Below are 236407 nucleotides of genomic sequence, written 5' to 3' on the forward strand. Positions count from 1 at the left end.
TTCCTAGTTCCTGTTGAAACACTTCTTTGGCGTTGGCCAAGATGTCTTTAAATCTGGTCACCGTCAGTGCCTGAATGGAGTGCCAGTCTAAACGTATCTTCCTGATCCATTCACGTCCCAACAGCGGTGGACCGCCATCTTGCAGAATGTATAAATACAACTTCTGTATTTCCTTGCCGTTGTATACAACAGGCACCTTTATTTTCCCTTTGGGGTATACTTTCTGCACCGTATATGTCTTCAAGATAATGGATGTGTCTTTCAAAGGTATATGCGGAAATAGCCGCTCGTAATCCCGTCGACTTATGACAGTCAGAGCTGATCCTGTATCTAGCTCCATTTTAACTGGGGACCCCGCTATCGTGAGGGTAACCCAAATGATCTGGTAATCTTCTTTGGCAATTACATTATGTAATTTGAGACAGCTTAGTCTCTTGTTTCCGGAGTCACTATCGCTCTTCTGGTCTTCGGAGCTACTGTCCGTCATCATTTGTACCTTTCCGTACTTTTCCTTATTGATTTTTTTTTTCTGTCAGTGGATTTTTGTTTCCAGATCGGCATACACGTGCAATGTGTCCCATCTTTCCACATTGCCTGCATGCTTTGTCCTTGAACCAGCAGTCCCTCTGGTCATGGGTGGATCTGCCGCAGCGATAACATCTCTCGAAACCCCGTGTCATTTCATGGGTGCCGAAGTCCTGTGGCTTTTGCTGTATCTCTGCAGCTCCTCTTGCTGCTGCTTCGTATGATAACAGCCACACTGAAAGCCTTGTCCAGTGTCAAATCTTTCTCAGAAAGTAGCCTTTTTTGTGTTCCTTCACTTAGGAGACCGCAGACGAATTTGTCTCGTAGAGAATCTGCCAGTCCTGCCCCGAATTGGCAGTGCTTTGACAGCTTTCTTAATTCGGTGAGGTAATCAGCGTTACTTCATTCTTGTGCTGTCCGCTATCAGCAGCGGTGTTGGGTTTAAGTGCTCCTGTAGGGTATCAACAATCTCCTTAAAATTCTTGTCCATCGGTTTGGCTGGAGTGATTAAGTTTCGTAACAGCCCGTGTGTCCTTGCGCCCATCAGATTTAGAAGTACCGATGCCTTTTTATCATCCTCTACTTCATTCGCTGTGCAATATACCTCCACTCTTTCCACATATGTGGTCCAATCCTCTATATCACTATCGAAAGCAGTAATATTGCCAGTCTTAGGCATCCTGAAAATCAAAAATGGCGCTTTCCTTCCCTGCCGAGAAAAAATGGCACCGCCCGCTGTTGACAACGCTGTTCTCCACGGTTTTTATTTACGCAGATATTTTTAATAGTTGGAGACTCGTTCCCGCCGGACTCTGGGACTTTTCCCTCCCTCTGCTTCGTCCGAATGCCGACCTGCTTTGCTCCACCCTCCGTCTCTGTTTGCCTCCGCCTTCCGACTCGCTGCTCAGCCCGCCACCCAGGAAGGATTAGTGCAGTACCTGCCACCAGCCCGGCTAGCTGGTGAAACCAGAGTTTTTTTTTCTTCGACCTTCGTCTGAGGAATCGATCTCGAGGTGCTGCCGAATTGCAGGTAAGCCCATTTCCAATTCGTCGCCACTGTTGTATCCATGTGTTAATGGAGACACGGAATGCAGGAGTTGGTTTAACAGGTGTTTACTGAACAAAGTCTGGAGGTGAACTAAAAGATACAAGACGCTATACAGGCTTATATACCCGAGTGGTCACTACCGGTATTACAGCACACAGGGGCTCTTAAAAAGGTACATACGCTACAGTGCTAGATTGTCTTATCCTACTATTTCTATGCTCAGCAGCACATGCCACTGGGAGTAATTAAGCAATTACTACCTTTTGAGGTCCTCTTTAATTTCCTCCTGAGTTCCTGCAACACTTGACTGCAGGACCCTAACCCTTTTCCTTCCTATGTCATTAATTCCCATATGGACCACAATGTGGCTGTTCCAAGCCCCCCGCCCCCAATGTTGCACCCTCCTTTATCCTGGTGCCAGGGAGGCAACTCGCTATGCAGTTGCAGAAATGCCTTTCTTTTCCCCTGACTATTGAATCGCCGATGACTAGTGCATTTCTACACTTTGCTGTGCAGTCATTTGCCCCACAGTGCCTTGGATGTGCTCTGGACTGTGCTTCCTCTGAAGTGCTGTCCCCTCCCTGGTATTCAGCCCAAAGGATTCGTGCACAGCCTATCTCTTCCTATTCTGTTGGATGGCCACCTACTTGATATTCTCCTGCACTCTCTAGCTGCGAGGTGACCGCCTCCTGGAACGTGTGTTCCAGGAAACTCTCCGCCTCCCGTATGCCCTGCAGTGACGCCAGCATCTAGTCAAGCTCAAACCTCGTTTTGAGGAACTGGAGGCAATTCCTGCACACATGGTTATCCAGAACACGAAGCATTCTGGTGTTTCCACATAGCACAGGAATTAAAGTCTATCAACTCCCTATATAGTTTTAGTTTAGTGTTGCTGTCCTATTCATTTATGTATGCAGATTTTTATTCAATGCAATTTGGATCTGTTTAATGTTGGTATCCTTTTTAGATCTAATTACTGATTTGCCAGTGACCCCAAACTTGGGGGTGTGGCAAACCGTGAGGATGATACCAATTGACTGCAACAGGACATAGAAAGGCTAGCAGACTGGGCAGATGGAATTTAATAGAGAAGTGTGAGGCGATGCATTTGGCAGAAGAAACAGAGGCGCAATATACACTTAATGGCACAGTTTTAAAGAGTGTACAGGAACAGAGAAACCTGTGAGTTAATGTGCATAGGTCCCTGAAGGTGGTGGCACATATGGAGAGTGGTCAACAAAGCATATGGGCGCTTGGGCTGCATAAATAGAGGTATTGAGTACTAAAGTAGAGAAGTTATGCTCAACCTTTATATAGTGCTGGTTAGGCCACAACTGGAGTTTTGTGTACAGTTGTGGTTACCACACTTTGAGGATGTGAAGGCCCTTGAGAGGGTGCAGAGGAGATTTACCAGAATAGTTCTGGGGATGGGGGATCTTAGTTACAAGGACAGGTTGGAGAAGCTGGATTTGCTTTCATGAGAGCAAAGGCGGTTGGTTTGATCGAGGTATACAAGATTGACTGGTTTGGACAGGCTAGACGGGGAAAGGCTGGTCCCTCTAGTTGGTGGGACAAGGACTATTGGACACAGATTTAAGATTTTGGGCAAGAGATACAGGGGGATGTGAGGAAAACCGCAGCGAGTGGTGATGACCTAGAATTTGCTGCCGACGGAAGTGGTGGTAGCGGAGACACTCCAATGTTTAAGGGAAGACTGGATAGGCACTTGAGGGAAATAAACTTGCAGGGCTACAGGGATAGAGCTGGGGAATGGAACTGACTGGATTGCTCTACAGAGAGCTGGCATGGACTCGTTGGGCTGAATGGCCTCCTGTGCTGTTATGACTGATTCTATATTTGCTGTTGCCCCTTGGTTTAAAGTACTTAACCTCTTATCCCCCCTGCACTGAATTTACATGCTCACCAAATTCCTGTTGCCACTGTTTAGCAAGCCACTCCATTTAGCATATACTCCCCAGCTCTGTGTATACTCTTCCAGTAAGCATGCTCATGTAATGAATGTTTGCAATAATTTGCCAGCCTGGGTAATGGAGGCAAAAGCATGAGACATTCAAAAGGCTGTAAGAGAGTGGATATTTGAGGGATGGGCTTCAATAGACCAATTTTTATGTAGTAATACAAAACAATTGCAGCAAGCAGATTCTCAAAGGTATCTGGGAATGTGATTTGGATTGCAATACTAGAGAGGAATGTGTGGGCTAGAAACCTGTGCACAACCCAAAAGTTACATGGAATCTACAGCACAGAAATGAGCCATTTGACCCAAATTGTCTATGTCCAGAGCGGGTGCTCTATTTACCTGCTTCCTTTTTGTGCAGGACCCGCACTTGATCTTGTGGTCCACACAAGCTTCCTCCCACTCTAATTACCTCTTCCCACCCTATCCACTTGTTCATCTGCAATTTATTTAATGAGATTAATGGATGTGTAAGTAACAAATGATTGTCAATATAGAGAAGTACTGGTGGGGTCCAAAACTAGGGGCCATAAATATAAGATAGTCATTATTCTTTAGGCAGAACGTAAGAATTAAGAGCAGGAATAGGCCAAAAAGCTCTTCGAGCCTGCCATTCAATATCATGGATAATCCACGACCTCAACTCCACTTTCCCACCCGATCCCCATATCCTTTGATTCCTCTAGAGTCCAAAAATCTATTTATCTCAGCCTTGAATATACTCAACGACTCAGCATCCGCAGCCCCTTCGGGTAGAGAATTCCAAAGTTTCACAACCCTGTGAAGAAATTCCTCCTCATCACACTTAAATGGCTGACCCCTTATCCTGAGACTATGTCCCCCTGAGTTCCAGACTCACCAGCCAGGGGAAACAACCTCTCGGCATCTACCCTGTCAATCCCATTCAGAATCTTGCATGTTTCAATGAGATCACCTCTCATTCTTCTAAACGTGAGATTATAGACTCAATCTCTCAGCATAGGACAATCCTCTCATCCCAGGGTTCAATCTAGTGAACCTTCATTGCACCACCTCTGAGGCAAGTCTGTCCTTTCTCATGAAATTGCACAGTGCTCCAGGTGTGGTCTCATCAAAGCCCTGCACAATTGTAGCAAGACTTCCTTACTCATACTCTAACCCCCCTTCCAATAAAGGCCAACATGCCATTTACCTTTCTAATTGTTTGCTGTACCAGCATGCTAACTGTTTCCTGTATGAAGACACCTAAATCTCTCCACCAACATTTAATAGCCTCTCTCAATTTAAAAAATATTCTGTTTTCCTATTCTTCCTACCAAAGTGAATAACCACACATTTCCCCACAATATACTTCATCTGCCACCTTATTGCCCACTCAGTTAACCTGTCTATATCCCTTTGCAGGCTCTTTGTGTCCTCACAGCTTACTTTCCCTGGGATGAGAGGGTTGTCCTATGAGAAGATTGAGCAGAGAGTGATGAGAATGTGGAACTCGCTACCACATGGAGTAGTTGCAATGAATAGTATAGATGCATTTACGGGGAAGCTAGACAAGTCTTTTTCTCTTAGGCAGTCCCTCAGAACCGAGGATGACTTGCTTCCGCAATAAAAATGAGTTTGCAGGTGACTGATTAGTGCAATGCAGGACTTACAGTCTCTGTCACAGGTAGGGCAGACGGTGGTTGAAGGGGCAGGTGGGTGGGGTGCTTGGGTTGACGTGCGCTCCTTGCGCTTGGCTTCCGCTTGCTCCTGGCGAAGAGACTTGAGGTGTTCGGCGCCTTCCCGGCTGCTTCTCCACTTTGTGCGGTCTTGGGCCAGGGATTCCCAGGTGTCGGTGGGGATGTTACACTTTTTCAAGGAGGCTTTGAGGGTGTCCTTGACGCGTTTCCTCTGCCCACCTCGGGCTCTTGCCGTGCCGGAGCTCAGAGTAGAGTGCTTCTTTTGGGAGTCTCGTATCGGGCATGCGGACAATGTGACCTGTCCATCGGAGCTGATCAAGCGTGGTCAAAGCTTCGATGGTGGGGATGTTGGCCTGAGCAAGAACACAGACGTTGGTGCGCCTATCCTGCCAATGGATTTGCAGGATCTTGCGGAGGGAACGTTGGTGGTACCTCTCCAGTGCTTTGAAGTGCCTGCTGTACATGGTCCATGTCTCTGAGGCATACAGCAGGGCGGGTATCACTGCTGCTCTGTAGACCATGAGCTTAGTGCCAAATTCCCAGACTTTGCTGCCGTCAAGACTACGCTTCTCCACTAGACTAGTGACTAGTGGATCGCTGGACAAGTACACCCGGGAGAAAAGAACAGAAGGATATAGCGATACGAAGTAAGGTGGGAGGAGGCTCGTGTACAGCATAAACACTGGCATAGATCTGTTGGGACAAATGCCCTGTGTCTGCTGTTAAATTTTACCTAACAATCTTGCATAGAATTAAGAGGCAAGTAGGTACCGAGCCACAAGCCTGAAGAGCAGAGCTACAGTTTTACTTTTTTTGAGCTGGGAAGAGGGGTCAGCAAGGCATTGAGTGCAAAGGCCAAAAAAGTAGGATCAGGAAGAGTTGTGGTATTTTTTCAGTTGGGAAGAGCAGGGAGTGGGAGAAGCACAGCACTGGAGTGGGAATGGGCAGGAGTCTAAACAAAGAGAAAGCCGGTAAATAGAGCACCCAAGTAGAGAGTTGGCAGGTAAGTATGGCTCTGATGCTTTGAGAGGGCAGAGGTGCAGGGAGCAGGGTGACATGAGTGGGTATTTTGGGTTAAACAAATGGCAATGGGCCCCAGGCCCCGTTTGAGCAGGTTGGAAGCAGAGCAATTTTGGCCATGAAAAGTTGAGAGCAAGCAGATGGACAAGAACAGATCCAGCCCTAAGGCCTATTGGAGCTGCCACTTTCAGGGGAAGTGGGATATTTTTCACAGGGAACAGAGGAAAGAGTGGATGTAGAGGATTTCACCAAGCCTCACGATTAAAGTTTTGACATTTTTGTAGCTGAAAGCAGGGCATTTTTTTTTTAGAAATGGACAAATTTAAAGTTTTTATAAAAATAATTTTTAAAACTGGTTTGTAGTTAACTATTTCTGTGAAGCAATTTGGAGCCCCAAGTTCTCTGCCCAAGAGAGTATATTCAGATTGGTGGAGTCACGGAGAGTGCAACACTGACATCTGGTGGCCAGAGAGCTGCAACTGTAGCAGAACCATTTTGAACTCTGGTTTTTCCATTATAAAGTGTGAACATATTGCCAGGGTTTTTTTCTATTATAAATTTTGACATAAAAAGGACAGAAAATTGCGACGCAAAGGTTTATAGAATTTAAATGTGCACCATACACAAGACCTTTAATAACATATCGATAAATATGTAACATTCTCTGTCCCAGGAATTGCATACAGTAGAATTTTAGCATTAAATCTATATTTGGTGTTAAAAACCACTCCATACCAACAGTAAGGTACCATATTGATCCACACAGATTGAGAAAATTCAACTTCCCAGGAAATAAATTGCACAACGCAAACACATGTTTGATGGCCAGTGATTAATCACTGCTACCTTACCCAAATGGCAATTACTCATGCAAGCTTCAACAGTCCATGTCAACAACAACTTGCATTGATATCGTGCCTTTAATGAAGGCAAACATCCCAAAGTGCTTCACAGAAGTGTAATTAGAAAAAAATGGACACTGAGCCAAATGAAATGTTAGGAAGGAGAAACAAAGATTTGGTCAAAGTGGAGGATTTTAGGAGGCGGGGGGGGGGGGCTTAAAGGAGGAGAGGGAAGGAGCCAGAGAAGTTTAGGAAAGGAATTCCAGAGTGTGGGGCCTAGGCAGCTTAAGGGATGGCCGCCAATGGTGGGGCGAATGCACAAGAGGACAGAGTCAGAAGAACAGAGTTTGAGCAAGGGGACTGTAGGGCTGGAGAAAGTTCTGAATTAATAATCAGAATAATGAAGGAAAAAATGGAAGAGAAGGGAATCAGGCAGTAACAATGGGACTGAGTTGAAATGTCAATACACGAATGCAAAGCATTATACAGTAAATGGAATTGGGGAACTATAAGTGCTAGTTACTATAGGGATGTATGATGCCATACCTTTGGCTAGGGCAAGACTGGGAACTAAACATGCCTGGCTATAATTTTTTTTAAAGAAATCAAGGCGGCATAAAGGGAGGAGGGGTGGCATTACTAAATAAGGGCACTACCATAGAAAATAAAGTAAGAAGTCACACAACACCAGGTTATAGTCCAACAGCTTTATTTGAAATCACAAGCTTTCGGAGCGCTGCTCCTTCTTCAGGTGAAGTGGAGAAATGCATAAAGACACAGCTTATATAGTCAGAGAATCATGTCAGATGTTTACAGGTAACCTTTCCAACTGCCATTTATCACACCTCGGCAGAGAGATAATCACAGCAGTCAAAGGTGTGAATGGTGTCCAAACAGGTCAGTCAGGGAAACATTACATCAAAGAACAATGACTATATAAGCTGTGTCTTTATGCATTTCTCCACTTCACCTGAAGAAGGAGCAGCGCTCCGAAAGCTTGAGATTTCAAATAAAGCTGTTGGACTATAACCTGGTGTTGTGTGACTTCTTACATTTGTCCACCCCAGTCCAACTCCGGCATCTCCACACCATAGAAAATAAAGGTAAGAGATGGGGTTAAGACCGAGTCCTTCTGGATTGAAGAGAGAAAAAAAGGACTCTGCAACAATATTAAATGTATTATAGACTGCCAAATAACAAGGAAGAAATTTGTAGACAGATTTGTATAAGTAATCATGCTGTAATAATGAAAGACTAACTATCCAGAGATAGGCTTAGATAATGCCAACAATAGTGGTCAAAATGAGGCAGGGTTCATCGGTTGCATTAAAGAATGTTTGCTAAGTCAACACATTACAAGTCTAATGAGAAAAGATGCATTACTAGAACTGATTCTGGGTAATCAACCAGGGCAAGTAAGTGAAACGTTTAGGAGCCAGTGACCATGACATAATTAGGTTTACAGTACAAGTAAAAAACAGATCAACTAAAGAGCAAATTCCAGAATGATGAAAGAGAATGAAGCCCATATTAACTTGACCGCAAAGCTGGCAGTGGGGAACATTTAAGTGCGAGATAATTAGGGAACAGACTAAAAGCAATCCAGCCAGGAGTAAAAATGATTGAAGGGACACGGTCCAGGGATGAATAAGGATTTTAGTTCAAAGTTAAAGTCTAAGATAGAGGCATACAATAAATTAAGGCTAGTAATACAGATGAAACCAGGAGAAATACCAAAAGCATTGAAAAAAGCTAAAAGGGAGACTGAAAACATTGATAGAGTATGAAAGAAGCCTGGGAGTCAACATAAAGGGTAATAGCAAAGAATAGTCAAAGAAGAGTTGGAGCCATCAAAGGACAAAGAAGGTAATCTTATTAATAAATAAAGGAATGGCAAAGATATTTAAATATTGTGCGTCTGTATTTAGAGGAAGGTGAAGGAAGGACTGCAGGAATACAACATGGAGGAACCAGTAAACAATTATTTATAACACAAATATTAAAAAGGCAACTGTTAAAGAGTAATAGGACTTAAAATTGATAAAATCATCAAGGAATACTAGGAGTATCCAACCGTTTGGAAAAGGGGTTCAAACCCATGTCACAGCTAGTAAGTGGGCCACATATGAAAACTACATACTGAGTAAATTTTCCTTTGAAAAGGCTTGGAAGCCTTGCCCTTCAAGAGCACATTCTGTGCATGCAGACCACAATTTACCATTCATTCATTTAAATGAGCATAAAGTTATGGGCTGCATGTTTTCTGATAAGTGCTCTGGTGAGCAAGGCTCTGTATCAGGACACACCATTGGAACATTTACCCTCATGTATTAAAATTTCCAACAATTTAAATTTAAAACAAGCATTGAATCAATTTTTTTTTTTAAATCACAGAACTTTCAAGTGTTTGTGTAGTTCTACACTGACACTCAAAATAAAAATCAATGCCCATATCAAAAAAAAATCCAACACGATGTAAAAAAAACTGCTGGATAGAAAAGCACAAAGCGTAAACCATGCTTTTAGTTTTAAAAATAAAATGCACCACCTCAGGCCAGTCATATCAAATTCAGTTTTTTAAATTTAATATTTTTACTATAAAACCTTGAGGTTGCATTAATAGAAAATGGCTGTTACAGAATACCAGGGAAACAGACACAAGACTAAATCCAGCTAGCCACTGAATACAACCTCTCTTAAAAATACTAGTTGCCCAATACTACCAACAAGTGACAAAAATACCACAGTTCCAAAAATCCACTGGACCTTGTACAAACAGCTTCCATCATCTCCTCGATCTTCTCCATCGCCTCTGCAATCTCCACCAATGTTCACTCGTTTCTTCTGCTGAATTCAACTTTCCTCGGTCCTGAGGATTGGTAAACACTGTTCTGATGGATGGAAAAATGCTGCCCCCACTCCCCATTGTTTTAAATCCACTGATAAGGGAACGGTGGTGGGGGCAGCCAGCTGCCCTGGAAACCTCAAACAGCTGAAGCCAACAGCAGAAATTTGTGCTTTCAAAACAAAAGCTAGCCCAGAGCTATGAGGGCTGGATAATGAGACTGTGGGCCAGAGCTGAGCAGTGGGCCATGTGTTGGACATCCCTGGTCTACATTATAATTAGGGAGGTTAATGATGAAATAGCAGAGATACTAATATCATCAAAATTTCTTGGAAACTAATATTGGATTCAAAGCACTGGAAAGCGGTGAATGTTACACCCCTACTCAACAAGAAGGGATGCTATAATTACAGACTACTTAGCCTTACATTGGGAGCGGGTAAACTGTTAGAGATCATAATGAGTAACAGGCATAGTCAACACAGATTTCTAAAGGCTAGGTCGTACTTGACTAATTACAGTGAATTCTTCAAGGTAATTACTAAGCATATAGACAAAGGGAATGCAGCGCCTGTGGTATATTTGGACCGTCAAAAAGCATTTGATAAAGTGCCACATTAAGTGGCAGCATGGATAGAGGGATGCCTGAAACATAGAGAACAAAGTAGGAGTAAATGGATGTTTCTCAGCTTGGTAAGATCTAGCTAGGGAATCTGTTGGGACCCCTTGTTCGCCATATACATAAATGGGCATGGGCAGAGGGACTATCAATATTTGCCAGCAGCAAACTAGGAGGAATTGCAAACTGAGGAAAAATGTGAGAGTTTGCAGAAGTGGAGAAAGCAAAATCTGGGGTACATATACAAAGATCTTTAAAAGCAAAATTGCATGTGGAAAAATTCCATAAAAAGGACAACTTTTAATCTGGGTTTCATATACAGGGACAATTAATAAAAAAACAAGGATGTACAAGATAGCAGCGTGATCAGAGTTGGGAGTGCTTTGTGCAGTTTTGAGCACCCCATTAAAGAAAGGAGTTTGGAGCCTTAGAAAAGGTGCAGTCTAGACTTGCTAGGATGATATCGGGGGTAAGATAATACAATTGGAGAATCTTGTAAAATTAGGACAATGTTCATAAGAGAAGGTTAACGAGGATCTAACAATTGTTCAAAGTTTTAAAAAGGAGAGAAGAAACAATGACAGATTAGTTTCACTGATCGGTGAATCAGGAAGAGAAGCCATAAAGTTAGGATTAGTACTGAAAGCATTAAAAGGAAGACATTTTTCAGTTATTTAGAATAAGGCATGCATTACCACACGTGATGACTGAAGTGTAATTAATCATGGCATTTTAGACAATTAGATAAATATAAAGACACAAAACAATAAATGGTGTGGGGGAAACTGGAAATGGAATTACAATAGATTTGATGTGGAGCTGGCACAGGCACTGTGGCCACCTGTGCTGAAATTTCTATGATTTAATGTGGAACTTTTGTTAAATTTCTTCTGAAAATTCAATTAAATTAACAATTAATTTCTCAAAGAATCCCAATAGATGAGAGTCATAATGCATTCTTCTGAATACATGCCGATTACTCCACAGGTACATGGGTGGATTGCCAGCCTGTTACAGAACCCATCTGATTTTCATTCCATTGAATGGAAATTATGCCTTTATAAATCTGGTTAGATGGGCCCCAGCTGCAGTACTGTGTCCAATTCTGGGCACCACACTTTAGGAAGGAGAGGGTGCAGAGGAGATTTACTAGAATGGTATGAGGGATGCAGGACTTCAGTTACGTGGAGAGACTAGAGAAGCTGGGGTTTTTCTCCTTATAGCAGAGAAGGTTAAGGGGACATTTAATAGAGGTGTTCAAAATCATGAGGGGTTTTGATAGAGTAAATAAGGAGAAACTGTTTCCAGTGGCAGAAGGGTCAGTAACCAGAGGTACACAGATTTAAGGTGATTGGCAAAAGAACCAGAAGCAAGATGAGATTTTTTTTTAACGCAGCGAGTTATGATCTGGAATGCACTGCCTGAAAAGGTGGTGGAAGCAGATTCAAAAATAACTTTTAAAAGGAAATTAGATAAATATTTGAAGGGGACAATTTTGCAGGGCTATACGGAAAGGGCAGGGGAATGGGACTAATTGGATTGCACTTTCAAAGGACTGGAACAGGCACGATTGGCCGAATGGCCTCCTTCTGTGCTATATCATTCTATGACTTCATATGCAATGCCCTTCAGCATTTATTCCCAGTGTTACTCGTCTCAACCGTCTTGGTTCAGGTCTGTCTTTCAACAACGGGATAACACCTCCCATTTTCCAGTCCTCAGATAGCTCCTTTATTTACAAAATTTAAATATTTTACTCATCTCCATAAGGATTCTGGTATGTACTCCATTTGTCCAGATATTCCTGCAGGCTTTGTGTTTCCTTCGAACATATGCTTCATTGATCCCTACAAGTGTTGTAGATTCCTGAGCCAAAAATCACTGGATCCTGAATTTGTTCTATTTTCATTTATGAACAATTCATGATCCTCTGTACTTCTTTGTCTAGAATTGCCTTTTAAAGACTGATTTTCGATTGGCAAGATAATTATGGATGAGGAAGGCCATTTGACCCATCTTAGCTCATCCATCAGAATGATCTTAAAGTCTTTTCCCATTGCACCATCCAATTTTTAAATGATTCCAGGGTTTTCACCTCTACTATATCTGGAAGTCCATTCTGTGTATTAAGTACCATCTGTGTAAAGAAAACCTCTTGCTTCAGTTCTAAATTTGCCTTTTACTAGTTTGATCCCCTGGCCTCTTGTCTCAGTCCCACTCCAGGGACTTGAGCATATAAATCTAGGCTGACACTCCAGTGCAGTGCTGAGGGAGTGCTGCACTGTCGGAGGTGCCCTCTTTCAGATGAGACGTTAAACCGAGGCCCTGTCTGCTCTCTCAGGTGAACGTAAAAGATCCCATGGCACTATTTCGAAGAGCAGGGGAGTTATCCCCAGTGTCCTGGCCAATATTTATCCCTCAATCAATGCCACTAAAGCAAATGATTTGGTCATTATCACATTGCTGTTTGTGGGAGCTTGCTGTGCGCAAATTGGCTGCCGCGCTTCCCACATTATAACAGTGACTACACTCCAAAAGTACTTTATTGTGGCTGTAAAGCGTTGAGATGCCTGGTGGTCGTGAAAGGCGCTATATAAATGTAAGTCTTTCATTTCTTAGTCTCACAATGTCAACATCATTCAGGAGTACATGTTCTTTTTTCCTAACCAGTTCATTTTGTCTGCATTAAATTTCATCTGCCATTATTCTACTCACTAACATTTTATCCAACATTTTCTGTAATTTCTGAGCTGCATCCTTCAATCCTAGTTTGGTATAATTTGTTTGACCAGTCTGATGTATAAATCCTAATTTTTTTTTGTTCATTCGAATCAACAATGGACAAGTTTGTTGCTCTCCTTGTTCTTAAAACATAATTCATTTTTTTCTTTTGTCTCCTCTCTGCTGAAGTTGCTACTTGTGGTGCAATGACCCCAGAATCCTTTTACTATCTTGTCCAAATGGCTATTCTTCACAAAGAACCAGCAAGTTTTTTTGACCACAAGGTCCATCATCACTTTAGCCCGATGGTAACAATGTCCAGGAACAGAGAGCATCTTTGTCACTGAATAATGATTAGAAGTGGAAGCTCTGGCTGCTATTTCCTCTCTAGTTCCAAGGGGACTGAGACTAATTTTAGTACTGCATCATTGCCATAGCTGATGAAGATGTAACTCAACAGAGACCAGTGATCAAATCTGGCTTCTTGGTCTGCATCGCTGTATACCATGTAACATGCTGTATTCACCAAGTGAATCGCTGGAGAGCTCACATCAAATTTTCATTTTCTTGCATCTTTAAAATATTTCTGTTTGGCCTTTAAAGTTCATTATTACTTCTTCATCAGGGTTGCTTGAAAACTTCAGAGGCCCACGGGAAAAGAGTTCCCCAAATCTCATTACCACAAAGCTAGGCTGAGACAATTATTTTGCTAAGTCTTTACAGCTGCTTATCAATGTAACAAACCCAATTTCTGACAGCAATTTTATTGAATGGGAAACTGAAATCTTATTGAATGGGAAACTGAAATCTTATTAAATGGCTAACTTAAGGTATATTGAAAAGTAATGAAAACCCTGTATATTTCATAACAAAACCAGCATTTTTATTCACATTTTATTAGTAGATGCAAAGACAAAGTAATCTATAGCGCAGGAGACAACACAAAATGCTTTAGATTCCTACAAGGAAGAAAAAAATTGCAGAAGAGAACAAAAGAAAAAGTCAAGGAATCTCAGCTGGAAATAGAGCTATCATGTTATTTAGTGCACTGTATTGGTTTCCAATTCTCTAGTTAATATAATTCTCTGATCTATTACCATTGCTTTACATCATGTAAACGTGTTTGTCAAGTGAAAAATCCAGCGACTGCAAAAAAAATAAATAAGCTAAGATCTAGCAAACATCAGCATTAATATTAGGTGTGACCATTTTTAAACCAAATTCAGGGACTTTTTGACCACAATTTATATAAAAAAAGAAAACAAATTGAGAAAACTTGATCGAGCTCAGCTAATGATAGAACTTCTACAACTACGATAAAAAAAAACCTCAAAATGCAAATTGCTGGAGAATGCAGTGTACTCAAGGATTGTAAAAACTGCCAAAGGAAAATCTAGAGATTAACATATTTAAGAATCAAAAAGCAGTAGGCTACACACTCCCCAATCTTTCCCCCCCAAAAAAGAATATTTCACCACATAGTTAAGAAAAAATATCAAGAGGTGCACACTATGTGACAGGAGCAGCTTAACCTTGGCAGTCCATTTTACTACTGAGTGCTACAAGTCTCCATATTTCCCCACTCACCTCCCCCCCCCCTCCCCCAACAAAATCAAATTACTGGGCTTACATAGGCTTCCATGACAGGAAGGGCATAAGAACTGGGTGTGAACAATTTTTTTTGAAGAGAAAGAGCAGATCCAGTTACATTATATAGTGGGATTATAGTATGGAGGTTTCATAGACAATCTGTGGAGTTAAGAGGTCCATTAAAAAGGAGCATTTCAAGACCCACACAACAGGATGCAGCAGGTGACAAGTTCTGTGCTGGGCTGTTGCTAGGTTAGTGCTGCTCCCTTTCTGGCCTGTGTACGTCACGACTCCTCATTTCCAGAGTCCTCATCATCATAGCAGTCAGCGTCTTCTTCCTCCTCCTCCTCTTCATCTATATCGTCATCATATAAATCATCATAAAGCAAGTCTGAACTGTTGTCATTGGAAGGCACTTTGGTCTTGATGCAATATTCAGCCAGTGTGGTTGGAACCTTCACACCATCCTTTTCAGCTTCAGCCTTGGTTGAGAGCACTTGTTTCCTAACAAGAAAGCAGTAAGATAGTAATAAATAATTGACCTATACTACTGTTATGTGCACTGAATTTCCATTTCAATCTGTAGAACAGAAAGTACCTCACTGTGTAGAAATCAACATTAATTGTACCTCTATGTCCAATTCATTCATTGACAGCACCTCAATCTCCTTGCCTACCAGATAGCCCACCAACACTCATTACATAGGCACAACATGAAGAACCACTTCCTGATTTCACTCCTAAATAGCCTGGTTCTAATTTTAAGATTGCGCCCCCTTGTTCTGGATTCCCTCACCAGTGGAAATAGTTTATTTGTATCTACCCGATTGAATCCTTGTGTCATTTTAAAGACCTCAATTAGATTACTCCTCAACCTTATAAACTGAACAGAATACAAACCAGGTTTATGCAACCTAGCCTCACAATTTAGCTCTTTAAGCCCTGGTATTCTGGTGAATCAGCACTGCACCCCCTTCCAAGGTTGATGCATCTTTCCTGAACGGCGGTGCCCAAGTTTGAACACAGTGCTCCAGATGGGGTCCGACCAAGGCTCGCACAACTGAGCATCAATTCCTCACTCTTGTATTCCATCCGCCCCCCCCCCCCCCGCCTTGAGATAAAGGCCAGCATTCCATTAGCTTTTTTGATTACTTTTGTAAAAATTACAAAAAGTCAACCCCAAAACATACAGTAGTAATTTTAGACACGAAATAAGATTTCACAGCTGTCAACACAGTACTTAACTTCTTTTAAGTCCAGGGGGTATACATTTTATTCAAAATACTCCCACATTTTATACTGGAATACATTAAAAACTTATTAAATGGGATTTGATTAAAAAATAAGTACATTTTCTTATCTGTGGGAAGCCTCATTCTCTTAGGTTACTGTGTGGGTACCAAACAGCACCTCCCCATTAACAGTAGCAGCCATGACTTCAGACCAGACTGACAGCTGAACCAGAGGCAATGAACTGCAGGAATTCACACTACTGGTTGGGTACTCTGTGAGCCCAGGATAGGTTTGGGCAGTCTCAACCCAGTTCTGAGTGGGCCCAGGAAGAGCATAAAACTCCACACAAGTTACCATAAAATTGGCAGTCTCACCAGGAAGGTTAAAACAAATGGCTGCCAGGGGACTGGAAAAGTAAAAAATGGTACAGGAGGGAATGATCTTCCGAGTAACGTGCATTGTTGGAGTCAAGTAAAAGAAAGGTTTACCCGAATTCTTGCTGCACCATACCTGACCTTACTGACACTGGGCGAAAAAAAATTCCATTCTCCAATAAGCACAAAACTCCACAGAAAAAAAAAAAAAAAAAACTGGGCTGGAAGTTCATATGAAGACGGAAAATGTGAAAACTGGTAGGATACAAGATGAATTATATAGGTTTGAAGTTGAAGCAGAAACACAATTTCAAAGTTTACAGATAATAAAACTCAGAAATGTGGTAAACAGTGAAGAGGATAGTAGCAGACTTCAGGAGGACATAGACAGACTGGTGTAATAGGCAGACACACGGCAGATTTAATTCAATGCAGAGAAGTATGAAGTAATACATTTTGGACAGCAGAATGAGGTGAGGCAATATAAACTAAAGGGTACAATTTTAAAGGGGGTGCAGGAACAGAGACACCTGGGAGTCACATACACAAACCTTTGAAGGTGGTAGGACAAGTTGAGAAAGCTGTTACAAAAAGCATATGGGATCCTGGCAGACAGCAGGGAAACTCCTCTGTAATTACCGCAATCGGACTGGTCACCTTTCTTGAAGATGGTCACAATTACGGCGTCTGAGATCCCCTGGCATGCGCTCCTCCTTCCAGATAAGAGAAATTAGTTCATGAATTCGCGCCAGTAGTGCTTCTCCGCTATGCTTTAGTGCCTCGGCGGGGATTTCATCTGCTCCTGAGGCCTTGTTGTTCTTCAGTTGTCGGATGGCCTTTTCAACCTCATGCCGGGCTGGGGTTGTGCCGAGATGGTGGCAGGTAGCATGCTGTGGGATGGAGTTGAGGACACTCGTGTCGAAGACAGAGTCTCGGTTAAGGAGATCTTCGAAGTGCTCCTTCCAGCGGGCACTGACTGCCTCTTTGTCCTTGATGAGTACCTCTCCATTCTTGGCCCGCAGTGGGGTAAGGCCTTGGGTGCTTGGGCCGTAGATGGTCTTGACTGCGCTAAAGAATCCACGCACGAGGTTTCCATACCTCGGGAGCCTACCGTCAACAAGGGCAGACGTCGACGACGAAGTCCAATACCGCCTTCAGTGTGCCAGTGCAGCCTTCGGTCACCTGAGGAAGAGAGTGTTTGAAGACCAGGACCTCAAACCCGGCACTAAGCTCATAGTCTACAGAGCAGCAGTGATACCCGCCCTGCTGTATGCCTCAGAGACATGGACCAGGTACAGCAGGCACCTCAAAGCACTGGAGAGGTACCACCAACACAGCCTCCGCAAGATCCTGCAAATCCATTGGCAGGATAGGTGCACCAACGTCAGTGTTCTTGCTCAGGCCAACATCCCCAGCATCGAAGCTTTGACCACGCTCAATCAGCTCCGATGGACGGGTCACATTGTCCGCATGCCCGATACGAGACTCCCAAAACAAGCGCTCTACTCGGAGCTCCGGCATGGCAAGAGAGCCCCAGGTGGGCAGAGGAAACGCTTCAAGGACACCCTCAAAGCTTCCTTGAAAAAGTGCAACATCCCCACCGACACCTGGGAATCCCTGGCCCTAGACCGCACAAAGTGGAGGAGAAGCATCCGGGAAGGCGCCGAACACCTCGCGTCTCTTCGCCGGGAGCAAGTGGAAGCCAAGCGCAGGCAGCGCACATCAACCCAAGCACCCCACCCACCAGCCCCTTCAACCACCGTCTGCCCCACCTGTGACAGAGACTGTAGGTCCCGCATTGGACTCTTCAGTCACCCGAGAACTCATTTTTAATGTGGAAGAAGTCATCCTCGGCTCCGAGGGACTGCCTAAGAAGCAGAGGATGGGATCCTGGGCTTTATAAAATAGAGGCAGAGTGCGCAAAAGCAAAGAAGTTATGCTAAACCTTCATAAATCACTGGTTAGGCCTCAGCTGGCGTATTGTGTCCAATTCCAGGCATCACACTTTAGGAAGGATAGAAACACAGAAGATAGGAGCAGGAGTAGGCCATTCGGTCCCTTGAGCCTGCTCCGCCATTCAATGAGATCATGGCTGATCATCCAAACTCAGTACCCTGTCCCTGCCTTCTCTCCATATCCCTTGATTCCTTTAGCCTTAAGAAATATATCTAATTCCTTCTTGAATATATTTAATGAATTGGCCTCCACTGCCTTTGGTGGTAGAGAATTCCACAGGTTCACCACTCTCTGGGTGAAGAAATTCCTCCTCATCTTTGTCCTAAATGGTTTACCCCTTATCCTTAGACTGTGACCCCTGGTTCTGGACTCCCTTGCCATTGGGAACATCCTTCTTGCATCTAGTCTGTCTAGTCCTGTTAGAATTTTATAAGTTTCAATGAGATCCCCTCTCATTCTTCTAAACTCCAGGGAGTACAAGCCCAATTGACCCAATCTCTCCTCATACGTCATTTCTGCCATCCCAGGTATCAGTCTGGTGAATCTTCGCTGCACTCCCTCCATGGCAAGAACATCCTTCGTCAGATAGGGATGTCAAGCCTTGGTAGGAAAAGGTTAAAGACAGAGAAAGGCTTTTAATGTAGAAAAACACATTGGAAATTATAGTTACCTGCTCATGCTGGGGCATTTCTTAGTGCAACTTGGCAAAGTTTGTACATTTATAGCCAAATGACAAAAGCCCAAATCAAAAGCCGTATTTTTTCAACTGGCTGTAGTTTCTGTCAGTCACTTGAAATGCAGAATCAAACAGCCAAATCTGTTGCTTGATTACTGGTATTTCGACCTTTCAATTTTTGCAAGCTTCAAAGTGGAAATTGCAGAATAGTGGCAGTTAATTACATTTGCTTTGTGGGGCATGTCAACAGCACTGCACATCCCACTACTGTGGTTTATGATGCTCGTTTTACAGCTTCAGTCAGTTTGTACACTAAAGCTTTTTGTGCCTGCTATTAATTTTGGCAATGGGGAGAGCACAAAATGAGCTTGCAGGAGAAACAGAACTTAACCAGGAAACGCCAGCCTTACCTAAACCAGAGTTTGAACTGGACCAGATCTACTGAACAAAATTTTAAACTAAGACCCATTACATTGGTAATTTTTCTGTAATTTTAATGGTAGTCGTGCAAATCTTTTAAAAGAAAGCAAATGGTTAAGAGAAAGCTACACAGTTTCACAGGAACAAATTATTATTGAAATGGTGCTTGCATTTAAACAGCCAGCAAATGAAAGAATAGATCAGGTCCCATGCTTAAAATCTAATGGACTAGAAACTATTGAGACAAGTTTGATTGAAGCAGTAGGCACAATAACCTAGATATCCTCTCAGCAATTTTTGGAGGCGGTGGGGACAGTGGAGAGGGGGTTGTGGGCAAGCAGAATTAAAGAACAGAGCTTTTCTGTGGTCAGCCACAAATGGAAAGAGTGCTTTCCCAGTACAACCCATATTAACAACATAACCTTTTGTTTACAGACACAACATAATGAACAAATTGCAACATTTGTGCAAGGCAGCCTAACAATGAAACTGATGCATGGCCCTTCCTTTCCAAACAAAAAAGGATAACTGAACAGGTTCATAAAGAAAGTCTTCTTTAACTGCAAATCCCATGTACAATGTTTAAAATCCAAAAGTTGTCTGCAAAAGTGAAATCTACTCTGGTTAATTTCTGATAATCAAGTGACAATGTGCACTTACTAGTCAGCTTAGTAGAGTTTTGTATAGATTCTTCCTGATGAGAGAGCATGAATCGCAACAGTGGTATCAACAATACTCCTCATTCATGTCCACAATGGGCGGCGGGGGAGAAAAAGAGGGTCCTATTTCTTCAGTTTTACTGGCCCCAGCTCTTTTTGGATTTTTACAGCCCCAATTTTTTTTTAAACCTCATTTTACAGGCCTCAATTTCTATTGATTTGTGCAAGATATAAAGCATTATGGTGTTAATAATGTTAAACAAATAATATGAATTTTCACAGGGAAAGCATTTGGCCTGGGGGCTTTCAATGCATTTCGAAATACAATGTGGTGATCTAATTTTAATATTTAACAGATGTATTTTGCTTCCAGGCTGCTTCAAAGCAGATCTAAATAATAAAACCCTGGAACAAAATGTCTGAGGGACACCATTAAGTATGCAGGTATCTCCCTTTTATGGATTTTTGCATTACAGGGTAATTCATTGCATTTAAGTGCATAAAATAAGGGTAATACTTATATGCATAATATTGCAGCACATGTATTTAATTTCCATTTAAGTCAGTTTGATCTGGCACTGGAATATCTCCCTTTTAGACTCAAAATAACGACACAACTGGATTTCTAGTTACATCCAATTTTAGGGTGGTTGAATATTCAGATCTGAACAGTAAGATTTTCCAAAACCTGCTTTAAGGATAAATGGTTACTGGGAAGACACAGGATTCAATAGCTGACAACGATCATGCATCCATCAGCCATTTATATGATCTGGAGAAGAATTCCAGCTCACAGTTGGGCAGCGGTGCAAGGGGGTGAGAGAGAAAGAGAGAGGAGAAAGAATCTCTATTTTAAGGCTTCACGATTGATTTGTCTCCCAATTTCTTACCTGATGATTTCAGCATATTCTTTGTCTTTCCCTTTGCTATCTCTCCATTTTCTGAACATGACTGAGGCATCCACATTTGCTGGTGAGAATGTGTTTGGTTCATTCAATAAGGAGATGACACTTAAAAGTATAGTCCTGGGGGGAATGGGGTTAAAACAAAACAAGTTTGTTATTTCCTGTATAATTTGCTTATTAATTTTTGCACTTTTTTAAAGCAACATATTAAAAAAAATTAAACACATCTTTTATATTTAACTACTTAAGCATTTATATAACACTACCTCCCTTTTAAAACCACAAAAATGCACATCTGAAAATAGCAGGACAAATGATACATCAGCAGTGAGATTATTACGCTGTCCCACGTGCAGTTTAGAAAATCAACTATGAAGCAGGGAGAGGTTTATTTTCAGTCTGTCGCTTGAGAAAGAGGGTCCCATCTTATCCAGGTTCCTTGCCCCCAAATTACATGTGACATTCTCTAAAAGATAGCAGACAAGTCAGACAAGGGGGGCCCTGCAATTGATGTTCATGTCAACAGCAAGATGCAGTAACAGCCTGTGAGAAGTGCCTGTCCTGCATTCAATACTCCAACAGCAAGACTATCAGGGTCATCATATGGGTATCACAACTTAAATATCTATTTCTATTATTAAACTTGTAGGATGTTTTTATCATAAACTTATTTTAAGTAAGGATTTAGGATCAGATTTAAAAACAAACTCCCTTCTCAGATAACAAAATAAGTTGGGCCAAATGCGTAATGGTTAAAATTGTACATGATCTGTGGAATCAATAAAAAGACTTGCAATTATATAGTGCCTTTCATGACCTCAGTATGTCCCAAAGTGCTTTATAGCCAATTAAGTACTTTTGAAGTGTAGTCACTGTTGTAATGTAGGAAACGTGACAGCCAATTTGCACACAGCAATGTCACACAAACAGCAATGTGATATAATCTGTTTCACATCCATCTGAAAGGGCAGACTAAGCCTCGGTTTAATGCCTCATTCAAAAGACGGCCTCCCTCAGTACTGCACTGGAATATCAGCCTAGAATTCGAGCTCAGGTCGCTGGAGTGAGATTTGAATCCACAGCCTTCTGACTCAGAGGCAAGATTGGTACCACTAAACCAGGGCTGACATCAACAGGCTTGATAGGCCAAATAACTACTGCTTGTTGCATATTTTCAATTTTCTTACAGCAGGCTCCATGCAGTCAAGGAAGAGCTCATAATAAGGGTGAGGCAATTCTTATAGGAAGAATTAAATCTGAAGGGCAGTTTTTCCATATCTAGTGGCCACATAAAAACATTGGCAAAGGCCCGAGAGCGCATTTTCACCAAGTATAGCAAGTGACAGGAGGATAAGCCAAGTTAAAAAAATCAGACAAGTTGCTTCCTATGATATAGGGAAAAAGGGCAAGAATTTGTTGGCATAAACAAAACTGAATACTTAATTCGTGAAACATTACTTACTTAGAATTTAACAGCTGTAAATAGTTACAAGCAATGTTCCCATTTAGCGGTGCGGTTGCGTGGCTGTCTGAAAATCCCGCGCAAGCCGCTTGCCAGTTTCTCAATGGAAAAACCGTGCATGTGTGGAAGTTTGAATGGGCCGCGCAACCAAAAAGAAATTACAGGGAACATTGGTTACAAGGCTTTAAAACTACACAGGTTGTGAAAGCAGACCCTATTGTGTTTCCTTGCCCCTGTCCTGTTTCCGGACTAAAGATTGTGTGAAGCCACATTGATCCAGGCAGTAGCTTGAAACTGCAAGAAAATTGGTGTGGACAATTCTTGTAAAAGAATAACAGTACATGTCTCCAATAAACTTTAATTAAAAAAAAAATATAAACCAAATTTTTGGTGGGTAACTTAAATAGAGACATTGAAGTGTTGGAGAGAGTGCAGAGCATCAAAGGTCTGAGTTATGACAAAACACTGGAGAAATGTGGAAATTTCAACCTTGCTTGAAAAGAGGCATCGGAGAGGTGACCTTAGAGTATACAAGATAGTAAACTGTATGGAAAAAGTAAATCCGGAAGATTACTTCAAACTAAATTACAAGAGTAGAACAAAAGGACACAGTTCAAACTAGTAAAAGACAAATTTAGGACAGATATCACAAAGATCTTCTTCACATCAAGGATGATCAATGCATGGAATGGACTCCTGGATAGATTAGTGAAGATGAAAACCTTTGAATCATTTAAAACTAACTTGAATGCTAAAATGACTGCTTTTGGAGTACAGTACTTTGACCAGTAATGAAGCACAAGAATAGGAACAAAAATCTAAAGACCACTTAAGTGTGCTCACAATTTTGCTGTACCATCAACGGCAAGGCTGTCAGCGCTCGCAGTTATTACAGGGTAAAACTGACAGCATATTCTGGTATCCGTACATGCGCAGTTAAACGCAGAAATCTGGAAGTTGCCATCACTGATACCCTGCTCCTCCACAGGCTGCGCTGTTGCAGGCTTCGCCGATGGAACCTGCACAGAAATCACTGTAATGTTGTGAACTTGGGGTGATTACCCACTAATCTCATTAAAGACGGATGAAAATGTTAGGGCTAGTGCAATGAGGAAACATAGAAGATAGGAGCAGGAGTAGGCCATTCGGCCCCTCGAGCCTGCTCCGCCATTTAATGAGATCATGGCTGATCATCCAATTTCAGTACCCTGTCCCTGCCTTCTCCCCATATCCCTTGATCCCTTCAGCCTTAAGAAATATATCTAACTCCATCTTGAATATATTTAATGAATTGGCCTCAACTGCTTTCTATGGTAGAGAATTGCACAGGTTCACCACTCTCTGGGTGAAGAAATTCCTCCTCATCTCTGTCCTAAATAGCTTACCCCTTATCCTTAGACTATGACCCCTGGTTCTGGACTCTTCCCCCACCCCCCCTCGGGAACATCCTTCCTGCATCTAGTCCTGTTAGAATTTTATAAGTTTCAATGAGATCCCCTCTCATTCTTCTAAACTCTAGCGAATATAAGCCTAATTGACTCAATCTCTTCTCATGCGTCATTCCTGCCATCCCAGGTATCAGTCTGGTGAATCTTTGCTGCACTCCCTCCATGGCAAGAACATCCTTCCTCAGATAAGGCGACCAAAACTGCACACAATACTCAAGGTGTGGTCTCACCAAGGCCCTGTTCAACTGCAGCAAGACATCCTTACTCCTATACTCGAATCCTCTCGCTATGAAGGCCAACATACCATTTGCCTTCTTAACCGCCTGCTGCACCTGCATGCTTACCTTCAGCGACTGGTGCACAAGGACACCCAGGTCTCGTTGCACTTCCCCTTCTCCCAATCTATTGCCGTTCAGATAATAATCTGCCTTCCTGTTTTTGCCACCAAAGTGGATAACCTCGCATTTATCCACATTATACTGCATCTGCCATAGCACCCAACCTGTCCAAATCATACTGGAGTTTCTCTGCATCCTCCTCACAGCACACACGCCCACCCAGCTTTGTGTCATCTGCTAACTTGGAGATATTACATCTAGTTCCCTCATCTGGATCATTAATATATAGTGAATAGCTGGGGTCCTAGCACCGATCCCTGCGGTACCCCACTAGTCACTACCTGCCACTTGGAAAAGACCCGTTTATTCCAACTCTCTGCTTCCTGTCTGCCAACCAGTTCTCTATCCAAGTCAGTACCATACCCCCAATCCCATGTGCTTTAACTTTGTACGCTAATCTCTTATGCGGGACCTTATCGAAAGCCTTCTGAAAGTCCAAATACACCACATCCACTGGTTCTCCCTTATCTATTCTACCAGTTACATCCTCAAAAAATTCCAGCAGATTAGTCAAGCACGATTTACCTTTTGTAAATCCATGTTGACTTTGTCCGATCCTGTCACTGTTTTCCAAGTGCTCTGTTATTACATCTTTTATAATGGACTCTAGCATTTTCCCCACTATCGATGTCAGGCTTACCGGTCTATAATTCCCCGTTTTCTCTCCTCATAAGTCATTCCTGCCATCCCAGGTATCAGTCTGGTGAATCTTCGCTGAACTCCCTCCACTCCCTCCCTTTTTTTAAAATAGTGGGGTTAGCTTCCCTCCAATCCATGGGAACTGTGCCAGAGTCTATCGAATTTTGGAAGATGACCAGCAATGCATCTATTCTAGGGCCACTTCCTTAAGTACCCTAGGATGTAGATTATCAGGCCCTGGGGATTTATCGGCCTTCAATCCCGTCAATTTCCCTAACACCATTTCCCTACAAATACTGATTTCATTCAGTTCCTCCCTCTCATTAGACCCTATGTTCCCCGACATCTCTGGGAGGTGATTTGTGTCCTCCTTTGTGAAGACAGAACCAAAGTATGTATTTAATTGGTCTGCCATTTCTTTGTTCCCAATTATAAATTTCCCTGATTCTGACTGCAAGGAACGTATGCTTGACTTCACCAATCTTTTTCTCTTCACATATCTGTAGAAGCTTTTACAGTTAGTTTTTATGTTCCCAGCAAGCTTACTCTCATACTCTATTTTCCTGCTCTTAATCCTTTTGTTCTCCTTTGCTGAATCCTAAACTGCTCCCAATCCTCAGGTTTGCTGCTTTTTCTGGCCAATTTATATGTTCTCTCCTTGGATCTTATGCTATCCCTAATTTCCCTTGTTAGCCTCGGTTGTGCCACCTTTTTTGTTTTATTTTTATGCCAAACTGGGATGAACAAATTCTGTAGTTCATCCATGCGATCTTTAAATGTTTGCCATTGCCTATCCACCGTCAACCCTTTAAGTAACGTCCCCCAATCCATCCTAGCCAACTCACACCTCATACCATCGTAGTTTCCTTTATTTAAATTCAGGACCCTAGTCTCCGAGTCAACTACTTCACTCTCCATCTTAATGAAAAATTCTATCATATTATGTAACCGAGTGTTTAACAGCATAATAAGTGATAATTACTGCTGAACCACCTCTCTGGTCCTGAAAAATTAATTTTACAAGTGTGTAGTCACATTCCCTCAGAAGAAAATTAATGTTGCAGATTTTCTAAAAAAATAAAATTTAAAATAATTTTTTTTAAGTTCTCTTTTACGTCTCTTCCTTCATCCCATGTGCATGTCCCAATCTTTATTTTGCTTCCTGTATAATGATTTAAATGTAATTTATATTTCCTGTTTTTTTTTTTTTTACTTCCTGCTTTGCAGTCTCCGTGTCTCAGTGAGGATTCTTCAATCCGATTGGTTGAAGAGCCTCCTTGCTGCTTTGCCTGCTCACACACGCCATAGATTCCCCGTAGAGTATGCCACATTGGATCAGACACCCAGTTACCAGAAATCTCCACTGACAAGCCCGCGAAAAGTCTCTGGGAAACTGTACACGAGGTAAATGGCGAAAGCTGTTTCTTCGCCGCTCACAGCAAAATCTGGGCCATACTGATTGCGTGCCAAATGAAATGAATGTACTTTTTTCTCAACAGGAAAAGAGATCACCCTATTTATGGCAGCACTTCCAATCAAAATTGGAACACACACATTACAACACCTGATTTCAAGGCTTGGCTCAGGAATATCTTGTTTGGCAAGGATCAATAGTTAGAATGTATTTGGAGAGTTTGACTCAAATTAGGTTTTCCTACACAAAAACGTGTGTGTGAAACTAGCTTTATATCCACAAAGTACAGACGAACAAATCCTAATAAAATGTTTAATTCTTAGCAATCGAGAGTAACATACCTGACATTTTGAGTTGGATTCCACCTTTCAGAAGGTAGTTCACCGCTCTGAGGATCATCTACTGGTGGATGGAGGATCGAAATGCAAACATCTCCATTCTAAAAACAAAAAGATTCATAGTCGTCAAACAAATCCTTTGAACAATAACATAAAAGCATCCTGCATTTAAGTTTGATCATGTCTGGGTGTCAGCTAATATTGCACAATATGCAGTGGCCCACGACTACAATACTGGTAAACATTGGCTTGGTCTCATAACTGCATTTGTATAGTTTCTATAGTTACAAGGATATAATGACTCAGTGACTTGTCCCAATTTTGACACCTTCAAATTTAAATTTCAAAATCATTTATAAAAAAAAGTTAAAAACCAACTGGGAAATCTTTGATTCACAGTTTCTACTCAGACTGATCATAGTACTTCTTAAAATTCATTTTAGGGATGTGGGAGTCGTAGGCAAGGCCATTATTTATTGCCCATCCCTAGTTGCCTATGGATTTAATTGAGTGGCATGCTAAGCCACTTCAGAGGGCGGTTAAGAGTCAATCCCATTGGTGTGGAACTGGAGTCACATATACCCAGGATGGCAGGTTTCCTTCCCTAAAAGGACGTGAACTAGTTAGGTTTTCATGACATTTTTATATGCTTTCCTCTTCTACCGATCCCTTCACAGGTAGGATTGGCAACTCTGGTTGGACATATTCCACAGTTTCATCACATGACCTCCTGCCTCAAACCACCGACTTCAGGCTCCTGCCATTGGGTACCCAACATGCTCATCCTCGCAGCACACTGTCTTCCCATGCCAATTACAAACTGAACAGACTCGGTTACCCAATTAGATGATTTTTTACTGTCAGTAAAACAGCCTTCCCCCACCCCCTCCGATCTCCAATTTTTAATTTTATTTTAAGGTCCAGATGATTTTTCTCCCCGCAATTCACAGCAGTATCCAAGAGATAAATCTTTAATTTCTAGAGCCTATAGTAACAATCCGGGAGGGTTGGTAACCCTATTCACAGGAATACCTTACTGGTATAGGGATTCCTGGTCAGCTGTGGCTCAGTTGGTAGCACCCTTGCCTCTGAGTCAGAAGGTTGTGGGTTCAAGACCCACTCCAGGGAATTGAGCACATAAAGCTAAGCTGACACTCCAGTGTAGCGCTGAGGGAGCGCTGCACTGTCGGATGCGCCATCTTTCGGATGAGACGTTAAACTGAGGCCCCATCTGCTCTCTCAGTGGACGTAAAAGATCCCATGGCACTATTTCGAAGAGGAGTAGGGGAGTTATCCCCGGTGTCCTGGCCAATATTTATCCCTCAACCAACATAACAAAAACAGATTATCTGGTCATTATCACATTGCTGTTTGTGGGAGCTTGCTGTGGGCAAATTGGCTGCAGCATTTCCCACATTTCAACAGTGACTCCACTTCAAAAAGTACTTAATTGGCTGTAAAGCGCTTTGAGACATCCGGTGGTCGTGAAAGGCGCTATAGAAATGCAAGTCTTTCTCTTTATTTACAGTATTGTTTCTTGCTATCCGCTGCACAAAAGATGACGATGCTCACATTCCCCTGACCAGTGCTGTGACTCAGCAGAAGGCTACCACTGTAGTTTGATGCAGAGTTTTACCTCTGCAGAGGTTAAGCGAAAGCAACGGAACAACTTAAAAGCAATAATTATGTTAAGTGCATCCAGCTTCGACACATGATATGAAGAAGATTTCTGATCAAAGATATTTTTTAGCTGTCAATTTGCTACTCCAATTAACAACTATTTTTGCACCAAGTTTAGAAACACGAGTGAAAGGCAAACTTTATACAGTCAAGACCTCAGTGTACTTGAGAACATAACGGCCAGACTAAATCCACTGGTGATGATGCTTCAAAAATCTATTCTCTGTTCAGGCAAGAATTATACAGTTCTTGGTATGGATTGTTTTCTGTCAATTTCTAAATCAATGGCACGGTGGCATAGTGGTTAGCACTGTTGCCTCACAGCGCCAGAGACCCGGATTCGAACCCGGGTCTCGGGCGACTGTCTGTGTGGAGTTTGCACATTCTCCCCGTGTTTGCGTGGGTTTTCTCCGGGTGCTCCGGTTTCCTCCCACAGTCCAAAGATGTGCGGGTTAGGTTGATTGGCTATGATAAATTGACCCTTAGTGTTAGGGGGATTAAATACGTGGGGTTACAGGGATAGGGTGGGATATGTGTTGGTGTAGGGGTTACGGGGATCGGGTGGGATATGTGTCGGTGCAGGCTCGATGGGCCGAAATGGCCTCTATCTGCACTGTGGGGTTTCTGTGATTCTGTGAAGGCTTTTCCATGTGTCAGTTCTCATGGACTGTGTCTTGTTATTTTTTGGAGATTAATGGCATTTCTACATTATAGGGTTTTATTCTGAAATACTGTGATGCTCCAATCATATTGCAGGTTCTGTATCAAACGGTATGGTTTCCAATTTGAAGAACTACAGTATAACTAGGCATGTATTTGCTAATCTGACAATGCAACAAAACCCAGTAACTGGAGGAAGATCACCTTGAAAAAATAGCACAAAACCAAAGTAGTGTAAAACTAAACTGCAGTAAAATTGCAACTATTGCAAAGAACTCTTCAACTTTTATATTAATTTCAACATTTGCAGAGAGCTGAATATTCCATTGGCTCTTCAGTAGCATTAAAATATGGACACAGAAGCTTTGCTTGATCACAGTGCATGTTGCAGAACCCACTGTTCTAAAAAGTGGTATTGGCAGCACCGTAGGGTTGTAAATTGAACTGTTCACCTATTTACCAATTTATTAATTGCATTTCATTGTAGTTGCTTTGTCAAGATGCCCAAATGCAGTTAAGTGTTTCCCTTTTTCTCTCCAATGTTTTCCCTGCCTCTTTTCTCCTGAGGGGGTTCCTCTCCTTGTACAGTTCCATGGGTGTCCAGTAACTTGTCATTATTTATCCAAGTGCCTCACCAGTGAGTGTCTGATAGCTCTAACTCTAGAGGGCATTACCGGAGATCCTCATTTGACATTTACAGGAAACTTTCTGGTATCCGGCACAGACGGGACCGACGTGTTGCCAGTTCATCAACAATTCCGGATAACCGAACACTATAATTAAAACATACGGAGCTTCTGAGCTCCGTATCTAGCAACAAACCCTGTTGCTTAGCAACAGCTTCAAAACAATCAGCACAGCTTGCAAGCGTCTCTGTAGCTTAGCAACAGCTTCAGTTCGACGCTTGCACAGCCAGAAACGAGTAAAAAAAAGTAACAAAGTAAAAAAAAGTTACCTGAACCGACTTCTGAATTGTGCCAGTTAACCGACATTTCCGGTTATTTAGTGGCCGGTTAATCGAAAGTTTCCTGTACACACATGCACTTCCAGCAGGGGTCGCTGAATAACAAACAAGGAGCAGGAACCCTCCTTTACCCAGGGGTGCTGCGACCAACTATAGTGCTTTAATACCATCCTGTCCAAGATCAGCTAACTCAACACAGATCAGTGTAGCTAAACTCACTGGCCCAGCAGGGAACTCAGAGCAGATAGGTTTTATTCCACCGACAAACGGGTTGAATCCCAAGAGCAGTTTTAAGCCAAAAATTAACGACGGTCTATTGCTGGCATGCATCATACTAGAATTCTCTAAGGGTATTAAAGGAAATGGTCCCCGCTGAAAGACTGAGGGCTGAATTTCTCTTCAATTTTCCCCTCACACCCCCAAAACATTTTTTCCTGGGCCTGGATTTGTTCTTTTAGATTAAACATTAAGTGGCGGCAATACTCTACTCTGTGGAGTTCTCTACAAACCATAGGTGGAGGACCATCTTAGAATTCAATTGCCAAATACTATGTACGACAAAAAGATATACCATAGCAAATGGGTGAAATTAGAACATGAGAAAGGTGCTTCCGAAGGTTGATCACATCTCCAGTTCAAAACAGGCCACCTACAGATGCTGGTCTGAGGAGGTCAAGGACTGGAGTGAAAATAAAGAGATTCAATACCCTCATTTACACATCTTTCATCTTCTGGTTGCAATTCACATGGAGACAATGGCAAGACTTTCTTTGTAATATACTTAACAAAAGAGACATAGCAGGTATTTTATTGTGTCGTATCTGAGAGAGATACACTCAAAGATGATCACATCAATCACGACATTCAGCTTTTTTGGGTAAATTTTTGTGCTCAATGCAAGGTCAGTGGTGTAGAATCTTCAATAATTGCCACAAGCATGGTCATCCTTATTCTAAGGTTCACCCTCACAAACAAAAATGAATTTCCATTGCTCTATTGAGGGTGAGGAGCGAGAAGGACACTTTTACTTTAAGAGCTTTGTTATGCACAGCCATCTTGATTAAGTGACCTTCTACCATGCCTTTGTTACCTCCAGACTCGACTAATCCAATGCTCTCATGGCCGTCCTCACAATGCGGTAAACCTCTGTAAACTTGAGCTCATCTTAAACTCTGCTGCCCGTATTCCAACTTGCACCAAGTCCCGCTCACCCATCACCCCTGTTCTTGCTGACCTACATTGGTTCCTGATCTGTCAATGCCTCGATTATAAAATTCTCATCCTCGTGTTCAAATTCTTCCATGGCCTCGCCCCTCCCCTTCTCTAACCTTCTTCAGCCCTACAATCCACCAAGATCTCCGCGCTACTCCAATTCTGGCTTCTTGCACACCTGATTTCCTTCGCTGCACCATTGGCAGCGTGCCTTCAGGTGTGTAGGCCCCAAGTTCTGGAATTCCCTCCTTAAACCTCTCCACCTCCCTCTCCTCCTATAATTCGCTTCTTAAAACCTACTACTTTGACTAACGCCCTAATATCTCTTCATGTGGCTCAATGTCAAATTTTGTCTAACGCTCCTGTGAAGTACCTTGGGACGTTTAACTACGTTAAAGGTGCTATATAAATGCAAGTTATGATGTACAAAGCCTCAATTTTGTGGATACAAGAATTTTCAGATTTTTACAAGCCATTGGATAAAATGCCACTTAAGGTAGCTAAAGGTGATGGAATTAATGGCAAATCAGTTAGCTGATTTGGAAATGGCTTAAGGAGAAGAAGAAAATGGAAAAAGATATTCTGCAAATCAGTTGTGACAGAATAAGTAGTTGTGTCTTTGTTTCGGTCTAGTAGCCGTCCCTTTAGACCAGGAGCCTAGAGTTGAAAAGTACTCCTGAACGGTCTCAACCTATATTGTTACACATGTTGTGAAGTTTGTCACTGGTGTCTCCTTAGTAACAGGCTTGGGAAGGACTCTTGCAGACGATTTTCAAACATGCAGATTTCAGGATTGGCTCAGTTATGAATATGCTAGCCTGTTATTTTTTGAATGAGGAATTTGTGAGTTGGGAATTTCTAACGAACCTTGACTTGCCGAGGAGGATAAAAAGGGGTAAATTTGGTAATCTGGAGGATAAAAAGGGGTCATATTAGTAGAGTTGAATTGAACAAACTCAAATCTTCATAGAAAAGCAGATAGATTTTAGCTACCTCCCACACCTCACAAGGAGGCAGAGGGTAGCTCAGTGTATAACAATTGTTTATACAAAAATAGGCTGGCGTACAGAAATAACTTTATGGGTTTGCCTTTTGAGGAGATAGATGTAGACATTTCGATTGTTTAGTGATGCAGCTAATTAAAGGAGTTTCAAAATGCCCGAGATATTAAAATTGAAACATGTTGTTCAAAACTTGTGATTCATTCTAGATACCTTCAAAAACATATTGCTGAATTGAAGGTGGTTCAGAAAAGAATGACAAGGCCTGGGCCTCTAAATCCCAAGGAGAAACTGGCATAGTTAAACTGGTATGCTTTGGAGAAAAGATTAATGGAAATTAGATTTTGGAAATCCAGAGCTGCAAGGAAGATTGAAGGAAGTGATTTGGCTTAAGCTGTGACAGATAAAAAAAATTACGGCCAGTGGGCAGGGATCGTGTCCACAGAGTGCAGTAAAACAGAACTAAATATCATGTGATCCAATATTTGTTTGTTCAATCTCCATATGCAAATTAGTATTCCAAATGTGTGCAGAAACTGGTTGAGGAGCTCATTTCTTTAGGCCAGCTTACAGCACTGGATTTAAGTACTTGAAGAAAACACGAAAGTCACAAATGACATTTGTGAACATGGGAACAGGAGTAAGCCAATCAGCCCCTCGAGCCTGATCCACCATTCAATTAGATCATGGCTGAACTATAACTTAAGTCCATCTACCTGCCTTGGTTCTGTAACCCTTAGTACCCTTGCACAACAAAATTTATATCAGTCTTTGTTTTGAAATTTTCAATTGACCTAGCTCAACACTACCCTTTGTGTGAAGAAGTGCTTTCTGATATCATCCCTGAACAGCCTAGCTCTAATTTTAAGGTTATGTTCCCTTGTTCTGGACTCCTCCACCAGAGAAAATAGCTTCTCTCCATCAACCCCATCAACTCCACTAATCATCTTTACACAGTATTTACAGCACAGAAACAGGCCATGCCGGTGTTTATGCTCCACACCCTAGTTCTGCTCTCCCCTGCAAGTGAAAACATCATCTCTACGTCTACCCTATCAAACCCTTTCATAATCTTAAAGATCTCTAGCAGGGCCCCCCTCAGCCTTCTCTTTTCTAGAGAAAAGAGCCCCAGCCTGTTTAATCTCTCAGTTCTGGTATCATGCCAATAAATCTTCTTTGCACCTTCTCCAGTCCTTCGATATCCTTTTTATAGTATGGAGACCAAAGCTGTTCACAGTACTCCAAGTGTGGTCTATCCAAGGTTCTGCACAAGTTTAACAAAACGTCTCGGCTTTTCAATTCTATCCCTCTAGAATGAACCCCAGTGCTTTGCTTTTTTTATGGCCTTATAAACCTGCATCACTACTTAGTGATTTGTGTATCTGTACCCCCAGATCCCTCTTTCTCTACACCATTTAGACATTTATTTTCCAAGGAGTATGTGGCCTCTTTATTCTTTCTACCAAAAATTACTACCTCTCACTTATTGATATTGAAGTTAATTCCCCAATTACATGCCCATTCTCCAGTTCTCCTCTGTATTAACACTCCCCAATTTTGAAATTGTACTTCCAATTCCAGAGTCCAAATCATTTCTGTAAATGGTGAACAGTGGTCCCAGCCCCAATCATTGTAGAACATCACTTCCCACCATTTGCCAATCTGGGTAACTACCTTTAACCCCTACTCTCTGTTTTCTATTTTGTAGCCAGCTTGCTATCCATTCTGCTACTTATCTCATGACTCCACATGTTCTGACCTTAGTCATGAGTCTACTATGCAATAGCTTAAACATCTCGATTAGATCACCCCTTAATCTTCTTTATTCAAGTGAATACAAGCCCAGTCTATGCAACCTGTCCTCATAATTTAACCCTTTTAGCCCCAGTATCATTCTGGTGAATCTGCGCTGCACCCCCTCAAAGGTCAATATATCTTTCCTGATGTGCAGTGCCCAGAACTGAATGCAATACTCCAGATGAGGTCTAACCAGAGTTCTGTACAGCTGTAACATAACTTCCACCCCTTTGGATTCCAGCCCTCGAGAAAAAGACCAAAATTCCTTTAGTGATTTCTGTACTTGGACCTCTAAGTTTCTGCTCATCCACATTTCCTAGCTTCACCATTTAGAAAATACTTGGATCTATCTTTCTTATCACAAACTCCATACCCTCACCACCGATTCCATCCTCCATCCCAGCAACTGTCTCAGGCTGAACCAGACTGTTTGCAATCCCAGCGTCCAATTTGACCCCAAGCTGTGCTTTTATCCTCATACTTTCCATCACAAAAGGCTGTCTACTACTTAGGATTGCCTAAGTAAGTACCAAATAGAGGGAAACAGCTATTCTGGTGATAGACAGAACTGCCGGATGAGGCATATTATACAGTTCTGTTCCAACAACTGGTGGTCAGCTATGAAGCTGCACTGGCAGAGTTCTGGGAGCGAATCCCTTGGCTTGCAAATGGGGAGTTTGGCTCAACTAAAAGAAATGTCCTTTTTTTTTTTTTTTAAATGACAAGCAGCTTATGGTGATTATCTCGACTATCTTAAAAAGGTTTCAAGAAACCGCAAATTATAATTTTACAAAAACTTACCTCGTAAATATTTGGGTGCCACATTTTTGTCAGAAATCTGAAGGTAGGTGGAGAATATGGGTAATCTATTGGGAATTTCAGATGAGCCTAGGAGAAAATAGAAGGCATGGTCAAATATGTTTCTGTTAAAGTTACTTTAATGCATAGAATAACTGCATATTTTCTTAGCTCTGCATAGAACTGAGGTTTGAGCTAAAATCACACCAACAGAAACTGTCATAACATACTACAGCAGGAATTATTTTGTGTATGGCATAGAATAGCCAAACTTGGTCATCAGCATACTCTAATAGTAAAAACAAAGTTAGTTGCACTGATATACAACTAAATTTGAACTCAAATAGTATTCTAGTTATTTTCCTTTTCTATTATTCAGTAGTTCAGTAGCAGGAACCCGAACCACATTTAAAAAGTACTTGGATGTGCACTTGGGATGCTCTAACCTGCAGGGCTACGGACCAAGAGCTGGGAAGTGGGATTAGGCTGGATAGCTCTTTGTTGGCCGGCGCGGACACGATGGGCCGAAATGGCCTCCTTCCGTGCTGTAACTTTCTATGATTCTATGAGTTATAGGGCAAAACTTTCAACCTCAGCCACCCATTATACACCCACCCGACTTTGCTTTCCATTGACTTCATTGATACATGCTAGAGTGCAGAAACTGTTCAGGCCAGAAGGCGTGCAATAAGGTTACAGTCAGACATTAAAATGATATGGGAATCAAAATTTCAAATCAGTGCAGACATTCCTAATTGGTGCACCTACTAAATTCTGCCTGTACTACACAACCGCTGTTACCATTATATCACCAAACCACTACAACTTATAAAACTTTCTGCTCTGTTCAAGTCAGTGGAAGAACAAATGCCCTTTACATACAGTTTTGATTGAGTGAATAGGAAAAGCTATTTCCTCTGATTGCAGTCAGTGATGGGTGGCCATCAATGTAAAGTTGTCATTAAGAAAGTGAAGAGAGGGGTTAGGAGGAATTTCTTTATGCAGAGAGTTGTTGGGAGCATGGGATGTGGTTGAGGCAGTGACCATTCCATTTTTTTTTTAAAAAGGGAAAATTGAATATTTGAAGCTACGAGTACACAGGATTAGTGAATCTTTCTATGGTACCCTCCAGTACCACACCCAAATTGCAATTATTTGTGTGCCTTGACTGAGTATTGGTAAGTTGTTTGACTATAGTCAAGCAGAATTCTGAATTCATGGACATTCACACACAAGCTCTTTCAGCAAGGAGTCACTGGATAGTGATCAGGAGCAGGAACTTTGGCCAATTTCTCCTACCGATTGCAGAAGTGCCAAGATTAACCATAGTACTACTCTCCTCCTGTCTGGTAGATCAGCTAACTCAGTAGAGACCAAGGATTAAACCGGAGGTCTTCCAAATCTGCACGGCTCAGCAACTTACTGGATAAAACTGCTAAAACATCAAGGGAGCAAAATGTACTTTCCAAGTTGCAGTACACAGCCAACAACTTGCGTGCCTGCACAGGTTTATTTACAACTTGATGCAATCTTACTCTAATAGTAAAAACTATTTACTGCTCTAGACAGGCTCTTCAGCACTGCAAAATGCTTTCTGCTGGTAGACTAGTTTCAGCAAGTGCCACCACCCAGCAGAGATGGCCTATTCTAATCAGATGTTCCAAGTACAGCTGTCAGAAATGTCAGCTGACCTATTCTAAATGTGTACACTAACAAACTGGTCTTTTCACAGCTTCAGCTCAGCCTTTCAGTACAAGGATCTTCAAAAAGTACAACTGAATTATAACGTTAGAAAGACATTGACTTTATATTGCAGTTAGATATAGGTTACCTTTCTCCTCCAGTTTCTCACCTCAGTCTATCTCTTCTAAAGTGGTGACTTATGTTCAGATATGTTTCTATAAGTGCTAGTGTTTATCTAGTACATCAGCCAGTGGCTGTATGCTTCTTGTGAGGCTGTGGATACCAAAAGCCAGCATACTATTTGACCACAGCAGTTATCATAACCGAGGCAAAACCAGTCCCAACCCTATATCCGGGGACTATTTATTTTGTTCAAGATCTGGGTACTTCTTATTGAAATTGCAATTGTTAACAACTGAACGGCTTCCTGAGCCACTGCAGGGGGCATCAAGAGTGCATATATTGTGGGACTGTAGGTCAGACCGTGTAAGGGTAGCAGATTCCCTTTGCTGAAGGACATTAGCAAACCAGTTGGATTTTTATGGCAATTCGGCAGCTTTCATGGTCATTTTCTTCTGGGTGACAGCTCACAAATTACCAGAAGTATTAAATTCAATTTCACAACTTGCCATGGTGGGATTTGAAAATTCATTCCAATAAGGGGTCACTGAACTGAAACTAGAAAAATCCCTTGCTGTTTTTCCTTATCTTCTAGCCTGGAGACATTATTGTATGGTATCCCCTTTATCACCTCAACTGAGACGACAAACAGTATAGATCACAGATCAAATCTATGATCATTCTGTGCTTTATGTCACAGTGTCACATCATGCAGTGCATTTAACAAGAGGGGCTATGTTCTGTATGTTAATTTGATAATTTTATACATTTTGGGATAGTAGACAGAGTGAGTGTTATTTTTATAGTTATCTCAGCCCACTTATGCCTGAGAAAGCAAATTAGGAAGTACTTTTTGAAAAAATATTCAAGTACAGGAAAGATATGCCTTGATCAAGTATACCATATTGGGAGGATCAATTTTATTCCTGACATTATACAGGTTACTGTCAAAGTACCATAAACCTACCAATTGTGCTTAAAAGGGAATCATATTTTATCCTATCTAGTACTGTCCCACTTTCCACGAAAACAGGAAAGTCATAATTTCAACCAGTAGGGGAGTCACTACATTTGTTACCAGTTGTCTCGGCCCTAGGGCATCTTCAGCAATTAAGGGCAGTAGTAAATATGATCTGACACAGCTTATAGATACCGCTGCCTAGCAACAGCCAAACTGCCTTCTCATGCAGCAAGGCAAGCTGCCAGGCTATTTATTACCATTATGACCAGCATTCAGGCAAACTGCTACATGACCACCTTGGATCCTGAATCAAATGCTCATTTGGGCAGCCCTGTAAAGGTTTGCTGACAAGCTTGAGGCGGACTGGTAATGAATTCACAAGCAAGTTGGTCCTTTCATGGTATTTTCAGACCATGAATAATTCACATACTGAAACAAAACTTTAATTTTTGAAATTCCATTGCGCTAATGAGAATGGTACATGAAGTCTAAAAACAAGGCAATGGCAGTTCAAAAATTGATTAAAGGACTTATCAGATCAAAAGAGGGACAATAAGTGTTACTTTTGGGTTCAACTATACCATAAGGTGGCTTCTGTTTTGACTGGATTTATTCCATATTTAATTTCTAGAATTTAGTTGCAATGATATTTTACCCCTCTCAAATGTGTCGACTCTTTGCTTCTACATAGAGTCATAACGGCACAGAAGGAGGCCATTCAGCCCATTGAGTCCGTGCCAGCTCTCTGTAGAGCAATCCAGTCAGTCCCATTCCCCTGCTCTATCCCTGTAGCCCTGCAAGTTTATTTCCCTCAAGTGCCTATCCAGTCTCCCCTTGAAAACATTGAGTGTCTCCGCTTCCACCACTTCAGTCGGCAGCGAATTCCAGGTCATCATCACTCGCCGCATAAAAATGTTTTTCTTCACGTCCCCCCTGTATCTCTTGCCCAAAACCGTAGATCTGTGTCTCCTAGTCCTTGTACCATTAACTAGTGGGAACAGCCTTTCCCCACCCGTCATAATCTTGTACACCTCTATCAAATCACCCCTCAACCTCTTTGCTCTAAAACAAATCCAGCTTCTCCAACCTGTCCTTGTAGCTAAGATCCCCCATCCCCAGAACCATTCTGGTAAGTCTCCTCTGCACCCTCTCAAGGGACTTTATATCCTTCCTAAAATGTGGTGACCAGAACTGGATGCAATACTCCAGTTGTGGCCTAACCAGCGCTTTATAAAGGTTCAGCCTAACTTCTCTACTTTTGTAGTCAATACCTCTATTTATGAAGCCCAAGATCCCATATGCTTTGCTAACCACTCTCTTTATGTACTGCCACCTTCAGGGACCTATGCACATTAACTCCCAGGTCCCTCTGTCCCTGCACACTCTTTAAAACTGTGCCATTAAGTGTATATTGCCTCTCCCTGCTCCTTCTGCCAAAATGCATCACCTCACACGTCTCCGTATTGAATTCCATCTGCCACTTGTCTGCCCATTCTGCTAGCCTTTCTATGTCCTGTTGCAGTTGATTGGTATCATCTTCACTGTTTACCACACCCCCAAGTTTGGGATCATCAGCAAATTTAGAAATTCTACTCTGTATTCCAATATCCAGGTCATTTATATATATATCAAAAAAAGCAGTGGCCCCAGCACTGACTTTTGGGGAACACCACTGTCTACCATCCTCCAGTCTGAAAAACAGCCATTTACCACAACTCGCTGTTGTCTGTCCTTAAGCCAATTCCTTATCCAAGCTCCCACTGACCCACCTATTCCATGAGCCTCAATTTTGTTAACCAGCCTTCTATGTGGTACTTTGTCAAACTCCTTCCAAAAATCCATGCAGACAATATCCATTGCATTCCCTTCATCAATCCTTTCTGTTACTTCATCAAAAAATTCAATTGGATTAGTCAAACACGATCTGCCATTTACAAATCCGTGTTGGCTCTCCTTAATTAGCTTAAACCTCTCCAGGCGCCAGTTATTTTTTCCTTGATTATTGTTTCTAAAACTTTACCCACCATTGATGTTAAACTGACCGACTTGTAGTTACTAAGATTGTCCTTACACCCTTTCTTGAACAATGGTGTCACATTTGCCACATTCCAATCCTCAGGCACCTCCCCCGCATCTAGGGAAGGTTGGAAAATTATGGCAAGCCCTTCCGGTATCTCCTCCCCCAATTCCCTTAGCAACCTTGGATGCAAACCATCTGGACCAGGTGACTTGTCAACTCTAAGCATACCCAACCTTTCTAGTACATCCTGTCCATCAATTTTCACCCCTTCCATTGCTTCTGCCTTTTCCACTTCTACTGATATTTTATCAGCATCCACCTCCTTAGTAAACACCAATACAAAGTACTCATTGAGTATTCTAGTTTTGCCCTGCACCTCTAAGCATATATCACCTTCTTTGTCTCTAATAGGCCCCACCCCACCTCTTACTACCCGCTTACTGATTACATGCCGGGAGAAGATATTTGGGTTCCCTTTTATGTTAACCTCCATTCTACTCTCATATTCTCTCTTTGCCAATCCTTATTTTCATCTTCACATCCCCTCTCAACTTATTGTATTTGGTCTGGTTCGCAGTTGAAGAACTCACCCGACATTCATCATACACCCTCTTTTTTTGTTTCATCATCTTCTCTATCTCCCTCGTCATCCAAGGAGCCCTTGCTTTGGTTCCCTTACCCTTCCCTCTTGTTGGAATGTACCTAGCCTGTACTTTGAACATCTCCTCCTTAAAAATCACCCATTGTTCCGTTTAGTTTTTCCAGTCAGTCTTTGGTTCCATTTTGCCCTGGCTAGATCCTTTTGCATCCCATTGAAGTTAGCCCTATTTCAGTTTAGAAGTTCCACTCTAGATTGTTCCTTGCTCCTCTCCATTACTAATCTAAATCTTATGATATCATGATCGCTCGTACCTAAGTGTTCTCCCACAGACACTTGATCGACCTGGCCCACCTCATTCCCCAGCACCAGATCCAGCAATGCCTCCTTCCTAGTTGGGCCAAGAACATACTGGTCAAGGAAATTCTCCTGAATACATTTCAGGAATTCCTCCCCCCTCCTTTCCCTTTACCCTAGCATTATCCCAATTGATATTTGGGTAATTAAAGTCTCCCAATATCACCATTCTATGGCCTAGAAATTCACTTTGGGGCGGCCAGCTCGCTCGCGCCCAAAAGTTAGCGCTGGGCGGGGAGCCATTAGCGATCGTCAGATATTCAGTGTTAGCGCCCCAAATCGGAACCGGGCGCTATACCAGGGTGTGCCCGCCTCTGCTTGGGGCGCTGACACTGAATTTCAGCGCTCTTGGCGCCGCTGCGCCAGCCGCTGCGGAGCGGCAGGCTGCGGTACTGCAGGCCTCCTCCTTCTCTTAAGGGGGAGCTGCCTGCAACGGGGAGATCGCCGCTGGAGAGTGCCGGCAAAATGAGCCCGGCACCACGGAGAAGTGCCGGGTTCGCGGAAAGCAGCCGGCAATGCCGCGGGGGGGGGGGGGGGAAAAGAAGAGAGGAGGCCGGGGAAGGAGGTGTGGGCAGGCAGCCGCCGAAAAAGCGGCCGGCCGCACCTTCACCTTTAAAGTGCCCCACTAAGGCTACAGCACGGCCCCGTTTTTTGGTCGCTGTTTGCGGCCGTTTCGGAGGAGGCGGCCGCTACTAAATATGGGGATCGGGCCGGTTTCGGGGCGGAACCGGGGCGCTGCGCACACCGATGACGTCATCGGTGCCGGCGCAGCGCTAACGGCTACCGCCGCCAATACCGCTGCGCTGAATATCAGCGCACACTCATTTTTGGCGCAGAAGCCCTCTTTAGGCGGTAACTGGCCGCAAAGCTGGCAGCGCCTTAATGAATTTCTAGGCCTATAGCTCTTGCATATCTCTGCAATTTCCCTGTAGATTTGCTCCTCTAACTCCCTCTCACTATTTGGAGGCCTATAGAATACCCCCAATAGCATGATCATACCCTTTTTGCTCCTCAACTCTAACCAAATGGATTCTGTCCTTGTCCCCTCAAGAACATCCTCCCTCTCCAACACTACAATGTCTTCTTTAATCAGCACTGCCACCCCACCTCCCTTTTCTCCTTCCCTATCTTTTCTGAACACCTTGTATCCTTGAATATTAAGTGCCCAGTCCTCACCGTTTTTAAGCCACGTTTCAGTTATTGCCACAAGGCTAATTGTGCTTGTAGCTCACCAACCTTATTCACCACACTTTGTGCATTTACGTACATGCATTCTAAACCCATTTTTGAATTTTTTGTAGTCTTTCTTAGTCTGCTCCTATCTAATATGGTACTACTACCGCCTCTAGTACTTTCTTCTCTAGTAATATCCAACACACTCACTCTTTTATGCACCTTCTTCCTCTTTTCTACTCAGATATGCTGGTGCCCATCCCCCTGCCAAGCTAGTTTAAACCCTCCCCAACAGCACTAATGAACCTCTCCGCAAGAATATTGGTCCCAGCTCTGTTGAGGTGTAACCCATCTGGCTTGTACAGGTCCCACCTTCCCCAGAAACTGTCCCAATGCCTCAGGAATCTAAAGCCCTCCCTCCTGCACCATCTCTCCAGCCACGCATTCATCTGTTCTATCCTCCTATTCCTGTACTCACTAGCACATGGCACTGGGAGTAATCTGGAGATTACTACCTTTGAGGTGCTGCTTTTTAATCTTCCTCCTAGCTCCCTAAACTCTGCCTGCAGGACCTCATCCCTCTTTCTGCCTATGTTGTTGGTACCGATATGGATAACGACCGCTGGCTGTTCACCCTCCCCCCTCAGAGTGTCCCGCAGCCGCTCAGTGATATCCTTGACCCTGGTACCAGGGAGGCAACATACCATCCTGGAGTCACGTCTACGGCCGCAGAAATGCCTGTCTGCTCCCCTAACTATCGAATCTCCTACCACTATTACTCTTCCACTCTTTTTCCTCCCCCCCCTGTGCAGCTGAGCCAGCTGTGGTGCCGTGGACTTGACTCTGGCTGTACTCCCCAGGAGGAACTATCGCCCTCAGCAGTATTCAGAGCAGAATACTGGTTGGAGAGCGTGATGCACTCCGGGGTCGACTCCACTACCTGCCTGGTCCTCCTCTTCTATCTGGCAGTCACCCATTCCCTCTCTGCCTGCATACTCTTAAGCTGTAGGGTGACCACCTCTAGAAACGTGCTATCCACGTAACTTAGCCTCGCGGATGCACCGCAGTGACTCTAGCCGCCACTCAAGCTCTGAAACCCGGAGCTCGAGTTGCTGTAGCTGGCGACACTCCCGTACATGTGGTTGTCCAAGCTACGCGAAGCATCCAGGACTTCCCACATGGCACAGGATGTGCACTCCACGGGACTGAGCTGCCCTGCCATGCCTCTATTTAATAGACTAAGAACTAACTTAGCAGAAATAAACTTATAAACGTAAAAAAACATACACTCATCAGCTCCTTCCCTTGTACCGACGTCACTTTTTTTACTCTGCCGTCACTTTTTCAAAAACTGCCTCTGTTGAGTTGCTGCCTCGGGACTGCTTCACTCTCGCTGCACTCCCTCCAGGTCCGCTCCTTCCGGTCCCAGGCTCCTGCTGCTCGGGTGCTCCTTTTAACTGCTCCACTCTCGTTGTGCTCCCTCCAGGTCCGCTCCTTCCGGTCTCGGGCTCCTGCTGCTCGGGACTGCTCCTTTTAACTGCTCCGCAATCGCTGTGCTCCCACCAGGTCCGCTCCCAGGTTCAAGGATGCTGGTTGCCAGCCATTAACAATTACACAAAGTTTGTGTAAACTATGAGAGTGATCATAGGGGCATCATAACCTAGCTTGATCCTGTCCACATGCATCTTTCCAGCAGTGGTTGCCAAATTGCAATCAGGAATGGGAATCTTGGTGGAATTTCCCCTTTCCTAACCTAGAGCCAATAAGCCAAAATCTAGCACTGTAGTGTATGTACCTTTAAGAGCCCGTGTACTGTAATACCGGTAGTGGCCACTCGGGTATATAAGCCTGTATAGCGTCTTGTATCTTTTAGTTCACCTCCAGACTTTGTTCAGTAAACACCTGTTAAACCAACTCCTGCATTCCGTGTCTCCATTAACACACGGATACAACAGTGGCGACGAATTGGAAACGGACTTACCTGCAATTCGGCAGCACCTCAAGGAGATCGATTCCTCAGACGAAGGTCAAAGAAAAAAAAACTGAGTTCACCAGCTAGCCGGGCTGGTGGCAGATACTGCACTAATCCTTCCTGGGCGGCGGGCTGGGGCTCGATCGGGTGGCTCTGCAGCGGGGCCGAGCAGCGAGTCGGAAGGCGGAGGCAAACAGAGACGGAGGGTGGAGCACTCGGGAGACGGCCGGCGCTGCAAAGCAGGTCGGCGTTCGGACCAAGCAGAGGGAGGGAAAAGTCCCAGAGAGTCCAGCAGGAACGAGTCTCCAACTATTAAAAATATCTGTGTAAATAAAAACCGCGAAGAACAGCGTTGTCAGCAGCGGCAGCGGTGGGAAAGCGCGGGAGGCGCCTTTTTTTCTCGGCAGGGAAGAAAGGAAAGCGCGGGAGGAGCCATTTTTGATTTTCAGGATGCCTAAGACTGGCAATATTACTGCTTTCGATAGTGATATAGAGGATTGGACCACATATATGGAAAGAGTGGAGGTATATTGCACAGCGAATGAAGTAGAGGATGATAAAAAGGCATCGGTACTTATAAATCTGATGGGCGCAAGGACATACGGGCTGTTACGAAACGTAATCACTCCAGCCAAACCGATGGACAAGAATTTTAAGGAGATTGTTGATACCCTACACCGCTGCTGATAGCGGAACGATTCAAATTCTTCAGGAGGAATCAGCACAAGAATGAAAGTAACGCTGATTACCTCACCGAATTAAGAAAGCTGTCAAAGCACTGCCAATTCGTGGCAGGACTGGCAGATTCTCTACGAGACAAATTCGTCTGCGGTCTCCTAAGTGAAGGAGCACAGAAAAGGCTACTTTCTGAGAAAGATTTGACACTGGTCAAGGCTTTCAGTGTGGCTGTATCATACGAAGCAACAGCAAGAGGAGCTGCAGAGATACAGCAAAAGCCACAGGACTTCGGCACCCATGAAATGACACGGGGTTGAGAGAGATGTTATCGCTGCGGCAGATCCACCCATGACCAGAGGGACTGCTGGTTCAAGGACAAAGCATGCAGGCAATGCGGAAAGATGGGACACATTGCACGTGTATGCCGATCTGGAAAAAAAAAATCCACTGACAGAAAAAAAATCAAGGAAGGAAAAGTACAGAAAGGTACAAATGATGACGGACAGTAGCTCCGCAGACCAGAAGAGCGATAGCGACTCCGGAAACAAGAGACTAAGCTGTCTCAAATTACATAATGTAATTGCCAAAGAAGATTACCAGACCATTTGGGGTTACCCTCACGATAGCGGGGTCCCCAGTTAAAATGGAGCTAGATACAGGATCAGCTCTGACCGTCATAAGTCGACGGGATTACGAGCGGCTATTTCCGCATATACCTTTGAAAGACACATCCATTATCTTGAAGACATATACGGGGCAGAAAGTATACCCCAGAGGGAAAATAAGGGTGCCTGTTGTATACAACGGCAAGGAAATACAGAAGTTGTATTTATACGTTCTGCAAGATGGTGGTCCACCGCTGTTGGGACGTGAATGGATCAGGAAGATACGTTTAGACTGGCACTCCATTCAGGCACTGACGGTGACCAGTAAGAAAAAAAATGACGACGTCATACCTGAACGATTTAAAGACATCTTGGCCAACGCCAAAGAAGTGTTTCAACAGGAACTAGGAACCTTGAAAGGCATCACCGCCTCAATAAAAGTAGAAGATGCGGCAATTCCCAAGTTTTTTAAGGCAAGGCCGGTGCCATACGCAATTCGTCCAGCAGTCGAGGCAGAGCTGGAGAATTTGGAAAAGGCAGGCGTGTTATCCAAGGTAGATTGGAGCGAGCGGGCAACACCCATCGTCCCGGTCATGAAGAAAACGTTGAATAATGATAAATCTGAAGAACAGAGAAAAATTCGCATCTGTGGGGACTGCAAGGTGACTGTAAACCCAGTCCTTCACACGATACAGTATCCTCTTCCAAGGATAGAAGATATTTTCGCCTCACTATCCGGAGGGAAACGTTTCACCAAAATTGACTTGGCACAGGCATATCTACAGATGGAGGTTGAGGAGGCCTCTAAAAAGTATCTCACGATAAACACACACAAAGGCCTGGACCAGTACAATCGACTAGTTTTCGGAGTAGCATCAGCTCCAGCTATCTGGCAGAGCGCTATGGAGCAAGTCCTGCAAGGGATTCCGGGGACTCAATGCTACCTAGACGACATCCTTGTAACAGGAGAAAACGACAACGAGCACCTTGCCAATTTGGAGCAGGTGCTCACTAGGCTGAGAGAACGGGGCCTACGAGCAAATCGCCCCAAGTGCGAATTTTTCCAGAAACAAATATCATATTGTGGCCATATAATTAACGAAGAAGGGTTGCATAAGTCACCTGAAAAAATTGAAGCAGTCATAAAAGCCCCAGCACCTGAAAATGTCTCACAATTAAAGGTCGTTCCTGGGATTGATAAATTACTATCATAAATTTTTACCGAACTCGTCAACTGTTCTGCACCCTCTTAACACACTGCTACAAACGGGAGTAATTTGGAAATGGAGCGAAGACTGTAAACGTGCCTTCCATAAATGCAAAGGCTTGATCACGTCCAAGGAAGTGTTGGCTCATTACAACCCATCACTGCCAATCAGACTGGCGTGCGATGCATCCCCTTACGGCGTAGGAGCGGTATTATCGCATAGATTCCCTGATGGCTCAGAGCGGCTGATAGCTTTTGCGTCACGCTCATTGAACTCAGCTGAGCGTAACTATACCCAGATCGACAGGGAAGCACTCAGCCTGGTGTGGGGAGTGAAGAAATTCAACCATTACCTACATGGACAAAAATTTACCTTGTTGACTGACCATCAACCCCTCGTCTCCATATTCAACCTTAAAAAGGGCGTTCCCATTATGACAGCGCAAAGGCTACAGAGGTGGTCCCTTTTCCTAGGGGCACACCAATATGACATAGAATACAAAGGATCAAAACAGCATGGGAATGCTGACGGTTTATCGCGCCTACCGTTGCCAACGGTAGAAGAGGCACCTACAGTGGACCCAGTGGAGATGTTCCACTCAACCATAGTGGAATGTCTACCAATAACAAATTCTACCATTGAAAAGGAAACGAGAAATGACCCGACTCTCACGAGTCTACGATTTAACGGTGAAGGGATGGCCAGCACATGGCGAACCACTGTTGCCAGCATTCTCGCAAAGAGGAGAACAGCTGTCAGTGTGCCGAGGAACCTTGATGTGTGGATCCAGAGTGGTGATTCCACCCAAACTCCAGGATAAAGTGCTAAAGGAGCTTCACGAGGGGCATCTGGGTGGAGTGAAAATGAAGAACCTAGCCAGAGCGTTTGTCTGGTGGCCAGGTATCGATGGAGACATCGAAGAAATGACCAAGAGCTGTCTAGGATGCCAGAAGGTCCAAAACGCCCCACCAGAAGCCCCTCTACATCCATGGGAGTGGCCCTCATCTCCCTGGCAAAGGGTACACATTGACTTTGCTGGTCCATTTATGGACTCAATGTTCTTCATCGCGGTTGATGTACACTCCAAATGGCCGGAGGTAATAAAGATGTCCTCCACCACCACGGAAAAAACCATCACAGTATTAAGGACCATATTTGCCAGGAATGGGCTGCCTGAACAGATCTGTTCTGATAATGGACCGCAATTTGTGTCCGAAGAATTCAGGAAGTTCTTAAAAAAACAATGGGGTTAAGCACTACATGTCCGCCCCATACCATCCCGCCACCAATGGGTTAGCTGAAAGGTTTGTCCAGACCTTCAAGAAGGCCATAAAGGCCATGGGTAATGAAGACATAAATCTACAACATAAGGTAGATAACTTCTTGTTTGCGTACAGGAATGCAACACGTGGTTACAAACCAAACTCCCGCCATGATGTTTTTCAATAGAAGACTAAGATGCCAGCTGGATTTGATCAAGCCAAACATCAGAAGGGACGTAGAGAACCGGCAATTTCAAGGCATGAATGAAAGGCCAACTAGAACCTTCCAGATAGGTCAACAAGTTTTGGCCCGGGACTACCGTACCGAGAAATGGCAGCCTGGAACTATTTGCACACGACTAGGACCGCTGATGTATACCGTGGACATTGGAGAAAGCATAATAAGGCGCCATGCTGACCAGATCATAGTCATCCGAAAAGGGACAACCTACACCACAACTCTATACGCCTAATGATGAAGCAGAGATACCCATAGTATCTACCTCCGATCCGGTAATACTGGAACCAGATGAATCCGACACTGGCATTCAAGCCGAATCGACCTTGCCAAAAGAACCTACTGCACCACCGAGGCGTTATCCGGACCGAGTCAGGAAGCCTCCAGAGAGACTGACTTATAATTGATTAACTGCAGCAAATGTGTAGATTATTGTTCTTGTAAACATGTTAATTAATGATTACTTAAAATGTTATGTACTAATTATCTAAAAGGGGAGGAATTGTAGTGTATGTACCTTTAAGAGCCCCTGTGTACTGTAATGCTGGTGGTGACCACTCGGGTATATAAGCCTGTATAGCGTCTTGTATCTTTTAGTTCACCTCCAGACTTTGTTCAGTAAACACCTGTTAAACCAACTCCTGCATTCCGTGTCTCCATTAACACACGGATACAACATCTCACATCGCTGGCCCAACTGAGATCAGCTAACTAAACACAGATTGGGAATGAAACATAAGGCCTTCGTGTTCTGCATGGTTCAGCTGCTCACTCAGCCAGCATGGGAGGCTGCAATGATTTTTATTTAATTCCCTGGAACACTTCGAAGTCACAGAGGATACTGTAAGCCTTTTGTTTGGAAATAGCAAAACAAAAATAAGACTTTTCAATTACTGTGAATTACCAGTGCTGACATGACCAACTCCCTTTTGCGTTGCTACTTCAATGTTCCCTGGACTAATTTCTCTGAAAACAGTTGAGGCGGCATTTAATTTGATTATCCTAATAATTCTACTGGGAGGGAGGACTAAATGTTTGCAGGCAAATGATTTACCGTGCTCACTCCTCTTATGATTCAGCGCCATGGTCTCTAGATTTCCCCAAGGATCTATCTTCGGCTTCCTCCTCCTCCTCATCTAAATGATGCCCCTTGACTGCATCATCCAAAGAAATGCTGTCAGGTTCCACATGTATGCCGATGACATCCAGCTCTACCTCTCGCGATTCTTCCACTGCCGCTGTGCTGTCAGGCTGCTTGTCTGACATCCAGTCGTGGATGAGAAGCAATTTCCACCAGTTAAACATTGAGCAGATCAAAGCCATTATATCTTTGGTACCCGCCATAAACTCTGCACCCTTGTGACCAATTCCAGCCCCTCCCCGGCCAGGTCTCGGGTTGACTCAGACAGTTTGCAACCTTGGCATCCTATTCAATTCTGAGCTGAACTTCCTCCACTTTACAAAGACCATCGACTTCCACCTCCATAACATCAGGCACATCTGTCTCTGCCCATCTGCTGCGGAAACTCTCATCCATGCCTTTGTCACCTCTAGACTCAACTACTGTAATGGTCTACAAAAGCAAAATACTGCAGATGCTGGAAAATGTAAATAAAAACCAAAAATACTGGAAATACTCAGGAATGGTCTCCTGGTCAGCCTCCCATCCACCACGATCTGTCGACCTCAGCTCAGTCAAAGCTCTGCTGCCATATCCAATCCCAAACCAAGACCCGCTCACCCATCACTCCCGTCCTTGCTGACCTACATTGGCTTCTGTTCCCCCACATCTCCAATTTAAAATTCTTAGCCTCAGTTTTAGATCCCTCATGACCTTGCCCCTCCCTATATCTTTAAAAAAAAAATCATTGATGGGATGTGGGCGCCGCTGGCTGGCTAGGCCTGCATTTAGTGCCCATCCCTAATTACCCTCGAGAAGATGGTGGTGAGTCGCCTTCTTGAACCGCTGCAGTCCATATGGTGTAGGTACACCCACAATGCTGTTAGGAAGGGAGTTCCAGGATTTTGGCCCAGCGACAGTGAAGGAACAGCGATACAGGTCCAAGTCAGGGTGGTGTGGGGCTTGGAGGGGGAACTTGTAGGTGGTGATGTTCCCATGCATCTGCTGCCCTTGTCCTTCTAAGTGGTAGAGGTCGCGGGTTTGGAAGGTGCTGTTAAAGGAGGTTTGGTGAGTTGCTGCAGTGCATCTTGTAGATGGTACACACTGCAGCCACAGTGCGCCGGTGGTGGAGGGAGTGAATGTTGAAGGTCGATGGAGTGCCAATCAAGCGGGCTGCTTTATCCTGAATGGTGTCGAGCTTCTTGAGTGTTGTTGGAGCTGCACTCATCCAGGCAAGTGGAGAGTATTCCATCACACTCCTGACTTGTGCCTTGGGGAGTCAGGAGGTGAGACACTCGCTGCAGAATTCCCAGCCTCTGGCCTGCTCTTGTAGCCACAGTATTTATATGGCTGGTCCAGTTCAGTTTCTGATCAATGGTAACCCCCAGGATGTTGATAGTGGGGGATTCAGCGATGGTAATGCCATTGAATGTCAAGGGGAGGTGGTTAGAGTCTCGCTTGTTGGAGATGGTCATTGCCTGGCACTTGTGTGGTGCAAATGTTACTTGCCACTTGTCAGCCCAAGTCTGAATGTTGTCCAGGTCTTGCTGCATATGGACACGGACTGCGTCAGTATCTGACGAGTCTCGAATGGTGAACAGTGTGCAATCATCAGCGAACATCCCCATTTCTGACCTTATGATGGAGGGAAGGTCATTGATGAAACAGCTGAAGATGGTTGAGCCTAGGACACTGCCCTGAGGAACTCCTGCAGTGATGTCATGTGATTGAGATGAATGACCTCCAACAACCACAGCCAACTTCCTTTGTGCTAGGTATGATTCCAACCAATGGAGAGTTTTCCCCTCGATTCCCATTGACTTCAGTTTTGCTAGGGCTCCTTGATGCCACACTCGATCAAATGCTGCCTTGATGTCAAGGGCAGTCACTCTCACTTCACCTCTTGAGTTCAGCTCTTTTGTCCATGTTTGGACCAAGGCTGTAATGAGGTCAGGAGCGGAGTGGCCCTGGCGGAACCCAAACTGGGCGTCAGTTAGCAGGTTATTGCTGAGTAAGTGCCGCTTGATAGCACTGTCGATGACACCTTCCATCACTTTGCTGATGATTGAGAGTAGACTGATGGGACGGTAATTGGCCGGGTCGGATTTGTCCTGCTTTTTGTAGACAGGACATACTTGGGCAATTTTCCACATTGCCGGGTAGATGCCACTGTTGTAGCTGTACTGGAACAGCTTGGCTAGGGGCGCAGCTAGTTCTGGAGCACAAGTCTTCAGTACTATTGCCAGAATGTTGTCAGGGCCCATAGCTTTTGCAGTATCCAGTGTCTTCAGGCGTTTCTTGACATCACGTGGAGTGAATTGAATGGGCTGAAGACTGGCATCTGTGATGCTGGGGACCTCAGGAGGAGGCCGAGATGGATCATCCACTCGGCACTTCTGGCTGAAGATAGTTGCAAATGCTTCAGCCTTGTCTTTTGCACTCACGTGCTGGGCTCCACCATCATTGAGGATGGGGATATTTTGGAGCCTCCTCCTCCTGTTAACTGTTTAATTGTCCACCACCACTCACGACTGGATGTGGCAGGACTGCAGAGCTTTGATTTGATCCGATGGTTGAGATCACTTAGCTCTGTCTATCGCATGTTGCTTCCGTTGTTTGGCATGCAAGTAGTCCTGTGTTGTAGCCTCACCAGGTTGACACCTCATTTTTCGGTATGCCTGGTGCTGTTCCCGGCATGCTCTTCTGCACTCTTCGTTAAACCAGGGTTGATCTCCCGGCTTGATGGTAATGGTAGAGTGAGGGATATGCCGGGCCATGAGGTTACAGATTGTGGTTGAATACAATTCTGCTGCTGATGGCCCACAGTGCCTCATGGATGCCCAGTTTTTGAGTTGCCAGATCTGTTCGAAATCTGTCCCATTTAGCACGGTGGTAGTGCCACACAACACGGTGGAGGGTATCCTCAACATGAAGATGGGACTTCGTCTCCACAAGGACTGTGCGGTGGTCACTTCCACCAATGCTGTCATGGATAGATGCATCTGCAACAGGTAGATTGGTGAGGACGAGATCAAGTAGGTTTTTCCCTCTTGTTGGTTCCCTCACCACCTGTCGCAGACCCAGTCTGGCAGCTATGTCCTTTAGGACTCGGCCAGTTGTGGTGCTACCGAGCCACTCTTGGTGATGGACATTGAAGTCCCCCACCCAGAGGACATTTTGTGCCCTTGCTACTCTCAGTGCTTCTTCCAATTGGTGTTCAACATGAAGGAGTATTGATTCATCAGCTGAGGGAGGGCGGTAGGTGGTAATTAGCAGGAGGTTTCCTTGCCCATGTTTGACTTGATGCCATGAGACCTCATGGGGTCCTGAGTCAATGTTGAGGACTCCCAGGGCTACTCCCTCCCGACTGTATACCACGGTGCCACCACCTCTGGTGGGTCTGTCCTGCCGGTGGGACAGGACATACCCAAGGATGGTGATGGTGGTGTCTGGGACATTGGTTGCAAGGTATGATTCGGTAATTATGACTATGTCAGGCTGTTGCTTGACTAGTCTGTGGGACAGCTCTCCCAATTTTGGCACAAGCCCCCAGATGTTGGTAAGGAGGACTTTGCAGGGTCGACAGGGCTGGGTTTGCCGTTGTCGTTTCTGGTGCCGAGGTCGATGCCGGGTGGTCCGTCCGGTTTTATTCTTATTGTTTTTCGTAGCGGTTGTTTACAACTGAGTGGCTTGCTAGGCCATTTCAGAGGGCATTAAGAGTCAACCACATTGCTGTGGGTCTGGAGTCACATGTAGGCCAGAACAGGTAAGGACGGCAGATTTCCTTCCCTAAAAGGACATTAGTGAACCAGATGGGTTTTTGCAACAATCGACAATGGTATCATGGTTGCCATTACTAAGACTAACATTTAATTCCAGAATTAAATTGAATTGAATTGAAATTCCACCAGCTGCCGTGGTGGGATTTGAACCCATATCCTCAGAGCATTTGACTGAGCCTCTGGCTTACTAGTCTAGTGACATAACCACTACGCCACCGCCTCCTGTAACCTCCTCCTGCCCTACAACCCACTCCCACCCTTTGAACGTTTCATTCCTCTGACTTGTGCATTCTTCCTCCCTTTGCCTCACCATTTTCAGCTGCCGAGCCCCCTTGCTCTGGAATTCCCTACCAAAACACCTCTGCCACTCCTCCTTTAAGGCCCTGCTTAAAAGTGATATTTTACAAAGCTTTAAGGCTTTCTTTTTTGTCTGATTATGTCTCTGTGCAGCACTTTGGAACATTTTACTTTGTTTAAGGTGCTACATAAATATATAAGTTATTGTTTGTTGTTGGTGGATTAAAAATAAAACAAATAGGCAGTAATAATGAAATCTTTTCAAGTGCTCCTGTTAAGGTTACCTCAACAGAGTGCAATTATTCCATAAATTGTACTCCTTTAAAACTGCAATATCCCCTAAACATCCTTTGGAAAAAATATTTAAATGGGAAATTAATGAGACATTTTAGAAAAGTAAAATAAAATTTCTAATGCTATTCACTGCAAAGATTTGGTTTTTTTTTTAAAGCTAGAAATCGTAGTGGAAGAGAGTATTATATGTACTTGGAACATAGACCTATGCTTTTCTAGTATTAGCTTCACTTAGTTAGCAGTCAGCTTCGCTTAGTCAGAAGGTTGTGAGATCAAGCCCTGATGTGCCTCAATGAATCCGAGACTCGACGTTAATGGAGCAAAGCAAGGCTTTTATTAACTAAGAAAGTAATACACAGTGGAGAAGTGTCTCCCATCCAAAGATCTGCTGCACTGTCTGTGAGACAGTGCAGCCTGCTTAAGTAGTGGCCAGGTATGGGCGGAGCCCTACACACAATACAGTACCGGAGGGGAAATGAAACTGAAACTAAACTAAACACAGAGAATACAGTGCCTGAGAACACAGAGAATACAGTGCCTGATGAACGGCATATTTCATCACAAGCCCCACTCCAGGACTTGAGCACATAATGTAGGCTGATACATTAGTGTAGTACTGAGGGAATGCTGTATTGCCAGTGGTGCCATCTTTCAGAGGAAAGATTAAACTGAGGCACCAACTGCCTGTTCAGATGGGCATAAAGAATCAATAGCATTATTCGAAGAGCAGAGAGCTCTCCTCCTTCAACCTAAATCATTAAAAAGACAGACCATGTGGTTATTCATTCAGTGGTGCTTGTGGGACCTTGCTACTGTATATCCAAATTGGCTGCCACATTTGCCATTGCCTTTCGGACGAGACATTAAACAGAGGCCCGGTCTTCCCTCTCAGGTGGGCATAAAAGATCCCATGGCACTAGTTTGAAGAAGTGCAGGGGAGTTCTCCCAGATTTCCTGACCAATATTTATAACTCGTCACTAAAAAGCAAATTGGCTGCCGTGTTTCCTACATTACAACAGTGACTAGACTTCAAAAGTACTTCATTGGCTGTAAAGCACTTTGGGACGTCCTGTTGTTGTGAAAGGTACTATCTAAATTCAAGTCTATCTTTCTTTACTTAATTCATTAGTTGTAAAGCACATTGGAAATTCCAGAGAGTGTGAGAGACATTACATAAATGCAAGAGCCAGGAATCGGGCTGAAGATTGTAGGTTTGTTCTTCATCCCCCACAACCATGTGTGCTTCCGGTTCTCAATCGAACTAGGAAAAAAAATGACCAGTAGTTTAAAGACAAATGTTTTCTGTAAATTAATTCTGCAATGAATTTTGACAGGCCAACCAAAAAAACATCACCAGTTACGGGATATTGTGCGTTAAAAATGAAATACTCAGCCAATAAAACCCTCAAGACATACTCAAGGATGGACTACTTCTTCCTGAATCAATCCCACGTATCCTCATTCATATGTTGCAATATAGACTATGGGATTGCTTCAAGAAATAGTCTATAGCCATCTCAGACAATGCCCTACACTCCATCTCACGCCAAACAGCCAACCTCTACCCCCTCCAGGAACTGGCAGCTCAACTCTACTCTCCTCGGCAACCTGGAGTTCCCCTTATGGTTGCATTGTGGAGAATCAGAAAGCCTACACCTCCTCCCACAGTAATATTTGGAAACTACCAAGCATTCCTCAGGGGTCACATCGCATTCACCTTTGCTAAAAAGTAAAGGGCTAGAAGTAGTGATCCAAAGAGACCTGCAAGGTAAAGGAGTAGCTGCAAATGTAGTACAGGGCAATGGCATCAATTAAGTGAGCTGATAAGCTCACCTCAGGCCCAACTGAGACAAAGTGAGTTTGCAAACTACTACACGATAGCAAAATACTGCAGATGTTGGAAATCCGAAATAACAACAGAAAATGCTGGAAAAACTCAGCAGATCAGGCAACATCCGTGGAGAGAAATTTGAGTTGACGTTTCGGGTCGAACCCTTCTTCAAAACTGGAAAGAAAAGAAAATAGACCGAAGGCAGGGCTGCGATCGGACAAAAGAAGTAAAAGAAACAAAAAAGTAGTAAAAGAGACAATAAAAGGTATACGAAGCTAGACGAGATGGTAATAGACTGAGATTAGGTGTGAAGTGTACTGGCAGGGCAAGAGATAGCTGCCAGGTGTGAGAGAGAAACAAAAGGAAGGGGGGGGGGGGGGGAAAGCCCACTACAAGCCCACTGACTCCCACAGCTACCTGGACTACACTTCCTCCCACCCCGCCTCCTGTAAGGACTCTATTCCATTCTCCCAGTTTCTCCATCTCCGCCGTATCTTCTCCGACGATGCCACCTTCCACACCAGTGCTTCAGACATGTCTTCCTTTTTCCGCAACCGAGGATTCCCCTCTACCGTGGTTGACACTGCCTTCGATCGTGTCAGTTCCATCTCCCGCACTTCTGCCCTCACCCCTGCCCCTCTCTCCCGGAACCACGATAGGGTTCCCCTTGTCTTCACCTTTCACCCCACCAGCCTCCACATTCAATGGATCATCCTCCGGCATTTCCGCTACCTCCAAAGTGATCCCACCACCAAACGTATCTACCCCTCCCCTCCCAGCATTCCGTAGGGACCGCTCCCTCCGAGACACCCTGGTCCACTCCTCTATCACCCCAAACAGCCCTTCCCCTTGCACCTTCCCGTGCAAGCGGAGGAGATGTAACACCTGCCCCTATACCTCCCCCCTTCCCACTGTCCAGGGCCCCAAACACCCCTTCCAGGTGAGAGTGATTTACTTGTACTTCTCGCAATCTAGTATACTGTATTCGCTGTTCACGATGTGGTCTCCTCTACATTGGGGAGACCAAACGCAGATTGGGTGACCGCTTTGCGGAACACCTCCGTTCAGTCCGTAAGGGTGACCCCGAGCTTCCGGTCACCTGTCATTTTAATTCACCGCTCCATTCCCACTCGGACCTCACCGTCCTTGGCCTCTTGTATTGTTCCACGGAAGCTCAACGTAAACTCGAGGAACAGCACCTCATCTTCCGATTAGGCACTCTGCAGCCTTCCGGACTCAATATTGAGTTCAACAATTTCAGATCATAACCTCGGCCCCTATTACATTTTCACTTGTAATTTTTCCACTCTTTCTTTCCCCCCCTCCTTTCCTTTTGTTTCTCTCTCACACCTGGCAGCTATCTCTTGCCCTGCCAGTACACTTCACACCTAATCTCAGCCTATTACCATCTCGTCTAGCTTTGTATACCTTTTATTGTCTCTTTTACTTCTTTTGTCTGATTGCAGCCCTGCCTTCGATCTATTTTCTTTTCTTTCCAGTTTTGAAGAAGGGTTCGACCCGAAACATCAACTCAAATTTCTCTCCACGGATGTTGCCTGACCTGCTGAGTTTTTCCAGCATTTTCTGTTGTTATTGCAAACTACTACACCTCACTACGTCTGAGTGAGAGTCTACACCACAACACAGCACAAGGAATCCTACAATTTCTATCCAACCTCCCTTTCTCCCAAGAAAACACATACAGCAAAAATTTTCATTTTTGTGTAACCAGCTTCAATTGATATGGCCCATTAACTTCGGATTAGTACCAACTACACTCCATTTTCTAAGTCAACAACTACAGGTAGTTATTTGTTGTTGGAAGAGAAAGAACACGGGAAAGGGGAACAATGGAACACAATTCATTCACAAATTAAGGTTCTGGTTAACAAAACATTTATAATCTACAAATTACAGACAGCTACGCAAGTGGAGTGTGCGTTAGATTCCCTTTCTCGGTAATGTTATTTAATTGATATGAAGGACGTAGGGCACTTTCATATATCCCTTTAAGCTTGATCTCATCTCAAAATGCCTGGCCACCATGTAGGAATTACCTTTATCAGGAAGTATAGCCATTAAGTGACGTTATTATATTTCCCAACATGCTAATCATTCTTTTGCTAAGGAGCCGATTTGCATTTCTTATTCTGAATTAATTGGAAGTCAGATGAACTTAAACATAGCTGGTACTAACTTTCTCTCTCTCCCTTCCAGGTCAAGTGGCATACATAACAGATTTTTGAAATGGAGTGGTACCAAGGAAGTATTATTCTTCAAACGAGTGTTCCACAGAGCTATAAACCTGAGATTATGTAGGTTCTAACTGTGCTAGTTATTTAATGCTGGAAGGTAAGAGAAAATATTTCCAATTTAATATACAGAGCATCGCTTATTATCTTTCATACAAAGATCAACATTGTTTATCAAATGTTATTTTCTGCTTCTCCCATATATCTTCAAAGAAAAGACCATCAGAACACTTGCTCCATGGCCTCAATCAATCCGGCTTGGAAATATGAGCACAGCCTAAATGACTGGTCCTTAAATTTGTTTTTTGTAGAGGAAATGCTTGGCCTTCAATAGATATCGCCCATGCTAGCATGGCAGAGGCCCGCATCTCCACAATGTGCTGCCAAACTGTTGTTGAATCAGAGACCACAAATTATAGCCCTCCTCCCCAATGTTTTCCCTGTCACTTTTACTTTGGAGCTGAAAAGAAAACAAATTCTGTCATTAACAGCTGGTAGAGAATAGCAAATACTGTAGACATTCTGCACCTGCAGATTTGTGTCATATATATATTATTGTAAATAATGATGCTTTTATTCATACAACATTACATCAATGTTCAAATAATGCTGAGAAATGCAGAGTTTTAAAATTTGTCATTTGCATACCTCGGTGTGTCTCCTTGTTACATGCTCCCATACATAATCTATAGAAAAACGCAGCACTGCTGAATGCTCTTGACTGTTGTTATATAATTTCTGCACTAGCCTACAATTTCAATTCCTGAAAACACCGGTAAGGTTTTTGCTTTATGGGAACTGATTTTGTAAATTCTAACCATAAATAATGTTAAAAATTGCAGATTACTTGTTCTCAATTTTGTTATAACATGCATTTTAAAAAAAAAAAAAAAGATTCTCAAAGTACATTCACAGAGTTTAGGAAGTTATTTTACAATTCTATTGCATGGTTTTTGTGGGCGGGAAGCATTGGTATGTTCAGATTTCTTGGTATGACTCGGTGTGCTAGGAGTTATGCAGGTCAAGGAGCTGAGACAAATTGCTGGGTCTTGGTTTTTGGGGTAGTTCAGCCTGGGGGGGGGGGGGGGGGGGTGGGGAGGGGGGAAATTAGGTCCTGTGTACTTGTGGTCATGTCTGTTGCGGTCATTGCCCTTTATAGGCGAGTTTCCCATGCTGGGGAGCAGAATTGTTTGTACTGAGTGCACTGCTTGCCATTTCTCCAGTTCCAGAAGGAGGTTGAGATTGTACATCTGTTATTGGGATATTTCCCACGTGCTTCAACCACATTCATAGTTGAGAATCAGAATCACAGAAACCCCACAGTGCAGATAGAGGCCATTTCGGCCCATCGAGCCTGCACCAACACATATCCCACCCGATCCCCGTAACCCCTACACCAACACATATCCCACTCTATCCCTGTAACCCCACGTATTTAATCCCCCTAACACTAAGGGTCAATTTATCATAGCCAATCAACCTAACCCGCACATCTTTGGACTGTGGGAGGAAACCGGAGCACCCGGAGAAAACCCACGCAAACACGGGGAGAATGTGCAAACTCCACACAGTCGCCCGAGGCCGGATTCGAACCCGGGTCTCTGGCGCTGTGAGGCAACAGTGCTAACCACTATGCCACCGTGCTGCACTTAGTCAGAGGGCGAAGTACCGCTTACAGCTAGGAGCGAGAGTTGTGCTCATTGTGGGGCCCCCTTGCTCTCCAGTGGGTAGGATCAGTAAACACTGAGCTGCGTCCTTCAGAATTGCATGGTCCCGTGATCTTCTGGACTGATATTCAGAATGGCTGAATGCAGGAGCATGATGGAAATATAGGGTGCCCTACTGACTATATCCCCTCCAGCTGTTTGGTATGGGATGAAATATGTGAAACTTATGAGGGGTGTGCTACGTACGTACAATGCATGATTGTACATTTTGCGGCAGGCGGTAGAGTTGAAAATTAGTTTCCATACCTCTCGCCGTTCTCTACCCCAGAGGGCTGTGGAGGCTCAGTCGTCGAGTATATTCAAGACAGAGATTGATAGATTTTTGGATATTAAGGGAATCAAGGGATATGGGGATAGTGCAGGAAAGTGGAGTTGTGGTAGATGATCAGCCATGGGGCTCAAGGGGCCAAATGGCCTACTCCTGCTCTCATTTCTTATGTTATGTTCTTATGTTCTAGCATTTACAGTTTTTCTTTGCATCTCCGCTCCCTAAGTATCCCTTGCAAATGGAAGCAGTGGCTTGTAAGGTTAAGAAGTGCTTCAAAGGAAATTGGCATAAGCCTAAAGAAAGTAATAGTTGGTCAGAGGAAAATTGAGCTGGAGAAACATTTATCAGGATATTGAAGCACTAGCGAACGTGCAGAAGTAATTTACAAGAATGTTCCCAGAACGGAGAGGATGCATCTACCAGGAAAGATTGAGCAGGCTGGGGCTCTTTTCTCTGGATAAGCAAAGACTTCAGAATTATGAATGGGTTTGATAGTATGAACGTGGAGAAATTGTTTCCACTTGTGGTTGAGTACAGAACAAGGAGGTATACATATAAGATAGCCACAAACAGATCAAATAAAGGTTTTAGAAAGAATTTCTTTAGAGTAGTGAGAATGTGGAACTCACTGCCACGTGGAGTGGTTGAAGCAGAGCATTGATGCATTTAAGGGCAGGCTTGATGCATACATGAAGGAGATACGGTGACAGGGTGGGTAGGGGTTATTAAGAGTACAAGGAGGCTTGTGTGGTGTATAAATACCAGCATAGACCAATTGAGCTGAATAGTCTGTTGCTGTGCTGTATATTGGCCTGTTCCTGTACTGTAGATTCTGTGTAATTCATTCAACAACTGGCAGCTGTGGTGTATGTAACCTGTTCCACCTTAAGAGATGTACTACTTTCTCTGGCTGCTGTATACGTAATACCGGTGGTGACCACCGGTATATAAGTACTGTGTAGTGATATTGTATTTAGTATAGTCCTGACCTCCAACTAGTAAAGACCTGTTGAACTTTATTCTTGTAGTCTGTGTCAGTAATTAATCTTAATACAACTGGAACACACAGACTTAACAGCAGCCACGAATGCTCTATGGAAGACTAAAAAAATCATGTCCATGTCACTTCTTGTACTGATGTTGTTCAAATGTAAGAAGTCACACAACACCAGGTTATAGTCCAACAGCTTTATTTGAAATCACAAGCTTTCGAAGCGCTGCTCCTTCTTCAGGTGAAGTGGAGAAATGCATAAAGACACAGCTTATATAGTCAGAGAATCATGTCAGATGTTTACAGGTAACCTTTCCAACTGCCATTTATCGCACCTCGGCAGAGAGATAATCACAGCAGTCAAAGGTGTGAATGGTGTCCAAACAGGTCAGTCAGGGAAACATTACATCAAAGAACAATGAGGTGGGGTCACAAGGGGTCAAATATTGCAGATGCTGGGGTCTGTATGGAAAACAAAAAAAAGACAAAAAACATTTTTTTTTTTTTTTGGCTGGAAATCACAGCAGGTCCGGCCGCATCTGTGTAGAGAGAACAAGCCAATGTCGACTCGAGTCTGGATGACCCTGCATCAGGTGGGGTTACATGTAGCGTGACATGAACCCAAGATCTCGGTTGAGGCCGTCCTCATGAGTGCGGAACTTGGCTATCAGTTTCTGCTCGACGATTCTGCGTTGTCGTGTGTCTCGAAGGCCACCTTGGAGAATGCTTACCCGAAGATCGGAGGCTGAATGTCCTTAACTGCTGAAGTGTTCCCCGACTGGGAGGGAACACTCCTGCCTGGTGATTGTTGCGTGGTGTCCGTTCATCCGTTGTCGCAGTGTCTGCATGGTCTCGCCGATGTACCATGCTCCGGGGCATCCTTTCCTGCAACGTATGAGGTAGACAACGTTGGCCGAGTCACATGAGTATGTACCATGTACCTGGTGGGTGGTGTCCTCACGTGTGATGATGGTATCTGTGTTGATGATCTGGCATGTCTTGCAGAGGTTGCTGTGGCAGGGTTGTGTGGTGTCGTGGTCGCTGTTCTCCTGAAAGCTGGGTAATTTGCTGCGAACGATGGTCTGTTTGAGGTTAGGCGGCTGTTTGAAAGCGAGTAGTGGAGGCGTGGGGATGGCCTTAGCGAGGTGTTCGTCGTCATCGATGACATGTTGAAGGCTGCGAAGAACATGGCGTAGTTTCTCCGCTCCGGGGAAGTACTGGACGACGAAGGGTACTCTGTTGGTTGTGTCCCGTGTTTGTCTTCTGAGGAGGTCTATGCGATTTTTCGCTGTGGCCCGTCGGAACTGTCGATCGACGAGTCGAGCGTCATATCCCATTCTTACAAGGGCGTCTTTCAGTGTCTGTAGGTGTCCATCGCGTTCCTCCTCGTCTGAGCAGATGGACTCTGCTCAGACGAGGAGGAACGCGATGGACATCTGCTCAGACGAGGAGGAACGCGATGGACATCTGCTCAGACGAGGAGGAACGCGATGGACATCTGCTCAGACGAGGAGGAACGCGATGGACATCTGCTCAGACGAGGAGGAACGCGATGGACATCTGCTCAGACGAGGAGGAACGCGATGGACATCTGCTCAGACGAGGAGGAACGCGATGGACATCTGCTCAGACGAGGAGGAACGCGATGGACATCTGCTCAGACGAGGAGGAACGCGATGGACACCTACAGACACCGAAAGACGCCCTTGTAAGAATGGGATATGACGCTCGACTCGTCGATCGACAGTTCCGACGGGCCACAGCGAAAAATCGCATAGACCTCCTCAGAAGACAAACACGGGACACAACCAACAGAGTACCCTTCGTCGTCCAGTACTTCCCCGGAGCGGAGAAACTACGCCATGTTCTTCGCAGCCTTCAACATGTCATCGATGACGACGAACACCTCGCTAAGGCCATCCCCACGCCTCCACTACTCGCTTTCAAACAGCCGCCTAACCTCAAACAGACCATCGTTCGCAGCAAATTACCCAGCTTTCAGGAGAACAGCGACCACGACACCACACAACCCTGCCACAGCAACCTCTGCAAGACATGCCAGATCATCAACACAGATACCATCATCACACGTGAGGACACCACCCACCAGGTACATGGTACATACTCATGTGACTCGGCCAACGTTGTCTACCTCATACGTTGCAGGAAAGGATGCCCCGGAGCATGGTACATCGGCGAGACCATGCAGACACTGCGACAACGGATGAACGGACACCACGCAACAATCACCAGGCAGGAGTGTTCCCTCCCAGTCGGGGAACACTTCAGCAGTCAAGGACATTCAGCCTCTGATCTTCGGGTAAGCATTCTCCAAGGTGGCCTTCGAGACACACGACAACGCAGAATCGTCGAGCAGAAACTGATAGCCAAGTTCCGCACTCATGAGGACGGCCTCAACCGAGATCTTGGGTTCGTGTCACGCTACATGTAACCCCACCTGATGCAGGGTCATCCAGACTCGAGTCGACATTGGCTTGTTCTCTCTACACAGATGCGGCCGGACCTGCTGTGATTTCCAGCCAAAAAAAAAAAAAAATGTTTTTTGTCTTTTTTTTGTTTTCCATACAGACCCCAGCATCTGCAATATTTGACCCCTTGTGACCCCACCTCATTGTTCTTTGATGTAATGTTTCCCTGACTGACCTGTTTGGACACCATTCACACCTTTGACTGCTGTGATTATCTCTCTGCCGAGGTGCGATAAATGGCAGTTGGAAAGGTTACCTGTAAACATCTGACATGATTCTCTGACTATATAAGCTGTGTCTTTATGCATTTCTCCACTTCACCTGAAGAAGGAGCAGCGCTCCAAAAGCTTGTGATTTCAAATAAAGCTGTTGGACTATAACCTGGTGTTGTGTGATTTCTTACATTTGTCCACCCCAGTCCAACTCCGGCATCTCCACACCATGATGTTGTTCAGTGTTTCTTTTCCCCCAAACATCTTTTTATGACAACTCCTAATACAAGTTTTTGATTTTAAACTTCCTGTGAATGAAAGTACTTAAAATCCTGACTATTTTCTTTCCAGTGATCAGAAAGTCCTAAACTGGATACCACTACCTTGATGAGCAGAATATTAAAATTATGCTTATTTAAGCATATATACACAAAGAAAAAGGAACCCGAGTATTTACCATATCCTCTACACAATGTTAAAAAAAACGTCTCCAGTAAATCTTCAGCAGTAGACATACATTTTAAAACAGTCATCCAAGTTTTGGTCCCAAATTATAAATGTGCAACGTTTGCCAAGATTTAGTTGGCAGAGATGCTTTGCCAACATTTCATAATCATAATCATAATCAACTTTATTGTCATTGTTAGTGCACAAGTGCAGTACAACGAAATGTAGGCTTGCGGCTCCCGAGAGTGTACATTTAGATTAAGACATTTAAACATTCAACATACATTTGGCTTGTAATACATTAACATAAACATAACCATAATAAAGTGCATTGGCAGATGTGCAGGCTTTAGAGTTTAATTGTGGAGTTCAGTAGGATGACAGCCCTGGGAAAGAAGCTGTTCCTAAATCTGGTCGTACGGGTGCGAATGCATCTGTAGCATCTCCCAGATGGCAGGAGGGTGAACAGACTGTGGCTGGGGTGGGTAGGGTCTTTGATGGTGGACCGTGACCTCCGTAAACAGCGTTTCTGGTATATGTGCTCTATGGTCGGTAGCCGGGTGCCGGTAATGCGTTGGGCAGTTTTGACTACCCGCTGCAGGGCTTTCCAGTCATAGTAGCTACAGCTGCCATACCATACTGTGATACAGTTCGTCAGGATGCTCAGAGGAAAATGGAATTAATATAGAAAATACAACTAGCTGTGTAGCAGGGAATAGAGTCTGTATTGCATTAAATAAAGAAGAATAAATTGGTTAGAACATAAGAACATAAGAAGTAGGAGCAGGAGTAGACCATACGGCCCCTTGGGCCTGCTCCGCCATTCAATAGGATCATGGCTGATCCGAATCTAGACTCACGTCCACTTCCCTGCCCTCTCCCCATAACCACTAATTCCCTTATCTGCTAGGAAACTGTCTATCTTCATTTTAAATTTATTTAATGTTGCAGCTTCCACAGCTCTCTGGGGTAGCAAATTCCATAGATTTACTACCCTCTGAGTGAAGAAGTTTCTCCTCATCTCAGTTTTGAAAGGGCAGCCCCTTATTCTTAGATTATGCCCCCTAGTTCTAGTCTCACCCATCAGTGGAAACATTCTCCCCGCATCCACCCGATCAAGCCCCCTCACAATCTTATATGTTTCGATAAGATCGCCTCTCATTCTTCTGAACTCCAATGAGTAGAGTCCCAACCTACTCAACCTTTCCTCATACGTCAACCCCCTCATCTCTGGAATCAACAGAGTGAACCTTCTCTGAACCGCCTCGAGAGCAAGTATATCTTTTCTTAAATATGGAAACCAAAACTGCATGCAGTATTCCAGGTGTGGCCTCACCAATACCCTGTACAACTGCAGCAAGACTTCCCTGTTTTTATACTCCATCCCCCTTGCAATAAAAGCCAAGATTCCATTGGCCTTCCTGATCACCTGCATACTAACTTTTTGTGTTTCATGCACCAGGACCCCCAGATCCCTTTGTACTGTAGCACTTTGCAGTTTCTCTCCATTTAGATAATAACTTGCTCTTTGATTTTTTCTGCCAAAGTGCATAACCTCACACTTTCCAACATTATATTGCATCTGCCAAATCTCTGCCCACTCACTTAGCCTGTCTATGTCCTTTTGCAGGTTTTTTATGTCATCCTTACTCATTGCTTTCCCTCCCATCTTTGTATCGTCGGCAAACTTGGATATGTTGCACTCGGTCCCTTCCTCCAAATCGTTAATATAGATTGTAAAGAGTTATTCAAGGGAAACATCAAAATCTCAAACTTCATACAATGGGTTTTCCAGAAGTTGTCATGTGTTTTGCAAACTAAAAACTCTGTTTCATAAACAGCTTCTCTGAACAGCATGAGGATTATTTATAGTAGGTAGAAGAAAACAGTGCTAAAACACAGACAGCTGATGCAAGGCAGAGCTAGTTTGCTTTGCTGCATTTGACAAAAAAACCCTCAGTAAATGGCATATCATTGTCTGGGGAGAATGGGAAGGGGGAAGAGAAAGATGAAAAAGACTGAACAGGAAATAAAGATGAGAGAAAGAAGAACAGGGGACAACATGTACACCACAAAGACTGATGTTATGAAGAATCAGTAATCTACATTCAAGTATTTTAACCAAATAAAAATATCAAAAAGTAGAATGACTGAAGTTTGGCAGTAAATTTCAAAACTCAGGCTAAGTTTATGGTGTGAATTTTCAACGATCTATTCCACTAGGGAAGTTTAGAACTTCATGTGAGAAATGTCATGTGAGAAATGTCACGTGATTGAATGTCATGTGGTCAAATGTCATGTGATCTAATGAGCTGTGATCTAATGAGCTGTACTATTTTTGTCAAAAGATGTTTTCGGTCACAAAGCTGCCAAACAAACTACATCAATACATATTTCCACATACATAGAAACATAGGAAGAGTAGGCCATTTAGCCCCTCGAGCCTGTTCCACCATTCAATTAAGATCATGGCTGATCTGTATCGCTGATATGAACCCGGCATCGCTCGGATATTTGAACCAACAATCCTGAAACGAGAATCACACCCCCAGGCCAATGAACCCACTGGTTGTTTGCATACATGCAATATTGTGCTGAAAATGATATAAAGAAGCTCTCTCCAAAATTAAAAAGAGTGCCAAAAACTTTAAGATAGCACTTTAAGTAGGAAATAACTATATGGAATTTAAGTTCTGATATAGGACTTTTGACTGTACACATTTCACATTTGATGAATATGGTTACAATTCTGCATTCATTTTCTAGGACATTAGTACTTTATGCCAATTATATGTTCTGTAACAACATGCAATTCATTAACAGCTAGCTGTAGGCTCTTATCCTAATTTGCTTCCTGTTCTCTTCATTCTCAACAGCAGCTCATTAGATCACGTCATTTGACCACGACATTCAATCATGTGACATTTCATACACATGAAGAATGGCCAGTCGGGGGCAGCTGGTGCCTCTGGAGCCATACCCCAGTGAGAGTCAGTGCCAGGGGAATCGTACCACAGCGCGAGTCAGTGCCAAGTGAAACGTACCCCAGCAAGAGTTGGTGCCAGAGAACTGTACCCCAGCAAGAGTTGGCGCCAGGGGAACTCTACCACAACGAGAGTCAGTGCCAGGGTAATTGTACCCCAGTGAGAGTCAGTGCCAGGGTAACTGTACCCAACTGAGAGTCAGTGCTCGGGGGATCACAGCCCAACAAGAGTTGTTGCTGGGAAAAACGTACCTCAGCAAGACTCTGACTTCAGCAGAGGAGGGGAAAAAACAAACAAAAATGTTATGAAGGATTATTATATTGGGAACAGGAATTCCCCAATAAGTACTGGGCTATTTACACATACGTTGTCCCTTTAAGAGGTGTGTTGCTGAGCTGTCTGACGTTTGGTCCAAAGCATTCATATTGTTTGTCGGGAGCTGAAACGCGCTGATTCGGATTCTTCATGTCGATTGAGTAGGCCCTTTTAAATTTCAGGTAGAAGGCCAGCACCAGGAATTCCCTCTTGGTGAGGTTCAAGAACAGTCTGTTGACGCAGACCGACCACTGGGCAGGTAGACCCACATCAGCTTCACCTGCTCAGCGATAAAGTTGCGGTATGTCCATTCATTGACATGCAGCATGGCCACCATGTTCTGACTAGCTGGAGGCAATCTGAGAAATGAAAACACGCAGGCACGAAGGTGAAGTTGTTTTCTCCCGAGTTGCCAGCAGCTGCGCTTAGGAGACGAATTGTCGATTTCGGGAGACTCGTGTTGGCAACCCTACCTTAGCTCCATATCCCTAGATTATTTATCCCTCAACCAATATCACTAAAGCAGATTATTTGGTAGTTTACCTCATTGTTGTTTATGGGACCTTACTGTGCATTAATTGGCATCCACGTTTCCCTACATTATAACAGGGACTACATTTCAAAAGTACCTAACAAAAATCTATCGATCTCAGTGTTGAAAGCTCCAATAGTTCCAGTCTTTTGGGGCAGAGAATTCCAGATTTCTACTACCTGCTGTGTGAAAAATTAATTATGTTACATAGGCAGTGCAAGAGGTTTGCAAATCTCATTTTTAAGCATTTATATTTTGATTCAGGCACAAAATTCACATTTAAAAAGTAATTTGCGTAACATATAACTGTATGCAAAAAAAGTACGTGCAAAACTATAGACCAAGTTAGATTTCAGCCTTGTTCAGTGGTAGCACTCTCAACTCAGTCAGAAGGTTGAAGGTTCAAGCCCCATTGCAGAGACTTGATCGCATAATCTAGGCTGACACCTCAGTGCAGTACTGAAGAAGCGTTGCACTGTCGGAGGTGCTGTCTTTTGGATGAAACGTTAAACAGAAGCCCCAGCATTTGCCCTCTCAGGTAGGCAAAGGGGAGCAGGAGGGTTCTCCCGGTGTACCGGCCAATATTTATCCCTCAACCAATATTACTAAAGCAGATTATTTGGTAGTTTACCTCATTGCTGTTTATGGGATCTTGCTGTGCGCAAACTGGCAGCCACGTTTCCTGACATTATAACAGAAACTACATTTCAAAAGTACTTTTTCCAGTACATCGATGACGTCTCCTGCTCTCGCCCTGAACTTGATAAGTTCATTCACTTTACTTCCAATTTCCACCCTTCCCGCACCTTCATATGGTCCATCGCCAACTCTTCTCTTCCCTTCCATGACTTCTCCGTCTCCATTTCTGGCGATCGGCTTTCGACAAACATCCACTACAAGCCCACTGACTCCCACAGCTACTTGGGCTACACTTCCGCCCACCCCGCTTCCTGTAAGGACTCTATTCCATTCTCCAAGTTTCTCCGTCTCCGCTGCGTCTGTTCTGACGATGCCACCTTCCATACCAGTGCTTCCTGGAGTGTTTACGGGATGGTTTCCTGGACCAATATGTTGAGGAACCAACCAGAGATCAGGCCATCTTAGACTGGGTATTATGTAACGAGAAAGGATTAATTAGCAATCTTGTTGTACGAGACCCCTTGGGTCGGAGCGATCATATGATCATTCTCCATCTTAATGAAGAATTCGAAGTAGTTGACTCAAGAGACTCGGGTCCTGAATTTAAATAAAGGAAACTACGATGGTCTGAGGCGCGAATTAGGCAGGATTGATTGGGGAATGTCACTCAAAGGGTTAACGGTGGACAGGCAATGGCAAACATTCAAAGACCGCATGGATGAACTACAGAATTTGATCATCCCAGTTTGGCATAAAAAAATCAAAAAAGGTGACTCAATCGTGGCTAACGAGGGAAATTAGGGATAGCATAAGATCCAAGGAGAGGACATATAAATTGGCCAGAAAAAGCAGTAAAGGATTCAACAAAGGAGGACAAAGGGATTAATTAAGAAAGGGAAAATAGAATGAGAGAGTATGCTTGCAGGGAACATAAAAACTGACTGTAAAAGCTTTTATAGATATGTGAAGAGAAAAAGATTGGTGAAGTCAAGCGTAGGTCCCTTGCAGTCAGAATCAGGGGAATTTATAATGGGGAACAAAGAAATGGCAGACCAATTAAACACATATTTTGGTTCTGTCTTCACAAAGGAGGACACAAATAACCTCCCAGAAATGTCGAGGAACATAGGGTCTGATGAAAGGGAGGAGCTGAAAGAAATCAGTATTTGTAGGGAAATGGTGTAAGGGAAATTGATGGGATTGAAGGCCGATAAATCCCCAGGGCCTGATAATCTACATCCTAGGGTACTTAAGGAAATGGCCCTAGAAATAGTACAGGAAACTTTGTGCTATCCGGCACCGACGGGACCGAGCTGTTGCCGTTCCCTCAAAACTGCCGGACACACCAGCGTTAATGTTGAAGCATACGGAGCTTTTCATCTCCGTATCTGACAACAAACACTGTTGCTTAGCAACAGCTTCTAAACAGTCAGCCCGTACCTTGGAAGCATCTCTGTAGCTTAGCAACAGCTTCAGAGAGACTTTCCAGAGCCTGACTGTTGGGGAAAAAAAGCCACGAGAAGAAAAAAAAACAAACAAAACGGCTCCTGATTTTTGCCGGTGGCTCGAGCTTGCCGGACACTTAGCCTCCGGATAACACAAAGTTTCTTGTAGATGCATTGCTGATCATCTTCCCACATTCGATGGAATCTGGAACAGTACCCATGGATTAGAGGGTAGCTAATGTTACCCCACTATTCAAAAAAGGTGGTAGAGAGAAAACGGGGAATTACAGACCGGTAAGCCTGACATCGGTAGTGGGGAAAATGCTAGAGTCCATTATAAAAGATGTAATAGCAGATCACTTGGAAAACAGTGACAGGATCGGACAAAGTCAACATGGATTTACAAAAGGTAAATCGTGCTGGACTAATCTACTGGAATTTTTTGAGGATTTAACTAGTAAAGTAGATAAGGGAGAACCAGTGGATGTGGTGTATTTGGACTTTCAGAAGGCTTTTGACAAGGTCCCACATAAGAGATTAGCATGTAAAGTTAAGGCAAGGTATTGACTTGGATAGAGAACTGGTTGGCAGATAGAAAGCAGAGTTGGAATAAACGGGTCTTTTTCCGAGTGGCAGGCAGTGACTAGTGGGGTACCGCAGGGATCAGTCCTTGGACCCCAGCTATTCACAATATATATTAATGATCCAGACAAGGGAACTAGATGCAATATCTCCAAATTTGCAGATGACACAAAGCTGGGTGGGCATGTGTGCTGTGAGGAGGATGTCAAGAAACTACAGGATGATTTGGACAGGTTGGGTGATTGGGCAGAAGCATGGCAGATGCAATAGAACGTGGATAAATGTGAGGTTATCCACTTTGGTGTCAAAAACAGGAAGGCAGATTATCTGAATGGCAATAGATTGGGAGAAGGGGGAAGTGCAACGAGACCTGGGTGTCCTTCTGCACCAGTCGCTGAAGGTAAGCATGCAGGTGCAGTAGGCGGTTAAGAAGGCAAATGGTATGTTGGCCTTCATAGCGAGGGAGTTTGAGTACAGGAACAAGGATGTCTTGCTGCAGTTGTACAGGGCCTTGGTGAGGCCACACCTTGAGTATTGTGTGCAGTTTTGGTCACCTTATGTGAGGAAGGATATTCTTGCCATGGAAGGAGTTCAGAGAAGATTCACCAGGCTGATACCTGGGATGGCAGGAATGACGTATGAGGCGAGATTGGGTCGATTGGGCTTGTACTCGCTGGAGTTTAGAAGAATGAGAGGGGATCTCATTGAAACTTATAAAATTCTGGTAGGACTGGACAGACTAGATGCAGGGAGGATGTTCCCGATGGTCGGGGAATCCAGAACCAGGGGTCACAGTCTAAGGATAAGGGGTAGGCCTTTTAGGACAGAAATGAGGAGGAATTTCTACACCCAGAGAGTGGTGAACCTGTGGAATTCTCTACCACAGAAGGCAGTAGAAGCCAATTCATTAAATATATTCAAGGAGTTGGATATATTTCTTAAGGCTAAAGGGATCAAGGGGTATGGGGAGAAAGCAGGTACCGGGTACTGAACTTGGATGATCAGCCATGATTTTATTGAATGGCGGAGCAGGCTCGAAGGGCCGAATGGCCTACTCCTGCTCCTATCTTCTATGTTTCTATGTTTCCGAAATGTCTTCCTTTTTCCTCAACCGAGGATTCCCCTCTACTGTGGTTGACACGGCCCTTGACCGTGTCTGTTCCATTTCCCACACTTCTGCTCTCACCCCTTCCCCTCCCTCCCAGAACCTTGTCCTCACCTTTCACCCCATGAGCCTCCATTCAACGGATCATCCTCCGCCATTTCCACCACCTCTAACGTGATCCCACCACCAAACGCATCTTCCCCTCACCTCCCCTTTCAGCATTCCAAAGGGACCACTCCCTCCACGACACCCTGGTCCACTCCTCAATCACCCCTAACAGCCCTTCGCCCGGCACCTTCCCGTGCAAGCGCAGGAGATGCAACACATGCCCTTTTACCTCCTCCCTTCCCACTGTCCAGGGCCCCAAACACCCCTTCCAGGTGAAACAGCGATTTACTTGTACTTCTTGCAATTTAGTATACTGTATTCGCTGCTCACGGTGCGGTCTCCTCTACATTGGGGAGACCAAACGCAGATTGGGCGACCGCTTTGCGGAACACCTCCGTTCAGTCCGTAAGGGTGACCCTGAGCTTCCGGTCGCCTGTCACTTTAATTCACCGCTTCACTTCCACTCTGATCTCTCTGTCCTCGGCCTATTACATTATTCCAATGTAGCTCAACGTAAGCTCGAGGAACAGCACCTCATCTTTCGATTGGGCACTCTGCAGCCTGCCGGACTCAACATTGAGTTTAACAATTTCAGATAATTATCCCTGCCCCCATTTTTCATGCAGTATGATTTTTGCCATTCCCATTTGCAACATTTTATCTTTCCTGCTTCTTACAAAAGCACAGGGTATTCTTTCTGTTCCTTCCTCCCCTCCTAACCCCCCCGCCCCCGCCCCATCTCTGCACCTGCTTAATATCTGTTACATCTCCAGCTTTTTCCAGTTCTGATGAAGGGTCCCAGACCTGAAACGTTAACTCTGTTCCTCTCTCCACGGATGCTGCCTGGCCTGCTGAATATTTCCAGCATTTTCTGTTATTTCAGATTTCCAGCATCCGCAGTATTTTGCTATTATATTCAAAAACATTTTTGGGTGATTTTGTGCACATTATACAATATATTGGAAGAAGGTAGTAAATGAAGTAATCTTTAGTTGGATCTGGGTTTGTATGCCAAACAGTATTAATTGTCAAAATACTTGGATCTTTGTAACATCTATTCCCATTATTTTGCATATTTGATGAATTAAATTGATACAGATGCAAAAATTGAAAATATTAGTGGCATGAACTTAAGTTCCTCCAATGAATAATATTGAAAAAATCCACAAGACTTAATTTAAGCCTATGTACCATTAAATGGCGAGAAATGTGCCTTGCCGGTGACTCCTTATACATAACTGCATGCACAATAGTGTAGGGTTATGGCACTGGATTAGCAATACTATGTTCCTATGACAAGTTGTGAAATTGATTTCAATAAAATCTGGGAATGTGTGGGCTGGCACCAGAAAAGAAAATAAGTGAACATGCAAGTTTCCCAGATTGTGTAAAAACCCAAGTGGTTCACTAATGTCTTTCAGGGAATGGAAGCCGTCACTCCCTACTCATCTGACCTACGTGACTCCAGTCCCACCCTACATGGTTGACTCTTAATGCTCTGAGGTGACCTACCTAGTTATTCACTTAAAAACAATTCAAAAGGGAGACTCATCATCACCTAAACGTGGCTTTGCCAGCACTGTCCAACTCCCAGCAGCAACAACTGCATGCATGATATCTAACTAAACCAGAAGTTTGGTGAGAAGTTACTAAGTTCAGTAAAACTCTAATAGTATACACTCACAACCACATAGTTATGCCGCCAGAATCTTTGCAACTTGAAACTACATAGTGAAAAATCAAAGTTGAAAGAAATACAAAGCAATGTTACTCATTCAAAAATTAACATTTTGCAAAAGTGGATGAATAGCTTTGTTGCTGATCACTTAAATAATACACCTACCAGGAGCAACAAATCTAAGTATTATCATTTTATCAGTGAAAACAATCTCTTGGGACAAAGCTTTCTCACTGACATGCTTTTTTGCTATCTAAATATAGAATTGCATGTCAACACTTATGCCACATGATGCAAACCTTCAAAAAAAGCTTCCCTGCCTGTGTGTGCATGTATGCACATTTTGGTAAGAGGCCAAATAAATATATTCCCTGGACTGTAACTGGCAAAATGTTTCCTGAATGTCAGGAAGAACAAACTTGACATTTAAAGACCGTATTCACATAGCTTGGCTTAAAAATTGAAGTAAAAGTGACCTGTTCATCTATTTTGCTTTATTTTATTAATTAGATTCTTAATCAAGTTAAATGCTACATCCATACCTCAGTGAAAAGTTAGTGAAAATTTAGCAACCCTAATTGTATTCAGAAAACTGGGATAAGAATTTCTTTGGTCACCTCATGTTAGAACAATGCAAATAAATTGAAGTAAAATTCATCAGTTTACTATTTCTAGTAAAATCAGAATGCACTGCACAAAAGCTCATTTCCAATTCTGCTAGAAATACTTGAGGGGAAATCTTCTGGAATGTTTTTAAGATATCACTTCACACAGGAGCCAGAGGAATTCTCACCCTAAATGGGCAATGCTCAATTTAAAAGAAACATTTTAAATATACTAGCAGATATCACTGCTCACGATGTGGTCTCTTCTACATTGGGGAGACCAAACGCAGATTGGGTGACCGCTTTGCGGAACACCTCCGTTCAGTCCGTAAGGGTGACCCCGAGCTTCCAGTTGCCTGTCACGTTAATTCTTCGCTCCACTCCCACTTGGACCTCACCGTCCTCATTGTTCCAATGAAGCTCAATGTAAGCTCGAGGAACAGCACCTCATCTTTCGATTAGGCACTTTACAGCCTTCTGGACTCAACAGAGAGTTCAACAATTTCAGATCATAACCTCTGCCCCTATCCTTTTTTCCCCCATTTATTTAATTTTTTTCTCTCCCACATGGCAGCTGTCTTTCATTCTGCCAGTGCCATTTACACTTCATCTAGAGCCATCTTTTGTTTCTTAACTTGTCCCATTACCATCTCCTTTTGCCTTGCACCATCTTAATCTCTCCTGCCTTCCATCCTATCACAGACCTTCCCTTTTGTTCTTTCCTCCCCTCCCCCCTTTCCCTGCCCCTGCACTTGCTTAAAAACCTGTTCGATCTCCAGCTTTTTCCAGTTCTGACGAAAGGTCATCGACCTGAAACATTAACTGTTTCTCTCTCTACAGATGCTGCCTGACCTGCTGAGTATTTCCAGCATTTTCTGTTTTTATACTAGCAGATATCCTGTTCAGTCGCTCACAGGGAGTCAGAGCTTTATAAGACAAGGGTATTATGCCAACTAGTATTACCAGAGATACTGACTTATCAGCACTGTGGGAATTCCCTTGGATTTGGGACCAATGGGAAGGGGGTTTCAGGGTTGGCCAGGGGTTTCTGGGAACACTAGGGCAGGTCCCAAAATCTGGGATTACTGGGTGAGGGGTCTTGGCCTTAAAATTGGGGAGGGAGGTCTCAGGGTCAGGGTGGGCCCTATAATAAGCAAGCACTGGCAAGGTGGTCTAAGGATTTGTGAAAACAGAGAGGTGGTCCCAGAATCTCTGAGTACGGAGATCTAAGGAGAGCTTGTATTCCAGGGTCCAGCCGGCTACGGAGAGGATTTTGGCGCATTTGGGGAGGGTTGTAGGAAGGTGGCAGTATTGGACGGTTGTTGGTTGTAGTCTGTGTTAATATCAGGGTGGGGAAGCGCGTGGTGTAGCAGTCTTGTTGGCAGGGGTCCCAAAGATTTGGGCCGAAACTGCTGTTGGCTCCTTTTGGGCCATCAGGTACCACTCTCCCATCACCTTTTCATCCATTAGCATCCTCTCCTGACCTATTCACAGCTTCTTTTGCACCCGAGGTAATCCACACCTCCTACCGACACAGTCCCTGCCTTAATGTAATTAGGGGCTACTTTTCTCCTTCTGTGCTCCTGGCACATCAGGAAATTGCATTTCTCCAGCCTGCGATTTTCCATCTATTAAAATTAAATGTAAAATTCTGGATTGGTGGGGGGAGGCCATCTTCAGATTTGCACTTCCAGTATGTACCTGGAGCATAGGAATGGAAAATTTACACTTCAGTGCACTATTAGTGGGTTTGCCAACTTTAATAAGCATATAAATATCTATTAAAAAAAGTGTCCCTCAAAACACTCCGTTTCCACTTTCCAAGTTTTTATATTAAAAAATTACCTTTGGTGTCAAAATGGTTCAGGAAAGGGTTTTTTTTTTAAATAAAGTGAACTTTCTCTGAAATAGACAGGCATTTAAAAAAAGTCCATTCTTGGAAAATGGTCCTTCTTTTATTCTCTAACCAACAAAGAACTCAATCGCAAGTGTTGAGGAGATCATAACAAAAAACATAATCTACCAATAGATAAATCTTCTGTACATCACATCACAATTTTTGGTCATACTTTTATGTCAACATTTACCATTAAAACAGCTTACGTGAACACTCAGATCACTCATTATTTAAGAAGGGTGGGAGATAATATCCAGGAAATTATACGTCTATTGGTCTAACATCTGCTGTGGTGAAGTTTCTAGAATTTGTTAATAGGGACAAAGTGACTGAGCACTTGGACAAACATAAACTGATCAGAAACAAGCCAACATGGATTTGTAAATGACAAATCATGTCTAACTAACCCAGCTGAATTTTTTGAAGAGGTCACTAATGGGGTGGTTTAGGGAGTGTCTATGGATGTGACTGAGACATTTGATAAGGTTCTACACAAGAGACTGTTAGGAAAAATGAAAGCACATGGAATTGGAGGCAACCTTTTGTTATGGGTAGGGAATTGGTTAGAAGGTGGGAGACAGAGAGTAGAGATAATGGGTATGTACTCCAATTGGCAGGATATGACTAGTGTTGTCCCCCAGGGATCGGTACTGGGGCCTCAGCTTTTCAGTACATTTATCAATGACTTGGAGTTAAGATACAGATCAGCCATGATCTAATCGGATGGCGGAACAGCCTCGAGGGGCTGAATGGTTTACTCCTGTTCCGAGAATGCAAATCCTGTATTGATGTAGTTGTGGGCTCTGGCAGTAGGTGATGCTGTAGCGTGAGTTTCAGAAATCTCCTAAGCTCTTTGTATAAAGAAACTTCTTCAAATCAACAGACTTGACAATGTCACAGGCAAGTTACTAATAATATATTAAAATCAGTATGTGAATTGCATGTTCCCTTTAAAATTACTATGTAAAAATTCCTATGGCGATTTGCACGTTGAAACTTCCAGTTGTGCTGCTGCTTTCCTTGATAATTCCCTGAAATACCAATAGACGGCGCGGAAATGGGATTTCCAACGTTAATCTGATCATGGTTCTGTAATGCCAGAAATCACTGAAGGTGCTTCGAGTCTTCAGCACGCAGTTACAGGTTTCCCATGACTGGTTGCACAGTACCATGGCCCAGCTCCACTACCAATGGTGATGCTATAGCTGGCTCCATCTCCCCTGTACTGGGTTTAAATAATGCTGGCTACAACTCCCTATGTGTGTTTAAATGCACTGGAGCCACTTCTCTTTCTGGCATCACAGGCCTCAGCTGTCTACGTACACCAACCCTTCTGCTCGAGACTTGGCCTGCCCACAACCTCTCCTGCTCCTGGGATCACAAGCCTTCAACTTGTGCCTCAAGTTAAATGCCTACCCTGCATCTCATTATTACAAAAAAAATAGCTCCCCAACTAAAAATGTTTAGGCTTAGCCTTCTGCTCAACTACCTCTGGCCCCAGTCTTCAGCTTATAGCTAATTTATCCAGATCCTGCATCATATACTTCATCAATTCAGCAGAAGTTTTCTAAAGCTTTACATGGATTAAAACCAGGATTGTATGATTAATTTGAAGAATGTTCAATGGGCCTCAAATAATGTCTTGCTTTGTGGAGGATTGTCGCTTTAAAGTGATGGCCTTCTTTTATTATATTTCCAACAAGTTGACTTTGAGTTCAAGATATTTAAGTGGTTCCTAGGAAAATTTAATGTCAGGCCCAATCCATTTCATCAGCACCGAGCAGTGACTATGACTCTGGCAGTGCTGGCTCGGACGTAACAACAATCTGTCAGGTATGGCATGTGTCCTTTGTGCAGCCGCCAGGGTCAGTCAAACTAGATTAAATCCCTTAACCTTCATACATACTTCTACACATAGAACCTCGATACTTGAAGCAAGACAACACATGGCATTATGAAGCCAAAATTCTGAAGTCAAGCTAGTTGTGAACTCAAACCATTGACCTCAAATCAACAATAATGCTCAACAACCATCTCGAAATTGGTTTTATTCCTTTTTATTTTTAATTTCCAAACCATTTTTGTAGCTAAGCTTTAATGACTAAAAGAGTATTATATTTGGAAAAGTAACCAAAGAGGGATTAGTCTGTCTGGTGATAGAGTTATTGTAATCTAGCCTAGTGTTTGAGCCAAAATATTTTCTCTCTTCACTCTGCCCCTTTTCCTCATGCCCTAGCCCCTCTCCACTTTTCTCCCGATTACTCCTTTCCTTTTCTGGCCTCCAATGTCATGACCCTGCCTGGGCCCCAGCCCAATTGTATCCCCTACTGCCTGACCTGAAGACTGCACTTGGTCTTGACTTTCCTTGTGTAACACCACAGGAGATTGATTAGTTGTTAGTAAATTTGAAGAAATGTTTCCATTTGTCTGAAATAAATTTTTGAGAATTCAATCTGTATTTTGTTTGAAGTTATTTGGAGACGGCAAAGAAATTCTCAAATCCTAAAAGGATGAGGAGATACTAACTTAAGTTGATAAGTTCATATGTGAAGTAAAAGTATCCATTTGAAGCAATGGCTTATGAGAGAAGCTGCATCCTCGAAGTACAAACTTGAATCATAGAAACTTATAGCACAAAAGGAGGCCATTCGACCTGTCGTGCCTGTGCTGGCTCTGTGAAAGAGCAGTCGTGCTTAGTCAATTACCCCCGCTTTTTGTCCGTAACCCTGTTAAGTTCCTCAACCTCAATTACCTGACAAACTCCCTTTTAAAATTATTTATGGTATCAGCTTCCACCACCTTTTCATGTACAGTGCTCCAGATCCCGACAACTTTCATATCCCCTCTATATCTTTTGCCAATGACTTTAAATCCATTGACCCACTCTCCAGAGGGAGTAGTATTTCCTCTATCTACACCTCCCAACATCGTGAAAACCTCTACTCGGTCACCTCTTAATATTCTCTGTTCCAAGGAGAAGTCATAACTTTTCCAACCTCTCCTCATAACTGAAGTCCCTCATCCTTGGTACCATCTGGTAAACCTCCTCTGTACCCTTTCTAATGCTTTTACATCTTTCCTGAAGTGTGGTGCCCAGAATTGTCCACAATAGTCCAGCTGAGGCCTAACTAATCAAGTTAGTCAATTACAATTTGCCTTTAACAAATTCATGCTGGCACTCCATTAACCCATCTAGCATGTTCTCTGCTTTCATATTCTACGCCTCTATTTATAAACCCAAGTAACCCATATGCTTTTTTAACCACCTTATCAACTTGCCCTGCCACCTTTAAGGATTTGTGTATATGGACACCAAGGTCTCTGCTCATCTGAACTTATTAAAATTATGCCATTTATAGTATATTGTCTTTCCATGTTAGCCCTCCCAAAATGCATCACTTCACACTGCTCTGCATTGAACTCCATCTGCCATGCTTCTGCCCATTTCACCATCCTGAAGTCTACAACTATCCTCATCAGTATCTACTATGTTGCCAAGTTTTGTATCATCTGCAAACTATATAATGCTGCTCCCTACACCCAAGTCTAGGTCATTTATAAAAATTAAAAGAGTAAGAGTAATGGACCCAAAAGTGACCTTTGGGGAACACCACTGCAAACCACCTCCCAGTCTGAAAAACATTCATCCACCACCACCACCCTTTGCTTCCTTTCACTGAGCTAATTCCATATCCATACCACTATTTTCCCCTTAATGCCATGGGCTTCCATCTTCTTAACAAGCCTCCTGTGTGGCACTTTCTGGAATGCCTTCCGAAAGTCCATATATACATCCACTGTACTACCTTGATCAACCTTCTCTGTTACCTCATCAAAGATTTCAATCAAGTTAGTCAGACACGATTTGCCTTTAACAAATCCATGCTGGCGCTCCTTGATTAACCCATGCCTTTCCAAATCAAAGTTTATTTTGTCCCTGATAATGGTTTCCAATAACTTCACCACCAGTTAGGCTGACTGGCCTGCAGTTTCCTGGTTTATCACTCTCCCCTTTCTTGAATAGCGGTATAAAATTAACAACCCTCCAGTCCTCTGGCACGACTCCTGTATCCAATGAGGATTGAAAGATTATGACCAATGCCTCTGCTATTTCTACCTTTGCTTCTTTCAGCAACCGAGGATGCATTCCATCCAGCCCAGGTGACTTACCAACTTTCAGTAATGCTAATCTTTTTAGTACGTCTTCTCTATCTATTATACTATCCTGTCCAGAACTTCCCGTTCCTCGTTTAGTGCAAGGTATGAAGGCGTTTAGTGCAAGGTATGGAGGCGTTTAGTGCAAGGTATGGAGGCGTTTAGTGCAAGGTATGAAGGCGTTTAGTGCAAGGTATGAAGGCGTTTAGTGCAAGGTATGAAGGCGTTTAGTGCAAGGTATGAAGGCGTTTAGTGCAAGGTATGAAGGCGTTTAGTGCAAGGTATGAAGGCGTTTAGTGCAAGGTATGAATGAAAGCACTAAAAGACATGACAATTCAGTGAGTAAATTTAATGTTATTGTGGGATTTTTTTTTATTTTTATTTTTTTTAATTCATCCAGATTGCTGATAAAGATGGTGAAGAGCAACAGCCTTAAGACCGATCCCTATGGGTCTCCAGTACTGACTGGGTGCCATGCAGAACCAATACCATTTAATAACTATTTTCTGTTCCATGAATGTAACCAGTGCCTTATCCAATCCAAAATCTCCCCACCTGTCTCACCTTTTGCAGAAAGCATTATGAAATTTCTTAACGCTATCTTTGTTAAAGTGGTTATATAGGACATCTTTAATGATCCCCAAAGCCTTTCCACCATCTACAGGCACAAGTCAGGAGTGTGATGGAATACTCTCCACTTGCCTGGATGAGTGAAGCTCCAACAACACTCAAGAAGCTCGACACCATCCAAGACAAAGTAGCCTGCTTGATTGGCACCCCATCCACCACCTTAAACATTCACTCCCTCCACCACCAGTGAACCATGGCTGCAGTGTGTACCATCTACAAGATGCACTACAGCAACTCGCCAAGGCTTCTTCAACAGCACCTCCGAAACGCTCGACCACTATCGCCTAGAAGGACATGGGCAGCAGACGCATGGGAACACCACCACCTCCAAATTCCCTTCCAAGTCATAGACCATCCTGACTTGGAAGTATATCGCCGTTCCTTCATCATCGCTGGGTCAAAATCCTGGAACACTCTACCTAACAGCACTGTGGGAATACCTTCACCACCCAGACTGCAGCGGTTCACCACACAGACTGCAGCGGTTCACCACACAGACTGCAGCGGTTCACCACCACCTTAAGAGCAATTAGGGATGGGCAATAAATGCTGGCCTTGCCGGCGACGCCCACATCCCATGAATGAATTTTTAAAAATCCCTTCTAGCAACTTACCTACAGCAGAAGTCAACCTAATAGGCCTGTAGTTTCCTGGTTCTGAGTCACTGCCCTTTTTACATATTGGTACTAGTTATTTGGCCTCTCTCCAGTCCATGGGAGCAATCACAGGCCCCAACGAGCTGTTAAATATTTTAACAAGTGTCTCGCAAAGCACAGCCACCCATTTCTTTGAGCACACTTGGGTGAATATCGTCAGCAGGTTAATTTGTTTTAAGATCATTAATTCTAGCCAGAACAATATCTACATCTACTTTAACATGTTTAATTATACCATCAACCCTATTACGATAGCAAAATACTGCGGATGTTGGAAATCCGAAATAACAACAGAAAATGCTGGAAAAACTCCAGGTCAGGCAACATCCGTGGACAGAAATTTGAGTTGACGTTTTGGGTCAAACCCTTCTTCAAAACTGGAAAGAAAAGATAGATCGGAGGCAGGGCTGCGATCGGACAAAAGAATAAAAGAAACAAAAGAAGTAAAAAAGAGACAATAAAAGGTGTTAGAAGCTAGACGAGATGGTAATAGGCTGAGATTGGGTGTAAAGTGTACTGGCAGGGCAAGGGATAGCTGCCAGGTGTGAGAGCGAAACAAAAGGAAAAGGGGGGGGGGGGGGGGGGGGGGAGGGGAAAAGAGTGGAAAAATTACAAGAAAAAATGAAATAGGGGCCGAGGTTATGATCTGAAAACCCTATGTTGTATTATTGGAAACCCAGCGTCATCTTCAGTAATTTAGAGTGATGCAAAGTAGCCATTTAAAACCTCGGCGATATCCTGAGAGTTCACCCGAATCTGCCCCAAGGAATACTTCAATGACGTTATACAGTCCTTAATTGTTCTCTGACTACTAACTTAATTGAAAAACACCTATCCACTATCCTCTTCTCCACTTTTGGTTGTGCTGATTTCAGCTAAAGGCAACAAAAGCTGCTTTCGATATCTATCCCTGTTCTCCCGAGTTATTTTCCTTAAACCTGTAAAAAGAAAATTACGTTTTAGTCTAATTTGCCAAGTTGGTTTGTTTTACCATGTCCCCTTCTTTTAACTGTAGTGACATATACATGGCTTCCGTTTGTGTAAAGATGGTTTTGAAGGCATTCTATTTCTCTTTAATGCTGCTATTATCCCTGCCCAATCAATCTGGCTAACATGTCTCTCTCAACCGACATTACTAAAACAGATTATGTAGTCATTATCTCATTGTTATTTGTGGGACCTTGCTGTACACAAATTGGCTGGCGCATTCCCTTACATTACAACAGCGCTTTGGGATGCTCAGTTTGTGAAAGGCACTTTATAAATGCAAGTTCGTTCATGAAACCTTATTATTGGTCATTAGAAGTTTTAATTACTGAACAAAAATGGTAGTTAAAAGAAAAGCATTTTGAGCAATTCCATTGGTTCAAACCAGGACAGCAAAATGTTTACATTGAGGGGGGGGGGGGGGGGGGGGGTTTCCCATTGCAAATGTCTACACAGTACCAATGTTAAATGTCAACATAAAAAGCATAATGCAAAACCATGGCACTGGTTGTAACATTTGTGGATAGGAATTGCATGTCATGTACAAATATTTTTAATCTAATATATGGTTTCACTGTATGTATCCAAGAGGGAGATTAAATTAACAGTAGCTGAGGAAGGCTTACCCCCACGATGGCACGGAGTACCTGAGCCATACCGAGCAAGGTCAAATCCTTGGTATGTGCTGGCAGCAATGAGTGCCTCAGCGTCTCTGGATGAGGAACTTTGGCCGGGGGGTGGAAAGAGTTTTTTTTTTTTTTTAAATAAAAGTTAGCCAACGTTGCGTGCTATCTAGCAACACCAGGTGGAAATGCATATGTGCTGACTTCAAATCGAGGACAGGTTCAAGGTCACCTTTTATCACCTTAGTGTTGAATAGCTTGATACTCACAATCAAGTGTCACACATGAATAATGGCCACTTGTGTAAGGTACCAGCACCTGTGGAACTGGAATACTCTCCACTTGCCTGGATGAGTGCAGCTCCAACAACACTCAAGAAGCTCGACACCATCCAGGACAAAGCAGCCCACTTGATCCGCACCCCATCCACCAGCTTAAACATTCACTCCCTCCACCACCGGCGTACCGTGGCTGCAGTGTGTACCATCTACAAGATGCACTGCAGCAACTCGCCAAGGCTTCTTCGGCAGCACCTCCCAAACCCGCGACCTCTTCCACCTAGAAGGACAATGGCAGCAGGCGCATGGGAACACCACCACCTCCAAGTTCCCCTCCAAGTCACACAGCATCCTGACTTAGTAGTATATCGCCAATCCTTCATAGTCGCTGGGTCAAAATCCTGGAACTCCCTCCCTAACAGCACTGTGGGAGCACCTTCACCACACGGACTGGAGCGGTTCAAGAAGGCAGCTCACCGCCACCTTCTCATGGGCAATTAGGGATGGGTGATAAATGCTGGCCTTGACAGCAACGCCCAAATCCCATAAACAAATAAGTTAAAAAAATTCCAGCAAAGATTCAACTCCTTCAGTAGAGGAAGTGGAGAGGAACAAAAAATAAAAAGGAAACAAGATAAAATGAACGATATTAGTGCCTCGTCACATTTTACTCCTACACGCACTTTAATTATATCCAAGAAGATTTTGAAAATGCGTTTATGAAGACAGCTTTTCAGCTCACATAAAATTGCTAACTGTAACTTAAAATCTGATTGCATAAGTGAAGTGATACATGATAAACTGATCTGTATTTTTCTTCCTCTGATTTAGCTGTGCACTGGATACTTGCCTTGCACAGTTGAATAGAAAAGGGCATTTTATTGGATAGGAAATCGGTTCAGTTCAAAGATATTGATCAGAATAGCTTTTCACAAGCAATACACAATGATTCCAAATGGAATTGCTTTTGAAACTGGCCAATGTTAAAAATACTGCAGAAGTTCGTAACACATTTCAGACTCACTTTCTTTTAAGTTAATTATATGTACAAGATGAGTGTCATTTGTACTGGGAAAGTTACACTTCTTGCAATCCGCACTCCCCAGTCAGGTCTGGCTGCTTCCCCTCCAACATTAAATCTCAAACACAGATGCGCAAATCATAATGCAGCAATGACAAATCCATTTTACGCTAGCCATCCTTACAGTCTCCCTTAGTGGATTTAGTGTTGTGCCATGGATAAGTTTTGCTTTGTGGACTTGTACCCCTAACAAATTAATTGGAGAATTAATTCACTTCACTTAGAAGCCAGGCAGAGAGTGGCAGTCCAATTGGTTTGGGCTTGATTTGAACTTGGTTACAAGAAAAAGGTTTGTTTAAAATAAAGGACCTATGTCTTATTTAATTTGGCCACAAAATGTATTTTGGGTTTGCAAGTAGCATTTGCACTGAAACATCCCACAACTGAAGTAAAAATATAATAACACTAGTTAAATAATTTAATTAGGTTTTTAAAACAAATTCTGAAACCAAAGTGAAATTCAAAGTCTTGTATTCAAATTTATGCCAATCAGGAATGAGGTTTGCAACATTTGTTAATTGACAAACAAACGGCAAGACAGAGGTTTCATGCCAACTGGTCTTCAAACAGTCTCTTATTTAGAGGAGCACATGTTTCATAGAGATAACTGAGCAGCGGTATCACACCCAAGTATGCAAAGTAAAAGCAACAAAAAAAAGTGGATTGGACTTGAACAGTTCCTTAAAACTATCTCTAATGTAATTCCCATTTGTTCTGAATATTCTTGATGTTTCTAACCTACATTTTGAGGACAAACAGTAAGCTTTCAGTATACAATCCTACCAATGTTAGTTTAAAATTAGTCATATTTTGGATCCTAATCAATCAGCCTAGTACAAACTGCCCAAATACCATTCGCTACCACCTTTCTAGATAAATACAATGGACCAGAATTTGCTGTAACAGGGCATCTAATGGTGTCTGCCGTTGGTTAGACTTATCCTTGCACGTTTAGAAGGAGGTGTAAGTTAGAGTGGGTGAATTCAATGTCAAATTAGGTACAGAAAGAGAAATAAAGGGAAAGAAAGATTGGATTGAGATAAAAATAGACAAAGGAAAAGTAAAAAAAGATATTTTTAATTTGACATTTTGTAAATCTCCAACAATTACTACCTGAAGGAATGAGACTCCACACTTGTTAATTTTCAATGCCAGAGGTTGATTGGCAGTAATGAACAATTATGTCGTTAAAAGGGTACATACGCTTAAAATGACAACTTTCTGTGGCAAGTTTACTTTGTATCTACCTTGCAATTACAGCAACTTCACGTTATTCAACGGGGAGCAGACAGCAAGATGTCGTTTTCACGAAGCTAATGGCAGAGCGGCACAACTCGGACAGCAACTTTTGGATATTGGCATTTAACCGAGGGGCATCGATCTGCCCCTCGCCTGAAGTTGCTCTACCATTTACGCTTAAATAATGGCGAGCGCCATTAACCTCACCATTATTGACAGAAAAATCTGCCCATTGTTATGGTAAACAGATACTTATCCAGTGCATGAACTGGGTCAAACAAAAGGTGAATACAATTGCTGAGGTACTGATTTCAATTCATGCTAACTTGATCCAATGCAAACGCTTACCTAGTGCAAACTAGGCTTCTAAAAACTCTCAGCATCAAGTAGATGTTGACTTCATGCGAGTGTGTAAAACAGGCGGATAGTGAATTGGCAGCCCATTTTACTTCTCTCTCCTTTTTCTCTTGGAAATAAAAATTGGAAGAAACAGGCAGGAGAGAGAAAAGAGAGAAAAAGAGAGCGAGAGAAAGCAAGATGAGAAAAAGAGGGGGAGAAAGATGAGAACTGACCATATTATTTAAAAGATTGCGTCAGTAGGGCTTTGGGATGTCCTGAGGTTGCGAAAGGTACTAGATAAATGGAAATGATTCTTCGACTACTCTACACCCCTATTCCTTTTAAACTTGGACCTTTCGCGTTTATCGCCTCTTATTTTTCCTTCCAAATTGCATCTCACATTTCTCCACATTAAATTTCACGTAACATTTTTCTGCCCAATTTACTATTTCAGGCCCTCCAGAGAGTCCAATTCACAGTTAAACTAATGGCCCCCTGCTTTTGTCTAAAATTTTGATATTGTGCTCCCATACCCATGTCCAAATCACACACATGCAGATTTTATTTTTTAAATTATATACTAAAAATGAGAGCAATGGTCCTAATACAGACACCTGGAGGACACCACTATTTATCTCCCTTCAGCCCAGAAAAAACACATGAACTTACTGTTTCTGTCCTTTACCAACTTCCTATTCGTGCTACCATATCCTATTTAATACCAGGCACCTTAATTTTATCAATAAGCTTCCTATGTGGCACCATATTAAAGACCTTTAGAAAATCCATATGTACATATCAACTGTATTTGCTTTACCAATGCATTTAGTGATTTCTTAAAACAACTACAGGAAACTCTTTTTACCAGCACATAAATAACCTGAAATCTCTCTTAACCGGCAAAATTCAGGAGTAGGTTCAGGTAAGTTTTACTTCATATTAGTGGCCGTGTAACCGGGGTTCCCGGATCTGTGGCCATGTAACCGGGGTTCCTGCACCTGTTGCCATGCAACAGGGACGCCTGGATCTGTGGCCGTGTACGGGGCTCTCGTACCTTAGTAAGTATACCTCTCTGTAATCCGGACTTTTTGATCAACCGGCACCACGCCGGTGCTGGATAAAAAAAGTTTCCTGTAATACATTTGTCACACATGACTTGTTCTTCATCCATAATAGCTGTCCTTAATTAACCCATATCCTTTTAAGTATTAATTTTATCACTTATTCCAGCTTCTAGAACATTAACCACCACTGATGTTAGGCTAACTGGGCTATAGTTTGAATGACATTGAGCACAGAGCTTGGAGAACGCAAACGGAGTGGATTGCAAGCAGAGTGGAAGAATTTGGTGAGAGCAAGAATCAGTGGAGAGGAGGAAGGCGGTTGAGACGTCTAACTGAAGAGGAGGAGTGGAGCCACAGAACCCAAGGACTTTAAGTTAATAGGCACGAGAGCGGACCTACAGGCGAATGTGAGGAGCGGCCGCAAATAAAGGTAGGCTCGAGAGCCCGGAGCTTGGAGGGAGCGAGGTAAAAAACCTAACGTGACTTCAGCACAAGGGAAGGAGCTGATTGGTGAGTAGCTGGAAGTCTCGAGTTTATTTCTGTTAAGTTAGTTAATAGTCTATTAAGTAGCGGCATGGCAGGGCACCTCAGTCCCGTGGAATGCACATCTTATCCCGTGTGGGAACTCCAGGATGCTTTCCGTGTCCTGGACAACCACATGTGCAGGAAGAGTCGTCAGCTGGAGCAGCTTGAGCCCCAGGTTTCGGAGCATGAGCAGCAGCTGGCATCACTGTGGTGTATCCGTGAGGCTGAGAGCTATGTGGATAGCAAGTTTCAGGAAGTGGTCACCCCACAGCGCAAGAGTGTGCAGGCAGAGAGGGAATGGGTGACCACAAGACAGACAAGGAAGACCAGGCAGGTAGTGCAGGAGTCCCCTGACTGCATCTCACTATCTAACCAGTATTGAATACTGGTGAGAGCGATGGTTCCTCTGGGAAGTACAGCCAGAGCTAAGTCAACAGCACCACGGGTGGCTCAGCTGTACAGGAGAGGGAGGAGGAAGATCAGGAAAGCAATAGTGATAGGAGATTCGATAGTTAGGGGAACAGGCAGGCGTTTCTACGGCCGCAGACGCGATTCCAGGATGGTATGCTGCCTCCCTGGTACCCAGGGTCAAGGATGTCACTGAGCGGCTGCAGAACATTCTGAGGGGGGGGGGGGGGGGGGGGAAAGAGAGAGGGTGAACAGCCAGAGGTCGTGTTCCATATCAGTATCAACGACCTAGGTAGAGAGGGGGATGAGGTCCTGCAGGCAGATTTTAGGGAGCTAGGAAAGAGATTAAAAAGCAGAACCTCAAAAGTTATAATCTCTGGATTACTCACAGTGCCACGAGCTAGTGAATATAGAAATAGGAGGATAGAGCAGATGAATGCGTGGCTGGAGAAATGGTGCAGGAGGGAGGGCTTCATTTCCTGGGACATTGGGACCAGTTCTGGGGGAGGTGGGACCTGTACAGGCCGGACGGGTTGCACCTCAACAGAGCCGAAAGCTCGGTTGGGGGGGGGGGGGGGGGGGTGGTTTGTTAGTGCTGTTGGGGAGGGTTTTAACTAATTTGGCAGGGGGGTGGGCACCAGGATGTGGCATTAGAAAGGAGAAACAAGGTGCACAAAGGATTGGGAGAGACAGATAGCACTAGAGTAAGAGATAGTACGGTATTAGGTGGGATCAGACTAAGAGAATACAAGGTGGTCTAAGATAGGTTTACAGTACATGTGTGTAAATGCACGAAGCATGGTAAATAAGGTTGGTGAGCTGTAGATGCAAATAGCCGCATGGGAATATGATGTGGCGATAACAGAGACCTGGCTCAAAAAAGGGCAGGATTGGGTACTAAATATTGTTGGATATAAGGTGTTCAGGAAAGAAAAGAAAGGAGGTGGGGTGGCAGTATTGATTAAGGAGAATATTACAATGTTGGAGAGAGGATCAAGGACAGAATCTATTGGTTAGAGTTAAGAAACAATATAGAGGGGCCATTACACTACTAGGTGTATTCTATTGGCCACCAACTAGTGGGAAGGGTATAGAGGAGCAAATTTGCAGGGAAATTACAGAGGTGTGCAAGAACTATAGAGTAGTGATAATGGGGGACTTCAACTATCCTAATATAGACTAAATCCCTAATATAGGGATAGTAATAGTGTAAAAGGAGAGAGGGGGAAGAATTTCTGAAGTGTGTTCAGGAGAACTTTCTTGATCAGTATGTTTCTGGCCCAACGAGGAAGGAGGCATTGCTGGATCTAGCTCTGGGGAATGAGGTGGATCAAGTGGAGCAAGTGTCAGTAGGGGAACATTTAGGGAACAGTGATCATACTATCACAAGGTTTAGATTAGCTATGGAAAAGGACAGAGAGCAATCTGGAGTAAAAATACTTAATTGGAGGAAGGCAAATTGCAGTGGGTTGAGAATGGATCTGGCCCAGGTAAATTGGAATCAAAGATTGGCAGGCTAAACTGTAATCGAACAATGGGCTGCCTTTAAAAAGGAGATGGTTCGGGTACAGTCGAGGTACATTCCCATGATGGGGAAAGGTAGGGCAACCAAAGTCAGAGCTCCCTGGATGACAAAAGAGATAGAGAGTACGATAAAGCAGAAAAAGGGGGCGTATGACAGATGTCAGGTGAGAATACGGCTAAATATAGAAAGTTCAGAGGGGAAGTGAAAAAGGAAATAAGAGGGGCAAAGAGGGAGTACAAGAATAGATTGGCAGCTAATATAAAAGGGAATCCAAAAGTCTTCTATAGGCATATAAACAGTAAACGGGTAGTAAGAGGGGTGGGGCAGGGCCGATTAGGGACCAAAATGGAGACCTACTCTTGAAGGCTGAGGGCATGGCTGAGGTACTAAATGAATACTTTGCATCCGTCTTTACCAAGGAAGAAGATGCTGCCAAAGTCAGTGAAAAAGGAGGTAGGTTGAGATACTGGATGGGATAAAAATTGATGAGGAGGAGGAGGTACTAGAAAGGCTGGCTGTACTTAAATTTGATAAGTCACCAGGACCAGATGGGATGCATCCTAGGATGCTGAGGGAAGTAAAGGTGGAAATTGCAGAGGTACTGGCCATAATCTTCCAATCCTCCTTAGGTACGGGGATGGTGCCAGAGGACTGGAGAATTACAAATGTTACACCCTTGTTCAAAAAAGGGTGCAAGGATAAACCCAGCAACTACAGGCCAGTCAATTTAACCTCGGTTGTGGGAAAGCTTTTAGAAATGATAATCCAGGACAAAGTTAAGAGTCGCTTGGACAAATGTGGATTAATTAAGGAAAGCCAGCACGGATTTGTTAAAGGCAAATCGTGTTTAATTAATTTGATCGAGTTTTTTGATGAGGTATCAGAGAGGGTTGATGTGGTGTACATGGACTTCCAAAAGGCATTTGATGAGGTGCCACATAATAGGCTTGCCGGCAAAGTTAAAGCTCATGGAATAAAAGGAACAGTCGCAGCATGGATACAAAATTAGCTAAGTGACAGGAAACAGAGTAGTGGTGAACTGTTATTTATCGGACTGGAGGGAAGTATAGTGGTGTTTCCCGGGGGTCGGTACTAGGACCACTGCTTTTCTTGATATATATTAATGACTTGAACTTGGTACAGGACACAATTTCAAAATTTGCAGATGACACAAAACTTGGAAGTACAGTGAACAGTGAGGAGGATAGTGATGGACTTCAAGAGGACATAGACAGGCTGGTGGAATGGGCGGATACGTGCAGATGAAATTTAACGCAGAAAAGTGCAAAGTGATACATTTTGGTAGGAAGGATGAGGAGAGGCAATGTAAACTAAAGGGTACAAATGAACAGAGACACCTGGGGGTATATGTGCACAATCATTGAAGGTGGCAGGGCAGGTTGAGAAAGCAGTTAAAAAAGCATACGGGATCCTGGGCTTTATAAATAGAGACAGAGTACAAAAGCAAAGACGTTATGAACCACCTTTATAAAACACTGGTTCGGCCTCAACCGGAGTATTGTGTCCACTTCTGGGCACCGCACTTTAGGAAGGATGTGAAGGCCTTAGAGCGGGTGCAGAAAAGATTTACAAGAATGGTTCCAGGAATGAGGGACTTCAGTTACGTGGATAGACTGGAGAAGCTGGGGTTGTTCTCCTTAGAGCAGAGAAGGTTGAGAGGAGATTTGATAGAGATGTTCAAAATCATGAGGGGTCTGGACAGAGTAGAGAGAGAGAAACTGTTCCCATTGGCAGAAGGGTCGAGAACCAGAGGACACAGATTTAAGGTGATTGGCAGAAGAACCAAAGGGGACATAAAGAAAAACTTTTTTGCTTAGCGAGTGGTTAGGATCTGGAATGCACTGCCTGAAAGGGTGGTGGAGACAGACTCAATCTTGGCTTTCAAAAGGGAACTGGATAAGTACCTGAAGGAAAAAAATTTGCAGGGCTACGGGGAAAGGGTGGGGGAGTAGCTGAAATGCTTTTACAGAGTGCGGCACGGGCTTGACACAAAGCTGGGTGGTCATGTGTGATGTGAGGAGGATGCAGAGAAACTCCAGTATGATTTGGACAGGTTGGGTGATTATACTGCATCTGCCATGCATCTGCCCAATGTGGATAAATGTGAGGTTATCCACTTTGGTGGCAAAAACAGGAAGACAGATTATTATCTGAACGGCAATAGATTGGGAGAGGGAAGTGCAACAAGACCTGGGTGTCCTTGTGCACCAGTCGCTGAAGGTAAGCATGCAGGTGCAGCAGGCAGTTAAGAAGGCAAATGGTATGTTGGCCTTCATAGCGAGAGGATTCGAGTACAAGAGCAAGGATGTCTTGCTGCAGTTGTACAGGGTCTTGGTGAGACCACACCTTGAGTATTGTGTGCAGTTTTAGTCGCCTTATCTGAGGAAGGATGTTCTTGCCATGGAGGGAGTGCAGCGAAGATTCACCAGACTGATACCTGGGATGGCAGGAATGACGTATGAGGAGAGATTGGGTCAATTGGGCTTATATTCGCTGGAGTTCAGATGAGAGGGGATCTCATTGAAACTTATAAAATTCTAACAGGACTAGACAGACTAGATGCAGGAAGGATGTTCCCGATGGCGGGGGAGTCCAGAACCAGGGGTCACAGTCTAAGGATAAGGGGTAAGCCATTTAGGACAGAGATGAGGAGGAATTTCTTCACCCAGAGAGTGGTGAACCTGTGGAATTCTCTACCACAGAAGGCAGTGGAGACCAATTCATTAAATATATTCAAGAAGGAGTTAGATATATTTCTTAAAGCTAAAGGGATATGGGGAGAAAGCAGGGACAGGGTACTGAATTTGGGATGATCAGCCATGATCTCATTAAACGGCAGCACAGGCGCGAGGGGCCGAATGGCCTACTCCTGCTCCTATCTTCTATGTTTCTATGCATGGCCTCCTTCTGTGCTATAACCATTCTGTTGTTAATTCTATGATTTTAGTTACCTGGTTTATTTATCTATTTGAACAGAAGACTTACATCAGCAACCCTTCCGTCCCCCAACACAATTTCTATCTCCAAAAATGTTTGATAGACTAATCAGTCTCTGCAATCTACTCACCGACTTATCTTAGTAATTTAAGGATGTATGCCATCAGGCCCATTGCTTTTTCCACTTTGAGTTCCATCATTTTTTTTCCAGTACTCCTTCCTAATCTATTGTTATCCTATCTCATTGCTCAAACTCCTCATTTTGTACACGCCTTAGTATAAAAATTGAGGGTAAAATGCTCATTTAGTACTTTTTGAAGAACAGAAAAGTGGATTGGGATAAGCTACTTGTAGGAAAATCCACATCAGAGCAGTGGGAGTCTTTCAGAAAGGAAAAGAGAGAGTACAACATGTTCCCGTAAAAGTCAAGGGTGGGACCAACAAGCCCAGGGAACCCTGGATGTCAAGGGATATACAAGAATGGATTAGGGAAAAAAGGGAGGCTTTTGGCAGATACATAGGACTAAAAACAGTGGAAGCCCTAGGAGGAGTATAGAAAGTGTGGGGGGGGGGGGGGGGGGGGACTTAAAAAAGAAATTAGGAGAGCGAAGAGGGGTCATGAAAAAACACTGGCGGGCAAAATAAAGGAAAATCCCACGGTGTTTTATAAGTATATTAAGGGCAAGAGGATAACCAGGGAAAGAATAGGGCCCATTAGGGACCAAAGTGGCAATCTGTGTGTAGAGCCGGAAGATGTGGGTGAGATTTTAAATGAATATTTTGCATCTGTGTTCACTATGGAAAAGGACGATGTAGGCATAGAAATCAGGCAGGGGGATTGTGATATACAGTACTTGAACAAATTAGTATTGAGAGGGAGGAGGTACTAGCAGTTTTAGCAGGCTTAAAAGTGGATAAATCCCCAGGCCCAGTCAAGATGTATCCCAGGCTGCTGTGTGAGGCAAGGGAGGAGATTACAGGGGCTCTAACACAAATTTTCAGAACCTCTCTGGCCACAGGGGAGGTACCAGACAACTGGAGAACAGCTAATGTAGTACCATTATTCAAGAAGGGTAGTAGGGATAAACCAGGGAATTACAGGCCAGTGAGCCTAACATCAGTGGTAGGGAAATTATTGGAAAAAATTCTGAGGGACAGAATTAGTCTCCACTTGGAGAGGCAAGGATTAATCAGCGATAGTCAGCATGGCTTAGTTAGGGGAGATCATGTCTAACCAATTTGATTGAATTTTGAGGGAGTGACTAGGTGTGTGGATGAGGGTAGTGCAGTTGATGTAGTCTACATGGACTTCAGTAAGGCTTTTGACAAAGTCCCGCATGGGAGACTTGTGTATGTAACCGTTTACCTTTAAGGGAACTATTGAATGTAACCGTTCGCCTTTAAGAGCACTACTTTAGGGTGGCACTATTTGTTGGCTCATGTATACTGTAATACCGATAGTGACCACACCAGTATATAAGGGTTGTGATACGTTAACTAGGGCAGAATCGCCCGAACCTCTGAATAGTAAAGACCTGTTTTATTTTGTTAATCGTGGAGTCTGTGGATTATTTACAATACAACCCACAGACTTAACATTGGCGACGAGTCAGATTCGAACTCTGCGGCAGTTATTTCACGGCGGCTTCGTCCACAAACAGGACGTTGAAGGTTTCAAATCTCACCACCCCACTGGAAGTGACAGGCATTAGGACCCTGAAGCCTCCATCAGCGACTGAGCACTGCAGAGCAGAAGACATCCAGGCAGCTTGTGAGGAGAAACAGGCTGGGAAGACAGAAGTACAGGGCCATCGATCGGGAGATAAGGGCCGGGCCGCTTTGGAGTGCGAGGCGCAGCCGGGCCATCGATCGGGAGATAAGGGCGATCGCAATCCCTGATAAGAGCCGCGGTGAAACGCGTGAGCCAGAGCCCGGGAGGGTGCAAGCGAGAGGCGCTTAGCGGACCAGCGATCGCACCAGCGATAAGGGCCGGGAGCCGCTTCCCGCTTCAAGCGGGAGGCGCTTAGCGGGCCAGCGATCGCACCGGTGATAAGGGCTGAGAACCGCTTCGGGCAGGCGGCGCACCAGCGATCGCACAGGAGATACGGGCCGCACTCGGGCTGACAGTCAGCGTCGGGGGACGGGTGAAAACCGCCATTGAAGTGGGCGGAGAGCGCCGAGAAGCGCGGGAAAACCGCCATTGAAGTGGGCGGGGAGAGCGAGAAGCGCGGGAAAGCCGCCATTTTTCACGGGAAAACCGCTGGGGAAGAAGACAGAAGCGGGAAACCGCCATCTTAGAAAATTAATTAGAATTTTCAGAAAGGCTGGTGTGTTCTCAAGAAGAGAGGAAAAATAAGAATAAGTAAAGCAATACTTGTGGTGTTCTCAAGAAGAGAAGAAAATTAATAAGTAAAGAAATACTTGTACTGTTCTCGAAAAGAGAAGATGCCTAAGCGAGGAAATATTAATGATTTTAATGCTGAAATAGAAGACTGGGCCACGTATGTGGAACGCATAGAAATATATTGCGTAGCCAACGAAATGGAGGATGACGACAAGGCAATAACTTTGTTAAATTCGATGGGAGCAAAAACATACGGGCTTTTGAAACATCTAATAGCACCAGTTAAACCAGTGGACCAGACCTTCGAAGAGATCGTAGCAGTGCTGAAGGATCACTTGAACCCCACACCGTTGATGCTGGCTGAACGATTTAAATTTTACGCCAGAACCCAGAGGCAAGATGAAAGCAATGCGGAATACTTAGTCGAACTGCGTAAGCTAGCGAAATACTGCCAGTTTGGAGGGAATTTGACAGAGGCGCTGCGGGACAAGTTCGTATGCGGCTTGGCCAAAGAAGGAACGCAGAAGCGACTTCTGGAAGAAAACGACCTCACACTGGACAGGGCTGTCCTCATAGCTTCATCACATGAAGCCGCAGCGAAAGGAACGGCGGAAATGCAGCAAAAGGCGGCGGCACTCTGGGTGGACCAAATTACTGCAAGCACTTCCAAATGCTACCGTTGTGGAAAGACAACGCACGACCAGAATCAGTGCTGGTTTAAGAACCAGGAGTGCAGGAAATGTGGCAAACTGGGTCACATCGCGAAGGTATGCAGGTCCGGAAAGAAGACCAACAAGCAAAGGAAGCCACCACCAAAAGAAAAGTACAAGGTACATCAGGTGGCTGGAAAGAGTTCAGACGAACAAAATTCAGACTCAGACCCAAACAGCCAGGAGTTGGATAGTCTGAGAATCCACAATGTGGGTAAAGTAACTGATCTATAGACGATCTGGGTCACACTAAAAATAGCTGGAGTCCAAGTACGAATGGAGCTGGACACGGGATCAGCTGTATCAGTCATCAACCAAAAGGACTACCACCGACTATTCTCTCACATACCCTTAAGAAATACCAAGTTTGTATTACAGACATACACGGGGCATAACGTATACCCCATGGGGAAAATAAAAGAGTCAAGGTGAGAGATAGGGGTAAAGTACACCCAAGAATGAATTTGTACATACTACCTGAGGGAGGACCACCACTTCTAGGACGGGAGTGGATCAAGAAAATAGACATGGAATGGCACTACCTACAAGCAATGACGAGTGAGGACTCGGTGCAGACAAGCAGCTCAGACTCCGAGCCGGAAGACGATAAGTCCAGCTTATGTATGAAAAACAAGGTTAACATGAACTCACGGACTAAGGTTGAAAAATCGATGGCGTGCATAAAGACAGAGAATTCTGAGTCTGTTCAAGCTACAGACATATGCATTACGGAGGAACACCGGGCTCGAACTCAACGTTATTTCAAAGTACAACAACAATTAGAACAATTAAGTTACCGCCTCGTACAAGAGATGAAAACAATGAAAAAGTTCTATGACACCGAATGGGAGAGTCTGGAAAGACAACAGAACCTACTGGCTCAAGCAGAGAGCGACCATAGAGCCATCGTGACCAAATACCGATCACATCTCCCTTATGATGTTCAGGAGTTAGAATATTTGCATGATCTAGAGATACAGCAGAAGGGCAAACCACGCTACACTGAGGATTTTGTTCTGCAATTGGAGACGGAGCTAGTGCAGGCAAGGTTAAGAGAAGTTGAATCGCAGTGTGCTCTTAAGGAGATGCAGAAACAAATCTTGGACATGGAAAAGAGAAACGCTTCTTTACCTGATGTGAATAATGTGGAGATGTTGCGAGAGGGGATTATTGAGGCGAAACTGAAAGAAGCTAAGCAAAGGATGTTGGAACTTGAAACACAGAACCAAATCAGCAGAAATCAGCTATGTCGAGCAGAGAAGGAGTGCTATGGTCTACAGGAGAAGGTGAAATATCTCTCAGCCCAGAATAAGGGGCTACTCACTCAGTTAAAAGAGAGTAAACGGGAGATGGCTGAGATAGACTGCAAGAATAAAGAAGAATTGATGGCAGTGAGACTTCGAGAGGCAGATAACATAGCAGCCTTGGCTGAACTCCAACAGGAAATTGCAAAAACACCAGTTGCAGAGGAATCTTCAGGAAGCCAGGATTTTATTCCAGTTCATCTCTACGACTTGTTGCAAGCAGAGTGTAACGAGTTGAAAGAACAGTATGAACAGGCCCAGACTACAATCCTGGAAGGGGTTAACTTGGCAACTTCCGAAAAGCTAGTGTTGGTGAAAGCACATGAGCAACTGAAGGTTGACCATGAGCAAGAAGTCCAAAGGCTGCAGGAAATGTTTGATGAGCTTCAGGCCAAGGCTGACTCATCGGTAAAGATTCCATCCATAGATGAAAAATTAGTGGTGGAAGACATGGCAGAACATGAAATGCAGGATGTCCCATAACTCGTTAAATTATTGAAGGAAGTTGAAGTATTAAAATCACTAATGAGGTCATTAGTAAACGACTTGCTGAAAGCCAAGAAAAAGCTGGACGAAGAGGTACACATGAAGAAGTCTCTTCAGGAAAGATGTCTGGATTTGGAACAAGAGCTGGCTAACGTCCAGCTGGGTATGGAGGAAATAGACGACCCTCTAGCTGGCCTAGCTCAGGACGACACCGAATATTACCATGACCTGGTGGACTACACCGAAAATTGCGATGTCCTGTCCTGCCCAGCTTGTAACTTCGACTCCCAAAGTGCAGAAATCATGGAGGAGCACCAAAAGTCTACGGAACATCGGGAGAAGGTGGCTCTACGACGGAAAGAAAGAGAGATAGAGAAGGAACAGCAGTCGGATTGCGTCCAGTTGGGTAAGGAAGAAGTAGAAGGGCCTCTCGATGGACTAACTCAGGATGACCCCGAATGTGACCATGACCTGTTGAGTGACACTGAATACTACGAGGATGTGGTATGCCTAAATTGTGAGGGAAACTCCCAAAGTGCTGAAATCCGGAGGAAGCACTTAAGGTCTAAAGAACATAGAGAGTTGGTGGCATTACAGCTGGCCGCCAAGAAGATGGGAACGTCAAGAGTTGTAAAAAGGCAGAAAAGAAATAGAAGAAGCCGAAGATAATAATTGTTTAAAATATTATTACTTCTACTACCTCCGGCCAAACACTACGAAAAGATGCTGTCTGGAACAAATTAAGATCAGAGACTGGATTTACGAACTGTTCCCACAGAGACTGAACCTGTAAACTGTTCCACTGAAAGTATGTTGCAACTATTCCTGCAGAGACTGAATCTGTGATCTGTTTTGACATGAAGTTATATATGTTATTATGTTATGTTAAACATGAAGTTATATGACGTTGACTCCATCGAGAGTATATCTGCAAACTGTATATATAAAGTTGAAGATTGTATGTTTAACGGGATTCTGTAAGTAATAAGCTAAAAAGGGAGGAGTGTTGTGTATGTAACCGTTTACCTTTAAGGGAACTATTGAATGTAACCGTTCGCCTTTAAGAGCACGACTTTAGGGTGGCACTATTTGTTGGCTCATGTATACTGTAATACCGATAGTGACCACACCAGTATATAAGGGTTGTGATACGTTAACTAGGGCAGAATCGCCCGAACCTCTGAATAGTAAAGACCTGTTTTATTTTGTTAATCGTGGAGTCTGTGGATTATTTACAATACAACCCACAGACTTAACAAGACTGGTCAAGAAGGTAAGAGCCCATGGGATCCAGGGCAATTTGGCACATTGGGTCCAAAATTGGCTTAGTGGCAGGAGGCAGAGGGTGATGGTCGAAGGTTGTTTTTGTGACTGGAAGCCTGTGTCCAGTGGTGTACCGCAGGGATCGGTGCTGGGTCCCTTGCTGTTTGTAGTGTACATTAATGATTTAGATATGAATGTAGGAGGTATGATCAGTAAGTTCGCAGATGACACAAAAATTGGTGGAGTGGTAAATAGCGAGGAGGGAAGCCTCAGGCTACAGGACGATATAGACGGGTTGGTCAGATGGGCATAACAGTGGCAAATGGAATTAACCCTGAAAAGTGTGAGGTGATGCATTTTGGGAGGACTAACAAGGCAAGGGAATACACAATGATGAATGGTAGGACCCTAGGGAGGATCAGAGGGACCTTGGTGTGCATGTACATATCTACCTGTCCTGCTGCCTTTAGGGATCTAAGGTGGTTAAAAAGGCATATGGGATACTTATATTCTATGCCTCAGCTAATGAAGGCAAGAGCAGGAAGGTTATGATGGCGCTGTACAAAACTCTAGTTAGGCCACAGCTGGGATACTGTGTGCAGTTCTGGTCGCCACACTACAGGAAAGATGTGATTGTATTGGAGAGGGTGCAGAGGAGATTCACCAGGATGTTACCTGGGCTGGAGTGATTCAGCTATGAAGAGACCCCGGACAGGCTGGGGTTGTTTTCCTTAGAGCAGAGAAGGCTGAGGGGGGGACCTGATTGATGTGTACAAAATTATGAGGGGCATAGAAAGGAACTTTTCCCCTTAGTAGAGAGGTCAATAACCAGGAGGCATAGTTTCAAGGTAAGGGGCAGGAGGTTTAGGGGGGATTTGAGGAGAAACTTTTTCACCCAGAGGGTGGTTGGAATCTGGAACTCACTGCCCAAAAGGGTGGTAGAGGCAGGAACCCTCAGAACATTCAAGCAGCATTTAGATGAGCACTTGAAACGCCATAGCATACAAGGCTACGGACCAAGTGCTGGAAAATGGGATTAGAATAGACAGGGCTTGATAGCCGGCACGGACACAATGGGCTGAAGGGCCTCTTTCTGTGCTGTATAACTCTATGACTCTATTCTGGAGTCCCAGCCAACATTTATCCCACAACCAAACCACCAAAAACAGATTAACTGGTCACAAATCACATTACTGTTGGTAGGACCTTGCGGTGCGTAATTTGATTGCCCCATTTGCCTACAAAATACGTGACTACACTTCAAAAGTAACTCATTGGCTGTAAAACCTTTTGAGATAGCAGGGGGATGTGAAGGGTACTAAATGAATGCAAGTTCTTTCATTCTTTCTCTGGGACCACAAAAAAGTAACATTTAACTAAGACTATGTGAGCACTTGCAACTAGACAGTCTTCATGTCAAATAGTGGTCTGAAGTAATTAAAAATAATGACCGGACCATTATTTGTCCAGCTGCAATTCCTCACAATCTTAGTAAAACCCTTGGTCTTGGAAGTATGCAATTCCCAGGGCATGATTAACTGTACCAAAAACTTCAATGTAATTACAGTACCACAAGACAAAACTGGACACAGAGCTCACAAAATGCATGGTGTATATTTCTGTTTGTAAGGTACACACAAAAAACTCCATTCGAAGCAGTAAGAGAAGTGAATTCTCCTTTAAAACTGGTACTAGGGAAAACTACAGCGAAGTGTGGTAACTTTTGCTCTACATTGTATACATCGAATATATTCAAGAAAAAAAACTATGTTCTGATTATTACTACACAGTTTCACAATGTAATTAAATCACAAGAATGCCACTAACTTTCAGGTTCTCTCAGTCTAGCAAGATCCCCATTTCCAATCAGCTTTTAGATTAGGTACCAAAAGGCACAAACCACCAACCAGGATTCCCTCTCCTGATCATTTGAAAAGCATGGGTAATGGTAAAGGTAAGCTGGTTTTAAAAAATGAATGTTACTCTTTCGATTGATAGAAAAAGTACTTTTAATTTATGTATGTGTCCCATAAAGTCAACTAACATCGTTAAATATTTATCTTCCTAAAAGTCTATGTAATTCTAAGTAAAAGTCCAGGATTGAAGAGTTTAATCATATCAAGTCTTCAGACTGCAAGTGACCCATTCAAATGGCATACCCGACAGGTCCAGCAAAATCTAATTGCTACTGAGGATAACCAAGTCCAGCGTAGCTCCTTCAGGATGTAAACATTGGTGCTACAAAAGATCAGTTGGTTAGGTGACCAGCACCGTCTCTTTGGAATGTATTTCAGAAACTTGATAACATCCAGCAGCAGGAAGTATCTTCTCAACTGATAAGTCATTGCAAGCATATTTCTTGATGTGTTGACCCTATCCGGCAACCAACACTTTACATATCTCTTCTCAGAGGAAAGATATGTGTAACTTTTTCTATTAGGCTTTAGATTAGGAAGAGGGAGGAGGCAGAGGGCTAAAAGATAGACAAAAACCCATCAAGTTGGAAGCTCACCCCGCCATAATACCATTTCCTGTTTAAGCTTGAACAATGATTGTAGACATAGGTAGGTACAAAAGTGATATGCATTTTGAGTCTAAAGCGGATCAAATTTCTAATTTTCTATCTCAAAAAAGGAAGAGGCTGAACACCTCAAGTATGGAACTGAAAGGGTTAACGTATACTGCATAAACCTTGATGATCAAATGTATTTAATGTACTACAGTAGTTCCTGTGCTGTTGAGACTACAGGTGGTCATATGTGGAATATAACTACTCAAGGTTGAACAACATAGATAGTGTTGTTTAAATTTATATATCCTGGAGTTTTTTGTTTAATATGTTCAAAGGCCAGGGAAAAGTTAACAAGAAATAGGAGGAGTAGGCCATACAGCCCTTCGAGCCTGCTCTGCCATTCAATAAGATTATGGGTGATCTTCGACCTCAACTCCACTTGCCCGCCTAATCCCCGTATCACTTGATTCCCCATGAGTCCAAAAATCTATCTATCTCAGTCTTGAATGTCCTCAACGGCTGAGCCTCCACAGCCCTTTGGGGTAGAGAATTCCAAAGATTCACAACCTTCTGAGTGAAGACATTTCTCATCTCAGTCCTAAGTACCTCAGTTCGGCATCGGCAGCGGCGGGAGGCGGAGCAGCGCGACTACAAGAAGCCCCAGAGGCTCAGGTAGGCCTCAGTGCAGCATCGGCGGGAGGCGGAGCAGCGCGACTACGAGAGGCCCCAGAGGCTCAGGCAGGCCTCAGTGCAGCATCGGCGGGAGGTGGAGCAGCACGGCAGAGCGACTACAAGAGGCCCCAGAGGCTCAGGTAGGCCTCAGTGCGGCATCGGCAGCAGCGGGAGGCGGAGCAGCGCGGCAGAGCGACTACAAGAGGCCCCAGGGGCTCAGGTAGGCGTACCAATCTCCAATCTCAGGCAAGGAGAGAGGTAAAAGGTATTCAAGGTGTGACATCACCACAAAACATGTAGCTGATTGGTTGGAGTATTTCTCTCATTTTAAAACTTTAAGTCTGTGGTTTATAGTTTTTAAGGTTGCTGTGGTGTACCAGGGACAGTTTGTAAACCAGGGCCCTTAAATATATCATTTAACTGTAGTGAAATTGGTGGGATTCATTTAATTTTAATTAATTAGTTAAAGGGTAAGTGCGAGTCATCAAAGAGTGCTGTGAGTTTGGGTAAGAGTGAGAGTTCTTTAATTGTTATTTCTCTTTAAATCATTCTTGATAAGATTACTTTAAGCAGTTTAAGTAAAGGGGAAAAGTTAAATATTTGGGATTCTGTTGGTTTAAGAAGAGTAAAACAAGGTTACACTGCAGTAGGAGTAAATTGGCACAGCAGGCAGTGGAAACCAGTTTTCTCACCAATCAGCAGGGGTGACTCATTTGGCTGTAAACAAACAAACAGTATAAAAAGACCAGTCCTAGTGCGAGCAAGCACTGAGTGCGAGTCATCAAAGAGTGATGTGAGTTAGGGTAAGTGGGGTGTTAGGTGCTCTTTTCAAACTTTAACTCTGTGGGTTGTAGTTAATAAGGCCTTTCTGGTGCAGAGTGATTGTTGGTAAACCATTTAACTGGTGTAACTAGAGGGATTGATTTAATTTAAATTCAATTAATTAAAGGGGATACTAGCATCTAAAATCGGGCAGAGGGTGTCCATAACAATAAAAAATGTAATTAATTACATAGAATGGAGCAGGTGATGTGTTACTCTTGCGAGATGTGGGAGCCGGTGAACCCCATTGAGGCTCACGGTGATTACGTCTGTGACAAGTGTCTGCTGCTACAGGAACTCCAGCTCCGTGTTGGTGAGCTGGAGTCTGAGCTTCAGACACTGCGACACATCAGGGAGGGGGAGAAGTACCTGGACTCTGTGTATCAGGAGGTGGTCACACCTATGAAGTTAATTAATTCAGATGTAGCCCATGGTCAGGGACAGGACGGTGTGACTACGAGTGAGGCAAGTACGGGGATCCAGGAGGTAGAGCTGGAGGAGCCGCAGCCCTTGCTCTTGACCAACAGGTTCGAGGTTCTTACGCCCTGTGGGGACAGGAGCAGGGACTGCAGGGAGGATGAGCAACCTGGCCACAGCACCGTGGAACAGGGGGCCATTCAAGAGGGGGGAGTAAATAGAAATGTTGTAGTGGTAGGGGATAGTATTATTAGGGGGATAGATAGAGTTCTCTGCAGCCGAGAGCGAGAGTCCCGAAGGCTGTGTTGCCTACCCGGTGCCAGGGTTAAGGACATCTCCTCTGGGCTGGAAAGAAACTTGCAGTGGGAGGGGGTGGATCCAGTTGTCGTGGTCCATGTTGGTACAAACGACGCAGATAGGACTAGGAAGCCGGTTCTGCTAAAGGAGTATGAGCAGCTAGGAGTCAAATTAAAAAACAGAACCTCAAGGGTAATAATCTCTGGATTATTACCTGAGCCACGAGCGAATTTGGCTAGGACAAATAAAATTAGAGAGTTAAATGCGTGGCTCAAAGACTGGTGTGGGAGAAATGGGTTTTGCTTCCTGGGACACTGGCACCAGTACTGGGGCAGGAGGGAGCTGTTCCGTTGGGACGGGCTTCACTTGGCCAGTGCTGGGACTAGAGTCCTGGCGGATCATATAACTAGGGCTGTAGAGAGGGCTTTAAGCTAACTAGTGGGCGGGAGGTTCCTAGAGAGCAAATAATAAAAATGACAACAGAGAAGGTCACAGACTTAGGTAGCAGTGGGGAAATTAAAAACCAGAGCGTGTCAGGAAGCGGCAGAAGGTATGGAGTAAAAGGTAAAGTAATAAAAAGGGCAAAAGCAGGAACTAAGTGTCACAAAACATATATGAAAGTTCTCCATCTGAATGCACATAGCATTCGTAACAAAATAGACGAGTTAATGGCACAAATAACTACATATGGGTATGATCTTGTGGCCATTACAGAAACATGGCTGCAGGGTGACAATGCCTGGGAATTAAACATACCAGGTTATTTAACAATCAGGAAGGACAGGCAGGAAGGAAGGGGAGGTGGGGTGGCTATGTTAATAAAGGAAGGAATCACTAATACAGAGAAATGATATTGGGTCAAAAGATCAGGATAATGAAACAGTTTGGGTGGAGGCAAGGAATAATAAGGGGAAAAAAACACTAGTGGGCGTAGTCTATAGGCCTCCGAACAGTTGCAACTCTGTTGGACGGAGTATCAATCAGGAAATAGTTGAGGCTTGTAATAAAGGGAACATCTATAATTATGGGGGATTTTAACTATCATATTAATTGGACAAATCAAATTGGGCAGGGTTGCCTTGAGGATGAGTTCATTGAGTGTATTAGGGATGGGTTTCTTGAGCAGTATATGACTGAATCGACCAGGGGACAAGCAACCTTAGATCTGGTCCTGTGTAACGAGACAGGATTAATTAAAAATGTCCTAGTAAAGGATCCCCTTGGAATGAGTGACCATAACATGGTTGAATTCCATATTCAATTAGAGGGTGAGAAGGTTGGATCTCAAACAAGCGTGCTAAGCTTGAATAAAGGAGACTATGAAGGTATGAGAGCGGAATTGAGTAGAGTGGATTGGGAAAATAGATTAAAGGGTAAGACGATACATGATCAGTGGTGTACATTTAAGGAGTTATTTTACAACTTCCAAAAAATATATATTCCACTGAGAAGAAAAGGATGTAAAAGAAAAGACAGCCATCCGTGGCTAAGTAAAGAAATTAAGGATAGTATTCGACTAAAAACAAGGGCATATAAGGTAGCCAAATCTAGTGGGAGGATAGAGGATTGGGAAAACTTTAAAAGACAGCAAAAAATAACAAAAAGATTGATTAACAGGAAGATAGATTATGAAAGTAAATTAGCAAAAAATATGAAACCAGAAAGTAAGAGTTTTTATAGTTCTATAAAAAGAAAAAGGGTGGCTAAAGTAAATGTTGGTCCCTTAGAGGATGAGACCGGGAAATTAATGGTGGGAAATATGGAGATGGCAAAAACACTGAATGAATATTTTGTATCAGTCTTCACAGTAGAAGACACTAAGAATATCCCAACACTGGACAAACAGGGGGCTATAGGGGGGGGGGGGGGGGGGGGGAGCTAAACACGATCAAAATCACTAAGGAAGTGGTACTCGGTAAAATAATGGGACTCAAGGCGGATAAATCACCTGGACCTGATGGCTTACATCCTAGGGTCTTGAGGCAAGTGGCAGTAGGGATTGTGGATGCATTGGTAATAATTTTCCAAAACTCCCTGGACTCAGCAAAGGTCCCGGCAGACTGGAAAACTGCTAATGTCACGCCCTTATTTAAAAAAGGGCAGTAGACAGAAGGCTGGAAACTATAGACCGGTTAGCCTAACATCTGTGGTAGGTAAAATGTTGGAGTCCATTATTAAGGAGACAGTAACAGGACATTTGGATAATCATAATTTAATAGGACAAAGTCAGCATGGTTTGGACACCATTCACACCTTTGATTGCTGTGATTATCTCTCTGCCGTGGTGTGATAAATGGCAGTTGGAAACGTTACCTGTAAACATCTGACATGATTCTCTGACTATATAAGCTGCGTCTTTATGCATTTCTCCACTTCACCTGACGAAGGAGCAGCGCTCCGAAAGCTTGTGATTTCAAATAAAGCTGTTGGACTATAACCTGGTGTTGTGTGACTTCTTACATTGGTTTTATGAAGGGGCAGTCATGTTTGACAAATTTGCTGGAGTTCTTTGAGGAAGTAACATATAGGGTGGATAAAGGGGAACCAGTGGACGTAGTGTATTTAGACTTCCAAAAGGCATTTGACAAGGTGCCACACAAAAGATTATTGCTTAAGATAAAAACTCACGGGATTGGGGGTAATATTCTGGCATGGATAGAGGATTGACTATCTAACAGAAGGCAGAGAGTTGGGATAAATGGTTCATTCTCAGACTGGCAATCAGTAACTAGTGGTGTTCCGCAGGGGTCAGTGCTGGGTCCCCAACTCTTTACAATCTATATTAACGATTTGGAGGAGGGGACCGAGTGTAACATATCAAAGTTTGCAGATGATACTAAGATGGGAGGGAAAGTAGTGAGTGAGGAGGACATAAAAAACCTGCAAGGGGACATCGACAGGCTAAGTGGGCAGAGATTTGGCAGATGGAATACAATACTGGAAAGTGTGAGGTTATGCACTTTGGCAGGAAAAATCGTAGAGCAAGTTATTATCTTAATGGCAAGAAACTGGAAAGTACTGAAGTACAAAGGGATCTGGGGGTCCTGGTGCACGAAACTCAAAAGGTTAGTATGCAGGTGCAGCAAGTGATTAAGAAGGCCAATGGAATGTTGGCTTTCATTGCTAGGGGGATAGAATATAAAAATAGGGAGGTATTGCTTCAGTTGTACAAGATATTGGTGAGACCGCACCTGGAATACTGCGTACAGTTTTGGTGTCCATACTTAAGGACATACTTGCTCTCGAGTCAGTACAAAGAAGGTTCACTCGGTTAATCCCGGGGATGAGGGGATGGACATATGAGGAGAGGTTGAGTAGATTAGGTCCATGGAATATGCTGCCCCAAAAAGCTGTAGAAGCTACATCATTACATAAATTTAAAACAGAAATAGACAGTTTCCTAGAAGTAAAGGGAATTCAGGGTTACGGGGAGCGGGCAGGAATTTGGACATGAGTCTAGGTTCGGATCGGTCATGGCCCTGTGGGTAGCGGAGCGGGCCCAGGGGCCGTGTAGCCTGATCCTGCTCCTATTTCGTGTGTCTAATTCTGTTAGATTCAGGAGATGGTTCTGTGATAGTGGATTGGCGGTTAGGATCAGATCAGCCATGATCTTATTGAATGGCGGAGCAGGCTCGAGGGGCCGATTGGCCTACTCCTGCTCCTATTTCTTATGTTCTTATGTAAATGGCCGACCCCTTATCCTGAGACTATGCCCCCTGGTGCTCGACTCTCCAGCCAGGGGAAACAGCCCCTCAGCATCTACCCTGTCAAGCCCTCTCAGAAGCTTATACATTTCAATGAGATCACCTCACCGCGGCATCGGCAGCGGGTGGAGGCGGAGCTGAGCGGCAGAGCGACTACAAGAGGCCCCAGAGGCTCAGGTAGGCCCCAGTGCGGCATCGGCAGCGGGTGGAGGCGGAGCTGAGCGGCAGAGCGACTACAAGAGGCCCCAGAGGCTCAGGTAGGCCCCAGTGCGGCATCGGCAGCGGGTGGAGGCGGAGCTGAGCAGCAGAGCGACTACAAGAGGCCCCAGAGGCTCAGGTAGGCCCCAGTGCGGCATCGGCAGCGGGTGGAGGCGGAGCTGAGCGGCAGAGCGACTACAAGAGGCCCCAGAGGCTCAGGTAGGCCCCAGTGCGGCATCGGCAGCGGGTGGAGGCGGAGCTGAGCGGCAGAGCGACTACAAGAGGCCCCAGAGGCTCAGGTAGGCCCCAGTGCGGCATCGGCAGCGGGTGGAGGCGGAGCTGAGCGGCAGAGCGACTACAAGAGGCCCCAGAGGCTCAGGTAGGCCCCAGTGCGGCATCGGCAGCGGGTGGAGGCGGAGCTGAGCGGCAGAGCGACTACAAGAGGCCCCAGAGGCTCAGGTAGGCCCCAGTGCGGCATCGGCAGCGGGTGGAGGCGGAGTCGGGACCAGCGGGAGGAGCTCGGGAGAAAACCCGGCGACCAGCGAGGCCCGAGACCAGTCGGGAGCAGTGAGTCGGAGCCCGGTATAAAAACCGGAGAGAGGCGAGGCCCGAGACCACAGCTGGGGCAGTCGGGAGAGCAGGAGGCCAGTAACTGCTGGGGCAGTCGGGAGAGCAGGAGGCCAGTAACTGGTGAGTTTAAAAGCTCACCTTTCGCGGGCTTTTTCTTTCACAGCTGGTGCAGTCGGGAGAGCAGGAGGCCAGTAACTCTTATATAGGTGGAGCTGTTGCTAAACCCGAAACACTAGTGTAGTGTCTCCCACCCTTCCACCTCCTCTAACCTTTTAGGGGTTAGGGGAAGTTGAAAAGGTAGGTTCAATTTATTTTATTTCAGGAGCCTAACCTAGGTGGAAAAGGTTCCAGGACAGGAGGCGGCAGTGAAAATACAACACCAGAAAACAGGTAGGTGACTGGTTGGTGAGTACTTTCACAAACTTATTCTAAGTAGAATTCAATAATTAAGCTAAATCGTTGTAAATAAAAGGGTATTGTAAGGGTTAAGTCATGGAAGGGCAGCTCGGACCCGTGTCATGCTTCTCCTGTGCCATGTGGGAAATCAGGGACACTGTCCCTGACAACTATGTGTGCAGGAAGTGTGTCCAGCTGCAGCTCCTAGCAGACCGCATGGCGGCGCTGGAGCTGCGAATGGACTCACTCTGGAGCATACGCGATGCTGAGGATGTTGTGGATAGCACATTCAGTGAGTTGGTCACACCGCAGGTAAAGGCTAGCTCAGACAGTAAATGGGTGACCAAAAGGCAGGGTAAAGGCAGGAAGGTAGTGCAGGAGTCACCTGCGGTCATCTCCCTCCAAAACAGGTTTACCGTTTTGGGTACTGTTGGGGGAGATGACTTATCAGGGGAAGGCACCAGCAGCCAGGTTCAGGGCACCATGACTGGCTCTGCTGCACAGAAGGGCGGGAAAAAGAGGGATAGGGCTATAGTGATAGGGGATTCAATTGTAAGGGGGATAGATAGGAGTTTCTGTGGCCGAGACCGAGACTCCAAGATGGTATGTTGCCTCCCTGGTGCAAGGGTCAAGGATGTCTCGGAGCGGGTGCAGAGCATTCTGAAGGGGGAGGGGGATCAGCCAGTTGTCGTGGTACATGTAGGTACCAACGATGTAGGTAAAAAGAGGGAGGAGGTCCTACAAGCTGAATTTAGGGAGTTAGGAGCTAAATTGAAAAGTAGGACCTCAAAGGTAGTAATCTCTGGATTGCTACCAGTGCCACGAGCTAATAAGTTTAGAGAGAGTAAGATAGATAAGCTAAATACGTGGCTTGAGCAGTGGTGCAAGGGAGAGGGATTTAAATTCTTGAGGCATTGGAACCAGTTCTTGGGGAGGAGTGACCTGTACCAAGGGGACGGTCTACACCTGAACTGTGAGGGAGCCGATGTCCTCGGGGTAATATTTTCTAGGGCGGTTCGGGAGGATTTAAACTAATTTGGCAGGGGGATGGGAACCTAGGTAGTGGAAAAGAGGGAAGTCATATGAAGTTAGAAATAGATGGTAGAAAGGTGAGAAGCAATAAGCAAAGGAGAGAAACACAAAGGGCCAAACTAATTCATAATGAGAGTGTGAAAAAAGCAAGCCTGAAGGCTTTGTATCTTAATGCTAGAAGCATTAGGAACAAGGTGGATGAATTAGTTGTGGAAATAGAGGTAAACAAGTATGATTTGATTGGGATTACAGAAACGTGGCTGCAGGGTGGGCAAGGCTGGGAACTTAACATCCAGGGATATACAATATTTAGGAAGGATCGGCAAAAAGGTAGGGGAGGTGGGGTAGCATTGCTGGTAAAGGAGGGGATTAATGCAATGGAAAGGAAGGATATTAACTCGGATGAAACGGAATCTGTATGGGTAGAAATGAGAAATAGCAAGGGGAGGAAAACGTTAGTGGGTGTGATATATAGGCCTCCAAATAGTAATATGGAGGTGAGGGAAGGCATAAAAAGGGAAATTAGAGAAGCGTGCGATAAGAGCACAGCTGTCATCATGGGTGACTTTAATTTACATATTGATTGGACTACCCAAATTAGTAAAAATTCTGAGGAGGAGGAATTCCTGGAATGTTTTCGGGACGGTTATCTGGACCAATATGTCGAGGAGCCGACTCGAGATCAGGCCATTTTAGACTGGGTATTGTGCAATGAGAAGGGACTTATCAGCAATCTTCTTGTACGAGGCCCCTTGGGTCAGAGCGATCATAATATGATCGAGCTCTCAGTCGAGATGGAGAGTGAGGAAATTGAATCAGAGACTAAGGTCCAGAACTTAAATAAAGGGAATTACGAGGGTATGAGACAGGAATTGGGTAAGATTGATTGGGTGGTGTTTCTGGGGGGATTGACAGTGGATAGACAATGGCAAGCATTCAAAGATAGAATGGAAGAATTCCAGAACATGTTTATACCGGTTTGGCATAAAAATAAACCTAAAAAGGTGACTCAACCGTGGATAACGAGGGAAATTAGGGACAGCATAAAATCAAAAAAAAGGGCATATCAACTGGCAAAAAAAAGCACCAGACCGGAAGATTGGGGGCAGTACAGGATACAGCAAAAGAGGACAAAGGGATTAATCAGGAAGGGGAAAATAGAATACGAAAGTAAACTTGCAGCAAACATAAAGACAGACTGCAAAAGCTTTTATCGGTATATCAGGAGGAAAAGACTGGTAAAATCCCAAGTCGGTCCCTTGCAGTCCGATTCGGGAGAATATATAATGGAGAATAAGGAAATGGCAGACCAATTAAACTCATACTTTGGTTCTGTATTCACAAAGGAGGACACAAATAACCTCCCAGGAATATCGACAAACATAGGGACTAATGAGAGGGAGGAGCTGACAGAAATTAGTATCTCTAGGGATATGGTGTTGGGTAAGTTGAGGGGACTGAAGGCCGACAAATCCCCGGGGCCTGATAAACTACATCCTAGGGTACTTAAGGAGGTGGCCCTGGAGATAGCAGATGCTCTAAGGATCATCTTCCGGAACTCCATTGACTCGGGAACAGTACCCGTGGATTGGAGGGTAGCTAATGTTACCCCAATATTTAAAAAGGGGGGTAGAGAGAAAGCAGGGAATTATAGACCAGTAAGCCTTACATCGGTTGTGGGCAAAATGCTAGAGTCCATTATTAAGGATAAAATAGCGGAGCACTTGACAAATGGGGAAAGGATCGGACAGAGTCAACATGGATTTACAAAGGGTAAATCGTGTTTGACTAATCTGCTGGAATTTTTTGAGGAAGTAACTGGTAAAATAGATGGGGGAGAGCCAGTGGATGTGGTGTACCTTGACTTCCAGAAAGCCTTCGATAAGGTTCCACACAAAAGATTATCATGCAAAATTAAGACTCATGGGATTGGGGGCAAAGTATTAACGTGGATAGAGAACTGGCTGGCGGATAGAAAACAGAGAGTTGGAATAAACGGCTCGTTTTCGGAGTGGCAGGCAGTGACCAGCGGGGTGCCGCAAGGATCTGTCCTGGGACCCCAGCTGTTCACAATATATATAAATGATCTGGATCAGGGAATTGGATGCAATATTTCCAAATTCGCTGACGACACTAAACTAGGAGGAGGGGTGGGCTCTGATGAGGATGTCAGGAGGCTACAGTGCGATTTGGACAGGTTGGGGGAATGGGCGGATACGTGGCAGATGCACTATAATGTGGATAAATGCGAGGTTATCCACTTTGGGGGTAAAAACAGGAGGGTGGATTATTATCTAAATGGCAATAGATTGGGAGATGGGGAAGTGCAGAGGGACCTGGGTGTTCTTGTGCACCAGTCACTGAAGGAGAGCATGCAGGTGCAACAGGCGATTAAGAAGGCAAATGGTATGTTGGCCTTCATATCAAGGGGGTTCGAGTATAGGAATAGGGATACCTTACTACAGCTGTACAAGGTGCTGGTGAGACCGCATCTGGAGTATTGTGTACAGTTTTGGTCGCCCCATCTGCGGAAGGATGTTCTTGCCATGGAAAGAGTGCAGCGGCGATTCACCAGGCTGATACCTGGAATGGCGGGAATGACCTACGAGGAGAGATTGAATAGTTTGGGCTTGTACTCACTGGAGTTTAGAAGATTGAGAGGGGATCTCATCGAAACATATAAAATTATGGCAGGCCTGGACAGGCTGAATTCAGAGAGAATGTTTCCAATGGCAGGGGAGCACAGAACCAGGGGCCACAGTCTAAAAATAGCGGGCAAATCATTTAAAACAGAGATGAGGAAGAATTTCTTCACTCAAAGAGTGGTGAGCCTGTGGAATTCCCTGCCACAGAGGGCTGTGAAGGCTAATTCAATAAATATTTTCAAGAGAGAATTGGATATATTTCTGAAGGCTAAGGGGATTAAGGGTTACGGAGAAAAGGCGGGGACGGGGTACTGAACTGGTAAGATCAGCTATGATCTCAGACGAAGATCAGCCATGATCTCATTGAATGGCGGAGCAGGCTCGAAGGGCCGAACGGCCTACTCCTGTTCCTATCTCTATGTTTCTATGTTTCTTCTAAACTCTAGGGAATATAGGCCCATTCTACTCAATCTCTCCTCATAGGACAACCCTCTTAGCCCAGGAATCAATCTTGTGAACCTTCACAGCATCGCCTTTAAGGCAAGTACAGGTAGACTACCCTTTATCCGGACTTCCGAAAACCGAAACCCTCTAAAAACCGAAGGTTTTTTCATTCAGCGTAAGTCGTGCGTACGACTTACGCTGAACGAAAAAACCTTCGGTTTTTAGAGGGTTCCGGTTGCGGAAGTTCGGATAAAGGGTAAGTCGTGCGCACGACCCCCCGCCGACCTCGCCAGCCCCGACAACCGCCGACCCCGCCAGCCCCGACAACCGCCGACCCCGCCAGCCCCGACAACCGCCGACCCCGCCAGCCCCGACAACCGCCGACCCCCCCGCGGACCCCGCCGGCCTCGACAACCGCCGACCCCGCCAACCGCCGACCCCCCCGCCCGCCGACCCCCCCGGCCCCGACAACCGCCGACCCCGACAGCCGCCGACCCCCCCGCGGACCCCGCCGGCCCCAACAACCGCCGACCCCGCCAACCGCCGACCCCCCCGCGGACCCCGCCAGCCCCGACAACCGCCGACCCCCCCCGCGGACCCCGCCAGCCCCGACAACCGCCGACCCCCCCCCCCGCGTACCCCGCCGGCCCCGACTGACTTACGCTGAGCGTCAGCTTAAGTCGTGCGCACGACCCCCCGCCGACCCCCCCCGACCCCCGCCGACCCACCTTCCGAAATCCGAAATTCTCCTTTATCCGAAACTCGGCTGGTCCCGAGGTTTTCGGATAAAGGATAGTCTACCTGTATATCCTTCCTTAGGGTACGGAGACCAAAACTGTACATAGTACTCCAGGTGTGGTCTCAAAGTCCTGTACAACTGGAGCAAGACTTCCTTACTCTTGTACTCCAACCCCCTTACATAGAAACATAGAAGATAGGAGCAGGAGTAGGCCATTCGACCCTTCGAGCCTGCTCCGCCATTCAATGAGATCATGGCTGATCATCCAAACTCAGTACCCTGTCCCTGCCTTCTCCCCATATCCCTTGATCCCTTTAGCCTTAAGAAATATATCCAACTCCTTCTTGAATATATTTAATGAACTGGCCTCCACCGCCCTCTGTGGCAGAGAATTCCACAGGTTCACCTCTCTGGGTGAAGAAATTCCTCCTCATTTCAGTCCTAAATGGCTTACCCCTTATCCTTAGGCTATGACCCCTGGTTCTGGACTCCCCGGCCATCATAAACATCCTTCCTGCATCTAGTCTGTCCAGGCCTGACAGAATTTTATAGGTTTCAATGAGATCCCCTCTCAATCTTCTAAACTCCAGTGAGTATAAGCCCAATCGACATAATCTCTCCTCATACGTCATTCCTGCCATCCCAGGTATCAGCCTGGTGAATCTTCGCTGCACTCCTTCCATGGCAAGAACGTCCTTCCTCAGGTAAGGCGACCAAAACTGCACACAATACTCAAGGTGCGGTCTCACCAAGGCCCTGTACAACTGCAGCAAGGCATCCTTGTTCCTGTACTCGAACCCTCTTGCTATGAAGGCCAACATACCATTTGCCTTCTTAACCGCCTGCTGCACCTGCATGCTTACCTTCAGCGACTGGTGCACAAGAACACCCAGGTCTCTTTGCACTTCCCCTTCTCCCAATCTATTGCCATTCAAATAATAATCTGCCTTCTTGTTTTTGCCACCAAAGTGGATAACCTCACATTTATCCACATTATAGTGCATTTGCCATGTTTCTGCCCAATCACCCAACCTGTCCAAATCGTACTGGAGTTTCATGACATCCTCCTCACAGCTTACCCTCCCACCCAGCTTTGTGTCGTCTGCAAATTTGGAGATATTACATCCAATTCCCTCGTCCAGATCATTAATATATATTGTGAACAGCTGGGGTCCTAGGACCGATCCTTGCGGTACCCCACTAGTCACTGCCTGCCACTCGGAAAACGACCCGTTTATTCCAACTCTTTGCTTTCTGTCCGCCAACCAGTTCTCTATCCAAGTCAATACCTTGCCCCCAATCCCACGTGCCTTAATTTTGCACGCTAATCTCTTATGCGGGACCTTATCGAAAGCCTTCTGAAAGTCCAAATACACCACATCCACTGGTTCTCCCTTATCTATTTTACCAGTTACATCCTCAAAAAATTCCAGTAGCTTAGTCAAGCATGATTTACCTTTTGTAAATCCATGTCGACTTTGTCCGATCCTGTCACTACTTTCCAAGTGCTCTGCTATTACATCTTTTATAATAGATTCTAGCATTTTCCCCACTACCGATGTCAGGCTTACCGGTCTATAATTCCCCGCTTTTTCTCTACCACCTTTTTTGAATAGTGGGGTAACATTAGCTACCCTCCAATCCATGGGTTCCAGAGTAAAAGCCAACATACCATTTGCCTTCCTAATTGCTTACTGTATCTGCATGTTAACTAAGTGTTGTGTACAAGGACACCCAAATCCCTCTGAACACCAACATTTAATAGTTTACCATTTAAAAAATGCTGTTTTTCTATTCTTCCTACCAAAGTGAATAACCGCACATTTCCTCACATTATACTCCATCTGCCACCCTTCTTGCCCACTCACTTAACCTGTCTATCACTTTGCAGACGGTGTGTCCTCCTCGCAGCTTACTTTCCCACCTAGCTTTGTATTGTCAGCAAACTTGGATACATTACAGTCAGTCCCTTCATCTAAAGTAATTACAGATTGTAAATCGCTGAGGCCCCAGCACTGACCCGTGCGGCACCCCACTAGTAACAGCCTGCCAACCTAAAAATGACCCATTTATTCCTATTCTCTGTTTGTCATTTAACCAATACTCTATCTATGCTAATATATTTCCCCCAACCCCCGAGCCCTTGAACTTTATCTTCTTAAAAAATTTTCCTCATCCTCCTTTCCCTGGCAGTTTTCTTCTTTCCCTCCCCTTCGTCCCACCTTTCTTAAAGCCTTTGACTCCTTGCTGGGAAACAATTCCTTGGGAACTACTCATCCTCCAGTACCATACCCAAGTGGCCACTTGCATGCAAGTTTAGGCAGACTACTGTGGAGGAGGAGATGGGGAAGATTAAAATTAATGACAGCTGAACCTGATCTTGCCCAACACAGATGATGGTGAATCCTTTGCAATACTGACATGCGCCAGTGGAGACAGTGACCAGAGGTGACTGAATAACAATCAGGAGGGGAAATCTGGCCATCAACCTGCAACTTCACACGGTGGCGTAACGAAGTTCCTGATTCCCTTTTTGTGAGGATAACAAATGAGACACACCATGCTATTCCTTGGAGCAGATAAGCTCCACATCCTTTTAGTCACAAGATACGCAACTTTGGGTAGAGGAGGGAGAAGGGAAGGAATCTTGTTCAAGAAGATCAGAGCATTCTGAAGAATTGGAGTCAATGACTGCAGGAGGCTCAATGAGACAAAAGACATCTCGCTTAATACGTCTCATCTTACTTTATTACGTTTAATTTTCATCTTTCTTTTTACTGAATTATTAGATGTGCTAATGGATCAACTAAAATTATTCCAGAGGAAACTGTCCACCTAACATGGTAATTTTAAGATAATTGAGTGTTATAAATATCACAAACATCAGGCAGTGTTAAGTAGCCTGCCTCTGGATGACAAAACTTTTATTTCCCCAAAGCAGCAAAGGATAAATACAATATGAAAAAGGTTATAGCTCAATAACATTCAAACATGCCTAAAAGAGGTGAAAGCAAGTAAGGAAGACAGCATTTTTCTTTGTGGAAGACAACTAATATTTAAATAATCAGGAAAACCACGTTAAAAGTAGATAATCTAACTTTCTTGCTTGATGTTATGAGTCTCCATGTACCAATAGATATCATTGTAGGAGTTGGGTTTGCACTCAGATTGAACTAAAAGTGTCTCTAATAATGTTTGTGATCGCTTCTATCCTGTAAAGTGAAAAACAGATTCATGTCCATGTGATTTTCATTGTTAGCTGATGAGGCTATTCCACCAATACATGAAGGACAACCAAGCAATATTAATTGCATCTATTCAGACCAAATTAAATTGTAAAATTTTCTGGCTAAGTAGATACATTTCCTACAAATTGAACAGCCCAGAAACATGCTCACAGAAATAATGTTCCATCGACCATATCAGAGTGGTCTGCAGAGAGATCTTAAGCAAACAAAGTGCTTCTAAACAGAGTGTTAAAGTTGGGAATTTGGAGAGTGAGAGAATTCGGAGCAGAGAGGGAAGGAGGTGCTGCTTTTTGCCTCCAATACTTGTACTGTGTGTTACAGGTAAATACTGAATTTCATCTTCCATTGAGAAATAAAAACTCCATGGGAAAAGTGATCCATCCATGGCAAACTAAAGAAGTTAAGGGTAGTATTAGATTAAAAGAGGCTTATAATGTTGCGAAGAATAGTAGTAAGCCTGAGGATTGGGAGAGCTTTAGAAACCAGCAAAGGATGACCAAAAAATTTATAAGGGAGATAATAGAATATATGACAGTAAACTAGCAAGAAATATAAAAACAGATTGTAAGAGCTTCTACAAGTATGTAAAAAGGAAGAGTGTAGCAAAAGTAAGCATTGGTCCCTTAGAGGCCGAGACAGGTGAAATTATAATGGGGAACAAAGAAATGGCAGAGACTTAAAAAAAAAAATTGTATCTGTCTTCATAATAGAAGACACAAAAGGCATACCAGAAATAGCAGGGAACCAAGGGGCGAATAAGAGTGAGGAACTTAAAGTAATTATCAGTAGAGAAAAACGACTTGAGAAAATAATGGGACCGAAAGCCGACAAATCCCCAGGACTTGATGGCCTACATCCTAGGGTTCCTAAAAGAGTGGCTGCAGAGATAGTGGTTATGATCTTCCAAAATTCCCTAGATACTAGAATGGCCCCAGCAGATTGGAAAGTAGTAAATATATACCCCTCTATTCAAGAAAGGAGGGAGAGAGAAAACAGCAAACTACAGGCCGGTTAGCCTGACATCAGTCGTCGGGAAAATGCTGGAATCTATTGTTAAGGAAGTGGTAACAGGGCATTTAGAAAAATCATAATAATATGATTTAGGGAGAGTCAACATGGTTTTATGAAAGGGAAATCATGTTGAACAAATTTATTAGAGTTTTTTGATGATGTAACTAGCAGGATAGATAAAGGGGAACTAGTGGATATAGTATATTTGGAGTTCCAAAAGGCAATTGATAAGGTTCCTATGCAAAATAAAGGCTCATGGGGTTGGGGGTAATATATTAGCATGGAGAGAGGATTGGTTATCAAAAAACAGAGTAGGGATAAACGGGTCATTTTCCGGTTGACAGGCTGTAACTAGTGGGGTGCCACAAGGATCAGTGCTTGGGCCTCAGCTATTTACAATCTATATTAATGACTTAGATGAAGGGACCGAGTGCAATGTATCCAAGTTTGCTGACAATACAAAGCTAGGTGGGAAAGTAAGCAGTGAGGAGAACACAAAGAGCCTGCAAAGGGATATAGACGGGTTAAGTGAGTGGGCAATAAGATGGCAAATGGAGTATAATGTGGGGAAATGTGACGTTATTCACATTGGTAGGAATAATAGAAAAACAGAACATTTTTTAAATGGTGAGGAACTATTAAATGTTGGTGTCAGAGATTTAGGTGTCCTCGTACAGGAAACACAGAAAGTTAGTATACAGGTACAGCAAGCAATTAGGAAGGCAAATGGCATGTTGGCCTTTATTGCAAGGGGGTTGGAGTACAAGAGTAAGGGAATCTTACTACAATTGTACAGGGCTTTGGTGAGCCCACACCTGGAGTACTGTGCACCGTTTTGGTCTCCTTATCTGAGGAAGGGCATACTTGCTTTAGAGGCGGTGCAACGCAGGTTCACTGGATTGATTCCTGGGATGAGAGGGTTGTCCTATAATAATAATCAACTTTATTGTCATTGTTAGTGCACAAGTGCAGTACAACGAAATGTAGGCTTGCGGCTCCCGAGAGTGTACATTTAGATTAAGACATTTAAACATTCAACATTCATTTGGCTTGTAATACATTAACATAAACATAACCATAATAAAGTGCATTGGCAGATGTGCAGGTTTTAGAGATTGAGTCTATACTCTCTGGAGTTTAGAAGAATGAGAGATGATCTCATTGAAACATATTAGATTCTGAGGGGGATTGGGGATTGACAGGGTAGAGGCTGAGAGATTCTTTTCCCTGGCTGGAGAGTCTAGGGGGCATAGTCTCAGGATAAGGGGTCGGCCATTTAAGGCTGAGATGAGGAGGAATTTCTTTACTCAGAGGGTTGTGAATATTTGCAATTCTCTACCCCAAAGAGCTGTGGATGCCTAGTCATTGAGTATAATCAAGGCTGAGATAGATAGATTTTTAGACTCATGGGGAATCAAGGGATATGGGGATTGGGCAGGAAAGTGGAGTTAAGTCGAAGATCAGCCATGATCTTATTGAATGGCAGAGCAGGCTCGAAGGGCCATATGGCCTATCCTGCACCTAATTCTTATCACACTTGGATGTTACTCATGAACTACCATTACTGTGAAAACAATGCTTTGAGGAAGAAATAAATATCTGCCTGTGATGAGGGGATTACAAACATTCATTTTATAATCTCAACAGATGCGATCTAAGGTTTCAAATGGAAAGAAAACAGGAGTAAATATTCACACTAATCAGTTTAAGCAATTCCAATACACAAAATGGATGCCATTTTAAGCCCAGCATTTAATTATGGAGTGTAAATTTCTGCAGATCTTATTTATCTTCTTCTAAATTGTCTCAAGTCTGCCAATATTTTAGCGCTCCTTTGAAAGTTCCCAACATCAAGATGACCTGGTCAGAGAGTGCTGAGCTGAAAAAGAATCCTGCAACCAGTGATTGACTAACTGAGAATTGTTCATGTGGCACTTGCACTGTTACAAGGTGAATTTGGGCAGTATTTGGGAATTGGACACAACAGGGGCAAGAAACATACTATAAATAGCCAACAAAGCAAGAACCAGCATAACTGCATTGTTCACCGGTTGCACACTTTAATCAGAGCTTAGCTTGAACTACAGACTGTACTGATATCGTTTACTCGTGATAACCCCTGGTTGTTGCCTGAGTCAGTGCATCATAGGTATTGTGCATGACAGTTATCTGCCGGGGTGGCCATCTCACTCAACGCATGAAATGTAGCTGCTATGTATGCTGATAGTGTCAGACATAGAATGTGTAGCTTTCTCTTCTTCTTAGGCAGTCCTTCGGAACTGAGGATGACTTGCTTCCACACTAAAAATTAGTTCTCAGGTGACTGATCAGTCCAAGGCGGGACCTACAGTCTCTGTCACAGGTGGGGCAGACGGTGGTTGAAGGGGCGGGTGGGTGGGGTGCTTGGGTTGACTTGCGCGCCTTCCGCTGTTTGCACTTGGCTTCCGCTTGCTCCAGGTGAAGAATCTCAACGTGTTCGGCGCCTTCCCGGATGCTTCTCCTCCACTTCGTGTGGTCTTGGGCCAGGGATTCCCAGGTGTTGGTGGGAATGTTGCACTTTTTCCAAGGAGGCTTTGAGGGTGTCCTTTAAACCTTTCCTCTGCCCACCTGGGGCTCTCTTGCCGTGTCGGAGCTCAGAGTAGAGCGCTTGTTTTGGGAGTCTCGTATCGGGCATGCGGACGATGTGGCCTGTCCATCGGAGCTGATCGAGCATGCTCAGAGCTTCGATGCTGGGGATGTTAACCTGAGCGAGAGCATCGACGTTGGTGCGACTATCCTGCTAATGGATTTGCAGGATCTTGCGGAGGCAGCATCGATGGTACCTCTCCAGTGCTTTGAGGTGCCTGCTGTACATGGTCCATGTCTCTGAAGCATACAAGAGGGCGGGTATCACTACGGCTCTGTAGACCATGAGCTTAGTGCCAAGTTTGAGGTCCTGGTCTTCAAACACTCTCTTCCTCAGGCGACCGAGGGCTGCACTGGCACACTGAAGGCGGTGTTGAACTTCGTCATCGACGTCTGCCCTTGTTGACAGTAGGCTTCTGAGGTATGGAAAGTGGTCCACATTATCAAAATCCACGACGAGGCCTTAGACAATCGGGAGGCAGTACTGAGGGCGCTTACTGAAGGCCATCTCAAGCTCCCCGCTGGAGTGGAGCTAATCTACAGAACAAACCGGAAACTGTTCAACCTGCGTCGTCTCCAGTCCAGATCCAAGGTCGTCCCATCCTCTATCATCGAATTACAGTATGCAGACGACGCTTGCGTCTGCGCACACTTGGAGGTCGAAATCCAAACCATCGTCAACACCTTCACTGAAGCGTACGAGAGCATGGGCCTTAGACTAAACATCCGTAAGACAAAGGTCCTCTACCAACCTGCCCCCGCCACACAATACTGCGAAGCTTTATGCAGCAATGCCAAAACACTTAACATGCTTTCATACTTCATGGATCGCTCTTCTGTTGTTACACTCTGCTTCAGGAAGCCAGACCTTGAAGCGCTGCTGGGTGAATTGTTAATAGGAAGGTCAGAATTCAGACGCCTGGGACTGATTCTATGCAGTTGTTTAAATTAAACCAAGGAGGCTGTAACCTGACTGCTTTTTTCTCCACTTCTAGTTACTGTAGGTTGAGTGATTTAGAATGGAATTTAGCCAATGGAAAAACCGCACATGTGCAGTTGGTTGCACACCAATAGTGTAAAAGCACCTCTATGCCCCATCCACTCTATTTAGTAGATTATATGTATTACTTTTAACATCTCATTCGTCAAGATTCTGTCCGTTAACCCTTTGCTAAACCTTTCTCTCCCACAGTGCCTACTCTCCCTCAGACAAGAATGGTGCACTGCACACACTACAATTGGAACTAAGCTGAGCCAGCATGTACAAAGAAATAAAATATGTTTCTCTTCTCTTCTTTGGCAGTCCCTCGGAACCAAGGATGATTGCTTCCACTTCAAAAATTAGTTCTCAGGTGACTGATCAGTCCATTGTAGAACCTACAGTCTCTGTCACAAGTGGGGCAGACGGTGGTTGAAGGGGCGGGTGGGTGGGGTGCTTAAGTTGACATGCGCTCCTTGCGCTTCGCTTCCGCTTGCTCCCGGCGAAGAGACTCGAGGTATTCGGCGCCTTCCCGGATGCTTCTCCACTTTGTGCGGTCTTGGGCCAGGGATTCCCAGGTGTCGGTGGAGATGTTGCACTTTCAAGAAGGCTTTGAGGGTGTCCTTGAAGCGGTTCTTCTGCCCACCTGGGGCTCTCTTGCTGTGTCGGAGCTCCGAGTAGAGCGCTCGTTTTGGGAGTCTCGTATCGGGCATGCGGACGATGTGATCCGTCCATCGGAGCTGCTTGAGCGTGGTCAAAGCTTCGATGCTGGGGATGTTGGCCTGAGCGAGAACACTGACATTGGTGCGCCTATCCTGCCAATGGATTTGCAGAGGCAGCATTGGTAGTACCTCTCCAGTGCTTTGAGGTGCCTGCTGTACATGGTCCATGTCTCTGAGGCATACAGCAGGGCAGGTATTACTACTGCTCTGTAGACCATGAGCTTAGTGCCGGGTTTGAGGTCCTGGTTTTCAAAGATTCTCTTCCTCAGGCGACCAAAGGCTCCACTAGCACACTGAAGGCGGTGTTGGACTTCGTCATCGACATCTGCCCTTGTTGTCAGTAGGCTCCCGAGGTATGGAAAATGGTCCACGTTGTCCAAGGTCTTGGCGTGGATTTTGATAATCAGGGGGCAGTACTGTGTGGCGGGGGCAGGTTGGTAGAGGACCTTTGTCTTACGGATGTTTAGTGTAAGGCCTATGCTCTTGTTCACTTCGGTGAAGGTGTTGACGATGGTTTGGAGTTTGACCTCCGAGTGTCCACAGATGCAAGCGTCGTCTGCATACTGTAATTCGACGACAGAGGATGGGACAACCTTGCATCTGGACTGGAGGCGACGGAGGTTGAACAGTTTCCCATTTGTTCTGTAAATTAACTCCACTCCAGCGGGAAGCTTACTGACAATAGAAACATAGAAGATAGGAGCAGGAGTAGGCCATTCGGCCCCTCGAGCCTGTTCCGCCATTTAATGAGATCACGGCTGATCATCCAAATTCAGTACCTTGTCCTTGCTTTCTCCCCATAGCCCTTGATCCCTTTAGCCTTAAGAAATATATCTAACTCCTTCTTGAATATATTTAATGAATTGGCCTCTACTGCCTTGTGTGGTAGAGAATTCCACAGGTTCACCACTCTCTGGGTGAAGAAATTCCTCCTCATCTCAGTCCTAAATGGCTTACCACTTATCCTTAGACTGTGACCCCTGGTTCTGGACTCCCCCGCCATCAGGAACATCCTTCCTGCATCTAGTCTGTCTAGTCCTGTTAGAATTTTATAAGTTTCAATGAGATCCCCTCTCATTCTTCTAAACTCTAGCGAATATAAGCCTAATCGACCCAATCTCTCCTCATACGTCATTCCTGCCATCCCAGGTATCAGTCTGGTGAATCTTCGCTGCACCCCCTCCATGGCAAGAACATCCTTCCTCAGATAAGGCGACCAAAACTGCACACAATACTCAAGGTGTGGTCTCACCAAGGCCCTGTACAACTGCAGCAAGACATCCTTGCTCCTGTACTCGAATCCTCTCGCTATGAAGGCCAACATACCATTTGCCTTCTTAACCGCCTGCTGCACCTGCATGCTTACCTTCAGCGACTGGTGCACAAGGACACCCAGGTCTTGTTGCACTTCCCCTTCTCCCAATCTATTGCCATTCAGATAATAATCTGCCTTCCTGTTTTTGCCACCAAAGTGGATAACCTCGCATTTATCCACATTATACTGCATCTGCCATATCACCCAACCTGTCCAAATCATACTGGAGTTTCTCTGCATCCTCCTCACAGCCCACACACCCACTCAGCTGTGTGTCATCTGCAAACCTGGAGATATTACATCTAGTTCCCTCGTCTAGATCATTAATATATATTGTGAATAGCTGGGGTCCTAACACCGATCCCTGCGGTACCCCACTAGTCACTGCCTGCCACTTGGAAAAAGACCCGTTTATTCCAACTCTCTGCTTCCTGTCTGCCAACCAGTTCTCTATCCAAGTCAGTACCTTACCCCCAATCCCATGTGCTTTAACTTTGCACGCCAATCTCTTATGCGGGACCTTATCGAAAACCTTCTGAAAGTCCAAATACACTGGTTCTCCCTTATCTATTCTACCAGTTACAGCCGCAAAAAATTCCAGTAGATATAATACCCCGTTTTCTCTCTACCACCTTTTTTAAATAGTGGGGTTACATTAGCTACCCTCCAATCCATGTGAACTATTCCAGAGTCAATAGAATTTTGGAAGATGACCAGCAATGCATCTACTGAGAGGAGATGGAGCATTGCAGCAAGGAAGATCGAGAAGAGCGTTGGTGCGATGACACAGCCTTGCTTGACCCCGGTCCGTACGTGAATTGGGTCTGTGGTGGAACTGTGGTCGGGATCACGGCTTGCATGTCGTCCTGAAGCAGGCAGAGGATGGTGACAAACTTGAGGGCAGCCGAATTTGAGGAGGACATAGAAATAAAACATGCTTCCCAAGGTGTAGAGCACCTCATTTTGTCTGCCACTCCACAAAATGGGAAACGATTACCTTCTTTTCTCAATCATGATTCAGAATTATGACTTGCGTTTACAACATAGAACAGAAAAAAATTAGGAGATAATTCCGTTGCTTCCGTGGTGGTTATGGCCCTGGATGATACTCATTTTACAACCATATTAGGTGCTTTTGTACTGTACTTAGGTTGAAGATTTTAAAGTAATTTTGGCACCAATTGCCAACAGTTTCCAGACTGGACATTTTTTTTTTATAATACAAGTAAAACAGCAAGGAGTTTTTAACCAATGGAAAATGAGCTAGCATCCCACCTTTAGAACCGTTTTATTCAAAGGTTCTGGACTCTTCCTCTCCTTTCAAAGCATCTTTTACATTATTCGCTGCCACGGTTAAGGCATTTATTCAACAGGACTCTGGTCTACTTCTTACTCCAAAAATACAAACAGATGAAAGGCTGTAAGGGGTGGAATTTCCTGTGGGGCCGTAATTGGGAAGTTACACCCGAAATTACACCCATTCGTGTGCGCATTTTGCCATGAATTTACTCTTAAATTTCTTGGCAATCTCGTTAGTATAAGTCGGAATGTAAAATTCGGCGTAAACAAGAGGAAATCAGAGGAAACAATCACAGCCCGAGAATGGTGTCGAATTCACATCATATAGTCCTTCCTTAAGTATGAAAATTGAAGTTTCAAGCCATCGAGCATGCCAATTAGGCACATCACGTTTAAGAACATGATGCTTCTATATTTTTTGCGTGACTCACACTGAGTCATAAAAATGCACTCAAACAGAAAACAAAGAGTGTTCTGGTCTCAGAGAGAATAAGTTTAAAAAAATGCTTAAAACATCACAATAAAACATCAAAAATGACCATTTCCTGCTGTGCCTAAAATTCTGGGCTTGATTTCACACCCATTTTGAAACAGAGTAATAGCAGAAAATCCGCGTGTACGGCTCTATAGCCTGGGGGTGGACACATTATGCTGAGCTCGAGATTAGTTTGGGCGTAAAAAGATCAAGGAAATTTGGATGTAGTGTAATTACATGCTCAACACACTGGGCCCGAGGTTGCTCGATCTTTTACACCAGGTATATGCTGTACACCCCCAATTACACACATCTCTGGCGCAAATTCATCAGAAATTCTACCTCAACATTGAAATATACTGAACTTTGATACCTAAGTCACTATGATGGCTTGTTTATAAGGCAACAGATAATGTAACACAATTAATTGCTATTACTGTACAAAGAGGTAATTCTCACTAATAACTACTTCTTACAGACATTAACAGTCAAAAATGAATGCTGTGTTAGTCTTCAAATTCACATCTAATTTGTGATCATTTGAAGTCAACATTAATTATAGATAAGCAAGCAGATTAAGTTAACCTAAGATGGAAACAGGTAACAATTGACCTGTCTCCATGTGTCCATCGACAAGAGTGATCTTGTGATAAGAGGGCAACCGGCATTAATTATTCATTTAGAGTAATCTGTTTTTATACCGGTTTCAAAACTATACCGAGTCTTCGAACATTTGGAGACATTGCATACCAACTTCCACATACAGCATGCATTTAGTTTTCAACAGCAACAACTCTAGGATATAAATAAACTGACAATGTTAATGCCACTGCTGTCGACATGTGCAGTTACTCAAATTGTCAAATACAATGAAAGCCATCGTGCAGCTAGGATTTGTTACGATCTACAAGTACTTTTCCACTAAACTGTGCGTGTTCAATGATCATAGGTAGATTTATGAATAAATAGATAGTGATTTTTATTGGCCTTTACCCTTGCATGTAAAATTAATCCAGTCTCAAAAAATCTCCAGATACTGTGCTTTTCTTTTTACAGTATATAATTTCAGTTGTTCTCCAGTCCCAGGGCTCTGTTGTGCAATGCCATACCAGATTACTATTGAGTGCAAACTAAGGGAATTGGCTCAGTATTACTCTACAGGAACAACTGGCCTTAAAACCAATGGTTGGTTTGTTGACCCACATTTTCAAAAATATGGGTCTACGATGCTGTCAGTTACCGGAATGCTGGTCATTTGAACTAAGGAGTGGAACCAATGGAGGGAGAGTCTAATGTCTGCTGCTAAACAAGCAACAGGGCGAGGGAGAGAGATTTATTTAGGAGAAATTTCTTTACACAAAGTTGTTAGGCGATGGACTTCTTTGCCACAGGGAGTGGTTAAGGCAAAGTGGTTACATGGAAGAATTGGTCAAGGGAACTCTGCAGATAGGGACACATTAAATAACTAGCAGCTAGCCAAGTAGATTAGAACACCTTGGCAACAGTGACTAGAATATGGTAGAATTTAAGGCAAGGCATATGATGTGAGTAAGTACATTGGAAAATCAACTTTAAAAAGGCAGATTTGAGGTCTTGCATGGCAACAGGAATCTTGTAGCTGCAGTAGATTTCATAAAAAACTTCTATCCCATGCCTCACAAGCCCACAATGCAAGAGGGCATGGAATTTTCAGACGGTTAAAATTGGCTCCACAAGAGAAAGCAAATAGTCGTTATGAATGGAGCTGTGTTGACATGACAAACATTTACCAGCAGGGTGCCACTTGGCTCAGTGCAGGTGTTATTGCTGTTTAGAGTGTATATAAATGGAAGGAGGAGAACATACCAGGGGATCCCAGACACCGTAATTGTGACCATCTTCAAGAAAGGTGACAAGTCCGATTGCGGTAATTAGAGGAGTTTCCCTGCTGTCTGCCACAGGGAAAGTTATCGCAAGAATCCTCCTCAATCGCCTTCTCCCAATGGCCGAAGAGCTCCTCCCAGAGTCGCAATGCGGATTCCGCCCACTAAGGGGCACAATGGACATGATCTTCACCGCATGTCAATTACAAGAGAAATGCCGGGAACAGCACCAACCGCTGTACATGGCCTTCTTTGATCTCACAAAGGCCTTCAACACTGTCAACCGTGAGGGATTATGGAGTGTCCTCCTCAAATTCAGCTGCCCTCAAAAGTTTGTCACCATCCTCCGCCTGCTTCACGACAACATGCAAGCCGTGATCCTGATCAACGGTTCCACCACAGACCCAATTCACGTACGAACCGGGGTCAAAACAAGGCTGTGTCATCGCACCAACGTTCTTCTCGATCTTCCTTGCTGCAATGCTCCATCTCGCCCTCAGTAAGCTCCCCACTGGAGTGGAGCTAATGTACAGAACAAACGGGAAACTGTTCAAACTCCGTCGCCTCCAGTCCAGATCCAAGGTCATCCCATCCTCTGTCATTGAATTACAGTATGCAGACGACGCTTGCGTCTGCGCTCACTCGGAGGTTGAACTCCAAACCATTGTCAACACCTTCACCGAAGCGTACGAGAGCATGGGCGTTACACTAAACATCCGTAAGACAAGGTCCTCTACCAACCTGCCCCGATTATCAAAATCCACGACAAGGCCTTGGACAACGTGGACCACTTTCCATACCTCGGGAGCCTACTGTCAACAAGGGCAGACTTCAACGACGAAGTCCAACACCACCTTCAGTGTGCCAGTGCAGCCTTCGGTTGCCTGAGGAAGAGTGTGTTTGAAGACCAGGACCTCAAACCCGGCACCAAGCTCATGGTCTACAGAGCAACAGTGATACCCGCCCTGCTGTATGCCTCAGAGACATGGACCATGTACAGCAGGCACCTCAAAGCACTGGAGGTGTGCCACCAACGCTGCCTCCGCAAGATCCTGCAAATCCATTGGCAGGATAGGCGCACCAACATCAGTGTTCTTGCTCAGGCCAACATCCCCAGCATCGAAGCTTTGACCACGCTCAATCAGCTCCGATGGACGGGTCACATTGTCCGCATGCCCGATATGAGACTCCCAAAACAAGCGCTCTACTCAGAGCTCCGGCATGGCAAGAGAGCCCCAGGTGGGCAGAGGAAACGCCTCAAGGACACCCACAAAGCCTCCTTGAAAAAGTGTAACATCCCCATCGACATCTGGGAATCCCTGGCCCAAGACCGCACAAAGTGGAGGAGAAGCATCCGGGAAGGCGCCGAACACCTCGAGTCTCTTCGCCGGGAGCAAGCGGAAGCCAAGCGCAGGCAGCGCAAGGAGCGCACGTCAACCCAAGCACCCCACCCACCCGCCCCTTCAACCACCGTCTGCCCCACCTGTGACGGAGACTGTAGGTCCCGCATTGGACTCATCAGTCACCTGCAAACTCATTTTTAATGTGGAAGCAAGTCATCCTCGGCTCCGAGGGACTGCCTAAGATGATAAATGATCTGAAGCTAGGGACCAAAATAAAGCTAAGTTTGTAGACAACACCAAATTGGGGAGGAGCAGGTTCAAACAACAGGGAACAGGCAAACCAAATATATGGGAGGCAGTAGAGTTTGGGAAAATGGATGGGCAAGAGTGGCAAATGGCAATTAACATGGACAAAGAACGATAATGAGATTAGAGATGTAAATAAACAGAATGGGAATGTAAATTTAAAAACTCTAAGCTACAGGACACAACACAGGAGGGGGATCTGGGAGTAATGATGAACAGTTCACTGAAACCAACAGCAGATTGTGCAGCAACAGTGAGAAAAACTGAACAGATCTTAGAATATATAGTTAGAAGTGTGGTAAACCACTGTTTGTATTCCACTGTGTACATGCCTGGACATGCCTCGGCTGACTCCTCCCACAAGTCCTAGTATAAAGGTGACTGCTCCCCAGCCCTTTGTATTTCTGGACCGGTCGACCACTCGAGGCAGACCTTCATTCTTTTGTTAATAAAAGCCTTTAGTTACTCTCTTAACTCTCAGTCTTTTATGAGTAATTGATAGCGCATCAATTTTATTAACAAAATTTTTATAATGGAGAAGATCCTCACACCAGCATGCCTGGACTTAGATCATCGGGAGGCGGACTCATCCACCAAGTTTACTCACTGGCTTAAGTGTTTCGAAAAATTCCTGACCGCCTCCGCAGCAATCAAATCGGACGAGGACAAACTGGATGTCCTGACCTCCAAAGTGAACCACCGAGTGTACTCGGTCATCCAAGACGCGACCTCGTACGCGGACGCTATCAAGCTCCTCAAGGACCAGTACACGCGCCCAGTGAACGAAGTGTACGCCAGGCACCTTCTGGGGAGTCGTAAACAACAACCTGGGGAATCGACCGTGGAATACCTTCAGGCACTGTCTGTGCTTGGCCGGGCCTGTGGTTGTAAGGATGTAAAGGCCGCCGTGTACACAGAGGAACTTATCCAGGACGCTTTTGTAGCGGGCCACAGATCCAATTACACCCGACAGCGACTGTTGGAGCAGAGTGACCTCGACCTCAACAAGGCCTCTGAACTCGCACTATCATTGGATGCAGCCTACCGGGGCATGGATGCCTACTCCTCTGCACCGTGGACGCCGCGGGGAATGGCAGCCTGGGACACGGTAGGACCGCCTCATAGCGCCGTGCCACCCCAGCAACGGCCCAACTACCGCAGCAGTGTCCCAAGGTCAGACAGCAGTGCCCCAAGGCCAGAAATGCTACTTCTGTGGCCAGGCAAAACACCCCAGAGCGCGCTGCCCGGCGAAAAACGCGATCTGCTCGGGCTGCGGGAAGAAGGGACACTACGCTAACGTCTGCAGGGCCAAAGCCACCCCGAACCCCAGCAGCGCCGCGTGTGGGCCATGCGGGCCGCCATCTTGGGCCTCCCCGGCCATGTGCGAACCACCGGTACAGCAGCCATTTTGGACGCCTCCAGCCACATGGGGATCATGGACGCCGCCATCTTGGACGACAGCCGGAACGCAGCAGGCCCCCAACACCGCCTCATCTGATACCCGCAGCGACACACCGACCCCTACGCTGGCATCCGTTACACTGGACCAAGCGAGACCGCACCAGCTGGCCAGTTCCACAATGGACATTAAGGTAAATGGCCACGATACAATCTGCCTTTTTGACTCTGGGAGCACGGAGAGCTTCATCCACCCCGACACGGTGCGGCGTTGCTCTCTCCCAGTCCTGCCTGCGCACCAGCGGATTTCTATGGCCTCCGAGTCCCAGTCGGCGGACATCGGCGGCTACTGCGTAGTGACACTCGTAGTAGACGGGACCGTGTACGATCATTTTAAACTTCTGGTCCTGCCTGACCTCTGCGCTGCCGTCCTGCTGGGGTTAGATTTTCAGTGCCACCTTAAAAGTGTTACGATGGTGTACGGTGGACCCCTACCCCCACTCACAGTCCGCAGCCAGCAGCTCCCAAATTGCCCGCCGCGCACCAGGTGCAACCTCTCCACACTCAGTCACCCCCCCCCCCCCACTGTTTGCTAACCTCACCCCCGACTGTAAGCCCATCGCCACAAAGAGCAGGCGATACAGTGCCGGGGACAGGGTTTTCATTAAAACCGAAGTGGAGCGGCTCCTGAAGGAAGGGATTATTGAGGGCAGCACCAGCCCCTGGCGAGCCCAGGTTGTGGTCGTTAAGACCGGCGAGAAGCAGCGCCTGGTCATCGACTACAGCCAGACAATAAATCGCTACATCCTGCTGGACGCCTACCCACTCCCCCGCATAGCTGATATGGTCAACCAGATCGCGCAGTACCGCGTCTTCTCGACCATTGACCTGAAATCAGCGTACCACCAGCTCTGAGGACCGCCAGTATACTGACTTTGAGGCAAACGGCCGCCTCTATCACTTCCTTAGGGTTCCCTTTGGCGTCACCAACGGGGTCTCCGTCTTCCAACGGGAGATGGACCGGATGGTAGATCAAAATGCGTTGCAGGCCACTTTCCCATATCTGGACAATGTGACCATCTGCGGCCGTGACTTGCAGGACCATGACGCAAACCTCGAAAAATTCCTCCGCACCGCCCAACTCCTGAACCTGACATATAACAAGGAGAAGTGCATATTCCGCACAAACCGCCTCGCCATCCTTGGCTGTGTTGTGGAACACGGAGTCATCGGCCCCGACCTCGACCGGATGCGTCCCCTTATGGAACTCCCACTGCCCCAAGGCCCTGAAGAGGTGCCTAGGGTTTTTCTCCTATTATGCCCAGTGGGTCCCCTACTATGCGGACAAGGCCCATCCGCTGATCAAGTCCACCTCTTTTCCCTTGACGGCAGAGGCCCGCTTAGCCTTCCACCGTATCAAGGAAGACATTGCCAAAGCCACCATGCACGCAGTGGACGAATCCATCCCCTTCCAGGTGGAAAGCGACGCGTCCGACTTTGCCCTGGCCGCTACCCTCAATCAGGCGGGGAGACCCGTGGCCTTCTTTTCACGAACCCTCCAAGGCCCGGAGACCAGACACTCCGCTGTTGAGAAGGAGGCCCAGGCGATTGTGGAGGCTGTGCGTCATTGGAGGCACTACCTGGCCGGAAAACGATTTACCCTGCTCACTGACCAATGTTCAGTTGCTTTCATGTTTAACAACAAGCAGAGGGGCAAAATCAAAAATGACAAGATCTTGAGGTGGAGAATCGAACTTTCCACCTACAATTACGAGATCTTGTACCGGCCCGGGAAGCTCAATGAACCCCCGGATGCGCTATCGCGTGGCACCTGCGCCAGCGCGCAGATCGATAGACTGCGGGCCCTCCACAATGACCTCTGCCACCCGGGGGTCACCAGGTTCTTCCACTTCATCAAGGCCCGCAACCTGCCTTACTCTATTGAGGTCAGGACCATGACCAGGAACTGCCAAGTCTGCGCTGAGTGCAAACCGCACTTTTATAGACCAGACAGGGCCCACCTGATAAAAGCCACTCGCCCCTTAGCGTTGATTTTAAAGGGCCTCTCCCCTCCTCCGACCGCAATGTGTACTTCCTCAATATTATTGATGAGTACTCCCGTTTGCCATCCCCTGCCCGGACATGACCAGTGCCACGGTCATTAAATGTCTGAACGGCCTCTTCACCCTGTTCGGTTTCCCCAGCTATATCCATAGCGACCGGGGCTCATCGTTTATGAGCGACGAACTCCGTCAGTACCTGCTAACTAGGGGTATTGCCACAAGCAGGACCACCAGTTACAACCCCCGGGGGAACGGACAGGTGGAAAGAGAAAATGCGACAGTTTGGAAGGCCGCCCTGCTAGCCTTAAAGTCTAGGGGCCTTCCAACCTCCCGCTGGCAGGATGTGCTCCCCGATGCGCTCCACTCTATTCGGTCACTGCTCTGCACTGCCACTAACGCCACCCCTCATGAGAAAATGTTTGTCTTCCCAAGGAAGTCCACATCGGGGACATCGCTACCGCCATGGCTGACGTCCCCAGGGCCGGTCCTACTGAGAAGGCACGTGAGGACCCATAAAACGGACCCCCTGGTCGAGAGGGTCGACCTCCTCCACGCCAACCCCCAGTATGCTTACATTGCATACCCGGACGGGCGGGAGGACACAGTCTCCATAAGAGACCTTGCACCCTCGGGGGCCGCAGTAACCCACTACTACCCCCCACCCCACGATCCGATATCCAGCCCCAGCAGACGGCAGGCCTGGGCCCCGCTCGACATCTACGAGGACGACACGCCTGTGCCACAGCCCACGCAGGACTCGACGCCGGAAGCTCCACTACCCCTGCCATCGCCACGCCGATCACAGCGGCAGACAAGACCTCCGGAGAGACTCCAATACACTAACTTTTAATACACTTCACCCCGCCGGACTCAATTTTAAACAAGGGGTGAATGTGGTAAACCAATGTTTGTATTCCACTGTGTACATGCCTGGACATGCCTCGGCTGACTCCTCCCACAAGTCCTAGTATAAAGGTGACTGCTCCCCAGCCCTTTGTATTTCTGGACCGGTCGACCACTCGAGGCAGACCTTCATTCTTTTGTTAATAAAAGCCTTTAGTTACTCTCTTAACTCTCAGTCTTTTATGAGTAATTGATAGCGCATCAAGAAGTATACAGAAAAAAATCCAAGAGTCTGTACAAGACTCTGGTATGGCCACACATGGAGTGCCGTGTAAAATTCTGTTTCCTGTAATACAGTAAGAATATCCAGGCATTCGAGACAGCCACAGAAAAGAGCAATCATACTAATTCCTTGCTCAAGATATCTGAGCTATGAGAGGTTGAATTTGCATTTATACAGCATCCTTCACGACTTCACAATGTCTCAAAGCATTTCACTCATCTGGTTTTCAAAAAGGGAAACAAGGCAGTACCGGGAAACTATAGACTTATTAGTTTGACTTCAGTTATAGGAAAGATACTTGAACGGATCACAAGGGATGATATACAGGAAACTTTCGATTTACCGGCACCTAAATAACCGGAAATCTCGATTAACCGGCAAAATTCAAGAGTAGGTTCAGGTAAGTTTTACTTCATATTGTACTTGCCTTCCTCCATCTGTTGCTGTGCAAGGGTGTGGCTGCAGCTGTTGCTAAGCTACAGAGACGCTTGGAACTTGTGGCCATTGTTCTGCACTTGTTGCTAAGCAACAGGGTTTGTTGCTTTATACGGAGCTGTCAGCTCTCCGTATCTTTTACTATAGCTTTCGCTTATCCGGAATTTTTGATGAACCGGCACCACGTCGGTCCAGTCAGTGCCGGATAAAAAAAAAGTTTCCTGTATGATTACCTAGTCAGAGAAGGAGTTATCAGCGACACCCAACACGGCTCTGGAAAAGGTCATGTCTTACTAATTTGATTTAATTTTTTTGAAGAAGTCATTAGGTTGGCAGATGAGGGTACCCCAGTAGACACTGGCTACCTAGATTTTCAAAAAGCATTTGATAAAGTACCTGACAATATGATTACACCACACAATAGAATTTTGTGGAATTAATAGGAAGCTAGTGCAGTGGATTAAGAATTGAATGAATGTCTGAAGGCAGAAAGATATCAATAGCTATGGATCTATTTGGAGATCGGCTACCGGTGTGTCCTACAGCGATTAGTGTTAGGGCCATTACTCTTTATTATCTATATTCATGACCTCGAAGGTAGGAGTGGGCCTTTGGTGTAGCGGTAGCATCCCCGCCGCTGGGCCAGAAGGCGTAGGGTTTCGAACCCCGCTCCACAGTGTCCCGGCAAGTGGAGTCGGAGCTCCGGCTCTAAATTCTGGGTTGACATCCAGCGGGATACTTGCGTCCGTGGGTGTGGGTGGCCCCCCCCCCCTCGTATGGGTTGTGGGAGCCCGTAAAACCCTCCCGCCATAGGACTAACCACCCTAATGGCTGGTACGAAGATGGTTACGGTCACAGAAGGAGCGTTAATCGTGGCCAGAAATCCTTCCACCACTTCATACAGTTCCCCAAAGGGAACAGTATGAAGACACGTACGACAACCTCGAAGGTGGTGTTGGGGGAATAATCCGCAGGTTTGCAAATACGACAAAGATTTGTGCAAGTTGAGATGGTGGGAAGACAAAACAACTGCAAGAAGATCTCAATGTGTTGGGGGAATGGGCCTGCGCTTGGCAAATGGTATTGAACTTAGACAAGTGCAGTGTTATGTATGTGGGCAGGACCAACGCTAAGCACATTTGCACCTTACAAAAGGACAAAACTGAAGCCTGCAGTGAAAGAAAAGATCTTGCTGTTATAGTTCATAACTCTCTAAAGGTTCACAACCTAAACAGAGAAGCTATAGCTAAAGCTAATAGTGTACTGGGCTGCATTATACCCCTTCAAGAGCACAAGCCATTTATTTCTAACAACGATGATGTATGCTGCCTGACAAGACCTTACACTGACTTCTCTGTAGGCATGTTTGGGTACCAAAGCAACTAAAAAGAGGGCAACAACACTACTGTATGCAAACATGGACATCAGTGACAAGATTATGTCCTTTGTAATTAGGAATCCCAATGTTTCTATTCTGTGCAACAGATTCCTATGTTTTACAACGTGAAAAAGGTGTGCATGACTTCAGGCCTGTTGAACTTGCATGCAGAAAGGAGCAGATTCTTCTCCTGCTTGAGACTTGCACTGCCCATCCTTAAGAGATGCCTGATAGCATCTGATGCAAGTCAAGAGCCACAATTCGAGCTCCTTCCAGCTGCCTGGTCAGAGATTTGGTCACAGACCATCACCACCTACTGGCGTACATCACTCAAGATCATTTGCAGATTAATTTGGAGTCAGAGGAACTAGGTGCTGATGTTCCCAACCCTGATTATCTCCTGGCACCCAAGTTGCTTGACATGCTTGCTGAAGTGAAGTTTGAGGCAGACATGACAGTTGACCAAATGGTCAGTGGTGAGGTGCTGTCTAACTGTCAGATTGCTGCACAAGTCAGTGGATGCAGTGACCAAGGACAAGAGCAAATATGTTTCTCCTGTGATCGGAATACCAGCACTTCAGGTAGAATTCGGCAGCCTGGAGATTCTATACCTCTTTTTACCATAAAGCAATGATCATAAATCTAGTGAGTTGGCTATCCGCACAACCCTGGAGACGTGTGTTGAGACACGTCTTGGAAAAAGACAGAAGATACAACCTTTTTTCATTTACTTTGCAGTTAGTTTTGAGGTCAGAATGTTTCAGTGCTTGATAGTGCGTTGCTTTGCTTGCTTATGACAAAACTGCACTGGCCCTTGTTAAGTGAAATGCATCCTTGTCCAAAAAGTCCAATCTGCATCATGTTGAATTTTAATATTATACGATATACATTAAGAAAAATGAATCATGTGTTCATTGCAGCATCATCTTTGAACACTTTTTATTAATTAATACTTTCCACCAAGAAATAAGTATAAGCGCGCATCGAGATGTCTTACTACATTAAAGGCGCTATATAAATGCAAGTTGTTATAACAGTTACCATGATGTTTCACGGAAAGTGGAAAAATTAGATAAATTTATGGCTACAGCTGGTTATAAACTGGCTTGACTACATAGTCCATATATTATTTAACATGAAAGGCCCGTTTCCGTGTTATAAATTTTTAATGTAATTCTACAGATAAGTAGTTGAAGGAATGGGAGATAAAGGAATATGGGAACAGGGCAGGCACGTAGGATTAGGACGACTGTTCATATGGAGAATAAACACCAACATGGACTGGTTGGGCCAAACGGCCTGTTTCTGTGTTATAATTTCTAAGTAATTCTATGCAACAATTTGAAGGTACAAATTTTGTGTTAATTTATTTTCAAAACTTAAAAAAAAATTAAAACAGAAACTCTAATTTAACCACAAAGAAAGCAGGTTTCAAAGGTTATTTTGTCAGTTTAAAAAAAGTGAGGACTGTATCTAGTAGTGTCCCAGTAGCTCAAAAATGCTCATACATCAATTAACTTCTTTTCATGTAATATTCAATAGCAGAAATAAGTTTGTCCTCGCTCTTGTGTAGTGTTTTCTCACACTGATTCCACATTGGAGTTGGAAAGCTCAAAAGCAAATTGAGAGCATATATTCTTGGAGGGCATATATTCTCTTCCCCACACTCCCAACAGGCAGCATCGCCTCTACACAACAGGTCAAGAGCAGCAGCCTGCTTCCAGGTCCTGTCACAGGTGCACAACCACCCAATCATGAGATGTATAATCGTATGGTGCCGACATTCTATTTAGTTTCCTTTTCCCCACAAGCAGACAGCTGGCTCTACTCTGTGCTTCCCTGCAGCAAAGCAGTTGGAATTAGAAACTCAAACCTGCATTTCACTACTTTGTGGCACCGTGCATTGCTGCTCCAATGCATAGCATCACTCCAATATATTCTTCTGAAGCAGCTCATCACAGGCTTAAGGAAGGCAGGCATTAACTATTAGATTAATTTTAGCTATATCTCAACAGGTGTCCAAAAGGACAATATAAGGAAAATTATACTGTACATCAAAATCAGGCAGTTTGTATGGCCACTGCCTCTGCTCCTGGAGTGAAGATTATGCAATGGCACAAAAATCTGGAAATTGACAGATGACTATGTTCTCTTAGCTTTCAAACCTTTTCCATGAAAATGTATGACCAATAAGTGTTTCAAGTCAAGAAAAATATGATGCTTCAAAATCACCCATTGCCCATCAATTTTCAATGCCCAATCAAATTAGGTCAGTTGCTCTACAGAGGCTTCAAGGGGATCTCGACAGGCTCAGTGAGTGGGCGAGAACATGGCAGATGGAATATAATGTGGATAAATGTGAAGTTATCCACTTTGGTAGAAAAAACAGAATGGTGAAAGATTGGGGAATGCAGATACTCAAAAGGACCTGGGTGTTCTTGTACATGAGTCACTGAAAGTGAATGTGTAGGTGCAGCAAGCCATTAGGAAGGCAAATGGTATGCTGGCCTTCATTACAAGAGGATTTGAGTACAGGAGTAAAGAAGTCTTACACCAATTATATAGGGCCTTGGTGAGACCACACCTAGAGTACTGTGTACAATTTTGGTCTCCTTACCTAAGGAAGGATATACTTGCCATAGAGGGAGTGCAATGAAGGTTCACGAGATTGATTCCCGGGATGGCGGGACTGTCGTATGAGAAGAGATTGAGTAAACTAGGCCTGTATTCTCTTGAACTCAGAAGAATGAGAGGGGATCTCATTGAAGCATACAAAATTATTACAGGGTAGATGCTTGGAGAATGTTTCCCTTGGCTGGGGAGTCTAGAACCAGGGGCCACAGCCTCAGGATAAAGGGGAGGCCATTCAGGCCTGAGGTGAGAAGACATTTCTTCAGAGGGTGGTGAATCTTTGGAATTCTCTACCCCAGAGGGCTGTAGAGGCTCAGTCATTGGGTATATTCAAAACAGAAGTTGATAGATTTCTGACTAGTATGGGCATCAAGGGATATGGTGATAGGGCCGGTGAATGGAGTTGAGGCAGAAGATCAGCCATGATCTCATTGAATGGCGGAGCAGGCTCGAAGGGCCGAATGGCCTACTCCTGCTCCTATTTCTTATGTTATGTTGCTGATCTGTGAGAAAGACCAGACTACAATTGCCAAGAGTGGAATTCATGTTAAAACACCACTTGTGAACCATTTTTATATTGGGTACTCCTTTGGAGAATTTTGTGACCTCTTGCTCCTCCTCACCTCCCATAAACAAATTTAATTCTGGTTACTTCTAACATGTAGAACCATAGTCCGAAATCCAGTCTCCTCCTCTCAGCCATTCTGCACCCAAGATGGTTTCTCCCTCTGGTGTGCTTCTCACCGACACCCCTAACCTGCAGCTCCAAACAGACATTGTTGCTTCATTCCAGCAGCAGATTTGCCACGGAAGATTATGAGATCAACAATTCTCCATCACATTGCATAGAAAAGAATCTCCTTCCAGAATGAAGCTATATCAAATAGGAGCTGAAGCAGGAGTGAAATGTACATCAGGGAGCACTATGACCTTTTGCATCCATAATTCCTCATACTGCTCAATTTACCAATCATAAACTGTCTAACTGTAAGGATCTGCTGACCAGAGATGTTGATCTTCCTCACAGGAGAGAGGTTTCTCCAAAAACAAGTGCTTAACGTATACCAGCAGCTAGATCAGAGTGGTATTGGCAAAGGCCTACCAGCAGATTACCAACCCTAGTTCTAGAAAGAACACAGGAAACATTAACTGTAAACAGAAAAAAACACCCAAGTGCTTTTATATTTTTCTCACTATGATGTTTAACTAATCAAATCATATGGCATTTTTACTACTGGAAAAAAAGCCATTACTGTTTAGTCGATAGGTTTGTATGTGTAGTTGCACACAGATAAACCATATACAACACACAGATTATCTTTCCATTAGGATACAAGAACATGCTGAAACCTCCTGAACTCTATGCTGTTAAGAAGCTATTCCTATACATGCATCTCTACCCTCTCTTTCACCTCCAATAAAATGTTTATAAGAGGCATCAGGTTTTTAATAACACAGGAAAGTAGGGCAGTTGTAGTTTAAAAACCAGAGTAAATCCTGCAATCCCGCTCCCTTCCAGTTGTATGACAAGGCTGCATCACAAAACTCATTGGCCATAACAGCAGCAGCAACTTGAAGAGCTGAAACATCTGATTTTTTTTAAAGAATATAAAGTATAAAACAAATAAATCTTTTGCATAGCTTTTTCATAGACAGTTGGGCTCATTCAAGTCACCAGTCAAAATCTTCCAGTGTGAGGCAGTCTGCTAAATTTTAAAAAGACTTTATACATTGTAAAATAACTCTTCCATTCAGGTCAATGAAAGAAAACATCCCAAAAAGAAACACCATGATATCTGAATAAAGAAAAAGACAGCTACTGAATAAGTGATAAATTCTCAGAACACTCTTGTGATGAAGTGAGCAACGCCATTTATGCTTTCCTAAAATATATACTTCTAACTTCGAGTTCATTAGAGTAGGTTTACACAAAGAAAAGAGCACATTTTCGCAAAATAATGCCTAATTAGATCAATAGGGCTGTATTACAGATACCATCTCTGTAACATTCAGTATACCACATCACCATTACAAGGTAACATTCCACTGAAATACGGAAAAAATACTCCTGTTCCTAGAATACACACCCAATAGGAAAAAAAAAACCAGTCCTTGAAGAGCTCCACTACAGCAGCTAAAAGACATCCATTTCAGTGAAGAGGAAGCGACAAGGGAAATGCACAGGATCTCCAATAATCATCAAAATGCAAACACGATGAAGAGCTATTTTCATCTAAGCAGTTTCACTGTTTTGATTGCCCTGTAAATTTTCATTCTCAGTGTATAAAATCCAGAAATCTTATGCTTTTATTTAATTTTACTGAAATAGTTTGATGCAAGCAGTACACTTGACTAATTTAGACCCCTCAGATTATACTACAGAACAGTAATGGAAACACCTATGCAATTAAAAGTCTTGCATATAGCATGTCATACATCAAATATGAAGGATGGCACTTTAAAACTTACCCATAAAATTACTAATTTTAGTTTATTATGTTATAAATCTCTGCAAGGAGTTCCCCACTGGTAGCCTCCCCCTCTCTCTGGGGGAGGCTCGAGTTCTGCTTCAGTCTCAGAGTTGGAAATTTCGCCTGTGCCTTGGGTGCTGGGAATTTCCAGCTCCTGCAGACAAATTCTGTGTGAGAGAGAGGTGCATCATTGGAGTTGCAGTTTTCACCCTGCTTCTATGGGAGTATTATACCAAGAGTGTACCATGGCGATCTGTTCACATGGCGACTAGGTGGGGAAAAAAAATAAGATAAGAAAGTGTCAGCATTTTGTACAATTTAAGTCTTTAAATAAAAAATTTGAACTACAGGTAATTGTGATGAGGATTTTTTTTTTTTTATGTTGCTGAAAAAGATTGAGGTTTATGCAGGGACCAGAATGAAATGTTTATGAGGTGCTTGGATGCTGAGCAAAGACACTGCAGCTGGAGTCAGCCAGCCTGGCCCAGATAATGGCAAATGATCACCTACTCAAGGTCCTGGTCACTGGAAACTAGACAGTGGGAAAAATCTTCCTGAAGTATTACTACATCAATAGCTTCAGTACAAATGCACTGTCAGAAGTAAAGGGGGAAGAAAAACGCATCTTCAGAATCATGTAAATAACGAAGAAAAAAAGTTTGGGGAAAGGAAAAGGCAAGAAGAAACATGCATCTTACTCAAATCTACTGTGGGAGATCAAGCAAAAAATGCTGATATATTAGGTCACATATAGCACACACTTTTTGTCCACAAACATTAGTTCCTTTAACACTTTTTATGTCAACATTTATATTGGAAACTTCCTATGTAAAAATAATAATACATAAACATTATGTAAACATTTCACCATCATATTTTGTTGATGAACCAATGGAACCACTGAAAATTCTTTTTGCATTGTTTTTATCCTTTTTCACCTCATGAAATTTATGTCCAAAGTAAGTTTTTAACCAAAAAAATGTATATGCCAAAGTAACGACATTGGCCTGGATTTCATGTGGTAATGACAGCAAACTGTCAGCATTCGTCGTCATTACCCCTCTAAAACTGACCATAACTTCAGGATTTAGTGCATGCGCAGATAAAGATTGAAATCCTGATGTTGCGGTCAGTCATTCACTGCTCCGCCACAGGTTGAGTTGCGGAACTCCCCATAGCCAGCAATCAGTGAAATCACTTGAACTTAAGCTTTTCCAATTTAATAACACTCAAACACCCCATTAAAAGTTAAGCCTTGTTGGAATAGATGTAACTGTGGTTTTTAATGGCATATTGACTGCTGAACAACCGTCCTGGCCCTGAAAAATGAATTTTGTATTTGTGGAATGTCAAATTTCTCCATTATGTTAGAAAATTACTAGATCTTAAAAATAAAAGTTTAATTTTTTTTTTTTAAAGTTTGTTCGTGATATTTCAGCTTCTACCTTAACCCCATGTGTATGTCCCAATCTTTATTTCGCTCTCTAAAATTTTTAAAAAGTGAATTGAATCAGTGCTTTTTATTTCCTAGTTTGCTGTCTGTGAGAATTCTTCAAAGTCATTGGCTGCTTAGATACCCTTTTGACAGTGTTACTAATTTAACACCGAGAAACCGAAAGTTTTCACCACAGAGATCGCAAGATCTTTATGGGCTGCTTTCTCCATGGTCAGCGGCAATTGCCGTCGCTTCACCGCTGACCGCAAATTCCAGGCCCATACGTTTATCCAATGACACACGCAAAGACACACATAGAGGAAGACTGACAGAGGTAGATGAAGAGACAGAAAGGAAGAGAGGCATACACACACTCACACAGAAAGGGAGAGACACACAGAGATAGAGAGAAGGAAAAAGAGAGACACACACGTACACAGAGGGGAACTTCCAGGAACAAATTACAAAATACAACATTTAATGTTTAGAGATCTCTTAAAAAGTTACAAACTATTGCAGCCTGAGACCCAACTGAGTATTGCCAGGTCCATGCTCTCTTCTCCCCTCACTTGTGACAGACAGCAGGAATCCTCCAGAGTGCCAAGCCCCAAATACTAGCCCTGTTCTGCCAAATCCCGAGGTTCCCCCTCCACAGTGATGCCAGTCCCAAGGATCCTGCCATACCCCACCAGCCCCACTGCAGTGCTGTCAAACTCTGGAATTACCACCCTAGTCTGTCAAACCTCACTACCATCCCCAGAGCCAAAGCCCAGGACTGTCCCCAATGCCACCAAAGCAGAGCAGCCGAGTCTTAGAACACCTCCCAGCACTGATTAATACCAGATATCTAATCCATCCAGCTTGTATATCTTGCTTACCATATTTGCAGCTTTAAATTTTATCCCTCATCATATTTTAAGTATAGCTAAAAGGTCAAATGTTAGGAGGAACTTTATTATAGTATTAACCATAGACTACAAAAACACAGCTCTAGTTGCGGTCTTCCCATTCTCTTTGCTCTGACTTCCTTTCAACATTTTTACGTTATATTCTATATCCGCCTCTGACACCCACTGCGCCCCCACCCCCAACCCATCTTCCTAATTTTTTTTTTTTTTTTTTTTTTTTTTAAATTTCTCCGATTTCTACCATCCATTTTGGAAGGCATAGAAACTTTGCCAAAATAATTGGGTTTTCTCTAGCTGCGAACCACTTCCAAATGCTGTTTTCCAGCCAACTGAAAGTCTAAAAACTACAGACTAACATGGTTGCACTGAACACATATACAAGCAGGAAAAGCTTCTAGATGACTGAACTCATTGATGGCCCACAGAGCAAGAATGCACCTGAACAAGCCAAGTCATCCATAGCACACTAAGGATTAAAAAATAGCCTTGACCGCAGTTGAGGCTAGGTATTTCCCCACATGCAAAAATAAATCTTCACCCACTACCTACCAAGCTAGTTAGATTGGGGTTGGCAATGGCCTGGCAGATGGCCACTTGGCAGTGGGTTGGTAGCAGGACACCTGCCAGCTGATGAAAGAAGGGAGGAAAAGTTAATGAAAGGAATTTGTATGTGGCGGGGGGAGGGGGTCATCCACAGACCAGGAAGGTTACAGAATCAATTCCTGGTCTATGTCAAGTTAGCCAATCAAAGGAACAGGAAGCACTAAAATTGAACTCGGCTATGGAAGTGAAAAATCAGCCAGGGCTCCTGTTCCTGATTTCTTTGCAATGCATCCTCGTTTAAGTGCATACATGTAGACATCAGATGAGGATAGGGTTTGATAGGGCTCAGCTATGATGCCTCCTTAGTTTAAGATCATGCTGTTGGCTGATGGAGTTTAACCACTAAGTATTGGAATGCTTCCAGCACCCAAGAAACCACACACCATTATCAGTCTCAGCCTACAGAAGAAAACGGGAGGGGGTGGAAATACTGATAACAAATAAAAGATTCAAACAGGGCACTTGGTGTAACAGTTATGCAATTATCAGAATTCAACTACATTTCTTTTGGAATAGTGAACACTGCATACCAGAGCACAAAAACAGGTTATTGTGTACAGAACGCGTGGGCCAAACTTTATTTGAACTTCTGCCACAGTACAAAAAGCCATTGGACTACACAAATCACTTTTCAAAGACTGGAGTGATTGTGGTCTGTCAAATAGCAAAACTCAAATGCAGACTGACTACAATTCTCAGCTTCCCTCAAAGCTAATTTTCCAATCTCAGTCCACTTAATGTACAAAACCCATTTTAGTAAACGCCAAGGCAGCACACTTCCTCCTGTAGCCAAGATGGACGGCTGCTAACCGTCACAGGATATCAATGACATTGCAGATGAGCTGGGTGAACTTCTGCCAGTTTTTCCTCGAGTTGGAGCACTGTCTGCCAGCTTATGGCTCCATCTCTCCCCCCTCTCCTGAGAAGGCAAGACAAGAAAATGTGCCTGCCCTACACAGAATACCTCAACCAAGAACTGGCAGGATTTGTTCATACAGCTGTACAGTCAGATGCAAGTTTTCACCGTCCAATTTTCTGAGAAATTAACTCATAACAAGGTATTACAATGCGAAATGATCGTAGGAATGGACTGCACCAAGAAATAAGTTACACTTTCATTGTTTATACTGTTAATTTTAGAACCCAATTTCCAATGTTTCTCTTCAGGCTGTAATTGCTTTTTGGCTCTAAAGCTCCAAAGGTAACTAGTCTTCCTGATAAAAGAGCTTTATTTTGCAAGATAGAACTACATTTTTTGTTTAAAAAAAAGAAACTACAAGTAGTTCACAGATTTTGTGTGATCATGACTTGAATACTCAGCAAAAAGAACCAGGATGCATTTTTCAAGAATCCATAGAAAGTGACATTCAAGTCATGATCGCTTTTGATTAGTGCGGCATTGTCAGGGAGCAAGTCAGGAACTCCTCCTCTCGTTCAGTGTTGGCCTTGACTCAGGAGTAGCACTCTCACCTCAGTCAGAAGGCGGTGAATTCAGGCACTACTCAAGAGAGGGAGAGAGAGAGAGAGAGAGAGAGAGAGACTTGAGGACATAATCTAGGCACACACTTCAGTGCAGTATAGAGGGAGTGCTGCACTATCATGGCAATTCTATCTTTTGGATGAGAAGTTAAACCAAAGTCCCATCTGCCTGCTCAGGTAAACGATCCCATGGCACTATTTGAAGAGATGGGAAGTTCTTTTGATGTCCTGGTCAATATTTATCCCTCAATCAACATCACTAAAACACATTCTTTGGTCATTTATCACCTTGCTATTTGTGGGCCCTGGCTGTTGCATTTGGCTACATAACAGTGACTATGCTTCAAAAGTATTTCATTGGCTGTGAAGTGATTTGGGATGTTCTGAGGATTGAAGGTACTATATAAATAATAAGTTCTTTCTTTTCCTTCAAAGTCTCCAACCTTCCCCTTTCTACTTCTTGCTACACACTCTGCCTTGAATTGGTGCTAATGCACTGTCTTTCTCAGAAGACAAATTAATACTATGTGAAAGGAATATCTCACCCGCCCTAGCACAAGCATTAAATAATGAATCAACTTCCCACTTTTAAAATCTCCCACAATTAATCCAACAGTTCAATACAGGTGCTTAAAATGTATTAAAAATACAGGTAAGGTTGGCATTTGGAATCATTGAAGACTTGTCATAATGGTAAAGTATTCACATTCAGCCGGTCTAATCCACTTAAATTTATAACATAGCTGAACAAGGCGAGTCCAGCTTAACTTTGTTGCTAAGCCAACATAATAGCACACATTCCAAAGGATGAGTATGTTTTAATATAAATTGACATCTTAATTTCTCTCGTGTATTTAGAGAAATTAATTGTTCTAGTACAGTACAACCTAACTCAAACCACAAGAGGATGTTGGCTTAACAAGCAACAGACACAAGTGAACCTCTTAAATCGATTACTATCTCACCCCAAGGTCTGACAGCAGGTGACTGAGAACATACACTTGCACATAAGCAGCTAGCATACAGTGTAAAATGACAAACTTGACAAAAGTAGCAGCACTGTTGCTCTACGTGAATCAAATGTTAAAACTGGCATATTGTCATAGCATATTTACAACTTTATACCAGTCATTAAGGTATACTGCTCATTTAAAGTAAAGTAAAGAGGTATTACCACAGAACCACTTCCAATGAAGTTTTAGATGTGTAGAAGACAGGAAGTACTACTAACCATATATCTACATTAGTGATGTCAAACCATTCTTGAATCAAGGGCCATATTTGGAAATGTTAAACACCTTCAAGGGTTGCACGCTTACTGGGCATTTTTGCCAAAAATTATACATTTACTCTTGCTCTTGTACCTGCTGAGTTAGCTAACCGCAACTGTGCAGCACTAATGGGCACACAGCACCCTGGGTTCCTCAAAACAGGTTATCAAAAATGTATCAGTCTTTAAAAGTAGAGCACAAAGACATTGGCCCAGAAATTCAGGTCTCCACGGGTGAGTACGCACGGGGTACTCACCCGTAAGCCCAATGGAAGTGCCGGTTTCGTGCATGCGCGGGAAACTGGAACTTCCATTCCCTTGAAAGAAGGGATTCAGAGGTCGAACGCGTATGCCGGAGAGGCAGCGCGTGCGCATGGAACTTAAGTTTTTTTTGCAGGTTTTTCCAGGAGGGTAAGTCTCCAGGAGTTACACATATAAAAAGCAGGTGCAAGGCCTGCTTTTAACAAGGTACGTGGTGAATTAATTAAAATTAAAACAATTTTTCCACAGCTTTATTATTTTTAAATACTTTAAAGGTAAGTTTATTTTTAGCTCCGTTAGAAAATGTAATTAATTTTTTCAAAAATTTTAATTATTGTTTAAAAGTTATTTTATATAATTTAGTTATTTTAAAAATGTTGTTTTGGGGCTTATAGTATTTATAGGTTTGACGGTGCTGAAGCATTCCCTGCTAACATTGGCTCTCCATGGCCCACGTGATCCCAGGGGACGCATCGAACTAACTGCGCCCCTGGGATACGCAAGCACTGCGCACCGGCAGTTGGAGGCGGCCCAGGATCGGAATCCCACGCGGGCCCACAGTTCAACGGCCGGCACGCTAGCTAAGTGCAGGTCGGAGGCTTGCACCCGCGGGAAGCCTCCGACCCGAATTTCTGGGCCAATAACTGACTTTAAATGAAAGCCACTGCAGAATCAACAGCTGAAGTTTATTCCAAATCATTATTTCGCAAGATCTCAAAACTGTGGAATTCCAAACCTCCGAGTCTTTCTTACCTACTATAAACTATAGGCTTTGAAAATCCAAGTTTACTATTGCCTAATTATTACTACTTGGATTAATTCCTTTGCCTCACCTACTGTTTTCAATCTTGGGGCTGTAATACACTATGAGCCATAGTACCACCTAGTTTCCTAATAAAATTGTGCCACAAGTCATACCTTACAAGTCACAATAAAGCATATAGAAAATAGTATTTTTCTGATACTCGAACATTGCCCAATCCTAGTTGCACTGAGGGCATTGAGACTGAACCACATAGGTTGGTTTTTACAGCAATCCAGCAGCTTTTGTGATCATTTTGGTACTAGCCCATAAATGACCAGATTTTCTGAAGTTGCTTTCACATATTGCTATGATGATGGGATTTGAATGGATTACCGTTAGGTTACTTGTCCGGTATCATAGCCAGTAGGTTACTTTACCCATAATGTGTTTCATCTATCTGCATTCGTACTGAATATGTATTTGAACCCCAAATTTCTGTTTCCAATAAATGTATGCTCCCATTCCTTGTTTTCTCTCCCAAGGTGTATACCTTAGTATCCCCATTAAATTGCATCTACCACCTGTCTGACTATTCCACTAACCTGCCTATGTGTTCCTGATCACTGTTTGCCACACCTCCTACTTTTGTGTCATCACAACTTTTGAGATTGTGTTCCCCATACACAAGTCCAAATAATCTACAAAGAGAATAAAAGGTGACCCGGCACTAATCCTAGGGTCAGCCACTTGCAACCCTTTTCCAATCTGAGCAACACCAATTTATCCCAACTCTCTCCCCCAAAAAGCTGTTGAGGCTAGGTCAATTGAACCTTTCAAATCTGAGATCGATAGATTTTTGTTAGGTACGGGTATTAAAGGATACGGAACCAAGGCGGGTAGATGGAGTGGAAATGCAGATCAGCAATGATCTAATTGAATGGCAGAACAAGCTCATGGGGCTGAATGGCGGAACAAATTCGTGGGGCTGAATGGCCTGCTGCTGTTCCTATATTCCTAAATTTCCTGCTTAATCAACTTTCTATCCCAGCTACAACATTTCCTCTTGTACTATATACCTGAATTTTTCTAAGACATCAAATGTCTTATGAAAATCCATATACACTACTGCATTCTCTTACTCTATGCAATCAGACATTTCTGCAAAAGAACTCAAATTTTCAAACATGACTTGCCTTTAACAAATCTGCACTGGCTATCATTGATTAACCTGTGAATTTTTAAAGGCTTACTAATTTTATCTCAAATAAGAGCTTGCCCACAAACTGACTTAAATGTTCTATTTATCCTTCTCACCCTTCTTGAACATGGGTGAGAAGGATAAATAGGCAACTCTCCAGTCCCATGGCACAATTTGAACAGGATAGGGTGCATGCCATGGTCACTTCAATTATTATTCCTCTAATAATTTTAACATCAAGTTTCAGTTCCCTCAATGATTGAGTTGGTAACTTGTAGACAGTAATCCTCTCTCAACAATTACACTATGTTGTGTAGCATAATTAAAGACCACAGAAGTAATGGGTTTGCGATACCTTCTCTGTGAATCAACATTTTATGTCTAGGTTCATAACTTAGGAGTGCACATGCAAGACCATCATTGACTTATCTTTAAGAAATTATTTACTGCAATATGTTCAAAGTTTTCAGTGATATATGAATCCTAACTTAATACAAGAATGCCTGTTGCATAGAAAAAATGACTATTGTTAGACCAGGCTAGATATTATAGATCATCTTCAGGCACAATAAGGTATGCTGAGCATTATTCTATGAAATCTAAAATGGCAGAACAGTTCAAAATGGTGAATTATTTGCATACTAACTGATGTCTTGCTATAAATAAAGCAATCTGACTAATTGTTCCTCCTTTCTGATATACAATTTCAAATAAAACTACCTGGAAATTCTTAATAGCAGTCAGATTTGTTAAAATTAAGTTACTTCACACACACAGGCAATACAGCCAGAGAGAGTGGGGTTAATTGCACAACTTAAAACTGAAATTTGCACTACTTTACATAATTAATGTCTAATTTCTGTTGAGATCTCCCATGTCTGTACCTAGTCCAATCTCTATTTTCGCCTCATCTTGATCTCCTCTCCAACTCTGCAGTCACTTTCTTCTCCGTAGCAGTCTGAAGTAAATTCTAGAGTTCATGAGGAGTGTGTGGCAAGCTCATTGTAGGTATATTGCTTTGCAGTAGTCATGCACACACAAAATCACATGGAGCCAACCTGGTCAGATAGAAAAAGCACAGAATGTACTCTGCCTCTCTAATAAAACACTACTGCGTAAAAGGAAAATTTCAAACAGACAGTAAAGAATGGTTTATGCGCAATATTGCAACTGCTTGGTTTAACTGTAAATCCCTGAATGCAGATATTGATTGTTAAGGGACTGTTCATAAATCTAAATGCTCAGTCAAACAAACACTTACTTACTGAAGGAAATAGCTATACATGCTAATACTAAGTCATGACTTCTTTCTTTGAAAAGAACTATTTGGCCTGGTTTATAAAAGGAAACCTCATCAGCTTGGCTCAGTTGGTAGCACTCTCAATCAAGGCAAAAGGTTATGGGTTCAATTTCTATGCCAGGACTTGAACATATAATCTAGGCATTACTGAGGAAGTGCTACATTGTCAGAGATGAATTCTTTCATGAGACCACAGTTCTGTCTACCCGATCAGGAAAGGGAATACACATTAAATGGTAGGACACCGAGTAGTGCAGAGGAACAAAGGGACCTTGGAGTGCATGTCCGCAGATCCCTGAAGGTAGCAGGCCAGGTAGATAAGGTGGTTAAGATGGCATACGGAATGCTTGCCTTTATTAGCCATGGCATAGAATACAAGAGCAGGGGGGGTTATGCTTCAACTGTATAAAACACTAGTTAGGCCTCAGCTAGAGTACTGCGTGCAGTTCTGGTCACCACATTACAGGAAAGATGTGATTGCACTAGAGAGGGTCCAGAGGAGATTTACAAGGATGTTGCCGGAGTAGAGAATCTTAGCTATGAGGAAAGACTGGATAGGCTGGGTTTGTTTTCCTTGGAACAGAGGAGGCTGAGGGAAGACCTTAGAGGTGTATAAAATTACGAGGGGCCTAGATAAAGTGGATAGAAAGGACCTATTTCCCTTAGCAGCGGGGTCAAAAACCAGGGGGCACAGATTTCAAGTAATTGGGGGAAGGTTTAGAGGGGATTTGAGGGGAAATTTCTTCACCCAGAGGGTTGTGGGGGTCTGGAACTCACTGCCTGAAAGGGTGGTAGAGGCAGGAACCCTAACCACATTTAAAAAGTGCTTGGATGTGCACTTGGGATGCTGTAACCTGCAGGGCGACGGACCAAGAGCTGGGAAGTGGGATTAGGCTGGATAGCTCTTTGTTAGCCAGCGTGGACACGATGGGCCAAAATGGCCTCCTTCCATGCTGTAACTTTCAATGATTCTATGAGGTGGATGCAAAAGATCCCAGGGCAATATTCAAAGTAGCACACAGAGTTTCCCTGGTGTCCTGGCCAATATTCCTCTTTCAACCATCACCACCAAAAATACATAAATTCATCTGTGCATAAATGCTACCACGTTTTTATCTAAAATGAGTGTCTACACTTCAAAAGTGAAGCACTTTGGGACATCCCAAGAACATAAAAGGTGCCATATAAATGCAAGTTCTTTCTTTCTATCAATATAATATTGTTCCTAATCACAAGATGGTGCATTTCATTGAGGTTTAAAAAAAAAAGTCAATGTGGAAAACAGATAAAAAAATTTGGTCCCTGCTTCTAACCTACTACCAGCAGCTAGTTAGAACATAAGCAACACTCTCAACATCTTTTAGCACCATGCAAGAAAAACATGCCTAACCCCACTTAAGTGTGCTAACTCATAACCCATGAACAGCATTGCCTAAAGCCATCAGAATTGACGTACCACAGAATTTGTGTAGCAATGTGTTTTCACCAAAGGACAACTGCAATTTACAAAAATAGAGTGCTACTTTACTAATGAAATAGTACATTTTGTGTAGAAATAGAGCAGAAATTATCAGGGCTATGTGTAAAGAGCAGGGGAGTGAGATTCATTTGAAAGAGCTTTCCAATTAGCTCCTTCTGTGCTGTATGATTCTATCCAAGGCAAGTTAGGTGTGAAGGAAGAGAGGGATGTATTGGGCGGGGGTTGTAAAAAGCTGCATCTCAGTCAGGATTAAGAAAAATGTAATGCAAATGCCTTTTTGTCTTCCCTTTCCTCCTCCCAAAATTCCATGGGACTATCAAAGGATTAATCTGCCTTATAAAACATTAAAAGAAACTAGAACTTCTTCTGCCTAGCATGGTGTAAACTACTCTTTGCTTATATGCACACACACACAGATAGAAAAACAAGCTTTGGACAGGAAACAAACCTTGCTTGAGTTAACCATGAGCAAGGACTATTTACCACAAAGCAGTCCTTTTGCTCAAGTTTTAAAAAATGATTTACAAACCTCAAATATTCTTTGATGAAAACATATTTTCTTACATTACATTTGCAGTATACAGTCTACATGGTAGACAGATAGACAATTATTGAACTTTATAAAAGGGCTTGTGGAATACTCTGGAGAATAGTAGCAGTAGGAATGTATCGCTGTGCTTGAGTTGATGTCTGTCTGGCAGCTTTAGACTATGCTGCCAAGGGTCATCAGTGTGTAGTTAAGCAAGTCCCTTTTGCACATTGCAAAATGTTGTTGGGGTGTTCCATATGTAACAACCAGGCTTTGTCAGGTCAGGAAGTAGATATTAAAATATTTCTGCCCAAGTGACATGGAAGAAGGATGCAAGGCAAGTACATCGCCATGGAGTGTGTCACTCGGCACCAGTGGTCTGATTTTAGAGAGTATTGCAATAGTTGTAATGTTGCGTCTTTCATTATGCACTATTGCTTCTCCTTCATACAATGCATTCCAAATAGGAAGAAATATCTGTAGTTATGCCACAAACCTTGGCTCAAACAAATCTTTTATATAGTTAAAATTCTATGGAAAGTTTTAAGTAGTGACAGAATTTATTACGACAGCAAAAGGGCACAACCCAAAGCCACTGAACAATGAGCAGATTTTTCCTGTATACACTCATTGATGAACATACCAAGAAAAGTATGGAAACAATGCAACTGTAAAAAAAAAACAAAAGATACACAATTTAAAGCCCTGTGATATAATGTGACTGAAAATATTCAGAGACAGTGGAGATGCTGTGTACACTGGAGATGCTGGATACACTAGGCATCCATTTTGGAATTCAGAGAGATCGGGGAGAAACAGAACTCATTTACAATGGTCTGTAACTTGCGGTCAGCAGCGAAGTAAAGACGTCGCCACTGGCCCCTGAAGAAAGCTGCCCATAAAGATCTCGCAATCTCTGTGGCGAGAAGTTTATCTTTCTTGACCTGCAATTCATTCTAACACTGTGTAATGGTGCGTAGTGCTGCAGTGACATCAACAAGCTGTCTAAGCAGTCAATCACTTTGAAGAATTCTCAGACAGCAAACCAGGAAATAAAAGGCAGCTTTTATTCTAAAAATGTTAGAGAGCAAAATAAAGATTGGTACTTTCACGTGGGGATAAGGTCGAAGCTGAAATATCATGACTAAACTTTTAAAAATGTATTTTAAGTTTTTTTTAAATTGTAATTTTTATCATAATGGAGAAATTTGACACTCCACAAATATATAAATTAGTTTTTCAGGGCCAGAACGGTTGTTTAGCAGTCAATACGCTGTTAAAACCCCAGTTACACCTATTCCAACAAGGCTTAATATTTAATGGGGCTTTTAACAGCAATATTAGTGTGCAAAAGCCCAAGTTTGTCAGTTCCATTGATTTCACGGATTGCCAGCTATTGCGGCGGGGGGCACGGCCTGTGTCAGAGCACTGAATGATGAACCGCAACTTCAGGATTTCCGCTTTTAAATGGGTGTCCGCTAAATCCTGAAGTTATGGTCAGTTTCAGAGGGGTAATGGTTGAAGAGATCGCAAAGTCTCTGTTTGAAGAATGGACTCAGTCGAGAATATTTTTGTGGACTTTATGGGCTGAGCGTGTTTTCCCTGTGGTGGGATCACCCTGTGCAGATGCGTGGGGGACTGGTTTGTTAAAACTCCAGAGAACGCATGGCAGTTGGCTGTGACAAAAGAACTGTCAGTCATCCAGAATGTATGGGTTTCGCCCAACAGTCCTGGAAAAAGGAAGGGGGCCATTGAACTTGAACTTATTAGAAAGCCACTCTAATATGCAAAAGCACTTCTCACCTCCATCTCAGAAGAGAAGCAGAACAATGAACCCACTAGCCTCAGCCAGCCGAAGAGGAGCCAGTTTTTCCCACCACAAAGACCACGGAATACTCATAGGTCCGATGATGATCCATCACTGATAAGCACCGGAGTGCTTAGAAACAAAAGGATTTTAAAGATTGGCGGGAAAGATAGGGGTAGCCAGACTCCTATAAAGATAGATTCTTTTCCACCATTCTTTCTTTCTCTCTCTCGCTCCACCAAGATCGACCTAACAAGAAGTACCAAAGGAAGAAGCTGCTGAGCGAAGCGTTCGAGACCGACTGTGTGTGGTGGTAAGCATGGTCTCGAGTGTCCCAAGCCGGTAACCAGATATCCCAGGCAAGCTGGGTGAGGTGAAAGGGGCTCAGGGTTTTCCTCAGAAGAGAAGTTTTTGGGCTATTCTGGGGTGGGAGCTTCATTTGGTTCAGCCATGCGAAGGGGCTTATGCGACTGGGTAATTTGTTGGTAGGGGTGGAATTAGAGTCCACCATAGCAACAAGGGGATTACTGCTTGTTCTAGTCCCCAGTTTTGTACTGTATGTATGTTGTTTGTAACCTGGATTTTATTCTCCACAGAGACAGTGATTTCGTTTAGTAGTACATGTTTTAGCCAGTGCATGTTAGACCAAATATAAGTTTGATTTTTCACCGAAGCATTCCTGTCCATGACTTATTCCATTTACACTCTGAATAATAATTCCCGGGTATAGAACTTTCGTAAGGCGGGGCGATTCGAACCGTCCGTCTAGCAATTGGGCTAGGATCAAAAACCGCTTACAGTTCACCGTCATTACCCACCGCAAAGTCCGGGCCTCTGTGGTCCTTGGAAGCATGGGGTGCAGCTATTTAAGCCAGTTATATCACTCCCAGAAAATAATTAATGAGAGAGAAGAAATAGGAGTTAATGGTGGTGGCATAAAGTGAAACAATAAAATCTGGCAACAGTAATTAGCCCAGGAAACATGCAAAGATTCCTTTTTATTGAATGAAGCATGTTACTTTTAAAAGATTCACTGCTCAGATGGATTAAATTACACAATAAGCCGTAACCACAAATTATATCTGAATTTTCACCATTAACTTATGTCTCATTGGTGATGCTATTAGTTTCAGTACAACTCCTCTTAGCCAATTGCACTGATAATTGACAATAACATAAATACATCCGTCTCACGGTGTTAACTGTCAGTCTTAGCTCAGTGGTAATGCAGAACAGAAACTTGGGCAAAACACTACAGCTATCTCAGACACACCGCCCTGGAGTTTCCTGCGTATTGGCGCCCAGTTACGCATGAAATCTGGGTGCAAATCAAATACGTGGTTTGAAAGATTGTGAATTTTTGGCAGAAGTGAGTTACGCATGTACCCAAATCTCCTCGGTCTTTTATAATCAATCTCTCCGCCTGAACACATCTCCACCCATAATAATGGCCCCGCCCTCAGGCTACAGAGCCACCTAAGTGAGTTTCCTGTAATTGCGCTTGCTCAGAGGCTCTCTTCAAATTACAACCAGATTTTCAGGCGCAGCAGGAAACAAAGTATTTTTCTGTTGTTTCAATGCAATTTATTGAGCGTTTAAAAAAAATGTATCCTCAGGAGGTAGGCACTATATTTTCCATTTCTTTGAATGGATTTTTATGATACAAGTATAAGTCAAATTAAAAATTGAAAGGCTTCCCCAATTGCAGGTTATTAAATAGGCCGTGTCTGATGTGCATGAATAATGGTTGAATAAGCTGAACCATTAAAGAAGAAATGCAGTGTGACAGCGCGGACTTGAGCGGTAGAGGCTTAAAGGGGAGCACCGGAGAAGGCCCAGGACACAGCGCGGACCTGAGCGGCGACTTAAAAACCCCCAATAAAACAGGGAGTGATGCCACAGGACAGCATGAGTATAAATCGAGCAGGAGGCCCAGAGAGACCGGCGCAACGGCAGCAGCGAGGAGGCGGAGTACCTCCAGCGAAACAGCTAAAATGATGTCACAAGCAGGGAAGGAGCTGATTGGTGAGTAGCTGGTAAGTGTTTCTAGTTAATCGTCTATTAAGTAAAGGCATGGCAGGGCAGCTCAGTCCTGTGGAATGCACATCCTGTGCCATGTGGGGACTTTAGGATGCTTCCAGTGTCCTGGACAACCACATGTGCAGGAAGTGTCATCAGCTGGAGCAGCTCGAGCTCTGGGTTTTGGAGCTTGAGCAGCAGCTGGCATCACTGCGGTGCATTCGTGAGGCTGAGCACTTCATGGATAGCATGTTTCAGGAGGTGGTCACCCCGCAGATAAAGAGTGTGCAAGCAGAAAGGGAACGGGTGACCACCAGACAGAAGACGACGACCAGGCAGGTAGTGCAGGAGTCTCGAGTACAACTCACTCTCCAACCAGTAGTCTATATTTGGCATATTACTAGCACACTATTTATGTGGCTGTATACTAATAAAACAAACACATGCAGGTATTAGGGAGAGGAGTTTACACTGCGGTGTTTATGAATTAAAAAGTTACTTCACAATTTTCTGGGCTTTTCCATTACATTGTGATTAGATAGGTTTATATGCAGAACATACTGGCACATAGGCTTCCCTATAAATTAAGCATTTGTTAGCAGCTTTAAATCAGGAACATTCTTTAAAATAAAGCTTTTAAAATGTATGGTTTTGAAATCATTTTGGGGGTGGTGGGGGGAACTCTGTTGTAAAAGCCCGAGTAAAGACATAGTTACATTTATTCATGCTGGGAAATTGTGTGTACTGAACACACTCAAATGTGCTAACTCTGGGAAAACTATCAACTCCAAGCCCAGGCTTTTGAGGGGGGCAAGGGCCTCTGCACAGAATTGTTAATTAAGGTACCCAAAGGCACATTAGACAGTTTTATAGGTAAGCTTAATCACGTTATTTATTTGGAGTCCTGGATATTTTGAATTACTGGGAAAGTAAAATGGCAGATTTTAGAATTTTACAGCACAGGATGCCATTAGAAACATAGAAGATAGGAGCAGGAGTAGGCCATTCGGCCCCTCGAGCCTGCTCCGCCATTCAATGAGATCATGACTAATCATCCAAATTCAGTACCCTGTCCCTGCCTTCTCCCCATATCCCTTGATCCCTTTAGCCTTAAGAAATATATCCAACTCCTTCTTGAATATATTTAATGAATTGGCCTCAACTGCCTTCTGTGGTAGAGAATTCCACAGGTTCACCACTCTCTGGATGAAGACATTCCTCATCTCTGTCCTAAATGGCTTTCCCCTTATCTTTAGACTGTGACCCCTGGTTCTGGACTCCCCCGCCATCGGGAACATCCTTCCTGCATCTAGTCTGTCTAGTCCTGTTAGAATTTTATAAGTTTCAATGCGATCCCCTCTCATTCTTCTGAACTCCAGCGAGTACAAGCCCAATCGTCCCAATCTCTCCTCATACGTCATTCCTGCCATCCCAGGTATCAGCCTGGTCAATCTTCGCTGGACTCCTTCCATGGCAAGAACATCCTTCCTCAGATAAGGCAACCAAAACTGCACACAATACTCAAGGTGTGGTCTCACCAAGGCCCTGTACAACTGCAGCAAGACATCCTTGTTCCTGTACTGAAACGCTCTTGCTACGAAGGCCAATATACCATTTGCCTTCTTAACCGCCTGCTGCACCTGCATGCTTACCTTCAGCGACTGGTGCACAAGGACACCCAGGTCTCGTTGCACTTCCCCTTCTCCCAATCTATTGCCAGATAATAATCTGCCTTCCTGTTTTTGCCACCAAAGTGGATAACCTCACATTTATCCACATTATATTGCATCTGCCATGCTTTTGCCCAATCACCCAACCTGTCCAAATCATACTGGAGTTGCTCGGCATCCTCCTCACAGCACACACGCCCACCGAGCTTTGTGTCATCTGCAAACTTGGAGATATTACATCTAGTTCCCTCGTCTAGATCATTAATATATATTGTGAATGGCTGGGGTCCAAGGACCGATCCCTGCGGTACCCCACTAGTCACTGCCTGCCACTTGGAAAAAGACCCGTTTATTCCAACTCTCTGCTTTCTGTCTGCCAACCAGTTCTCTAGCCAAGTCAATACCTTGCCCCCAATCCCATGTGCCTTAACTTTACACGCTAATCTCTTATGCGGGACCTTATCGAAAGCCTTCTGAAAGTCCAAATACACCACATCCACTGGTTCTCCTTTATCTATTTTACCAGTTACATCCTCAAAAAATTCCAGTAGGTTAGTCAAGCACGATTTACTTTTTGTAAATCCATGTTGACTTTGTCCGATCCTGTCACGGTTTTCCAAGTGCTCTGCTATTACATCTTTTATAATGGGCTCTAGCATGTTCCCCACTACCGATGTCAGGCTTACCGGTCTGTAATTCCCCGTTTTCTCTCTATCACCTTTTTTGAATAGTGGGGTAACATTAGTTACCCTCCAATCCATGGGTACTGTTCCAGACTCCATCGAATGCTGGAAGACGATCAGCAAAGCATCAACTATTTCTAGGGCCACTTCCTTAAGTATCCTAGGATGTAGATTATCAGGCCCTGGGGATTTATCGGCCTTCAATCCCATCAATTTCCCTAACACCATTTCCCTACAAATACTGATTTCTTTCAGTTCCTCCCTTTCATCAGACCCTATGTTCCCTGACATCTCTGGGAGGTTATTTGTGTCCTCCTTTGTGAAGACAGAACCAAAATATGCATTTAATTGGTCTGCCATTTCTTTGTTCCCCATTATAAATTCCCCTGATTCTTACTGCAAGGGACCTACGCTTGACTTCACCAATCTTTTTCTCTTCACATAGCTATAAAAGCTTTTACAGTCAGATTTTATGTTTCCTGCAAGCTTACTCTTATATTCTATTTTCCCTTTCTTAATTAATCCCTTTGTCCTCCTTTGTTGAATCCTAAACTGCTCCCAATCCTCAGGTTTACTGCTTTTTCTGGCCAATTTATATGTCCTCTCCTTGGATCTTATGCTATCCCTAATTTCCCTTGTTAGCCACGGTTGAGTCACCTTTTTTGTTTTATTTTTATGCCAAACTGGGATGAACAAATTCTGTAGTTCATCCATGCGGTCTTTGAATGTTTGCCATTGCCTATCCACCGTCAACCCTTTGAGTGAGTGACATTCCCCAATCAATCCTACCCAACTTGCGCCTCAGACTATCGTAGTGTCCTTTATTTAAATTCAGGACCCTAGTCTCAGTCAACTACTTCATTCTCCATCTTAATGAAGAATTCGATCATATTATGATCGCTCCGACCCAAGGGGCCTCATACAACAAGATTGCTAATTAATCCTCTCTCGTTACATAATACCCAGTCTAAGATGGCCTGATCTCTGGTTGGTTCCTCGACATATTGGTCCAGGAAACCATCCCGTAAACACTCCAGGAATTCCTCCTCCACAGTATTGTTACTAATTTGGTTAGCCCAATCTATATGTAGATTAAAGTCACCCATGATGACTGCTGTGCCCTTATTGCACGCTTCTCTAATTTCCCTTTTGATGCCATCCCCAACCTCCGCATTACTGTTTGGAGGTCTATATACCGCTCCCACTAACGTTTTCTGCCCCTTGGTATTTCTCAGTTCTACCCATACAGATTCCACATCATCAGAGCTAATATCCTTCCTTACAATTGTGTTAATCCCTTCTTTAACCAGCAATGCTACCCCACCTCCCTTTCTTTTTTGCCTATCTTTCCTGAATATTGAATACCCCTGGATGTTGAGTTCCCAGCCTTGGCCACCCTGGAGCCATGTTTCCGTAATCCCAATCAAATCATATTCGTTTACCTCTATTTGCGCAGCTAATTCATCCACCTTATTACGAATGCTCCTCGCATTATGACACAAAGCCTTCAGGCTTGTTTTTTTAACACTCTTAGACCTATTAGAATTATTATTTACTGTGGCCACGTTTGATTTAAACCCTTGATTTCTCTGACTGCCACTTTTGTACCTTTCACAACCCCAGGACGTCCCAAAGCACTTTACAGCCAATGAAGTACTTTAAGTGTAGTAACTGTTGCAATGTCGAAAACACAGCAGCCAATTTGCACACAGCAAGGTCCCACAAGCAACAATGAAATAATTACCAGATTTTTTTTTTTTTTTTTTTTTTTTAAAAAGTGATGTTATGTAATAGCTTAAATGTGAAACGCATATTTGAATTTAAACAATGAACTTGCATTTATACAGTGCCTCATCATGTCCTCAGGAATATCCTAAAGCATTTCACAACCAATTGTTTTTGAAATATAATCACTAAATGTTGCAGTAAATTGTGAACAGCAAAGTATTACAGACAGCAAGTAAGATAAATGACAGTTAACTGCTTTTTCGATGACATTGGTTGAGAGGAATGTTGGCCAGGAGAACTGCTCTTCAAATAGTGCCACTGACACTTTGGCATTCAGCTGAACAGGCGGATGGGGCCCCAGTTTAACGTCTCATCCAAAAGGCAGCACCTCCAACAAGGCAGCATTCCCTTACACTACACAGAAGCTCTTTGTTTGAATTTTTCCAATCAGGTTTCCATCCCTGCCACAGCACTGAAATGGCCCTAATGAAAGTCAGAAATAATATCCTGTGTGACTGTGATGTGCTCGTCTTTCTTGACCTATCTGTAGCCTCTGACATGCTCGACCACATCATCTTCCACCAACATCTCTCCTCCATTGCCCAGCCCAGTGGGACTGCCCTCTCTTGCTTTCACCCTTACCTGCAGCCAAAGTATCTTCAGCAATAGCACCCAGATACAGGCATAAAGCAAATACCCTGCATAAAAGATCCAGCAAACTTAGGTGCAAGGGATCTGCCCCCAGGCTAAAGAGCCGTAACGCAAATACATGCAATTATGCCGATTCAAAATGGGTATAAAATAAAGCCCAGAATTTTAGGCGCAGCAGGAAAGTAATTTTTGTGTTTTCTTGTAATTTTGTAAGCAGCATTTTTTATTTATCTTCAGAGACCTGCACTGTATTTTCTGACTCTGAATGAATTTTTATAAATTTAAAAGCATCCATGATTGCATGTTCTTAAATACCCTGTGTCTCATGTGCATGAATGATGGTCAAATGGATTGGAACTTTAATTTTCCTACTTAAAGAAGGAATATATGGTGTGAGCTCCACGCTTTCCTTGGGTCCTGATTGTTTACGCTGATTTTTGCTTGTTTACGCCGAATTTTATGTTCCGGTGTAGGCTAATGCGATTGGCAGGAAATTTACAAATAAATTGATATCTGCAAAATGGGCACACAAATTGGCGTAATTTTGGTGTAACTTAGCAATTATGCGCCCACAAGAAATTTCACCCCAGAGTGAAATTCTCCTGGAACACAAAATTCTCATCAGAATGCTGAATTCTGACCTGCAGCTTGAATAACAATCAAACTCTCAATGAACTAATCCTGTGTTTACTTAACAGCAATTCGAGTTTGTGAACTTAAAAGGGACACAGCTTCACCTTGACAGCAGAGTACTATAATATGTATTATATTAATTGGATTTCCTATCCTTATAAAACAGTGCATCATCTGACATTGTGCTCCCAAGCGTTACACCATAACAATAATAAATGTAAAACCACCTTAAAATGCCCTGTGCTTATCTGCTGTGTACAAATTAGTGAGCACATTCCAATCTCCAAAGTTTCCTCCCCAACAATAATTAAACCCAGAGATGAGAGCTTTAGTTTACTTAGACTTTTTGGCCTTAAAGATACACAGCTCTATCTTAGCAGAGTTGCTGTCACATGGTGTGGTGTCGTGTCAGATGGTTGAACACATTTTACATCCGATTCCCACACAGTACACTTACATCTCAGTTGCACCATCAATGGAGATCAGGTATTTGCTTAAGGTGAGTATGGAATTACAGACCGGCTGATTATTGAGTAGCACTTGCAGAAGTGCCTGGGAGCACGTTGCATGCCTGCTCAAGAAATACCAAAAAATTACATTAATCTTAATAACATTATTTTAAATATAATTTTCTGTAGATCCAGAGTGGAAAAAAGTTGTAACAGCATTTTCACACACTATTAAGATTCAAAGAATATTAGGTACCAAATGATGGTATTAACATAGTGATACTGAGAAAATAATTTTGAAAATCTCACTGTTCATGATGTTCTCTCTCATGTTTGGAAAATTACATCAGTACTTCCAAGAAACTAGTCAAACCATGCCAGGGAATGCAGATTGGCTGTTTATTATATTATATTAGTGTTTGGCTGAGTGTTTGCTGTACTCAAGTCAAGTGTCTAACTCAATCCCTAATAATCAGCTCTATACTTTTTCTAATTTTCCAATCATAACCCCTTTCTCAAGGTGTCAAATCACACTGGTGTATGGTTCCACGGGTGGTGGCGGTATCCTTCCAGTACTTTACTTATATGGTCCCTCTTCCTCAAGGTTAGTTAGCGAATGTCAGAAGGCTTTTCAATTACAGAAGAACTGTTTGTCTTCTCAATGTGAAGACAAAATTTAATGAAATACAAAGCCAACCATTTGATTGTATAATTAACTGCTGGTTACAGTATTGCTGTGGGGGTGCAGAGAAGTAAACTGTACACTGGTACTAAAATGACTAATTCCTCAGATTTCACCTCCCCACAAATGCAGACGAAAGCAGTCAGAAATATACAATTTTCAGAAGAGAATGGCGGTTTGGAGAAATAAATCTTAAAGCAATGTTGGATTTAATAATCACTAGCGTTGCAAGTACATGGTGATCTATCAAAATAAAACTACGCTGCTGTAAATCTAGCAATGTAGTTCTGCAGTTGATGGCAGCAGCTCAAATACCAAAAGGTAGTTTCGGCCAGTACCTAGTAATAGGCAGATTTGCTGTTGGAAATGAAAGACTTTTTTTTAAAAGCAGAAAGACATTTATTTATGCATGAACTCATCAAGCACTTTGCACATAATGAATTGCTCAAATATGGTGCCTTGCATATTTTGCACATAGCAAGATTTTTTAAAATGTGAAAGACCAAATAATTTTTTTGGGTATTTCTGATTTCAAGAACAATGTTGGAGAAGGCACAATAAAAAAGTTCAGATTTTCTTCAAACAGTCCCATTGAATTTTTTTATGTATACCTGAAGCACTGGAACAGGCAGACCAGACCCTGGTTTGACATTTCATCCAACGTTGAACAATTCTAACAATGCAGCATGACCAGAGTACGAGACACAAGAATGGAGCAGGGATTGAACCCACAACCTTCGGACTCGGAGGTGACAGTTCATAACGTAAAAAATAGGAGCAGGAATAGGCCACTTGGCCCCTCGAGCCTGCTCTGCCATTCAATAAGATCATGGCTGATCTAGGGCTCAAAGCCACTTCCCAGCCCGCTCCCCATAACCCTTTACTCCCTTATCTTGCAAAAATTTGTCTATCTCCACCTTAAATGTGTTTAATGACCCAGCCTCCACAGCTCTCTGGGGCAGAGAATTCCACAAATTTACAACCCTCTGAGGGAAGAAGTTCCTCCTCATCTCAGTTCTAAAAGGGCGACCCTTTATTCTGAGACTGTGCCCCCGAGTTCTAGATTTCCCCATGAGGGGAAACATCCTCTCTGCATCTACCCTGTCGAGCCCCCTCAGTATCTTATATGTTTCGATAAGATCACCCCTCATTCTTCTAAATTCCAATGAGTATAGGCCCAGCCTGCTCAACTTTTTCTCATAAGTCAACCCCCTCATCTCTGGAATTAACCTAGTGAATCGTCTCTGAACTGCCTCCAATGCAAGTATATCCTTCCTTAAATAAGGAGACCAAAACTGTACGCAGTACTCAAGGTGTGGTCTCACCAATACCTTGTACAGTTGTAGCAGGACTTCCCTGCTTTTATACTCCAACCCCGTTGAAATAAAGGCCAACATTCCATTTGCCTTTTTGATTACTTGCTGTACCTGCATGCTAACTTTTTGTGTTTCATGCACAAGGACCCTCAGGTCCCTTGGAACTGTAGCATTTTGTAATCTCTCTCCATTTAAATAATAGTTTACTTTTTTATTTTTCCTGCCAAAGTGGATAACCTCTCACTTTCCCACATTATACTCCATCTGCCAAATGTTTGCCAACTCACCTAGCCTGTCTATAACCCTTTGTAGATTCTTTGAGTCCTCTGCACAACTTGCTTTCCCACCCATCTTTGTATCATCCGTAAACTTGGCTACATTACACTCGATCCTTTCATCCAAGTCATTAATGTAGATTGTAAATAGTTGGGGCCCCAGCACCAATCCTTTTGGCACCCCACTAGTTACCATTTGCTAACCAGAAAATTACCCATTTATCCTGACTCTCTGCTTTCTGTTAGTTAGCCAATTCTCTATCCATGCTAATATATTACCCTTATTATCTTATGCAGTAGCCTTTTATGTGGCACCTTATCAAATGCCTTCTGGAAATCCAAATACACCACATCCACTGGCTCACCCTTGTCCACCCTGCTTGCTACATCCTCAAAGAACTCTAGCAAATTTGTTAAAGATGATTTCCCTTTCCTAAAACCATGCTGACTCTGTTTGACTGCAGTATGTATTTCTAAATGCCCTGCTACTGCTTCCTTAATGAAGGACTCCAGCATTTTCCCAACGACAGATGTTAGGCTAACTGGTCTATAGTTTCCTGCTTTCTGTCTCCCTCCTTTCTTAAATAGGGGTGTTACATTTGCGGTTTTCCAATCCGCTGTGACCTCTCCAGAGTCCAGGAAATTTTGGTATATTGCAACCAATGCATCCACTATCTCTGCAGCCACTTCTTTTAATACCCTGGGATGTAGGCCATCTGGTCCAGGGGACTTGTCTTTTAGTCCCATTATTTTACCGAGTACTATTTCCTTAGTGATAGTGATCGTCTTTAGTTCCCCACTCCCTGTGGCCCCTTGATTATCCATTATTGGGATGTTGTTAGTGTCTTCTACAGTGAGGACCGTGTGGGTTGTTTAGCAGATAAGCTTACCAGAACCACCACTGGAATTGGAGGGAGGAAGAAGACGACATAGGATATGACAAATATGTAAAATGAATGTTGCATATCAGATGCAATGAAAGACAGGACAAGTTGTATATCCACTCAAACCAGCTTCGAGAATCTATAATATCTAAGTCAGTAAGGCAAGGGTTATGAAAAAAATGTTGAATATCTATAGAGCATCCAGACCAAATGAGATACATCAAGTTAGTAAATAATGGTTAACCACTGGACAGCTTAATTGAATTTTGGAAGGTACTTGAATTTTTGAAAGCTATCGGTTATAAACATTAACGCAACGTTAGCTGGATGGATTGAAAATTGTCTTGCACAATCAAAACTGATGACTGGACAATGCCCTGTTTGGCAGGGTGGAGGAGTAAGAGAACAAGTTAGAGCTGCCACAAGGCTCTGATCTAGATTCTCTGTTCACACTATTCATAACTTCCAACGATTCGGATATCCCTTCTTGGCCCAATGCTCACTGACAGTCAAGTGCTCCTTCTCTTCAAGAACGTTTCATTTACATTTCAAAATTGCCTTCATCCTGCTACTTAAAAACCCACTCTCGATCCTCTTCTGTCTTGTTCAATTGACCTGGATGACTCCAACCAACCACCCGACAATCCTTTCTAATGTTATGCAATGTCCCCTAATCACCCAACACAGTGCACATAACTCCCACCATTCCCTGTATGAGCCATTTCAAATGTACCTTGAGTACAACCTGCAGTACCTCTTTGATCCAAGTCACCAACAACATTCTGTGCGACTGCAACCACAATGCATTATCCCTCCACAGCCTTCTAAACATCTGACCAAACCATCCTCCTTCACTGCCTCGCCTCTGTAATGGCACTGCCCTCTCATGGTGCCACTCTTACCTGGCCCAATGTCATTAGCAAATCTTCTGCAAATGCTTCTGCTCCCGTGGCTGCACAGTTACCTCAACTATGTCCAAACATTCTATCTTTGGTCTTCTTCTATTCCTCACATATATTCTATCTTTATGTGACATTAACGATAAGCATCGCTATGGCATCCACATGTATGCAGATGATACTCCGTTCACTCCACCAGCACCCTCAATTATTCTTTCTGACCGTCTGTCGGACATCAAGTCATAGAGAAGCCAGAATTTTTTTCCATTTGAACTGTGGCAAGACTGAAGCCAACTTGCTCTGATCCACCAGAAACTCCACACCTTAGCCTCTGTCTCATCCCATTTCCTAGATGTCTGCTCAGGCTTAACCTGACGGTATGCAATATTGATGTACTGCTTGAGCCCACGTTAAGCTAGTTCATCACCAAAACCACCTTGTCCCAACACTAAAATATCGCCCATCTCTGTCCCCACCTCACCCGACTGTCGCTGAAAGCCCATCTATGCTTTTGTCACCTGCAAACTACATTTATTTCATGATCTGGAACTCTACCCTACATAAACTCCTACTCATTCACATCCTATCACACACAAGTCCCACTCAAGTATCATCTTATGCTCCCCATTCCTCAATGCATCAACTTTAAAATCCTCATCGAAAGATCCCTCCAAGGGCCTCGCTACACCCGATCTTTGCAACCTCCTCCAACCCCACATTATTTCTAACAAAGAGCTGGCACAGACAGGACAGATCAAAAGGTCTCATTCTGTGGTGTACACCTGTATGATTCTTGTACCCTCCAGTCTCCTGTCCACTGTGCATTGGTGGTAGAGCCAGTAGTCATCCCACCACTGCTCTCTTTCAACCCCTCTACTTTGCTACTTCTCTCTTTGCCTTCAAAATCCTCCTTAAAAACCTCTTAGACAATGTTGTTGGCCATCTTCCCTTATTCCTTCCTAAAGCCGCTTGGGTCTGACCCCAACTGTATTCCAAAGATTCACCACCCTCCGAGTGAAGAAATTTCTCCTCATCTCAGTCCTAAATGGCCGACCCCTTATTCTGAGACTGTGACCCTTGGTTCTAGACTCCCCAGCCAGGGGAAACATCCTCCCTGCATCTACCCGGTCAAGCCCTGTAAGAATTTTGTATGTTTCAATGAGATCATTTCTCATTCTTCTAAACTCTAGAGAACATAGGCCTAGTCTACTCAATCTCTCCTCGTAGGACAAGCCACCCATCCCAGGAACCAAAACTGTACACAGTACTCCAGGTGTGGTCTCACCAGGGCCCTATATAATTGCAATAAGACGTCTTTACTCTTATACTCCAATCCTCTTGCAATAAAGGCCAACATACCATTTGCTTTCCTAAATGCTTGCTGTACCTGCATGTTAACTTTCAGTGATTCGTGTACAAGGACACCCAGGTCCCTCTGAACACCAACATTTCCCAATCTAACACCATTTGAAAAATACTCTGCTTTTCTATTTTTCCCCACCAAAATGGATAACTTCACCTTTCTCCACATTATATTCCATTTGCCATGTTCTTGCCCACTCACTTAACTTGTCTATATCCCCTTGAAGCTTCTTTGCATCCTCCTCACAACTTACATTCCCACCTAGCTTTGTATCATCAGCAAACTTGGATATATTACATTTGGTTCCCTCATCCAAATCATTGATGTCGATTGTGAATAGCGGAGGCCTAAGCACTGATCCTTGCGGTACTCCACTAGTTACAGCCTGCCATCCTGAAAATGACCCGTTTATTCCTACTCTGTTTTCTGTCCATTCACCAATCCTCAATCCATGCTAGTATATTACCCCTAATCCCATGAGCCCTAATATTGTTTAATAACCTCTTGTGTGGCACCTTATCGAATGCCTTCTGAAAATCCAAATACACCACATCCACTGGTTCCCCCTTATCTATTCTGCTAGTTACAACCTCAAAAAACTAACAGATTCGTCAAACATGATTTTCCTTTCATAAATCCGTGTTGACTCTGCCCAATCCTATCATTATTTTCTCAAGTGCCCTGTTACCACATCCTTAATAATAGATTCTAGCATTTTCCCTACTACTGATGTCAGGCTAACTGGTCTGTAGTTCCAGGGAAAACAGGTTTTCTCTCTCACTCCTTTGTTAAATAGTGGGGTTACATTTGCTACCTTCCAATCCGCAGGAACCGTTCTGGAATCTATGGAATTTTGGAAAATGACAATCAATGCATCCACTATCTCTATAACCACTTCTTTCAAAACCCTAGGATGTAGGCCAACAGGTCCAGGGTATTAATTGGCTTTCAGTCCCATAAATTTCTCCAGTACTATTTTTTTTACTAATGCTAATTTCTTTCAGTTCCTCATTCTCTCTAGATCTTGGTTCTTCACTATTTCCAGGAAGTTTTTTTGCGTCTTCTTCCGTGAAGACAGACACAAAGTACTTGTTTAATTTCTCTGCCATTTCCTTATTCATAGCTTTAAAAAAAACTACACAGAACCATTAACTAGTTCCACTGGCGTACACTAGTCAGTTTCTTAGTAAATTAAATATTTATTAATATTCAAAAACCTTTAGGGCATATTAGTGCCCTTGCACCCAAAAATAAGCTTAATTTGAAGAGCCTGTTGAAGAGCTGCAAACGGGCGCAATTAGCAGAAACTTGGCATGTTCATAAATTCTGTCGGGGCATGGCCAGTTTTGTGGGCAAGGCCAACTTCCAGCACGATGTTACATGGTATCTACAGCACAGAAACAGGCCATTCAGCCCAACAGGTGCATGCCAGTGTTTATGCTCCACACGAACCTCCTCCCACCCTTCTTCATCAAACCCCATCAACATATCCTTCTAATCCTTTCTCCCTCATGTGTTTATCTAGCTTCCCCTTAAATGCACCTATGCCAGTCACTTCAACTACTTCTTGTGATAGCGGGTTCCACATTCTAACTACTCTTTGGGTAAAGACATTTCTCCTGAATTCCCTCTAGGATTTATTAGTGACTATCTTATATTTATGGTCCCTAGTTCTGATCTCCCCTTCAAGTGGAAACACCTTCTCTATGTCTACCCTATCAAACCCTTCATAATCTTAAAGATGTCTATCAGGTCACCTCTCGGTCTTCTCTTTTCTAGAGAAAAAAAAACCCAATCTGTTCAATCATTCCTGATAGGTATAACCTCTCAGTTCTGGTATCATCCTAATAAATCTTTTTTGCACCTTCTCCAGTGCCTCTATCCTTTTTATAATATGGAGACCAGAACAGTGCACAGTACTCCAAGTGCGGTCTAACCAAGGTCAATACAAGTTTAACATAACTTCTCTGCTTTTCAATTCCATCTGACTAGAAATTAACCCCAGTGCTTAGTTTGCTTTTTTTATGGCCTTAGTAACCTGCGGCGCTACTTTTAGTGATTTGTGTATCTGTATCCACAGATCCCTCTATACCCCTTTTAGACACTTATTTTCCAAGGAGGATGCGGCCTCCTTATTCTTCATACCAAAATGTACCACTTCTATATTGAAGTTCATTTGCCAATTACACACCCATTCTGCAAGTTTATTAATGTCTTCCTGTATTGTCACAGTCCTCCGCTGTATTAACTATACCCCCCCCCCCCAATTTAGTGTTGTCTGCAAATTTTGAAATTGTACTTCTGATTCCAGAGTCCAAATCGTTTATGTAAATGGTGAACAGCACTGATCCTTGTGGAACACTACTTCCCATCTTTTCCTAGTCTGAGTAACTACCTTTAGTCCCTACTCTGTTTTATGCTTTGTAGCCAGCTTTCTATCCATTCTGCTACTTGTCCCAACTCCACATGTTCTGACCTTAGTCATGACTGAGTCGACTATGCAGGACCTTTTCAAAGGCCTTTTGAAAATCCAAATATATTACGTCTACGACATTATCCTCATCTACCCTTTGTTACTTCTTCAAAAGAATTCAGTAAGGTTGGTCAAGCATGACCTTCCCTTTTAAAATCCATGCTAACTATTCTTTACTACATTTTCGGTTTCTAGATGTTTTATTACATCTTTGAGTAAGGATTCCATTATCTTTCCTACCACCAACATTAAGCTAATTGGTCTATAGTTTCCTAGACTGCTTTTATCTCCCTTTTTAAATATAGGAATCACATTAGCTGTCTGCCAGTCCTCTGGCACTATTCCCCTTTCTAATGAATTTTTATATATATGTAATAGTGCCTCTACTATCTCTTCCCCAACTTCTTGTAGTATTTGCAGATGCAATCCATCTGGACCAGGGGTTTTATTCTCTCTAAGTTTGATTAGTTTATCAATTATCTCCCCTCTTTCTATCTTAAAATGTCTTCATATCTTTTTTGATCTCTTCTTCTAATGTCATGCCCACCATTAGTCTCCCTGATAAGTACTGAAGCAAAGTAATTATTTCATATTTCTGCCATTTTGCTGTCATTACATGTGCGTTCATAGTGTGTATCCTTAGTAGCCCTATTCTGATTTTTCTTTTGTAGTTTGTGTCTGTAGAATACGTCACTATTTTTATATTCCTTGATAACTTAATTTTGTAGTTTCTCTTTGCCTTCCTAATTGTTTTTTTGACTTCTTTCCTAACCTTTCTGTATTCCCTTTTGTCATCCTCTTTGTTGTCTATTTACTTAGTGTATGCCTTTTTCTTTAGTTTAAATGTTGCCCTCATTTCTTTATTCATCCATGGTGTGTCATTACTGGCTGGTTTGTTATTGCTTTTTAGAGGGATATATTTCTCCCTGACTCTCTTGATCATCGCTTTAAATCTTTCCCACTGCTGTTTCATTTCATTGTTAGTCAGTAAAGTTTTCCAATTTATTTCCCGTTTAAACCAGCGCAAAAGATCGCGGAAACTCAATTTGTGCTGGACGTAACTTGCACTTAAATTTCCTTGATCTTTTGTGCTGGTTTGGCTGATTTCAGACGAACTGCGCTGGAAAAACCTAGCAGAAACTCTACCCAGTCATGTTCAATTCCCAATCTGTGCGGATCACAATGATGGAATTGGTCAGAGCACAATGGCCTCATCCTCTCTGGGTAAGGGGTGGGGGAAGAAAATAATCAACCAACTCCTAATTGCTATCCAGAGACCCCAGCTAGAAACTGCAAACGTGCACAGGATCACGACCAGGCTCAGCTGTGTTGTCAGCCTTCCCATGTTGAATAGCCCTCTGACACTCCAAAATCAAACATGAAGAATATGCATAAAGTGCAGAACAGTGTCTGTCAATAGCAGTGAAATTACATCCCAGGCTTATTCATTATATTCAGGAAAAGTTTTTTTTAGTAAATGAACATCAGGTTGAGAGATGTTAGTGCTGGGGAATGGAACTCTTCCCATTTCAGGCACCCAGTATCAGCATAAAGCACTCTCTGATCAGGCACAGTACAGCCAAAGGCAGAGTAAAACTCTCTCCACTTATGTTTAAGGCCTGGCCTCAGAAGGTTACCTGCTACTGCACTACTGTCATTTTTTCCAATTACCATCCTGGGGCCTCCGAGTTAGATTGCCAATTATTGCCAAATTAGAGACAGTTTTGTGATATAAACCCACACCCAGTGGATTGAGATTATCCAAACTCATTCCACAGAGGACCCTTACAGCCAGCTTTCATCCAATCATTCTAGAATAAATATGAATCTCTCTCCCAAAAGTGAAAATCCAGTGTTTAACCCACTGTACCTCCCAGTCCCCCTTGGATTTGTAAAAAATGTCATGAAGGCTTTGGAGAGGGTACAGAAGAGATTTACTAGAATGGTTCCAGGGATTCGAGATTACAGTTACATGGATAGGCTGTAGAAGCTGGAGTTGTTCTTCTTCGAGTAGGGATGGCTAAGAGGAGGCTTGTTAGAGGTGTTTAAAACCATGAAGGGTTTTGATAGAGTAAATAGAGAAACTGTTTCCAGTGGCTGAAGGGTCAATAACCAGAGGGCCCAGATTGAAGGTATTGGTAAAAGCAGAGGATTTGGAATGCAATGGGTGGTGGATACAGATTCAATATTCAGAGGAGAATTGAATAAATACTTGGACGAGAAAAAATTGCAGGGATATGGGGAAGAGTGGTGGAGTGGGACCAACAGAATCGCTCTTTGAAAGAGCCGGCACAGACTCAATGGGCCAAATGGCCAGCTTCTGTACTGTACGATTCTATGACTATTCCAAACTGAAACAGCACTGCAAAAAGCAACTTCCAAATGGATCAGTGGGTGGGCCCAGGTTTAATCCCTGCTCTTTGCTGAATTAGGCAGTCTCAGAACTCAGCCTCTACAAGTGTCCTCAGGCTTTTGGGGTCAAGGGCGAAAAAAAAAGTCTACATCTGATTACGATCGTGACTTATTGGAAGTACATGCATGCTCATCCGGCGAGAACAGAACCAGAAAGAAAACAACTGCAGATGCTGGAAATTTATTTTGAAGGGTCTACACACAAAACATTACCTTCTTTGTTCTCTCCACAGATGCTGCTCAACATGCTGAGTATTTCCAGAATTTTCTGTTTTTGTTTCAGAGAACAGGAACAGTCTCGGCTGCAATGCAATGATTGAAAAACTGCTACAAAAGTATTCCTAACTTACAGGCTAACTACACAGAGAATAAAATGCAAAATAAACAGGCAGAACACACTTGGGACCAGAAAATATGGCTCCATCCTGCCTCCCAGGCCACTAACCATACTTACCAGTACAAATCTTCATCTGAACTTCTCAAACTTCAGTGTGAGTTTCCACTGTAAACATAGTTCAGCATCCAATCCAACAACTGAATTATTGCAAAATAGCCAAGTTAATAATTGCTTGTGGTCAATATCTAACATCTGAATTTAGTTTGTTCAACAGTTTGTCAACTTAGCAATACCTAATGTCACAGAGTCATAACGGCACAGAAGGAGGCCATTCAGCCCATTATGTCCATGCCGGCTCTCTGTAGAGCAATCCAGTCAGTCCCATTCCCCCGCTCTATCCCCGTAGCCCTGCAAGTTTATTTCCCTCAAGTGCCTATCCAGTCTCCCCTTGAAAACATTGAGTGTCTCCACTTCCACCACTTATGTCGGCAGCAAATTCCAGGTCATTACCACTCGTTGCGTTAAAAAGTTTTTCCTCACATCCCCCCTGTATCTCCTGCCCAAAACCTTACATCTGTGTCCCTTAGTTCTTGTACCAACTAGTGGGAACAGCCTTTCCCCGTCTAGCCTATCCAAACCCGTCATAATCTTGTACACCTCTATCAAATCACCCCTCAACCTCCTTTGCTCTAATGAAAACAAATCCAGCTTCTCCAACCTGTCCTTGTAGCTAAGATCCCCCATCCCCGGAATCATTCTGGTAAATCTCCTCTGCACTCTCTCAAGGGCCTTCACATCCTTCCTAAAGTGTGTTGACCTGGACGCAATACTCCAGTTGTGGCCTAACCAGCGCTTTATAAAGGTTCAGCATAACCTCTCTACTTTTGTACTCAATACCTCTATTTATGAAACCCAAGATCCCATATGCTTTGCTAATCACTCTCTCAATATGTCCCGCCACCTTCAGGGACCTATGCACATTAATGGGAATGGTAACATAGTGGTAATGTCACTGGGCTAGTAATCCAGAGGCCTGGACTAATGATCAGTCAGTCCTATTCCCTGTTCTATCCCCGTAGCCCTGCAAATTGGGGAATTTAAATTCAGTTAATTAAATAAATCTGGAATAAAAAGCTAGTATCAGTAATGGTAACCATGAAATGATCGGATTGTCGTAAAAACCCATCTGGTTCACTAATGTCCTTTAGGGAAGGAAATCTGCCATCATTACCCGGTCTGGCCTGTATGTGACTCCAGACCCACAGCAATGTGGTTGACTCTTAACTGCCCTCTGAAATGGCCTAGCAAGCCACTCAGTTGTAACAAACTACAGGTACACTACCCTTTATCCGAACTTCCAAAAACCGAAACCCTCTAAAAACCGAAGGTTTTTTCGTTCAGCGTAAGTCGTGCGCACGACATGACCAGAGTGGCGCACGACTTACGCTGAGCAGAGGGTCAGCGTAAGTCGTGCGCACGACCCCGACCCCTGCTGGCGACCCCCCGCCGACCCCCCGCGCCGACTCCCACCCCCCGCGGACCCCCGCACGACATGACCAGAGTGGCGCACGACTTACGCTGAGCAGAGGGTCAGCGTAAGTCGTGCGCACGACCCCGACGACGACCCCCCGCGGACCCCCGCCGACCCCGACCCCCGCGCCAACCCCCACACGACATGACCAGAGTGGCGCACGACTTACGCTGAGCAGAGGGTCAGCGTAAGTCGTGCGCACGACCCCGACCCCCGCCGACGACCCCCCGCCGACCCCGACCCCCGCCGCCGACAAATTTCCCAGTCTTATAAAATACCTTCTGAAATCCGAAATTTTCCGAAAACCGAAACACGGCTGGTCCCGAGGTTTTCGGATAAAGGATAGTCTACCTGTACTACAAAACGCAATAATAATGAAACCAGACGGACCACCCGGCATCGAACTCGGCACCGGCTATCGCCAACCCTTCATCGTCGCTGTATCAAAACCCTGGAACTCCCTAACAGCACCGTGGGAGTACCTTCACCACACGGACTGCAGTGGGACAAGAAGGTGGCTCACCACCACCACCTTCTCAAGGGCAATAAATGCTGGCCTTGCCAATGACTCCCACATCCCATAAACGAATTTTAAAAACTCCCAGGTCCCTCTGTCCCTGCACACTCTTTAAAATTGTGCCATTATGTGTATATTGCCTCTCCCTGTTCCTTCTGCCAAAATGCATCACCTCACACTTCTCTGTTAAATTTCATCTGCCACTTGTCTGCCCATTCTGCTAGCCTTTCTATGTCCTGTTGCAGTCGATTGGTATCATCCTCACTGTTTGCCATACCCCCAAGATTGGTGTAATCGGCAAATTTAGAAATTCTACTCTGTATTCCAATATCCAGGTCATTTATATATATCAAAAAAGGCAGTAGCCTCAGCACTGACCCTTGGGGAACACCACTGTTTACCATCCTCCAGTCTGAAAAACAGCCATTTACCACAACTCGCTGTTTACTGTCCTTAAGCCAATTCCTTATCCAAGCTGCCACTGACCCACCTATTCCATGAGCCTCAATTTTGTTAACCAGCCTTCTATGTGGTACTTTGTCAAATGCCTTCTGAAAATCCATGTAGGCAACATCCATTGCATTCCCTTCATCAATCCTCTGTTACTTCATCAAAAAATGTAATTAGATTAGTCAAACACTATCTGCCTTTTACAAATCCGTGTTGGCTCTCCTTAATTAGCTTAAAGTGTCCATTAATTTTTTCCTTGATTATTGTTTCTAAAACTTTACCCACCACTGAAGTTAAACTGACCGGCCTGTAGTTACTAGGATTGTCCTTACACCCTTGCTTGAACAATGGTGTCATATTTGCCACTTTCCAATCCTCAGGCACCTCCCCCGCATCTAGGGAAGATTGGAAAATTATGGCAAGCCCTTCTGCTATCTCCTCACCCAATTCCCTTAGCAACCTGGGATGCAAGCCATCTGGACCAGGCGACTTGTCCACTCTAAGCATACCCAGCCTTTCTAGTACACCCTGTCTATCAATTTTCACCACTCCCATTGCTTCTATCTTTTCCACTTCTACCGATATTTTGTCAGCATCCACCTCCTTAGTAAACACCAATACAAAGTACTCATCGAGTATTCTAGCCTTGCCCTGCGCCTCTAAGCATATATCACCTTCTTTGCCCCCAATAGGCCCCACCCCGTCTTTCACTGCCCGCTTACTGTTTACATGCCAGTAGAAGATCTTTGGGTTCCCTTATATGTTAACCGCCATTCTACTCTCATTCTCTCTTTGCCAATCTTATTTTCATCTTCACTTCCCCTCACAGTTTACTGTATTTGGTCTGATTCACCCTTGAAGAATTCACCTGACATGCATCATACACCCTCTTTTTTGTTTCATCATCTTCTCTATCTCCTTCGTCATCCAAGGAGCCCTTGCTTCATACTACAGTAGTTGTTATTACAATGCGTTGCTCCCATCACTCTAAAAAAATAATCTGTTTCTTTCATTCTCCACCGCCCCCATCTTCCATAACCTTTGGCAAGTTAGGATTCTGTACTGCATGTCAATAAGGTTATGTACACAATAAGCATGGATTTGTGCACTTTGTGCATTAGCGACATTACAACAGTGACTGTACTTGGAAAAGTACATCATTGCGTGTAAAGCGCTTTGGGACATCCGGTGGTCGTGAAAGCCACCATATAAACGCAAGTAATTTTTTTCTCTTTTCCAAGGTTAGCTAAGAAAGTAATCATGCAACAATATATTTTGAGCAACTTGAATGACAAATTAACTTCAGATGCCAGCCTAGGCCGAGTGGTAGGTAGCACTCTTGCCTGAGTCAGAAGGTCATGGGTTCAAGCCCCATTCCAGGACTTGAACACACAATCCAGGCTGACACTTCAGTGTACTGAGGAGTTGTGCATTGTCAGAGGTGCTGTCTTTCAGGTGAAACGTTAAACTGAAGCCCCGTTTGCACTATTCAAAGAGCTGAGGAGTTCTCCTGGTGTCCTGGCTATTGTTTATTCCTCAACCAACATCACTAAAACAGACTATCTGATCATTTATCTCATTGCTGTTTGTGGGACCTTGCGGTGTGCAAATTGCCTGCCCCATTTCCCTACATTAAAACAGTGACAATCTTCAAAAATACTTCAGCGCAAAGTGTTCTGGGACATTCTGAGGTCATGAAAGTTGCTATATAAATGCATGTTCTTTCTTTCATCCTAAATTATGTCTATTTATTTCTTTAAAAAGTTTATTTATTTTGCAATCTGCTCTGCCTATGGCTGAGCTGGTTTACAGAATGAACAGCTCACATAGCTGACCAGAAAGGTCCCAGGTTTGATCACCTATCTTTGCTGAGTTAGCCCATCTCTGGGTAGGAGTATCAGTGCCCTTGGCACTGTAAAAAAAAAATTAAAATACATCAGGCAGGATTCCTGCACCGGATTGCCATAGCCAACAACCTCGGCTGGATTTTGGACAAGGAAAGGATTAGGCTTAGCTGTGCCTTGCATTCATAGTCTGCCGACACTCAGTCAAGGCCACTTGGGCTAGAGTACAGCACCCGGTGCATGAAGAACCATCCCCCAGCAACCAATCAATGGCTTTGGGGTGGGGGGGGAGTAAATTGCAAGATTTTTTAAATATTGTTATGTGATCAGATTCCAGGGATGTTATATTATGATTGCCATTATCACAATTTGTTTTCAACTTTTGTTGCAACATTTAACAAAGCAACAATAAAAGTGGAGAACTACCATAAAAAAGTCACACTGTGTTACAAAAGACAATTATTACATTAAATGCACAAAGTAGTCTATCAAGGATTTGCACGTGTCTGGATTTGCTTGTGAAAAGTTAGAAATTGTCCTTGCTTCTGCATCCTATGCCATGGTTATATCAGGACTGGTGCAATATCAGTACTAGGTCAGTGTGTTGTGAGCAGGCAACAATAGAAAATAGGGTCCCAGACCTGAAACGTTAACTCTGTTTCTCTCTCCACGGATGCTGCCTGGCCTGCTGAGTATTTCCAGCATTTTCTGTTATTTATAATAGAAAATACAGGACTTTTACTAGAAGGGTGGTAAGTATGTGGAGCAGATTACTGGCACGGGTGGTGGAACAAGAAACCTTAACGGGCTTCAAGAAGGAACTAGTCAAGCTCTTGTCAAGAAATGGGATCCAGGGTTATTAGAAATACACAAAGGAAATACTGTGAACAGGTGAGGCTAGATGGACTGATGGTATTCTCCTGCCTGAAACTGTTACTATGTTGTGTTAGTGTGGACTTTCACTGTCTGCCCCCATCCCATCAGGATAGTGAACCACTTTCCAAGTAGTTTCCCCACTTGTGCCATTGCATGGATTGATCGGTAATGTTATATTACATGTGTGGCATTAGTGCTGTACCAATGCCAAATGTGCAGCATATACTGTTGATAAAAGATAAGTTCAAGTGCTATAAAAACTACATCAACGTAACAGGCTGTACAATTTAAAAGCACCATAGGCAACAAATACCCAAGTTAATGAAAATTACGAGCAAAATACTGCGGATGCTGGAAATCTGAAGTAACAGAAAATGCTGGAAATACTCAGCAGGCCAGGCAGCATCCGTGGAGAGAGAAACAGAGTTAACGTTTCGGGTCTGGGACCCTTCATCAAAACTGGAAAAAGCTGGAGATGTAACAGATATTAAGCAGGTGCAGAGACAAGGGGGGGGGGGGGTTTGGAGGGGAGGAAGGAATAGAAAGAACACCCTCTCTCCACGGATGCTGCCTGGCCTGCTGAGTATTTCCAGCATTTTCTGCTGTTATTTAATGAAAATTACTATTGTCTTGTTTACAGAATACCTGCAGCATATTGTGTTATAGTTTGTTGTTTTGGGGAAAAATATTTAGTAACAATGTGATCAGTGGCTGCAGCAAAAAATAGATTCCAATCTCCTGTACATATCAGGCGTCAGCCTTGGCTCAGTGGCAGCACTCTTACCCGAGTCAGAAGGTCATGAGTTCAAGTGCCACCACAGAGATTGGAGCACAAAGTCTAGGCTGAGACTTCAGTGCAGTAGAGGGAGTGTTACACTGTTGGATGCGCTGATTTTTTGGATGAGACATTAAACCGAGGTCTCTTGTCTGCCCTCTCAGATGGATGTAAAAGATCTCCTGGCACTATTCAAAGTAGAGCAGGGGAGCTATCCCCAGTGTCCAGGCCAATATTTATTCCTCGACCAACACCACTAAATTAGATTATCTGGTCATTATCTCATCGCTGTTTGTGAGCTCATGCTGTGTGCAAGTTGGTTGTTGCATTTTCCCACATTACAACAGTGACTGCACTTCAAAAGTGCTTCATTGGCTGTAAAGCACTTTGGGACAGCCTGAGGTTGTGAAAGGCACTATGTTAATTTTCTTTCTTTTGATATCTGCAGGCTGCTATGCTGTAAGCTTGAGGTTGCAGCTTGGGAGAGTATAGTCATGCAGGTAGTTTACACAAAACTGTCATATGCACACGGTCAATTTTTAAGGCCACTTATTTAGAACACACTCAATGAGAATAATTAATTATACATTGTTCTGGGTAAACTTTTACTCGCATTATTTACACAATATGACTGGCACTCAAACAAAAGTATTTGAGCTAAGTCTGAAGATGTTAAAATTGCTAAGCCTACACATTGGATATGTCCACACCCTCACCCAGTGGGGTTCAGTTCTATGGGTGATAGCCCTCTGATACCGGTTCAAATGCTCATTCTGCTACGCGAGAGCTGGACAGCAAGTGTCAATATGCTGTTCAGCTGTCAAAAATCATAGTTGAGCCCAATTCTGTTCTCATTGGACACCCAAATTAGGTATTTTCTAGCAGAGAAGTTTATGAGAGCCGGCACTGACTTGATGGGCCGAATGGCCTCCTTCTGTGCCGTTATTACTCTATGACATTAATCCAAACCTGACATCATATTTTCAGGAGCCTGACATACAACATTCAAAGAGTCAAAGAGTTGGGTCTCGAAATGTTCCACCTTACAATATATTTACGATTGTCAGTGCATCATTTACTGACATTGGTTTAATGCTTTCTACAGGTTACCCCAATTGGATGAACTGCACAGGCTAGCTAGATTTAGGCTGGGTAGTTTAAAAGAAAAGATGTTTGTTTACTTTTTAAACAAAGGAGGGAAAAGGTGGCACAGGTCACTTATTTACCCATGTCTCATATTTCTAGGTGACATTCTGTGCTTATTTGGAAACATGGCATATTGCTCCTGCTCATTTGATCCTGACTTGATGCACTTCAGCGACCCATACACAATGTTATGAAGTGAAATGAAAATTGATCAAGACTGATAACAACCAACCTACAGAATCACAACTAAATGTTCAAAAACGGGATAGTTATTCCTCTTTCACCACAGCCTGCATCTCTACGTCAAATGACAAAGCAGCATATGGCATTTGTTTACAAGAGGAAACTGAACAGGATTAAACAAACTGAATACATTCATATCGCAATGAACCCAACTTGAATTATATTAATCGATAATAAAGATGAAATTAGGTTTCCCTAACAAAAATATATGCAAGGCAATTTTTCCCAGAGTGCTAGTTGAACATGCCCATACAGATTACAGATGCCCATACAGTGCTTTCGTAATACCCGATTTCCAAAGTACATGGGTATAAAAACGATGAATAAGTAACCCATCCCCTTTAATAAGAAGAGGTGGTGAAAGACAAGGAAATCTGCTGCAATAAGGGATACTGGGAAACTAATGCAGTTTATTACTGCGCAGATGGGCGATTCAATGCAGTCAGCGGCTTTCTTTGTACAAATCAAACGACCGAGCATAGTAAAATAAATGCACATTTGCCATACACTACAGACAAATAAAACCAAATTTATGAGAACACCATATCTTAGAGCTACTAGGGTTCCTTCGCTATACGAGGAGGAATAATGAGAAAGCGCACAAAGAACCTTTGCCGCAAAAACTAAATTACCATTGATAAAATTGTTACCTTCTCAAAGTACAAAAACAACAAAAAATCAGGTGCTATATGATGTTACTTTCAAATCAGGCCGTTTTACATTCTTCGTTACTCAAACGTGGAGGCTCAAAAATATGTTCCCTATCCATTGTTACAAAGCTACTGCATTTATCCTTACAGCACAATGATTAAAATCACATTAAACGTATTCACTTGAAGTCTACAAGGAAAATATCCCATAAACTCTACCTCGTTTCAAATTATTAAACATGAACCCCAATAACTAGACGGCTGTAACAATGAAAAGGCATCGTGTCGTCTATTAACACATCTCACTGCAAGCCACAAAAGAAACCTTCCTTTAGGCTGATTACTTAAATCTATGCGACTTAAAAAAGAAAATACACCGGCGTGTGCAGTGGAAAGCAAGCTTAAGTACAGCCTTGGAGCGCTTATAAATATATATATATAAATAATATTTGAAGATGCACGATTTAAACCGAGACAAAACCAACAGTGAAGGGGGGGATTTGTTTACCCACGTTAACAAAAAGATTAGCTACTGGTCTGGGCTCAATTTTAAAGGACTCTTTTAATATACAGCTATGAAAATGTAACAGCGCATCAACATCCTCAAATGACAATGACTACTTTATTAGTAATAATAATGGAGAAACGGCTTGACGAGCCGAGATGTAAACAGGGCCTCTGGCTCTCCCTGGCTGTGTCATTTACCTTGAAATAGCCTCCTTCGTAGAGCGTGTTGGGCGGCCCGAAGATCGCCACTTCCCAATTGTAGAGGTCGGACTCGTCCACCAAAGTGATCCGGAATCCTTCCACCGGCTCCTCTTGCAAACTCTTCAGTTCCAACATTAAGGCCTTCTGAGAGCTCGTCATCTGCTGCTGAGCCATGTTGGTGGGCGAGGAACCAGAGAGAGAGAGAGAGAGAAACACAACAGAAAGGGAGAGGAAGGGGGGAGGGAAGAGGAGAAAAAATAAACCAAAGGGGGGGAAAAATAAAAATAAAAAAAACAGCCGCGGGGAAAGGTAGGTTGATACCAGGCGATGAAATACACGACGCTCTGGACTCTTCACCAAGTTCAGAGAGAGGGGGGTGGGGGGGGGGGGGAAGAGAGAGAAAAAGTCCTTCTTCCTCCTTCACAGCGCCAGTCTTTTCACCAAAAAAACTAAACCAATTCTCCACACATTAGAGGGAAGTAAGTCGACCGCGAATAGTTCATGAAGATGAGTATTTTTTATATATATAAAAAGGTTTATTTTGCTGTTTATTGTTACCGTTGAGGTTTATAAAATATTGTTTTAATGGTTGTCTTGGCTGTGCGCTCTCCACACTGACAGCAGTAAAATGGCCCACCAGCTGCTGCAGCTCGCTCAGCCCGGCCGCCCTCTCCCTCTGACCTCACTGACGCTCATTGTGACGCCGCCTTCCGCCATGTGTTGGAAAGCACTACTGAGCATGCGTAAAAAAATCTTTCTTCCCACCCCCGCGCAAACTGGTTTGGCACAAGACATTGTGGAGCAACGATCTGATTTATGAGCACCTGCCCTTTACATAACTGTGACTTTAAAAAAGGAGCGAGCCTTTGGCTCAGTGGTAGCATTCTCGCCTCTGAGTCAGAAAGAAAGAAAGACTTGCATTTATATAGCGCCTTTCACGACCACTGGACGTCTCAAAGCACTTTCCAATTAAGTACTTTTGCAGTGGCGTCACTGTTGTCATGTGGGAAATGCAGCAGCCAATTTGCGCACAGCATGGTCCCACAAACAGCAATAGGATATTGACCAGATAACCTGTTTTTGTTATGTTGGTTGAGGGATAGGTATTGGCCAGGACACCGGGGATAACTCCCCTGCTCTTCTTCGCAATAGTGCCATGGGATCTTTTACATCCACCTGAGAGAGCAGACTCGGTTTAACGTCTCCTCCAACAGCACTGCACTGGAGTGTCAGCCTAGCTTTATGTGCTCAAGTCCCTGGGGTGGGACTTGAATCCACAACCTTCTGACTCAGAGGCAAGTGTGCTACCCACTGAGCCACAGCTGACACTGAAGAAGCTGCAAGGGCTTGAACCCCACTCCAGAAAGTCCCGCCGAGTGGAGTCGGAGCTCTGGCTCTGAATTCTGGGTTGACAACCAGCGGGATACTCGCGTCCGGTGTGTGTGGGTGTGGCTGTTGGTGTGGGTGCCCGCCCCCGCTGCCCCCCCTCCCCGCAACCGATCGTATGGATTGTGGGAGTCCATAAAACCCTCCTGCCATATAGGACTAACCACCCTATCAGCTGGTATAAAGATGGTTACAGCCATGGAAGGAGCGTTCACGTCACGGCCTGTCAAGACTGTTAATCAGCCTGCAAATCCTCCCACTTCACACTGTTCTCCAAGGAAAGAGCAAGAAGATATGAAATGATGAAAAAGGTTTAAAAAAACATTTTGGAATATTTTTGTGTACATGTGTAAAGAGTTTTAAAAAACTTCATTAAAGCAACTTGGTTTTATATAGCAGCAATAAAACAACATGACTTCTGACTCAAACAAACACAAAATACTGCGGAACCTGCCGATACTGGAAATCTGAAATAAAAACAAAATGCTGGACATACTCAGCAGGTCAGGCAGCATCTGATGAAAGGTCATCGATCTGAAACGTTAACTCTGTTTCTCTCTCCACAGATGCTACCTGACCTGCTGAGTATTTCCAGCATTTCCTGACTCACTGAGCAATGCCATGGGAGATTCACTAGTAATAATTATGACTGTGTTCACTTCCTGTCTGTTAAACTCCTTCATAAAAGTGACAAATCATAATGTAGTTGCATTTAAAGGGAAGCTAAATAAGTACATGGGGGAGAAAGGATTTGAAGGTTATAATGATAGGGTTAGATGATGAGTGGTGGGAGGAGGCTCATGTGGAGCATAAACACAGGCATCGACCAGCAGTGCCAAATGGCCTGTTTCTGTGCTGTATATTCTAAAAAGAAAGACTTGCATTTATATAGCGCCTTTCATTATCTCAGGATGTTCCAAAGCGCTTTGTAGCCAATTAAGTACTTTTGAAGTCACTGCTGTAATGTAGGAAACATGGCAGCCAATTTGTGCACAGCAAGCTCCCACAAACAGCAATGTGATAATTATCAGATAATCTGTTTTAGTGATGTTGATTGAGAGATAAATATTGGCCAGGATACCAGGGAGAACTCCCCTGCTCTTCTTTGAAATAGTGCCATGGGATCTTTTACGTCCACCTGAGAGGGCTGACGGAGCCTCGGTTTAACATCTCACCCGAAAGACGGCATCTTCAACAGTGCAGCCAGCACTCCCTCAGTACTGTACTGGTGTGTCGGCCTAGATTGTGTGCTCAAGTCTCTGGAGTGGGACAATGAACCCACAACCTTCTGACTCAAGCGAGAGTGCTACCAATTGAACCACGGCTAACTATGTAATTCTATGTAAGGCAGTTAACAGAGAGGCGTGACGAAATTGGACACCGAGTCAGAGAAGAAGATAATAAGGTAACCGAAAGCTTGGTCAAAGACATGGGGCCAGATTTTCCGATCGGAGGCTTCCTACGGGCGGATGCCTCCGATTGGAAACAATCTACGCACTTACCTGCTGGCACCATAGACTTCCGAGACTTCCGATCCTGGGCCTCTCCACTACGAAATGCGCAGAGGCCCAGGTATCCCAGGGGCGCATGCGGTTCGCAAGCGTCCCTGGGATTACGTGAGCCATGGGAAACCAATCAAAGAAGGGAATCCCCCTGCACACTTTTGACAGATGCATAGATCTGTCAAAAGTATGAATGGGGATCACTTAAAAAACAGTTAGAAAGAAGAAAGAAAGACTTACATTTATATAGCACCTTTCACGACCACCGGACGTCTCAAAGCGCTTTACAGCCAATGAAGTATTTTTGAAGTGTAGTCACTGTTGTAATGTGGGAAACGCGGCAGCCAATTTGCGCACAGCAAGGTCCCACAACCAGCAATGTGATAATGACCAGATCATCTGTTTTAGTCATGTTGGTTAAACATTAAATACATTTTTTTAAATCACATATTGGTTAAAATTACATTAAATTAAATATTTTAAACAAATATATAATTTTTTGAAAAACATAATTGAAGTTTTTTATGGGGCTAAAAATAAACTTAGCTTTTTTAAAAGTATTTTATTAAAATTATAAATGAGTGAAAAAAAATATTTAAATTTTTTTTTAAACTCTTATGCTGGTAAAAGCAGGCCTCACCAGGTGAACGATTTTTAAAGGTTTTCAGTGGGCGGAAGTTGTGCAGAAAGCGGAACTCTCTGCCTGCAAAGGCCCTTCTCCCGGGCAGGCGGATGACAGATCGGAAGTGCCGGGTTTTCGCGCATGCGCTTCGCATGCCTGAAACCGGCACTTGCGAGGCCCCTGCGGGTGCGTACAAGGTGTGTACGCACCCGTGGGGGTCGCAATATCCAGCCCATGGATTTTGAGGATGAATGAGGAGGGAGATGAGTTGAATTTTTCTTACACAGTGTGTTATGATCTGGAATGCACTGCCTGAAAGGGTGGTGGAAGCAGATTCAGTAGTAACTTTCAAAAGGGAATTGGATATATACTTGAAAAGGAAACATTTACAGGTCTATGGGGAGTGGGACTAATTGGGTAGCTTGTTCAAAGAGGTATGATGGCCGAATACCCCCCTTCAGAACTGTATGATTCTATGATTGCTTTTAAAGGATGAGAGAGAAGTGGGCAGGTGATTGGGTTTAAAGAGGGAATTCTATAGTCTTCTTCTTCTTCTTAGGCAGTCCCTCGGAGCCGAGGATGACTTGCTTCCACATTAAAAATGAGTTTGCAGGTGACTGATGAGTCCAATGCGGGACCTACAGTCGCTGTCACAGGTGGGGCAGACGGTGGTTGAAGGGGCGGGTGGGTGGGGTGCTTGGGTTGACGTGCGCTCCTTGCGCTGCCTGCGCTTAGCTTCCGCTTGCTCCCGGCGAAGAGACTCGAGGTGTTCAGTGCCTTCCCGGAAGCTTCTCCTCCACTTTGTGCGGTCTTGGGCCAGGGATTCCCAGGTGTCGGTGGGGATGTTACACTTTTTCAAGGAGGCTTTGAGGGTGTCCTTGAAGCATTTCCTCTGCCCACCTGGGGCTCTCTTGCCATGCCGGAGCTCCGAGTAGAGCGCTTGTTTTGGGAGTCTCGTATCGGGCATGCGGACAATGTGACCCATCCATCTGAGCTGATTCAGCGTGGTCAAAGCTTCGATGCTGGGGATGTTGGAGGTCTAGAGAGTATGACCTAGATGGCGGAATGCTCTATCACCAATAATGTGGCAAAGAGGCTGTGATGCACAGATGGTTCACATTCAGAGAAAAAGGGTGTTTGGGGAATATTTAGGACTGAGATTGCAGAAATAAGATGGGGCAAGGATTTTAAATTCAAAACACTGAGCACAGAGAGCCACAAAGGTCAGCAAAGACAGGAATAATGGGACTTATTGCAGGGCAAGATATGTACAGCAGAGTTTTGGACAAATTGGAGTTCATGGAAGGTGTAAGATGGGAGGCCATCAAGGAGACTTTTAGGGTAGTTAAATTTGGAGATGACAAAGGCATGTATAGGGTTTCAGTGCTGCAGTGACTCTGTTCGGGATGGAGGATGTAATTTCTGTGGAGGCTTGCGGGGGAGGCTGGCGATCGGGAGGGCTAGGAAGAGGCCTGCGATCCGGAGGACTGGAGGGAGGCCTGCGATCGGGAGGGCGGGGAGAGGCCTGCGATCCGGAGGGCGGGGGGGAGGCCTGCGATCCGGAGGGCGGGGGAGAGGCCTGCGATCCGGAGGGCGGGGGAGAGGCCTGCGATCCGGAGGGTGGGGGAGAGGCCTGCAATCAGGAGGACTGCTGGGAGGCCTGTGATCGGGAGGGCGGGGGAGAGGCCTGCGATCTGGAGGGCGGGGGAGAGGCCTGCGATCGGGAGGGTGGGGGAGAGGCCTGCGATCGGGAGGACTGCTGGGAGGCCTGTGATCGGGAGGGCGGGGGAGAGGCCTGCGATCGGGAGGGCGGGGGAGAGGCCTGCGATCGGGAGGGCGGGGGAGAGGCCTGCGATCCGGAGGGCGGGGGAGAGGCCTGCGATCGGGAGGGCGGGGGAGAGGCCTGCGATCTGGAGGGCGGGGGAGAGGCCTGCGATCGGGAGGGCGGGGGAGAGGCCTGCGATCTGGAGGGTGGGGGAGAGGCCTGCGATCGGGAGGGCGGGGGAGAGGCCTGCGATCGGGAGGGCGGGGGAGAGGCCTGCGATCGGGAGGGCGGGGAGAGGCCTGCGATCGGGAGGGCGGGGGAGAGGCCTGCGATCGGGAGGGCGGGGGAGAGACCTGCAATCTGGAGGGCGGGGGAGAGGCCTGCGATCGGGAGGGCGGGGGAGAGGCCTGCGATCTGGAGGGTGGGGGAGAGGCCTGTGATCGGGAGGACTGCTGGGAGGCCTGCGATCGGGAGGGCGGGGAGAGGCCTGCGATCGGGAGGGCGGGGGAGAGGCCTGTGATCGGGAGGGCAGGGGAGAGGTCTGCGATCGGGAGGGCGGGGGAGAGGCCTGCGATCGGGAGGGCGGGGGAGAGGCCTGCGATCGGGAGGGCGGGGGAGAGGCCTGCGATCGGGAGGGTGGGGGAGAGGCCTGCGATCGGGAGGACTGCTGGGAGGCATGCGATCGGGAGGGCGGGGGAGAGGCCTGCGATCTGGAGGGCGGGGGAGAGGCATGCGATCGGGAGGACTGCTGGGAGGCCTGCGATCGGGAGGGCGGGGGAGAGACCTGCGATCGGGATGGCGGGGGAGAGGCCTGCGATCGGGAGGGCGGGGGAGAGGCCTGCGATCGGGAGGGCGGGGGAGAGGCCTGTGATCGGGAGGGCGGGGGAGAGGCCTGCGATCGGGAGGGCGAGGGAGAGGCCTGCGATCCGGAGGGCGGGGGAGAGACCTGCGATCTGGAGGGCGGGGGAGAGGCCTGCGATCGGGAGGGTGGGGGAGAGACCTGCGATCGGGAGGGCGGGGGAGAGGCCTGCGATCGGGAGGGCGGGGGAGAGGCCTGCGATCTGGAGGGCGGGGGAGAGGCCTGCGATCGGGAGGGCGGGGGAGAGGCCTGCGATCTGGAGGGCGGGGGAGAGGCCTGCGATCGGGAGGACTGCTGGGAGGCCTGTGATCGGGAGGGCGGGGGAGAGGCCTGCGATCTGGAGGGCGGGGAGAGGCCTGCGATCGGGAGGGCGGGGGAGAGGCCTGCGATCGGGAGGGCAGGGGAGAGGCCTGCGATCGGGAGTGCGGGGGAGAGGCCTGCGATCGGGAGGGCGGGGGAGAGGCCTGCGATCGGGAGGGCGGGGGAGAGGCCTGCGATCGGGAGGGCGGGGGAGAGGCCTGCGATCGGGAGGGCGGGGGAGAGGCCTGCGATCGGGAGGGCGGGGGAGAGGCCTGCGATCGGGAGGGTGGGGGAGAGGCCTGCGATCGGGAGGGCGGGGGAGAGGCCTGCGATCGGGAGGACTGCTGGGAGGCCTGTGATCGGGAGGGCGGGGGAGAGGCCTGCGATCGGGAGGGCGGGGGAGAGGCCTGCGATCTGGAGGGCGGGGGAGAGGCCTGCGATCTGGAGGGCGGGGAGAGACCTGCGATCTGGAGGGCGGGGGAGAGGCCTGTGATCGGGAGGGCGGGGGAGAGGCCTGCGATCGGGAGGGCGGGGGAGAGGCCTGCGACCGGGAGGGTGGGGGAGAGGCCTGCGATCGGGAGGGCGGGGAGAGGCCTGCGATCGGGAGGGCGGGGGAGAGGCCTGCGATCGGGAGGGCGGGGGAGAGGCCTGCGATCGGGAGGGCGGGGGAGAGGCCTGCGATCGGGAGGGCGGGGGAGAGGCCTGCGATCTGGAGGGCGGGGGAGAGACCTGCGATCTGGAGGGCGGGGGAGAGGCCTGCGATCGGGAGGGCGGGGGAGAGGCCTGCGATCGGGAGGGCGGGGGAGAGGCCTGCGATCTGGAGGGCGGGGGAGAGGCCTGCGATCGGGAGGGCGGGGGAGAGGCCTGCGATCGGGAGGGCGGGGGAGAGGCCTGCGATCTGGAGGGCGGGGAGAGACCTGCGATCTGGAGGGCGGGGGAGAGGCCTGCGATCGGGAGGGTGGGGGAGAGGCCTGCGATCGGGAGGGCGGGGGAGAGGCCTGCGATCGGGAGGGCGGGGGAGAGGCCTGCGATCTGGAGGGCGGGGGAGAGGCCTGTGATCGGGAGGGTGGGGGAGAGGCCTGCGATCTGGAGGGCGGGGGAGAGGCCTGTGATCGGGAGGGCGGGGGAGAGGCCTGCGATCTGGAGGGTGGGGGAGAGGCCTGCGATTGGGAGGGCTGTGAGGTGGTCAGTGATCGGGAGGACTGAGGGGAGGCTGGTGATTAGGGCCGAGGGGAGGCTGGTGATTAGGGCTGGGGGAAGCTAAAGGCTTCCTTGAGAGGCCTGGGAGAGCACTCATGCTCCTCCTGGCCCACAAGGAGTGCTGAAACAGACACTTAGCTTGTGGAGCTGGTAGCTCCCGCCTCCATTTCATTGTCGAGTTTCCCGACCCCGGTAAATTTCAAATCGCGATTTCAATTGCACTGTAGGATCCTGATTTAAATATGTTAATTAAGTCTCCTGTCTCTCCATGCCGAGACACCCGGACTCCCAGATATCCGCCACCGTAAAATTGGCACCGTGCGCTGCATGTTGCGGTCGGCTTCCACGCACTTCACTTTCTAACCCCCGCCCCCCCCCACCCCCGACCTTCTCCCGCCTGTCATGGGGGGGATTAATAGCATGGCAATGGAGTTTAAGAATGAACGTTGGACAAGCGGTGTAACAGCATAGCAGCGGCTGACAGGTTGAGAGAGGTAATAAAGAGGTAGAGCTGGGTGTCATCAGTGTTCACGTGAAAGCTGACCCCATGCCTATGGATGATGTCACTGACATCGTTATTACATTCAGTTGTGAACTGGACACTAGTACATATTAAAGCAACCCATATATTGGGCATGATTGTCAAAAAGATGCCCGGGTTGTGAGCGTGTGTTGTCAGATTAAACGATTACTTATGAAATGTATAAAAAGAATGGGAGGGTGCGGGTTGAATTATGCTTTTAGTTTTGTTTTCCTTACTGATGATGAAAATTCATTGAAAACCTTAATAACTTAAAAACAAACAAAAAAATAAATTTGTAATAAAAATTAATTTTGTGCACTCTTGTTCTTTGAGTTAAATCCTACATCCCGAAGGGGAACAATATCTTGCTACAGAGATATAGATTAGGTCACCCATGACTTAGCTGGTTAAGACAGTGAGTAGTGGAGCTACATAGAGCAAGAATATCCCAGGTTCAATCTGCATTAACATTTGTACTTTTTTCCAATATTTATGTCCTGTGTTCACAGCAAAAAAGTGGTTAAGTAGACCAAGTCTCCTAAATCTGCAGCCCTGTGCATGCTTTGTCTGAGGTAGCCTCCCCAGATTTTACGTGTACAGGCTAAAACTGTTAAATTTATTTACAGATTACTTAGTACACAGAAATCAAAAGATAGAGTAAGATACTAAATCAGCACTATGCTTTAAAACAATTAAATTACAATTAATCATAATGAATTGAAATATCCTTTTTAGAACATGGTTCTTACAGTCTCAAAAGTGACACAACTTTTGGATGAATCAAGTTAGGTTTGCCTCTTGCTAGACCTTCGAGGTGCCTTATTGTACATTACTGGGAATGCTAGCATAGTGGTTTTGTTACTGGACTAGTCATTCAGAGGTCTGGACTAATAATCCGGAGACATGAGTTCAAATCCAACTATGGCAGCTGAGGAATTTAAATTCAGTTAATTAAATAAATCTGGAATAAAAAGCTGGTATCAGCAATGGTGACTATCGGATTGTCGTAAAAACTCATCTGGTTCACTAATGTCTTTTAGGGAAGGAAATCTACCATCATTACGCGATCTGGACCCACAGCAATACGGTTGACTCTTAACTGCCCTCTGAAATGGCCTAGCAAGCCACTCAGTTGTACACAACCGCTATGAAAGACAATATTAAGAATAAAACCGGATCGACCACCCGGCATCGACCTCGGCACCAGCTCCAGACACGACAATGACACACCCAGCCCTGTCGACCCTGCAAAGTCCTCCTCACTAACATCTGGGGACTTGTGACTAAATTGGGAGAGCTGTCCCACAGACTAGTCAAGCAACAGCTTGACATAGTCATTCTCACAGAATCATACCTTTCAGCCAATGTCCCAGATTCCTCCATCACCATCCTTGGGTATGTCCTGTCCCACCAGCAGGACAGACCCACCAGAGGTGGTGGCACATTTGGTATACAGTCGGGAGGGAGTGGCCCTGGGAGTCCTCAACACTCTCTCTGGACCCCATGAAGTCTCATGGCTTCAGATCAGGCATGGGCAACAAAACCTCCTGCTGATTACCACCTACCGCCCTCCCTCAGCTGATGAATCAGTACTGCTCTATGTTGAACACCACTTGGAAGAATCACTGAGGGTAGCAAGGGCACAGAATGTACTCTGGGTGGGGGACTTCAATGACCATCACCAAGAGTGGCTCAGCAGCACAATTACTGACCGAGCTGGCCGAGTCGTGAAGGACTTAGTTGCCAGACTAGGACTGCGGCAGGTGGTGAGAGAACCAACATGAGGGAAAAACCTACTTGACCTCATCCTCACCAATCTACCTGTCGCAAATGCATCTGTCCATGACAGCATTGGTAGCAGTGACCACCACACAGTCATTGTAGAGACGAAATCCCGTCTTCACATTGAGGACACTCTCCATCGTGTTGTGTGGCACTATCACGGTGCTAAATGGGATAGATTCAGAATAGATCTATCAACTCAAAACTGGGCATCCATGAGGTGCTGTGGGCCTTCAGCAGAATTGTATTCCACCACAATCTGTAACCTCATGGCCCAGCATATACCTCACTCTACCATTAACATCAAGCCAGGGGACCAACACTGGTTCAATGAGGAGTGCAGAAGAGCATGCCAGGAGCAGCACCAGGCGTACCTAAAAATGAGGTGCTGACGTGGGAAAGCTGCAACATAGTACTACATGCATGCTAAACAGCAGAAGCAGCATGCTTTAGACAGAGCTAAGCGATCCCACAATCAACAGATAAGATCAAAGCTCTGCAGTCCTGTCACGTCCAGTCAAGAATGGTCATAGAGTCATAGGCCTAGAAATTCGGTATGGCCCTGCCAGGTCTTTTGCGCCCGAAATTTAGCGCTCGCCAGGATTCCCGTAGCGCCCGCCTAAAATTCAGTTGCGACGGGCCAAGACGGCGGCGGGCGCTATTGCAGGGTTGGCCGCCTCGCTAGGGGCGTTAAATGTCACTTTCAGGCGTTCAGCTCCCGCTGCGGCACCCGATGCGGTGCGGCAGGCTGGGGTACTGCAGGCCTCCTCCTTCTCTTAAGGAGGAGCTGCCTGCAGCCGTCAGATCACCGGTGGATTCCCCCGGCAAATGAGCCCGGCACCACGGAGAAGTGCCGGGCTCGCGGGACACAGACATCAGTGCCGCGGGGGGGTGGTGCAGGAGTCCGGGGAGGGAGGTGCGGGCAGGCGGCCGCCGGGAAAGCGGCCGGCCGCCGCTCCACCTTTATGCGCCGGCCTTTCGGAGCTGCAAGACCCCGTTTCACAAACGCTGTTTGCGGCTGCCACGGGCGAGGCGGCCGCAACTGAATTTGGCCATCGGGCCGGAATAGCATTGCAACCGGGGCGCTGCGCACACCGATGACGTCATCGGTGCCGGCGCAGTGCTACCGGCTAACGCCGATGTTAGGGTCCATCTGAATTTCGGGCGGTAAAAAACTTTAGGCGCAAACCACTTTATAGCCAATAAGTGGGCGCAAACGCAACTGAATTTCTAGGCCATAGAGTTATACAGCACAGAAAGAGGCCCTTCGGCCCATCGCGTCCGTGCCGACCATCAGGCCCTGTCTAATCTAATCCCATTTTCCAGCATTTGGTCCGTAGCCTTGTATGCTATGGCATTTCAAGTGCTCATCCAAATGCTTCTTGAATGTTGTGAGGGTTCCTGCCTCTACCACCCTTTCAGGCAGTGAGTTCCAGATTCCAACCACCCTCTGGGTGAAAAAGTTCTTCCTCAAATCCCCTCTAAACCTCCTGCCCCTTACCTTGAATCTATGCCCCCTTGTTATTGACCCCTCTACTAAGGGAAAAAGTTCCTTTCTATCTACCCTATCTATGCCCCTCATAATTTTGTACACCTCAATCAGGTCCCCCCTCAGCCTTCTCTGTTCTAAGTAAAACAACCCCAGCCTGTCCAGTCTCTCTTCATAGCTGAAGCGCTCCAGCCCAGGTAACATCCTGGTGAATCTCCTCTGCACCCTCTCCAAAGCAATCACATCCTTCCTATAGTGTGGCGACCAGAACTGCACACAGTATTCCAGCTGTGGCCTAACCAGCGTTTTGTACAGCTCCATCATAACCTCCCTGCTCTTATATTCTATGCCTCGGCTAATGAAGGCAAGCATCCCATATGCCTTTTTAACCACCTTATCCACCTGTTCTGCTGCCTTCAGGGATCTATGTACATGCACACCAAGGTCCCTCTGATCCTCTGTCTTTCCTAGGGTCTTACCATTCATTGTGTATTCCCTTGCCTTGTTAGTCCCTCCAAAATGCATCACCTCACACTTTTCAGGGTTAAATTCCATTTGCCACTGTTCCGTCCATCTGACCAACCCATCTATATCGTCCTGCAGACTGAGGCTACCCTCCTCGCTATTTACCACCCCACCAATTTTCGTGTCATCTGCGAACTTACTGATCATACCTTTTACATTCACATCCAAATCATTAATGTAGACCACAAACAGCAAGGTACCCAGCACCGATCCCTGCAGTACCCCACTGGACACAGGCTTCCAGTCACAAAAACAACCTTTGACCATCACCCTCTGCCTTCTGCCACTAAGCCAGTTTTGGATCCAATGTGCCAAGGCACCCTGGATCCCATGGGCTCTTACCTTCTTGACCAGTCTCCTATGCGGGACTTTATCGAAAGCCATCCTTGGGTATGTCCTGTCCCACCAGCAGGACAGACCAGGTGGTGGACCATTAAACAACTAACGGGAGGAGGAGGCTCCATGGATATTCTCATCCTCAATGATGACAGAGCCCAGCACGTGAGTGTAAAAGACAAGGCTGAAGCGTCTGCAACCATGTTCAGCCAGAAGTGCCGAATTGTTGATCCATATCGGCGTCCTCCTGAGGTCTCCACCATCACAGAAGTCAGTCTTCAGCCAATTCGATTCAGTCCACATGATATCAAGAAACGATTGAGCGCACTGGATACAGCAAAGGCTATCGGTTCTGACAACATCCTGGCTGTCGTGCTGAAGACTTGTGCTCCAGCACTAGCCGCGCCTCTAGCCAAGCTATCAAGCGGTATTACTCACCAATAACCTGCTCACCGATGCTCAGTTTGGGTTCCACCGGGACCACCCTGCTCCAGACCTCATTGCAGCCTTAGTCCAAACATGGACAAAAGAGCTGAATTCCAGAGGTGAGGTGAGAGTGACTGCCCTTGACATCAAGGCAGCATTTGACCGAGTGTGGCATCAAGGAACCCTAGTAAAATTGAAGTCAATGGGAACCAGGGGGGAAACTCTCCACTGACTGGAGTCATACCTAGCACAAAGGAAGATGATTATGGTTGTTGGAGGTCAATCATCTCAGCCCCAGGACATCGCTGCAGGAGTTCCTCAGGGCAGTGTCCTAGGCCCAACCATCTTCATCAATGACCTTCCCTCCATCATAAGGTCAGAAGTGGAGATGTTCGCTGATGATTTCACAGTGTTCTATGCCATTCGCAACTCCTCAGATAATGAAGCAGTCCATGCCCGAATGCAACAAGACCTGGACGACATTCAGGCTTGGGCTGACAAGTGGCAGATAACATTCACGCCACACAGGCAATGACTATCTCCAACAAGCGAGAGTCTAACCATTGTCCCTTGACATTCCATCACCGAATCCCCCACCATCAACATCCTGGGGGTCACGATTGACCAGAAACCTAACTGGACCAGCCACATAAATACTGTGGCAACAAGAGTAGGTCAGAGGCTGGGTATTCTGCGGCAAATGTCTCATCTCCTGACTCCCCAATGCCTTTCCACCATCTACAAGGCACAAGTCAGGAGTGTGATGGAATACTCTCCACATGCCTGAATGAGTGCAGCTCCAACAACACTCAAGAAGCTTGACGCCATCCAGGAGAAAGCAACTCGCTTGATTGGCACCTCATCCACCACCTTAAACATTCACTCCCTCCACCACCGGTGCACCGTGGCTGCAGTGTGTACCATCTACAGGAAACTTTCGATTTACCGGCACCTAAATAACCGGAAATCTCGGTTAACCGGCAAAATTCAGGAGTAGGTTCAGGTAAGTTTTACTTCATATTGTACTTGCCTTCCTCGATCTGTTGCTGTGCCTTGAATAAAGGAGACTATGAAGGTATGAGAGCGGAATTGAGTAGAGTGGATTGGGAAAATAGATTAAAGGGTAAGACGATACATGATCAGTGGTGTACATTTAAGGAGTTATTTTACAACTTCCAAAAAATATATATTCCACTGAGAAGAAAAGGGTGTAAAAGAAAAGACAGCCATCCGTGGCTAAGTAAAGAAATTAAGGATAGTATTCGACTAAAAACAAGGGCATATAAGGTAGCCAAATCTAGTGGGAGGATAGAGGATTGGGAAAACTTTAAAAGACAGCAAAAAATAACAAAAAGATTGATTAAGAAAGGGAAGATAGATTATGAAAGTAAATTAGCAAAAAATATAAAAACAGACAGTAAGAGTTTTTATAGTTCTATAAAAAGAAAAAGGGTGGCTAAAGTAAATGTTGGTCCCTTAGAGGATGAGACCGGGAAATTAATGGTGGGAAATATGGAGATGGCAAAAACACTGAATGAATATTTTGTATCAGTCTTTACAGTAGAAGACACTAAGAATATCCCAACACTGGACAAACAGGGGGCTAAAGGGGGGGAGGAGCTAAACACGATCAAAATCACTAAGGAAGTGGTACTCGCTAAAATAATGGGACTCAAGGCGGATAAATCACCTGGACCTGATGGCTTACATCCTAGGGTCTTGAGGGAAGTGGCGGTAGGGATTGTGGATGCATTGGTAATAATTTTCCAAAACTCCCTGGACTCAGCAAAGGTCACGGCAGACTGGAAAACTGCTAATGTAACACCCTTATTTAAAAAGGGCAGTAGACAGAAGGCTGGAAACTATAGACCGGTTAGCCTAACATCTGTGGTAGGTAAAATTTTGGAGTCCATTATTGAGGAGACAGTAACAGGACATTTGGATAATCATAATTTAATAGGACAAAGTCAGCATGGTTTTATGAAGGGGAAGTCATGTTTGACAAATTTGCTGGAGTTCTTTGAGGAAGTAACGTATAGGGTGGATAAAGGGGAACCAGTGGACGTAGTGTATTTAGACTTCCAAAAGGCATTTGACAAGGTGCCACACAAAAGATTATTGCTTAAGATAAAAAATCACGGGACTGGGGGTAATATTCTTGCATGGATAGAGGATTGGCTATCTAATAGAAGGCAGAGAGTTGGGATAAATGGTTCATTCTCAGACTGGCAATCAGTAACTAGTGGTGTTCCGCAGAGGTCAGTGCTGGGTCCCCAACTCTTTACAATCTATATTAACGATTTGGAGGAGGGGACCGAGTGTAACATATCAAAGTTTGCAGATGATACTAAGATGGGAGGGAAAGTAGTGAGTGAGGAGGACATAAAAAACCTGCAAGGGGACATAGACAGGCTAAGTGAGTGGGCAGAGATTTGGCAGATGGAATACAATACTGGAAAGTGTGAGGTTATGCACTTTGGCAGGAAAAATCGTAGAGCAAGTTATTATCTTAATGGCAAGAAACTGGAAAGTACTGAAGTACAAAGGGATCTGGGGGTCCTGGTGCACGAAACTCAAAAGGTTAGCATGCAGGTGCAGCAAGTGATTAAGAAGGCCAATGGAATGTTGGCTTTCATTGCTAGGGGGACAGAATATAAAAATAGGGAGGTATTGCTTCAGTTGTACAAGGTATTGGTGAGACCGCACCTGGAATACTGCGTACAGTTTTGGTGTCCATACTTAAGAAAAGACATACTTGCTCTCGAGTCAGTACAAAGAAGGTTCACTCGGTTAATCCCGGGGATGAGGGGATGGACATATGAGGAGAGGTTGAGTAGATTGGGACTCTACTCATTGGAGTTCAGAAGAATGAGAGGAGATCTTATTGAAACATATAAGATTGTGAAGGGGTTGGATCGGGTGGATGCGGGGAAGATGTTCCCGATGATGGGTGAAACTAGAACTAGGGGGCATAGTCTTAGAATAAGGGGCTGCTCTTTCAAAACTGAGATGAGGAGGAACTACTTCACTCAGAGGGTGGTAGGTCCATGGAATATGCTGCCCCAAAAAGCTGTAGAAGCTACGTCATTACATAAATTTAAAACAGAAATAGACAGTTTCCTAGAAGTAAAGGGAATTAAGGGTTACGGGGAGCGGGCAGGAATTTGGACATGAGTCTAGGTTCGGATCGGTCATGGCCCTGTGGGTAGCGGAGCGGGCCCAGGGGCCGTGTAGCCTGATCCTGCTCCTATTTCGTGTGTCTAATTCTGTTAGATTCAGGAGATGGTTCTGTGATAGTGGATTGGCAGTTAGGATCAGATCAGCCATGATCTTATTGAATGGCGGAGCAGGCTCGAGGGGCCGATTGGCCTACTCCTGCTCCTATTTCTTATGTTCTTATGTTCTTATGTGCAAGGGTGTGGCTGCAGCTGTTGCTAAGCTACAGAGACACTTGGAACTTGTGGCCATTGTTCTGAACCTGTTGCTAAGCAACAGGGTTTGTTGCTTTATACGGAGCTCTCAGCTCTCTGTATCTTTCACTATAGCTTTCGGTTATCCGGAATTTTTGATGAACCAGCACCACGTCGGTCCCGTCGGTGCTGGATAAAAAAAAGTTTCCTGTACAAGATGCACTGCAGCAACTCGCCAAGGCTTCTTCGGCAGCACCTCCCAAATCTGCGACCTCTACCACCTAGAAGGACAAGGGCAGCAGGTGCATGGGAACACCATCACCTGCAAGTTCCCCTCCAAGTTACATACCATCCTGACTTGGAAATACATCGCCGTTCCTTCATCGTCACTGGAACTCCCTCCCTAACACCACTGTGGGAGTACCTTCACCAGAAGGACTGCAGCGGTTCAAGAAGGCGGCTGATCACCACCTTCTCAAGGGCAATTAGGAATGGGCAATAAATGCTGGCCTTGCCAGCGACATCCACATCCCATGAACGAATTTAAAAAAAATGCAAATTGCAGTACATCCACAGAATTTGGAAAACTATGGAAACAATCACCAGTACTTTTCAGTACTTAATCATCCATGCTTCAAGACACAATAGTAGTAACTATTGTATAGAATGCTCATTAAGAGATATTCCCATGTTGTGAGATTTCCAGGTACTGTCAATGCCTTGACCATAATCAATTTAATTACAACTTATCACAAAGTTCCTGTATTCAGACTAATTTCTAGAAAAATCAACCTCGCTTGGTCCCAGGGATATCTCTTGGACAGAGCTGGCGCGCAGAGGATTGTGGGTACTGCAGCCAGTATTATTGACTAATTGCAGCGAAGACGTGAGAGTGGTGAGAGTGTGAGGGCAGGGTGGTTGGAGGCAGGAGGTTATGTGATGAAATCTCCTGGAATGTGTCCAACCAGAGTTGGCAACCCTAGTTGTCCCCCACCACTTGGCTTCCCCATTCCTACCAGTTTATATCGAAGTGATTTTGGTGTCTCCAACAGAAATATCTGACAACTATGTAGCTTCAAAATCTCTGGATTACAAGAGGAATTTTGTTCGGTAGAGTTTAACCCTTTTTTTCCTTGTCAATGTTGTTCCTTTCCCTCCTCTCCTATAGTTGTTAACTCCTTACTGGGGGACAGTTCCATGGGCTTCAGGCTTATTCTGGTACACTAACTGAGTGGGAACCTTGACTAAATTTTTCTTTCCCTAAACAAGTGAAGTCAAGGCCAACTGTAGCACCCCTACCATCAGCCCACCTAAGATCAACTAAATCAACACAGACTACGGTTCGCACCTGGGACCTTCGTGGTCTGTACAACTCAGCTGCTCACAGGATAAACTCTCTGAATCCTCTGGAGAGCCAGCAGAGTCTAATTTAAGTTTATGACATAACTGCTGTATATTATCAATACATCTGTGTTTTTGTTTTTACTGTAGTGCACCCAGTATTAGGTGATGTCATTTATAGCCTGTTGATGCAACCTAATGTTCTCACTCATTTATCTGTGTTGCTTCCAATTCAGATTGCACATGTGATGTGGCTGCCCTTTTTTATATTATAGCATGGTCTTCAGGAGTTTTGTGCACATGCATCAATTTAGGGAATTTAAAAGGAAATTTATTTTGAGAAAACTGGTAGACTCCAGAAAAGGAGTACAGAAATAGTAACCTAGCTACACCCATGACATTACATAGAATTACATAGAATTTACAGCACAGAAACAGGCCATTTGGCCCAACTGGTCTATGCCGGTGTTTATGCTCCACATGAGCATCCTCCCACCCCTCTTCATCTAACTCTATCAGCATATTCTTCTATTTCTTTATCCCTCATGTACTTTACAGGCTTCCCCTTAAATGCATCTATTCTATTCGCCTCAACTACTCCATGTGGTAGCAAGTTCCACATTCTAACCACTTTCTGCGTAAAGTTTCTCGGAAACATCCTCTCTACATCTACCCTATCAAACTCCTTCATAATTTTAAAGACTTCTATTTGGTCACCACTCAACCTTCTCTTTTCTACAGAAAAGAGCCCCAGCCTGTTCAGTCTTTCATGATAGTTATAACCTCTCAGTTCTAGTATCGTCCGTGTGAATCTTTTTTGCACCTTCTCCAGTGCCTCTACATGCTTTTTTGTAATATGGAGACCAGGGGCTGGATTTTAATTCAGGGGCGGGCTGGGGTCGTGTAATCCGCATTTTGTGTTATCCACCCGAACCTAAATCGATGTGGGAGATTGATGCGATTTTAACTTAATTGGCCAATTGAGTTCCAGCGTGTGGGAACCCACGGCAAATGAGTTTCTCCAGTCTGAAAGTCACCTCCGATGACATCATCATTGCTGCTGCATTTAAGGTCTGCAACAAGCTTTGCTTCTTCTGCAGACTGCCAACCTTTTGGCCTTTCTTGCTACAGGGACCTGGAGGCAGAATGGCCAGCGAGAGACCTAGGGCTGCTCCCAGGTTTGATGACGTTGCCTTGTGATGCGCTATCAATTCTAATAAAAGGCTAGGCAGAGTTCAGAACAACAGGCTTTTATTAACTACTGAATTGCACTTCAGACAGATCAGGACTATGCCTCTAGTGGACGACCGAATGCCAGGAGCTGCCATGCGGCCGCTCTTATACTCGGTAGCCCAGGGGCGGAGTCAGCTGAGGCATAGTCAGGCACAACAGTGAAACAAGAGTGAACGACAACAACAACAACAACAACAGTGAACACAGTGAACTACAGTGGTTTACCACATCTTGCAGGCTTCAGTTGAGGGAGCAAGAGCTCATAAAGTGGTGCTCTTCCCTTCTTCAGGGAGGAAGAAGCCTCCCCAGCAGACCAAGGCTGTGTGGATCCAGGTGGCAGAGGAGGTCAACTCATTATCAGTACCCCGCAGAACCTGGATTCAGTGCAGGAAGAGATTTCATGACCTTCTGCGCACTGGAAAAGTGAGTAGGAATTTCCCATCACCCTCAATCTGATCCCCATTGCCTTTCCTCACCAGCACTCAGCTTTAGCAATCTCTTCCTCCACATCCCACTTGACACTGACATCCATGCACCCTTACCCATTCCCTCTCTCTCTATGGTCACATTCACCTAACTATTCGACTATGCAGCCCTCACACTCCCTATCACTGTGATGCTATGAAAACAACTGACAACACACAGGGAGAGCCCTTGGTCTTGCCACCTCACTCCATCTTTGTCTCCTTCTAAGTATCTATGCTATGGAATCTCTACACTCACTCCTTCATTCTCACTCAACCTTCACTTGTCTCCCTCATTGCAGGAAAAGAGAGCTCACAATAAGCGAGAAAGAGTGAGGACAGGAGGAGGGCCACCCTCAGTAGCCCACCTCACTCCCTGGGAGGAGGCGGTCCTGGAGATCGTAGGAGTGGAGGAAGATGTGCAAGTGGGGGACGGACAGAGGGGTGCATCACAGCAAGCTGGTGACAGAATAGTTTTCCATCTCTCTCATTGACATTGCATGAGTTGCTGATAATGATTCTGAAGCTCTAACAGATGGACTAATGATCATCTGCAATATGCAATGTGCATGTAACCTTGGCCTCACATCTCTGACTCTTTCCTTTACTCCCCCACAGGACCATCGCAAGCACCCGTCCCCGCTAGCCAGGAGGAAGAGCATGAGTCTCAAGACTCCTCAGAGGAAGCTGCAACCTCTGAGGGCGCAGCGTCAGCAGAATTCAGCGCACCCAGCACCAGCGCAGACACTCACACCTCGGTGGGACCTTCGGGACATAGAGTAGTGTTGTCACCTGGTGTATCACAGCTCACAAGTGAGCGTCAGCAGATTGTGGAGACAGGGACAGCGGTGGAGAGTCCTAGTCGGAGGGCGCAGGACTCTGCCAGCTAGGCTCAGCTGCATGTCGACCCTTTGCCTCTGGGTCCATCCATAAGATCAGTGGTGCTGGAACTCCAGGAACAGATGCAGGAGTCTCTGGCAGGTTTTGTCTCCAGGGTCGCTGCGAGTGTGGAGCGAATGGAGGAGTCCATAGCGAACATGAGCAGAGCCTTTGTGGAGTCATTGGCACATGAACGCATCACCATGGAAAGGATGGCAATCTCCATGGAGGTGATAAGTCGCCAGAGTGCAGAAAACATGGTGAGTGTTCAGAATAGAATAACATCTCTGGAGGAGCGATGGTCATCTATTGAACAGAGAAACCAAACCTTCATGGAAGTCCTTCTAAGTAGGACTGCCAGTGCAGATACGGGTCCCCATGGCCCCCCTGATGTGCAGCAAGGTGCTCTCAAGCCACTTGCAAGCGCTGAGGGGGACCTGACCCATGAGAGGGAAGTTTGTGGCAGACATCAAGGAAGTGGGGGCTCTTCTGCAAGCGCTCACACTTCCATGCCACTGCAGAGCCCTCGGTCAGAACCCCACCAGAGTCCACACCCATCTGAGATCGGCGTCTCAACCCCTGCACAGCCGCAGGAGCAGCAGACTGTTGCCGAGCCCTCACAGGTTCGCAACCCCAGAGGACGCCCGCCAAAGGTGTCGAGACAGGAGCAGCAGGAAAGTGAGCAAGGGGCCTCCACATCTGCTGAAGCCACAGGGGAAGCATCATGTAGGAGCACGCATTAGAGAAAGATACTGCACAAATAGTCACAAGGGTAGTCACTTGGGTGAAATTTGATGTTTTTTGTGAAAAAGCCATCAGATGAATAATGTAAATAAAAAATCTGATGGCTACTGCTGTAGTTGTGATGTGTCATTTCACGAATGGGACTTTCACATTGAGGGCTTAGGATTACTTGCAATTGTCAGTATGGTGAGCAAATTGCTAGGAATCCGCTGGTTCTTGGCCATTGTTGATGCTCAGGTAAGAAGCTGCGAGGCAAAAGTGCTTGATTGGCTAGGCTAAGCAAATCTGGCCAAGATGAGTGCGTTCCTTGCATCCTGGGCAGCAATGTTGCCACTGGTTGATGGGCCTCTGCAAGATGTTTGTTTTCGCTCTCCTCCTCATCTGAGGAGGATATGTGACAAGCAACTTGGTCCTCAGGAATCTGCAAGGCACGATGCTGTGCCATGTTGTGAAGTGCACAGCAAACCACGATGATTCTGGAGACCCTGGCTGCTGAGTACTGCAGGGCTCCACCTGATCTATCCAGGCATCTGAAGCGCATCTTCAGCAAACTGATGGTTTGCTCGATTATGGCTCTGGTGGACATGTGGCTGGAGTTGTAGCTCTCCTCAGCTTCGTTGGATGGGCTCCTCAATGGCGTCATTAGCCACATCTTCAGTGTCCCCAAGTAGCCATCCGTTAAGTTTGTCTGGTGGACTGAATAGTGGAGGCACACTAGACTGGCGCAGTATGAAGGAGTCATGGCAACTGCCAGGGTACTTGGCACAAACATGCAAAATTTCCTTCTTGTGGTCACACACCAGCTGAACATTAAGGGAGTGGAAGCCCTTGCAGTTGACAAAAATACCTGGATTGCGATGGGGTGCCTTAAGGGCCACATGTGAGCAGTCAATGACGCCCTGCACCCTTGGAAAGCCTGCCAGATTAGCTAATCCAACCGCACGCGCCGTGACACTTGCTTGATCCTTGGTGAAATGGATGTGATTGTGCGCATGGCAAAGAGGGCATCGGTTACCTGCGTGATGCAAGTGTGTGCGGCCACCTGGGAGATGCCACTGATGTCTGCTGCTGATCCCTGGAATGAGTCTGAGGCAAAAAAGTTGAGTGCGGTGGTGAGTTTGACGGCCACTGGTAAGGGTTGTCCACCTGGTCCTCTGGCCTGCAGGTCTTGTTGCAGCATTGCGCAGATGTCACCCACTACCTCTCGCAAAAGTCGGAGCCGCCTTTGGCACTGCTGCTCAGACATGTTGAGGTAGCTGACCCTGTGTCTGTAGACCCTGTTTGGGGGATATCTCTTGTGTCGACGGGCTTCCATGCGCTGGCCCCTTCTGGCCTGTGTAGCTTCTGTAAGGGGTTTTCGCTCGACGAGGTCTCTCTCTCTCTCTCTAGAGGCCTCTCTCTCTTGCACAGTAATACACCAAGTGGTTCGACCCACTCACCCCTTAGGTTCAATACACTGGACTTTGAGACAGGAACTACAATGCAGAGAATACTCTATAGACCAAGTTTAATGAAACGAAATGAAATTTTATTGCACAAAGGAAAAATTGAATGTAAGCCAATAAGGCACATGGGAGGGAAAAACAAATCATAATACAGTACTAACCAACATATCTACAGGAATATTACGCTTTACAAGGTTCATCATGAAATAGGGAAGCACACGGAACATCGAGGGACAACAACTCATTGTTAATTATTCCCCGAAGTGCCCACCCCCTAAACCTAGCTAGATTAGATTATGAGAACATGCTCACCAATCCCAATTAGAAACATAGATGATTTTGAAGTCTGCATTTTGGTCCTCTCAGGCGTCCTGTCTCCACGTGGTCGTTGGGCTGTAGGAGCAGCGGGCTGCTCAAGCTGATGGCTCCTTCTCTTCAGCAAGACGCGCTGACCATCATTTCGCCCGCAGCTCGTTTTTCTCCGTACTCCTACACACGGCGCTGTAGGGCGTTTCGTCTTCTCTTCTTCTCATCAACTTTCTCCTCATCTCGTCAACGGCCCGGGGTTTTTGTTGATGATCTCCCGATAACTACCCCGGGTCTCGTCTTCTTCTTCTGAGTCCGAAAAAAACCTTCTTCGGACTCCCGAGCAAACTCTCGAAACGACTGGCTCTTCGCAAAGCGACCAAGCTAAAAGCTTCCCAACAAGCTCCAAAAGCTAAAAGCTACCGATGGCTACCCCGGGACTCCAGTTATACCTTTTCATGGAGGCCCTTATCTCCTGCCAAATCAAGGTTAGCCTTTGTTTAACTTTTGACGGGCTTGTAGCACAGCGGGGTGGTCTTTGTTTTTAAAGTATCTTCAGGATGGCCGGTAACTGCCATCTCTGGTCTGGAACGACCCTGTATTGTCTTTAATGTCCCTCTTCGAACTTGAATCTGTTCCCCTTTGTCTGGGTAAACATTTAGATGGCCTTTATCTACAGGCCGATCTGATCGGATCTGCATCCAATCTATATGTATGGGGCTCTGTCTGGTTTCGTTTTCCCTGAAACTGCCTTCCAGAACCTACTGTGGGCTGAATCCACAAAAGCTGTCTGGGGACTGCAGGAACCATTTTAAAGTGTCCCAAAAGCTGGTCACGGGGTCTGGTGGCCATTTTGTGTGTCCCTTTTTCTGGGCTTCTTTTAAAACAGTCTTAAAAAAAATTAAGGCCTTTTTTGCCAATAGACCCTTATAGGACAATGTTCAATTTTGTGAATTCTACAGTCCTCCCTGATGATACTATAACTTGCTTGAAGTATCATAATTCTGGGTGAGCAAAATTTTCTGACTCTCCATAATCAAACCATTCCCTGTATTTACCTATCTATGACCCCACGACACATGCATTTCCCATTTCAGAAAAACCCACAGTATACATTAAGCATCTATAGATGGCAATACATTGGAATTAAAATCTGATACACACATTTCCAGGCGTGGAGGGGGCCTACTATCCCTACACCACCTGGTTCATACATATTATTTTTATTAACAACAACACACATAATAAACTTCAATAAAAATAATAAAGAAAGAAAATACACACAAAATCACACGTGAATACGATCAAAAATAGAGGAGGGAGGGAAGCTTTAACTCTATACATAGCAGCAAAATTCAAACGGGTGTCTCCTCGTCTACCTGCACATAATGCTCCCTCCATTCTCTTCTGTTCTCATACTTCTGGAAACGTTTGTCCCTCTTACAATGTACAAAGAGTAAATAAATCACAATAAAAATCTGACATACTACGAGGATGTGGGAGGCTATCCTAATCCAAGAAGGGACTTCTATATTAGTGAACAGGTCCCACCACTGTAGGGTCACTATATCTAACATGACTGCCCCTATTTCTAATGTCTTCTGCTCCAGCGTGTAAAAATGTTTCTGTGAAACGGCAACGGCTTTCAGTATCTTGGTGAGGTGTTCAGGGAGAGGGGGAATGATATAGGCAAAATGTGCAATGAATCGTTGCAGATCGGTGAAATTTTCCTTGACAGTGAGGTGAACAGTGGAAGGTTCAGGAATAGGGACAATTCGCTCTTGGGCCACTTGAACTTCCGCCTTGGGTTTGAAGCAGAAATTGCTGTCACTGACCGGACACCAGCCGTGCTGTCCATGTTGGTAGTGGGGCGCTGCAGTGGGGAGAATCGAACTTTCCACCTACAATTACGACTGCAGCGTCCCACCTCCTATATATGCCACCTGCGGGGGCATATGGCCTTGTGCCATTGCCTCCATGGTGCAATTTATAGGCTTTGCGCCAGCAGTTCTGAACCCGCACTGTGGTTTCGAATAGGCATTCAAGTGCTGGGGACACAGGATGATGTGTGCTCCCCGGCTCCGGCACCCCGAGAGGTCGGTACCCGTCATTGCATGCTCCCATCGAATGACGTACGGTGGGACCGCTGTGTAGTGAATGTGTGAACCCCCTTGAATGACTCCAATGTTCTCCACCCTGTATACCGGGGCGGGTTTAGCTGTCTTTCCCATAACCGGCATTCTTACCACTATACCGATAATGGTGTGATTAGACCGCCCACAGTCCACTGGAACTGGGTAGGCCTCTGAAGCTAGTCTGAGCTGGCACGGACTTAATGCGTTTTCAAAAGGGTGGCGGGCTGCGAGGTGCTTATTGCCGATCCAGGAGGGGACCAAATCTTGTTTTAAATCCTCCAGATTACTGCGGCCCTCGCCCAGTAACCACGCCCCGTACAGCACGCACGCTTCGTTCTGCGCAGCCTGATCTGACGCATTCCGATCCTCTCTGATGAGAGCATTTACCGTTTTAGTGTGTTTCTCCAGCTCAGCTATGATTTCCTTTAAGTGTAGTGTCATGGCCTGGTCCTCATGTAACTCAGAACCCACTACCTTATTCTCGTCCGTCAGTATCTTTCTTAACCGCGCTTTTAAACCATTGATCTGAGTCTGCAGCTCCACGTCATCCAGAGTGTTGATGATGGAAGTCCCTGTGTTAAAGGCGGTAAAAATATAATTTACTGTACCCCTTCTTTGTCTCCCTACCCTGTCCAAGACCTCATGTGGTGTGGTGTATAATCCGGCTCTGTCAACATCGGCAAAGTGGAACTCATAAAATTGTCTGAACATAGTTGTTAACAGGACCTGGTACAATTGCTCCGTTTCCTTGGGGCACCACTCTGGCAATCGCACCTCGGTGAGGTTTAAAATCACCAAGGCCACTGCGTAGTGCACCCCTTGGTACAGCACCTGACCTGTGGGTACCAATACCAGTCCATTCCCGGGTCCCTTGGTAGTGGTGGGGCACCCTTCCTTGCGGGCTTTGGCTAGCGGAATCGTGGGCAGGGGCTTGCGGGGGCGGGTGATGAGCTCAGTGGCATTCACCGGGATCTGAGAGTATGGGACTCCGCACGCCCGTGTGCTGACGTCCCACCTCATCCCTTTCCCAGCATCCTGCCACTGTCTTTGGAAAAAGATGGAGACGCCTGTGGGGCAGACGCGTTCTGAACCCCACATACAGATGTAAATCCCCTCATCTGGTTCCCACCATTTGTCCCAACAGACTCAATCCCCCATGAGTCCCCGTAATAGTCCGATGGGTATTGTTACCCAGTCGCTCCCACTCGACCGTGGAGTTCTTCATGGTCTTACTCAGCTTCCAAAGCCACCACCATCTGTCCAAAGGAACATGTCCATGACATAGCAAACAAATCTTCCTTCCGACGGTGACGCTGACTCTGGGCGTGATGATCCTCACCCTGGGACACATTAGAGAAGTCTCTCTGTATGCAAACCCGGACTGGCTGGAGTATTCTGTAGAGTTCGACCTCAGCCATCCTGGCCACCTCCCTTCATGGAAGTAGGTAGCTGTTTCTTCAACGTCCCGTACACCCGTCCCATCAGTCGCGATGGGGGCTGTGTCCCCGGAGCATCCATATACGATGGAGTCCTTGGTGTAGCCCCAATAGGCCAAGCTACACCTGATCACCGCGAACACGATGAGAATCCTTTCCATAGTACCTTTGGTTCCTGCAACAGATTAAACAATACAGCCAGGCTCCCGAGAGATTCTGGCCTAGGTGAAGGCATGATTGGGTCTTTCGACCTCGATCCAAAACAAACACACATGCTGGGCAGATTCTAAAACTATTCCTTATAACACCCATCACCTTAAAAATTTACACACCTTATACTTAACCAAAACTTAAACTTAACTAAACTTATGTACAGCGCCGCCCGTCCCCGGGCGGCCTACCTAATCCCTGTTTGGACTGCAGCTCACCGCTCCCTGTGGCAGGGCCGCACTGACCTGTAGCTTGAGTCCCCTGCAGCCTTTTGCTGCCAATTGGGGACTGCGTCTTTCCAGGGATTTCCCAAGTCGGTGTCTGCTGAAGTAGAGGGAATCTGGCCAGGGCTTTACTGGCTGAGGTGTTCGAGACGACCTGCGAGGGGGTGCCTTGGGCGAGGCTCCCTTAGCGAGTGGACCTTTGGTTGGGACTTTAGCCCTCACAGCCCGTGGCTCCTCCACGACTGCCGGCTTCAGCTCCCTTCCCTCAGGCTCCGCCCCTTTGGGATTTGGGTCTGTGGCAGACGACTCCTCCCTACCTGTCCCTACAGGTGGAGAATCTCCGCCCCCAAGTTCTACCTCCCCTACGCTTGAGCCGAGGGCGGGACCTCCGTCCTCCGACTCCACCTCCTCCAGAATCGTGTCAAGGGCGGGGCCTAGCTGTTCGGGCTCCCCCCTAACTGTGCTCGGGTCAGACGACCTGCGAGGGGGTACTTCGGGCGAGGCTCCCTTTGCGAGTGGACCTTTGGTTGGGACTTTAGCCCTCACAGCCCGTGGCTTCTCCACAACTGTCGGCTTCGGCTCCCTTCCCTCAGACTCCGCCCCTTTGGGATTTGGGTCTGTGGTGGACGACTCCTCCCTACCTGTCCTTACAGGTGGGGAATCTCCGCCCCCAAGTTCTACCTCCCCTAAGCTTGAGCCGAGGGCGGGACCTCCGTCCTCCGACTCCACCTCCTCCAGAATCGTGTCGAGGGCGGGGCCTAGCTGCTCGGGCTCTTCCCCGTCCAAGTCCCAGGCCAATGGGGAGACCTCCCAGGTAAGCGGGATAGCTCCTCCCCTCAAGCAGGCTGCGGTTCCAACCTGTGTGGTCTGTGACTCTTTGCACGCCTCATGCTGAGGATTTTTACCCTCAGACCTGGCTTCGGTTGTTGTTTCTTTTGCACCCGGCTTAAATAGTTTGCACTGATTTATGTGAAACCATTTAGTGCGCCGGGGCACCTCCACTACGCAAGTGGTGGGGACCGGTGGGTCTTGTACCGGTTCCCGTCTGGCCTTGTCTATGGCCCTCTCTCCAGCGTGGATGGTCAGACCCAGGAATTTTACTTCCTGCTGGCCGATCCGTGCCTTCTTTGGTTTCACCTTGAAACCCCTTTTTCCTTTCTGACCCGTACTCGTTCCCCAGAGACAGTGATTTCTAAGGTCCACGAGAATCCCGTGTTCTACTAAGAAATCGGACCCAAGGATCCCTTTTCCACCCTCCATCTCCCACTTCATCAGTACACACTTCCACGCGGTGTGGAGTGGTCCTAAATGAATGGAGAGAGGGATGGAGAATGCACCAGCCTGTTCTTTGCCCGTGAAGCCCAACAGAACATATGGAACCCCGGTGGACAGAGGTGAGGTGGTAGGGTTAGCTGCGTGGATCACGGTGCACGATGCCCCCGTATCCACCAGATAGGTCCCTTTTACCTCCTCTACCTCCATCTCCACGAGGGGTTGTATCCATAAATCATATCACAACGGACATAGGTAAACGGGCTGCGCGGGCTCCAGTCATTGGGGTGAAACGATCGGGGCTGCGGGAACGACAGGACCGGTGGTGACTGCTACCCTCCCCTGCGAGATCATAAGAGACCGCATTGCCTCTATAATTGACTCTATCGCAGCGGGATCCATAGCTGCACCGGTTCCCTTTTCTGGGACAGGGGCTGCGGCTTGGACCTGGACTCGTGCTGGGGCGGCGGTCTGGGCTTGGGCTTGGGTTGCGGGAGATCTTCCCTATTATCCTTGCACGGATTTTTACAGTCCCTGCGCCAATGTCCATCCTTCCCACACCCGTAGCAATTGAGCTTGGCTTGGGGAGGGCGATTCCCCTCCTGATGCCACTCCTTTATACTTGGGGCTGCGGGTTTTGCCTCATGCACTTTTCCCTTAGAGGTAGGTGTCTCCTGACTCCTGCAATTCTTATATGCAATGGTGAGCTGTCGGAGCACTGTCTCCTCTGTGATCCCGGGACCTTGGGGGTCAAACCAAGATTTTGCTTGGGCCTGTATCTGCGGTGAGCTGTTGGCGACCAGGCAGCGGAGCCAATGAACCCGCTGGACATTGTTCATTGCGGCTCATTCCGGCATGCCCGGACAGCTGCGCCGATACACTGGCCACAGCCTTTCTGCGAAAACCCGTGGGGGCTCTCCAGTTAGCTGCGTAGTCCCTTCCACACGGAGGAACGGGTTGCCGTCGTCCACTCCCATAACCTCCAAGACCTCGTCCCGGAGTTCCTCATACCCTTTCTGCCCCCTCTTACTCCCGTCTGAGAGGCACTGGAGGATTGTACTATCCAGGGAGAATAGCAACATCTTAGCCTGTTCTGGACCGTCACAGTCATTGACGGCGGCTGTCTGCGCTATCTCCCTGAAATGGACTGAGGGATCTCCCTTCTCGGAGAGTTTTGGAAGGTGGGTCACCATCGCTCTAAGTTGTTGGGCACCGTGGGGCAACACGATCTGATTCAGGAGGGGTCCGTCAACGCCATTTGCGTCGACAGGACCGTACCTCTGGTGCTGAGTAGGACACATTGGTGCCGGCTCCGGCTTCACTACCGGGGGTTGTTCTTCCTCCGGTTCTACCTCGGCTTCCTCCCCTTCTACCACCCCACCTTCGGGCCAAACCTCACTATAGCTCGGCGGTGCTGAGGGTTCAGTGGCTGTTGCCACAACTACTTCGTGTGGAATCGGTCTTTTGGATTCCTTCAGGAAGTCTATTTGACTCGCTTTTGGGCTTACGAGGCAAACCATGCCTTTTGCCTTCGCCAGGGCCGTTCTTAGGTCATCTAACGCCTTCTGGCAGGGGCCGTGGTCTGCGCCCTCAAACCCGTTCTCAATGGCCAGCTTCTAAGCTGCCTTGACCTCTATTACTCTCTCCTCCTGCGCTTAGCTGTTGTGTGAGGCGGGCGCTTTTCTCCCGTACTCTCGCTTCGTGTATCTTTGCCTCAGTAACCTGACATTCCAGGTACTCTATTTTAGCCTGATGTTGGCTGGCTACAGTTTGGCGTTCCTGATTCAGCGCGTGAAGCGCTGCGATCAGCTTTTCCCCACCCATGGCCTTTTCCTCTATCTCTGAAGCCTGGGTTTTGATCTTGGCTGCCTGCGCTGCAATGACTTTGTCCAAAATCTGGACTTGTCTTTTGTAGCACATCAGCCACACTGCCTTCTCTACTGACTTTTTATGTTCTTTACTCTCTGTCCACCTGACGGCTGCGTCTACCGGACGCCCATCCAGTAAGAGATCGGAAATCCACTGCTTAGTGAGATTTACCTTACCAAAAACATAATCCGCTATCCTCTCATCCATAACATTTCGTCCATTTAAACCTGGGTCTAATACATTGCAATCCTGCTGCCAGTGTCCTGCCGCGGTCACCATTTTCTGTAAGAGGTTTTCGCTCAACAAGGTCCCTCTCTCTCTCTAGAGGCCTCTCTCTCTTGCACAGTAATACACCGAGTGGTTCGACCCACTCACCCCTTAGGTTCAATACACTGGACTTTGAGGCAGGAACTACAATGCAGAGAATACTCTATAGACCAAGCTTAATGAAACAAAATGAAATTTTATTGCACAAAGGAAAAACTGAATGTAAGCCAATAAGTAGCATGGGAGGGAAAAACAAATCATAATACAGTACTAACCAACATATCTACAGGCATATTACGCTTTACAAGGTTCATCATGAAATAGGGAAGCACACGGAACATCGAGGGACAACAACTCATTGTTAATTATTCCCCGAAGTGCCCACCCCCTAAACCTAGCTAGATTAGATTATGAGGGGCCAGAAACATGCTCACCAATCCCAATTAGAAACATAGATGATTTTTGTTGTGTCTGTGTGTTGATAGAGACACTGAAGACAGGAGTTGGTTTCATAGGTGTTTACTAAACAAAGTCTGGAGGGGAACTAACTGATACAACACAATATACAGGCTTATATAGCCCGAGTGGCCATTACCGGCATTACAGTACACATGGGCTCTTAAAGGCACATACACTACAATTCCTCCCCTTTTAGCCAACCAGTACATAATATTTTAAGTAATTATTAATTACATGTTACAAGAAAAATAATCTACACATTGCTGCAGTTAATTAATTATAAGTCAGTCTCTCTGGAGGCTTCCTGACTCAGTCCGGATAACGCCTCAGTGGTGTAGTAGTTTCTGGTGGTGTAGTAGGTTCTTTTGGCAAGGCTGATTCGGCTTGAATGCCAGTGTCGGGTTCATCGGGTTCCAGTATCACCGGATCGGAGGTAGATATGGGTATCTCTACTTCATCGTTAGGCGTATAGAGTTGTGGTGTAGGTTGTCCCTTTTCGGATGACTCTATGATTTGGTCAGCATGGCGCCTTATTATGCTTTCTCCAATGTCCACGGTATACATCAGCGGTCCTAGTCGTGTGCAGATAGTTCCAGGCTGCCATTTCTCGGTACGGTAGTCCCGGGCCAAAACTTGTTGACCTATCTCGAAGGTTCTAGTTGGCCTTTCATTCATGCCTTGAAATTGCCGGTTCTCCACGTCCCTTCTGATGTTGGGCTTGATCAAATCCAGCTGGCATCTTAGGCTTCTATTGAAGAACATCATGGCGGGAGTTTGGTTTGTAACCATATGTGTTGCATTCCTGTATGCGAACAAGAAGTTATCCACCTTGTGCTGAAATTTTATGTCTTCATTACCCATGGCCTTTATGGCCTTCTTGAAGGTCTGGACAAACCTTTCAGCCAATCCATTGGTGGCGGGATGGTATGGGGCGGACGTGTAGTGCTTAATCCCATTGTTTTTTAAGAACTTCCTGAATTCTTCGGACACAAATTGCGGTCCATTATCAGAACAGATCTGTTCCGGCAGCCCATTCCTGGCAAATATGGTCCTTAATACTGTGATGGTTTTTTCCATGGTGGTGGAGGACATCTTTATTACCTCCGGCCACTTGGAGTGTGCATCAACCGCGATTAAGAACATTGAGTCCATAAATGGACCAGCAAAGTCGATGTGTACCCTTTGCCAGGGAGATGAGGGCCACTCCCATGGATGTAGAGGGGCTTGGGGTGGAGCGTTTTGTACCTTCTGGCATCCTAGGCAGCTCTTGGTCATTTCTTCGATGTCTCCATCGATACCTGGCCACCATACAAACGCCCTGGCTAGGTTCTTCATTTTCACTCCACCCAGATGCCCCTCGTGAAGCTCCTTTAGAACTTTATCCTGGAGTTTGGGTGGAATCACCACTCTGGATCCACACATCAAGGTTCCTCGGCACACTGACAGCTGTTCTCTTCTTTGCGAGAATGCTGGCAACAATGGTTCGCCATGTGCTGGCCATCCCTTCACTGTTAAATCGTAGACCCGTGAGAGAGTCGGGTCATTTCTAGTTTCCCTTTCAATGGCAGAATTTGTTACTGGTAGACATTCGACTATGGTAGAGTGGAAAATCTCCACTGGGTCTACGGTAGGTGCTTCTTCTACCGTTGGCAACGGTAGGCGCGATAACCCGTCAGCATTCCCATGCTGTTTTGATCCTTTGTATTCTATGTTGTATTGGTGTGCCCCTAGAAAAAGGGACCACCTCTATAGCCTTTGCGCTGTCATAATGGGAACACCCTTTTTAGGGTTGAATATGGAGATGAGGGGTTGATGGTCAGTCAACAAGGTAAATTTTTGTCCATGTAGGTAATGGTTGAATTTCTTCACTCCCCATACCAGGCTGAGTGCTTCCCTGTCGATTTGGGCATAGCTACGCTCAGCTGAGTTCAATGAGCGTGACGCAAAAGCTATCGGCCGTTCCGAGCCAACAGGGAATTTATGCGATAATACTGCTCCTACGCCATAAGGGGATGCATCGCACGCCAGTCTGATTGGCAGTGATGGGTTGTAATGAGCCAAAACTTCTTTGGACGTGATTAAGTCTTTGCATTTATGGAAGGCACGTTTACAGTCTTCGCTCCATTTCCAAATTACTCCTGTTTGTAGCAGTTCATTAAGAGGGTGTAGAAGAGTTGATAAGTTCGGTAAAAATTTATGATAGTAATTTATTAATCCCAGGAACAACCTTAATTGTGAAACATTTTCAGGTGCTGGGGCTTTTATGACCGTGTTGAGGCTGCCGCGGAACACGAATGGAGGCCGAACCGATCTGAGGAACACATGGCTTTTTATTACATTCTCTTGAGAGATGGCTGCCTCAGCTCTTCTCTCTGCTAAAACCGAAACCTGCATGGGGCGACGCCCGCGCTTTTGTGTACACACTGAGGGCGACGCCCGCTCCTTTGTCATGCCTTAAAGGCAGCATGCTTCTTAAAGGCAAGGTGCCCGATTTATTGTCCACGGACGGAAAAGTGGATTGCGCCCGTTTAGGTGGCGATCCGCCACACAGCTCCCCCCAGAATCCGCTTAGGAGGTGTGGACGAGACGGTGCGGTGGTCTGATGGGCCGGCCGGAGCGGCTCTTGTAGGACACCGGTGGACGTGGAACGGCCGGGCGTGGAGCAGCCGGGTGTACTGGCTTGAGGGCAGGTCGGCCGCGTGGCGGTGGACGAGCTATTGGGACCTGCTCACCGGGCTTCGAGTGTGCTGGCTTGAGTCGGTCAACCGACACTTTTTCAGTCCTGTCGCCCGCTTGTAGGGCGAAAAATTTGTCCCCAGCCTGTAGCACTTTGTAGGGCCCATCGTACGTGGGTTGAAGGGGTCCGCGGTGGGCGTCATGCCGGACGAAAACGAACCGTGCCTGGTGCAGGCTTAGCGGGACGTGTGAGGTGGATTCGCCGTGCTGGGCAATGGGCACCGAGGCGAACTGTAGCGCCGGTGAGGCGAAGTCGTGGCGTTGCTGGTCGGCTGACCAGGGTGTCGTGGCGGTGGGCAGGAACTCGCCGGGTACGCGCAGCGGCTGGCCGTACACGAGCTCTGCTGCCGATGCGTGGAGGTCTTCTTTAACCACGGAGCGCAGGCCGAGGAGGACCCACGGGAGTCGGTCGGTCCAGGCGCCATCCTGGAGGCTGGCTCGAAGAGATGCCTTCAAGGATCTGTGGAACCGCTCACACTGTCCGTTGGCTTGGGGGTGGTACGCTGTGGTGCGGTGAATGGTCACCCCGAGATTGCGTGCGATGGCGGTCCAGAGTTCAGAGGTAAATTGCGGACCTCTGTCCAACGTCATGTCGGAGGGGACGCCGAACCGTGCGACCCAGGTGCTGACGAAGGCTCTGGCGATGTCGGCGGTGGTGGTAGAGGTCAGTGGAATTGCCTCGGGCCAGCACGTGGTGCGGTCGACGATCGTCAGCAAGTGCGTATGGCCTTGCGACGGCGGCAGGGGCCCGACGATGTCCACGTGGATGTGGTCGAATCTACGTGAAGGGACGGTTAACTCCTCGAGGGGTGCTTTCGTGTGTTGCTGCACCTTGGCCCGTTGGCAGGCTAGGCAGGAGTTGGCCCAAGTACGCACATCCTTGCGAAGGCCGCGCCAGACAAAGCGGTTGGCTACCAATTTGATGGATGCGCGGGCGCCGGGGTGGGAGAGGTTGTGGAGAATCTCGAATACCCGGCGGCGCCAGGACGCTGGGACGACGGGCCGAGGTTGAGATAGGGATATGTCACACTTGACCGTGACTGCGGTCGGGCCGCAGGCGACGTCGGCCAGGCGTAGCCCTGGTAGGTTGGTAGGTGCGGAGAGCAGATCAGGGTCCGTGAGCTGGTCTGCTGCGAGTTGAGCGTAGTCGACTGCCAGGTGTGCGGCGTGGATGGCGGGGCAGGAGAGGCAGTCGGCTACCACGTTGTCTCGGCCGGAGACGTGTTGGATGTCCGTGGTGAACTCGGACACTGCCGCGAGCTGGCGCTGCTGCCTGGTGGACCAGGGGTCGGTTGTCTTTGCCATTGCGAATGTCAGGGGTTTGTGGTCGACAAACGCAGTAAAGGGGTAGCCTGTGGTGTATGTGCCTTTAAGAGCAATTGTGATGTATGTGCCTTTAAGAGCCCCAGGTGTGCGTAATGCCGGTAATTGCCACTTGGGCTATATAAGCCTGTGTATTGTGTATATCCTTTAGAACCCCCCCCCAGACTTGCTTAGTAAATACCTATGAACCAACTCCTGTCTTCAGTGTCTTTATCTACACACGGACACTACAGTGGCGACGAAGTGGAAACGGACTTACCTGCAATTCGGCAGCACCTCAAGGACATCGATTCCTCCAGCGTCCAGAAGACTCAAGGAAGTAATAGAAACTGTGGTTTCACCAGCTGGCCAAGCTGGTGGCAGGTACTGCGCTAATCCTTCCTGGGCTTCAGGCTGGGGCTCCAGCGGCGGGCTCTACAGCTGAGACAGGCAGCGAAATCGGAGGCAAGCAATAACGGACTGGGAGGGTGCACTCGGGAGACGGCCGGCGCGGCAAGCAGGTCAGCGTTTAGACCTCCGTCGGGAACGAGTCTCCAACAGTGAATAAACGGAAACCACAGTAAAACAGCCTTGTTATCGGTAGCAGCGGCGGGAAAGCGCGGGAAGCGCCATATCGTTGCTACAGAAAAAAAAAAAGCGCGGTAAGCGCCATATCTTTTCTTTGAAATGCCTAAGTCTGGCAATATTGATGCTTTTGATAACGAAACAGAGCCTAACTTTGGCAATATTGATGTTTTTGATAACAAGATAGAGGATTGGACCACATATGTAGAAAGAGTGGAGGTGTTTTGCACCGCAAATGGAATAGAAGATGAAAAAAAAGCTTCAGTGCTTCTGGATCTAATGGGCGCAGAAACATACAAGCTGTTACGCAACTTAATCACTCCAGCCGAACCGATGGACAAGAATTTTGAGGAGATTGTTGATACCCTACACTGCCAATTCGAGGCAGGACTGGCAGATTCTCTGCGAGACAAATTCATCTGCGATCCCCTAAGTGTAGAAACACAAAAAAAGGTATCTTCTGGAAAAGATTTAACACTGGACAAGGCTTTCAGTGCAATAGGAGCGGCAAAGATACAGCAAAGGCAACAGGACTTCGGCACCCATGAAATGACACGGGGTTTCGAGAGATGTTATCGCTGCGGCAGATCCAACCATGACCAGAGGGATTGCTGGTTCAAAGAAAAAGCATGCAGGCGATGCGGAAAGATGGGACACATTCCACGTGTATGCCGATCTGAAAATAAAAAATCCACTAACGGGAAAAGAATCAATAAGGAAAAGCACAGAAAGGTACAAATGATGACGGACAGTAGCTCCAAAGACCAGAAGAGCGATAGCGACTCCGGGAACAAGAGACTAAGCTCTCTCAAATTACATAATGTAATTGCCAATGAAGATTACCAGACCATTTGGGTTACCCTCATAATAGCAGGGTCCCCAGTTAAAATGGAGCTAGATACAGGATCAGCTCTAACCATAATAAATCGACGAGATTACGAGAGGCTATTTTCGCATATACCTCTAAAAGACACATCCATTATCTTAAAAACATATACGGGGCAGAAAGTATACCCCAAAGGAAAAATAAAGGTGCCTGTGGTATACAATGGCAAAGAAATACAAAAGTTGTATTTATACATTCTACAAGATGGTGGTCCACCGTTGTTGGGACGTGAATGGATAAGGAAGATACGTTTAGACTGGCACTCCATTCAGGCACTGACGGTGACCAGTAAGGAAAAAAACAATGATGACATCATACCTGAACGATTAAAAGACATCTTGGCCAACGCCAAAGAAGTGTTTCAAGAGAAACTAGGAACCTTGAAAGGCATCACCGCCTCAATAAAAGTGGAAGATGCAGCAATTCCAAAATTTTTTAAGGCAAGACCGGTGCCATACGCAATACGTCCGGCAGTCGAGGCAGAGCTGGAGAATTTGGAAAAGGCAGGCGTATTATCCAAAATAGATTGGAGCGAATGGGCAACACCCATCGTTCCAGTCATGAAAAAAGCATTGAAAAATAACTCTGAGGAACAGAGAAAAATTCGCATCTGTGGGGACTTCTAGGTGACTGTAAACCCGGTCCTTCACACGGTACAGTATCCTCTTCCGAGGGTAGAAGATATTTTCGCCTCACTATCCGGAGGAAAACGTTTCACAAAAATTGACTTGGCACAGGCATATCTACAGATGGAGGTTGAGGAGACCTCTAAAAAGTATCTCACAATAAACACACACAAAGGCCTGTACCAGTACAATCGACTGGTTTTTGGAGTAGCATCAGCTCCAGCTATCTGGCAAAGAGCTATGGAGCAAGTCCTGCAAGGGATTCCGGGGACTCAGTGCTACTTAGACGACATCCTTATAACAGGAGAAAACGACAACGAGCACCTTGCCAATTTGGAGCAGGTGCTCACTAGGCTGAAAGAACGGGGCCTATGAGCAAATCGCCCCAAGTGCGAATTTTTCCAAAATCAGATATCATATTGTGGCCACATAATTAATAAGGAAGGGTTGCATAAGTCACCTGAAAAAATTGAAGCAGTTATAAAAGCCCCAGCACCTGAAAATGTTTCACAATTGATGTCATTCCTGGGATTAATAAATTACTATCATAAATTTTTACCGAGCTTATCAACTATTCTACACCCTCTTAATGATCTTCTACACACAGGAGTGATTTGGAAATGGAACGAAGACTGTAAACGTGCCTTCCATAAATGTAAAGACTTAATCACATCCGAGAAAGTTTTGGCTCATTACAACCCATCACTACCAATCAGACTGGCGTGCGATGCATCCCCTTACGGCATAGGAGCGGTATTGTCCCATAGATTCCCTGATGGTTCGGAACGGCCGATAGCTTTTGCGTCACGCTCATTGAACTCAGCTGAGCGTAACTATTCCCAGATAGACAGGGAAGCACTCAGCCTGGTATGGGGAGTGAAGAAATTCAACCATTACCTACACGGACAAAAATTTACCTTGCTGACTGACCATCAACCCCTCATCTCCATATTCAACCCTAAGAAAGGTGTCCCCATTATGACGGCACAAAGACTACAGAGGTGGTCCCTTTTTCTAGGGGCACACCAATACAACATTGAATACAAAGGGTCAAAACAGCATGGGAATGCTGACGGTTTATCGCGCCTGCCGTTGCCAACGATAGAAGAGGCACCTACAGTAGACCCAGTAGAGATATTCCACTCTACCATAGTGGAATGTCTACCGGTGACAAATTCTGCCATTGAAAGGGAGACAAGAAATGACCCTACTCTCTCACGGGTCTACGATTTAACAATGAAGGGATGGCCAGCACATGGCGAACCACTGTTGCCAGCATTCTCGCAAAGAAGAGAACAGCTGTCAGTATGCCGAGGAACCTTGATGTGTGGATCCAGAGTGGTGATTCCACCCACACTCCAGGATAAAGTGCTAAAGGAGCTTCACGAGGGGCATCTGGGTGGAGTGAAAATGAAGAACCTAGCTAGGGCGTTTGTATGGTGGCCAGGTATCGATGGAGACATCGAAGACATGACCAAGAGCTGCCTAGGATGCCAGAAGGTCCAAAACGCTCCACCACAGGCCCCTCTACATCCATGGGAGTGGCCCTCATCTCCCTGGCAAAGGGTGCACATCGACTTTGCTGGTCCATTTATGGACTCAATGTTCTTAATCGCAGTTGATGCACACTCCAAGTGGCCGGAGATAATAAAGATGTCCTCCACCACCACGGAAAAAACCATCACAGTATTAAGGACCATATTTGCCAGGAATGGGCTGCCGGAACAGATATGTTCTGATAATGGACCGCAATTTGTGTCCGAAGAATTCAGAAAGTTCTTAAAGAACAATGGGGTAAAGCACTACACGTCCGCCCCATACCATCCCGCCACCAATGGATTGGCTGAAAGGTTTGTCCAGACCTTTAAGAAGGCCATAAAGGCCATGGGTAATGAAGACATAAAACTTCAGCACAAGGTGGATAACTTCTTATTTGCATATAGGAATGCAACACATATGGTTACAAACCAAACTCCCGCCATGATGTTCTACAATAGAAACCTAAGATGCCGGCTGGATTTGGTCAAGCCCAACATCCGAAGGGACGTGGAGAACCGGCAGTTTCAGGGCATGAATGAAAGGCCAACTAGGGCCTTCCAGATAGGCCAACCGGTTTTGGCCCGGGACTACCGTACCGAGAAATGGCAGCCTGGAACTATCTGCACACGACTAGGACCACTGATGTATACCGTGGACATCGGAGAAAGCATAATAAGGCGCCATGCTGACCAAATCATCAAGTCATCCGAAAAGGGACAACCTACACCACCACGCTATACATCTAACGATGAGGTAGAGATACCCATATCTACCTCTGATCCGGTGATACTGGAACCCGATGAACTCGACACTGGCCTTCAAGCCGAATCAGCCTTGCCAGAAGAACCTACTACACCACCAGAAACTACTACACCCCCGAGGCGTTATCCGGACCGAGTCAGGAAGCCTCCTGAGAGACTAACTTATAATTAATTAATACAGCAATGTATATTATTTTGCATATAACATATAATTAATAATTACTTAAAATATGATGTACTAGTTAGCTAGAAGGGGAGGAATTGTGATGTATGTGCCTTTAAGAGCCCCAGGTGTGCGTAATGCCGGTAATTGCCACTTGGGCTATATAAGCCTGTGTATTGTGTATATCCTTTAGAACCCCCCCCCCAGACTTGCTTAGTAAATACCTATGAACCAACTCCTGTCTTCAGTGTCTTTATCTACACACGGACACTACATAGCCCTCCAGCAAAAACCGAAAATGGCGGACCGCCAGGTACAGCGCGAGGAGCTCGCGGTCGAAGGTGCTGTACTTGACCTCCGGGGGCGTAGTTGGCGGCTGAAGAAGGCAAGTGGTTGCCAGGCGCTGTCGACCCACTGCTCGTACACAGCGCCGACCGCGTGGTCGGAGGCGTCCGTGGTGAGTGCTACTCTGGCATTGGGCCGTGGGTGCGCGAGCAGGGTGGCATCGGCGAGCGCGGTCTTAGTGGAGTTGAAGGCGGCTGATACGTCTGCCGTCCATTCGACCGCCATCTTGCCGCTCCTGCCCCGGAGGGCTTCATACAGGGGCCTCATGAGGGACGCCGCTTTGGGGATGAAGCGGTTGTAGAAATTCACCATCCCGAGGAACTCCTGGAGTCCTTTGATGGTGGTGGGGCAGGGAAATTGCTGGACGTCCTGCACCTTGGTGGGCAGGGGAATGGCCCCAGCATGGGTGATGTGGTGGCCGAGGAAGTCGATCTTGTCCAGGCCGAACTGGCACTTGGCTGGGCTGAGGATGAGCCCGTGGTCGCTGAGGTGCCCGAACAGGATGCGAAGGTGTTCAAGGTGTTCCTGCTTGGAGGAACTGGCTACCAGGATGTCATCCAGGTAGACGAACAGGAACTTCAGGTCCCGAAGGACCGAGTCCATGAGCCGTTGGAATGCCTGGGCCACGTTTTTGAGGCCGAAGGGCATCCGCAGGAACTCGAAAAGCCCGAAGGGGGTGATTACGGCCGTCTTGGGGACGTCCGCGGGGTGGACGGGGACTTGGTGGTAGCCGCGCACCAGGTCGACTTTGGAAAAGACTGAGCGGCCGGCCAGTCTAGCCGAGAAGTCCTGAATGTGCGGCACGGGGTACCGATCAGGGGTGGTGGCGTCATTGAGGCGGCGGTAATCCCCGCAGGGGCGCCAACCCCCGCCTGGTTTGGGGGCGATGTGGAGTGGGGAGGCCCAGGGACTGTTGGAGCGGCAGATGATGCCGAGCTGTTCCATAGTGGCAAACTCGGTCCGCGCGATCTCCAGTTTGGCTGGGTCCAGCCTGCGGGCGTGGGCGTACACTGGGGGGCCTGTGGTGGGGATGAAGTGTCCCACCCCGTGTTTGGCGACCTCCGCGGAGAAGGTCGGGTTGGTGAGGGCCGGGAATTCGGCCAGGAGCGCCGAGTAGTCATCCGTGGCCCGGGCGTGGCACTGTGACGCCATGTCGGCGGGTTGACGGGGGGCCATGGCGCCCAGGATGGGGGACATGGTGTTCATGTCCATGAGGCGGTGTCGAGGGATGTCTACCAGTAGGCCGTGGGTGCACAGGAAATCTGCGCCGATGAGAGGGGAGAGTACCTTGGCAGTGATGAACTCCCATTGGTAGCAGCGACCAACGAGGTCGAGGGTGACTGTGCGGGTGCCATACGTCCGGATGTCCGAGCCGTTAGCGGCAGCCAGCGCCTGTCCTCGTTCGCCCTTTTGGATGTCGAGAGTGGAGGCCGGGATGATGCTGTGCTGAGCTCCAGTGTCGCACAGGAACCGGCGGCCGGTTTTGTCATCCGTGACGTACAGCAGGGAGCCCGCGTGGCCCACGGCCATCGCGGGGGCTGGTACGGGGGCGGACTTGAAGGAGCAGGGAGGTGTGCACCATTGTGCCCTGGTGCCGAACCGTGCGTGGTAGTAACAGTAGCCCGGGTTTGTGGGGCGCGAAGGCCCCGTGGGCCTCGTGGCTGGGCCTTGTGGCTGCGTGGTGGCCGGTGAGGGGCGCGCCCAGGCTGTGGCTGCCAGGTCCGGAGCGACATCGCGGCTGGAGTGAGCGGACAGCAGCTTGTCAGCCTTGTCGGCCAGGGCTTCTAGGTCCGTGAGGCCGGACGCCGCGATCGCTGGGCGGATGCTGGGAGGTAGCTGGCGGATGAACAGCGTGCGGAAGAGGGACCCGGGTGGGCTCTCATCGGTGAGTGAGAGCATGTGGGAGAGGAGGTCTGACGGTGAGGCGTCACCGAGGCCTGGAAGGTCAAGGAGGCGGCAGTTTCCCTGGTATGTCGATGTCGTAAATTTTTTAAGGAGCGCGGCCTTAAGATGTGCATACTTGCCCTCCTCTGGTGAGTTCTGCAGCGCTATCCAAACCTTCATGACTGTGGAGCTACCGAGTGATGCGACGAGGTAGTCATACTTCGTCTCATCTGTGGTGATGTGTCGCGGTCGGAATCGGGACTCAGCTTGGAGGAACCAGTCTTCGGGCTGGTTTTCCCAAAACTCCGGCAGTTTCACGGAAACTGCGTTCGTGTCCGCCATTGCAGTGCTCGGAATACGTTCTGAGCGTCGGGGTCACCAATGTTGAGGCTGCCGCGGAACACGAATGGAGGCCGAACCGATCTGAGGAGCACATGGCTTTTTATTACATTCTCTTGAGAGATGGCTGCCTCAGCTCTTCTCTCTGCTAAAACCGAAACCCGCATGGGGCGACGCCCGCGCTTTTGTGTACACACTGAGGGCGACGCCCGCTCCTTTGTCATGCCTTAAAGGCAGCATGCTTCTTAAAGGCAAGGTGCCTGATTTATTGTCCACGGACGGAAAAGTGGATTGCGCCCGTTTAGGTGGCGATCCGCCATAACCGCTTCAATTTTTTCAGGTGACTTATGCAACCTTCCTTATTAATTATGTGGCCACAATATGATATTTGATTTTGGAAAAATTCGCACTTGGGGCGATTTGCTCGTAGGCCCCGTTCTCTCAGCCTAGTGAGCACCTGCTCCAAATTGGCAAGGTGCTCGTTGTCGTTTTCTCCTGTTACAAGGATGTCGTCTAGGTAGCATTGAGTCCCCGGAATCCCTTGGAGGACTTGCTCCATAGCTCTTTGTCAGATAGCTGGAGCGGATGCTACTCCGAAAACCAGTCGATTGTACTGGTACAGACCTTTGTGTGTATTTATCGTGAGATATTTTTTAGAGGCCTCTTCAACCTCCATCTGTAGATATGCCTGTGCCAAGTCAATTTTGGTGAAACGTTTCCCTCCGGATAGTGAGGCGAAAATATCTTCTATCCTCGGAAGAGGATACTGTACCGTGTGAAGGACCGGGTTACAGTCACCTTGAAGTCTCCACAGATGCGAATTTTTCTCTGTTCTTCAGATTTATCATTATTCAATGCTTTCTTCATGACCGGGATGATGGGTGTTGCCCACTCGCTCCAATCTATTTTGGATAATACGCCTGCCTTTTCCAAATTCCCCAGCTCTGCCTCGACTGCTGGACGAATTGCGTATGGCACCGGTCTTGCCTTAAAAAACTTGGGAATTGCTGCATCTTCCACTTTTATTGAGGCGGTGATGCCTTTCAAGGTTCCTAGTTTCTCTTGAAACACTTCTTTGGCGTTGGCCAAAATGTCTTTTAATCGTTCAGGTATGACGTCATCATCGTTTTTTTTCTTACTGGTCACCGTCAGTGCCTGAATGGAGTGCCAGTCTAAACGTATTTTCCTGATCCATTCACGTCCCAACAGCGGTGGACCACCATCTTGTAGAATGTATAAATACAACTTTTGTATTTCCTTGCCGTTGTATACAACAGGCACCCTTATTTTTCCTTTGGGGTATACTTTCTGCCCCGTATATGTTTTCAAGATAATGGATGTGTCTTTTAAAGGTATATGCGGAAATAGCCGCTCGTAATCCCGTCGATTTATGACAGTCAGAGCTGATCCTGTATCTAGCTCCATTTTAACTGGGGACCCTGCTATCGTGAGGGTAACCCAAATGGTCTGGTAATCTTCTTTGGCAATTACATTATGTAATTTGAGACAGCTTAGTCTCTTGTTTTCGGAGTCGCTATCGCTCTTCTGGTCTTCGGAGCTACTGTCCGTCATCATTTGTACCTTTCTGTACTTTTCTTTATTGATTTTTTTTTTCCTGTCTGTGGATTTTTTTTGTCCAGATCGGCATACCCGTGCAATGTGTCCAATCTTTCCGCATTGCCGGCATGCTTTGTCCTTGAACCAGCAGTCCCTCTGGTCATGGGTGGATCTGCCGCAGCGATAACATCTCTCAAAACCCTGTGTCATTTCATGGGTGCCGAAGTCCTGTGTCTTTTGTTGTATCTCTGCAGCTGCTCTTGCAGCTGCTTCGTATGATACAGCCATACTGAAAGCCTTGTCCAGTGTTAAATCTTTTTCAGAAAGCAGCCTTTTCTGTGTTCCTTCACTTAAGAGACCGAAGACGAATTTGTCTCGAAGATAATCTGCTAGTCCTGCCCCGAATTGGCAGTGTTTTGATAGCTTTCTTAATTCGGTGAGGTAATCAGCGTTACTTTCATTCTTGTGTTGATTTCTCTTGAAGAATTTGAATCATTCCGCTATCAGCAGCGGTGTTGGGTTTAAGTGCTCCTGTAGGGTATCAACAATTTCTTTAAAATTCTTGTCCTTTGGTTTGGCTGGAGTGATTAAATTTTGTAACAGCCCGTATGTCTTTGCGCCCATTAGATTTAGCAGTACCGAAGCTTTTTTTTCATCTTCTATTCCATTTGCGGTGCAATATACCTCCACTCTTTCCACATATGTGGTCCAATCCTCTATCTCATTATCAAAAGCATCAATATTGCCAGACTTAGGCATCCTAGAAACAAAATGGCGCTTCCCGCGCTTTTCTTTCTTTTCTGCAGAAAAGATATGGCGCTTCCCGCGCTTCCCCGCCGCTGCTGCCGATGACAACGCTGTTTCCCGCGGGTTCCGTTCTTTTTATTTATTTATTTACAGTTGGAGACTCGTTCCCGCCGGACTCTCTCTCTAGGTCTGAACACCGACCTGCTTGCAGCGCCGGCCGTCTCCCGAGTGCTCCCTCCCCGTCTGTTACTGCTTGCCTCCGCTTTCGCTGCTTGGCCCAGCTGTAGAGCCAGCCGCTGGAGCCCCAGCCCGACGCCCAGGAAGGATTATTGCAGTACCTGCCACCAGCTTGGCTAGCTGGTGAAACCACAGCTTTTTCTTTTTCTTGATTTTTCTTCAACTTTGGACGCCAGAGGAATCGATTTCCTTGAGGTGCTGCCGATTGCAGGTAAGTCCGTTTCCAATTCGTCGCCACTGTTGTGTCTGTGTGTTGATAGAGACACTGAAGACAGGAGTTGGTTTCATAGGTGTTTACTAAACTAAGTCTGGAGGGGAACTAACTGATACAACACAATATACAGGCTTATATAGCCCGAGTGGCCATTACCGGCATTACAGTACACATGGGGCTCTTAAAGGCACATACACTACAATTTTGAAGTCTGCATTTTGATCCTCTCAGGGAGAGAACTACTTTTTACAGCTCCTGTATACTGTAGTACCGGCAGTGACCACACCTGTATATAAACCCTGAATCTGTACAGTTAGTTCTAGAGTAACCCTCATTCAGTAAACACCTGTTGAATCGTTCCCTGCAGTCTGTTGTCTGATTATTGAAGCACACGACATTAAGATACACGGACATAACATTGGTGATGAGGCAGATTCGAACCTACCTGCAACTCTGCATCACCTCCCAGGGATTCGCTCCTGGAGAACAGTGGAAGAAAGTAGAGTCCAGAAGCATGGGCATCAACCACGGGCAACCGCCCAGTCATCCAGCGGAGATTTGAGCATCGCAGGGGAGGCTGTCGAGAGCCAGGCTTGGCTTTCCAGTCATGGTGGTCCAGCGAAACGGGCTGGCAACAGGTACTGCGCAGACCCTTCCCGGACAGCGGCGGGCTAGAGCCTGACCGAGCGGCACAGAAAAAGGCCGAGCAGCGTCGATGGGGGAGAGAGAGAGGGCAGAGCGCACAGGGCACAGCCGGTGTTCAGGACCGAGTGGCGTCAACGGGGGAGAGAGACGAGAGAGAGCAGAGCGCAGCCGGTGTTCAAGGGCCGAACAGCGTCAACGGGGGAGAGAGGTGCGCAGGAAAACGTGAGGCGCTGCCATTGCCATGAGGACCGCAGAGAGCGGCGTTGGCAGCAGCGCAGGAGCAGCGCACGAAACCCACAGGGCGTCGCCATTTGCCACGAGGACCGCCGAGAGCGGCGTTGGCAGCAGCGCGGGAGACGCCATTTTAAGCCACAGCGGGGAAGAAAGGAAAGCGCGGGAGACGCCATGCTGACCAGATCCTAGAGTCACAGGAACGAGTCAACCCCATGTCTCGGCCATACGTACCTGGTGAGGAACCCGATGTACAGGTCGCATCTACCTCAGAAACAATAGCATCGGAAGCTGATGAATCAACTGACGACAGGGTGCTGGAATCGCCTCCGCACCAAGAGCGAGACACTCGGGAAAGGCGTTATCCAGAAAGAATCAGGAAGCCTCCCCAGAGACTGAATATATGAATGGACTATTTTCATATAACATTGTATATTAAAAATGTTAATTGTTAAATGAGTATTATGGTACTGTTAATCTAAAAGGGGAGGATCTAAAAGGAATCTAAATGTACACTCTCGGGAGCCGCAAGCCTACATTTTGTTGTACTGCACTTGTGCACTAACAATGACAATAAAAGTTGATTTGATTTGATTTGATTTGAATTATAATGTTCTGAGTCTGAAAAAAAACCTTCTTTGGACACCCGAGCAATCTCTCGAAACGACTGGCTCTTCGCAAAGCGACCAAGCTAAAAGCTGCCTAACAAGCTCCAAAAGCTAAAAGCTACCGATGGCTACCCCGGGACTCCAGTTATACCTTTTCATGGAGGCCCTTATCTCCTGCCAAATCAAGGTTAGTCTTTGTTTAACTTTTGGCGGGCTTGTAGCACAGCGGGATAGTCTTTGTTTTTAAAGTATCTTCGGGATGGCCGGTAACTGCCATCTCTGGTCTGGAACGACCCTGTATTGTCTTTAATGTCCCTCTTCGAACTTGAATCTGTTCCCTTTTGTCTGGGTAAACATTTAGATGGCCTTTATCTACAGGCCGATCTGATCGGATCTGCATCCAATCTATATGTATGGGGCTCTGTCTGGTTTCGTTTTCCCTGAAACTGCCTTCCAGAACCTACTGTGGGCTGAATCCACAAAAGCTGTCTGGGGGCTGCAGGAACCATTTTAAAGTGTCCCAAAAGCTGGTCACGGGGTCTGGCGGCCATTTTGTGTGTCCCTTTTTCTGGGCTTCTTTTAAAACAGTCTTTACAAAAATTAAGGCCTTTTCTGCCAATAGACCCTTATAGGGCAATGTTCAATTTTGCGAATTCTACACTTCAGGTGGGTGAGCAGCAGCTTGGTGCTCCTGTTGTTGCTGCTGCTGTTGGTGCTGCTGCTGTTCCTGGTTCTGCTGGTGCCGCGGCTGGTCTTCGTCCTCATCTAATGTCTAGAAGGGAAGGAAATAAATGGCTCCCATGCTTCTGGTACTGTATATGCCTCAGTTGAGGAAGCGCTCAGTGAAGGTGGTGAGAGGGGTTTCCCAGGAGGTCACACTGGAGATGGGTGTCAGGCTCCAAACTTCCACAGCTGTGGTTATGTCTTCTAAAAGTTCCCCCAGACCTGAGACTACAAAGTCCTGCCACCTGCAAATGATGGCTGATCAAATCTCCTCTTTAATGGTTGAGCTGCAGCTGATAGTCAGCAATCCAATTGTGCTCCCGCCAGGTTTCACCGTCGTATTTCAGAACAGGCGTGTTTCACGTGGGAAAAGGGTTGAAATCACAAAGGCCTTTCAAAATGGCATTATAGAGGCAATTTAGTGCTTGTTAAGGGCCTTAACGACCTATCCCGCCTCTTGGAGGCAGGACAGAGACTGGACCATTAGACACGAATTAATGAAAATTGCTTGGAGGCGGGATGGAGGCGGGGTTGGGCCCGCCCGCCAGTTTTTGCAATTTTAACCCCCCACACACCTCCAATCCCGCCTCCATGGCCCAATGAAAATCCTGCCCCAGAACTGTGCACAGTATTCTAAGTGTGGTCTAACCAATGTTTTATACAAGTTTAATATAACTTCTCTGCTTTTCAATACTATTCCTCTAGAAATGAACCCCAGTGCTTTGTTTGCATTTTTTATGGTCTTGTTAACCTGCTTTGCTACTTTTAATGATTTGTGAATCTGTACCCCTAGATCCCTTTGCTCCTCTACCCCATTTAGACTCTTATTTTCCAAGGCGTATGTGGCCTTCTTAATATAAACAAATATATTTAAGATTCTTAAAGTCACATAATTTGGAGGCTCACAATCATGCAAAATACGTACTTGAAAATAATTTTAAACCTGCATAACACAAGGAGACCAGCCATAGATTTGAAAAGAGAGGAAGCTGAGCTGGGAAATGGTATTTATTACTGACATAATCATATTGATCACAGTTGTGCACTACAACACTCCAAAAATTACAGCAGGAAGAAGAGATGGCAAGTCAGATTGTGATATGTAGGGCAACTGATGGAAACATAAATGATAAGAAAAAGTTTTCTCCATACCGTTCTCTACTCCTTCCCTGAAGGAGTTATTCGTGCTTGGCTATGGTTCCAAGGATGCTTACAACTCTCGAGTACTGCACACTAGAGGCTATTCTTCATGTTTGAATTTTGACAGACTATTTAATAAGACCATAAGAACATAAGAAATAAGAGCAGGAGTAGGCCATATGGCCCCTCGAGCCTGCTCCGCCATTCAATAAGATAGTGGCTGATCATTGACCTCAACTCCACTTTCCCGCCCGATCTCCATATCCACTGATTCCCCAAGAGTCCAAAAATCTATCTAGCTCAGCCTTGAATATACTCAAAGACTCAGCATTCACAGCCCTCTGGGGCAGTGAATTCCAAAGATTCACAACCCTCTGAGTGAAGAAATTCCTCCTCATCCCAGTCTTAAATGGCCTACCCCTTATCCTGAGACTATGCCCCCTATTTCTAGACACTCCAGCCAGGGGAAACAACCTCTCAGCATCTACCCTGTCAATCCCTTCAGAATCTTGTATGTTTCAATGAAATCATTCTCATTCTTCTAAACTCCAGAGAGTATAGGCCCATTCTACACAATCTCTCATCATAGGACAGCCCTCTCATCCCAGGAATCAATCTAGTGAACCTTCGTTGCACCCCCTCCAAGGCAAGTATATCCTTCCTTAGATAAGGAGACCAAAACTGTGCCCAGTACTCCAGGTGTGGTCTCACCAAGGCCCTGTACAATTGTAGCAAGACTTCCTTACTCTTATACTCCAACCCCCTTGCAATAAAGGCCAACATGCCATTTGCCTTCCTTATTGCTTGCTGTACCTGCATGCTAGCTTTCTGTGTTTCTTGCACGAGAACACCCAAATCACATTGAACACCAACATTTGAAAGTTTCTGACTATTTAAAAAATATTCTGTTTTTCTATTCTTCCTACCAAAGTGAATAACCTCACATTTCCCTACATTATACTCCATCTGCCACCTTACTGCCCACTCACTCAGTCTATCTATATCCCTTTGCAGACTCTTTGTGTTCTCCTCACAGCTTACTGTCCCACCTAGCTTTGTATCATCAGCAAACTTGGATACATTACACTCGGTCGCTTCATCTAGTCATTAATATAGATTGTAAATAGCTGAGGCCCCAACACTGAACTTTGCAGCATCCCACTAGTTACAACCTGCCAACCTGAAAAGGATCCGTTTATCCCTACTCTCTGTTTTCTGTCCATTAAACAATCCTCTAACCATGCTACTATATTACCCCAAACCCCATGAGCCCTGATCTTGTGTAATAACCTTTTATGTGGCATCTTATCAAATGCCTTTTGGAAATCCAAATATACTACATCCACTGGTTCCCCTTTATCTACCCTGCTAGTTGCATCCTCAAAAAACTCTAATAAATTTGTCAAACATGATTTCCCTTTCATAAAACTATATTGACTCTGCCTAATCATGTTATGATTTTCTAAGTGACTTGATACCATTTCCTTAACAATGGATTCCAGCATTTTCCCGACGACTGATGTCAGGCTAACTGGCCTGTAGTTCCCCGTTTTTTCTCTCCCTCCTTTCTTGAACAGCGGTGTTACATTTGCAAACTTCCAATCCGCTGGGACCATTCCAGAATCTAGGAAATTTTGGAAGATCAAAACCAATGCATCCACTATCTCTTCAGCCACCTCTTTTAGAACCCTAGGATGTAGGCCGTCAGGTCCAGGGGATTTGTCGGCTTTAGTTTAACTAGTGGGGCAGCACGGTTTAAGATATTTCTATCCATTAGTGCCACCATGATTGAAATCAGCACAGACCAGGGATCAGAACTGGAACCTTTACTGATTGCATGGTTCAATACTGTACTGGACAGTACATTTACCATCAAATGTGGGGAGGGAAGTGATAATGGTCAATAGTAAGTAAAACTAACAGATTTTAAGTTAAATGCCATGTAGGTTCCCTAAGTTTAGCCAGTGAGTAGCTGAGCCATGTAGACCAGGAAGATCCCAAGTTCAATGCTTAGTTGATAAGGTAGATAAAGAGAGACAATTTCCTCCAGTGGTGGAATCCAGAAGAAGGGGTCATAACCTTAAAATTAGGGTAGGTTGGTCAGGAATGATGTCAGGAAGCACTTCTTCATGCAAAAAGTGAAATAAGAAAGAAATAGCATGTCTATATAGAACCTTCCACAACATTTCAAAGTGCTTCACAGCCAATGAAGTACATTTGAAGTGCAGCCACGGTGTAATGTATAGAAATACGGCAGCAAAGATCAATGAGATAAATGACCAGATAATGGCCCAGAAATTCGGGTCTCCACGGGTGAGTACACACGGGGTACTCACCCATAAGCCCAATGGAAGTGCCGGTTTCCTGCATGCACTGCGCATGCGCAGGAAACCGGCACTTCCGTTCCCCTGAAAGGGGTTCAGAGTTCGAACGCGTGCGCGGGAGAGGCAGCGCGTGCGCATCGAACTTCGTTTTTTTTTGCAGGTTTTCCCGGGAGGGTAAGTCTCCAGAAGTTACACATTTAAAAAGCAGGCGTAAGGCCTGCTTTTTACAAGGTAAGTGGTGAATTAATTAAAATGAAAACATTTTTTCCACAGGTTTATTATTTTTAAATACTTTAAAGCAAGGTAAGTTTATTTTTAGCCCCGTTGAAAATAATTTTTTTTTTCAAATATTTAAATTATTGTTTAAAATAGTTATTTCATGTAATTTATAGTTTATTTAAAAAATGTGATGTTTTTAAAAAATTTATTTGAAGATTTAGTGCTGTTTTGGGGCCATAGTATTTATAAGTTTTGACAGCCCTTCCTGTCAATCTTATGAATGGAGCATTCCCTGCTCTGATTGGCTCCCCATGGCCCACGTGATCCCAGGGGACGCTTCGAACTAACTGCGCCCCTGGGATACGCAAGCACTGTGCGCCGGCAGCTGAACCAGGCCCCGGATTGGAATTCCACGGGGGCCCACAGCTCAACAGCCGGCGCGCAAGGTAAGTGCAGGTCGGGGGCTTACACCCGCGGGAAGCCCCCGACCCGCATTTCTGGGCCAATCTGTTTTATTGATGTTGGTTGAAGGATAAATATTGACTAGGACACCAGGAGAACTCCACTGATCTTCTCAAATGGTACGATGCGATCTTTTACATCCACCAGAGTGGGCAGACGGGACCTTTTTTAACGACTTATATATGAAAGATAGCACTCTGATAGTGCAGCACTCCCTCAGTACTGCACTTAGCAGTTAGCCTACATCAGTGTTCTCCAGTAGAAATTGCTGTCTAGCCACAGAGGTGACTATGGTGATCATTTTAGTGCAAATACCTTACATACATTTTTTAAAATTTGTTTATGGGATGTGGGCGTCGTGGGCAAGGCCAGCATTTATTACCCATCCCTAATTGCCCTTGAGAAGGTGGTGGTGAGCCGCCTTCTTGAACCGCTGCAGTCCGTGTGGTGAAGGTACTCTCACAATGCTGTTAGGTATGGAGTTCCAGGATTTTGACCCAGCGACGATGAAGGATTGGTGATATACTTCTAAGTCAGGATGGTGTGTGACTTGGAGGGCATCTTGGAGGTGATGGTGTTCCCATGTGCCAGTAAATGTATTTTACATATTTATATTTACTTAACAAACATCTACCATTATCTAGTAACCTAGGAAGTAAAACACTCACACTGACCAAAAAACACTCCCACATTCTGTTTTTTGTCTTACCATTTTACCAGCAAACGCATAAAAGGTTAAAATACACATGCATACGCTGTGCGAATGTAAGTATTGAGATCACATGCTCAACGACTGTGTCTATTATTCATTTTTTATTTACCAATCTGGATTCCCAATAGCCACATGTGGCTAGTGGCTAATCTATTGGACAAATCTCAAGTCTCTGGAGTGGGACTTGAACTCACAACTGTCTGACTTAGAGGTGAGAATGTTGCAATTGAGCCAAGACTGACACTTCAGTATAGCATGGAAGGAGTGCTGCACTGGCAAAGATGAAATTGCCTTCTAATTAAGGGAAGGGACAAAGGGAGGAAGGGAGAGAGGGAGGAAAGGAGAAAGTGGGTGAGAGAGAGCAAGGGAGCGAGGGGGAGAGATGGAGGATGGAGGAAAGAGGGAGGCAGGAAAGGGGGAGGGAGGAAAGAAAGAAGGAAGATAAATCACCAATTTTTTTTTTACTTTCTCAATAATCAATCATTAGGAACCAACTTAAGCATTATTTTGACAAATGCTACATTACTGTAGTTAGAGGCAGTATTTGCATTGTGGGTATGACTATAAATAAACATATTGTGCTATGTATATAAATATAAAGCCAAGGGTAAGATGGCTACGCAGCTCAATATATCTGATTTCCAGAGGGTTTTTGGGGGGACGGGGGGGGGGGGGGGGCAGGTAGGGGTAGTGGTGAGAGAGTGAACAACTCTCTGATGTAAATCATTCAACTTAGAAAAGGGACTATTAGATGAACTATTTTTGATCAAATCGGTAACATCACAATTCCAACATTTCAAAGGCTAATAGAACATTTGAGCTTCTGGCATAGGGATAGACAAAGGGAAAAACTGAACCACAAAAATTTGATCCTGAGTAAAATGGAACCAAAAGCAAGGGCTAAAGTATGATATACTCTGCACTCTTACTGCTGTTTAGGCAGAGTATAATTTTAAAAGATCCGGCCTGCTGCAATCATACAAAAGTTTTTATGTGTCTTATTTGTTTAATATCTGTATATAAATATAGTTAGTTAATTTGGTATCTGAGCCCAACTTGGGTTGATAAGTGGATAATACTGTCGTCAGGAGTGGCCTGGAGAGAAATCATGTACAGTGGACACAAGTGATGGATTGTCTGACACGTAAAGGATATGACATCTCTAAAGTGGCAGATAACATTAGGGCTGCAGTTTCTGGTTCATAGGGAATGCAAGGTCTGTTTTAGGAAGTGTGACAAGACTTGCAAGAGGGAATAGCTCATTAAGTATCTTAAAATTACACTGCACTGGTGGCAATGAGTTGTGAGAGCTCTCTGTATAATCACAACTACCTAAATGAAAGTAGCCTAGTGAAGGACAGCCAACACAGTTTCAGAAAGGCGAAGTCTTAACTGACTAACTTCCTTGATTTTTTTTGAGGAAGTGACATCCTAAGTGGACATTGGAAAGTCCTTGGATGTACTGTACCTAGAGTGACAGACTGCCTATGATAAAGTCCACATGAAAGCTTAAGGCAATGGGCATCCTAAGTGAAACTTGGAGGTAGATAAGGAACTGGCTAGAAGAGAGGGAGTAGCAAGTTATAGACAGGGTAGTGATGTGTGGCTGGAGATAGAATGGGGACTGAGTGGAATCCTTTCCCCCTTCCAGGATTAATGTTGGGGTGCCTACTGTTTCTAACCTACGTAATCAATCTGAATTCAGAAACACAATGCAAATTTGTCAAGTTAGCACATTATACTAAGCTGTAGGGAGTAAGCATTGCTTCTTATTTAGCAGCAAGAACATTACAGGGATTTGGAGCGGAGAAATTAAATTCAATAAAGATGAGTGCAAGGTGTTACACATTGGAAGAAAAAAATTAGGGCTATCCTTACTCAATAAATGGTGTTGACTTTATTAGGGGGGAAGCTGAAAGAGATCTGGGAGTGATGATAGACTCAACCCCTGCTATGCATAGTCATTGTCCAATCAGTGGAATGCATTTCTGAAGCACTCATTTTGGAGCTCTATAGTGCTCTCTTCAGCCTTACCTTGAGTGCTGTGCTTAGTTTTGGTCACTGAGGTAAAAGGGAAACATTCAAATCCTGGAAGTGATTCAGTGAATATTCATGAGACTGATCCTTGTTTGAGGACTGAGTTATAAGGAAAGGTTAGAAAAACTCACTCTTATTCATTAAAAATAGAGCAATGACAGAAGACCTTTTAGAGGTATAAGATACTAAATGGAATAGTAAAGTTAAATCATAACTCCAAGACACATCCCGCTGCTGAAACCTTCATCCATGCCTTTGTTACCTCTAGACTTGACTATTCCAACGCACTCCTGGCTGGCCTCCCACATTCTACATTACGTAAACTTGAGGTCATCCAAAACTTGGCTGCCCGTGTCCTAACTCGCACCAAGACCCGTTCACCCATCACCCCAGTGCTCGCTGACCTACATTGGCTCCCGGTTAAGCAACACCTTGATTTCAAAATTCTCATCCTTGTTTTCAAATCCCTCCATGGCCTCGCCCCTCCCTATCTCTGTAATCTCCTTCAGCCCTACAACCCCCCGAGATATTGGCGCTCCTCTAATTCTGCCCTCTTGAGCATCCCTGATTATAATCGCTCAACCATTGGTGGCCGTGCCTTCTGTTGCCTTAGCCCTAAGCTCTGGAATTCCTTGCCTAAACCTCTCCGTCTCTCTACCTCTCTTTCCTCCTTTAAGACACTCCTTAAAACCTACCTTTTTGACCAAGCTTTTGGTCACCTGCCCTAATTTCTCCTTATGTGGCTCGCTGTCAAATTTTTTGTCTTATAATACTCCTATGAAGCACCTTGGGACGTTTCACGTTAAAGGCACTATATAGATACAAGTTGTTGTTGTATACATTAATAAAAGCCAAGTTATGAGGAAACACTTCTTTACACAAAGAGTGATGAATACTTGGGGTGGTTTCCTGGGCAGGATAGTGGAGACAAAAGCTCTGGAATTTTGCAAGAAAGAGGCAGTTAGATGCTATGATAGGGAATTGATTGATTTTTTAAAAAGGATGACCTAGATGGGTGCCTGAGCAAAGATCTCCAAGTACTTATCTTGGAGATCTTTGCTCAAGCAGAGATCCGCTAACTCAGCACTGATCAAGTGTCAAATCTGAGACCTTCTTGCCCTGTGTGGTTCAATATAATAATTGCTTGTTTATTTACTTGAAATAAGGTATTTAAATAAAACCAACACCCCTGTCTGCTGGAACCAGTAGCAAAGTTAAACATCAAATCCGAGCTTTGGTCAACCCTATTTTTGAACATTCTTTTACCTCTCGTGATCCCAATCAAAGAATGTCAGCAGGATTTTTTTTTAGCTTGTTTGTTCAACTACCAAGCAAATCAATAAACTATCAATCTTTTACTTCTTAAATGTGTCAACTGTATCAGTCAGTAAGCTACAGTAGGACTACATTTGACTTTGCAATGTCTAGAACAGTTTGGTTGATATATTTGTGCTTTTTTTCCCCCCACAGCTTTTATTTATTTTGCTGAAGGTTATCTGAAATAGCCTCTACTTAGGCCACTGCTTTGTTGAAAGTTGGTAGTAAGTGCAACAGAAACAGGAGCAAGAGCTGGGACAAGTCTTCCACATGACAGGAAACTGACTACCAAAGCTGTCTCTGTAAAGACTTACTGAAAGAGTTAGGAAATGGAAGGGTGTAAAGATGAAGCAGGAAATCAAAACATTTGAGAGTAGAACTTGACAGATCATCCCCCTTTGGGATGCCTGGAAAGATGACAGATTTGATGCTAAGTAGATGCTCTCTTAGGATAAACATTAACCCGAGTGGCCAATGTTCAAAGAATATTTTTCTAAAGTTAAATAACTTGAATTTCAAAAATGTCAGTTTCAAGACTGACATGATATATTTTTGCACAAAGGTTTCTAGTTATACCTGCTGATGAATTCTGCCAACCAGACTGGATGAAAGTGGAATTTTAAGATAGGGACTATTTTATTTCAGAAGGTAAAGAGATTTTGAACAGGACGGAAATGCAAATATACATAGCCAAAGCACGGAAAAATGGCAGATTAAAATCTGTCATGAAACAGTGGGCAATGCTCCAGGGGCTATCATCATGCAGCTTGAGGAAAAGTTTGAATTTTACTTATTTGGCCAGATCTGATCTGTCTCTGACATGGTGATGACCATTGTAAAACTTAGCTGTGAAAAGAGAAACAGCAGTGGCAGGGTTTCTTTGACAGCATTCTGACAGGAATGAAAGTCCAAAGTGCGGGTTAGGTTGATTGGCTATGATAAATTGACCCTTAGTGTTAGGGGGATTAAATACGTGGGGTTACGGGGATAGAGTGGGATATGTGTTGGTGTAGGGGTTACGGGGATCGGGTGGGATATGTGTCGGTGCAGGCTCGATGGGCCGAATGGCCTCTATCTGCACTGTGGGGTTTCTGTGATTCTGTGAAAGCCAGTCGGGATGTAATTAATAGAATCATAGAGCACAGATGGAGGCCATTTGGCCCATCGTGACAGTACCGGCTCTTTGAAAGGGCTATCCAATAAGTCCCACTCTCCTGCTCTTTCCTCCTAGCCTTGCAAATTTCTCCTTTTGAAATATATATGCATTTCCCTTTTGAAAGTTACTATTAAATCTGCTTCCACCACCTTTTCAGGCAGTGCATTCCAACATAACAACTAGCTGTGTAAAAAAATGTTCTCATCTTCCCCCTGGCTTTTTTGCCAATGATCTTTAATCTGTGTCCTCTGGTTCCTCCTGCCAATGGAAACAGTTTCTTCTTATTTACTTTATCTAAACTCTTCATAATCTTGAAGACCGCTATTAAATCTACCCTTAACCTTCTCTGCTCTAAGGAGAACAATCCCAGGTTCTCTAGTTTCTCCATGTAACAGAAGTCCCTGATCCCTGGTATAATTCTAGTAAATCTCCTCTGCACCCTCTCCAAGGCTGAGGATTTAAAAAAAAAGAAAGTTTCAGTAAGGGTGTTTTCTTTAAAAAAAATTGCTTAAAAAAAAATCACAATAAAACACCAGAATAGTGACTTTGTTTCCTACTGCACCTAAAATTCTGGACTTAATTTTACATCCATTTTGAACCAGCATAAATACAGGAAATTCACGTGTACAGCTCTTTAACATGGGGCAAAGGCATTATGCTAAGTCGAGTTGCGTTCAGGTGCAAGGATCGATTGATGGATTTGGAAGATCAGGGAAATTCAGGCCTAGTATAATTATGTGCATTAAACACTTGCGCCCGAGTTTACTCGATCTTTTACACTGGGTATTTGATTTATGCACTGATTATTTGTGCCCAGAGACACGCGTAGAGGAAATCGCACCCTGTTGTCTTGGACTGGCTAACATCCCATTTTCAGGTTCAAATGGGGTGACAGGGACACAAAAATCACCTCCATGGGATTTAGCTGAGTGCCAAGTTGCTTTATCTTGACTCTTGATAGACAGTTTCTGTTGTATCATCATGGTGTCCAATACACCACCTGAACTTGGTTAACCAGCACATTTCACACCTAATCTAGAGCCGTCTTTTGTCTCCACTAGTCCTATCACCATCTCGTCTCCTTTTTAATACCTCTTAATGTCTGATAGCAAAATACTGCAGGTGCTAGAAATCCAAAATAACAACAGAAACTGCTGGAAAAACTCAGCAGGCCAGGCAACATCCGTGGAGTGAAAATAGAGTCAACG

General features: G+C 45.1%; 1 protein-coding gene across 1 annotated transcript; it reads right to left on the reverse strand.

Moving 5' to 3' along the window:
* Nucleotides 1–14117: 14117 nt before the first annotated feature.
* ube2r2 (ubiquitin-conjugating enzyme E2R 2) lies at nucleotides 14118–179962 on the reverse strand. The gene is made up of 5 exons (XM_085973871.1): nucleotides 179293–179962; nucleotides 34884–34970; nucleotides 26772–26869; nucleotides 21055–21189; nucleotides 14118–15350 (listed from the first exon to the last, which is right to left on the reverse strand). The coding sequence occupies exons 1-5, from the start codon at nucleotides 179467–179469 to the stop codon at nucleotides 15131–15133; spliced, it is 717 nt and encodes a 238-aa protein (XP_085829997.1). The 5' UTR covers nucleotides 179470–179962; the 3' UTR covers nucleotides 14118–15130.
* Nucleotides 179963–236407: the final 56445 nt, after the last annotated feature.

This window comes from Somniosus microcephalus, chromosome 2, assembly GCF_052327205.1.
Source record: "Somniosus microcephalus isolate GS21.2 chromosome 2, FLI_Smic_1.0, whole genome shotgun sequence".
Taxonomy (NCBI): domain Eukaryota; kingdom Metazoa; phylum Chordata; class Chondrichthyes; order Squaliformes; family Somniosidae; genus Somniosus; species Somniosus microcephalus.

What these genes read in the sequence shown, in the direction of transcription:
- ube2r2 (XM_085973871.1), bottom strand. Translation starts at nt 179,469, where the DNA reads ATGGCTCAGCAGCAGATGACGAGCTCTCAGAAGGCCTTAATGTTGGAA. An exon ending in GGCACCCAAATATTTACGAG is followed by an intron (nt 26,870 to 34,883) that starts GTAAGTTTTTGT and finishes TTTTGTTTTTAG; the next exon opens with AATGGAGATGTTTGCATTTC. An exon ending in AATCCAACTCAAAATGTCAG is followed by an intron (nt 21,190 to 26,771) that starts GTATGTTACTCT and finishes CATTCCCCCCAG; the next exon opens with GACTATACTTTTAAGTGTCA.